At 37.7% G+C, this 215,142-nt stretch overlaps 8 protein-coding genes, 1 long non-coding RNA gene, 2 pseudogenes and 8 gene segments (V, D, J or C); 17 read left to right on the top strand and 2 right to left on the bottom strand.

The window, feature by feature from the left end:
• Positions 1 to 236: 236 nt before the first annotated feature.
• Positions 237 to 27,173, bottom strand: ankhb (ANKH inorganic pyrophosphate transport regulator b). Its single transcript, XM_026937124.3, has 12 exons — positions 26,650 to 27,173; positions 20,855 to 21,071; positions 17,814 to 17,932; positions 17,299 to 17,382; positions 16,947 to 17,117; positions 16,392 to 16,526; positions 14,753 to 14,845; positions 14,025 to 14,120; positions 10,711 to 10,840; positions 7,125 to 7,248; positions 4,699 to 4,798; positions 237 to 1,761 (listed from the first exon to the last, which is right to left on the bottom strand). Exons 1-12 carry the CDS (start codon positions 26,743 to 26,745, stop codon positions 1,630 to 1,632), a joined length of 1,497 nt encoding a protein of 498 aa, XP_026792925.1. The 5' UTR covers positions 26,746 to 27,173; the 3' UTR covers positions 237 to 1,629.
• A 4,119-nt stretch (positions 27,174 to 31,292) lies between these two features.
• otulinb (OTU deubiquitinase with linear linkage specificity b) lies at positions 31,293 to 46,596 on the bottom strand. Its single transcript, XM_026935925.3, has 9 exons — positions 46,249 to 46,596; positions 45,863 to 46,044; positions 41,867 to 42,067; positions 41,654 to 41,724; positions 40,567 to 40,679; positions 39,567 to 39,710; positions 39,091 to 39,201; positions 35,262 to 35,531; positions 31,293 to 34,297 (listed from the first exon to the last, which is right to left on the bottom strand). Exons 2-9 carry the CDS (start codon positions 45,997 to 45,999, stop codon positions 34,031 to 34,033), a joined length of 1,314 nt encoding a protein of 437 aa, XP_026791726.1. The 5' UTR covers positions 46,000 to 46,044; positions 46,249 to 46,596; the 3' UTR covers positions 31,293 to 34,030.
• Positions 46,597 to 58,064: 11,468 nt separating this feature from the next.
• Positions 58,065 to 94,563, top strand: amph (amphiphysin). 2 transcript variants are annotated; one of them, XM_026936998.3, is made up of 25 exons: positions 58,065 to 58,212; positions 66,299 to 66,379; positions 68,061 to 68,115; positions 68,247 to 68,341; positions 69,535 to 69,630; positions 69,804 to 69,911; positions 70,049 to 70,134; positions 73,703 to 73,778; positions 77,429 to 77,511; positions 78,404 to 78,542; positions 79,206 to 79,328; positions 79,458 to 79,559; positions 79,728 to 79,751; positions 79,974 to 79,994; positions 81,007 to 81,162; positions 84,646 to 84,690; positions 85,501 to 85,689; positions 86,199 to 86,252; positions 87,502 to 87,552; positions 87,753 to 87,803; positions 88,195 to 88,236; positions 90,456 to 90,653; positions 91,066 to 91,242; positions 91,335 to 91,436; positions 93,277 to 94,563. In XM_026936998.3, the coding sequence occupies exons 1-25, from the start codon at positions 58,144 to 58,146 to the stop codon at positions 93,379 to 93,381; spliced, it is 2,328 nt and encodes a 775-aa protein (XP_026792799.2). In that variant the 5' UTR covers positions 58,065 to 58,143; the 3' UTR covers positions 93,382 to 94,563. The 2 variants fall into 2 exon arrangements, with proteins under 2 accessions (XP_026792799.2, XP_026792800.2); XM_026936999.3 differs by lacking the exon at positions 90,456 to 90,653 and having other exon boundaries at positions 58,067 to 58,212.
• Positions 94,564 to 96,988: 2,425 nt separating this feature from the next.
• LOC113540016 (immunoglobulin kappa light chain) lies at positions 96,989 to 104,929 on the top strand (the record flags this gene model as incomplete). The annotated part of the gene is made up of 6 exons (XM_053233547.1): positions 96,989 to 97,148; positions 97,247 to 97,563; positions 100,957 to 101,038; positions 103,584 to 103,904; positions 103,999 to 104,118; positions 104,455 to 104,929. Coding segments are annotated over 6 exons (1,152 nt in total), but the record flags the coding sequence as incomplete, so codon positions are not given.
• A 21,197-nt stretch (positions 104,930 to 126,126) lies between these two features.
• Positions 126,127 to 126,784, top strand: LOC113540114 (T cell receptor gamma variable 3-like). The segment is given in 2 exon segments: positions 126,127 to 126,223; positions 126,341 to 126,784. Coding segments are annotated over 2 exon segments (399 nt in total).
• A 1,660-nt stretch (positions 126,785 to 128,444) lies between these two features.
• LOC113540012 (uncharacterized) lies at positions 128,445 to 129,875 on the top strand. The gene is made up of 3 exons (XM_053233546.1): positions 128,445 to 128,487; positions 128,629 to 128,978; positions 129,567 to 129,875. The coding sequence occupies exons 1-3, from the start codon at positions 128,445 to 128,447 to the stop codon at positions 129,873 to 129,875; spliced, it is 702 nt and encodes a 233-aa protein (XP_053089521.1).
• Positions 129,876 to 136,040: 6,165 nt separating this feature from the next.
• On the top strand, positions 136,041 to 136,918 carry LOC128318197 (T cell receptor gamma variable 3-like). The segment is given in 2 exon segments: positions 136,041 to 136,146; positions 136,302 to 136,918. Coding segments are annotated over 2 exon segments (396 nt in total).
• Positions 136,919 to 137,781: 863 nt separating this feature from the next.
• LOC113540113 (T cell receptor alpha variable 5) lies at positions 137,782 to 138,409 on the top strand. Its single transcript, XM_053233630.1, has 2 exons — positions 137,782 to 137,887; positions 137,968 to 138,409. The coding sequence occupies exons 1-2, from the start codon at positions 137,845 to 137,847 to the stop codon at positions 138,318 to 138,320; spliced, it is 396 nt and encodes a 131-aa protein (XP_053089605.1). The 5' UTR covers positions 137,782 to 137,844; the 3' UTR covers positions 138,321 to 138,409.
• A 586-nt stretch (positions 138,410 to 138,995) lies between these two features.
• On the top strand, positions 138,996 to 139,504 carry LOC128318162 (T cell receptor gamma variable 3-like). The segment is given in 2 exon segments: positions 138,996 to 139,068; positions 139,158 to 139,504. Coding segments are annotated over 2 exon segments (390 nt in total).
• Positions 139,505 to 141,896: 2,392 nt separating this feature from the next.
• LOC128318161 (Ig kappa chain V-VI region NQ5-61.1.2-like) lies at positions 141,897 to 143,400 on the top strand. The segment is given in 3 exon segments: positions 141,897 to 141,939; positions 142,090 to 142,416; positions 143,306 to 143,400. Coding segments are annotated over 3 exon segments (465 nt in total).
• Positions 143,401 to 145,349: 1,949 nt separating this feature from the next.
• Positions 145,350 to 146,175, top strand: LOC117597075 (probable non-functional T cell receptor gamma variable 10). The segment is given in 2 exon segments: positions 145,350 to 145,637; positions 145,782 to 146,175. Coding segments are annotated over 2 exon segments (429 nt in total).
• A 621-nt stretch (positions 146,176 to 146,796) lies between these two features.
• LOC117597074 (probable non-functional T cell receptor gamma variable) lies at positions 146,797 to 147,839 on the top strand. The segment is given in 2 exon segments: positions 146,797 to 146,870; positions 147,019 to 147,839. Coding segments are annotated over 2 exon segments (432 nt in total).
• A 123-nt stretch (positions 147,840 to 147,962) lies between these two features.
• LOC128318195 (T cell receptor gamma variable 4-like) lies at positions 147,963 to 148,824 on the top strand. The segment is given in 2 exon segments: positions 147,963 to 148,110; positions 148,261 to 148,824. Coding segments are annotated over 2 exon segments (402 nt in total).
• Positions 148,825 to 148,846: 22 nt separating this feature from the next.
• Positions 148,847 to 149,412, top strand: LOC117597076 (probable non-functional T cell receptor gamma variable; annotated as a pseudogene).
• Positions 149,413 to 149,735: 323 nt separating this feature from the next.
• Positions 149,736 to 150,546, top strand: LOC128318196 (probable non-functional T cell receptor gamma variable). The segment is given in 2 exon segments: positions 149,736 to 149,821; positions 149,977 to 150,546. Coding segments are annotated over 2 exon segments (402 nt in total).
• An 11,501-nt stretch (positions 150,547 to 162,047) lies between these two features.
• Positions 162,048 to 176,232, top strand: LOC117597073 (immunoglobulin lambda-1 light chain-like). The gene is made up of 6 exons (XM_053233631.1): positions 162,048 to 162,146; positions 162,272 to 162,583; positions 170,777 to 170,809; positions 174,589 to 174,894; positions 175,312 to 175,395; positions 175,642 to 176,232. The coding sequence occupies exons 1-6, from the start codon at positions 162,104 to 162,106 to the stop codon at positions 175,791 to 175,793; spliced, it is 930 nt and encodes a 309-aa protein (XP_053089606.1). The 5' UTR covers positions 162,048 to 162,103; the 3' UTR covers positions 175,794 to 176,232.
• A 2,697-nt stretch (positions 176,233 to 178,929) lies between these two features.
• Positions 178,930 to 188,260, top strand: LOC128318160 (uncharacterized; annotated as a pseudogene).
• Positions 188,261 to 189,106: 846 nt separating this feature from the next.
• LOC113540115 (uncharacterized) lies at positions 189,107 to 190,078 on the top strand. Its single transcript, XR_003403997.3, has 3 exons — positions 189,107 to 189,243; positions 189,505 to 189,604; positions 189,753 to 190,078. It is a non-coding gene; the product is annotated as an uncharacterized LOC113540115 (long non-coding RNA).
• A 1,455-nt stretch (positions 190,079 to 191,533) lies between these two features.
• LOC113540011 (uncharacterized) lies at positions 191,534 to 196,701 on the top strand. 3 transcript variants are annotated; one of them, XM_053233628.1, is made up of 4 exons: positions 191,534 to 191,701; positions 195,306 to 195,620; positions 195,997 to 196,080; positions 196,282 to 196,701. In XM_053233628.1, the coding sequence occupies exons 2-4, from the start codon at positions 195,401 to 195,403 to the stop codon at positions 196,431 to 196,433; spliced, it is 456 nt and encodes a 151-aa protein (XP_053089603.1). In that variant the 5' UTR covers positions 191,534 to 191,701; positions 195,306 to 195,400; the 3' UTR covers positions 196,434 to 196,701. The 3 variants fall into 3 exon arrangements, with proteins under 3 accessions (XP_053089603.1, XP_053089602.1, XP_053089604.1); XM_053233627.1 differs by lacking the exon at positions 191,534 to 191,701 and adding an exon at positions 191,766 to 192,004; XM_053233629.1 differs by lacking the exon at positions 191,534 to 191,701 and adding an exon at positions 192,344 to 192,551 and having other exon boundaries at positions 196,282 to 196,700.
• The last annotated feature ends 18,441 nt before the right edge of the window (positions 196,702 to 215,142 follow it).

The following is a 215,142-nucleotide window of genomic DNA, read 5'->3' as shown; positions in this document are numbered from 1 at the left end:
AATTAAAAGGTGATGTGTTTGTTCCATTATACTTACTGAAATATTCTTTGGGTCAGTTGTTATTTCATTTCTATCAGTCTCCAGAACAATTCTGCCTCCTTTCCCTCTTAAATAGCTGCTGTTAAACTGTTACTTTCTACTTGCTTTATAAAAAAGTGAAAAATACCAAAAAAAAAAAACCAAACAAAAAAATACTAAAAAAATAAATAAATAAAATAATAACAGGATGAAACATCTTGAACCACATCGTCACCCTTTAATCACTGTGGAATAAAGCTGTCATTATCTGAACTGGACAACTGTAAAAGGTCTGAATGTCTACTGTGCATTTCCTCTGCTTTGGATCAAGCAGTAATGTATAATACCAAAGGAGCACTGGCCAGGCATTGCTCTTCATCACAAACAAAATCAAACAAACGAATGCTGTAGACATCATAAATACGTGTGCAGAAACTTATAATTACAATACTATCGGACAGGAGAGGGATCATCAATCGGACTTCATGGTGCATTTATATTATATATATGTATGCATGTATGTATGTATGTATGTATGTATGTATGTGTATATATATATATATATATATATATATATATATATATATATATATATATATATATATATACACACACACACACACATACTGATCTCAATAAGGTACATCCTGAAATAGAAAATAAATGCCCCAAATTATGTAAGGTCTTTTTTTAAAATACTGAAACAGACATGAGCATGAAAAGAAAATGCAATATCTTCCTTCCCTTTCCCACCACATACAGACTTCACATCACACATACAAAAAGGTACCAGAGTTTATACACCTATGACATTGCATATTAAAAAATAGTGCCTCTAAAATGGCCCGCAAACTTCAACCACTTGTCACTCTGAAGCCATTTTGTTATTCATCTAGTCATGTTATTAATCTAATACACACTCAAATCTGATAAAAAAAAAATCTGTCTATATAGAGATGTATATATGTGTGTGTGTGTGTCTGTATATTAACTCTATTTTAAACATTATTTTTTAGGATAAAAGGTCTGAGCTGTGGAGCAACATTCGGGTTCGGAGGTCCTGGAAAGTAATATCTTCTCTTCACTTTCTGCAGTGTATGCAAGATAAAAAATAACAACCAAAGATATTCACATTCCAAGAAGATTAAGTTAGAGTGTGTGTAGTATTTTTGTATTTTCTTTCCATGTCAGGGTTCATAAACGTTTAGGACGGCAGCACAGTAGAGCTCAGAGCATAGATGAAAAGCAGTTAGCACGCGACATTGCTTTGGTACAAATCGATATCTTCACTGTCCTCCACGCAGCGATCCCCGACGACAGCTGGAAAACATCTACTGAGATGTACATTTGTGTGGTTGAATGATACTTAATACAATAGAAATGTGTGTCCTTTCTGTCTTTCATGATTTCTAACTACAGCTCCCTTTTTAAGCATCCTCCATGTGCACATTGCAAAGGGGGAAAGAGCAGCAACAGGGGGCAGTAAGCGATTAAAAGACTGCCCTGCAAAGCAAAAGATCCCTGGTTCCCCCCCTCGACACATCCTCCCACGAGCACTGAACATAACCAGGAGGAATGCACGTGAGGGTGACGTCTCAGAAAATCACGAGGTCACTCTTCTTCCTCGTCCTCCTCTCTCAGTTCAACGACGTCATCTATCCGGCGGCCAGAGCGCACCTCGTTCATAGGAGCCGCGTCCTCCCCCTCGATGGTCACCTCCCCATCACAGTCTTTCTTCTTTTTCTGGGAAGAGGAAAATAAAATACATTTTAAAAACATATTAAAACCTTGCTAAGAATGAATCGACCTGAAGGGTGTAGAAAAGGAAGAGAGAGGAATGCTGGCTGAGGAAAGCTGAAATTCATCGCACTAATTACACATATAGTTGTTGCTGTTGTTCTTCTTCTTTCAGCTGCTCCCGTTAGGGGACGCCGCAGCGGATCATTAGTCTGCATATTTGATTTGGCACAGTTTTTTTTTTTTTTTTAACACCGGATGACCTTCCTGATGCAACCCTCTCCAATTTTACCTGGGGTTGGGACCAGGAGTGTACTGTCAAGTGCAACCCCAGTGGTTGGTTCCCTGGCCTAACCACTAGTCCTCCAGGGACCCACACTAATTACACATATAGTTTGCAATAATACAGAGTGCCCTCCAGAATTATTGGCACCCTTGATGAGCATAAATATATAGCAACAATAACACATGCAATAAGTGATCATTTGAGCTCAAATATACAGGGAACAACACAAAGCAGAGGGCTGTTACCACTCCAAAGTGGATTACTATAGGAATATAAACATGTAAGTGTGTTATTCCCTCTAACCAACTATTATATTTTTACTTTATTAATGAACAACACTTTTTAACCAATTATAGCAACATTTAATGTTATGGAATGTCCACAAGTTAGTTCCTGTTATCACTTACTTTACAGCAGCTAGAGTGGATACAAAAAAATCTACATACCCCTGTTAAAAATCGGGTTTTTCTTGGTTTCATTTTTTTTTACATCACAAAAACCTGCAACTTTAACAGGGGTGTGTAGACTTTTTATATCCACTGTATATACAGTTGTTTCCTCATCTGCTCTCTTTTTCTCTCTCCCCTGAAGTTAAAATAAAAAAAAACCCTGCAACTTGTCATGTTACTGACAAACCAGAATGTGCAAAGTCCTCTTTCCTGAAGACTTTCCTGTGTCTGGAAACTTACTGACTGTTACAAAGTGATAACACCTGAGACACCTTCAATAACCGCTAAACTCCTTTCAGAAAGCTTCACCAAATCAAAGATTAAATAAAAACACATTTTCAATCAGTTCATTATTAGTCTCAGATTATGCAGCATATTTTCCCCCATAAGTTACTATGAAATGATAATGTATTAGAAGAAGTGCATTAATATAAACCTATTATTTACATTACAGCCAGAACTACTGTCAGAGCTGCTGTTATAGAAAATTAATCAACAGCTTCTGACTTGTGAATTCAACAGTGCTGTGAAACAACAGGATATATTATATATTTGAAGTAATGCTCTGCTGTAAATGTTTTTCACATATATCCTTATAATTATAAATCTTTTCCCTAAATTCCAAGGTCCTGATTTATTGTTATCATATTACAGTAACATATACACTCACAGAGCACTTTATTAGGAACACTAAACTAATATTGAGTAGGGCCTCCCTTTGCTCTCTAAACAGCCTCAGTTCTTCATGGCATGGATTCCACAAGATGTAGGAAACATTCCTTTGAGATTCTGGTCCATGTTGAAATGATTGCAATTCCTGCAGATTTTTCAGGTACACTCATGCTGTGAATCTCCTGTTCTACCACATCCCAAAGGTGCTCTATTGGATTCAGATCCAGTGACTGGGAAGGCCGCTGGAGAAAACTGAACTCACTGTCATGTTCATGAAACCAGTTTGAGACGACTTTTGCTTTATGACATGGCGCATTATCATGCTAGAAATAGCCATTAGAAGATGAGTAAATTGTGGCCAAGAAGAGATGCACATGATCAGCAACAATACTCAAGAGAGGCTGTGGCATTCAAGTGATGATTGTTTGTTATTAACAGGCTCAAAGTGTGCCAGGAAAACATTCCCCACACCATTACACCACCTCCACCAGCCTGGACTGTTGACACAAGGCAGCCTGGGTCCATGGATTCATGCTGTTAGCACAAAATTCTGACCCTACCATCTGTGTGCCTCAGCAGAGAACAAGATTCATCAGACCAGGCTACATTTTTCCAGTCTTCAATTGTCCAGTTTTGGTGAGCCTGTGCCCACTGCAGCCTCAGCTTTCTGTTCTTGGCTGACGGAACCCAACGTGGTCTTCTGCTGTTGTAGCTCATCTGCCCCAAGTTTTGACATGTTGTGCATTCTGAGATGCTTTTCTGCTCACCACAATTGTACAGAGTCATTATCTGAGTTACTGTAGCCTTTCTGTCAGCTCGAACCAGTCTGGCCATTCTCCTGGCCTACACACACACTAACTTAAACCAGTCTTGACCTCTCTCAACAACAAGGCGTTTCTCTCCACAGAACTGCTGCTCACTGGATGTTTTCTCTTGATTGCACCATTCTGAGTAACCTCTAGAGACTGTTGTGTGTGAAAATCCCAGGAGATCATTAGTTATCGAAATACTCAAACCAACCCGTCTGGCACCAACAATCATGCCACGATCCAAATCACTGAGATCATATTGCCCCCCCCATTCTGATGGTTGATGTGAACATTACCTGAAATTGCTGGCCTGTATCTGCATGATTTTATGCATTGCACTGCAGCTACATGATTAGTTAATTAGATAATTGCATGAATGCGTAGGTGTACTGGTGTTCCTAATAAAGTGCATAATGAGTGGATGTGAACGCACTATACCAAGCATGTATTGAGCTTTGAGCTCGGCCTTCATCAGTTCTACTTCCCTACATCTCACAATTGCTGGAACCTGTTTTGGATGAGTGACAAAACACATTTAAGCTCAAGTCACCTTCATTAGTATTAATAGACACTTGCACATGGGTTAGCAAACTGGCTTTAAGCATAATTAATGAAATGAAACAATGCCAAGAGAGAGAAATTACAAAGGACAGAGCTGAAATAGCAAGAGAAAAGTCACTATGATGAGTACAATCACGGATTCTCTTAAGATTGGGTGGTACATCACCTGTTTCCGGTAGACATAGCAGGCCGCGATTGCTACCATCGTAGACTCTCCGAGGAAGCCAGCTAAGAGAGATCCAACCCCTAGAGTAGCTCCATGCACCCTGAAGTGTACACAGCATGGAGTTACTGACAGCACTACGAAACTGGAAATCTGGGGGTCAATGATTAATCAAGAAAACTGAAAGCTGAAAGAATAAGACAGCTGTATCACTGTGATTGTTGAACAAGAGCCAAAGGTTTCACAATGATATATATCTTATAAATCAACTAGGCATATATTTGCTCTACTGGAGGACAAAATTCATATCTATTTCATACATTCCTCCTTGAAAAGTATACCAGTTATACTTAAATATTTGGTTTAAACCGACTGGTGGAGAAAATGTTTGATCAGCGGCCTCAGTGACAATGCAACGGACATTATTTGAAGTACATTGGATGAATACAAGACAAAGAAGTATTGGTGCTGTGTGTAAACAGCAGAATCGCACTCTTCCATTGGAGTGCAGCATTAATCTTGAGAAAGAGGACACTACAGTACAGGAAGAACTACTCTGTATGGGGATTTTATTAATTAAACACATATGAGTACTACATAATTTCAAAATGGAAACCATTTTAACATACTTATAGTGGTAAGTCACATATAGTCTGACCAGTGATGTAACTACTAAAGCAATACTAATATTACAAAATGTGATACGTTGTACAAAAGTTGTCATTTTAATATATTTATTTGTAAGACCGATGCTGATTCACTGTATGTGTTGTTCATTCATTCAACTTCAGGAACGTCTTCATCCTGAAGAGTCGAGATGGATCTCGAACCTTTTCTGGGAACACTGTGTGCGAAACGTGAATACACCCACCATGCACACACACACACACATGCACACACTCGTTCACACCTGGGGCAATTTAGCATAGCCAATCCATCTACTAGCATGGGAGGAAACCCACATGATCACTGGGAGAACACGCAAACACCACACAGAGAGTAACCCAGGCTCAGGATTGAACTGTAGACCCTGGAGCTGTCTCTGATATATTTTCAGTTGACCTTCATGAGTGCTTAAGTAGGAAATAAAACACAATGGGGCATGCTGTTATAGAAAAAAAAATCAGCCATGAGATGGTGTAATGCATATCAAAGGTCCGTTACTACCTTAAAGTTGATTATTTTCCAGCACACACAAGATTTTATATTTTTATTCATCTTATATCACAGCAATCTGGCAACAATTACAATTTTTAAGGTGCTACGGAACAATACATCATGCTTTTTACCCATTTATAGTTACATTTAATGTATGGAATCTCTCTTCTCTCATAAATGTTATTGAATGCTTCACCATATCAACAATTATAATTTTTTCTTGCTCAATAACACATTTTTAATCTATTTTTTAGTAACCTTAGATTATGTATCCACCATACAACTTCCTGTGAAAGAGCTGTTACTACAGAAATGCTGAAGTATTAGAACAAGCACACTGATATAAGCCTATTGTTTGAATTACAGCTGGAACTATTTCCAGAGCTGTGCTGTTACAGAAAATTAATCAACACCTTCTGACATCAGATACGAGAATTCAACAGCAGTGACTTTGTTTTTAGTTCTAACTTGACAAGCTGCTTTTTTTGTCTTATTAAGTTGAAGCGAGAGAAAAAAAAGAGAGGCTGGCGAGGGAACGACTGTTTGTATCTGCTAACGTATAGTAAGTAATAACAGGGATTAATCTGTATTGCTGACATTCCACAAACATAAAAAATTATGATGTCATTCTTTAATAAATAAAACAAGTGGAACTCAGTGCCATTGGTGTTGATGGGGATGTCTCCACTACAACTCTAGTTCTTTGTGTTACTAATTTGTGTGCCAGAAATACCCTTAAATATACTTCAAACAGGAAGGAAGCTACTGAAGAAAAACTATTTCAGACATGTGACCTTGCTGTGACCTTGACCCTGTTTGGATCAATACCAAACTCTGGTTACAATGATAATTCCATATAAATCCTATAAACATTCGACCACTCGCACTTGACCTATCACGCTAATGAGAATCTTGGATGAACGCATGAACAGATACATGTACGGACAACCTGAGTACATAATGTCTCCACCACTCAGTGGCAGAGGCATGTAAACATGGTAGCTGTGGTATAAGAGCAATAAAACACTTCAGGACATGCTGTTATTAAAAAATAATCAACTTCAGGGTGGTAACAGTACGTCTGCTTCGCATGTGTTTGAGCAATCAATCCACTTAATTTGATTTTTCCACACAACACAGTACACAGCTGACCATTCTGTTGATGTCTGATAAACTGTCACGGAAAGGCAACATTATTTATTTATAAGTGGTGACAAATGTACAGAAGAAGTACAGAGAAAAGCAGAACAGTGGCAGGAGTTGACACTCACCCCATGTAGGGCAGCACGATGAGGCTGGTGATGAGCACGATGATCCGCAGCACAGAGCTCGGTGCCAGGACGAAGGTTTTCTTCAGGGTCATGAGCCAGCCGGTTAGGTGAGCACGTACCGTCACTTTTCAAACAGTAACAATAAAAGCAGGTCACACAGAATTGTACCAAAATGAGCTAGAATAAGACAGACTTATTGGACTGACCTAGCTCAGAATAAACACTGCCATCAGGCTGAATGTTAATGACTGGTCATTTTCTTTACCTGTTTTAACACAAAGGCTTGCAGAAACTACAGAAGTAGGTTAGCAAGCTGGAATTACATTATCCACTGTTAATAAGATCAAATGCACCTCCCGGCCAAAAAAAGAGTCGCTGTTTAGATTTTAATAGGCAAATACATAAGAGTCTATGAATGGATCATTATTAGAGTGATTATAATGTTTCTAGTATGTTATACGTTTGGCAACAGTTCTTTTAATCTTAAAAGATGAAGTGTGTAGCTTTTTAGTTCTTTAATAACCATGTAGAAAGACGTATCATGGCCATATTCCAGGATATTCCAGGATTTACAGAATGCTCACCTCTTTCATTGTCAGTACAAGATCTTGAAGAAAAATTGATGCACCTCTTGATGGAAATAACATCACAACATTTATTTCCATCAGGTGGTGCATCAGTTTTTGGTCAAGATCTTGTATTGACAATGAAAGAGTTGAGCACTGTTTAAAGTCTCCTCCAGCACATCCCAAAGACTTTCACTGAGGTTAAGGTCAGGACTCAGAGGTGCCAATTCATGTGTGAAAATGATTCTTTATGCTCTCTGAACCATTCTTTCACAATTTTAACCCTGATGAATCTTGGCAGTGTCATCCTGGAATATGGCCATGATGCGTCTTTCTACATGGTTATTAAAGAACTAAAAAGCTACACACTTCATCTTTTAAGATTAAAAGAACTGTTGCCAAACATATAACATACTAGAAACATTATAATCACTCTAATAATGATCCATTCATAGACTCTTATGTATTTGCCTATTAAAATCTAAACGGCGACTTTTTTTTTGGCCGGGCAGTGTATATCCAAACAGGCCAAGGTGCAAAAATGATTAAGTATTATATATGTTCACTCACCACTTTAATAGAAATATCTGCACATTCATGTAATTATCCATTATCAGCTAATCATGTTGCAGCAGCACAATGCATAAAGCCATGCAGATCAAAAGCTTCATTTAATGTCATATCAAACAGCAGAATGGGGAACCGTATGAGCTCTGTGACTTTAACCACGGCATGGTTGTTGGTGCCAGATGCACTGCTCAGAGTATTTCAGAAACTTTAAATCTCCTTTTCACACACAACAGTCTCTGGTGTTTACACAGAATGGTGGGAAACACACACAAAAAAACATCCAGTCATCAAATAACCATTCTTTACAACCATGGTGAGCAGAAAAGCATCTCACAATGCACAACCCACTGCAAGTTGACAATGCAAGAACTGGACAGAAAAAGATCAGGCGACGTTTGTCCAATCTTCAGCTGTTCGGTTTCGATGAGTCTGTGTCCATGGTAGCCTCAGATTCTTATTCTTGTTCTTGGCTGACAGGAGTGAAACCCTAGGAGTGGTCTTTTGCTGTTGTAGCACATCTGACTAAAGTGCGTATGATGTTATGATGATACGTTTTGTGCGTATGATGATGCTTTTCTGCTCACCATAGTTGTAAATTGTGGTTATTTGAGTTACTATAGACTTCCTGTCAGCTTGAATCAATCTGGCCATTCTCTTCTGATCTCTCTCGTTAACAAAGCATTTCTGCCCACAGAACTGCCGCACACAGGATGTTTTTGGCCATATTCTGTGTCATCTCTAGAGATTGTTGTGCATGAAAATACCAGGAGATCAGCAGTCCCTGTAATGCTCAAACCAGCCTGTCTGGATCCAACTACCATACCACAGTTCACAGAAATCACATTTTTCCCCATTCTGAGATTTGATTTGAATGTTACCTGTATCAGCATGATTTTATGCCACATGATTGGCTGATTGGATAATTGCATGAATGTGCATGTGTACAACTGTTCTTGATAAACTGGTCATTGAAATCCCATCACTTTATTATCCATCTCTCTCAATTCCCTTCCTATACTGATATCTTCTCCAATCTCACTGTGTTTTTGGCGCTTTTCCCTCAGGAAAGGATACTCACAACACTGCAACAGAAGACCTATTTTTGGCTCCCTAAAGAACTTTCCGTTCCTGATTCTTTAGCCACAATACACAGAACAATCATTTTCTACCACAAACATCCTTCCACGTGATGGCAATATTTATGGTGGATTTTTTTGGATGTTTTCTGCGGCAACAATAAAATGGTTAAAGATCCATCAATCAAAGGTGCCTTTAGGACAGTGATTCCCAAACCTTTTTGTCAGCTGAACCCCTTGTCTAAAGTACCCCTTGACACTAATATTAAGTGAAACTTTTGTAATAAACAACAAAGCTTGCCATTTAAAATTTAAAATATATTTACATCATAACTATATATATATCACTCTAAACAATCTTTCTGTCACTCACTGTGGTCGAGTACCTGTGTCCATTTCCCAATGCATATGGGACAGCTGAAAATACGCAATGTTTTCTAGTGGTTGTTATGCTCCTTAATAACTACATTCCTCTTGTTTTGGTCTCTGTGACGTAGTGTATGGTTTAAAAGCAAATGCATTTTTCAGTATTTATCATAATGCCAGTTGTCTGAGGTATACAGTCAGGTCCATAAGTATTTGGACTGCGACACAATTTTTGTAATTATGCCTCTGTACACCACTACAATGGATTTGAAATGAAGATGTGACTGAAGTGTAGACTTTCAGCTTTAATTCAAGGGGTTTAACAGAAATATTGCATTAACCGAGCCAGTGAAAATGGAGGCACTCGGCAAAAAAATGGCTGTAATTCAGTAAACGCAATATTTTCGAAAGTGAAATGAAAGTCTACACTTCAATTACATCTTGATTGCTTCATTTCAAATCCATTGTGGTGGTGTACAGAGGCAAAATTATGAAAATTGTGTCACTGTCCAAATACATATGGACGTGACTGTATGTTGACTGATGATGATTTGGTTTTATCATTATTTTCCCTTTTTGTCTGTCTTTACTCATATCTCGTATATCCTTGTTTGGTAGTTTCCCAGCATAAGCAATGGAAATAAGGACAAACTGTGTGATCACTGATTTGTTACCATACCACATTGTATCATACTGTCTGATGGAAAAGCACTTTTATTTCTCTCTCACTACTTTGTCTGCTGTTAAATGCCCTATGCCCTGTTCTTTCGATTGTAAAAGTGTGACCATAATCACTGCTCCTTACAGTATGGCTCCTCTGACAGCAGCTAAAGTTTACTGCTAACCCTTCACCAGATTACACAACCCTGTGACTCATCATGAACATTTCTGCATGTGTGAAGTGACACAGCTGCTCAGAGGGCAAAATCCTGGTGTGCTTTTGTACAATCTATAAGTGCCTTTTTGTGTACACAGGTATATGTTCAGAGTGTATGTTCAGTGCTTTACCTGGTATAGGAAAGAAAGAAAAGATTCGTAATGGGGCAACACAGAGCTCAGCAAAGGCATGGTCCACACCTATGATGTCCACCAAGATCCGTTCAGAAATGTGTGGTGTCCAGAAAACCACGAAACAGAGCTGTGGAAACACAGATGCCCAATAAAACACTGTGAAATTGTTTTCAGATTCGAAAAGATTATCAATCTTGAGAAAAAAAATTTGAATCATCACAGGACAAACCTTGCCCAGCAGGGCATAAAAGCTGGTGACGATTTTATGTAGCTTTTATTGTTAGTACAGTTTCCTTTGACCAAGTGCCACATGACTTTCCAGTCACATGAACCTGCTATCCCATAATGATGCCATGCACAGGAAAAAAGTTGAAATCCTACTGTTGATGCTGCACTTGAGCTATTTTGGCTGGGATTTTTTTCTTAGTCATTCATCACCACTAACCTCTTTATCCTAGTCAGGGTTGTGGTAGATCCAGAGACACTGGGCAGTAGCGTAGCTGGGAGGGATTTCAGGCTTTTAAATATTTTATTGCAGTTCCAAATGCATACTCGTAGGTGTTTAATATAACACACATACAGCATAGCTGATTATATATGTGTCAAATAACATGTTTTTTACAGTAATTGTGCTATAATGACAATCATAAAAGTTCAGCTGAGTCATCATTACAATTTCATATTTAACTGCCCCAAATGTCAAATGAACTCATCCCTTAGTGTTTTTTAGGCATTTTATTGGCCACCAGCTGCTATGGTGAGTAACAGCATTAACCAGTATCATGCATTTCCCCGTTTCTTTTTGAAAGTGGTTACTGAACATAAATTAATCAAAAACCTTTCAAGTCCGGGACAAAATAGCTCCAGTGTAGTATCTGCAATAAGATTCCATCTCCTAATTTTCACCACATAATATCTGCAAACCAGTAATTAATTTATGTGCATATACAATCTAAACAAATCGAATCTTAACAAAAGTGTTTCGACCACTAATGAAACCTACTACACCAACAACTGTGTGTCTATATGTACATTTTATCTAAGCACTCCTAATTCTGGCTCTTAGAAACCATCAGATCATTGCAGTCCTCAATATTATATACTATATATAGTAGATTGTTGGACAGCTATAGCTTAAGTCAGTTGTACTAGTAAAATCTCAAAGATATTTCACCACTTGTTTTGCTTCCATAAACCTAAAATGAGTACAGTTGCCTTGACTTGTCTACTTCTAATCATCTAAGTTAACCTGGATAGCTGAAAATCTTCACAGTCTCTTTGTAGCTCTACAGTAGTATACTCTCTGTGAAGAAACACCCCTATGAGCGGCATCCTGGCAAACATCTGGAAGCAAGTATCCATGGCACACAAGAAAAGCTACTTCCTGTTATTGCCCTCAGACTCATTAAAATGTGTTTGGCACGCTCCTTAGAGAAATAAATAAACAGTATAAAAAGTTGTACAGAGTAGAGAAGGTGTTGCCGTAAACATCAGAGGGGTCATCAGACTGTGGTCCAGATGCAAAATCAGGAAAGGATTTCAGCAGACCAAACCGAGTAGTTGAAACAAATATTGCAGCAGCATGATCAACGAAATCAGAAAACTGGGTGTAGTTCAGGGGCTTCAGTTTTCTAAACATTAACTAGTGCAGCTTCTGTAGCAGATCCTCTGCTGCAGCCAGTCACATGCATTTATGTAAATTATTGACATCAGACCTGAGAATAGCTAAGTTTCATTTAATTTTAAATTATTAAAAACATCACCGCAGGACACGCGTGTATGAATTAAGATGTTTTGTACATTCAAGAGAACACCTAGCCTAAATTTTTAAAAGTCATGAATATACAATTAAATAAATATCAGAAAAGACGATACAATTCAAACACAAATATCAAATTATTATAGGAACAAATATCAATACATTTCGTTTATATAATTTGATGACAAATAGGACAACTGGGCTAGAAATATAAGGTGAGAAAGGAGAGTTTTTCACTTGCATAGATTTTCATTTTAGTTACCCTCTCAGGTCTGATTAGCGAACTGACAGATTGGCTTTTTTAAAAGAAAAGTAAACAATAAAAACAAAGTGTTTAAAAACCAATGGATCATTTTCTACCTGCAAGTTCAAATAGTTATTAGCTGTCTCATCTGTTCAGAGTCTGTGGCCCGAGTCAGAAGAGGTAATGTGAAGCACCGATGTGAAACAAAGCACTTCAGATTGTCTTATTAGCCATCAACTAATCATTAATGGTTAGACATTAAAAGGTAACTGTTGCTGCCTATCAGTCATATTAGCTGCTTATCCAGACCTTTGAAGGAATTTTATGTAACTGAACCATTACAAATTTAAGTTGAATACCCCTGATCTAAATGATGAAAATTACATAAGTAAGAGTTAACCTAGAATTTAGAGTAGAATAGATTGGAATTGATGAAGCACCTTGGATGAGGCCAGAAACATCTTTAACACAAGTACACTCACCTTGATTTACTGTAAGTGCTATTCTCAGATCCTGCTGATAGCATTAGTGTGAATTATGCAACAGTTAGTTCCAGTCCACTAATCTGATGGGTCAAGCAGAGCTCCAGAGTGCTTATATTTAGTATAACCGCACGGGGACGTTTCACGTTTGTATCACTCCACTCGTCTGTGTTCACCACATAAAATTCCAATTCTAGGGATAGTTTGTTACACTGGAGCAGTTACTATAGTAGAGGTAGCGGCATCATCAGCAGACATGGCAAATACAGCCATACAGATATTCAGTAAACTCGCACTCGTGCTCGAGCGATATTGCTTAAATGTAGACTGTCATCCTTTTTGGCCTGTGACGTGTTGCATTTCTGCCTCTGCTAAAGAAGTGTAAAATAGTCATGCAGAAGTGTATCATAAACATCAGTAGAAGATGACAATCATAAACGTCAGGATGTCTTTCCATAAATAGGGCTCTATCCTAATTCCAGTCTCCTCTTTTTTGTTTATCTGTAAATATTACACTCTGTCAAATGACAGTGGAGCATAGACATGCTGGTGCCTACAGAAGCAGTAGACGTAGAGGCTGGGAAATTATATAACTGGACTGGATTCAAGTCAGTGATGTAAACAAAATGTTTTTTTTTAAAAGTATAGAGTTCCACTGGTTCTATGAGTTAGGAACAGATATAGTGTGAATAAGAAAAATACACAGTTTTTACTGCAGACCTAATTTACGATGACAACATTTTGACTTTAACATTAGATTCACACAGAAGCCACAATAAGGGCGAGCAGGAGGAGGAGATGAGGGCAAGAGTGAAGCAGCACTTACTGTGATCGACAGAGCCATACAGACAAACGTGAATCGCTTGATGTGCGACTTGGTGACCGTCGTACCACAGTTTGCCAACTTATTGCTTGGGTTGTTCTAGGAGAGGGAAAAAAGTTGTAAAAACCACAAATTTATAATGATTAAAAATGGTCATTTATTTCAATACATTCTCATGTTTTGACATGAACCCTGGTTTAGTGTGATCCTTCTTTGCCTGTGACATGTTGTGTGTCTGTGTTTGCTGAGGCAGCATGACACAGATACAGTAAATCAGTCACACAGAAGTATAGCACAAAGATCAGTAGAAGATAATCATAAACATCAGGATGTCTTTCCCAAAGTGAGCCTCTATCCTAATTCCTCTACCTTCTCTGTCTTGTTTATCCATAAATATTACACTCTGTCAAATGGCAGTGGAGCGCCATAGACATGCTGGTGCCTACAAAAGCAGCAGAGGTGGAGGCTGGGAAATTACACGTCACATACAATTTTCGTGGTAAACAGGTGTTTTCGGAGGTGGATATTGTCACTGGAATGAATTTCTCCACCTACTCAAATGCTAAACTGGTGCTTTAGTTTGGAACCCTTATGCACGCAGAGCATGCCGACTTACACTGCGTGCATAAAACAGTATGGTGGCTAATAAGCATTGTACATAGCCAGTAGTTCTAATTTACATGGTTATACGTCTTCTGTCTTACCTTCCGGAAGGAGTGAAGAAGCCTTACCTTGTCAAAGGCAGGGTAAATAACACGGAGTTCAGTCAACCACCCATATGGCATGTGACCCACAGGATATGTGGCTGTCAGAACTGCAACTGCCTAGAAATAAATACATACAAAGAAATGCTCTTATTAAGATGTCTAATAATGCCACAGTAGGTCACAATTTAGCTATCAAACTAACAAACTTCAGGGTTGCCAGTGTCACCGTTTTTACACCAGGTTTGGAACAAGGTTACGTGTGTAAAAAGCGAAAAAGGTGTCGTTTTTTTTTTTTTCTTGGAGGGGGGTCTGGCTTTTGAAAGTAGTCCATAGCTGCCAACATCTTGTTTTGCAGCAAATGATCAGAATTAAATGTAATCAATTTCCGCATGCATGGACAAACAAAGGGAAAGTATCAGTGCAGGCAGTGTATCAGAACCATTTCTGATTTCTGATTAGGCAAAAGCAGGGGGAATATGAACAATACATAATGACCATATCATAAAAAGTGATCATAAAAAGGCAGATATTGCAGATACTGCAAATCAGAAATGCGTGTGCACCACAGTGGCCTTGTTTTTCTATGCAGAAAGAGAAACGTGTCCTCCTTTTCTAATCCTTCCTTTTCTAATGTTTTGGGCTAGTTATTTTATAATTACTGGACCTGCAAATAAAAATGCTCTTTACCTTTGACACAATAGCTCAGGTCACTGGTGTTATATGGTAATTACGGAGCTGTAATAGAGGCATAAAATGTTTGAAAGCATTCAGCTGCTATCATGCGTCATAAACGCAATGGCACTCGAGAACACGAGTCATAGAAAAACATCCATGTAAAATGAGAAGTGTGATCAACATTACGTGTTGTTGGATATTCCAAGATGCGTATCACATATGTTTGAGGTTATTATATAATTTCATAACACTAAAACATACTAGTTTATTCATTTGGGTAGTCGGCTTTTTAGTGTTCGGTTAATTTCTTTTAGCATATTATATCAAATAAGGATTTGTGCATTTGTTCAAGATGGAAACGTAGAAAGTCTTTTGAATAACACTTTAATTGCATATAACTTCAGTTAAATCTGAACTATTTGAGTTTTAAAATGAAAAACCTACCTATAAATGCAGTAATAACACAGCAAGGATTTGCTATAGAAGAACACAGAGATACGGATAAATTCCTGCAGGTTGGAAAATGATTGAATTTTCTACCTCATTATCACTTTAAAAAGCATCATGAAAAAAAATTCTTTCAAAATTGTCTTTTTATTAGCAGCAACCTTGGACAAAAGTACCTCTAACTCAGCTTCATTGAAATGTATTTTTTTTCCGCTCTCTGTTTACTTCTTTCCTCGAATCTTGGACAGCTCTCCCTTACCTCTAACGTCATTTGGATCTTAGATAACGGTATCCAATTGAATGCTTTCTTCATGCTGGCTAACTGTTTCAACACCTACGCAAATTAGGGCTTGTTTCATATAAATCAGATGCATATGAAGGTAGATTGGGGTGTGTCATGTGCATTTGACATGTAAATAAAGTACTAAAGGACAGGAGCTTGCGTCCATGCAGCTGAAGCCAATACCTCATTTGTCAAGTACCGTTTATTGTAATGATATTCATCACGTGTGTGTTCGCGTGAGCATGTGACCTCACTGACCTCAGTGGCTGCAGAAGTGCCTTTCAGGTCACGGGAAACAAACAGGTTGACGATGGGTCTGCTGATCCGCTGTGTGGCTAAGATCAGGGCCAGGGGCCACCAGAAATTCAGCATCTTTTTAATAGTGGCATCTCCCTACAACACACACACACACGCAACAAATGGGAATAAAGGTTAGAAGAACACACCAAGGGAAGTTGAAACTAACATTTGGATCAGGCTCTTTATGGAATGTGCTTAATAAAATCACATGTAAAGTAGCTGCTGCAATAATTTTCATCCCCACCTCTTGAGACCCAGTGATTTACACATTTTTAGGTTTACACAGCTCAAAAAAAAAAAAAAAAAATCATCTAAAGATGTGTAATGGGGCCCTCAGGTTTAGAAATAGGAATCAGTACCCAACTGCGGTACGTGTGGGAATTAGACTTTTTACAATTACAAAGAATGTGTGCATGCCGTTAATCCTTAACGTCCATACTGTTTGCCAAGTACCTGAGAGAGTTACAGTATTACACAGTGTTATTGCGCAATAATAAGGTCAAGGGTACACACCCCAACTTCAGGGCCACTGGAGTCCGGGATGTTGTCGTGAATGTTTCGGTAGTAACCTAGTCCAACAATGGTAAAACGCACCAGAGCTCCCATGTACAGAGACAAGATGGGAATCAGCAATGGCTCCACACACTCTAGATGACTGTGCAGCAAGATAGCCACAAAAACAATCTGGAGAGAAAAAATGAAGGCGCTCAACAGTTAATAAAGCTTCTGAGTAATAAACCCATGAGCTGTAAAACAATTAATAAATGAAGTCAAACCAAATGCACTGGTAAATAAATAACACTGCAATCAGACTGACTGAATTAGCACTTAGTGGGTATAAGTGACATGCAATGACATACTTTACCTGCGCTACGACATCAGAGATAGAGGCGCAACCAACCAGGAAACTGTGCTTGTGCTTTAGTAGGATTCCAGCATGGGTCCAGGCCTGGAAACACACACACACACACACACACACACACACAAGAACTCAAGTCATGGTCGATTACCTTTGCATTCAAACAGGTTGCTCTAGTTTTATCACCAGAATAACAGTAAGCTGCTGTAAACTGTCCCTATGGACATTGTGCCATTTGGAAGTGATACAAAGTGTACAGCATGGACACCAACAGATACTGATGGTCCTCCAGATCAGAACAGGAGGTGAAGATTGGCATTGCAAGCAAAAATACATCTCCTTGCACACGCACACTCTTCCCACACACACATACACACAGACAGACACACACACAAATATACACACTCCATCTGTCCTTAAAAAAGGCAAGCCAGTTCTGGTGGTCTGTGGCATGAATGCCAGCAATGTGAGAACTGTCAGTGTTTGATAAGAGATGGAGGAAGGACAGTGAAGTTGCTCACCATGGCATCCAGCAGAGGAAATGCAGCCAGGTAGAGAAAAGCCTTCCTGGTCTTATTGCCCACTGAGTCGTCCACATGGTGCAGTTTGTTAATGATGTAGTAGCCGAGGTCTGTATACGCTGAGCCATGAAATAAAAATCAAATAACATCAGTCACTGACTCTCGCTAGTCAAAATATATACAAAAATATATAATTTGTAGAAGATATCAACCTGACATTATTCTATAATATCAGTATGATATTTTTCCAAAAATATGTGGACAGCTGACCATCACAACCAGATACGCTTGTTGAACATCCCTTTCTAAAACCATGGGTATTAACAGAGAGTTGGTCCCTCCTTTATTGTTATAATAACCTCCACTCTTCTGGGAAGGATTTCCACTAGATTTTGGAGCGCTGCTGTGGGGATTTGTGATCATTCAGCCACAAGAGCATTAGTGAGGTCAGGTACTGATGTTAGAAAAGAAGCTCTGGCGTGAAGTCGGTTTTCCAGTTCATCCCAGAGGTGTTCAGTGGGGTTGAGGTCAGGGCTCTGTCAGGTGACAGGTACACTGTCAGTGTAGATATAATTACAGTGGGGGCAAAGCCAGCATGTCTCTATTCTTCTTATCTTATTATTGTCTCAGTGACAGTTAAGAAAATTTCGATAAATATTTTAAGTTAAGAGTATAAAAGATACCAATATTTAAATATACTGAAATAATGTCAGTCAGTTTCAATTCCAACTACCAACTTAACACCTGAGCAATCAGCAGCTCTGCTTTAAACTCTCTCTCTCTCTCTCTCTCTCTCTCTCTCTCACACACACACACACACACACACACACACAGAGTGCAGGTGCACACTGTAGGGCCCCCATTCTCTCTCTGTCTCTCTGACTCAGTCCTTTTACTGATTTTATCCTCTTGTTTCTCTTTTATCTGCATCTCCTTCTCTGTCTTTTTTTTTTTTTTATTTCTAGCAGCTAATCTCACACTATTCTTTTTTAAATCTTTCTTTGGATATATATCTTTTTTATTAAACAACCTGTCTCTAATGTTACTACTAGTAGTGATACTAATGTAATACAACTAGATGTTACTGCAAAGTGCCTCTCTACTAAATGATTCAGTGTTAAGGAAAAAAAAAAGATGTTAGGTTATTGTGCACAGGATCTGGATAACAAGATGGAGGCACACGGTCAAAGCTTTAACAGTGTGGGCTGTTATCCTGTCATCATCATATTATATTTTAGGAGGTAGTTGCCATCTTAAGCCCCATAATAATTCAGCCTAATTTTGGTCACGGCATCACCAGGTAGCTGTAATTTGGTACATGGGCGAGACCGCTAAAACCTGTGGAGCACCAAGTAGGAGGACAGCAGTGTTTTGCCTACTGTTTAATGACCTTATAACAACAGCGTCTAAATAATGCCATTTTTCCATCTCTGTATCTATTTCTGTAAAAGTTAGTGCACTTTGGAAGGGATCCATCCATGCAAGAGGAACACACTAAGCAGGTGTAGAGCTACCAGGAAGAAAACTCTCAGTGTCAACACAGTGGATGGAAGAACGATCATGGACATAGTGTTCTTTTTCACAGTCATTATCACCAAGGACTGTGTACATACGAAAATTACAACCCAGCACCCATCTGGCACCAAAGCTGAGAGCATTTACTGAGAGCTCAAAGGCATTTACACCAGTAATGCTGAGAGGCTGAAATGTGTAAGTAATGGTCTCTAATCAAGAGACATGTGTTTGTGGAAAACCTAATTTCTGGATTGCAATTAGAAGACAAGAGGACAGAAAGATGTTCAGAGGAACAAAATAAAGAGTTCAAAATAGAATGACTGTCAAATACTAGAATGAAAAGATATCCCAGTAAGACATCTGGCAGTCGGGGAAAACCCATAGGATGCCACTGTGACTGGATTCTGGCAAAATGATGAAAAATTTATTTTTTTGCTTACTATAACATAGTCTCTACACTACAAAAAAAATAAAAATAAAATAAAATCTTAGCTAGACAAAGATAAAACCTGTCTAGTATTTCCTATTATGAGATTAAATGAATCAAAAATATGATTATTAAACATATTTCTGGACATTTTCAATAAATCCAAGCTTGAAACAGCTTTGTCCTATTGGCAGATAATTTTTTTTAATTTTCAGCATTTACTTCTAGAAAGATACAAAATTATCTGCCAATAGAATAAGAAACTCTAGAGCCTGAAACGTAAAAAAAACAGGCTGAATAATCTTATAAAATATATATATATATATATATATATATATATATATATATATATATATATATATATATATATATGTATATATATAATATTTGAGTACATTTGATTATATAATAAATCTCATATTAAGAATTATTAAATAGATTTGCCCATATCTGAGATATTTTCACCTTGTCGCAGATATTTTTTGCAGAGTCCTTATGTATTTCATCCAAATAATGTATAAATGCTTTTATTAGCTTTCTAAACATGACTAGGTGTTCTAAAGATTACCTTATATAGAAAATGGAGCCAGTTTTACAAACACGGTTGCAAAAATGGCTGTAGGCTATGAATAAAGGTAGGTACAAATATATTCTAGACATAGTATTCATGGTCATTTTTCTTATTTCTTTGCACTTAGTTTATTATATGTCAAATGAAAATGCTAATGAAATCAATCAATAAATAAACAACCAGTGTGTCAGGGTCTTTCAGCGGAGTCTGAGTGGATTACTTGAATCTTTTCCATTCTCACTTTTGGGGATAACTAGCCTTTATTTCTGGCTGAGATACATGAGAGAAACATATCTAAATTCAGGAAAACGTGTAGTTTTCTATAACATATAGGCAGAAATCATTTTCTAGAACGCCCCTGTGCCGTTTGTCAGGCTTTCACAGAGTCTTGTGCTAACTGCTTATTAGCTAGCAGGCAAGTTACGACATTCTTTTTCATGACCCATCTTTATACACGATCCCAACTGACACACTTTTTGATGACTGATACTTGTCAGAGTGAATTCTGGGATACACCTTCAGACTAACCTATCAGTGTGTGGAAGATGATGGCTACGGTTCCTGCGGCGACCATGCACAAGACGGCTTTGATTCGGTCGCGTTTGCTGTTGACGAACACCAATCCCACATTCTTGAAATCACTCATAGGCCCAGTGAAGAACTTCATCAGGGAATAGGCCAGACCGTAACTGGCCAGCATTTCCACCGCATCCTCTTTGACTGTTGCGATCCCTCTGTTTAAAGCCTACGAGAAAAACACAAAAACAAACACAAATCAATTCATCAGTCCCACCACCTCAGCTTGGTTCAGTTTTTTCAGCTGGTGAAATACAGCCACTCCATTCACTGTGAGCAGGTGCTCTGCTCTGAGGAACAATGCTCTGTTTAAATCTTATAATAAGAATTGAATTCAGTCACATAAAAGCGGGTTTAAGATATAATCCACTACGAGTATCAGTTAACACTGTCATTCACAGACCTCTGAATTAGAGCTTAAAATCCTTAGATTGCTATCAATGTTACTGAACAAGATCTAGTTACCAAAAGACAAGAAACTTCAAACGCTCCGAACAACAACGTGCCTTAGGAAATGAAACATGTCTATAGCTGTCTAGGGAATCTGTGACTTCTGACTTTTGGAATAGTACACAAAGTTGCTTTAGAGTAGTTTCAGGTCTGTAATCCTTCATTAGTTGTGTAAGTAACGTGCACCATCAGTTGTAGGATGTGAAAGTTATTAAAATATGTCAAAGAAATTGAACCATGTCTGTAAATTGATTCTGAATATACATCATAACCTCCATTCAAGTGCAGCTTACATTTAGGATTGAAGATTAAGAATAAAGCATCTGCTTTTAGAGACCCAGCTTCATTTCTATGAAAGACCTCTTGGGACAGTAAATCCTAATCAGCATCATCACAGTTGCCATCCAACCCCACTGGACGATTCCTCTCTGTTCGGAGTGGCATGCTGGTACACACCAGCGAGTTTCAAATTTTTACTGGCGTATGCAAATCACTCATATTCCTCTTTGGGAGTTTTGAAAATTATGTAACAGTTAAATGTAGACAATGCTGAAATAGAAAAGGATGTATTATGTCAGCTGATGGAAAGTGCTGATGGAGATGTGCTCATAACCCCACTGTCTGGAGACCTTCCTCTTTCCTCGGGATCACAACTTCCTTTTTTAGGCACCCCATAATTAGCACACACCATTTTTCCAACTTCAAATTACACGTAACTGACTCATATACAGTGCTTTATATATCTGCATTTAGACCACAGCACTGTTGAACTCTCATATCTGAAGGTGTGGGTTAATTTTCTATAACAGCAGCTTTGACAGTAGTTCCAGCTGTAATTTAAATGATAGCTTGATATTAATGCGCTCGTTTCTATAGTAACAGCTCATTCAGAGGAACTTGTACGGCAGATGCTCCACAATCAAAACCTAATAATAAACAGATTTTTAATATGTGGTTATTTAACAAAGAAAAACGTATAATTGTTGATGTTTATGTAACATTTGTGGAAGAAGTCTCAGGTGTCAGCTCTACTGTATGTCACAGTCGGTAGGTTTTCCACCACAGGAAAGGCTTCATGACTTTTTTTGCACTTTGCGGTTTCTCTGTAACAGAACAAGCTGTGTCTTTTTGTCTTATTAACTTCAAAGAGAAAGAAAAGTGCGACTGATTCCTGCTTATAACTGGTATAAAACAAGTGACGACATGAACTAACAGGAATTAACCATAAAAGTAAATGTCACTATAAAGGGTTAAAAATAGCAACCTGTCGTTCATTACTAAATGAAAAAAAAATTTAAATTGCAAATCACTGTAGTGTAAGAGGAGGAAAACACTTTCGCTTTGTATTGGGCCATAACACACCACCCCAGCATGGATTATTTTCCTACATCACGACCCATTGTGCTTTATTCCTTGCATATAAACAAGGTTTATCTGTACCACCAGTTCAAGGTCATGGCTTTATTTGGGTATTTCAGGTTCTTTCTGTCTGAATTTAAAGCTAAAATCGCAGCCTAACAGCAATCCAGTCTTGCTTTTTGTCAGCTTGCTCTCTGATAAAGGTGACCTAACTAAGGGACAGATGGAATTCCACTAAGCCCTTGAGATCAGGCCCATCCCACGTCCTTCCTTCATGTCACCAATGCAGGAAAGGAGCAGAGATATGAATATCCACGTCCACTTTCACACATCTACACAGACACACACAAACTCTCAGGACTGAGGACACACTGATTACGAAGCAAAATGAAACAATGGCACAGTTTAGTCATGTATCACAGATCCACAGCATTAATCTGAGTCAGAGAGTCAGAGAGAAAAGGAAATAGAGGTGGAATTAAAGAATTAAACTTGTGTATAATATACTGTTTGTCATCTAATGACATCTAACTGTCATCTAGTTCACAATTGCAACTAAATACCGTGTGAAGACTTTCAAATCTTTATACAACCTCCTGTTCTGAATCTGAATAAAGATTAAGCATTTGGTTTGGGGAATACAAGGAGTAAAAGACCACACAGATCATTCAGCTGATTCAACAAGCTCTAACGAGACAAACACGAGTCAAACGGAAATGACAGTCCAGATGCCTCTCAATAATTCATCTAAAGCTCCAGCTCTTGCCACTCCTTATCTTCCCAATTCTTCTGTTGCTGTGTGTATGTGTGTGTGTCACCAATTCATTTTCTAAATGCCTTACAGCAGTGCTCAGAAAGATAACAGATGTCGGTTAATGAGTGTGGTCTGACAAATGAGACTCCCCAATACATTTCTTGACTATTTTGCCATAGATGGGCTACAGAAAAAAAGCTCAGTAGAGGTAAAAGCTCTCTATTGCAGGTTGGAACATAAATATTACACCTACAAATGGAAATTGTGAAATGTATTGAGGCTGCCATTAAACAGTGGTATTTTCATACCACTTCAGATGACTCATTTTCCAAATACAGCCGTTGGACCCTATTATGAGCAAAAGAGTGAGGATATCAATCACATTTTTACAAACAATGCAAATACAAATCAATCTACACCTTTGCAATGTATTTTTGTGTGTTATTTATCAACGATTGTAGCAGTACCATTCCTTTTACAATTTCAGGCAACATAAACCACCTTTACTCTTTCATTTCACAAGCTTTCTGAGATATTCTGTTATTCTGAAATTCCAAACTATGGTCTAATTGCTGAGAAAATTCACAGCTGATTCACAACAGACCTAGAGACAGGTGGCGTACTTTACTAACTAGCACTGAAAACATTAAATTACATAGAACGGCATAAAAAAGCGCTGAGTCAGGTTGGGACGAGGACTAGGCTTGGGAGGTTAGTATGTCAGAAAGGGAACTAAGATAAAGTTAGTTATACATTATTTAAACATCCATAAACCATTTACAGTGCACCTGTAGACCTTCACTTCCACATAAAATCTAACTCACACTGGGGAAATCTCACAAAGTGAGCTGACTCTTGTGTTCTAAGGTCTATAGAGACAACCACTAATTTTGCCCTTGCATTAGTTTTGAAAGAGTAACCACATTTCAGTAATGCGTGTGTGTTTTTCAGGATGTTTAACTTCTCTAATAGAACAGTGAAGACAGCGAGTAGGTGCTGTGCAAATAAGAACATTGCTGATGGCGGATGAAGCCCAGTGAGACAGACATCCCAGCAACTACCAACATGTCCACGAGATACAGCACAACTAATAACTGTTTTCTCTGAACAACCACATACAGAAACATAAAGGTCCAAATACAGAGCTCTGGTATTCATCGGAGCACAGCTACACATTTATCATCATAGATAAACTATTTGGTGCTAATATCATTAAATTGCATAGAACAGCCTAAAATTACTTGCACCTTTAATCTTGAGAAAATGGCTGAACATTCAGCTGTATGATTAAGACATGCAATAAGTAAGGAATAAAACGTGCTGTTATAGGAAAAGTTTCCATGATGCAGTGCTGTGATATGGCCCGATGTGAAGCAAAGTGGATTGTTCTGCTATAACAGCGAGTCCAGAAGTGTTTTATTCCTCTTATACCACAGCGATTTGTCAACGATTATCATTTTTAATATATTAAAGAACACCACATCATGCTTTTTTTTTTTTTTAACTATTTAGAGTTACATTTAATACTGTAAAATATCCGCAAGACAAGTTAGTTCCTGTTATCACGTACGTTACAGCAGCTATAAACAATCACTCCCTGATCAGTCTTTCCTTTTCTCCCTTTCTTCAAGTTAATAAACTGTCATGTTCCTACGATACTGAAATGCATCATCCCACTGTCCTGAAGATTTTCCCATGGTGGAAAACTACCTGACTGTTACAAAGCACTGACACCTGAGACTCTTTCCATGAATGTTAAATAAATGTCTCCTTACAGAAAGCTTCTCCATATCAACGATTATACATTTGCATTATTTAATATTTAATATATTTAATATTACATTATTATTAAACATTATTGTTAAATAATCATATATTTCTATACTATTTATTACCATACCACTGACTGTGAATGAGTTAATAATTATATTAGATAATATAAATCTATCCTTTTTATTACAAGTCTGCACTATTGTCAGAAAATTAATCAACACCTTCAGATTCCAAACTGACCAATCAGATTCAAGAATTCAACAGCACTGTGGTATAAAAGATGTATAGCAGTCTCATATTAGTTCTGTATTATTCTAGTAGTAAAACCGGATTTAAATGATTGTCTAAGTGACACTGATGACAGATAAGAATTCAGTGGGGGATCTAATAACAATAAAGTACTTTATGTCAGTGCATAAATCCAGATGAGTGTATTTCCCTTTCTAAAGGAAGCCTCTGATTAGAAACCACTCAACCTTATTTTCTCTCACTGCACACTTTATCTAGGCCAACTTGTGAATCGTTATCATGATATTAAGTGATGTTAGCAATATACTGCAAAAGAAATGGCAGAGTGTCAGAGCGTGCGAGTCAAATCTATATGCAAATGTTGCACCGAAATTGTACGAGCATGTTCCAGTATGAGAAATGGTCCTGTCAGGGTGTCCAAGCATCACGGCACTAAAGATGAAACAAACGCAGACAACACACAATGCAACGTAATACACAGGACAACACAATGTGACACAGAACTATTTGTTCCTGTAGTGTTTCCATCTGTTTAAAGGATTATCACTATCACAGTGTGTAGCCATCTATGGGATTGCAATATAGTGCCAGGTTACTGGAGATACAGAACCCTGAGTCTGGTTCAGCTCGAGGTCACGACCTGCTCCAACACACCCCTGTGCAAAACAGTGCATTCATCTCCCTCCCATTCACACACTATTGTTCGGGCTGATAGAGGATGCACCGGGTGACACACCGGGTGACATTCAGGCCATCATCTGCGCGTGCTGTTTACGATGCCTGCTGTTTATCAGGCTTATCTGGGACTCTATCCAGAATTCACAAACCTGTCTCCATTTAGTTAATATTAGTCCATACACCATGCACTAGCCCTTAATGCAGGCTGTCACAGCTGTCAGGATCACAATCATACAGCTTAGCATTTTGATTATTTATTTATTTTTTTTCATTGCTAATGACACTATAGGAAATGCCTGGTCTATGCAGAGAGCTCTGCCTAAGATGCACGGTGAATAAAGCTGATCCTGCTTGAGGCAGATGGCTTGCAGATGGCCGCGATGAAATCCGTCCTATAGCTACGCACAGCTCGGTCAGCACAGCCTGATCAAATGAGAGTGAGAAAAAAAAATGTCGCAGTGATGCATGGCGATGCACTACTTGCCTGTTCGCCGAGGTCGATGGCGATGTTGGTGATGGCCAGCGGCACGAGGAACCGCACCAGAGGCCAGTAGTGCGCCAGAGCCGGGAGCGTCACCATGTCTCCGCGCACATCTGCCCACTCCGGAGAGGACAAGAAGACCGGCAACAAGACGAGTGCGCTTTTCTAGCGGCGCTTCAGGCCCGTCCCTGGCCTCCCACACAACAACAACAACAACAACAACAGCGAGGGCATCGTCAATAATGATGCAGCGCGTGGGAAAAGAGGAGGCTCGCCAGAAATTTCGCCTGACGGCATCTCCATTGTTCATCCATCGGAGGAGGGGGAACAAAATATAGAAATGTGTGCACTTCAAATAGGGAGCGTCTCTCTCTCTCTCTCTCTGTCTCTCTCCCTCTCTCTCTCTCTCTCTTCCAGTCAGGGTGTATCGCTATCACTGTGTCCAATCGGAGGCCGTGAATGAAGCCGGCGCTGCAGTAGATGGCGTTGCCGATAGTCGCTATTAAATCATCATCATCCGTCCCTTTAACGGCACGTGGGGCTCGGTGCGTGGAAGCCCCGCCTACTCTACACGTCACGACCTGCGCGCGGAAAATGAACCGCTCTTTCCACACACACGCACACACACCTAACGCACTAATACACTGTTATATAAACACTGCTCTGTTGCCTAAATAGTGCATCCTGTGAGACTCTGTGGGAATCATTACACCTCTGTGAACCTTGGTGTATATATACACTATATTGCCAAAAGTTTTGGGACGTCTGCCTTTACATGCACATGATCTTTAATGACATCCCATTCTTAATCCGTAGGGTTTAATATGGAGTTGGTCCACCCTTTGCAGCTATAACAGCATCAACTCTTCTGGGAAGGCTGTCCACAAGGTTTAGGAGTGTGTTTATGGGAATTTTTGACCATTCTTCTAGAAGCGCATTTGTGAGGTCAGGCACTGATGTTGGTCGAGAAGGCCTGGCTCTCAGTCTCCGCTCTAATTCATCCCAAAGGTGTTCTATCGGGTTCAGGTCAGGACTCTGTGCAGGCCAGTCAAGTTCCTCCACACCAAACTCACTCATCCATGTCTTTATGGACCTTGCTTTGTGCACTGGTGTGCAGTCATGTTGGAAGAGGAAGGGGCCCGCTCCAAACTGTTCCCACAAGGTTGGGAGCATGAAATTGTCCAAAATGTCTTGGTATGCTGAAGCATTAAGAGTTCCTTTCACTGGAACTAAGGGGCCAAGCCCAACCCCTGAAAAACAACCCCACATCATAATCCCCCCTCCACCAAACTTTACACTTGGCACAATGCAGTCAGGCAAGTACCGTTCTCCTGGCAACCTCCAAACCCAGACTCGTCCATCAGATTGCCAGACAGAGAAGCGTGATTCGTCACTCCAGAGAACCTGTCTCCACTGCTCTAGAGTCTAGTGGCGGCGTGCTTTACACCACTGCATCCGACGCTTTGCATTGCACTTGGTGATGTAAGGCTTGGATGCAGCTGCTACACATTGTTCTTGAGCTAATCTGAAGGAAGTTTGGAGGTCTGTAGCTATTGACTCTGCAGAAAGTTGGCGACTTCTGCGCACTGTGCGCCTCAGCATGTGCTGACCCCGCTCTGTGATTTTACGTGGCCTACCGCTTCGTGGCTGAGTTGCTGTTGTTCCCAATTGCTTCAACTTTGTTATAATACCACTAACAGTTGACCGTGGAATATTTAGTAGTGAGGAAATTTCACGAATTGACTTATTGCACAGGTGGCAACCTATCACGGTACCACGCGTGAATTCACTGAGCTCCTGAGAGCGACCCATTCTTTCACAAATGTTTGCAGTCTGCATGCCTAGGTGCCTGAATTTATACACCTGTGGCCATGGAAGTGATTGGAACACCTGAACTCAATGATTTGGAGGGGTGTCCCAAAACTTTTGGCAATATAGTATATTGTATATCTATCTATATATCTAAATCAATCTATCTATCTATCTAGCAAAAGTCTTAGGCACATGATATGCATTTTCAGCTGAATACTCGTCACTGTCAATGTCAATGTGATATTTCAGTTTTTCTTTTTAATAAATTTGCAAAGTTATCACAAATCTGGTTTTTGCTTTGTCATTATGGGGTACGGAGTGCAGACTGATGTGAATTTTTTTTAAAGCATTTTTGCATAAGGCTGTAAAATGTGAAAAAATGAAGGGGTGTGAATACTTTCTGAGTACACCAGTCAACTGTCAAGTTCACATTAATCCAGTACACGTAGATCCGAGTGGGCCTTTGAGTAGGACCCTCGCAAGGACTAAAAACACACTTCTGTTTTAAATGTTCTGTTTTTAGTGCTGTGTTAACAAATTTGACCAAAATACCAATCTATATAAAATTCCAATACGCCATCCAGGTGGAGTTAACCATTTAAAAAGTGTGGAATAGCACTGTAGCACTGAAACATCTCTTCTTTGCTATTAAACCTTGATGACAAATACAGTATTTATAAAAATAATATTAAAAAACTATGTCCAGATTTGACTTTTTTTAGAGAAATAAATGATAAAGAGAATGAGAAAACACTGTAAGGAACACTGACACAGTATAATTAACATTATTGAACAATATATTTTTGACTACTTATTATTTTTCTATTATGATTTCTATTATTTCTATTACTATTTTTCTGTTTTCTATTATGAGTTTTCTATTCATGTGTCAGTTGGATTGTGTTTTACTGTGTGTACAACTGTAACACTGTGTTATGTTCAATGTTTATCAGCTTTTGTCTAGATATCACAATAAACCAGCATCCTGATATAGAACACAAGTTTCACTGATATTGTACAATCTTGCTTCGCAAAACAGGCATTTAACATGTTACAACCACTAACCATTAAATGGCAGGCACCTCTACACCTCTTGCTGGAAAAATGTCATATATATATATATATATATATATATATATATATATATATATATATATATATATATATATATATATATATATATATATATTACAATTTTACACAAAGTTGCAGTTGACTGCTGATCTAAAGTCGTTCAAATAGAAATAAAGTAACACCCAATGTTCAGGGTCAGGTCAAAAGTACCACAAGAAGGTGATCTCTCTGTCCTGACTATCAGATTATTATAAGTTAGAAGTGAAGTGATGAATGATGTAAACAGCAGCTTAAGGTGGAAATAAATAAAGAAATTTTAAAAATGATCTGGGGGAACAATTAAATTTATGTATCCAAATTAAATTTTAAAGAATAACTACAAGGCTAGCAGTGCCAAACCACAAGGCAAAACCGTTAAACAGTTCTCTCAAACAACAATGATTTAGTAATATCTAATACTTTTATTAACTGAAAATTCTCCCGACATGAGTTGATCCATCTACGCCTTAGATCGGGGCTTCTCAAACGTTTTGCAACCAGGAACCATTTTAATCGTAAAAATAAATAAATAAATAAATAAATAAATAAATATCCAGACCCCTTCGGCACAGATTTATTTTATAAAATTAACCAAACTTTAATCCAGGTTGATTATGATTATTTTGATTATGTTTCACAGATCCCATTAAGATCCAGAGTGAAGCGCCCCACTTCGACACTCATGTCCCTAGCTCAGAGGTTGTTAGCTTCAGTCCAGGGTACTTGTTGCCCAGCATTGTTCAAATGCTGATTGAGCTGATTAGCTAATGATTAACCACTTCATCAGTTTAGCTGGAAGCAGAAAAATGGTTAAACTGTTTAAAAAAAAAAAAAAAAAAAAAAGAAGTGTGAAACTTTCACAGAAGTGTGAAACAGGAGTGGATGTTTAGGCATTGAAGGTGCATTATGTAAGATTTGTCAAAATTTGTCAAGGGTAGATCTCTAACAGTTAAGCAGGTGGCACTGAATAAGATTCGAATGATGCTTGCCATGTATGCAAAGAACCTACTGTGGTTCTAGAGTTAGCATTAGCCAAAACTGTCATGACTTCACTTTCAAGCATGCTTGGCAATTCAACTGCTTGAGAGTTATAACACTATAAACACATGAATTTCTGCTCATAATGATTTACGAGGAAGGCTATATTTTGATATTTTTTCCTGTTTTTTTTTTTTTTTTTTTTTAAATGAGATCTGGCATTAGTATCATTACCTACACAATGGGCCATTTAACCGCTTAACAGCCAAGTTGTAACACTATAAACACATGAAATTCAGCTTATACTATGAGAATAGTCAAGAATGCCTTCGCTATCCTGCTTTTCTATGCAAAGAAACAAAATTCTACTCAGTGTGCTTGATTCATTATGTAAAGCCAGCCATTCAAACAATTCAAAGCTTTATACAGATTGTGTTTACATATTTGTCCAAGAGCAACTTCAATTCTGCATCCAGCTTCATCCCCTTCTCCAATAGCAATTACTCCATCTTCAAAAATGCTGCTAATATTTATTCTTAATTAATATTTTACTGTGTTGTTTTGTCATTAAGTTCTTTTTGAAGTACAGTGGGGTTTTTTGCTGACAGAATTATCTGCATGTGCTGGGTGTTTGCCGAATTCAATTCCCCCCCCGATTGTAGTTTCAATGCTTCTTCTCAGTGCTCATGTAGATACACTCACACCCTCCTGTGGATGGAACTCATCAGGACACCAAAACTCACTCACCAATTAGACATTTTATTGTCTTGCCTGAGAGAAGCATGCAATCTTCACAAACGCACAATTATGTATATATAAAAGACAGATCTGATATAAAAATTACATTTGCATTTCTTGTATGATTTAACTTCTTGCAGCATATTATGTTTGGTAGGACAATGTATGCAAACAGATGGAAAACAAAAGCAATACAACAATGTAATTATTCATAAAATAGTAAACTTAAATTATATTTTAAAAAATGAAATACATGACAATTTGAAAATTACTGCTTAACCATTTCATTTTCATAAATTATACAAGCATAAGTCATAAAAGCCAGATGAGGACTTCCTTTCAGAATACCTAAAATTGCACTTTTCCATTTTCTAAATTAAATCCAGTCTCCTCCAGACATATTTTCTATTTTTCTGTAAATTGTTTAGGTACACACAATAGTCCCTGAATTTTGCACCAGCATTTCCTTACAGTTTTGTGAAACCTGTGCAAACAATAATAAACAGGATGGTTTACTGTATTACTGCAATTAAATAAATATACAAAATAGAAGGAAAATTAAACAGTACATTTTCAAAATAGTCCTTTGACAAATCTCTTGCATAAGGTAGAAACTGTAGCAAATGTATACACAGGGGTTTTATGGGTGCTTTGGGTGGAGGGCGATAGGGGAGGGGTAGAGGGTGGGGTGGATGATGTGATGAGCTACTGCTTGCTTGGTGGTTACTGTAAAACACTGTATAGACGCACACACCAGTTTCTCCCTCAATGGGTTTGACTATGATGTTTGAACATGGCTGTGCAGAGGTTTTTTTTTTTTTTTTTTGCATCAATACTATTTTTAGGCCAAGTACATATCTTTTTGGTTCTCACCAATACCAGTACAGATACTGGATGTGTTTCAAGTGCATTTCCGTATGAGCTACCGACATGAGAAAGAGCACTTTGATTTTAATTTGTGTTGGGAAATCCAGCATTCAGTTATCAGTTAAAAATAGGTAAATTTACCTGCAAGAGAGACAGTATCTATTTACTCTTTAATAATGAATGGAATAAGCCTAATTTGAAATAAAATATAAACTGAATTGAATGAGGTCTTGTGTGAATTTGGGCTTTGGTATTAATCACGGCAGTAACTGAACATTATATTTAGCTCTGCTTATGTTTCGCCAGCATGCACATAGGCTACTAGGCTCATTCTTTATAATGTGAGCTAGTTCATTTAAAATGAAATGCAGTCACAGAAAGTGCTTCTATACAGCTGACGTTTTTGTCCTTATTACGTCAGAAACCCTCGTTGCCAATAAGCGACGGCAGCTGACTGTCAAGAACAAAATACTGTAAGAGCTGTTTTCACACACTTAGCACTGTCTGTAGACACTTTTCTCAGCTAGGCTGCAATGCAGTGCCTGCAGTTGTGTGCTCCTTGTGCTGAGTTTTATGTTTTAAAAGGTTACTTGTATTGTAGGAAGATGCTGTAGTTTCTCTTCATGACATTTTCGCAGAGCGCTAACAGCAGTCTACTTTGCTTTGACGGCCATCATTAATTGTGAAATACGTCCAGATTGCTGTCATTTCGTGTCACGACAACGTACACTAGCCTTACATCACACTGCATCATCTGGTATTGATTGCTGGTATCGATTGCTGGTATCGCAGCATCTTTTACAAGCATGAGGAAATGAGCATGCTATTGGGCTGATAACCTATACGAATATCGGTATAGACACATCCCTAATCATCATCAAGAAAATTCTATGTAATGTCTAAGATGTTACACTTCATTGTAGGCATATTCAAATTTTTCTCTCTTTCAGTGGCATCCCTATTAAATATAATGATTAAGGATGTTAACTAGCCTATACGTGAGTCTAATGTTAGCCAGGTCAAATATACAGTACTGTGCAAAAGTCTTAGGCACATGTAATGAAATGTTGTAGAGCAAAGATGCCTTCAAAAATAATGAAATGTTTCTACATTAAAAAAAAAATACTATAAAGAGCAGTAAACAGTAATAAATGAAACAAAGTCAATATTTGGTGTGACGATCCTTTGCTTTAAAAAAAAAAAATAAAAATAGTCGTCTCAGGTACAATTAGTGCAGTTTTATAAGGAAATGAGCTGTAAGTTTTACTGAGCATCTTGCAGAAGCAGCCACAGTTCTTCTGGAGACTTTGACAGTAACACTTGCTTCTTATTTTTGCAGCAAAACCCAGCAGCCTTCATTATGTTTTTTGTCTGAAAAGTGGCCTTTCATGCTTTCTTTACTGACATACAAACACTTTTCTGTAACATTTAACAAATTTGTACTAAAAAAAAAAATAGGGTGCCTAAGACTTTTGCACAGTACTGTACGTTAATAGATTTTTATTTCACATTAATGAAGTGAAAATGCTCTCCCTTTACCTTGACAGAAAGTGAGGGCCTTGCACCAGTGCTCTTTCAAATGACAAAAATCAAGAGGAGTTAGATGACTAATGTGAGATAAGGGGAAGGGGTGGGCCTTCCAGGGTGTCAGCCAATATTGGAGAGTTCAAAACAACTGTCAGTCATTCTAGATTCATATGTTGATTGGATCATCTGTCGTTTTTATTGGAAGGAAAAAAAAAAAACGATGACTGCTTAGCCCACGCCAATGTTATGCAAAATGCGTAAAGGTTGGGAGGTCTGTGGCTGAAAATCACCTAACATAATGAAGCCCCCAGACCTTTGGAGGGTGTCTTTCAGTGTCATCAGATTTTCTCTATAGAAGTGTAGTTTTTCTTGTTCCACTTGAAGGCACGTTCCATTTGGGCCTGATCGACCTGTCATGTTTTGCTGATTGTAGATCGGACTGTTTAGGCACTGGCACGTTATAGTGTCGATCATCCTCTGTGACCAGGCTAAGGCAAGGCCACTCTGTCCTGTGGTCATCTGGGTAGTAGGTGATGAACTCCTCAGTGTCTGTCTTGTAGAGCCGAAAGGCCTGAAGTGTATGCTGTAGGGAGTAGCCCAGCAGAAACATCTCCACCTGCAGAAGACAGGAAAGGAGCTTAGTGACTCATATCCTTCACTCAGTAGCTAATCTGAAAATATCTGGAATGGCATGATAGGACTCGCCTCAGTAAAAATATTTTTTACACTGACTTTAGCATATGTGCACAGACAATGTATCAGCATATAAGTGTTAGTTAACATGCTACAGACATGGATATTATGCTAATGTTTTTCTTCTATCACATGTCTGTGCTTGTATTCAGTATTTTGAATGAAGACCTTCTAAAAACAAAGAAAATTTACATTGTTATAGTACATATAGTACAACACTTGATCAGACATAATAATAATATTGCTATTTACATGGTATGATGATTAATAATACTGTCTATTTCGTCTGTTTTCAGACAAATCTGCATCCAACCAGTCTGCAAATTTAAAATCAGTTTAGTCAGAGTTGGCAAAGTGAAGGGGACATTTTCATATGAATCCATTTAGCCATTTCTAAGCCATTATCTAGGCACAGATGTGTTAGCGCAGTACTAATATACACCTGGACAGTATGACTTTTTGCTGCCATGCTATTATTCATTTTTTTTTCCTATTACATTTTCTCACTAGTTTTCAGCACAGTCTTTTTACTCTGTTAAAACTGAAATGAGTCCACGCTCATGTGGGAGGAAATAATTCACTCTCCATAGAACTAGCAGCTAAGTCCTAGTCTCTGGGCTTTCTCGGCAATTTCCTGGGATAAACAGAGACGAACAATGTTTATCTTTTAGAAAACAAGCTACTCCGTAAAACCTTTTAGCAGATTTCAAATAATATGCTAGTTTGCTTCTTTTCCATCTGTACATGGTGTAACTACTTCAGATCTCTATCACTTTATACTGCTATAACAGTATATAGTACACAGGCAAGTTATCACTGGGCCTTAATAAATTATGCTGAGGAGGTCTGGATTCTTTGTTTTTATAAAGCTTCATTGAAGTTCTCACCTGTTCCAGACCTCCGCTGAAGCCCACATGTCTGAGATGATTAGTGAGGAAGCTCCTGGGACATTTGGAGGTGTCACGGGCAAAAAGAAGCCAGCAGAACTCAGGCACACTAGAACCCTTTTTCATGTCAGAGTGCAGTTGAATGACCGTCTTCAGCATCAAGAACTTCAGGGCCTCCAGCAGCTCATATTCTTCACGGCCCCCTACAAACAGTTGCCGGCAAACCCGTTCCCGTGCTGCTGGACTCTCACACTGCACTGCCTCCTGCCACTGTGGGAACGTGATAGGAGAAATATCAATCAGTCAATCAGGTCTTCAGGTAAGTCCCACACAGACCAAGTCTACCCTCAGTATACTTTATTCATTATAATGTTTCATAATTAGCAATAATAAATATCACCCTCCTTTTCGCAAATATTAAATGCAATGCCAGTTAATTAGAAAAATACATATGAAGTAAAACATAATAAAGTAAATGTTCCAAATAACCAAAACAAGTACAACTTTTATAATCGATTACTGCTTGCATTGAGATGTTCAGGGAGTGCATGTCTACATGGGCTGTGGGCATGTTAACCAATTCCTGATACTTTAGTGCATTGTTTGAATTATAGGGGGACGTTTATTGTAACACTGACATGTCTACTCATGCTCTAGCTCTCTGGTAAGAGCATCAAGACACTCTTGGGCTCCAGGATATCAAAGTAATAGGGTTAAAGGTAAACAGAGTGGCACCAATTTCCACATCAACTCTGACTTCAAATCACAAGAGTTATTTTACTCTTGTACAATACAATCTTGATCCACTCCCAGTACTTATATTTACTTTTATGCCCTTATAAAACTTGACTTACAGAAGTGCTTTGAAGTCTCTATCAATAAATACATCCTCATACTGGTTCACTAGATCAGGGATTAAGAGTACGATCAGTCTAAAAACCCTGCTGGGGAGCATAATATGAAAAAAACACAAGACAGTTTTTAACAACAAACTGCTAATATACTTGATTCTCAGAATAGGCCTGTCACGATAATTACGTTATCGACTTATCGTACGATATATGGACATGACCTCGATCATTTTTTTGCTGACTTTGATATTGCCCATTGTGTTTACATGCGTGTTTGTTTACATAAGAATGAAGGTCACCGACATTATAGCCACTCGTGCTGCCTCTGTCCATTCGTCTGCTCCAGGGCTGTCAAATTCAAATTCGAACTTCGAATATTCGTCAATTTTAAGATAAAAATGCATATTCGAGTACAAAAACTGTGTGAATTTGAATTTAAGATGTGTAGCAAGCACTAGCACCAATTTTAATCGAAACCTACTGTTGAAAAAAAATGACACGCAAGATATTAATGTACTAACGATGTTTTTTGAAGAAGTAAAATCTAGAAAGGATAGTTCTAGTGTTTTAAATAATCTAGTCATAGACAATAATGTTGGGGATTGACTCGCTTAAGCTGAAACTGAACAGTGAATGAACAACAGTAAACTGGAGCGCTTCACTAGCGGGTTAATTAACTCACCCAAACACATCCTATACACATATGAGATTAATCAGACATACACACAACGTAAACCTAATATTACAACTCGCTTCTGCACAAAATGATGGGAATGCACAAGTGAACTTGAACTTAAGTAAGGCACTAGGTAGAACACATTGTGAATATGCTCTCTCCATACCGACGAACTAAAACACAATATATAACAAAAGCATAAAGATTTCACAATATTGTATTGCAATATTGTACTCATTGTAATGTTATTATTTCAGAAGATCAGGTTTTCACAACAAGGACAGTTTTCACATGTTTTTTGTTGATACATGTTTAAGTTAATATATAAAATGTGTGAAAATTTGGTTTAATTTTTGCATTTTCTCATCAACTAAAATGCCATTGACTATATTCGATGCCATTTTAGTCAAATTGGTTTAGTAAAAACAATTTAGTAAAACTGATAAATAGTAATTACGTAAAATTAATAAATATGACATAAAATATGACTAAATTTAAAGAATATTTTCATCAGAAGACAAAAACAGTGTGAAAACTAACACTGGAACTGGCCTGAGAGCCTGGGTTAAATCTTTTGATTTTATAATTTTATTCATTTTATTATATTACAAATAAATGCACTGTGTAACAGCCAGGTTTGTTTTTTTGCCATAAACAATATAACATGGTGCTGTTGCTTTGTATTTATTTGTTGCGCCCTCTAGTGGACTGTTAATTTAAAAATCTGGTGTTCACTAATATTTCCCTTTAACTGAAATTATGACTTTAGAATTCGAATCTAATTCGAATTATGGAAATATTTAAGTGAAAAATTCGAGTTTAGTTTTTCAGCCCTGTTGACAGCCCTAGTCTGCTCTCTGTGTCGGAGGCGATGCTCAGGCTGCTCCTCTACACACAAAGCGGACAGCAACAGGTGAACATAACGTGTTAATCGAGGCCAATAATAACTACGTAATTCCAGCCAGAAAGTTTGGAAGAACAAGTCCAAAGGGATTTGGTTTCAAAGCCACAGTCCACAGCTCCAGTCTGGGAACATTTAGTGTGGTTTTAGTTTATTTATGTTTTATTTATTTAGGATATTTAATTTTTTTGACATTCCAATTCCAATGTCTGAATATTCTTAAGAAATAAAAGTTCATTGCTCTTTGAAAGGGTGTACTTGCATTATTATGCTATCATATTAGCATTATATCAGTGGCATAAAATGATCTTAAAATGACAATAATATTGTTTATCACAATTATTTCTGGGACAACACATCATTCAACAAAAGTAGTTATTGTGACAGGTCCAGCCTTGAGAGCCTTATGCCCTTAAGTAGTAACACCTAATGGTGTTCATCATTGGTTGGACACTGTCAAGCGCATTGTCTGATTTCTAGTGTTCTGACTTTTCTTCAGTGATAGCAAGTCCCCCACACAGATGGTGAATATGGCAGTCATCGCTGCACACTACAGCACTGTGTTTGGCATTTCTCTAGAGTCCCATAAGCCTTTTAAAAGGGGCATGGCTCATCCACCCACCACAGTCACCTCGAGTCTGGGCATATCACTTAACTTAACTTAGATCAGTCTGTTATCTTTGCTGAAATCGGTATGTGCCCTATGATTCACAGCTCCAAAATTACTGGCTCCTTTGGTAAAGAGGAGTAAAAAAAAAAAAAAAAAAAAGTCTAAATCACACACTGAAAATATGACCTTAAACGTTACCTGAAGTATATTTGTTCCAAGAAAGAAACCATTATCAAAAAATAGATTTTTTTAATCAAAACCATATGCCACGATTGTTGCCATTCCTAAAACGCCTATCACATGGCTCCAGTCAGCTCCAGCGGTCTGTGCCGCAATGACCTGGGCATAACCATGCACATTCTCCAGACTCTACAAGGTTAACATTACCCCTCCTTTTATGGAACCTGTATAGCCATCAAGGTTTCTTCAGAACCTCTGCAGACTCCATGAAACATTCTACTGGAAAGATTTTTCTTGGAACATCTTGTCATGGACACAAGGAGGTATTTCACAGCAACACACTTAACTTATTTCACACTGCCTCTGGTGTTTATCTGGAGTTCATAGAACCACAATTACACACATACGTAACATTTGTTTTTAATAATCAACTTGCGAATGCAGCAGGACTGTAATGTCATCTCAAACAGTCTGGCTTTTAAAGAAAACATGGCAGCCTTCCAAAATGATTTTTTTTTTTTTGATCAAACAGCAGATCTTTTGATTACACTGATATGAAAAAGGCATTAACTATACGCTCTGAAAGAGGATAGAGGATGTATTAGTGTTACCCTGACTCTCAGGCGCTTCAGACAATGTTCCAGCTGTTCCACTGCTCCTCCTTCATCTCTGCTCCCAAAAGGAAACCTCCATTCTTCCACTAAATCTTGCACACAGTGCAGCTGTGTTGAAACACAAAACAGACAGCTAGGCATCTCAGTTGTCAAGACCTATTTAACTTCACCATAGACATACTACTATGTCTGTATATCATTTTGTTTTGGTTGTGCTCTAAGCCAAAAACACAGAGTGTTCTGTTTATCTAAAAACAGATTTATTAGTCTATGTAATAAAACCATAACTTGCATCTTCTGACACCTAATATTAGTTACATTATAACAGCCTTAGTATTATTATAATAACCATAACAAGTGCCTACATATAAATAAATTTAACAACTCTTGACTGTAAAACTGTCATAGATGTAAGAGTATGTTATCTGTAAAGTATAAGTGTGTTTTGTTTCTGCAGAGTACTGAAGACAAACCTGAACAATTTCAGCATCATGCAGCCAGTTACTGACTTTGTTAGATTGGCTGAAGAGCTGAAAGAGGGTCGCCCTCAGAGCGCAGTAGTTATCACCTCGTACTCTGCGCAGACTCTCAAACTTCTGAGCTATTGCTTCATACCCCTAAAGAAGATGGCACATAGAATTAGTGCGAAGGAAAGTACTGGCTGATGCAGAGACACGTCCAGCACCGTGTAGAGCAGTGTTCCTCCGAGTAACCCCTAAGGATCCTTGGAGGTACTACAAAGGATACTTAGCAGAAAAGGAAAATCATTAAAAATCAGAAAAAGTAAATATAATTAAAAAAAATATATCTATTTAATGTAATTAGACCTATGACTACTATGGTTAAAATAGATTAAATATGTAACTAAGTAAGAATTACTCATCGCAGGAACTGATTTTATAATTGAACGCAATTTGTTGCAATAGAGTAGGACATAATAGTTAATGAGATGAGATATAAGGAAAGCAATGCAACTTACTTATTTTAAAAAAAAAAAAAAAAAAAAAAAAAAAAAAAAAGCCTTATACAAATGACAATACAGGACCAAAAAAAACCCCATTGCATTGCATACTTCATTTTGTTCTCCTTATAATTCCTTTTATTTATCTTAAAAGATCACTGAAAGGGGTTATTGTACCCAAAAAATGTTTAAGCACCACTGATGTCAAGACTTTTCTATTACAAAGCAGATGATGTGATCACCAGGCTATAGTTAATAGTTTATGGGTAAACCTTCTGCTTTCAGTTTTATCTGCTGCAGGCTCAGTGGGCTTATAGTACACGTAATAAAAACTGAACTACCTGTGAAATTATTCAATACTACTGGTTTTTACAATGTTATATATAAAACACATGATCAGAAAAAAACCCCCCACAAAATTACACAGATTAATACTTAACCTTGAAAACATGCGTTTAGAAATCAAGCATTTTATCACCTTCAAGCATCTGTACAGACCCGGTAAAGCATACCTTTCTGATAAGGTGGCTGAAGGTAGTGTTTCCTTTCCATTCTCTCTGACTGTAGGAGAGCAGACCCTCAGGAGCTGACACACTGCTCTGGTCGTCAGAATTAGACACTGAAGCTAGAAAAATAAATATACGTCCCTGAAAGCAACTATTTAATCTCAAACCACAACACAACAGAAAAATGCACTACACTACAACTACACTGAACCACATAACAGCAATAACACTTAACCAGCAATAAGTATTTCTTGCTTTCACCAAGAAAGTATATACACTCACCATTCATTTATTATTTTTAATCTTGCTCCTGCCATAAATGTAGCACTTGATGCTGAACATGCCATTAAAAAGTAAACACCTAACCTATATACACTCACCGTCCACTTTAATAGGAACAACTGTACACCTGCTCATTTATGCAGTTATCCAATCAGCGAATCATGTGGCAGCAGCAGCACGTTTTACATCAAACACAAAAAAAGTGTGATCTCTTGGACCTTAACTGTGGCATGGTAGTGTCAGATGGGCTGGTTTGAGTATTTCAGAAACTGCTGATCTCCTGGGATTTTCAGACACAACAGTCTCTAGGGTTTACACAGAACGGTGCAAAAAAAAAAAAAAAACCAAAAAAAAAAGAAAAAAAAAAAAACATTGTGTGTGTGGAGGGTCTGCAGGCTGAAACACCTTGTTGATGAGAGAGATGTGCCCATGATAGCCTCAGATTCCTGTTTTTGGCTGACAGGAGTGGAACCCAATGTGGTCTTCTGATGCTGTAGCCTACTGACCTCAAGATTTCGATGTTCTGTACTCAATACTCAAACCAGCCCATCTGGCACCAACAACCATGTCACTGTTAAAGTCACAGAGATCAAACTTTTTCCCCCATGTTTGATGGGAACATTAACTGAAGCTTGTGACCTATATCTGCATGATTTTATGCATTGTACAGCTGCCACCTGATTGGCTGATTGGATAACGGCGTAAATGAGCAGATGTACAAGTGTTCCTATTAAACTGGAAGGTGAGTCTAATACAGAATACTACTGTGTAATCTTTGATTCTTCAGAATACTTTATATTTGCTTTAATACCTGCATTTGACAGCTGCTTCTCCTGTCTTTCCTGTTCTATTTCCTCTGCTGCCCTGTACAGATCCTCCTCACTGTGAAAAAAGCATGTGCTCATGAAACACCGTGGTCATGAAAAACATGAAACACTGTATGACATTTGAACAATATAAACCTGTGTACATTCTGGTTTATGTCATGATGCAGACTAGTTTGATCTGCTGAAAAGCGCAGCACCTGTTATCACTCTCTGCTGCTGACATCTCCTGTGGACGCTGCTTGCACAGATGACTATCTTGATTTGAAGACTTGGCTTCTTCTTCAGGAGCTGCTTGCATATTGGAAGTCATCTCTCTGCTTTTTCCATGTTTAGATGGATGAGCATCCTTTTCACTGGCAGCAGCTGGAACAGTTTGACTGGGCTTCTTGAGAGATTGTCTAGAGGATAGGAATTGGCACAAATGGTTAAAAGTTTGTATCTAATATACATATATATCTAATATACATGTATATACATGTATATACACACACACATATATATATATATATATATATATATATATATATATATATATATATATATATATATATTATATATATATATATATATATACACACACACACACACACACACACACATACCGATCAGCCATAACAATAAAACCACTGGCAGGTGAAGTAAATAACATTGATTATCTTGTTACAATGGCTCCTGTCAAGGGGTGGGATATACTAGGCAGCAAGTGAACAGTCAGTTCTTGAAGTTAATGTTTTGGAAGTAGAAAAAATGGGCAAGCGTAAGGAACTGAGCGACTTTGACAAGGCCCAAATTGTGGCGGCTAGACGACTGGGTCAGAGTATCTCCAAAACGGCAGGTCTTGTGGAGTGTTCCTGGTATGCAGTGGTTAGTACCTACCAAAAGTGGTCCAAGGAAGGACAAAAGGTGAACTGGTGACAGGGTCATGAGCACCCAAGGCTCACTGATGCACATGGGGAGCGAAGGATAGCCCGTTTGGTCCAATCCCACAGAAGAGCAACAAGCCCAATCCCACAGTGCGCATCATCCTGCTGAAAGAGGCCACTGCCATTAGGGAATACTGTTGCCATGAAGGGGTGTACTTGATCTACAACAGTGTTTAGGTAGGTGGTACATGTCAAAGTAACATCCACATGAATGCCAGGACCCAAGGATTCCCCAGCAGAACATTGTCCAGAGCATCACACTGCCTCCACTGGCTTGCCATCTTCCCGTAGTGCATCCTGTTGCCATCTATTCCCCAGGTAAGAGATGCACACACACCCGGCCGTCCACGTGATGTAAAAGAAAAGGTGATTCATCAGACCAAGCCATTGCTTCATAGTCCAGTTCTGATACTCAGGTGCCCATTTTAGGCACTTTCCATGGTGGTCAGGGGTCAGTAGCTCTTCTGTGGGATCGGACCAGACGGAATAGCCTTCGCTCCACAAGCACACCAGTGAGCCTTGGGCGCCCATGACCATGTCACCAGTTCACCGGTTGTCCTTCCTTGGACCACTTTTGGTAGGTACTAACCACTGCATGCTGGGAACACCCTACGAGACCTGCCGTTTTGGAGATGCTCTGACCCAGTCTTCTAGCCATCACAATTTAGCCCTTGTCAAAGTCACTCCGATCCTTATGCTTGACCATTTTTCCTGCTGGAGGTGAACCAAGTGAACTGACTGTTCACCTGCTGCCTAATATATCCCACCCCTTGAGAGGTGTCATTGTAATGGGATAATCAATGTTATGTACTTCACCTGTCAGTAGTTTTAAATGTTATGGCTGATTGGTGTGTGTATCTATAAAATATATATATATATATATATATATATATATATATATATATATACACAAAAGCTTTGATTGTGTACTCTTGGGTTGAGACCTGGGTTTCACCGGTTAAGACCACATCTGTTGTTAAAAAGGATTAAGCAACATGAAGACCAGAGAGCTGTCTATGGGAGAAAAGCAAGCCATTTTGAAGCAGAGAAAAGAAAGAAAATCAATCAGAGCCAGATGACAAACATTGTGAGAGCTGTGAAGAAAAACCAAAAACAACAGTCAGTGACAACACCAACAACATCCACAGGGCAGGGGTGAAGGCATCACAATCCACCGTTCAAAGAAGATTTGGAGAGCAGAAATATAAAGGCCACAGCACACGATGCAAACCACTCATCAGCAGTAAGAATAAGAAAGCCATGTTGGAATTCACAAAGAAATATAGAAATGAGCCCAGAAGTTCTGGAACAAAGATTAACCTCTACCATGTAAAGGAAATGCCAAAGTGTGGAGAAAGAAAGGATCTGCTCATGATGAAAACACATGAGCTCATCAGTGAAGTATAGTGGAGGTAGTGTCATGGCTTGGGCTTGCATGGCTGCTTCTGGAACGGCTCATTATTCTTTATTGATGATGTTACTCATGATGGTAGCAGCAGAATGAATACTGAAGTCTACAGAAACAGTCTGTCTGCCAATTTACAGAGAAATGCATTCAATCTAATTGGGAGGAACTTCATCATGCAGCAAGACAATGACCCAGAACACACTGTCAACACAACAAAGGATTCATCTGGAGAAAAAAGTGGAAGGTTTTAGACTAGCCAAGTCAATCACCAGACCTTAACCCAACTGAACATGCATTTCACCTCCTGAAGAGGAGACTGAAGGGAGAAACCCCCCAAAACAAACAACTGAAATAAGCTGTGGTCAAAGCCTGGAAAAGAAGAATGCAAGAGTTTAGTGATGTTAGTGGATCGCCAGCTTGATGCAGTTATTGTAAGCAAGGTATGTGTAACCACATATTAAGTGTTATTTACTTTAGTTTATGTTCCAGTACTTTTGCTCACCTAAAAATTGGGTGCTCTGCCACCAAAGGTGCCATGTCCTAAGTTGTTTAACACATCTAGATGTAAGTATCATTAATTATATATAACTGCAATCCTGATCTATCGTCTCATATTCATCTTTTGATCTCTAACCCAAATGTCTTCAGTGTATAGCAAAAACAAAAGGACCCTGTGTGTGTTGCCAGAAATTAAGACTACAGTATTTTAATGTGCTTGAGTGGACATAATTCAGAACCTAGGCAATATGTGGCCGGTGTAGTTCTGTTTTGCTGACTATTTAAGTAATGTTTGTGTAATGTTTGCTATTTTGCCTGCTTGACCAGAAATGGTCATAATCAGTTTAATTAGGAGAGTAGTCCATTTCTGTTCTTGAAACAGATATACAGATAGACAGACAGACAGACAGATAGATCACTTTATTCATCTTAGAAGGAAATTAATTTACAGCAGCACAGAGAGTTTGAAAGTATACTAAAAGTAATTTAACATTATAAATGAAACTAAAATAAGGATAAATATATAAGAATATGTCGATAACTATATATGTGCTTCTTTATATGGCTCTGATAACAGAGTTGATTCTGATTATTTGTGTTAGGATAGATAGATAGATAGATAGATAGATAGATAACTATTCATCTCAGAGGCAAATTAACATTTTACAGCAGCACAGAGTTTGAAAGTATCCTAAAAGTAATTTAACATTATAAATGAAACTAAAATAAGGATAAATATATAAGAATATATCAGTAACTAAATCTTCTGTGTGCTTGTTTATATTAAGAACAGAGTTGATTCTGATTCCTTGTGTTAGGATAGAGAGACAGACAGATAGATAGATAGATAGATAGATAACTATTCATCTCAGAGGAAAATAAAGATTTTACAGTGGCACAGAGAGTTCGAAAGTATATGAAAAGTTATTCAACATTATAAATCAAACTAAAATAAGGACAAATATATAAGAATATGTCAATAACTGAATCTTCTGTGTGCTTGTTTATATGGCTCTCCGATAAAAGAGTCGATTCTGATTCATTGTGTTAGGAATCTCTAGAGTCTGGTTGTTGTTAGTTGTGAGTAAAACAATGCTTTGTGTAACGTGGTGTTGAGGGAGGAATGTGTCAGATAACTCCACTGAAATCACCTACTCTCTCCAACTTTCTCCTTTGTTCACAAACTCAAATCAAATCGACTCCTTCGGTTTCACAAATCCACGAATCGACTCTGTTTGGAACTGACTCCCAAACACTAATCTGTTGTCATTTGTTTGCTCTTGTTTGAACGTTTGAACAAAACACGACATGTTCAAAAGTATGGAATCAAAACAGTAATAAACTTAAGATCAGGAAGCACTTACCCTACTTTCTTGGATTTTTTGCTCTCGCTGCAGGACTCAGGAGACTCGGGACAGTGGTTTACAGTTCCCCGAGTGTTTCTGGGTTTGTTAGTCTTGCGACTGCGTCCATCTTTGGCAGCTGGCTCAGTGGGACGCATGTTGCAGAGCACACAGCATCTCTCCCACACCTCCACAAACAGCAGCTACACAAACACAAACGCAGTGAGCTAAACAAGCACTTACAAAGTGCTCCACATCCAGTAAACACAGCTGCACTTCCGCACTTGTGTTAGCAAGATAACTAGCTAGCTAAGTGATGCTAGCACTTGACAAACAATGAAGGCAAATGGAAATAAATGGAGCTAGATGTATAGTTCAACAGTCGATTTCTTCAAATGTTTATTTACCTTCTAAGTTAAGTGTCCACGAAAGCTAATACGTAAATTAAAGTTAGGGACAGCCTGCTAATCTAATCTCCGCAGAAACAGTCACTTCCTGTTTATAGGGGATGTTGGGAATTGTAGTTTCCACAAACGGTTACTACCAACGACAGTGTATAGCGCCATTTACTCGCAGTGTGCGGTTTTGAAGCCTTTTTTAAATCGCAGTCAGTGACGGTTATATGTATGAGTGGACATTATGGGCCATTTACTCCCACTGTGCCTGTTTGAAGCCTTTTTGTTCGAAATGGAAGTCGCCATTTTGGGAATATTAGAGCCAGACCCTGCTCAGGTAGAGATCTTGGAGCTGGAGCATGCGCAGTACAGACCCTGGAGCTGGAGCATGCGCAGTAGATACGGCCTGGCACAGTGGGTCTGCCTCTCACCTGCCCATGTTGATGATAGACACTGTAAATGAAATCACCTGAACAGCAACTTAAGATGGCGCATTGGCTAAAATGACAAGTGCAGTGATATTTATTATCATGTTAAATGTTAAATGCTAAACTGTAGTTGTATACTGTTGTCAGGAAAAGATTTAGAGCTTTGAGTCATGACTGACTGACAAAGCGACTGTATGCTAGCTAGCTGACATTATTCATCATTTTAATCAAAGTAATGTAAGTATAAGAAGCTAATTCAAGGTACCAACTGAAAATATACTCGTAAACATTTACAAAAAAAAAAAAAAAAAAAAAAGCTGCCCTCCATGATTTTAATCTAGCTGTAATGGTGCGTTCACGTCATGTCAGAAAGATATTTATGAGTTGAACGCACATCAACGCCACCACAAAGTCGTAATTATGAGTGGGATTTTCTTTGACGGTAAATTTGCTGTAATTGTTTACTCGTCTCAGAAGCTGATTTCATTTATTATGTATTTGGTATGTGCAGCAGGTTATTGAAGTACAAGAAAATTGATTAACATTTAAGCACCTATAGGAGAGAAAGAGATAATAAAAGTAAAAAAACATAAATAGAATATAAACCATTCTGTTTATGGGTATTTAGCAGTGATATGTCTTTGTCAGGCTTTTTAATTTACAATAAAACAAGCTAATTGCCTGCACAAAATACGATAGCATTGTACAATTACGATATAATATGAATTGAATTAAATTGAATTAAAAAAAAAAGCAACACACCGCTTGTGCATTCTTTGTTCTTCATTTTCTAGAAGTAGAGTTAAAAAAACCTTGCTGTATTTTTTTGTAGTTAATTAAGAGAAGGTACACCGCTATCTTGCTCTTGACTAAAGTGATTTGAATGCATCTGACATCGTAATTATGACTTCCCAACTCGTGAATATGAATTTCCCAGGAGGACTTGAACGCATAGTGCTCTCTTACGCTCCACTCATTCTGTCGGTGGAGTTTGTTTAAAAAGGAGTGACTAGCTTAACTTACCAAGCTACTTCGAGTGTTCGCTAAGGTCTTACAGTAAATCATAGAATTATGAAATTTAGATATAATTTTGCCTTAGTGTTTCATTCACGTTGGTTTGCTAGTTATAATTTCAGTACAAAGAGCTAGGACATTAAAATGAGCAACACACTGGGGAGAAACTGTGAACTCCCCGCTGAGGGTCTGTTAGCACAATTTACAGCAGAACAAGACATGTCTTTGCTACAGAACTGTCAAGAGCTTCAGGTGTGTGCTGGAAAATATGACTCAGCTGTCCTGTCCAAAACTGTCAATCATCTCATCAGCCATGACCTTTTATTTATCACCAAATAACCCCTATGAAATGCATAATTGTAAGGACAAATCTTGGAGGAGATATGAAGGTCAACCGAACTGAAAATAATTTGTGGTGCTGTAAAATTAAAATGTAATTTTGGGTCTTTTCGTGTTCACACACATGGGAATAGGCGGGGTTAAACTTGTAGCTGCAGCCAGCCACTAGAAGGTAAAACAGTTTGGCTTCACTTTTGAGTCACTGTTACAACATCCACTCATATGTACAGTCACTGGCTACTACTAATTACACATCTTCTTTTGTTTTTTTTCTTGGGCTCCTTGCATCCTTGTCGCTGCATTAATGCCATATTCATGGCAATTTGGCTATAATGAATAATTGGCTATGTACCCATACATCCATGCATTTTCCGTATTGCGTATCCTACACAGGGTTGTGGGGAGCCTGGAGCCTACCCCAAGGGACTCAGGGCACAAGCCAGGGGACACTCTGGACGGGGTGCCAACCCATCGCAGGGGGCAATCGCACACCCACTTACACACCCATTCACACACCATGGGCAATTTGGAAATGCCACTCAGCCAACAATGCCTTTGAACTGGGGGAGGAAGCTGGAGAACCCAGAGGAAACCCTGAAGCATGGGGAGAACATGCAAACTCTGTGCATACAGAGCAGACCCGGAGGTGCGAGGCAACAGTGCTAACCACTAAGCCATCGTGCTCCCTTCGTTATGCATCGTTTATGGCAAAGTAAGGGTTATCTTGTTCTCAAATATTTTTATATAATTAATCCTGTGTTCTTTAAAAACCATTATAATATAAAAACCAATTAACCAATTAATATAGAATTAACTATACTTTCAAATTTTAGCTGTCTGTTCTCTTTCTCTACACTCATACTCTGTATGTCTTTGCTTCTTTTATCTGAGTATTTGTTGCAAGCAAATATAATATGATAAACTGATACTGATGCTACAGGACACAGTTTCCTGGGTGCTTTAAATTCAGTGAATCATTAAGCCTTGTATGTCCTATTCTTAGCCTTGTAATGATCATTTATTCTGTTCTGTTAGATCACACAAAAGTTACACTTATCTCTCATTTACCAATAAAACATCCAGAGAGAATAAAGTCTAATGAATGGTTAAAGTTAGACTTTATTATTCACCAGATGTTTTAGAAAAATATAAAAAGCTAGAAAAAAAAAAACATTTTTGTGCATGAATTCCCAGACAATGGGCATCATTTATCAATCATTTAGTAAAGTTGTTTGTAAATGGTTGCATAAGCCAAACAGAACAAAAATCTGCCAGATTTACAAAAGTTTCGGAAACGCAGATTTTCTTTGTACTCATGAGTGTATATTGATGAATGGCAAACAGCTGGGGCAGGGATGGGGGTGCTGACACATTAGAAATTTCATATTGCAGCTTGGAAAATTCTGGCCTCTGGGACAGTGAGACATGGTCTCTAAATAGGTGGATTCAGCTGTTTTTGGATACTGATCACAACTCATCTCTGTCTGCCACTGCCATCGCAAGAGCAACAGGGACCGCCTGCCTCCACTGTTTGAGGAGGGTAAAGGGGCTGCAGTAGATAGTATCTTAAGGTGAGGACCACCCACTTGATGGTCAGACACTCCTTCTCTATTGTGCTGTACTTAGTCACTTTTATAGAGAGCTTCTTGCTGATGTACAGCACGGGGCACTTATCTCCCTCCACCACCTGGGACAAAACAGCCCTCAGCCCACTGACCGATGCATCAGTCAACCCTGCGTTGAATCAGGCTTTGATAGACGGTGTTCAGATTACACATCCCTAGTCAACCAAGACCTGATGTGTACTCCCTGGTATACTCACTGACACGCAGTACATTCCTGCTCGATCGCGGGAGGTGGTGCCTTGGGGATCTGGATCAGTGTTCCTGCTTCCATGCGGCCGAACACTGCGAGTTCCAGGGCTCGGCAGTGTCATCGATGTTCCTCCGGGGTCCAGCCGACCTGTTGCAGCCCTGCCTTGGTCACGATTTGGTACTCCAGGTGCACACTTGGTGGCAGCTGCTGTGTGGTGAGCTGGGCTTCCCCTGACAGCAAGGGGAGGAGGCGTAGGGCCCACTCTTTTTCTGGCCATTCCCATACAACTGCTGCATGCTCAAAGAGCTCCACGAAGGCCTTTGGATCGTCCGTGGAGGACATCTTCATGAACGTTGACATTGCAGCTGGAGGTGTGTTTGGGTGGAGCAACATCTCGAGCACCCGTTGGTTCTCGGCGTGCTCCTGAGCGGTTGCTACAAATCGCTGCTGTTCTTCACAGCGCAGGTCGAGGAGGGCCTGATGTTGTGTTTGGTGAAGGCTGATGAGGTACTTACCGAACTCACTAACCAGAGAAGTTTATAGTGACTGGTACCTCTTCCAGGGTTTCAGCACCACTGTAGAACCCTGGCATGTGTGGGTGGGAAGGCAGACTTGGGAGACAGGCAGCTTTTGACACAGTTTCAACTTTCTCTCTGGTTATGGCGATCAATGAAAGCACAAAGAAACACAAATAAGTAGTCTGGCAGTAATAAGACACAGGTGAGAATCATCACGCGCTACCTGTTGGTTCAACCCGCCTCCTCTCTGTCCCCAGCTGACGCTTGACCACACCCCCGCTGCCTCACAGTAAAACAGCATTTACGCCCTATAAGGACATTTTGTTTTCTTTGTTTGTTAGGAGAATATCTTCATATGAATAGTTATGGTATGTGACCACTGGATATGGACACCGCACAGAAAAAAAGTTTCTGTAGCAACACATATAAACGAGAGGGATTATAAAACTACAAACTGGCTATTTTGACATCAGGGTAGCAAGCTTTTCCCTCGAGCCATCCAAAATGTCATCAAACTGAGATATTAGCAAGGTAGTGTACTCCAAAAATCAAATAAAAGTTACCATAAATGTACTATTAAACTGTTGTTAAGCATATTGTGTAAATATGTATTAAGAAGCAGAACTAAACAAGCACATAAAAGAGAGAGATAAATTAGGTTACCACTTTACTGTTAAGCACAAACCTTTTTTAATTTAGTTTTTTTTTGTAAATCTACACTTAAAATACAACTAACTTTAAGTAAGTATTTCACTGTCTCAACATGTCTCAATCATTGATGCAGTATTTCCTATTTATGTGGGGTCACATTTCAGATTGCTTGTTGATGGTAATATATGGTGCTCTGTTTTGATCTACAATTAGTTTACACCCAAATAATTACGACCTACCTTGTAAAATTCTAAAAACCATATTTTTTATAATTAGTTTAATCCACAGCCATTATATTACCTGTCAGCAAAAGGCTTGCAGAAAACCTTCCGTTTTTAAGTCATGCATTAAAAACTCATCATATATTAATCCCATCAAGTGACTCACATCCCAGACTTCAGGTACCTTGATTAATTCCAGGTTTTGAAGTTTGTTTATATGTATTTGCTAGATTTACTTGATTTAATAAACTGTTGCATGGAACTTGCAGGAACTGCCGCTAGAAAGGTCTGACCCAGTGTATGTCTAAGAGATTATAATAATCCACAGCTAAAATGTTCAAACAGGGAAAAGAGCACCATAAATCAGGAAATGATTTAATCACTATTCTTCCAGTTCTTCCTCTTTCAGAACAACATGTGAATTTCAGATTCCTTGTGTGAATTATGGTTAAATTACTCAATAGAGCTCAATCTCAGTAGGATGGTTTTGATGCTGTATTCAAGATTACATCCAATATTTCTCAGATGTGAATTAAAATTTTATAAAATACTAGGGTATTTGGGGCAGCCCTACAGCACCTACGATTTAACCGTAATAAATAGCAAGGAGAAAAGTGGCCCTCTGAGACACTGAATTCCTGAGTACTGCATTCATTTTAGATTAGTAGATCATTTCTATAAAAATGTTGTCACGTTCACAGTGAACAATTCCCACCCCCCCAGACCACCAGAGGGCACCCTCACTCACATTTTTTGCAACACAAAAGGAGATGTTAGGCAGAATGACAGGCTCAGTCACCATTCACTTTCATTACATCTTTTTTCCATGCAATAAAGATAATGGTGACTGAGCCTGTCTTTCCGCGTAACATTTCCTGTTGTGTTCCACAGAAGATAGAGAGTCATATGGGTCTGGAATGACATGAGGGTGAGTAAATGATGACATTAATTTTGGGATAACTGGCAATGAGAAATGGTTTTGAGGAAAAAATGGGCAACTTATTTTTCAATACTGATTTTCATTTCAGGAGTACCCTATATAAAGGTGTTACCAGCGAACTGCATGACCTCTCAGTCCTGCAAGTGATAGAGGTGTATAAGGACTTTGCCAGCACTAGAGCCCCTTTAGTCACCACAATGGGGATGTCCAGCGAGGATTCATTGGTGGATTCTGCCTTTGGAAAATTTCAGGCCAGGAGTGTGCTGTCGTGCCAGCAGCAACAACCCACAGCATTACTCCCCATCAAGATGCCTCACCACCGCCCCCTGTGCCACTTGATGGTACTAGTACATGAGGTCGCTGGCAGTAACTCTGGAAATAGCTCACAAGATTGAGCATGCCACCAAAGAACAGAGTGCATCGCTGGATTGGCACTCCATCAGAACGCCATGAGTAACATCGTCCCGATTTAGAGAGGTTTGCAATGTATGGGGGCAGAGCTCTTCTGAACACTTAGCTGAAAGGATCTACCAACCAACTTACCAGACAGCAGACATGAAGAGAGGCCTTGAAATTGAATCTGCAGCAGTTGAGGAATAGAAGTGAACTTCTATCCTTGTGGATTCTTAATTCACCCAGATGCACCTTGGCTTGTTGCCTCTCCTGATGGCATTGTTCATGACCCCACAGAGCACCAAGCTTTTGGCCTTTTGTAGATAAAGTGCCCAAGTGTAAAAAGTTACGCTTACTGCCCTTACCAGAAGTTGCAGAATGGCACACCAGAGCTCAAACTAAAAAGCATGCATACTACTGGCAAGTTCAAGGTCAGATGCTGATCTCAGGATTGGATTGCTGTGATTTTGTTGTATATGCACAGGATGATATGACGATCCAGCGCATCTTTAAAGACAGCAGGGTGTTTAAAACCATTCGAGAGAGGGCTGACAATTTCTTTTTTTGCCAAGATCCCAAGAAATATAAATAATTACCAGTTGCTTTACATTCTATTAAAGTTATTTATTTACATGTTTACAGAAACACTGTATCAAAGTTATTTAGATTTACATGTTTACATTACAGTGGTGTTAAGAAAATGCTTTGTGAAGTTATTTATGTGTTTACAGAAACACTATCAAAGTTATTTATATTTACATGTTTACTTTACAGTGGTGTTAAGAAAATGCTTTATGAAGTTATTTATGTGTTTACAGAAACACTATCAAAGTTGTTTATGTTTACATTTATCTACATATTTACATTAGAGTCTCTACAAATAAATCCAAATTGATCCATCCCCCAAAAGCCATTATTTTGTCTAGTCTTTAATCCTTTGCCCATGCTTTTACCAAGGGGCCATTCTGGTAGTTCACAAAAAGGTAAGCAACAGTATACAGTGGTTGATGCTCCTGGTGATGGAGAGAGGGATGACTGTATCAAACAGCTTGTGTTGCTTCGATGTGCAGATGAAACGCTCAACGTGGACCTTCAACCAAGCAATGGAGTGAGTCTCCCTCACCTCATCAGCCGGCATCTGTTCCGTCTTTGACGGGTAAGCAGGTCTGTAAACTGTGCATGGCACAGAGTCATCCACAAGAAAACCTTTCTCGACCATAATGACCATTCCAGGTTTCAGCAGAGACACAATCCCAGACTGCTTCAAAAGCTCCTTGTCACTAACAGATCCTGCATACAGGGATGACACAGAAGTGACTGCATCATGTGGTGCCATGCCCATTAACTGCTTGAAGGTGCAGTGGGAGAAGAGAACACTTCACTTTGAAGCAAGAGAGAGGATGGTGTTTGGCAATGCAGCTCTGTGCAGTCAATCACTACTGTGTCTGGGCAGTCCTGGAACTCCTTTGGCATGTGATCCTCCTCAGACATCAGATGCATGCTGATCCAAGAATGGTGTAGAGAAAACTGGCCCAGGCTGTAATAATTCAGCTCACGGTGGACTGATGGATATTGAAACTGTGGGCCAGATCCCTCTGTGTTAGACCAACTGAGAGGTAGACCACGAAGAGGAAGTCTCATCTATGGGCTGCAGGGACTGACCCTGTTAAAATAACAAAATTTTTTATACTATTTATATAATGTTTATGTTTATATAAAGAAAATAATATTAGTAACATTAAATTTTCTTTACTTGTATTATTCCCCACACATAATACAATGTATATTGTACATAATGTGTAATGTAATAAATGATAAATGAATGATAAATGTAAAAAAAATTAATTATTTACAGATTATTTTTTACAGTCCTATATTATTATTTACACTCCTCGTTGTAGCTGCCCTTGCTCTGGTCACACGAACCATGTTGTGGGATGCAGGCTCATTGAGTCTCGAGAACGCCATCAAGTGGTTGTAAGTCACAAACCTACATTAGATTAGATGATCAAGGCTACAATATGTTTGACAATATAGCATCTTGTATAGGTTTTAGATCTTAGCTAGTGTAAAACCGTATGCCATCGTCAGATGCAGCAAATTGCCCCAAACAAAATCTCTGACGGACAGACAACTCCACCTGTCTCCTCATGCACTCCACCTCCTTTTGGAGATCTTTAGACTGATCTAAAGCAAGATCAACTGCTGCCAGAATGAGAGATGAACAGTAATCACGCTCTTGATGCTGGAAGTCCATAGGCACAGGATCTGCATTCAGTGGAGTGGAAACTTCTCTCCTCTGCCATACCCCAGTGTGCCTTGGTGGTGAAGTGGAACAGTTGTTCCACTGGAACAAAGTGGGCACAGCCCCTTTCTTCAGTAGTTGGTGTCCTGTGGGAGTCGATGGCTCAATCAAATTATCACCCTTGAAGTGACGACTGTAGACTCTTGTATTAGGAGTGATGTTAAAATGGAAAAAAGGGTTCTCCAAAGGGAAATTATGGAAACTAAGCACAGAATTAAACCTTGAGGATGTGTCCCATAACGGGACACAGCAATACTGAGATGATGCACCTTCACACCAAAGGTATTTAAAGCTTCTTGAACTCATTATTTAAACATTATATTTTAATATAATATACTAAAATGCTATGTTACTATAGTTAATAACATATACAATATAATATAATTAGTTGTGATCACTAGTTAATTGGAGAATACTATACTGAGTATTAGTATAGTATACTAATACTATACTTTCTCTACTTAAGTTCTGTGTTTTCCCTCCTTAGTTGCCAAGCATTATATGTTGTTGTACTTGTACTGTGAGTAGTTTTTTTTTCATGCTGAAGTCCCCTTACTTTGTCTTGCTGTAGTCTAGTCTGCTGTTTTAGTTGTTCTAATTTTTTGGTTCTTTTCCTGTCTTTCTTTGTTTATTAATTGTCTATCCATTAAAGACACTCTGCACTTGCATCCGACTCCCTGGATTTAGTGACAAATGTCTTTGTGTTGAGAAGGGGTGCTTGCAAAAGTGGAGTGGAGGTGTGGACTTTCAGGTTTCGGAATAGGATGAAAGCCAACATCTTTTTTTCTGAACAAGAAAATGCATTGAATAGAACCTCTTGTTCTGAACAGCAGCTATCATTCTTTTCTGTCATGACTCTAATCAAGCATCAACAAATTTCTTGGGTCAGAATGGCAACTATTTTGGGGTGTAAAATTGGTCACGCCTTGAGCCCAAAGAAGGTTAAAGGTCAGTGGTGAAACTGGAGTTTGTACCGCAACATGGTCATCAGCATCGGACGTAGGACCATTGGTTCAGCCAGTCTGCTTTGTTCTGTTGGCTTTGTGATTCTGAAGCCTGAACTCTTCTCTCTACTTCAGCTACTTCAGCTGCAGCCCCAAAGGGCATCCTATGTAGGGAAGACTTGGCAGGTTGCTTTGTACGCTTCTGTGAGTGTGAACTGTGCCAGCCACTTTGGACCCCGCACATAAACCTTTCCTCTCTCCCGAGCAATGTGCCATGCTCTTAGATCTTCGATTAACTCCACAGTGGAGGGACCAGCCTGTACTGACTGGGGCAGCCACTCTAATTCTATCTAGAAAATCACCAAAGAAATGCCCATGTGTGTCACATAAATGATAATATCATAATCTCTGGTCAGGACATCATCACTATGTCTGCATTTGGTAGTGGGAGCAGTATGTCTGCAAAAGACCTTGGTGCATAATGCTTTGTCTGCTGAAACTACCAGCGATAAAATACAGGGCCCACAGGGGGCGTGCAGTCCAGGCCGATCCCACACAAGCTACAATCCCGTAACCTGAAGTGTTCGAGTGAGCAGCTTGGCAGTGGTGCAGTTGGCAGCTGAAGGGGCGACGGAGAGACACGCATGTTCTGGCGCTGTTAATGCCAATGGCTCTGGTGGATGAGACAGAAACAGAGGGACCCACACACACACACTCCTATCCTGTGATCCTGAGCAAGCCACTGACCCAACAAAAGCAACTCAAAGGTGCATGGACACCTCTCTCTCTTTCATACACACACACACACAGAATTCACCCCACCATATTTTTGCAGTGAGGTTGTACATATTTGAGCAGATATCTTGAAGATTTTAGAGGGGGAATGAGCACAGACTCAAAAAATAAAATGTAATAAAAAAACAAACTATGGGACATGCTCATTTGATGTTTGGGTAAGTTAAATATGAAATCATAACGATGAATCCATTGACCTTTTATAAGCATCATTATAAAGCAATCATTGTGCAAAATAATGAAACAAAACAAAACAAATATATATATATGCTATATATAATTATTATATATTGTATTTATTATAATTATAAAATAAAAAATATTATACTATATAACTATACATTAAAACTCGAAACTGTCCAGTTTAGGTGAGTCTGTGCCCATGATAGCCTCAATTTACTGTTCTTGGCTGACAGAAGTGAAACCTGATGTGGTCTTCTGCTGTTGTAGCCCATCCACCTCAAGGTTCGATGTTTTGTGCATGCTGAGATGCTTTTCTGCTCACCACGGTTGTAAAGAGTGATTATATGAGTTACTATAGACTTCCTGGCAGGTTGAACCAATCTGGCCATTTTCCTCTGACCTCTCTTATCAACAACACATTTTCACCCACAGAACTGTCACTCACTCAATGTTTTTTGTTTTTTTGCACCATTCTGTGTAAACTCTAGAGACTGTTGTGTGTGAAAATCCCAGGAGATCAGCAGTTTCTGAAATACTCAACCCAGCCTATCTGGTACCAACAACCTTGCCATGATTAAAGTCACAGAGCTCACACTTTCTCCCCATTCTGATGTGAACATTATCTGAAGCTCGTGATCTGTATTTTATGCATTGTGCTTCTGCCACATGATTCGCTGATTAGATAATGATTGACATAAATGAGCAGGTGTACAGGTGTTATTAAAGTGGATGGTGAATGTGTGTGTGTACACACACACACACACACATATATATATATATATATATATATATATATATATATATATATATATATATATAAGTATTATAACCATCTCTCTCTGTGACTTAAACTGTAAGTAAACGTGGCCTAAATATGAGTCACTGGGACCCTTCTGCCACTCACAAGGCTACGTCCAAAACCGCATAATGCTGCACTAAATAGTGAGCCAAAACACTATGACGACAGCTGACACGCTCTTCAGTAGAGTAGCAGCACAGGCTGCGATTTGGGACGCAGCCAAACTGTCTATAGTGGATAAGCCGCTGACGTAGAAGCGAGAGAGAGAGAGAGAGAGAGCGCGCGCGAGAGAGAGAGGTGGACTGGACGCGCAATTCTGAACTATTAAGGTCCCCTGTATTGACGTATTATTACTAATAGCAGTATTATTGGCTGTAATTCGAGTGTGGTTGTAGGTGTGCGGGTGGTGTGTGGCGGTAATGCGGGGGATGGGGTGTGGTGTGTGGCTTTAAGAGCTCCTCCTCCTGCCCTAGCTCCTCCTCCAGCTCCTCCTCCTCCTCCTCCGCTGTCCTCCACCGTGTAGGTGCTGAAACGCTGCCACCGTTTCAATCCCTGAGCAGCCATGGCAGAAATAAAGACTGGCATTTTCGCCAAAAACGTCCAGAAGAAGCTCAGCCGGGCTCAGGAAAAGGTACGACGCTAAACTGAATTTGCTTATTGATAACTTATTATCAGCACAAGATAAGCTATCAGGTTTTTTTTGTGTGTGTGTGTGTTTTTTTTTCCCTCCACGGTTGAATTGCTAAGGGAAGATGCTCAGGGAAGCTAAAAGGCGGAGCACTAGCTTGTGGTAAAGAAAAAAAAAAGCTTAGGATGAATTCTCCTCGCTTATCTTAATAACAATTATCTTTTAAATAGCAAATGGTTTCTTGTGTCGCTTCCATCGTCTCCTCACAGCTTCCAATCTCACATGAAACGACTAATGAAAAGGCATTTCGTGACACTCTGACCATGAAGACATTTTACAAATTTGGTAGTTTAAATAAAAAAAGAAATCCTGAATCCATGTACAGCAAGCGAGCTCGCGTGAGGAAATCCAGTTGACCTCCGTTTTAATAACAGACTCACGCGCACAGGCTGAATCCCAAATGCGTGTGCGCTCCCTACAGTCGCGCACTACATCCGCTCTGCAGCAACTGCTCCTACTCCCTGCGTGACTGCGAGAGAGCAGGGCAGATTATGCACAGCGTCTCACGAATAGCAACACCAACAGCTTGCTTTGTTCGGAGTTCAGTGTAAAATTTGTTTACAAGATTTTATTTTGTGGTGTATATTTTCCTGCAAGGTCAGAGAGAGGAAGGAGGAAGGAGGAAAGAGGCAGGGGGGAGGGGGGATCCCTCTCTCCTTATGCGGGGGAGGGGGGTGTTAGGCATGCATAAAATTAACCCATTGTGGCTCGAGGAGGTGGACATGCTCCTTAGATTTTTTTTTTTTTTAAAGATAAATATTTTATCCAGCTCAAATGGACATGGACCATGGACATGATACAACATCAGTGTATCCCTGTACATCAGATACATTCAGACAAGAGCTTTAGAAATGTCCTCTGATGCCCTCCCACTCAGCACACCTTGTATTTCAGCTGCTTTCATCTGACAGAAGCTACAGAATCAATCAATCCATCCACCCATCCATCCATCCAGCACAGGGTTATGGGGTAACCTGGAGCCTATTCCAGGGGACTCGGGGCACAAGGCAGGGGACACCCTGGACAGGGTGCCAACCCATCACAGGGCACAATCGCACACACACTCACACACCAATTTGGAAACGCCAATCAGCCTACAACGCATGTCTTTGGACAGGGGAGGAAACCGGAGTACATGGAGGAAACCCCTGCTGCATACACACAGGGTAGAGATGGGATTCGAACGCCCAACCCCTGAAGCACGGGGAGATCATGCAGACTCCGCACACACACAGGGCGGAGGTGTGATTTGAACGCCTAACCCCTGAAGCATGGGGAGATCATGCAAACTCCACACACATACAGGGTGGAGGCGGAAATTGAACCCCCAAGCCCCAAGCACGGTGCGAGGCAACACTGCTATCCACTAAACCACCATGCCCCCAAAGCTACAGAATCTTACTAACTAAAATAAGACGCTTCCTTCTGCCATCAGAGAGCTGTTCAGAGGCTCTTCCAGTCTGAACTGCTGTATGGTATTATGGTGGTATTACTTTATAGTCACTAATGTTACACATCTTTCACTTGCACATACTCTTCTGCTACCTGTGCACTGAACTGACTCCATGCTGATTTCATGCGCATGTTGTCTTGCCTTGCACTGCGCTGTTTAGTGTATGGTTTACTATTGATTGTTGAGCTGTACCTCACTTCATTACCACCAACTCCAACGTTGTGTGCCAGTCTTGAATCTTGAAATCTAATGTATGGGTCAAGGCATTTTTGCTGCAAAAAATCTACCTCTTTAGTTTTGCACTGGAGCTTTGAGTCCAACATAGTTGACAAATAATTATTGCTTACGAAGTCATCATACAATTGCCTCAACATACAGTATCACTGAATTTTTTAAATACATACAGTTTTATCCTGAATAAAAATGTCTTGGGTGGCACTGCCACTTCCCAGCTCCAGGGTCCCAGGTTTGATCCTGAGTTTTGCAAGTTCATGTGGGTTTCTTCCGGGTTCTCTGGTTTCCTCCCACCTTCCAAAAAACATGCCAGTATGTAGATTGGCTGTGATAATTGGCACTAAGTGTGAATGAGCGTGTCATCCTGTACAGGGTGTATTCCCACCTTGTGCATGGCGTTTCTAGGAAAGCAACCCAGTCTCACAGAAAAAACGTTCGCATGGAAGTTATCTACAGCACCTTCAATACATTGAATATCAAACTACTGACATAAGCATATGTTGCATAGCAGTATATCAAACTTTCACTCGATTGCTCAGTGACATTCTGCTACAATGTATTTTAATCAAGCTAACCTCTAGCACTACGCTATTTGAATAAAATCGATATGTCATAAATAATTTTACATCTTTTTTATTAACATATTGAGCATTGCCCACTTACTGTGCTCAGGAGACTTCTCCTCTTCTCGGCAAAAGCAATCAGGCTTGCAAGTCACGTGATAACCATGCACCAATAGTAACACGGGTATTTTCAAAACGAGGAAGCTCTCCATATTCTTTGAAGCCTAAAGAATTTAGCACCTAAAACTATCCGTGTTTTGGAGAATACCCACGTTACTGTACTGTGTTTCCACGTGAATTGCAAGCTTGATTATGTTTGCAGAGAAAAGGAGATGTTTCATGAGCCCTTTAAGCCTAGCCATATGTTGTGAAAAGAACAATATGTTAAAAAAAGGGGGTAACATTATTTATTACATAGCAAACCTATTCAAATACTTTAGTGCTTGAGGTTAAATGGAGAAGGTGACATTTCGGACACAATATGGCCAATATGGTTTATTTTTGCTCCGCTAGCGGAAATAGGTCCTGAAGAATCTATGCTCACTTGTTGACTAGCTGGCTAGCTAGCTCACATTGACTTGTACAGTCTTGTTAAAGGTGCTTTCAATAAAATTGGTGTCCCTTCTTCCTTTTCATCCTCATTTGACAAGCTTTCATATTTTACGTCAAACGTTATATTCCATAAAATTATCGTTTGCCATGTCTGTTGATGATGTCAGTTGATGATGTCACTAACACTACAGTAGTAACCGTGTCGAACTAGGAAGTAGAATGTTAATGTAATGAACACAGACGAGCGGAGTGATACACACAGTGAAACGTCCCAGTGTGGTTATACTAAATATTAGCACTCTTGGAACACCGCTCGACCAATCAGATTAGTGGACCGAAACTAACTGCTGTATAATTGAAATTACACAACAGCACGATGTTTGAGAAAAGTAGGCTTATTTGATTAGCTGAGCACACACTTTGTATGGTGCTAATTGCGCTATTAGCTTCCCCTAATGTGTGCTGCGTTCTAGCACTTTAACTCAAACCATTTGGTTAAAACAGACATAATAACAAAACAAGAAGAATAATAAGTTAAGTCTATTCTGTTTATACAAAGGAAGCCAGAGGCTGTTTGTCACACTTTACACACTTTTTTGTTTTTTTTAAAGTCTATATTGCAGATTACGTTGCATAATTAAAATTGTGCTTAATATGTGCTAGTCATCTTTACAAAGGCACATGTGACAACCTGCTTTATATTTTGTTGTAGCCAGAAATCCCCTCATGTGTTTTGTTGTTGCTGAGTTGTTTTTCTTTTCCTTTCAGTTGTAGCCTATAATTCCCAGCACACATTTCGCTGCAGTTAATTTGAAATATAATGTTTTGTAGCCTACAGGCAAACTGGGCTTTCCCAACATGAGAAGTGTCATTGTAAGAGGATTGCTCGTCTTTTTATATCCAGTGAGACAGGAAGTGAAAATCTCAATGTGGCTGTTATGTGCTGTAGAAAAGCCCAGACCATTCAGCTTGATTTGTTTTCCACAAATGGTCAGATGATTGTTTTAGGTATTGGTTTTGATATAATATTACACAAGTATTAGACACGTATTAGACCACCTTCAGCATTTTCCAGATATCTGGGTTCCTGTGATCGTTATAAGATGACTGCCTGCAGACAAACATGTACACGTGTAAGCGTACAGTTCACCCTGGTGGAATACGAGATCCTCAGCCAGGACAGATAATATGATAAGTGGTGAAAGATCTCTTTCCTATTGGACCCCACTGGTTACAAAATATCAAGAAAAACACTCATGTTAGCTGATTAATATATCTGTGCACAATCTACAGCAGTATAATTATGTAAAAGTGTATTGTATAGCAAATAAGATCTTTGCAATACACAGTATTCAATCAATACTAGAAGTATCAATCTGCTAATTATAGCTGAAATTTCTTAGCTGTTGCACACAGTGAAGGCGGTTGGTGGATGCAGGCCTCTGGCTGAACACAAGGTGACATGTATAATTAACACTTTGTTACAGGACTGGCTGTATTTCCTGTGCTAAGAGCAAATGATACCCGTTTATAATTATAGCCCAGAATTGAGCAGATGCTAATATTACATGCTCAGAAAGAGCACTATTAAAAGAATTGGAGTTGCAGAAGAAGAGAAGGCTCAGCAGTGGTCACGGTTTGCTTTTGGGGCCCGAGTGCTGTTAATATTTTATAGGCTGGCTGTGTCTGCATGGTGTGTTGGCAGTAAGGTTAGTGCATCTGTGCCAGGTGGAAAGAAGCATTGCATTGCCACACTTTCCTTCCTTTGGAATTTGAGACGTTTGTGCATGCATCATTTTACTCTTTTTTAAATACAAGGGTTTCTTCAAATGTTTTGGAAGGGAGAGGAATAACAAAGCGTTTAGGCTATTCCAGGGCTCGTCAGCTGGCGCACAGTGGTCCGGATGCAGACCCAGCAAACTATGTCAATGGTCTGAACTGAGTATTTGAATAAATACAGTAGCAGAGCCAATACATATATGAAAAAAACTGGTCATAGTACAGCTACTTGAGTGTTTAAAAAGTCAAACTAGTTCAGTTTCTATAGCAGAGCCTCGGTTGCAGCTTATCCTCTCACATGCATTTATGTAAATTATTTAACTCAAGGCAGATCATCGGACCAGAGACTAGCTAGAGTTAGTTCACAAAGGGGAGAGTTTTAACAGACATTTATAAATTTTCAATTTTATTTACCCTGTCTTGAGCTGACAACATGGCTTATTTATGAAAATTGATGAAAACAGAATGTTTAAGATGATTAGCCAAAGGTGTATGCTTTAATTCTTCTCGTATCAATGACAGTAGTCATGAAATCATAGCCTTAAACTAATGTGTGATGGTTAAGCATTGAAAGGTGACTGTTGTTCTATTATCTGGGAAAAAGGAATTTTCTGTAACTGGACCTATACAGATTTTAGTAGAATACTTCAGCTTCATTCTATATGCAGTTCCTTTGTATATATAGATACACTGGAGTCCAAAAGTCTGAGAGCACTAGTGAAAAAGCTTCTATTTTGCATTCTTTTCTAATTTAATACAACAATTTTCATTACAAATTATATTATTGACAACAACTTGTGAAAAGTAGAATCTGAATTTCAGTATTTGTCCCCTTTTTGCTTTAATGTCACTGTGCACTCGAGCTGCAAGGACTCTACAAGTTTGTGCAAAACCTTATGATCCATTTTAGATCAAATCCATCGGAGTGTCGTCTGAACACATGCTTCAACAGGTCTTTTGTACAAAGCAGTTAACATGGTCAGTATCATAAATTTGCTTACATTTAAATAGGGACCTAGAAATAGTGCAGAATCTTTGAATATTAAATATTCAAGATATTGAACATTTACTTTCTTAGTAAAACCTGTTTATTTCCAATTTTAAATGGAAAAAAAAATTCAGACTTTTGGAATCCACCGTATTTCCATGTTTTAAAAAAGTGTGCTCTTTCCATATAACGATAATGTTCGAATAATCTGCTTTACATATAATTTTACATCTGCTGAGACAATTACTCATGTGTTGGCATTAATCATCATCTGCAGACAGACATATCTGAGAGCGTGTGTTAGAGAAGCAGATACACACATGGAATATCACGATTATGCTGTAGCTCTAGCTGTAGTAATCCTGTTTTGTGTGTGTGTGTGTGTGTGTGTATATGTGTGTGTGTGTATATGTGTGTATGTGTGTGTGTGTGCGTGTGTGTGTGCTCCCTGGTGGCCCACTGTGTAGCTCTGTGTCACGACATCATTGTACACACAGATTCCCTTCTGTACACAGCTGCATAACTCATGCATAATGATGCATGTTAATGTTACACTGGTAATAGAGTTAGTAATGGTAATAGGAATGTTAATCCCTCTATCTGACAGCAGAACATCAAACTGAGAGTTATTTTCTCTGATCAGAGTTCATCGTTAATCTGGTTATGTGGCTTGATTCCTTTACGTAGAAGCTTTTGCACAGCAACAGCACCAGTGTGAGAGCGGTGTAAGGATTTTGAGTGTAGGAGACTAGTTTACTGCTGGAGGTGAGAATTTTCACACTGCTGAAATTTGCTGTGTGAGGACATTAAAGACCAATTTGTGAGCATAGTTGTTCATTATATGCTTGCCGAGAATCAGATCATGTAGGACAATGTGGCGTAGGGTGAAAACAAGGCTCTTAAATATATATAGAAGAGGTACAATCTGATTTTTATGAATGGTTTATAAGCAGTGGACCCACAGATACCATAAGGACCTGCAGCCTGTGCTGAAAATGGTAGCAGGTGTCTCGCTCTGGCATGTGTTATCGCTCTTTGTTTTTTGGAATGCTTCCCTGCTGTAAATTCAGTGAGAGTTTTATTGAGTCAGATGACACGAAGAGTTTAGCTTTGAGCTGGTATGGTCCATTAAGTGTGTTTTATATTTACTGGTACTCATTTGGCTGATGCTTTTAAGCGTCTCGCTGTTGGACTGCTGCTGTATTAATATACACTAAAGAACCATATTGAAGTGAAAGACAGTTGTAGGAAGAACAGAAGAAACTTCATCTAAACACAATCTGAACATAATAGAGACAACGACGACAGCCATGGCTACGGCAACCAGAATTAACTGCAGCTATTTTACATATGCATAAAAGCCTCTCAGTCTACTGCAGCAAAAAGCCCAGTTTGCCATAGTTAATGTTACATTTCGGTTATTGTACTGAATATACTCTTTATAATGAACATACACGAGTCAAAGCATATTTTTTGAAGACACTAGACAATTCAAACAATCTGTCCAATTTCTGGGAAGTTATATCATTTAAACCTCATGTTACTGCTAGTATTATAAGATTGAAAACTCCAGATCTTATCCTTGGCTGAGAATACATCCTGTATGGGTTGCCAGTCCATCGCAAGGCACCATGCACAAACATTCACACACTCCTTTACACCAAGGTGCAGTTAAGCATAGCCATGTTTTGGGAGGAAATTGGAGAACCCAGAGGAAACTCACACAGACACATGGAGAACATGTGAAACTGAGCGCAGACAGTAACCCGAGCTCAGGATCGAATCAGGGACCCTGGAGCTGTGAGACAGCAACGCTACCCACTGCAATACTGTGCCATTCAGGAAAACAAAACTATATTTTACCATCATATTAGCTACTTGATACTCTGATTAACATCATGCTACCAAGGTACTAACGATAGTGTGATATCTCAGAAAAGTGTGTTGTAATTATCATTATATTACACAGCTCTAATACCAAAGGACACATAAGAACTGATTACACTCTATATCACTGTTAGTCTAAAAATATTAATTATTATGTAGTGACAGAACAATTAATTCAAACGTGTCAGACTCACCGTCTTCTAACCAATGAGGATCTACTTTATGTTAATGTTTTGAGGGCATGCTGGGGCCAGACCAGTTAAACATGCTTTCTAAGAGGATTTGGTGCACAGGGCATTGTTTCCCTGCTGTACGCATTTCCTCCAGCATCTTTCCTCTACAGTATCAGATGTGGAACATTATTAATAATAATCCAAAGTATATCGATGTTGTTTCTTATTTGAAATATGTGTATTTTCCTTTTTGATGATGCCTGCCAAATACACCAGCTTTATTAGACATAATGGACATGACAGCCACTAGTTTAATAGTACACTATACTGTATGATATGCATAACATGAAGGTGAGCTCTGTGCAGTGGATGATGATCTTTTCCCGCTTTCTTCTTCCAGGTGCTGCAGAAGTTGGGGAAGGCTGATGAGACAAAAGATGAGCAGTTTGAACAGTGTGTTCAGAACTTCAAGAGACAGGAGGTGAGATATTAGGATCAAATCATCAGAATCATCCATATTATGATTACATAACACTATTAGGATGCTCCGAGATTATGCTTTTAGAATTTGTGTCATGGTTTCAGGGTTTTTTTTTATCTCCTCTTTGTTTCTGGTTATGAGACTGGTTATAAAATATAAATACAAATGTTGCTCTTAATCTTCTGATATTGCAAAATCTTCTGATATAACGAAAAGCACATTGTAATAATAAATAATATTCATTATTTCACCTTCATAACTTGGGGAAACAGGTGGAATTATTCTGTCAGGGATATAGGCTCAAAGCTCAACTCTCAAAGCTGTTGATGTTTAGAGGTTAAAAAAAAAGATTATATCTGGGAAATAATCATAATGCCCCTTTTCCTATCGTTTCTTCGCTCATTTCTATGAACTATGAGTGAGAAATGATTAAGATACTGTATATTCACACACATTAATGAGTTATGGCCTAAGTCTCACATAGTATTTTGCTGGGATTAAAATTTTAGAACATTATGTTTTAATATTGGATTAGTTTGCTATTTTATTATATATTTCCACTATAGGTATACTGTATAATTAGGACAGTCTGTAGGAGACGAATTTAATGAAATTTAACAGGGATATGTGTTTTATTGGCAAAGCATGCCTGTGGTGAAGAAAAGCAGCAGCCTAATCCCGCCCTTTCCACCTGTCCTCACTAATCCTGATTAGACTGTTTTATATATCAGCCTGCTAGAGCTTAGAGCAAAAAAGTCTTCTCTTCTCTTTTCCTTTCATTTCCTTTCCTTTCCTCTTCCCTCCTCTCCTCTGCTCTTCTTTCCTCTCCCCTCCTCTCCTCTTCTCTTCTCTTCTCTTCTCTCCTTTCCTCTCCTCTGCTCTCCTTTCCTCTCCCCTCCTCTTCTCTTCTCTTCTCTTCTCTTCTCTCCTTTCCTCTCCTCTGCTCTCCTTTCCTCTCCCCTCCTCTTCTCTTCTCTTCTCTTCTCTTCTCTTCTCTTCTCTTCTCTCCTCTCCTCTGCTCTCCTTTCCTCTCCCCTCCTCTTCTCTTCTCTTCTCTTCTCTTCTCTTCTCTTGTCTTCTCTTCTCTCCTTTCCTCTCCTCTGCTCTCCTTTGCTCTCCTCTCCTCTCCTCTCCTCTCCTCTATGTGACTGTCTCTGTCTGTCTGTACTGCAAACTTCTTCACTGCCTCTTCCTGTATAAAATCCAGATGGAACCTAAAGACTAAAGCTGCAGAGTCAGTGTCTGTCACTCGCCTTGTTGCAGGAGGATTTCACCAATATATCAGCTAGTACATAACCCTCACATTAATGCCAGTACCCGCACATCATCGTGCAAACCCTGAAGTTTTTTAAATAAAATTACTGCCTTGTTTAGCTTTTGCATTATTGTTTTTTTAGTCCCACTTGTTTATCTGGTGGCAGAAACAGTATAGCACCCTGGACAGCTGTTAATTCAAGCCAATCTAGCAATCAGTCTCTATTGCATGCATGCTAACATTGTTTTGTGGCATTCATTTTTGATATTAAGAAGTGTTTATTAATTAAAACCTTTAACCTGTATGTGACAGATATGGTGTATAGTGTGCCCTTGTGTTTGCTGGCTCAAAGGGTTTAGGTAAATACTGGTCTGGTGCTGCTTTGTGCTTTTATGCTCTGAGCCTTTTTTTGTTTTGTCTCACCAGTCTGAGGGTGCAAGGCTACAGAGGGAGATGAAGGCTTATATAGCAGCTGTGAAAGGTGACTCATCCTAACACACTCTCGCACAAACACACACGTGCACACACAAAATAAATAGCCCTCTGTAAACGATGCTGCTGGAGTGATGGATAAGAGTGCTTAGCTAAGCCTGCTTTATGGTAATACTGCAGGAATGCAGCAGGCCTCCATGAATCTGACAGAATCTCTTCACGAAGTGTACGAGCCTGACTGGCACGGCAAGGATGATGTGATGTCTATTGGAAAGGTGAGTGTAATTTCAGTTGTTTCAGTTAATCCAAAAGAAACTATATATTCAACACTGGCTTTAAATCAGACATGTTGTGTAACATACGACTTCCTTCCTGAAAAAGGCTGCACTAATTAGTCAGCTACAGCTTAGGTAGTGTCTATTTGCTGGGCTATGAGAAACCTGCTAGAATGACTAAAGGGAGGCCCTGGGCTTTGTATTTCAAACCCGTCTCTAAAGCAAAGGATCAAGGTGAGGCACGATCGAATTTCCCTCTGTGGTTTTGTGTGCACATGGAATCATTTACTGTAGCAACTAGAAGAAAAATAGCTTGCTTGGGAGATGCGTTTAAATAAGATTTGAGTAAGATCATCTAAAGCCAGAAATAGCATCAGGGATGAGTGGGAAAGCTTGTCAGGGCATTCTGGGTCAGTTAGAGACAGGTTGAGTTGCACTGTCTCCATTAGCCATGGCTTTACTCTCATCCCTTTTAGAGAAATGACTTACTGAAACATACCTGATACTGTATTGTAGTAAAAAAAAAAAAAGGCATCCTTATTGATAGCGATGAAAACAGTTGATGAAACCACCAGGCCCCATAGATGGATTTTAATAGCATAAATTATAGCCTGCAGCTTCAATAAGCTGTTGTCAGTGTTTAAACAGACACAATATGTAGTGTAATATAACAGAATCTTCCCTTGCTTGCTTACCTATACTAAAATCAACATAAAAAAGGCTTTAAGTGGAAGCTTAAATGCATGTCATTTAAATAAATTATGAGGTAAAAATAAACTCCTTGGAAAAGGCAATTGCAATGATAAGGCCCTGGAAAATCAAACTCAATCAATGCCATCTATCCCTTTTTACTAAACCATGTTGGCAGTTGATCAAAGCAGACGGCTTTTAATAGCATCACTTGAAATGTCCCTTTTGAGGACTGAATCTCAGATGACGAAGCATGACTAAGCACGTTTCACTGGTTGTTCCATTTATCCAAATATCCTCCTTTTTCAGAATGATGTTCATGTTGAATCCAAAGACTTATGAGTAACTATCTTTTGTGATGCACTGAAAGCATAATTTATGTTCTTTTTGTTGCCTTCAGAGCTACACTTCATTGATATTGATGTGGGAGATTTGCCAGTTCTTCTCATATTCTCTTGTTCCGTTTGAACTGGATAATTACAGCACTTTGTACTCTCTTGTAGAATTGTGATGCATTATGGGAAGACTTCCATCAAAAACTGGTGGACTCCACAATCTTAGCACTGGACACATATTTGGCCCAGTTCCCTGATATCAAGGTACCACTGTACAATTTTTATGACTCCTCTGTCAGTGTACTAGTTTAATTAAACATGTGTGCATGTTCAGTCTGAGGGTATAAAGAAGCTTATCACTGCTATTCTTGTTTTTGATAGAAAAGGGCAACTTGATTGTAAAGCAAAGGTCTGATAATTATTTTCCCCCTCTCTAGGTGCGTGTAGCGAAGCGGAGCAGAAAGTTAATTGACTACGACAGTGCAAGGCACCATCTCGAGACCCTGCAGGCTTCCGCCATTAAGAATGAAAGAAAGGTCTCAAAGGTACAGGAGGATATGGTTTATGCACTATATAGCCTGTATAGTGTACTGTACCTAGATTATGGTTGTGTAGACAGTACTTACTTTATTGGTCATGTGCTAAAGATTAACCTGATTTCCCATTCTATGTTTTCACGCAGGCAGAAGAAGACTTGAAAAAGGCGCAGAAAGTATTTGATGATCTGAATGTGGATCTGCAGGATGAGCTGCCCAGTCTGTGGGACAGGTGAGCCATCTTTGAAGAGAGCACTGAAACTGTGCAGTAATCACAGCATCATTAATGAATTGTTCTAATGAATAAATTGGTGGGAAAGAAACTTTAAGGTCAGTAGTTGTGGCCTTCATCTGTGGTTTTCTTTCTGTTTGTTGTGGCTACTTCATGTATTTGCGAATTAGACTGATTAGTTTAATGCTCACGCATTACCTTGCTCTATGTTGGTTTTGACTGATGCTTGTGAACCGTGTGCTTGTTTTTGATTTTTCTAAGTATCAGTCCTACAATCTCACCCATTCATAACCTGTTCTTTAAACCATTCTGCTATGTCCTGACCCTACATTGAAACAAAGGATTATATAGTTTACGTAAAAATATTACGTTTCATTGCTCAAACTAAATTTACTTTAAACAGGTATTTAATTTACAAGTTTGAATTATGTACAGTGAGTGTTATCATTCATGTAGTATTAACATGATCCAATTACATCATAAAATCTCGTGAGGATGTTGGCACTGACAGGAAGAAATGACTAGTGTTAAATTAACTGGTACAACTCATGTGTGGCATGATAGTGCAGTGGGTAATGTTACCACCTTATGACACTGGGGTCCTGGGTGACTGCACGGTGTCTGATTTTATTCCAGGGCCTGGAAAATACATGATTAAATCCTGTATGGCTGTACCAAAACCAGTTGTGTTAATGCAACCCAATTTATTCACGTGGAACTGAAGTACGCATTTGAATTAAGTAAATTCAATAAATTCTTTTTTTCAGTGTAGACCGGGACATAACATAAATGATTGGGACATAACAGAAATGACAACAAACACTAGACACAGAATTTCCATTTCTCCCTTACTGTACTAAAACACACACATAAACCCCATCGGCACGCAAAATGGCAGTCACATCCTACACTCATATAACTCAAACTCGTTATATACAAAATATACATAATCAAGAAAATACAAAAAAAATCCAAACAACAGTCAAAAATAGGTGCACAGCATACAAAAAAAATCAGGTCAATCAATCAATCTATAAAAACTACAGACAGAAGGGTAACAAATGAGCATGAAGCTAATCAATCCAAACTGCAGATGCCTTAAGGAGCCATGGAGTGGTGACAGGGAATAATGAAGCACAGGGAAAACTGGAAGTGGAACTGGAATGAACTGGACCTCTGGGAAACCTGAAATAAACATACACAATACACACAGAGAGAACAAACAGAAAGATTACCACAGATATGGGTGGGTCATAACAGTACCTTTTTGGGGAACACTTAGTATGATAGTGGATTATTGTGTACAATTTTTAACAACTACTAAAATTGTAATTGTAAAAGAAAATTGACTTTATAATTATGAGCTCAATTCAGGGAACATTATTTGCTTTTTTCTATTGAGCACCATAATTAGATGTTTGTACTTAATGGAAGTGCAGTTCATAAAATTATGTACATTGCATGAAAATTGGTTGTATCACTTTGCTCTGCACTGCATCATTAGTAGTTTCTCTTTGTCTCACTGTGCCATGAAGAAGACACAAAGCAATTAATAAAGCAGCAATTAAATACTTTCTCATTATACTTTCAGTGAACGTACTCATGTAATGTACTCTATGTAGCACAGTGAAAAAACTGACTTTTGCATTTGTGAGTCTTTAAGAGAGAGATTAAAATAAAGAGAGAAAGAAATGTAGACTATGAAATTATACAGAAGAGCCCAGTGCCCACATTTTAACCCATTATTTTCCTTTCAGTAGTTGTCAAATACTCAATTAAAAGACTCAGTCTTCAAATAGCTGCATGTGAATTAAATAACTGGAGCTTCAGTTCATTACACCCGAGGTGATTCCCATATTGGGTGAGACAGGAAGGACTCCAGTCTGATACTCTGCCAGTGATCTGCTCCTATCAATACTATTGAATTCTTTCAAACATCACTTTTCCCTGTAGCCCAGTGTGTCCATTTGTGCAGTTTGCTCTGTAACATGGCAGCAGGACACATTCAAGGCATCATCATCAGGATAACAGAGCACAGGTATGCTCCTGAGTTATGCTAAAGGATGCTGAGGCACGTCTTAAGTTAGCTAAAGCAGGAGAATGTCCGTTTCTCATGTAAGCTGAATTAGTTGACTTGCATATCAGTTTGTTGTAGCAGCATTGAGGCATATTATCTGTCTCTTTTAATGGGGCTTGTAAATTACATGGCTTATTTATTGGACTGTTGCAGTGTGCATAGAAATAAACAGAAGCAAAGTATCGTGTCAGGAATAAAGGTATTGCATGGTGTTGCTGGACTTTTTGCGGGGCTATATTAAAAATGCAATTCTCAATGAGGCTCAGAATGATTTATTAGGGACTGCAACGTTTATGTACTCAGAGTCTGATAATGATATAATGATAATGATATCCTGCACGTTAATGGTGAGTTAAAATGACTTTATATAACTGGGCTGCAGAGGTGATTTTATAAAACCTGGGTGATTATGTTGCTGTGGTTGCCAAGATTTCTATTGCAGAGCATATGGAAGTCTGGTAGATAGAGTACTTATTCGTAATTTGTAGACAGCTAAAGTACTGTGCAAAAGTCTTAGACAACTTAATTTTTTTGTTAATACAAATTTTGTCTTACATGTATATTTTATAACTTCTGCATTATTGGGTTAGTAAAAAACATTATTTTAGATTTCCAAAAATGTGCATCTAAAATGAAACTTTTAAACAAAAAAATGTTTGTATGCCAGTAAAAAAAGGTAACATCTTACATAGTAGACCACTGTTCAAGCAAAAACAATAATGAGATCAGGTTTTACAAGCAAAAACAGAAGCAAGTGTGACAGTCAGAGTCTCCAGATTTTTTTATGTATTTTTTATTTTAAACGTTTAATTTTATTATTTTTGAAGGCATTTTGCTGTACAGCATTTCTTTAGCTGCTTTGTGACAATGTCCATTGTTAAAAGCGCTATACAAATAAAATTGAATTGAATTGAATTTACTGTGCCTAAGACTTTTGCTCAGTACTATATATCCTACATGACAAGCTTATAATTGGCATGGACGTGTATTAATATATAATAAAATAGTGTTATAACAATACGTGTTATAGTGAGTGTAGCATTTTGAGTGACTGTGTATTTGCCGCTTACAAGAGGAACAGCAGTGTGCTTACATAATCGTTTCAATCATGTTTGTCCCTTGAGTTCTGCTCAGTCATGTCCTGGGAAAAATATATAGACATAAAATAAATATAAAAATGTATTTGTTCATTCAGCTTTCTCTTAAACAAGTATCTTGATATTCTGAGATTGCATTACATTACTTTTACTAATGTATATCCATAATATGATGGATCAATAGGTATAAGAGGTATGGATTTGCCTCAGTGAGTTACTCAATGCCTATCAGACTGGAGTACATCTGCTTTTTAATATTAGTTTGCAGGTCTTAACATTCAGGGTCTTCATACAGTGCTATGAGACATAGATGTCAGCATTTTCATGGCTGAATGGGACCTTGAAGCATGAGTCCTCTGTGTATTCTAATAGAGTTCTCTTCTTGTCTTTGCAGTCGAGTGGGCTTTTATGTGGACACCTTCAAGAGTGTCAGCAGCCTGGAAGCCAAATTTCACAGGGAAATCTCAATTGTAAGTCACGCTTTTTTAAAAAGCCCATTTGTGTAATTGTGTTTCTTCTAAATGGACATGAAATGACAAAAAAAACAAAACAACAACAACAAAAAAAAACGAATGTTGACGGCTTATTGTGATCACTGCAATGCTCATTTCTGCTTAATGAGCAGGCTCCTTTGCACTCTTGTAGTATAACATGACTCATAGTAAGAGATATGCTAATGTAACTAACAGTAGGAGGTTCCTAGATTCCTAGGACCAAAAATGTGTGATTATTAATGTTCTTAGCATTTCTCATCCAGTTATCCGACTATAGCCAGCCATGTGGTCCTTCAGAAATATGACTGTAAGTGATTGGTAGAAGTCATCATAATAAGAATAAATTTAAGCAATGAGATATAACTATGTGGAAAATGGGTAATCTGTTCATTAAACACAATGTAACAGATGTCTGGCAAGCACTGCTTTCATGCACTGAAAAACATGTTCTCCTCCTTGGAAGCAGAGACTATTATTGCCCTTTCAATCTCATCTTCCTCCCAGCTGGATTTGCAGTGCTGCAGTTGACTATTATCCATAAAAGGTCAGCGTTCTCGCATGCACATTTTCTAAATTGCAGTGCAGACATTGATTTTCTCAGCAGAGATAGTTATGGCCTATTTAACTCTATAACAATGCTGTGCATCTGCTAGATTTAGCTTAGTGATATGGTCCCCTCTGAATTCTTTTTTTAAAACACACATTTGTGGCCTAAAACACACTGAGATATCACTAAAGCCTTTGTCTTATTTTTAAAGGTTCAGTTGAGCAGAACTTATTTAATCTGCTGAGGACGGTTTATCTTAAACCTGGAAACAAACATAAATTTAGATTTATATTTAGGCCCTTTTGTTTGGAAGCTAACCATTGGACAATCCACCTGTCAATTAGACAGCATCTAGATATATTATCATTAGAGGTCGTGATGTAGCGTCTGACGAGTGTGTGTGGTGTATTTTTAGCTTTAGTGCAGTGCTGTGGATAAATACTGCCATAGCCAGCGGGGAGCCAGACTGAACCTCACCACAAACACTTCTGTATCTATCACTCTCAATCAGTCATTCGCTCTTTCTTTCTCTAACTCTCTCCATTCCTCCCCTACTCTGTATTTTAGAATAATATCAGTGTAGAGAGAGGGAATTGAAAGAGAGACGGTTATTATTTCATGTTTTAGTGAGACATTAGAGGCACATTAAGTTGTTATATTATTGGATCACATTTAGAAAAAGGCAAATGTAGTAAGAACAATTGAGTTCATTATTACTAACACTAATATTAGGTTTTGTTAGGTCTGGTTTCATAGTCTAGAACTAATAAGTCAAGTCTTGGTTGTGAAACACGTTACATTTTCAAAAAAAACCCCACACAAACTATGCATTTATTAATGTATGAATATTAATAAATAATTCAGGTGCATATTATCCAAATGGAGTATTTCACAGGGGAGGACACATCAGTAGCCCAGGCACCAGGGTTAAGCAGATTTCATATCCAAGCTATTTGTTTTTTATTCATAGTTGCCATGGCTACAGAAGTAGGTTCAACAACCAGAAAACAGAAAACCTAGTTACTGATTTTTCCAAAAACAAAACTATTCATTTAGTATATGTTTAAACATAATGAGCGTCGTGGTGTTGTGACACCTTGATGCTGTGATGCTGTAACTATAGTGCGCCATATACATGCTGAATCCCACCACCTGCTGCACTAAACACATCACCTGAGTTGATCTGGTTGATAGAAGAATGATTTTTACTAGGCGGATTAATCAGCATGCACGTATGACCGATCAACACTCAGAATCAAGTGCACACAGGTATGTGAAAAACACTGATGAAAGTGAGAAAAATAAAGTGCAGGACAAATTGTCATGTAACTCTCCTTCTAGAAGAAACAGTCACCTGGCAGCTAAACATATCAAGAGAAAAGGATGATGACCAGACTCAAATGTCTTTTATGTGCGATATGAGGACAGAACACCAACATACTGTATGTAGTTCTTAGTCACAAGCTGACCAACAACTTGCTGACTTTTTGTGGTATACTTGTTTGTATCCTTAGTCTTTGCTGATATACTTAACTAGCTAACTATTTGGCCATACGTTATATTATCTATCATTTTAAAGCCTAGATACAGTACTGTGCAAAAGTCTTAGGCACTCTATTTTTTTTTTAGTACAAACTTTGTTATAGATTTTTATTTTATGACTTCTGCATTATTGATTCAGTACAAAAACATTTTAGATTTCCAAACATGAGTTTTCCTGCACAAAATTAAATGTTACAGAAAACTGTATGTCAGTAAAGTAAGCAGCATATTAGATAAGAGACACCTTTCAAAGAAACATAATGAAGGCTGCTGGGTTTTGCTGCAAAAATATGAAGCAAGTGTTACTGTCAAAGTCTCCAGAAGAACTGTGGCTGCTTCTGCAAGATACTCAGTAACACCTAAAGCTAGTTTCCTTATAAAACTGCACAAATTGTACCTGAGACTACTATTTTTTTTTTAAAGCGAAGGATCGTCACACCAAATATTGACTTTGTTTCATTTATTACTGTTTACTGCTCTTCATAGTATTTTGTTAAATGTAGAAACATTTAATTTCATTATTTTTGAAGGCATCTTTTCTCTACAACATTTCTTTGCATGTACCTAAGACTTGTGCACAGTACTGTATTTCTGGGCAACCTTCAAACATGATACTAGAGGTTTTACTTGCTCTGTGTGCTAGCTAATGAATTTATGATTTGTCCACTGCTGATTTTTACAATGTGTAGGCATTTACTTTGTAAAAATCTGCTTAATCTTCTCAATTCTTCCTTTCTAATAAGAGAGAGTGTGGGTGTGTATAAAACCTATGTAATCTAGATGTGTTTTTTTGAGGTGGCTGTTTATTTGTGGTTGCATCAGTGCTCCTGCTTTTACATATTCCATTTCACTCTACGGTGTGAAGACACCAGAGCTCATGTTTAACCTGAAGAGTGTAGTGTGCAGAATAGCCATTGTAGTCTAGCCTGTACTACACTGAGTCATTTTGGGTGCTGCTCCATTTTAATTTTGTTTTGCTCAGTAGTGACAGACATCCTCGATGCTGCCTTCTGCAGGACAACTGATGTGTTACACCAACCATCTGCTTTTCCTTCTGTCTCAATTCCTTCCTGCATGCAAATGAAAGATCAAATGTATATTCAATATTCAGTATTCAATATAATTCAATATTTTTGACTGTAATAACAAGTAGCATCTACTATTTGATTATTTGATTATTAATAGAAGGAATAGCAAAAAGAAGCAAACATTTTGTGGTTGCAGTATCATAGTGTTGTTCTAGTACCAGATAATTTCTGCCTGAGGATTTGGAACATATTGTAATAAAAGCCAGGTGGAAATGTATGTTGAAATAACTTAGTTTCACACTGAAGTTTTAGGTGCATTTCATATTTCAGTCTACACCATATATGGTATATATTGTTATATATTTATAATAAATAATAAATTATTATTTGCACTTGATTATCAAGAAAGAAAATTCCATTAGAAGCTGAAAGTTTTGATATATTTTTTTAAATGAATTTACTTACACTGTAATTGATTTTCCCATTTTATTGCTTATTTGTTTCACTAGTTCTGTCACAAGCTGTATGAGGTGATGAACAAGCTTGCAGAGCAACACTCAGACAAAATGTTCACCATTCAAGGAGCACCCAGGTGAGTCTCTAACATTTATTTGTTCTAATTAATACAGATTACAGATATATGCATCTCACCCAAGTCTAGATAATCCTGGGACATTAATAGTGCCATATTTGCTGTATTACAGAAACTCTCGAACTATTTTTGTTACCTACCTATTGTTTGGAAACTATTTTGTGATTCAGTTGTTCTTGTACTGTGGTTCTATTTGTCCTCCTCTTACAGCTGTCAGAGAAGGTATGCGAAGTATTATACACAGTGATATAGGATAGACACCCTGGGGCTGTGGTACTATACAGTATCATAGCAGTGCCACAGTGCCATAGCAATATTCTTCTCACTGCAAATGGAAACAATTGTGAAGTGGTGTGTGCTGTAGCTTTGGGTAGTCTTTCTGTTAACACTTTATTTGAATAGTCCAATGTAGATACTCTTTAGAGTCGACAACCCATAGACTGTTAATGACCTGTTATCATCAAATAGCTTATCAGCTAAATTTAAACAATATCACAGCATGGTGGCTGATATTTAGCAGATAACATATCCATTTTGTAATTCAGTTTATTTCAGATCAGTCTATAGATCTTGATGTTTATAGATATGGACAGTATAGATACATTTTATAACTTGCTGTTGACACATCATTTGACATGTTGATAATCAGTTGATATGCTTGTTCATGACAGTCTCTAGATGGTTTGTAGATTGTCTACACTGGATTATTCAAATAAATATATTACAGTATCTTTGGTTGCTATATCAATCACAACAGTCTATTGAATCTTTGCTGTATTCATGTGGGTGGGCATTTTGTTTAATATTTTTGCTTTACCTCATCTTAATGCTGTTAATTTTCTGCTGTTATGAATAAAACAAAACATATATGTATGTATAATTTTATTTTCAGTGACTCAGGCCCACTGCGCTTGGCCAGGACCCCAACGCCTCCCGAGGATGAGAGTCCAGAGGGCAGCCCTGCTGTCAGCCCCAACCACACACTGAGACCTACTTCACCTGGCCCTCCTCGACCCAAATCCCCCTCACAGGTCAGCCCGGGAACCCCTCTGCCCTGAATAACCTAAACCAAGTAACATTACATTTAGGACGCAAACTGCATACACAAACCATATTGGATGTTCTAAAACACAACAGTGTTTACAAATGTAATATATCGTGTAAGTTGTATGTAAGGCCCATGACACACTTGTGTGTTTTGGGATTTATAATCCAGCACTTTGGTTATGAAATTAGAAGATGATTATGAGGTTAGCTGTGTTAGCATCAGTTTGAGGACACTTTATGTCTGTCAGTTTTGAGTGAACAACATAAGAATCATAACTCTACACTGAGAAAAACTTTGTAGACACATTTACATTTAATCCTTTCTAAGTCACTTCTCTACATCTGTGACTGCACAGATTATTACAAAATTCATACATATTAAACCTCTGATACATTGGCCTCTTCATTGCATGTTGCTTTTTTAGTGTGAACTTTGAAAAAAAACCCATGAATTTTACAAACAGCTCTACTGATCCATGTTTGCTTTTTTTTGTTTTGCATGATACAGAATGAAGATGTAAGTGAGCGTGTAGCTTAGAGTAGTTTATAGTGAATTTGACATGCATATATTAGCTTGGAATTATGCACAAGTTTTGACATGAGATGATGGTTTAAATAATTGTATGCCCACAACATGTCATTATCAGCTCAAAATGGGACCGCCAAAGCCTCCTCCTCCCAAAGTCACTCCAACCAAGGAGCTAGCCCAAGAGCAAATCATCAACCTGTTTGATGGAGGCTTTCCTGAGATCAGTGTCACCTCACCACAGGTGAAGGCACATATGAAAAATACTTTTTTATTTTAGAATAACTAAAGTTTTTTTGAACAGTTGCTAGCATCACATGACATTGCAGATAGCTTCAATGCATCTTCAAATGCATCTTTTTCTTATTTTTAGCCAAATGAGAAACCCACAGAATCTCTCCTGGACTTGGACTTTGACCCATTCAAGCCAGACAGCAATACAGCCATCGGTCAAACTCAGTTACCTGCATCTCAGGTTGATTTATGTCTCATGTCCCATACTCAATCATTGGGATTTACGTTCTTGATTATGAAATTAATGTCTATGTGCTTTGCCATTTAAATAGAAATACATAATACATAATACATAACAGTATGCAACAATAAGAATCTAATTCAGATTCTCTATTTTGTACTTTTGTAGGAACTGTCATGGGATCTTTGGACGGTGAGAAAGCTTTTTTTGGCCTAGTATTCATGTCTGTGGTTATTGGATTAAATGTCATACTGATCAGTAAATCTGTGTTGGAATTCTTTTGTCCTGGTTACTCTAATATATATAGAACATTATGAGGAGACATTTGTACTCAATATACATTTGCCATATTGCTTCCCAAGTACGGTTTGATACATTAAAAGTGTTTGATATACATTTTTCTCTGTTTTTCAGACAAATACTGAGGCCCAGCCTGTAAGTAATGACTAAGAAATTGTCTTTGTACAAGAGGTAGTGATCAGTGTTAAAAGTTAGCTTATTGCGGATTTGTCATTGAAACCGTTACAATGAAAACTTCCTAATAAATTTATATGAAGTATTTTTACAGACATTTGCTATAATTTCCTGTGATGATTGCCTTGGCATGTTTATTTACTCTATGACCCCGATTATGTAAGCCAGAGGTGTCAAACGTATAACCGGTGAATTAATTTTCAAATGAATTTTCAATCAATGCTCTAAATTAAAATCATCTTGGGGACTAATTTAATTGAAAAAAATAAAAAGAGCTAGTTTCTGTTTTTCCACTAAAGGGCAAAATAGAGCAATAGATTTCATTTCATTAGCAAGCTGGAAAATTTATGTTATAACAATATCCAAAATTACAAATGTAGGGAGTTCACAGCAATGGGGATGAGTACCTAGGCAATCACAACTTTAATTTTTTTTTATATAAATAATTTTGCAAACAATATTGATCCCCCCACTTCAATATTGTGGGCTCTTTAGTGTATATTTATGACCCAATTAAGTCCATTTAAGTTCCAGGTTGAAAAACCACAAAATATGGAAAAGTCTATCTATCTATCTATCTATCTATCTATCTATATATATATATATATATATATATATATATATATATATATATATATATATATAAGGTAAAAAACATAATTTGGAATGGAAATTTCTTGGTAATGAATTGCAATCTGTACATCTGCTTTGTAGGTGATATATGATCAGTCCATTTGTGCATTCAGAATGTACCTTTCACAGTTATGTGATGTGTTATTGGACTACTAATCTGATATTTTGGTCCAACCCACTTGACATTGGACTGAGTATAATGTGGCCCAATACCTAAAGTGAGGTTGACACCCCTGATATAAACTGTGTGCCCTCTCCTATATTGGCCTTGAGGCAGACTCTGTCTCTGTGACTGCTGAGGACTTGTTCTTGACAATAAATACCTGCTTTCTCTGACTAGGCATCAGATGCTGGCTTCAATGCCAACTGGACGGCTGACTTTGGTTCTGCAGCTCAAGATTTGGGAGATGTTCAGCCTGCAACAGATGGGCAAGGTTGGCCTCCTGCAGAAGGATGGCCCACAGATACAGTGCCCCAAGGAGAAGTCACAGGCGAGGTTAGAAGCTGGGATACAAAGTATGACCAAGAGCCAAATCCAGACTGTGAAGCGTGTGCTCTGAGGAGTTGCAAGATAGATCCTCCATTTGAGCAGCAGCCTGTTCAGGAGGGTACTGAGGAAGGGTGGGCATCAGAGCAATCATGCTCAGACACACATCACTCTGGGTTGACAGGGGATGAGGAAGGATGGACTGCAGAAAATAAAACCACAGGTTTAGAGGAAAGTGGAGCTGGAAATTCCATGCCAGGGATTATATTCACAAATGAGTTTGGCCAAGAAATAACAGAGGCCACAGAGGGAAGTGGGCAGGGATCATACACAGAAGATGAGGGAAACAACTCTAAGTGGTACTTAACAGGTCAGGGAGATGTGGATGGCTCAGGGTCTGAATATGAGACTGCTGAGGAGTGGGGAGATGTTCCAGGTCAGAATAGTGGATGGATCAGTGCTGATGATGAGCTTGAATCTGCAGAGAATGAGGGACCAATATCTGATCAGGATGTCACCAGCAGCAATATAAATCAAGAGGGCTTTGTGGATGATACTGATTCATCCTTCTTGGAACAGAGAACCACAGCTGTTGCAAGCTTTATTGACCATACTTTTATAGCTAATTGGGACGGGCTGGCAATGACAGAATCAACGAAGCCTAATAAGACAACAGAGTTTGGACATCACGGTTCAGCTAATTATGTCTTCAGCACAGCAGATCCTAATCATAGCACTGAGCTGAATGAGTGTGTAGACAATTCACTTTTAAATGTTTCAGAATCCAAATTATGCTGTGACCCATTTTGTAAAACAGAGTGTGACCCATTTGGTTCAGGGCCTGATCCTTTTGCTATGCCCAAGGGAGATATTTTTGGCTCTGAATGTTCATCTACAGAGAGCCAAGCAACTGGTTTTGCTTCAGATCCTTTTCAAGCAGAAGATGTGTGGGCTACTGAAATCACATCAGACCCTTCTGCCAGTGAGTCTAATTGGAAACCTTTTGCCAGTGAACCTGACCAGGATCCTTTTGCCAGTGAGACGGTCCAGGATCCTTTTTCCAGTGAAACTATTTGGGATTCCTTTGCCAGTGAGAATTATCAAGATCCTTTGACCAGTCAGACTAACCAGAATCCTTTTGCCAGTGAAACTGACCAGGATCCTTTTGCCAGTGAAACTGACCAGGATCCTTTTGCCAGTGAGACTAATTGGGATCCCTTTGCTAGTGAGAATAAGCAAGATCTTTTCACCAGTGAGACTAACCAGGATCCTTTTGCTAGTGAGAACCATGAGAACCAGGATTCCTTTGGTAGTGAGACTAACCAGAATATTTTTACTAGTGAGAATAACCAGGACCGTTTTGCTAGTGAGACTAACCAGGATCCTTTTGCCAGTGACAGTTACCAGGACCCTTTTGCCAGTGAGACTAACCCAGATCCTTTTGCCAGTGAGACTAACCCAGATCCTTTTGCTAGTGAGATTAACCAGGATCCTTTTGATAGTGAGACTAACCAGGATCCTTTTGCCAGTAAAACTGACCAGGATCCTTTTGCCACTAAGACTAACCAGGATCCTTTAGCCAGTGAAACTGACCACGATCCTTTTGCCAGTGAGACTAACCAGGATCCTTTTGCCAGTGAAACTGACCAGGATCCTTTTGGCAATGAGACTAATTGGGATCCCTTTGCTAGTGAGAATAAGCAAGATCTTTTCACCAGTGAGACTAATCAGGATCCTTTTGATAGTGAGAACCATGAGAACCAGTATTCCTTTGCTAGTGAGACTAACCAGAATCTTTTTACTAGTGGGAATAACCAGGACACTTTTGCTAGTGAGACTAACCAGGATCCTTTTGCCAGTGACAATAACCAGGACCCTTTTTGTAGTGAGACTAACCCAGACCATTTTGCTAGTGAGACTAACCAGGATCCTTTTGCCAGTGAAACTGACCAGGATCCTTTTGGCAATGAGACTAATTGGGATCCCTTTGCTAGTGAGAATAAGCAAGATCTTTTCACCAGTGAGACCAATCAGGATCCTTTTGATAGTGAGAACCATGAGAACCAGTATTCCTTTGGTAGTGAGACTAACCAGGATCCTTTTGCCAGTGACAATAACCAGGACCCTTTTTGTAGTGAGACTAACCCAGACCATTTTGCTAGTGAGACTAACCAGGATCCTTTTGATAGTGAGACTAACCAGGATCCATTTGCTAGTGAGACTAACGAGGACCTTTTTGCCAGTGGCACTAATCAGGTCCCCATTTCTAGAAAGACAACCCAAGACCAGTTGGCCAGTGAGGGCAACCAGGGATGGGCAGGGGACTGGGGGTCCACAATGACTGGGCAAGCAAGTGGGGAAGGAATGGACTTTTCAATCAGGAATGGGTTTGCCCAGTGGGCAGCATTTCCTCCCCCAACTGCTGATTTAGAAAGCTCCAGTAAGGATTCTTGGCAGGAGCTGGACAACAGTGGTGGCTTCTTCCTGCCTGATGGCCAAGGTGACATCATTACAGGCTGGCCTGGAGACAGTGGCCCAATTCAGGACCCATTTGTTGAATGTCCTGGTCAAAACAGCATTCCTAGTCCAAAGACTGCAGCCATGGAAAAGACAGCCAGTGTTAAAGAACCAGAGAATTCTGACCTGTCTGAAGATGAGGTTGCAAATCGGAGATACGGAAAGTTGTACCAAGAAATAGATGCAGAGAAAGATGAGGTACCTGAATTCCTCCTTATTTTAGTGTAGCATGACCCAATCACAGTGAGAAGCTCTTTTCCTGCCTGCAGATGAAGCAATAGTTTCCTACTACAAACCCCTTCAGACCCCAGAATCCCTCACAATCTACAGATCCTGGTCCTTTGTCTCTGTCTCTCCTCTGCTTGCTTCTGATGTTTGGTTTAAATAGTATTCCTAATCCCATTACTCATATACAGCAATTGTGTTGAGGGCCAATATTCAAACTGTTTCTGTGATTTGGTTTAGATGTCGAACAAAACTTTAAATGGACTTACTCAGGTAAATAGGCAATTAGACATGTTGATTAAGCTTGTAGTGCCAGTAGAGTTTTGTACTGACTGCTGCAAGAATGTTTTTAGATTGCTCTGATTATCATCACATTAAAAGTGACATTGTCTAAATGTAATTACAAAGCAATTTTTGTTTATAGCTAGTTTAAGTCAACTTAAACTGTACTGCAGATACAAGATTTAAGATTAAATATAGCTATAGCGCTTTACTGACCTTTAGCAACCTTGAACAATTATGGAGTGTTTTTTGTTAACACATCTAGCATTGCCTCTAATATTGTAATGATCCTTAATCAGCCCCCTTCCTTAGAAAGTTCAGATTCCTTAAAATATTTTATTTTTAGATACGGTTTTGGACAACTAAACTTTGTCTTACTTTGACAACTAACCTTGATGTTTCGTATGTTACAGAAACTTACTTGATTTGTTAACAGTTCCTTTCATGTCTCTTGTATTGCTTACAAAGGTGGATGCCTCAATTCCAACTTTTGAGGCTGACTTTGATAAAATGGTGAGTTTTTGGTTCTCTTCAGTACAATAGATTATTCTCTCATAGTACACATTGTAAAATGTTAAATTAATGTATTATGTTAAATTAAAGTTTGATGATTTGCATTATGTATACTGCTATGTATTTAAGTATGTTAAATATATCTTATTTAAAACAAGTTGAAAGAGTATCTGAAACTCAGAAAAGCATCTGTTTGGGATGACAGAGCGTCACACTGATGCATGTTGTATATACTCAGAAACAAAATAGCAAATAATATAGAAAAAATAATCGGCAGTCTGGGATTTGCATAGAAGTGTTGTTTTCTAAATAAAATCAATTTTGGTATTTTTGGTTACCTGAGTGTAAAATATGAAAATCTTCTCTTCTGTACTGAGATCTACTCATCTTTCTCTTTGACAATGCACCTGTGTGATTTTATGTAATTATATTTGAACCCAGACAGCTCCTTTTCAATTTTTCATTAACATAAAAGAGTAAAAATTTCTACAAAGACTGTCTGGGTTAATTAAAATCTATAATAATGTAATAAATGTGATATGTAAAGCTAAAATTTACTTCCATTAAGTTAACAACTTGGTGTTCATGTTTCATGACCTTTACAGGTTTACTATAATATACTATTTTCATACATAAATATATACTTGTGTTTAGACACATACATCATGTTTTTTTTTTTCACAGATCTTTTAGCTCTGAGCTAAATATTTATTGACCATTATTTCTAAAGCTGCTTCCTTGTGAGAGGACACAGTGTGTCTGGTCTGAATTTGTGATTCTCATATTGAATATGTGTGTGTATATCTAAAGTCTGAGGCCCCAGAAGGGGCAGAAACTGATACAGAAGCAGCCCCAGAAGGAGTGGGAGAGGGGGAAGGGGAGGTGTCCACAGCCCAGGCCCCAGAGGCTGAGGGCAGTGTCACGACTCCTACTGCAGAAACCACTACTGAACCGGCAGAGACCACTGCTGCCAGCAGCCCACCTGCAGAGACTGCTTCTGTGAGTGATACTGGGCTATTGATGCCCAAATATTAGTAGGATTGTAGGTGTCATTTTAATCATTTGTACAATTATAATCATCATCATCATCATCATCATCATGTCCATCATTGATATCACCAATATCATCATCACCATCATCATCATCATCATCATCATCATGTTGTAACCATCGCCTTTATCTTCATCAGCTTCCTCATTATTTTATCCTCATAAAAATCTGTATCTTTGTCAGTGGCTTCATTGTATGTATGTATGTATGTATGTATGTATTTATTTATTTATTATTTGCTTATTTACACCAGCGGCATCATTCATCAGTCATCATTCTTTATTATCATCCTATCATCTTTCTGTTTATTATCATGCTTTGGTATTTATGTTTGGTCAATTTTTGGTCAAACCTTTTTTTTTTTTTTACACATGCTTCCATCATATGTCTTTTGTGAAATGATGATCAAAGGATTGTAGTTAATGGTATTTTTCCATGCACTGTGCTCCTCTTTAAGAGCATAGTGGAGTCTCCTGAAGCTGCTGAAACTATGGCAGCAGAGCAGACTGAGGTATGTACCTTTTTTTTTTATCAGCCTCACATTGCCTGCGCTGCCTACATCATCTTGCTCATCTATGACAGTGGGAATCAGAATTGTGGAACTGTGGAAAAATTTTGTTTTCTTCTTTTTTTCATTCTCATTTTAGTATTTTCTGTGATTTGATATCTGTGATTGTAGTAGTTTGGTGTCAGAAAAAAAGATTACCGCACTCACTCCATCTTTCTTGGTGTATGTGTGGTGGCCTGGGAAAACCCTTCATATGGTGAAATTCTGACATTATGTACTACATGTACATTATATGACCAAAGGTTTGTGGACACCTGACCACCGCACCCATATGTGTTTTTGAAAACCTCTTTTCTGTTATAATAACCTCCATTCTTCTGGGAAGGCTTTCCACTAGACTTCGGAGCATGGCTGTGGGGATTTGTGCTCATTCAGCCGAAAGATCATTAGCAAGGTCACTGATGTCAGGTGAGGAGGCCTGGGGTGCATTTTGACATTTCAGTTCATCCCAAAGGTGTTCAGTGGGGTTGAGTTCAGGGCCAATTGAGTTCTTCCACTCCAACTTTGAAAACCATGTCTTCATGGAGCTTGCTTTGTGGACAGGGGCATTATCATGCTGGAACATGTTTGGGCCATTTAGTTCCAGTGGAGGGAAATTCATTTCAATTAAATTTTATTTTATTTGTATAGCGCTTTTTATTTGTATAACTATTGCAATGCTACAGCATACAAAGACATCATATACATTTGTGTGCTTCCAACTTCGTGGCAACAGTTTAGGGAAGACCCATATATGGGTGTGATGGTCAGGTGTCCACAAATTTTGGCCTTATAGTGTAGTTCTGAAAACTACAGACTTTAATGAATTGCAATATGCTTCTGACTGTATTTACCACTGCATTTGTTAAAGTGGCTCCTTACTATCTTAGGAAGGAAAGATATACTAGGCAAGACTAAAAATGAAATAAAACATTTCCATATCACTTTGGTTAAATATATATTTATGGTATCTTAAATTTCTTAAAACTGTTATAGACTTTGGATAGCAACAATATTTTACATCATGGCCACAAAACATATCCTAGAAAAATGAGGTTGAGTGTCTACCCATGAGAATCATTTGTCTTGTGTTTTATTATTCTTGCTATTTCATATAGCATAAGGACATGTATTATCTGTAGTTATCTGACTGAATGCATATTTAAGCCAAGGATTTCTTAAGTAACTGGGGTTTAAAATATTTTATGTGTAGACCACACCAGCTGATGACATTGAGAAAGCGCAACTAAGCCAAGAGGCTCCGGTAAATATGCCTTTTGTCATGAATGGCATTAGATAAGTTCAAATTCAAGTTCATATGTAGCAATACCTCATATGAGCTTGACTTCTCTACAGTGTAAATCCATTGTGCCATGTAATTCTTACCACTTTTGTACTTCTGCATATTTGTAACAGAAATAAGGTCAGAGTGTTAAATTACAGCACATTTTTTGCCAAATGTAGGAATCTGCTCCAGGAGCAGAACCAGGAGAGGAGCCATCTGCAGAGGCTCTGGTAACTCCCCTCCTACTCTTCCCATATAAAATTGGACCTGTTTATACTGTAATGAATTTTTTTTACACTACTGTAGAACCCCAATACAGTCTACAGGAACATTTCTTCATGCCTTTGTGCTTTACATTGTGTAGGTCATAGCAGAGCAAACTATTCCAGATATACTATTTTTTCAATTAGTTATGAATATATCCTGGTACTGATTATTCTGTTTTCATTATATGTACAAGTACTACTAGTTAGATTTATGTTTATGTTCCTTGCTTTTGAAATAGACCATGGAAGCTATGTCTGTGTTTGAGGCATTTTAATCACTCCCTTGTGTAGGAGGTATTATACATGTTTCATACTTGTGCCTGTGTAAGGTAATTCATGTTTCTTTTGTGTATAGGCCTCTGAAGAAGATAAAGAGTCTCCTATTGAAGAGACTCCGGTAACTACTTAAGTAACACTCTCAATTCCTATTGCCTTGGTAAAAGCAGACCCATAAGTGGAATAGTGGCTGATTAAATTCACACTGAAATTAGCACACTTTACCAGCTTTGTATACTGTCTCAGCATGAAGCCTTTTAAGTTTATCTTAAGCAAACTAGTTTCCTTTTGATCACAAAAATTTAATAGGAGAATTATAGAATCCTTAAAATGACAAAGTCATTAGTAGGCTACTTAATAAGTCAATAATTATTAACTTAATAGTAAATTAAAATATCATTATATTACTCAGACTTTTAATATTTAAAATGTCTTTCTTTTATTTTATTAACTAAAGCACATATTTAGTAAATTATCTATTTCCTAATTAAATCTCACAACATTTTGTTATCTCCTCACCACTTGTATGATAATGAGGGGGCGTGTCCAAACCTCAAGGTTAATGCAGACTATAGCAATGGACATTGTCATTGTTGTCCACGTTGAATTTTACAGCATCTAGCATAAATTACAACATGCTCTTGTTACTGTCAACGTTATTTAAAGATAAGGACTCACAAATATGTTCAGAAATTCCTATGTTCCAAATTCCTGCCTTTTTATCTAGCTGAATAAAACACTAGTATTACAGTGTATCATTAATCATTGTTTAATAATCCCATAACATTAATAAAGCACTAGACATCATATAGATGTGAATGTGTTATAATGCTGTGCTTTGTTAATGTGAAGGTGTTTATATATTTTCTACAGTCCATGGCATTAACCAGAAAAAATGTGTGATTTTTTTTTTAGACATTTTAAAATACCCATAGCTTCAGAGGAGACAGTATATATTAATTTACTTGAGTGGAAACTGATGTGTTCTGACAACCTAAAAACAGTTTCCACCTTATTAAAGGGGTTTGTTTAATTAATGTTTTAAATTTTGTTTAATTCATATTTTGTTTAATGAATATTTACTGTTTTTGACAGTTGTTTTTATGTGAATAATTTATTGGTGGATGGAGACTGTATAACATTCATTTAAACTGCAGTGTATATTTCATACTCTTGTTTATGACATTGTTCAACATAACAGCTCAGAAAAAAATATTTTAAAGTTTACTTTAAAACACTTCACTTTTCTGAGCCTCTTCCCCACTTAATGAACATGAATAAGATCTATGAAACCTGTTCCTTGGTTTGATTTTTTATTTTTTATTTTTTATTATTTGTTATATTTTGACATAAATTATTTGAACCATGATACCACAAAGTCAATTCAATCATACTGGGATTTAAAAAAAAAACATTAAAAACCTACCATAGCATTTTGTTGCTTATTGAATATGAACTCAAATTTTAAGTAACAGTTCTAATTCTCTAAACTTTGATTATACACTCTGTTGGCACGGATATCTCTTTGTGGTTTCAATGGTGACTCCATTTCATTTCATTGTAATGAACTTTTTTCTATCATTTTAAGATATCATCATTCAGAAATTCTGAATGAGTGATGTGCTGTGGTATTATTTAGCTTGTCAGTTCCAGAGTAGAATGAGGTAGCAGGTTATAGAGGTAAAAATTACATAATGTAATCTGTTTTTAAAATATAAACTGGAAGGACTCAGAAGTTTTTTTTTTCTTTTTTGGAAGTTTTTTTTTTAGCTTGATCAGTTTAGTTTTTTTCTCTTTCAGATAACTGATAAAAAACATTCTTTTTATTGGAATCAAATGTTTGAACCCTACTGTATATACTACATTAAATACAGTATATATTAAATACAGTTCTTTAGAGAGACTTTAAAATAGTTGTGGTGTCAAATGTAGAAGAAGAAGAATTTAAATAAATGAGTGATTACTCCCAAGGCTAATTCCTGCAAGTGGTAGCTTAACATTCAGATTACTTAGTTTAAGTTTTCATCTCAGCTATTGGTCCCTTTCCCCTGTGCGTTAAGTAAGACCCACAAGACCCATTACTTGTTTTCTCCCTCAAACCCTTCATCATACCTAGTAAACCTTCCCCAACTCAAATGGCATGATCCAGTTTGTTTATCCCTAAACTGACACTCATCCCCTCCTTACTGAGGACAGTTTCAACCTCTGCAGTTAAACTGGTCCTAGTTCCCTTCATTGTGCTAAGTGCCGTCCCATGTGCTGCTCTGCACTGATCCATCCAAATGAGTGACTGTAGTGAGTGTCTCGTGCCTGACTCTCACGACTGGATGCATCTTTTAGACCATAGAGAGCAAACCAGAAGATGAAACTGGTACAGTAGAGACCAAACCCGAAGATGAAACCGCTACCCTAGAAGTCAAACCAGAGGAAGAAACTGGTACTGTAGAGGTCGAACCAGAAGGAGAAACTGGTACAGTAGAGGTCAAACCAGGGGATGAAACCAGTAAGGAAGGGGCTTCAAAGAATTTTGAACAGGAGGTAGATATTTAGCCATGATGCTATACTTGCCACTAATAAGAACCAGGATGTCTGTGCTTTGGATGTAGAATAAAGGCTGTTTGATGAATGAGATATTAGGATGTTATATACAGAATGTTAATGAGCTGTTTGCATTTGTTGTGTATGTGTATTTGCAGTGTATAAATTATGTTTTTTAATTAAAGAATGTAACATTTTTTAACCTGAAACAACTTCTTTTTTTAATTTATGTACTTTTTTATGATTGTACTTTTTTTTTATTTGATGAACCATGGTTTCCTTGTGTTTAGAATGTTACCTGAAGAACTGGTTGAACAATTTGCTTAAAATGTTGCTCATAAAATTTACATTTATGAAATTTTAGTGAAGTTATATGAAATTTTGATTTCACATACATTTTGGCTCATCCCAGGACAAGATGCCTATTCCATCTGTGGTCATTGAGCCTGCTTCCAGCAATGAGGGCGATGATGACCGAGATGGTGACATCGTGTCTCCAATAGCAGCCAGCGGAGATGGAGTGACACCAGACAGCCAGACAGCCAAAGATATTTCCTCCTCTGGCATGCCTCTAGGCTTCCTGTATAAGGTTAATAAACAGATGTTTGAACCCTATGTGTACCCCTAAAAAAAAAAAAAAAAAAAAAAAGGACAAAACAAAATCTGTTCTCTTTGTTTTAGGTTGAAACAATGCATGACTTTGAGGCTGCAAACCCAGATGAGCTTGATCTGAAGAGGGGAGACATTGTTCTTGTCGTTCCCACAGAGCTGATGGAAGATCAGGTATGAACTGCACTAATGAACTGTGTTCACACTCAAAATGTCTGAGTGACCTGAAGCACATAGCTCAGTATTAAATAAAATTAAATCTAGCCAACCCACTGATAGACCAGACAAAATTTTAGTTTCTTGGTTCCATTAACAATTAGTTCCTGCTCCATATTACATACTTTTCTGCAGTCCAGGAACGTCTGCAGTGAAGCCTGTCATACTGAACATTGCTGACTGACAGAACGACTATCTAGATTATTTACCTTTTTTAAAAACTGTTTTATATCTGTGGTGAAACAGCACAAAGGGCAAAGTGGAATATTTTATTTTTACAAAATGGCTTCAAAATCACTTGGAGGAAAACACAAACTTCCCTCTTCTGTATAAATAAGATAACAGACATCCACAATTGACTAGTGTCACTCTAGTTGACAGAAAACACAGAGACAAAGGTCAGTACCACTCAACAAAAGTTGATTTAAAGATCAGTATTTTTTGTATGCTGAATAATTTGCTGACATGGTGAATCCAAAAAAAGATTATATTAATATAGAGATATACAAATTGAAAACGCAGTCTCGACCCAAACTGTACCCATGCCTTCCTCCAAGAGACTGGTTTTCCGTGACCTGTTTTTGCATAGAACAACTTGATAGATTATTATATTTGTGAATGGTAAAACCACTTGCCTGTTAGATGTTTACTGCTAACAGATTTTAAAATGCTTCTCTCTGATTCCTAAAAGAATGTGGAAAAATTGCTGAGATGATAGCTGCAGCTATTTTTGGACTTTTAAAGCATGTTTTATAATTTTTTAAGGGTAATTTATCAACTTCTCAAGCATATGTTGAAACATATGAATACAAAGGTAAAGGACATTCAGTATGTGCATTAGTATTTAGTGATCTCTGGTCCAAAATTTTACACACTAAAATCTTACTGTACTTTTAGGAATAGCTATACACCTCCCCATTCATGTACTTAGCTAATCACCCAATCATGTGGCAGCAGTGCAATGCATGAAGTCATACAGATACAGGTCAAAAGCTTCAGTTATTGTGCCCATTAAACATCAGAATGGGGTACAATGCAATCTTATTCACTTTGTCCGTGGCATGGTTGTTGGTACCGGATGGGCTGGATTGAGTATTTCACTGTTCCCACTGCAGCCTCAGGTTCCTGTTCTTGGCAGACAGAAGTGGAACCTGATGTGGTCTTCTGCTGTTGTAGCCCATCCACTTAAAGGTTCAGTGTGTTGTGTGTTCTGAGATGCTTTTCTGCTCACCACGGTTGTCAAGAGTGGTTGAGTTACCGTAGCCTTGATGTCATTTCAGACCCGTCTGGCCATTCTCTGACCTCTCTCATCAAGAATGCATTTCCAACCACAGAACTGCTGCTCACTGGATGTTTTTTTTTTTTTTTTTTTTTTTTTTTTTGTGGCACCATTCTGTGTAAAGTCAAGAGACTGTTGTGTGTGAAAATCCCAGAAGTTTCTGAAACACTCAAACCAGCCTGTCTGGCACTATCAACCGTGCCTCAGTGAAGGCCGCTGAAATCACATTTTCCAATCATTCTCATGTGAACATTAACTAAATCTCTTGACCTGTATTTGGATGATTTTATGCACTGCGCTGCTACCACATGACTGGCAGGTTGAATAATTGCATAAATGAGCATTTGTACAGGTGTTCCCATTAAACTGGCTGGTGAGTGTACATTTATCACAGAAAACTATCATATAAGTTCAATTATTAGGTTGTTAAACAACCTCTACCCCATCCATCAGTGTAAATATGTAAATATGTATTTTGCTATATAGAATTAGCTTATACTGACTTAAGTGTCTCTGCAGGATGCTGGCTGGCTCACTGGCATCAGGGAGCGTGACTGGCTACATCAGGGAGCCTCTGCTCAGAAAGGATTATTTCCAGAGAATTTCATACAGCGACTGGGCTAAAGCCTCAGAGCATGCTGGGACAGGACATACAAAAGCCAAGAGCTACAGACAGCCCTAACACTACAGTGCAGTCTGGAGCCCTGACACACAGCTGTCGATCAGAATGAACAAAGCAAAATGTATCTAAGAGGAAAATACACAATCAACAAAATGAGAGGACACAAAAGCCCTACTCAGAGTGTAAAGAAAATAACAGAGCATGATGCGATAGTATGGTCTACCTTACTCTTGACCCGAGAGCTCTCTGTTTATGTTTGTTTACTTGTAAGCAGCAACGAATTGATGTGTGCTTTTTTGGAATTATGGTGACCTCCACATGTAATCCCTATCTGTTTAAAGGTAAATTATGCTCTAAAGACAAAAAAATATTTTCTCTGCAAGTGTATTGTATTGAGTTTGTTGCTCTGCAGCAAATTTTATCCAAATTTGTAGTGATATGATCTATTTAACCGTTCTAAGTGTTATGCAAGACTTCAATGTTTCCTTTAAGACATTTCCGACCTAAATGTTACCTTGCATCCTTGTTAGTGTTCTCTGTAGTTTTAATGGCTGGACGTTTACGGCTCTGGTGATAATATCTGGAGAAACTGATATCGATAATTTGTGATTTTAGTAATATAAGTCTCTACCTGGATGAAGACAGAATTCCAGATAGAACCTTGTAATACTAAGGGCACAATTTGTTTTATTAAATACTTGCTGTGCTCTTGCCAAAATAATAATAAAATCCTAAATATGTGAACTGATTAAAAGAGAAACATGGATATCTGTAGAGTTACAAACATGAAATGTTTCAAGAAGAACATCTTTTTGGCAAAATGCAGCTTTGCAAAACACAGAACCTAGTGATAAAAGTTTCCTTATATCCATAATTACATAAATAATAACAGTTATCCTGTGGACGTGTATGGAAAAAAAGTGTTGAATAAAGTTTTATGTTTTGAAAAATTCTATTTATTTAACTTTATATTTTTTAAAGTGAAGCTCATTGGGAGAGTTTTGGGCTGGGATATCTGCAAAATATGCAATATGTGTTGTTTGGTTTAAAAGTTATCCATTGTCTTATTGTCTTGACGAGGTAAAGGTCACTCCTGTGTTTGTTAGCCTTCACTGTAGAGACTTTTTGTGATGTACATATCTGTGTTAATTTATCTTTAAAGTGAATAAAGAATACTCCATACAGCTTTGTGTTTCTTCTTCAGGAAAGCAAACGCATTTTCAACTAAATCAGCACCAACTGAAATGCTCAAAATGATTCAGTGTAGAAAAAGTCAGACATACATAAAACATCCCTGTGGTTTAGAATATCTTACAAAACTGATCACACTTTCCTATATAGAAAGATTGTAACCATAAAATGTTCACCACAAAATGTGTACGCATATTTGATAATATTTAATCCTCAATGTCATAGATGTATGGAACCGATATAGTGCACAATGTGACACGGAGGCCTGAAAGTGATCTATATGACCTTACATAGACATTGCTATCCTGCTAAGTGGGGAGACCAGGAACAAGCTGTAAACTTAAGTGAGTAAGGCTTCCTTAAACAATAACATAAGCATATATGGGGATGTTGGGTCTTGTGAAAAACAGGATGTGGACGTTTTTTCATGAAAATGGATATAAGTGTACCTTTCTGAAGAGTTGGGGAGCTTTTCTCTGCAGAGAACTGCTCAGCTTGATTCTTGATTCTCAACTCCCCTGCTCTCCGGAGGGATCGTTGATCTTCATTAATTGCTACGACACCTACATCTGCAAACCCCCTCAGCTGGAGACTTTTATAGCGTGACTATTAGGGTCTGTGGAAATGAATGTACACATGTACAACTACCTTGTGGCCCCCAGAGAGCACTATTGGCCTTGTTTTATGTTTTTAATGTAGTGTGCAGGTCTCCATTACAGATGTTCAGTTTTAAAATAAGCTTATAAAATTTGGTATAAAAATATATGCCTATGCAAATATATGTCCTGATACCCAGAATTCATCATCTGTTACAAATATTCTCTCACCACATCTGACAAATCCCAAGTTAGATGGGAATTGGAATTAGGCCTAATATGCAATTATTTGAAGCGCAATTTTTTTTTACCCACCTTTTATTTTTTTTTGTACAATTACTTTATTTATCTTTATTTTATATGGGTTTATTTCATTATGATTTAATACTTAGGCATTAATAATTTCTTTTTATAATTAATAAATTATTAATTACTTTTAGTTTTAATTCACTTTACAGAAATGTGTTTGTTTTATTTTTTATTTATTATAATAGGCCTATATAATAATAACATCATATTTATGCAAATGCCTTCGATTGTCGCTGATTTCTTAGACTGCAGCAGCTATTTGGCTCAAATCAAGAGCAAAATCCAGGCCAACAACACACTGATTAGTTCTGAGAGTCCAGAACACAAAACTGACAACCACAAAACATTATAAATTCATGACAAATAAATAATTAAACAAACAACAAACAAATACATACATGAAAAAAAAAATCCAGCAACAAATTCCCATCTGGCCTAATTTACTGAGGGTTCTTAATTTCACTGCATTCATATTATTAAGTATAGTTTTCATATACATTAGCATGTCTGGATTTTTTTTTTTTTTTTGCCAAATATAAGGGCAGAAACTCACAACTAAGATTCCTACAAAGTAAAATAAATAAATAAATAAATAAAAAAAGTCAGGTGTAAAACATGTCACATGCAAACAATGCAGTGTGAACTGAGGGCCAAAGCATCCTGTAATTATCAGCTGTTTTGTTTTAGCAGTGTTTTTTTTTTCATTCGGTACAAAAAAGTAGGCCTACAGACAATGAATTACAAATTAGCCTTTACTGACTACAGCAAGAAAATAATTTAACTTTGATAATTGTGTAGCCTTTTTCATATATTATAAGCTGTAGCCATGTTTTGCTGCTGCTTGGTTGTAATACTGCACTCTAAATTACCTGCTTCTGTAGGTATTATTATTATTATTATTATTAGTAGTAGTATTAGTATTAGTATTATTGTTACTGTTGTCAAAAAAAATTAAAATAAAATAACAATAATAATGTTATTGCTTGCCGCAATGCGTTTTAAAAATGAAATTAACTCCTTCACATGAGACACATGAGGAGTGATCAGTATCAAAATGTGGTCACAGCTGTTACAATAAACTGTATGGCTGAGTACAAATAAAAACCAAACAAACAGAAAGTTTTGTTGCTCTAAAATGATTTTTTTTTTTTTTACTTCATTTGGACTTTAGGGTGTGCACATGTTTATTTAGCTGTGTATGTTTGTCCAAAATTGCCAGAGTCTACCTGTGGACCCTACTGCAATCACAAAAGTAATTTATTTTATACAAAATACCTTTAATCATTTTTTTTTAACTGATATTTGCATTTTTGACACCTGAACACAGTAGTGGGCCACTAGTGTATTCTAGGCTGTGTGATTTGCAAAACAGAACACTAACTTTAGAAGTTTGGATAGGTTAAAACACACACACACACCAAAAAACAAACAAACAAAAAAACAACAAAAAAAATTGCATCTGTTATGATGATGAAATGTTGTTTGCACAAAACTGCCACTCCAGCAGCCTTAATGCCCACCCCCTGCACCCCATGGGGGCTACTCACTGGAGCCTTGCATTTGCATTTTTAGAGCCATTCTCACGAACAAACCTCTGCAAAGACGTGAGGTCTGCTGCCCAAATCTGACCATGTCCATCATGCCAACTGCATGCTTCCTGCTGGCTCTAATCGGTAAGCTCGCGCCCATTTAAATGCACTGACAAACTTTACTCAGATAAATTGCTCCTTCTATGATCTTAGGATCAGTAATGACTGTTTGTGCTGCTTAGGCTGCATCAGTGCGCAGTTTTCGCACTCTGCGCCGCGGGAAACAGCTCGCAGAGGCAGGAATAAGCGCCTCAGCTGCACCGTGGACTCCTCAGTGACGCTCTCCTCCACTGCTATCCACTGGTACAGACAGAAACCCGAAGAGGCCCTGCAACGCCTATTGTACTTCGGAGCTGGAGCCTCAACAGCCACCATCGAGGATCAATTTTCCCGCAGATTTACGGGTGGTAAAAAGGACAGCACCTTATCCCTGACCATCACAAGCGTAAGCGACGACGACGCGGCCACTTACTACTGCGCGCTGTGGCGCGGGGACACGGTTACAGATTACCCCTTCCTGCACTGCAAAAACCCCCAGCTGCCTTCCTCCACTGAGAAATCCAGACTTCACAAGGCAAATAATAATCACATGAAGCACAAATCAAATAATAATCACTTCATTCCCAAATCAAATAATAATCACTTCATTCACAAGCCAAATAATAATCACTTCATTCACAAGCCAAATAATAATCACTTCATTCACAAGCCAAATAATAATCACTTCATTCACAAATCAAATAATAATCACTTCATTCACAAGCCAAATAATAATCACTTCATTCACAAGCCAAATAATAATCACTTCATTCACAAGCCAAATAATGATCACTTCATTCACAAATCAAATAATAATCACTTCATTCACAAGCCAAATAATAATCACTTCATTCACAAGCCAAATAATAATCACTTCATTCACAAATCAAATAATAGTCACATGATGCACATATGAAATAATAATCACTTCATTCACAAGCCAAATAATGATCACTTCATTCACAAGCCAAATAATAATCACTTCATTCCCAAATCAAATAATAATCACTTCATTCACAAGCCAAATAATAATCACTTCATTCACAAGCCAAATAATGATCACTTCATTCACAAGCCAAATAATAATCACTTCATTCACAAGCCAAATAATGATCACTTCATTCACAAATCAAATAATAATCGCTTCATGATTATTGTAGGCTACATACAGTATGTGTTTCGTTCTGTGTTACCAATTAAAATTTAATTCAAACTTAATACAATTTTCAAGAAAGCATATATTTACATATATTTATGTCCATTTAACGTCCTCTATTCTCTTGCTACACACTCACCTGTATCTTACTGTAAAGTGCTTTGTCATGTTCATGTTCAGTACAACAACCATCAGCAGCAGCTCATGAGCATGATTTTGGTGTAAAGACATAGCCTCAGACAAAATGAAGTCAAGAGGCTATCACGTTTATACTATAGGCGACTATCTGGTGAAGTTTTAGAGTAACCCGTAATAGGCAGTTGAGAGTCAACAACATAGCCATTCAGCAAACAGTCATTCAGCATACAGTCATTCAGCATACAGTCATTCAGCATACAATCATTCAGCATACAGTCATTCAGCAAACAGTCATTCAGCAAACAGTCATTCAGCATATAGTCATTCAGCATATAGTCATTCAGCATACAGTCATTCAGCATACAGTCATTCAGCATACAGTCATTCAGCATATAGTCATTCAGCATACAGTCATTCAGCATACAGTCATTCAGCAAACAGTCATTCAGCATACAGTCATTCAGCATACAATCATTCAGCAAACAGTCATTCAGCAAACAGTCATTCAGCATAGAGTCATTCAGCATATAGTCATTCAGCAAACAGTCATTCAGCATACAGTCATTCAGCAAACAGTCATTCAGCATATAGTCATTCAGCATACAGTCATTCAGCATACAGTCATTCAGCAAACAGTCATTCAGCATACAGTCATTCAGCAAACAGTCATTCAGCATACAGTCTTTCAGCATACAATCATTCAGCATACAGTCATTCAGCATATAGTCATTCAGCATACAGTCATTCAGCATATAGTCATTCAGCATACAGTCATTCAGCATACAGTCATTCAGCATATAGTCATTCAGCATACAGTCATTCAGCATGCAATCATTCAGCATACAGTCATTCAGCAAACAGTCTTTCAGCATACAGTCATTCAGCAAACAGTCATTCAGCATAGAGTCATTCAGCATATAGTCATTCAGCATACAGTCATTCAGCATACAGTCATTCAGCAAACAGTCATTCAGCATACAGTCATTCAGCAAACAGTCATTCAGCATACAGTCTTTCAGCATACAATCATTCAGCATACAGTCTTTCAGCATACAATCATTCAGCATACAGTCATTCAGCATACAGTCATTCAGCATACAGTCATTCAGCAAACAGTCTTTCAGCATACAGTCATTCAGCATACAATCATTCAGCAAACAGTCTTTCAGCATACAGTCATTCAGCAAACAGTCATTCAGCATACAGTCATTCAGCATACAGTCATTCAGCATACAGTCATTCAGCAAACAGTCTTTCAGCATACAGTCATTCAGCATACAGTCATTCAGCATATAGTCATTCAGCAAACAGTCATTCAGCATACAATCATTCAGCAAACAGTCATTCAGCAAACAGTCATTCAGCATACAATCATTCAGCAAACAGTCATTCAGCAAACAGTCATTCAGCATACAATCATTCAGCATACAATCATTCAGCAAACAGTCATTCAGCAAACAGTCATTCAGCATACAATCATTCAGCAAACAGTCATTCAGCATACAGTCATTCAGCATACAATCATTCAGCAAACAGTCTAGCAGCCTGTTCTGAGTAGTTTTAGACATAAAATTTTAACTGTGCTCAATGTAGCAGGTGAGTTTCCTACTGTCACAGTGTGTGAGACAAACACAGAAGGGCTAATATCATTAACCAGGTTTCAGCAAAATTTCCATCCCAAATCAATATTCCAATCTCAAAATCAACAGAAAAGACCTGAAACTAGATTGGAAATTCCAGAAATCCCCTTTTCCCTTTCCCAGTGTTGCAGTAGAAATGGTTCTTAGATTATAGACACACTATCTGCACTTACACTTTGCTTTTGTTATAAAACAAGATCTTTGTGGGTGGCAGAGTATTTTTAAACTAGACCAACTGGGTGTAAAAACCATGAACCTGGCAACCCTGTCATTAACTGTCCTGTTCACTCCTCCACTGACAATATTCATAGACTGAGCATGTGGCAGTGTGATTTCTGCCCCAGTGGGCCTTTTTTAGTGCTCATCGTAGTTACCATTTTTTATCATTAGGTGCAACTCTGTGGAAGGTACGTTAATACGCTGCTCCACGATCGTGCAACAAATGTATAGAATAGTGAAGTCTTACCTTCATAGAGGCTCCAGGAAGGTCCACAAAGCTTCATTTGGAGCCAGTGACATATCATCAATGCAGACCAGCAAGCACGATGCTACAACATATTTACTATTGGATCGCAAACAATAAAATAAGGGGTAAAAAAAATACCATCAGATAATAGTGGTGTTTATGGGTCTCTCAGTAATGTGTTTATAATTATATAGATTTGATAAATTAAGGCATTATTTCACAGTACTGTGCCATCAAATGGTTGAGGCAAGACAGACTTACAGGTGAAGGTGTTGGGTTTCTTTACTCTCAGCTTTCTAACAAAACAACAAAACACTGATTAGAGCAAGGCATCTCTCAGGTCCATCAGAAATTCATATTTGTTTTGTTTTGATTTACAGTTCCAGGTCAGTATGATAAATGTGCACGATGGGACAATTTAAGCTACTCACACATCTATGAAAATATGTTCAGCCCTTGCTACTTTTTGTTCTTGCATATCACATTGTGGGGGATGAGAAAGTATTCAGCTCAGGCATCAGACTGTATGTTACAGGTAAGAATAAAATCTAAAGACTGAATTTTTTTTTTAAATGGGATGTTATTTGACTTGCAATATTAGTTGATTTTAAAAGTTTTTCTTGTACTCTATTACTAAGCATGACTTGGGATGTTACTATGAAATATTTATATCTGTACAAGCTAAATAATGATGGAACATTCAAATTAATATTTTGTAAAACATCCTATCTACATGCTGACCAAAATTTTAGTAATCCATTTAATAGTAAAACTAAAGATTTATTCAGCTTTCTTATTTGGCTTTTACAAAGTTTGCAATTCTTGCCATTAGTGCTGATCTATATAAACAGGCATAAGAAAAATATTATAATTATATTATTGCATTATTATGGTTGTTTCCCAATAGCACTGTATACAAAATTAACAAATACATACACGAGTAACCCCTTTAACACTAATAATCATAACGAGCAGTTTTAAATGTACAAAAGAAAAAAGCCCTTGAAGACGAAGAAAAAAAAAATCCACAAATAAGTATAAAGGTCAAGCCAAAATGTTTTACACATCCATGAGATTGTCTTAATCTTATACAGCTGGTTTTACATTTACATTTACAGCATGTAAATTTATCAGGAGTGACTTTCAGAAGTTCTGTACAGTCTTAATCAAAAGCACATCCTAATGCTAGTTCACTACACCAGGGTTTAAGGATATCAGTAATATATATAAAAAAAATCTGTTAGAAATAAGTTAAGCAAGTCAAGGAAGGGCAGATTAATTTTATATAGCACATTTCATACATTAGGCAATTTTAGTCGTATTGCAAACAAAATAAAAAACCCAACTGATTTAGAAAGAAAATATAAATTATATATATATATATATATATATATATATATATATACATATATATATATATATATATATACACACACACACATACACACATACACAAACACACACACACACACACACATATATATATATATATATATATATATATATATATACACACACACACACACACACAGTATTGTGCAAAAGTCTTAGGCACATGCAAATAAATGCTGTAGAGCAAAGATGCCTTCAAAAATAATGAAATTAAATGTTTCTACATTAAAAAAATACTATAAAGAGCAGTCAACAGTAATAAATGAAACAAAGTCAATATTTGGTGTGACGATCCTTCGCTTTAAAAAAAATAGTAGTCTCAGGTACGATTTGTGCAGTTTTATAAGGAAACTAGCTTTAGGTGTTACTGAGTATCTTGCAGAAGCAGCCACAGTTCTTCTGGAGACTTTGACTGTCACACTTGCTTCTTATTTTTGCAGCAAAACCCAGCAGCCTTCATTATGTTTTTTGTCTGAAAAGTGTCTCTTATGCAATATGCTGCTTTCTTTACTGACATACAAACATTTTTCTGTAACATTTAATTTTGTGCTGCAAAACTAAAGTTTGGAATTTCTAAAAATTTTTGTACTGAATCAATAATGTAGAAGTCATAAAATAAAAATCTATAACAAAGTTTTTGTTCTGAAAAAAAAATGGCTAAGACTTTTTCACAGTACTGTATATATATATATATATATATACAATGCATTGAGAGAAATAAAATATAGTTAAAAGATAAATAAGATAAAAAACCTAAAACAGCAATGCATTCCTGAGTGCAAAGTTAGTATAGCAACAAAAATAGAGTTCAAGTAGTTTTTTTTCTGGATTTATGGATTTATTGCATGGATAAATGCTTAGTAAAAAGGCCGGGCTTCATTAAGACTGACAGATATTTAGCGGTTCGGATGGCCAAGGAGTCTTGAAGGAGTCTTCCTCTTGAAGGATGGTTGGTCAAGTCAAGCCATGCTAGAGTTGTTTATTTAAACCTTCATTTTCCTTACATTTTACATAGCTAAAAAGACACTAAAGAATTAAACATAATTTTTATATGTCTGTATATGATATATTATATGATTTTATACAATATTGAGTATGTGCTTTATGTAACCGTACAGTGGAACCTGCTCTACAAATATCAGAATTGGCTAAAATGTGAATTCAGTGGTTTTAATCGTGGCGTGGTTGTTAGTGCCAGACAACTGGTTTGAGTATTCAGAAACTCCTGATCTCCTCAGATATTTGCACACAACTGTCTACAGTCAACACAGAATTGTATGAAAATTAGAAGACATCCAGTGAGCAACAATTCTGTGGGTGGAAAAGATTTGACTAAACATGTCAGAGGTTTGAAGAGAATGGTGAGAACAAGCCCATCTGGGACCAACAACCAAACGTTCCTTTTCTGTTCTGTTATATTTATATATATATATATATATACACACACACACACATACATACATACAGGGTGGATTGCCTATGCTATATTGCCCCTAGGTGTAAATGAGTGTGTAAATGTATGTGTGAATGGTGCCCACTGGCAGCCAATCTGTGGTGAATTCTTCTTCTTTGTACCCATTGTTGCCAGGATAGGCTCCAGATCGACCAAGAATACATGTTGTTATATACAAGTTGTTATCACTTGTTGATTGTTCAATAATTATATCCTGTGTCCTATAAACTAACAGATGGTAGCATAAAGACTCCCAAACTGTCCGCGTTCCCAGCGTCCAGCACTCAGTCGAATGGAAAGCGTGTGTTGCTGTGCCAGGCGAGAAACATGGTCCCGGACTTTGTGAAATTCACATGGCATGCAGAAGATCAGAGTGGAACAAAAGTGGACCTGAAAAGTGATGAGCAGCTGGAGCAGAGAGATGATCTTCCAGAGGTCAAAATAACCAGCATGCTCATTGTAGACAAACAGAAAGTGAAGACCAATAAATTCACCTGTTCTGTTCTACATGACAGCAGCATTAAAGAAGTGAAAAGAGACATTCCAAGGCAACAAGGCAATGTTCTGTTCTTATTTCATTAAAAGCTTTTGTTACCAGCTTAGTCCATTTATATGTATATAAATGCTTCTATATTGTTGGTACTCTTTAGATGAAGAGAAACCTGATCCTGATCCTGTCCCTGCTACTACCTGTCCAACCCCAAAAGAAAAAGAACAACAACAAGAGGTAAAAGAGGAAGACAAAGAGGAGGAGGAAACACCTATATATGGTAAAAAAAAACCCTGCAATGTACTATTTTTAATTGTTTCTGTGTCAGATATTGTTTCACTTAAAGGGTCTTATATCTTTTCTAAAAGCAAAAACCCTCTGTTGTAGGGTTCTATATTGAACCTTTAAGGGTTCCACCAGAGGAACAAATTGAAGAATGCTTTAGGGTGCTAGCTGAACACTGCTTAAAATAAAGTTTATATACAGTGTATATGGATGGGATGAGAATAAAATCATTATTAGTACAATGTGAAACAATACGTTTCTATTTCCACTGTATGATGCTAAAATGATCGGAGTGAAATGGATGAATTAATTGTTTGTGTCTCTTGTGCAGGTTTGTTTGAGCTCAGACGCAGTCTGCATCTGTTCAGTGTGGTGTATGTGATACTACTGGTGAAAAATGTGTTGTATTTCTGCACCGTGTCTGTCTTACTGTATAAAAGAAATGCTGCAAACAAGGAGATGCTCAGAAGCAAGGCACACTGATCAGTCCATCAGCCAAACAGCATGACACACACCACCAAGAGTTTTCTAGACAACAAACATTTACCACATCCATTTTCTTATTTACATTGCAACATATTTGTCTTAGTTACTCTGATTAACCAGAGAGATAAATACTTTTTTTATTTTACTATTTCCTCATAACAGTTAATACTTTCAATATGAAGTCTTCGGACAAACGACTTTTTTGTTCTCTTTGGATTAGTGATAAGTAAATAGTTTAATGGAGTTTAATTTAGTTTTAGTTCCTGCTCTACTCTGTATGCATTACCAAGATGTTTTCAATAAATTACTTCAAAAACTAACTTTCAAGAACACAAAGTAGGCCCTATAATTCAATATGAATTAATTTCCCCACATTAATCCATATCTGCAACACTGTTCGTACCATATACTGTATTTGGTTGCACATAAATCCATTTTAAGCCAAACAGCATTTGCTTTGCTTTTGCATTTTTTAAATGAAGTTTATTACTTTGATTAGAATGGAAACTGGTGTGGGAGGAAAGTGTGGTCGTGGTGGGTTTTTTTTGCATACACGGTAGCTGAATGTGTTTACTGGAAATAAAACACATGCAGCAGCTTCACCACAATTTGCTGAGCTGATAAACTATTAGCTGTACAGGATGTGTCTCTGTGATTCTCTGAACCTTTATTTGTACACCCTTATTTCTGCAAGGGTTCTTCGTAAAGCTCTTATTTTACTAAACACATGCAACCTTTAAGGGTTTTCCCAAATGGACAATCAAAGAACCACTAAAGGTTGTATATTTGGTTTTTTTTCTTAAGAGTGTAGACGGTTTTCAGATGGTTTTTCAGTACTACTTTTCTTACATGGCCTAATTCACAAATAAATGCACTGATAAATGCATTAAATAACAATATATATTTTAAAAATTATATTGTCATTGTGGGAAAATATATTGTGATATAGATACCATATTTGACATTTTTTGTGAAAATTATAAATGAAAAAGGGTAGCACTGAGACTTTGGGCTGTTGGAGAAAGACTAAGACCATGTTGTAGAAAGTACCCTTACACACTCTGAAAAACAAGTTATACTAATGTTAGCATGGCTTTTTAACAGCACAAGTTAAATTACAGTATCCGATATGGCTGAGATCATAGCTCCAACAGATACCCATGCACACAACTTAATTAAGCCAAGAGATACTGAATTAAGGTTATGAAATTGTGATGTGTGCAGGTGAAAAAAGCTATTTTTTTAATCGCACTTTTTATTTTCACTATTTTATTTAGTCAAATTGATTAAATATTGGCAATGTTGTGGTTAATTCAATGTGCAGAATTTGGGGACTAAAACCTCACTACGCACACTTAACTCAGCTCTGAAAATGGCTCATTCTTATGCTCCAAAACTGCAGTTTGGAATTGTTAATGTTGTTTTGTGTCAGGTGTATTTGCTGGTGATTAACTTTCATGCTAGTTCCTGGTTCAGTTTACACTTTCCTTTAGGAGCTGGGAGAAACTCTGAGAATCATCATATGAATCGTTCCTGTAGGGGTCACAAATATTTTAAAAATCTGGTATACATGAGAGAGATCAAAGGAGATGGAACATTAATTGGAGACCAATTTTATATGGCATCTTGAACATTATAAATTAAATTAGGAACTTCACATACTTAAACTGAGCTGCATCTATAGCAGATGACAGACAGTTTCTTCATTAATCCAGGAGACCAATTTCCTTTAGAGAAGCGCATATATTAACCATAACATTGGCACAATTCACCCACTCGCTTTCAGGAATTGCTTTATCCTGGTCAGGGTGGCAGTGTATCCGGAACCTATTGCAGGAACACTGGGCAAGAGACAGGAATACATTCTGCATTGCAGAGCACCATGCACACACATTCACACCTAGAGGTAATTATTCTAAGTCTCCAAATAGACAGTTACTCAGGATTGACCTGGGCACCCTGCAGCTGTGAGGCAAAATATTACCCGCTGCACCACTCTGCTGCCCTTTGGAATCTAAGCTCTAAAACATAACATAATAAAAGCATGAAAAGGTACATCGCAAATTATGATTTCATGACCTCATTTGTATGTGTCTTTGTCACTTTGTGTGTCCAATTTATGTGTCCAATGTGTGTACAAGGATTTCTTTCTTTTTTTTTTTTTTTTTTTAAACCTCTTTAATTTGTCCCATATTTAATACATACATGTCACATACTCAAATCTTGATTATAGGACACTGATGTCTATATAGGACACAATTTGCATTTATTAATATAAACCCGACTGGAAAAAAACTTTGCATAATTTTACATACATATACATACCTGTATATGCATGTATGTGTATAATATATATATATATATATATATATATATATATATATATATATATATATATATATATATATATATATATATATATATATATATATAAAAATAGTCAAAATATGTCATTCTGTATAGATCTAGTGATCTATTGTAGGTTACACCGTTACACTGACTGTACAAAGGTGCAAAGTTTCCTTTATTAGTGCTAAATGATGTTCAACAGTGAGGATGCACCTGAACTCTCATAGTGGTATTTTCACAAAAACTTCGTTGTGGTTCAACAGTTAGATTATATTTGATTATACATCTAACTGCAAAGAAAATAACTTTGGTTATATTCAAATACTTTAGTAACAAACAAAACCTCATACTCCATGAAATTACATAACATTAGGTTAGATTATTGTACTTATTAAAATGTTTCTTCATATTATTATTATTATTATTATTATTATTATTTCTGTTAAAGATTTTATTCAAACATTTAAACAAAATTAAACTAAACTAAAAATCATAGACTGTAATAATCATCAGTGTTAATGTAGCTTGCATTAATTTAAGAACTATTTTTTATAAATAATTTTGTTGCTTTGTTGGTTTCTCATTTTTTCCTCATAATTACTTACTACTGGCTAACATTTAATTAACATTTAAAGTGATGCAAAGTTATTCTCTTGCCTACATTTCTATTGTGTCACCATGGTGAGGTTAATGTATAATGGGGAAAGATGCTTTTAATGGAATAAATAGTGAATATGTGAGATGTATTTTGAAAAGAAAAATAACACAAAAATCCAGATGCATTGTGGCATAACATCATTGTTGAGCCAGGGGAAAAATACTCAGAAAGCAGATGTTTTGTTCTCTACACTGTATGGATTTTAGCTAGCTAGAGTCTATTACTATCAGCTTTGGTGGTGCATTTAGTTGCTGCCTGCACAAGCAGTTCTGCACAAGCAGCAGGCTGTGAGATTACAGCGGAGCAGTCCCCTTCAACCAGAGCTTTTATTATGGTTAGGCAGCTAATGTCAGGCAGCTAGCTTGGTTTGTAAGTATGCTGTTTTATGATCCTGCAGAATGATCATAGCTACATCATTACATCTGACATCAGATTAGATCACAAGTTAGCTTGCTGAAGGTGAGAGGTTTTGCCACTCACCTAATATTGATATGTCAGTTAACCATTAATGTCTTAACAGTTCAGGCACAATTTATTGCACATTATGCAGTTTACGCTGCAGCCTTAAATTCTCCCTGAATGTGCACTGATGTAAAGTTGTAACAGTTGTAATCTGTATGTTTGCGGTAGAAGTTTGCATCAGGAGGAGCACATTTGTTCTCTCATGCAGGTGGAGTTAGTCAGAGTTTGGTCTTGGTGAGGTTAGCGAACACAACTGTCTGACATTTTCATAAGATAAAGCAAGATGCCTCCCTAGTAGTGCTCTGACAAATTGGCCAGCTTTGTGCTCCTTATTTGCACATGCTAGCAAAGTCAACAAGTGCCATTTCTCCTTCTAAGGTGCTCACAACCACAACCAAGCAGAATCACTGGTGGTGCCTTGATTGTCAGTGAGAACCAGCAGATGAGATTGTTGATAACAGAAAGCAACAAGGTGGATGCAACTACAGGAAAGGCAATGACTGCAAGTGCAGATGGCAGGTTCCTCCTCCCGACTGAGGAGCCAGCTGCTCTTCATTTTGTGGGGTTTCACCTGTTCTTTCTGCTGGTCATTTTAACCAAAGACATTATGTGTTTGTTTAGTTAATGTGTTTTGGTGAACTGGGATGTTTACATGCTGTAGCCCCCCATTAATCCAGTAGCCAGCTGCTATGAAATAAATGACCTGCTGACCTGGTGCCATCACATGATCACACCTACAATGGCAGCTTACTCGTGATTTCTAACTTTTCTTTTTCACTCAGTTCTCACATGTTTTTGATAAAATGCTCGAAGTATTACTATTGTTATCATTATCAGTATATGTACATACCTATACATATATTTTTTTCTTTTATTGAAAAAAGGCCAGTGAGGGCCCCCCCTGGGTGTAGGGGCCAGCCTGCATTGCGGGGATTGTGGGGGAATAATCACACTACACCAGTCTAATTATTTCTTGGGCAACATGTTGAAGAAACAACCTGCCAGGGATTTATGGATAGTGGGATAGGGGGCCTAAACCTTTACTAGTGGAGTCTGTGGTCCTGCTCCCTCAGGCGAAATTTTATTTTTGCAAAAGACTCCAAAATGCCTATTTGAATGTAAAATAAGTAAAAAAAAAACATGCTGCCTTATAGTTTGAAGACAGAGCATTCAACAGCATGTTACTTGGTATTAAAGGTTAAGTTTTGTGTGCAGCAATAACAAAAACAACAGCAAAAACAACAGCAACAATAATAATACAGAGCATTATATGATACAATACATTTATCTTTTAAGTGAAAGGGCCAGGTATTACCCACTTTCCTAGAAAGAAATATCCGGTTTCTTACATAGCACGATTGAATGTCCAGCAGGACAATGTGGGCATGCAGTTATTATTGTGATGGCACTTTAACCAGTTTCTGATCCTTTATTAATAGTGAGCACTACAACCCCCCTGTGCTAAACAAATGAAACACTGCTTCCTGTGTACTTTCATATTTGTGGGAGTAACTTTGCCCACCAGTGGCACAGTCTACACATTGCATGTGACAGTACAAGCCTGCAGAATACCAGAATCTAGAAAAGTGTGAAAAACTGGAATGTGTAATATATTATTATTTTACATGCTTGGCTTAATTACTGTAATGAAGCAGGAACATAATTTATAATGTTGAGATCAGTGTGGCCTCAAAGTATCAAGATTAAACAGTAGTGTCAAATTCCCTTCATTTCCTCCTATTCCTAGAACTACATTATTATTACTATTGTCGTGCCTTGTACTATTTCTCCACGACTAAAGAGAAGGGTAAAACTGTGCAAATCAGCTGCAAAGTGAAGGGATTAACCACCGATTACGTCCACTGGTAACAAAAGAAAGACGATGAACAAGTTCTCACAAGGATCCTTTAAGTCAGTAAAGGGAGCTCACCTGTTCCTGATAATAACCATCCTGATGCAGAGGACTTTAAAGTGAGGATACAGGATGATAATTATGATCTGAACATACACGAACTGAAGGAAAGTCACTCAGGGGTTTATTACTGCGCCAGCTGGGAAAGAGACTCCTACAGTGACAGTGTACATTCAAAGTGTGTACAGAAACCCTGATGATACACAATCACAAGAGAAACACTACCAGAGTCTCTTAACTATTCAAACACTGATAACTCTCTACTGCAGACAAACATGTATAAAAAATTAAAAGGTAGTGTCAAATTCCCTTCATTTCCTCCTATTCCTAGAACTAGCACAAATAATGTCTTATAATACAATGTCTTACATTATTGTCAGTATTTTATTTTAATAATAAGAAAATTACTGATACACCAAATCTGGGCTAATGTTGGCTGACAAGGTGGCCAATCCCCACCCCAGGAAATGACATCATTACTTTATAAAGGAAAGACTCATGTTCTATATTACATTAATGCAAAAACTGATCTGAGTGCAAACTTTATTTTATATCCAAATCAACATGTTTATAGGCATATATGCTGTTCTCTTCTCTTTGGTCACAGGTAAGAATCAGATCACAGCTATAAAACACAGCTATAAAAAATTCATAGCTATAAAGCTATAAAAATAAAAAGCTTAAAAAATAACAGAAAAAAGAGGGGAAAAAGAAAACAAAATACCAGAATGGCTGTTTTTCCAATTACTTTTCATTACAGAAGCTGTTCTGGGACTGACACTGGAGCAAAATGATCTCTCCATGACAAAAGAGGAGGGCAAAACGGTGTATATCAGCTGCAACGTGACCGGATTATCCAGTAGCGACTATGTCCACTGGTACCAAAAGAAAGAAGGTGAAGGTCTCACAAGGATCCTATACATCAAAAGTGGAAGCCAGGAACCTGTTCCTGATGCTGACAATCTTGAAGCAAAGAACTTTGGTGTAAGGGTACAGTCTGATAATTATGACCTGAAGATAGCAAACCTGAAGAAAAGTCACTCTGCAGTTTATTACTGCGCCACCTGGGAAAGCACCCACAGTGACAGTAAATATACAAAAACCATGAGGGTACACAACCACAACAAGAAATGATATTCACAGGCATGATATAAAGTGTGAAAAGGTGAATATATACATGTCAAACTCTACAGGAGCACTGGTAACTTTTCTAAATTTTATGTCCTACAGACCAGGACAAGTTGATCTGTTTGTGAACATACAGGCAATTCAGTATCCAATTCTATTCATGGAGAGAGCAGAAACAAACATTTGGGGCCAGAATGCATTGATACACAGCTGAAAAAAAAAATCTACAGGTATATAATCTTCCACCAGTACTGCAGATGTGGATGACACTGCAATGTATCTGACAGTCTATATAACCAGTGTATGGATAACCCCATTCTGGCAGAACAGACCATGTCTGTCATTTAAACACTGATAACTCTTTTACATTCAATGTCTTCCTAAAATAAATGATCAGTTCCAAATAGCAGAGCTGTTCCCACAGAACCACTGTGTCTTAAAGACTTAAAATCTGTAAAACTATAAGTTACTTTTGGTTGTCTGATGTACTAAAAAGCATCTTCTATTTACACTGAAGTAGTCCCCTCTCACCACGGCTCCCTACCAGAACCCCCACATTCCCTTTCTCTACTGTCGCCAAACATGTATATCCTACACAAGGTGCTAGGAATATAGCATCATAGATGACAGACCAGCCAGTTTAAGTGTGTTAGTTCACAACAAATTAATATATAATGTCAAAGGAAAGAAATATTCCTGACCATGACAAAGGTTAAATTATGAATTACATGATTAATTCATAAATTCATGTAACAGTACAAATATGGCCACATTTTTATAAATAATTTTATTTATTGAATCCTTAAACAGGTATAACCCTACTCATATAATTGTGGGCATAAACCCCTTATTTTGCTCTGTGAACAATGTTTTTTTGAGAGTCAGCTAGAAGCAGTACCTTTGGGTCTACCCTATAGTTGTACATGGTAGCACCAGTGCGTGCCAATAGTATGTGGCACAATTGCTTTTGGTCTTTTAAAAAAGGAAGGATCATATATAATAAATTGTTGTAGGGTGGTCAGTACAGTGGCTAAACAAGGCCTTCCTTCTCAATTGTTGAGTATGTCCACTCTCTTTCAACAAATTTTCTGCCCAGAAACAGCACTGGTCTTTCGTCACACAAGGTCTCTCCTTGGGCTAGTACTGCTCCCAACCCAACATCAGAAGCGTCCACCTGTACAGTAAATCTCTTAGAGAAATTAGGACTCTGCATCACTGGTTCATGGCATAACAGCTCTTTAACTGAATTGAAGGCTTCTTCACACTCATTTGTCCAACAGAATTTAGCAGGACTCTTCTTGGTCAGATCAGTCAGTGGGGTGGCCAGTGATGCGAAGTGGGGAATACTTGAAAAAAACTGGCGATACCAACCGATTAAACCAAGAAAAGACCTCACCTGCTTTTTAGTTTGAGGGCGAGTAATGTTTTGAATAGCCTTAAGCTTTTCCACTTGTGGTCTGACCTGTCCATGTCCTAGTAAGTACCCCAAATACTTCACCTCCGTCTGAGCCCATGAACATTTTGTGGTGTTGATCGTGAGCCCAGCTTCCTGAAGCCTCTTCAGAATGTCAGCAAGATGCAGCAGATGTTCTGGCCAAGACCCACTGTATATCACCACATCATCAAGGTAGACAGCTGCATATTCCTCACATCCCGCAAATACACGATCCATCAATCTTCGGAATGTGGCCGGCGCTCCATGTAAACCAAAGGGCATAACTGTATATTGATATACCCCTGTGGGAGATCGAAAAGCAGTGTAGGGCTTGCAAGATGGATCAAGTGGCACTTGCCAATATCCTTTACACAGATCTAAGGTAGTCATAAAGGATGCTTTACCCACTCTCTCAATCAACTTGTCGATACGAGGCATTGGATAAGAATCAAAGCACGGTACACTGTTTAACTTTCTGAAATCCATGCAGAACCTAATTCCTCCATCCTTTTTAGGGACCAGTAGTATGGGACTTGACCACTCACTTTTGGACGGTTCTATAATCCCCATTTCCAACATGGTCTCAATCTCAGTCTTTAGCTGTTCTACCATCTTCTCCGGGACTCGATAGGGTTTCTGCTGAATAGGAGTGGTGATATTATGCGTGAGGATCTCGGTACGGCCAGGTCTTTCCTGGAAAAGAGAAGGAAAAGATTGGACTACCTCGGTTAGTTGCTGTTGTTGACGGTGATTCAAATGTGAATAACAGCCTGGAGCCTTCTGTAGTGATCGAACTGGCTCCATATCGGTTTTGTCCTCTTCCTCCACTACTGCCCTCACCATCATCACTTGGTCTTTGAGATCTTTAGGACCTTTGAGATCAGACACCCTCTCCTTGAATTCCCTCAGGAGATTAACATGTAGGACCTGTTCATGCTGCTGAGCCCAGTTTTCGGGTAACGACATACGGACCCTGCCACTTGGCCAACGATTTACTTGTACCTGATGGTAGCAGTACCAGAACTTTCTGTCCAGGTTTTAAGTCCCCTTCCCTGGTATGTGTGTCGTACCATACCTTTTGTCTTTGCTGAGCAGCAAGTAGATTTTCTTTGGCCAGAGTCCTAAAGTTCTCCAACTTGTCCCTCGTCTGTAATATATAAGAGGCGATACTGCACTGGGCTGGTTCCTCTGCTATCCATCCCTCTTTGAGCACGTCCAGGGGTCCACGAACTTGCCTGCCACACAAAAGCTCAAAAGGAGAGAAACCGGTTGAGCATTGAGGAACCTCTCTATAGGCAAATAGAAGAAAAGGAAGCCATTTATCCCAATCCCTCCCAGACTCATCAACAAACTTCTTACACATGTTTTTTTAATGTACAGTTAAAACGTTCTACAAGGCCATCTGTTTGAGGGTAAAATGGTGTAGTTCAGATTCCCTTAATGCCTAGTTGTTTGTATAGTAGCTTCATCAGTTTAGCCATAAAATTTGTTCCCTGATCTGTGATAATTTCTGAAGGCACTCCAACCGTTGATATCAAATCAATCAAACATCTCATAAAGTGTTTAACTTGGATTGAACGCAAGGGGTACATCTCTGGATATCTAGTAGCATAGTCACAGATTACCAGTGTGAATTGGTGACCCGAACTACTCTTCACCAAAGGGCCTATTATATCCATCCCAATATGATCAAATGGACTTCTATCTGATTTAAGAACAGGTGCTACCATTTGACATGCAGAACAAGTTTTACAGTATTCTTGCACATCTTGATACATTTTTTGGCCAATAAAATCCTTGACTGATTCGATCGTATGTTTTCTGTTGGCCTAAATGTCCTCACCAAGGGATGGTATGACCCAGACGTAAAATCATCTGATGCAGTGCTTTGGGTACTACTAGTCTAGGATTCTCTGTATCAGCCAGGTACAAAAGGTTGTTCTTTAAAATGTACCGGTCCCCCCCAAACTTTGGAACACCCACAGGCTTGCCATCTACCTCACACAACTTTTGGAACAAGGGTTGTAAAGTAACATCTGCTTTTTGCAACTCCCTAAAATTATCAGGAACCTGTCAACGGGAGTTAATCAACTCAGACTCAGGGTCAGGGAGATTGGGTAAGCTCTCTTGTGCCTTATCTTTCTCCCTATCCTTTTCTTGTCGTCTCTGTCTTTTACTTTTTTTTTAATCTTTCCCAACAGTACCAAACAAATCAGCATTAGCATTAGGAAGGGGTTGTAAACCTTTGGTCTGGGATCATGTAACTACTGCACACCTTTTAGATGCTAAACCAACCAAATCAGTTAGACAAGGAAAATCTTCCCCGATCACCACATCATATGCTAACTTCTCAACCACACCCACCCTTAACAGATATGCCTGTTCATCAATCACCACAGAGACATCAGCAGTTGGATAGATTTGTTCATCCCCATGTACGCATCCCAAACATACAGTATTGTCATACGTCAACATTTTATAACTCAACAAGTTAGATTTCACACAACAAGTTTGTGTACTACCTGTATCAACCAGAGCTTGAGCAGGATGACCATTAACAGTTACCATTATAAGGTGGCTATGTATCTCCATAGGTTTTGATGGTTCATCAAAGCACTCATTCCTGGGGACATAACACATGTTAGTCACTTTGGTTTTTTTTAAGGGACAAAGAGAGGCCTTATGTCCAGATTGTTGACAATAAAAACAGATCAAAGTTGCATTAGAATGTTTCCCAGACACTCCTACAGTCTTATCAATAGGTTCCTCTGCTTTACCCTTGCCCACAGTACCTTTGTTGGTTCGTGGTGGATCTCGATGTGCAGCCATGTATCTCTCCGCCAGCCTTGCAGCTTCCTCTCCACTCTGTGGTTGATTTTCTTTGACCCAGACTCTCACGTCTGGACGCAACACTCGTAAATACTGTTCCAGTACGATGATTTCCCCGAAGCCTTTGATGCGATTGTAGATTTCTCTTACACTCTCTCCAGTTGGTACCGTAAGGCTCCTGAAACGCAGACAATATGTCTCCTCAGTCAAGTTGTATTTGGCCAATACTGCAGCCTCGTCATCATAGGAACCGGAGCGTTGTTCATCCATGCCCGCATAGGCCTCCAAAGCTTTGCCTGTCAAGAAAGTTACCACTCGGGCTGCCCACTCATCAGTTTGCCATCCCCATGTTCTAGCAATGCGTTCGAACCGCACGAAGAAACTCTCCACATCTGAAAGATGCTACAGGTGGTGGAGACATAAGTGGCACATGGTCTTGAGGTTGAGCATGAGGAAGTTCTGGAAGCAATGTTCTTCCTCCTAATGACTGTGGAAATGTTCTAGATGTAGGTTAGGGATGGTGGAGAGTATGTTGGCTGATCTGTTCAACTGATCCCCACTCGGTCTGGGGTTTCTGGAAGATAGTAGCCTTTAACCCATTCAGTTCATCAAATAATATCTTTTCATTCCTTTGTTGCTGCTTCATAAACACCCTCTAGTGGTCATCTTGAGGTTTGTCACTTTCCTCTTCTACTGCCAGTTACTCCACAAAGACTTCACATCCCACTTCTGACACCATTTGTGGTAGGGTGGTCGGTGCAGTGGCTAAACAAGCAGCAAAAACGGCAAAAAACTCCAGAAATGTCCATGGAAAGCTTGTTTTTAATTCTACATGCCACAAATTCCAAAAAGGTGCAACAAGGACCACGGCAAAATGTCCATTGTAAATCAAAATTTCTCTAGAAAAAAAAAATCCCAAACACAAAAGTAAAAAGGAAAAAAAACCTATTAAAAGAAACTGTTCAAAATACAACTCAATACATAACAAAAATGGGGTACACAGTTGGCTACTGGTCCAACAAACACCCTTTCTTTTCTTCCAAACATTTTGTCTGTTCTTTTATAGTTTAGTCTCCTCCTTCATTTTCAAACTGACCAATCGTAACCCCTCATCAGTTACTAACTGTACATTTTACATTTCACAGAGGATTTATAACCTTACAGACAATACCTTGATAATCATCATCTTTAACAAGTTGTATTATTGCCTAGAAAACCATCAATATATAAATATAAATATTCATGAAATTTAGGCCTAAACATCCTTAATGGACCAACTCCTCCCCTTCAGAATGATACATATAATCGGTTTACATATAATATATATACATATAATCGGTTTCCTGTTCGCAGGCCCCTCCTACTAGGCAGTTCCAGGAACCGGTAAGACAAAGAGACATAAACATTAATATACAAATGTTGTTTGTCCAACTTCACCCTGAATGCTTCACTCTGATAACAGTCACCATGGAATGTGCACCTATCATGTGACTGCCACTTGAGTAAAACTAACATAAAATAAAGATCTTACAAAACTGTTTGGTAGAGTTCTTTGAGTTAAAACTTGAGTGCTACATCACATAAATGATTTGGATGATTTTAAATTATCTGGATGTAAATCCGCTCAAATTAAATCTGAAAGTCTGCACTTTGAGTTCATATTCATTATTTAATTCATCTCTACTATATACTGTGGTAGATAGCTAAAATAAATATAACTTTGTCAATGTCCAAATATTAATGTACATGTCTATATATTTTTATACCAGATATCTTTAGAGCAATTTGCCCTCAAAGTAACAAGATTCAGCAGTAGTGTTTCTAAGTATAAAGGAAAGTGTTTGTTTTTGTTCCTGTCAAAAGCAGTTCTACACAAGCAGCAGGCTGTGAGATATAAGTTTGTTGGACCAGTACTAGGTTCGAAGGAAGAGCAGTTACTAATGGCTAAATAAACAAGAAACACCACAGACCAAGAATAAGTTTAAATGCCGGCTTGTTTATCAAAAGAATTACTCAGGGGTAGGGGTAACTATAATTTGGTACCAGATAGACATTCACACAACATAACATAAAATACACAAACCTTTGCATAGAAATGCATAGTTTCAGCTCAAACCTTTCCCCTTTTTTATAAAGAAAACAAATATGAATTTCTTATTATCCCATCCACTTAACCTATTTGGTTATAATGTCTAATTGTTATCTGAGCTCAATTTTAATTTTAAATTTTATCTATTGCAGGTTTTTATTTAGTTCCTACTTTTAAATATTAAGCTATTTTGGTTTACCTGTTTATTTCTCTTTTAAATCAACATAGGCCTACTTTAGAATCATGAATTTAGCATTTGTATTAGGCTACTTTCCTACTGGCAAATTTTAGGCTATTTCAACCTCAACCCTTGAGCTACAGTCAGCATCTCGACATCAAAACAGCTGGAAAGTAACACTTCAAAATGCAATATCAAATCCAGTCACAATTCAATAATTCAACATGTAACATACAACATTGTAGTGAATGAAGTCACAATCATCAAAATTTTAAAGTTCTATTCAATCAGTCCGTTAGCAGGGAGTACACGGTAGCCTTGCTAGCGACTGCGCCAGGCACTCCATACAGTGTTCACATGATCCAAGGGAAAATTCAGTTTAGGTGAGGACACGCTTACCGCGATGCGGAGATTCACTGTCAGCTCAACGAAAGTCGGTAAGCAATCGGCTTACTGTTCAGAGTCCACGCTCTCAATAAGCAGAAGATTTCTCCCAATGTAACTCACGGTCTAGGTTCTTCAAGCGGGTGGCTCGCCATCGAACATCCACGTCCATGTGCTCGACGCATGGGCTTCAGCAGTTCGCGATTCTTCCCGGAAAATTAGTCAGCTTAACAAGAAAATGTTCAAAATAACCACAGTCTATCAACATAGATGCCATGCAACCCTTCATCTCTCGTTTTTTCTTTCTCTCTCGGCTCTGTCGGCCGCTTCTTTTTCTTTAAAAAAAAAAAAAAAAACCATTAGCAGCTTTCCGATTGGCTGACAGATATGCAATTCCTTAAAGTAACAGAACTATTAAACCAAACTGACAAATAATTTACCATCTGATGAAATACTGTTTTTATCCTTTTTATCTAGTTTAAGGTTGCTTTTAATCACTGCTATGATTTTTTTCTTAAATGATGAAATTCTGCTCAATATTTTTCTTATGTAATCACTATATGTTAATTTATGGCTATCTACACCTAGGTTACAATTACAGCAGAGCAGTCCTCTTCAACCAGAGCTTTTATTAGCCAGCTAATGTCAGGCAGCTAGCTTGGTTTGTAGACACTGTGCTGTTTTATGATCCTGCAGAATGAGCATAGCTACATCATTACATCTGACATCAGATTAGATCACAAGTTAGCTTGCTGAAGATGAGAGGTTTTGCCACTCACCTAGTATTGATATGTCAGTTAACCATTAGTGTCTTAACAATTCAGGCACAATTTAGTGCACATTATGCAGTTTACGTTGCAGCCTTAAATTCTCCCTGAATTGCACTGATGTAAAGCTGTAACATTAATCTGCATGTTTGTGGTGGAAGTTTGTTCTCTCATGCAGGTGGAGTTAGTCAGAGTTTGGTCTTGGTGAGGTTAGCGAACACAACTGTCTGACATTTTCATAAGATAAAGCAAGATGTCTTCCTAGTAGTGCTCTGACAAATTGACCAGCTTTGTGCTCCTTATTTGAACATGCTAGCAAAGTCAACAAGTGCCATTTCTCCTTCTAAGAAAACCACACAACCACAACCAAGCAGAATCACTGGTGGTGCCTTGATTGTCAGCGAGAACCAGCAGATGAGATTGTTGATAACAGAAAGCAACAAGGTGGATGCAACTACAGGAAAGGCAATGACTGCAAGTGCAGACGGCAAGGCCCTCCTCTCGACTGAGGAGCCAGCTGCTCTTCATTTTGTGGGGAGCACCTGTTCTTTCTGCTGGTCATTTTAACCAAAGACATTATGTGTTTGTTTAGTTAATGTGTTTTAGTTTAGTGTGTTTTTGTGATGTTTGCATGCTGTAGCCCCCCCATTAATCCAGTAGCCAGCGAGCGCGTCTGTGTATGTGTGTGTATGCAATGTCTAAGCGTAAATCAAAGTCTATGGCAAGCAGACGGCGTTTCAAATCGTGTGTTCCTCCCTGTCCACGCTATCTCTCGGGTGGGGATACACACGATTTGTGCGTCGTCTGTTTGGGAGCGGAGCATGCACGGTTAGCTCTCGAGGGGGCTAACTGTCATGATTGTGAGCTTCTTCTGCTCCGTGTGCTCCACTCCCGCCTGGCCATCTTCGATGAAAGCGGCCAGGTTCGCGATCCTGCTGGGTCCGGTCCCGCTGAGACTGTTATTGTGGGGATCGCAAGTGGACTTAGCAGAGGGATCCGAGACGGGCTCGTCCTTATCTCGGTCCTCACCCGCTAGATCCACGGCTCAGAGATCGGAAGCCCGCCCCACGGTTTCTTCCCCTCAGAGAGAAAGCTAGACGTTTCATCTGTCTTCCTCCGAGGAGGTTGATGTGATGAGCGTCGACACGGAGGAGACTGAGGACTCGCCACCACAGTCCCTCGCATATGAGGAGCTCGGGGAGGTTGTCACTCGCGCTGTAGCCAAGCTCAACATCGATTGGCCGGCCGAGAAGCAGGACACTTGTCCCAAAAGCAGGCTGGACTGGCGCTTCCTAAGAGCTAGATCACAAATTTAACGACAGGGCCTTCCATTTTTCCCCGATCTCCACGCCGAGGTGTCAAGATCGTGGGAGAAACCGTATTCATTCTGACTCTTCAGCCCTACAGTTTCGAACTATTCAAACATCACAGGGCTGAATGGGAACGGATACGGGGCGATGCCGGTGGTGGAGCAGACGCTCGCGAGCTATCTCTCCCCATCTTCAGCATTGTCCCTGAAGGCCCCAAGGCTTCCCACCAGGCCGGTAAGACATCCAGCCTGGTTGGGAAAGCTTATACGGCGGCCATGGTGGTGTTGCAGGCGTACAAGGCTGACCTGCTAAAAGAACAGGACGAAAGGGAGGAAGGGGAATCCGACGTGGTCGCTGAACTACGTCGGGCCACAGATCTGTCGCTCTGGGCCACCAAAGAAATGGCCAGAGCCATTGGCCGTTCAATGGCAGCGATGGTGGCCACAGAGCGGCACCTGTGGTTGAATCTGTCCGAGCTTCAAGACAAGGACAGATTCTTCCTGCTGGATGCCCCGCTATCGCCTTCTGGCCTCTTCGGCGGCGCAGTCGATATTGTCATCGAGAGGTTTCAGGAGGCGAAGAAGCAGGTGGCAGCATTCCAGCGCTTCCTCCCTCGCCGTTCCCAGGTCTTTGGGACTGCTGAGCGGGAGCAGCCCCGGCCGTCTAGCTCCTCATATCACCAGACCCAGAAACAGACCGTCTCTCGGTCGGGGTCTTCGAGGTGGGAAGCGGATCTGCGGACCGTTATTCTGTCTAAGAAGACCTCGGCCAAGTGGCCCTGACGTCACCATCTCAGAGCCCTGGGAGGAGAGGTACACACCTCAGTATACGGTGCCCAATCCTCCTCAGTGCCGTCAGGGAGCTGCACTGACACCCCTTCCACCCCCGGTGCTTCAGGTGACCTCAGTGACCTCCAATGGGCTAATTTCCCAGCTGCCGCCCAGCAATGGTACGTTACGGGAAAGCTCGTTCCCTCAAGTGAGGGCTCTAGAGCAGTCAGGTCGGTCGTTTCCTGTCGGTCATCCACTTCAGGGCACCGAAGTGGCTCCTCTAGCTGCACCAGAGGCCAGTCTCAAGAGGCTGGTTCCCTTAGTAGATTTTCTGGCAGTGTGGGAACTTCTGCCAAAAGTCTCACAATGGGTCCTGCAGACTGTAGAAGGAGGTTACAGAATTCAGTTTGGTTCTCGTCCGCCTCACTTCAATGGGGTCATTCCTACACTAGTGGACCCCGAGCAGGCTCCGGTATTGGAACAAGAAGTAGACACTCTCTTGAGGAAGGAGGCCATAGAACGTGTTCCTCCTCTCGAGAGAGAGTCCGGGTTCTCAGCCACTACTTCATCGTCCCGAAGAAGGATGGGGGGTTGCGCCCAATCATGGATCTGCATCTACTGAACCACACTATCAAACAGTTTCAGTTCAAGATGCTCACTATCAAACAGATCGTGTCTCAGATCAGGTCCGAGGACTGGCTTGTCACGATATATCTCAAGGACGCATACTTCCATGTATCCATTCTTCCTCAACACAGGAAGTTCCTGAGGTTTGCTATCGGGTTCTTCCGTTTGGCCTGTCACTCTCACCCCGCACTTTCACCAAGTGTGTGGATGCTGCCCTGGCTCCGTTGCGATTCCAGGGCATCCGCATACTGAATTACATCGACAATTGGTTGATTCTAGCTCAGTCAGAGCAGATGGTGGCTCGGCATCGAGATGTCATCCTCGCCCATATGAAAGAGCTGGGGTTACAGCTAAACGCCAACACTTATCTGGGTGTGGTTTGGGTTTCGACAACGATGCAGGCACAGTTGTCTCCTGCTCGTATCAAAGCGATTCTCACAGCCATGAGGGGAGTGAGAGAAGGCCAGTTTCTCACTGTCAAACAGTTTCAGAGACTGTTGGGTCTGATGGCAGCTGTGTCCAACGTGATACCTTTTGGCCTGCTGTACATGAGACCACTGCAGTGGTGGCTCAGGGCCAAGGGGTTTTCCCCGAGGAGGAACCCACTTCGCTTGATCAAGGTCACGCAGCGATGCTTACGTGCCTTAAACATGTGGAAGAAACCTTGGTTCCTGTCACAAGGCCCGGTGCTGGGGGCTCCTTGTCGTCCTGTAACACTAACGACGGACGCCTCCCTCATGGGCTAGGGAGCGGTCATGACTGCCCGCTCGACCCAGGGACTGTTGGAAGGCCATCATCTCACATGGCACATAAACTGCCTGCTGATGCTGGCCATGTTTCGAGCTCTAAAACACTTTCTTCCAGACCTAAGGGGACATCATGTGCTTGTCCGCACAGACAACACATCGGTGGTCTCCTACATCAACCGACAGGTGGGTCTGCGCTCGCGCCCCCTATACCAGATCCTCCTGTGCGCTCAGGGAAAGCTCCTCTCACTCAGAGCAGTCTACATCCCTGGGCACCTCAATTAGGAAGCAGATATCCTGTCGAGACAGGGGCTGAGGCCTGGGGAATGGAGGCTCCACCCCGGGGTGGTGGAGCTCCTCTGGAGGGAGTTCGGCCAGGTGGAAGTGGATCTATTTGCGTCGCAGGAAATGACACACTGTCTGCTCTGGTTCTCCCTCACGCATCCAGCTCCGCTTGGGCTGGATGCCGTGGTGGCTGGGGCTTCGTCTGTATGCTTTTCCCCCCGACCGCTCTGCTCCTGGGAGTTCTGGAGAGAGTACGCCGGGACGGGGTCTGTCTTCTGCTAATAGCCCCATTCTGGCCGGCCCGAGTATGGTTCTCAGACCTTGTATCCCTCCTCTACAGCTCTCCACTTGTGATTCCGATCAGGAGGGACCTCCTTTCTCAGGCGGGGTGCACCATCCTTCACCCCCGCCCGGAGTTATGGAAGCTGTGGGCATGGCCCCTGAGGGGGCACAGCTCCTAGCATCCGGTCTCTCAACTGAGGTTGTTGAGACCATACTCCAGTCCACAGCTCCCGCCACGAGGAAACTGTATGTCTTGAAGTGGAAACTTTTCACTTCTTGGTGCGGACAGCGAATGCAAGACCCAGTCAACTGCCCAGTTGGTACAGTTCTGGAGTTTCTGCAGGAGCAGTTCTCTGCAGAGTTATCTCCCACCACTCAGAAGGTTTACGTGGCGGCCATAGTTGCTTACCATGCCCTTCTAGGTGGTCAGTCATTGGGAAGACACCCGTTCATTACACGTTTCCTCCGTGGCACCCGGCTGAGGCCAGTACAGTGCACCAAGGTGCCCTCATGGGACCTGGTGGTGATTTGTGCAATGCCCCCTTCGAACTCATTGAAGATGAGTTCGCCACTTCAGAGTGCACTCGACTAGGGGTATGGCGGCCTCCAAAGCCTTGTCAGTAGGCGTGGCCCTTCAGGACATTTGTACTGCAGCAGGCTGGTCCTCTCCGCACACATTTGTCCGTTTCTACAATTTGGACCTGACATCTACCCCAGGGTCCCAAGTTCTCTCGTCTTGATGTGCTTGCCAGAACTACAACAGACAGGGACTTGCTCGTATGACGCAGTGGGTATTCTCGTTCCCAAAGCGTTTCGACGCAGCTCGAGTTCCTGAAGGGGAACGGAACGTCTCAAGGTTACGCATGTAACCATGGTTCTCCGAAGGGAACGAGACGCTGCGTCTTTCTCCCACTCTCTCTTCATCCCTGCAGGCACTCGCTTCAGCAGAAGCTAACATGTACGTTTGCCGGGTGTGCCTTTATGCTTCCTGGTTGCTCACGTCACCCCGCTCGTAATGACTCTCTTCTCCATTGGACTGATTTCACACGTGCTTCAGAACGTGGTCTCGCCAGGGCGTTCCCAAAGCGTTTCGACGCAGCGTCTCGTTCCCGTCGGGGAACCATGGTTACATGCGTAACCTCAAGATGTTAAGTTTTGTGTGCAGCAATAACAAAAACAACAGCAAAAACAACAGCAACAATAATAATACAGAGCATTATATGATACAATACATTTATCTTTTAAGTGAAAGGGCCAGGTATTACCCACTTTCCTAGAAAGAAATATCAGGTTTCTTACATAGCACAATTGAATGTGCAGCAGGACAATGTGGGCATGCAGTTATTATTGTGATGGCACTTTAACCAGTTTCTGATCCTTTATTAATAGTGAGCACTACTACCCCCCTGTGCTAAACAAACGAAACACTGTTTCCTGTGTTCTTTCGTATTTGTGGGAGTAGCTGTATCTTGTTTGCCCACCAGTGGCACAGTCTACACATTGCATGTGACAGTACAAGCCTGCAGAATACCAGAATCTAGAAAAGTGTGAAAAACTGGAATGTGTAATATATTATTATTATACATGCTTGGCTTAATTACTGTAATGAAGCAGGAACATAATTTATAATGTTGAGATCAGTTTGACCTCAAAGTAACAAGATTAAACAGTAGTGTCAAATTCTCTTCATTTCCTCCTATTCCTAGAACTAGTAAAATGAGATGTCTTATAATAAAATGTCTTACATTATTATTACTATTATTTTCCCCCCCCCAAAAATAAGAAAATAACAAATGCACCAAGCATGGCAACACCAGTACATGCCAATAGTATATGGCACAATTACTTTTGGTCTTTTAAAAAGGAAGGACCCCTTATAAAAAATGCTGTACTTCCTACATCTCAAATGTCTGTATGTATATATATATATATATATACATATATATATATATATATATATATATATATATATATATATATATATATATATATATATGTATATATATATCCTGTTCTCTTCTCTTTGGTGACAGGTAAGTATCATAGGACAGCAATAAAAATGAAAAAAGGAGAACGTAAAAGAAAAAATAGAAAACATAATACAAAAAAAAAAACCCAGAATTGATGTTTCACAGATTAATGTTTTTATTTATTTCTTTACTTATTCACTTATTTACAGAAGCTGTTCTGGGAGTGAAACTGGAGCAAAAAGATCTCTCCATGACAAAAGAGGAGGGCAAAAGAGTGTCTATCAGCTGCAACGTGACCGGATTATCCACAGATTATGTCCACTGGTACCAAAAGAAAGACAATGAAGCTCTCACAAGGATCCTATATGTTGAAAGTGGAAGCAAACCTGTTCATGATAACCATCCTGAAGCAAAGGACTTCGATGTGAGGGTACAGTCTGATAATTACGAGCTGAGGATAGGAAACCTGAAGAAAATTCACTCGGCAGTTTATTACTGCGCTGCCTGGGACAGCACCCACAGTGACAGTAAATATTAACAGTGTGTGTACAAAAACCCTGATGGTACACAACCACAACAGGAAATGATATGAAGTGTGAAAATGTGAATACACACATGCCAAACTCTACAGGAATCTCAAAAATATTCCTGGGCATAAACCCCTTATCTTGTGAACAGTGTGTTTTTGACAGTTAGCTAGAAGCAGTACCTTTAGGTCTACCCTATAGGTGTACATGGCAGCATCAGTATGTGCCAATAGTATGTGGCACAATTACTTTTGGTCTTATAAAAAGGAAGGACCACATATAATATTTGGATGTTTTGGATGTAAATCCCCTCAAACTAAATCTGAAAGTCTGCATTTTGAACTCATATTCATTATTTAATTCATCTCTACTATATACTGTAGTAGACAGCTAAAATAAATATAACTTTGTATCTGTATGTTTTTATACCAGATATGTTTAGAGCAATTTGTCCTCAAAGTAACAAGATTCAACCGTAGTGTTTCTAAGTATAAAAGAAAGTGTTTATTTTTGTTCAGGTCAAATTCTCTCCTTTTCTCATTTGTGAAACTTTAAAACATATAACATAAAAATAAAAAAATAAATAAATAAACTAGTTTTACTGGTGGCCTGGGTCAATGAGAAATTCATTCCAAAGGGTTTACTGTTTAAAAGTAAACAGATTTTGTTCAGTAATAAAGAAATATCTAATACACCAAGTCTGGGTTAAAAACCAGCTGCTAAGGTGGCCAATCCCTACCCCAGGAAATGACATCATTACTTTATAAAGAAAAGACTCATGTTGCAAACTAGCATTAATGCAAAAACAGGTGCAGTAAAGAGTTCTGAACTGAGAGCATACTTTATTTTACAACCAAATCAAAATGTTTATAGCCATATATGCTGTTCTCTTCTCTTTGGTGACAGGTAAGTATCATAGCACAGCAATAAAAATGAACAAAGGAGAATGTAAGAGAAAAAAATAGAAAACATAATAGAAAAAAACCCCCAGAATCGCTGTTTTACAGATTTATTTATTTACAGAAGCTGTTCTGGGAGTAACACTGGAGCAAAAAGATCTCTCCATAACAAAAGAGGAGGGCAAAAGAGTGTCTATCAGCTGCAACGTGACCGGATTATCCAGTAGCAACTATGTCCACTGGTACCAAAAGAAAGACAGTGAAGCTCTCACAAGGATCCTATATGTCAGCAGGGGAAGCAAACCTGTTCATGATAATAACCATCCTGAAGCAAAGGACTTCGATGTGAGGGTACAGTCTGATAATTACGAGCTGAGGATAGCAAACCTGAAGAAAAGTCACTCGGCAGTTTATTACTGCGCTGCCTGGGACAGCACCCACAGTGACAGTAAATATTCAAAGTGTGTACAAAAACCCTGATGGTACACAACCACAACAGGAAATGATATGAAGTGTGAAAATGTGAATACACACATGTAAAACTCTACAGGAATCTCAAAAATATTCCTGGGAATAAACCCCTTATCTTGCTCTGGGAACAATGTGTGTTTTTGACAGTCAGCTAGAAGCAGTACCTTTGGGTCTACCCTATAGGTGTACATGGCAGCACCAGTACGTGCCAGTAGTATGTGGCACAATTACTTCTGGTCTTTTAAAAAGGAAGGACCACGTATAAAAAATGCTGTATTCCTAAACAATTCACCTGATTTGGATGTAAATCCCCTCAAATTAAATATGAAAGTCTGCACTTTGAGCTCGTAGTCATTATTTAATTCATCTCTACTATATACTGTGGTAGACAGCGAGAATAAATATAACTTTGTCAATGTCCAAATATTCATGTACATATCTGTAAGTTTTTATACCAGATATGTTTAGAGCAATTTGTCCTCAAAGTACCAAGATTCAACAGTAGTGTTTCTAAGTATAAAAGAAAGTGTTTGTTTTTGTTCCTGTCAAATTCTCTCCTTTTCGTATTTGAAACTTTTAAAACATATAACATTAAAGGAAAAAAAAACAAAACTAGTTTTACTGGTGGCCTGGGTCAATGAGAAATTCATTCCAAAGTAGTAAACAGGGTTTACTGTTTAAAAGTAAACAGATTTTGTTCAGTAATAAGGAAATAACTAATACATCAAGTCTGGGTTAATGCTGGCTGCTAAGGTGGCCAATCCCTACCCCAGGAAATGACATCATTACTTCAGAAAGAACAGACTCATGTTGCAAACTAGCATTAATGCAAAAACAGGTGCAATAAAGAGTTCTGAACTGAGAGCATACTTTATTTTACAACCAAATCAAAATGTTTATAGCCATATATGCTGTTCTCTTCTCTTTGGCCACAGGTAAGTATCGGTTCACTCTAATAAAAACATAAAAAGGAAAAATTGAAAGAAAGAGAAGTAGTAGAAAGCTAAATACCGGAATGGCTGTTTTTAATGATTACAGGAGTTGTCCTTGGAGTTTCACTGGAGCAAAGAGATTTCTCCACGACTAAAGAGAAGGGTAAAACTGTGCAAATCAGCTGCAAAGTGAAGGGATTAACCACAGATTATGTCCACTGGTACCATAAGAAAGACAATGAAGAAGCTCTCACAAGGATCCTTTATGTCAAAAAAGGGAGCTCACCTGTTCTTGATAATAACCATCCTGATGCAGAGGACTTTAAAGTGAGGATACAGTCTGATAATTATGATCTGAACATACACGAACTAAAGGAAAGTCACTCAGGGGTTTATTACTGCGCCAGCTGGGTAAGAGACTCCCACAGTGATAGTGTACATTCAAAGTGTGTACAGAAACCCTGATGATACACAATCACAAGAGAAACACTACCAGAGTCTCTTAACTATTCAAGCACTGATAACTCCCTACTGCAGACAAACATGTATAAAAAAGGTAGTGTCAAATTCCCTTCATTTCCTCCTATTCCTAGAACTAGCACAAATAATGTCTTATAATACAATGTCTTACATTATTGTTTGTATTTTTTTTAATAATAAGAAAATTACTGATACACCAAATCTGGGCTAATGTTGGCTGACAAGGTGGCCAATCCCCACCCCAGGAAATGACATCATTACTTTATAAAGGAAAGACTCATGTTCTATATTACATTAATGCAAAAACTGATCTGAGCGCAAACTTTATTTTATATCCAAATCAACATGTTTATCGGCATATATGCTGTTCTCTTCTCTTTGGTCACAGGTAAGAATCAGATCACAGCTATAAAACACAGCTATAAAAAATTCATAGCTATAAAGCTATAAAAATAAAAAGCTTTAAAAAAACAGAAAAAAGAAAACAAAATACCAGAATGGCTGTTTTTCCAATTACTTTTCATTACAGAAGCTGTTCTGGGACTGACACTGGAGCAAAAAGATCTCTCCATGACAAAAGAGGAGGGCAAAACGGTGTATATCAGCTGCAACGTGACCGGATTATCCAGTAGCGACTATGTCCACTGGTACCAAAAGAAAGAAGGTGAAGGTCTCACAAGGATCCTATACATCAAAAGTGGAAGCCAGGAATCTGTTCCTGATGCTGACAATCTTGAAGCAAAGAACTTTGGTGTGAGGGTACAGTCTGATAATTATGATCTGAAGATAGTAAACCTGAAGAAAAGTCATTCGGCAGTTTATTACTGTGCCGCGTGGGACAGCACCCACAGTGACAGTAAATATACAAAAACCATGATGGTACACAGCCACAACAGGAAATGATATTCACAGGCATGATATAAAGTGTGAAAAGGTGAATATATACATGTCAAACACTGGTAACTTTTCTAAATTTTATGTCCTACAGACCAGGACAAGTTGATCTGTTTGTGAACAGACAGACAATTCAGTATCCAGTTCGATTCATGGAGAGAGCAGAAACAAACATTTGGGGCCAGGATGCATTGATACACAGCTGAAAAAATCTACAGGTATATAATCTTCCACGAGTACTGCAGATGTGGATGACACTGCAACGTATCTGACAGTCTATATAACCAGTGTATGGATAACCCCATTCTGGCAGAACAGACCGTGGTTCTGTTCGTCATTTAAACACTGATAACGTACTCAGTTACTAACGTAACCTCGGTTTCCTTAGATACTGGAATGAGTACTGCGTCGCTAGATCCTATGGGGAAAACCTACTCAGTTACTAACGTTACCTCAGTTTCAGCACTTTTTAGAAGGGCCAAGAACGCACAAGGAATACGCCTGTCATAATAGGCACGTGCCCCTCATGCAGAAAGGATCCGAGCCTGCAAGGCCGGAACGTCCAGGCTATAGAACCTGGCGAACGTGGACGGCGAGGCCCAGCCGGCCGCTGCACAAATGTCTGTCATGGACACCGCGCTAGACCATGTCCAAGATGAGGCCACGCCCCGAGTGGAATGGGCTCTAACTCCTATGGGGCTTTGGAGGCCCAGGGAGGAGTATGCTAGCGCAATAGCGTCAACTACCCATCGAGAAATTCTCTGCTTTGTGACCGGAGACCCTTTGGTGCGGCCCCCAAAGCACAAAAAGGGTTGTTCAGGGACGGTAGGGGGGCCGGGGCGGATTAAGCCTCCTGGAACCCCTCAGGAAACGAACAACTAGGTTCTTCCGGCCCATGCCTTCATGCGGGCTGAGTCGAAAACTGCCCCCAGGAAATAAGTTCGTTGGCTGGGGGACAGTGAGCTCTTGGCGAAATTGACCCTGAGTCCTAGGCACTCCAAGTGGCTGAGGAGGAAGGATCTGTGGGACACTAGCTCAGCCTCTGACTGGACTAAGATGAGCCAGTCATCGAGGTAATTCAGAATGCGGATTCCTTTCTGTCTCAGAGGGGAAAGAGCCGCATCTATGCACTTCGTAAAAGTGTGAGGAGCCAGGGACAGTCCGAAAGGCAGGAGTGTGTATTGATAAGCCACTCCCTCAAAGGCTAATCTCAAGAATCGTCTGTGCTGGGGGCTACCTGGATGTGAAAGTATGCGTCCTTCAGATCCAGAGAAAAGAACCAGTCCCCTGGGCGTATTTGCGAGAGGATCTGATTCAAAGTAGTCATCCTGAATGGCCGCTTCATGAGTGCGCGGTTCAGGTGTCTGAGATCGAGAATGGGACGAAGGCCTCCACCCTTTTTGGGGACGAGGAAGTAACGGCTGTAGAATCCTGACTCGCTCAGTGCTGGCAGGACCGTTTCTATGGCACCCTTCACCAGTAGGGTCGTCACCTCGGAGCGTAGGATGTGAACTGGAGTGAGTAACCTCGTTTTATAATCGCCAAAACCCAATCTGACACCCCGGGGATGGCCTGCCAGGCCTCTGCCCGTGTGGTGAGGGGTTGGATTGGTTCGAGTGGCAAATCTCTGTGAGGGGACCTGACACTCGTTATAAGTAGAAGAGAAAATTTGCTTTGTGTTTTTTTTTCTCGCTATAACAGCGGATGTTTGTGTGGGCGTTTTCAGAATGGGCCCAGTGTCCACAACAGCATTTACAAACACACTGCCACCGGCACCCGGGAACAGAAGAGGGTGCTTGGGGGAATAACAGAGACCGTTTGGGGGGTGGTCCAGCGATGGCAAGACTTCGCCCCCTCCTCTTCCTGTCTAGTAGATCAGGACGACGCCTGAGGCGCAGGATCCAGCGTCAGCTTGGGCCGGGGTCCTTGGTGTCTCAGAAATGAGTGGCGTCTGGCTGAGCGGGAGCGCTGTGGAGGCTCAGGCTTTTGAGTAGGCTGAGCAGGCGCAGGCACGGGTCTAGCCGGCTGCTGCATTGGAGCAGGTTTGGGGCGACTGGTGACACTCGAAGAGCTTGAGCGCTTCGGCAAGAAGTGTCGCATTGCCTCGGACAACTTCTGCGCAGCTGTAAAATGCTCAGCAAACCCTTCGACGGCGGGTCCGAACAGCCCCGTGGGAGAAACCGGAGAGTCGAGGAAAGGAACCTTGTCCACCTCTTTGATCTCTGTAAGATTCAGCCATAAGCGGCGCTCCAACACCACTAAATTGGCCATTGATCTCCTGATGGCCTGAGCCGTCGCCTTCGTCGCTCATAGGGCCAGGTCCGTTGCACTGCGCAGCTCCTTAAAAGCCGCAGGATCGGGCCCCGACTAGTCCGTAACTTGGAGGAGTTTGGCCTGAAAGACCTGGAGTGCAGAGCTGAGGCCGCCTGCCCGGAGGAGGAGTAAGCTCGTCCAGCAAGGGCAGACGTTGTCCTGCACGGTTTCGTGGGGTGCGCGACCTTCGCTCTCCATCCGATGGCAGTGGGCGGGCAGAGGTGTGCGGCCACTGACTCATCCAGTGGAGGAAGTCTCTCATAGCCCTTTTCGTCCACCCTGTCGACCGTGGAGATCGCGGATGAAACGGACGTGCGAAGGCGAGCCGAGTAGGGAGCGCGCCATGACTTTGTGAGCTCGTGATGGACCTCTGGAAAAAAAGGCATGGCTCACTGACAAGGGGCCTGACGGCGCCCCTACAGGAACCATTCGTCCAGATGGCTCCGAGTGGGCTCCTCCGGTGTGGGCCACTCTAATCACAGCTCTTCCACCGCTTTAGAGAGGACACGTAAAGCTTGGCGTTCATCCCTGTCTTGGTGATGATGGGATCCATAGACAGCAGAGGGGTGGGGTCGAAGGAAGAGCCCCAAATATCCTCCACGTCTGAAGCTGCTAGAGACGTGCTGTCGTCTAGCAGTTCATCCTCGATCGCGCCGAACAAAACCATGTCGCTCGCATCAGCCGAGGGACGCTGGTCCGGGCACTCAAAGAGGATGGGAGAATCCTCTCTGCACGGCGAGAGCGAGGCATGCAGGGTCTGAGCCGGTGTGAGCTCGTTCACAGCTGGGCACTGAGCCTCTCTGCCCCACTGTTTTTTCCTCGCAGGTCCCTGGCAGGAAGAACATGGGAGGGCAGGAGGGGCGGAGTCGCTTTCAGAAAAGAAAGCGATCTGAGCGCGCAGAGAGGAGATACTCATGCTCACGCAGTGTGAACATTCCATCTCCGTCAGAGCGGCTTCTGCATGGGGTCTGCCCAGGCAGGAAACGCACTCTGAGTGGTCGTCAGCGTGCAGGGCGGTTCTGCACGAGCTGCAACGACTGCGCGGCATTTGCAACAACGCCGCTTGCTCTTTTAGAGAAAAAAAGCTCTTTTAGAGAAAAAAGGCTCTTTTAGCTCTTTTAGCTCGCCCGATGGCGGCAGAGGACGAGCTCGTATCTGCGCCGGACGCTGAAAGCGGCTCGAAGCTCGGCAAGAACAGCGGGACGGCGCAGGAGAGTAGCTCTTGTCCGAAGCGAGGCGTGTCAACGGCGAGCAGCTTCAAGTCTCGTAGCTCGGTGGAGAGAAGATCTTCGTCGCTGAAGGAGAATTGATCTGAGACCCTATGGCGCAATGCCCGCTTATATATCAGATTGCTCTGCCCATTCTGGTGGGCTTCCTTGCCATAGGCGCGTGCAGTTCCGCTGCCGAGCCATTGGTTTGCTTTATTGCACTGCACGAACCAATGGCCGTGCAGTTTCACTGCGTGATTGTAACGGCTTCAGTCATCAGAGAAAAAGGAGTTTTCCCCATAGTGTCTAGCGACGCAGTACGAGTGTAGTATCGAAAGGGAACTCTTTTACATTCAATGTCTTCCTAAAATAAATTATCAGTTCCAAATAGCAGAGCTGTTCCCACAGAGCTACTGTGTCTTAAAGACTTAAACTCTGTAAAACTATAAGTTACTTTTGGTTGTCTGATACACTGAAAAGCATTTTCTATTTACACGTAGCTGCTGATCAGTGGTGTAGCCAGTCTGAAGTAGTCGCCTCTCACCACGGCTCCCTACCAGAAACCCCACATTCCCTTTCTCTACTGTCGTCAAACATGTATATCCTACACAAGCACAAGGTGCTAGGAATATAGCATCATAGATGACAGACCAGCCAGTTTAAGTGTGTCAGTTCACAACAAATTAATATATAATGTCAAAGGAAAGAAATATTCCTGAACATGACAAAGGTTAAATTATGAATTACGTGATTAATTCATAAATTCATGTAACAGTACAAATGCGGCCACATATTGCTAAATAATTTTATTTATTGAAACCTTAAACAGGTATAACCCTACTCATATAATTGTGGGCGTAAACCCCTTATCTTGCTCTGTGAACAGTGTTTTTTGACAGTCAGCTAGAAGCAGTACCTTTGGGTCTACCCTATAGTTGTACATGGCAGCACCAGTACATGCCAGTAGTATGTGGCACAATTATTTTTGGTCTTTTAAAAAAGGAAGGACCATATATAATAAATTATTTGGATGATGTTAAATTATCTGGATATAAATCCGCTCAAATTAAATATGAAAGTCTGCACTTTGAGCTCATATTCATTATTTAATTCATCTTTACTATATACTGTGGTAGACAGCTAAAATAAATATAACTTTGTCAATGTCCAAATATTCATGTACATATCTGTATGTTTTTATACCAGATATCTTTAGAGCAATTTGTCCTCAAAGTAACAAGATTCAGCAGTATTGTTTCTAAGTATTAAGGAAAGTGTTTGTTTTTGTTCCTGTCAAAAGCAGTTCTGCACAAGCAGCAGGCTGTGAGATTACAGCGGAGCAGTCCCCTTCGACCAGAGCTTTTGTTATGGTTAGCCAGCGAATGTCAGGCAGCTAGCTTGGTTTGTAGACACTGTGCTGTTTTATGATCCTGCAGAATGATCATAGCTACATCATTACATCTGACATCAGATTAGATCACAAGTTAGCTTGCTGAAGGTGAGAGGTTTTGCCACTCACCTAGTATTGATATGTCAGTTAACCCTTAGTGTCTTAACAATTCAGGCACAATTTAGTGCACATTATGCAGTTTATGTTGCAGCCTTAAATTCTCCCTGAATGTGCACTGATGTAAAGTTGTAACATTAATCTGTATGTTTGCGGTAGAAGTTTGCATCAGGAGGAGCACATTTGTTCTCTCACGCAGGTGGAGTTAGTCAGAGTTTGGTCTTGGTGAGGTTAGCGAACACAACTGTCTGATATTTTCATAAGATAAAGCAAGATGTCTTCCTAATAGTTCCCTGACAAATTGGCCGGCATTGTGCTCCTTATTTGCACATGCTAGCAAAGTCAACAAGTGCCATTTCTCCTTCTAAGAAAAGGTGCTCACAACCACAACCAAGCAGAATCACTGGTGGTGCCTTGATTGTCAGCGAGAACCAGCAGATGAGATTGTTGATAACAGAAAGCAACAAGGTGGATGCAACTACAGGAAAGGCAATGACTGCAAGTGCAGATGGCAGGTTCCTCCTCCCGACTGAGGAGCCAGCTGCTCTTCATTTTGTGGGGTTTCACCTGTTCTTTCTGCTGGTCATTTTAACCAAAGACATTATGTGTTTGTTTAGTTAATGTGTTTTGGTGAACTGGGATGTTGACCCCCATTAATCCAGTAGCCAGCTACTATGAAATAAAAAAAAATGCTGCCTTATAGTTTGAAGACAGAGCATTCAACAGCATGTTAATTGGTATTAAAGGTTAAGTTTTGTGTGCAGCAATAACAAAAACAACAGCAAAAACAACAGTAACAATAATAATACAGAGCATTATATGATACAATGAATGTATCTTTTAAGTGAAAGGGCCAGGTATTACCCACTTTCCTAGAAAGAAATATCAGGTTTCTTACATAGCACGATTGAATGTCCAGCAGGACAATGTGGGCATGCAGTTATTATTGTGATGTCACTTTAACCAGTTTCTGATCCTTTATTAATAGTGAGCACTACTACCCCCCTGTGCTAAACAGATGAAACACTGCTTCCTGTGTATTTTCATATTTGTGGGAGTAGCAGTATCTTGTTTGCCCACCAGTGGCACAGTCTACACATTGCATGTGACAGTACAAGCCTACAGAATACCAGAATCTAGAAAAGTGTGAAAAACTGGAATGTGTAATATATTATTATTTTACATGCTTGGCTTAATTACTGTAATGAAACAGGAACATAATTTATAATGTTGAGATCAGTTTGACCTCAAAGTAACAAGATTAAACAGTAGTGTCAAATTCCCTTCATTTCCTCCTATTCCTAGAACTAGTAAAATGAGATGTCTTATAATAAAATGTCTTACATTATTATTAGTATTGTTTTTTCCCCCCAAAATAAGGAAATAACAAATGCACCATGCATGGCAGCACCAGTACGTGCCAATAGTATGTGGCACAATTACTTTTGGTCTTTTAAAAAGGAAGGACCACATATAATAAATGCTGTACTTCCTACATCTCGATTTGGATGTAAATCCCCTCAAATTAAATCTGAAAGTCTGCACTTTGAGCTCATATTCATTATTTAATTCATCTCTGCTATATACTGTGATAGACAGCTAAAATAAATCTAACTTTGTCAATGTCCAAATATTCATGTACATATCTGTATGTTTTTATACCAGATATGTTTAGAGCAATTTGTCCTCAAAGTAACAAGATTCAACAGTAGTGTTTCTAAGTATTAAGGAAAGTGTTTATTTTTGTTCCTGTCAAATTCTCTCCTTTTCTTATTTGAAACTTTAAAACATATAACATAAAAGTAAAATCAAAACAAAACAAAAAACAGGTTTTACTGGTGGAATCAATGAGAAATTGATTCCAAAGTAGTAAACAGGGTTTACTGTTTAAAAGTAAACAGATTTTGTTCAGTAATAAGTAAATAACTAATACACCAAGTCAGGTGGCCAATCCCTACCCCAGGAAATGACATCATTACTTTATAAAGAAAAGACACATGTTGCAAACTAGCATTAATGCAAAAACAGGTGCAATAAAGAGATCTGAACTGAGAGCATACTTTATTTTACAACCAAATCAAAATGTTTATAGTCATATATGCTGTTCTCTTCTCTTTGGTGACAGGTAAGTATCATAGCACAGCAATAAAAATAATAAAAAAAAGAGAATGTAAAAGAAAAAAATAGAAAACATAATACCAAAAAATCCCCAGAATTGCTGTTTTACAGATTAATTACTTAATTAATTAATTAATTAATTATTATTATTTTTTTTTACAGAAGCTGTTCTGGGAGTGACACTGGAGCAAAAAGATCTCTCCATAACAAAAGAGGAGGGCAAAAGAGTGTCTATCAGCTGCAAAGTGACTGGATTATCCACACAGTATGTCCACTGGTACCAAAAGAAAGACAATGAAGTTCTCACAAGGATCCTATATGTCAAAAGTGGAAGCAATCCTGTTCATGAAAATAACCATCCTGAAGCAAAGGACTTCGATGTGAGGATACAGTCTGATAATTATGAGCTGAGGATAGCAATCCTGAAGAAAAGTCACTCGGCAGTTTATTACTGCGCCGCCTGGGACAGCACCCACAGTGACAGTAAATATTCACAGTGTGTACAAAAACCCTGATGGTACACAACCACAACAGGAAATGATATGAAGTGAGAAAATGTGAATACACACATGTCAAACTCTACAGGAATCTCAAAAATATTCCTGGGAATAAACCCCTTATCTTGTGAACAATGTTTGTTTTTGACAGTCAGCTAGAAGCAGTACCTTTGGGTCTACCCTATAGGTGTACATGGCAGCACCAGTACGTGCCAGTAGTATGTGGCACAATTACTTTTGATCTTTTAAAAAGGAAGGACCACATATAAAAAATGCTGTACTTCCTACACAGTTTAACTGATTTGGATGTAAATCCCCTCAAATTAAATCTGAAAGTCTGCACTTTGAGTTCATATTCATTATTTAATTCATCTCTACTATATACTGTAGTAGACAGCGACAATACATATAACTTTGTCAATGTCCAAATATTCATGTACATATCTGTATGTTTTTATACCAGATATGTTTAGAGCAATTTGTCCTCAAAGTAACAAGATTCAACAGTAGTGTTTCTAAGTATAAAGGAAAGTGTTTGTTTTTGTAAGTATCATATCACAGCAATAAAAAATGAAAAAAAGAGAATGTAAGAGAAAAAAAAGAAAACATAATACTAAAAAAAAAAAAAACAAACAAACAAAAAAACCCCATAATTTCTGTTTTAAAACTTTAAAACATATAACATAGAAAAAAACAAACAAACAACCAAAGGAAAAAAACAAACAAACAGTTTTACTGTTGACCTGGGTTAATGAGAAATTCATTCCAGAGTAGTAAACAGTGTTTACTGTATAAAAATAAAGGGGTTTTGTTCAGTAATAAGGAAATAACTTCATTCAAAGAAGAAAGGGTGAGTCTTGGGCATAAAGTGTTTAAGGTAAACATTCCCTGAAATTTAAGCTGTGTGAGTAGTGCTGGAACATTTCAGAGGGTCACACATACCAGTGTGTTAAATTAACCACCAGGGTGGCACAATGTCTTGTATTATTGTTAGTATTGTTTTTCTTTTCTTTTCAACAATTAGAAAATAACAAATGCACCAAATCTGGGTTAATGCTGCCTGAAAAGGTGGCCAATCCCCACCCCAGGAAATGACATCATTACTTTATAAATGAAAAGACTCATGTTGCAAACTAGCATTAATACAAAAACAGGTGCAATAAAGTGTGCTGAACTGAGAGCGTACTTTATTTTACAGCCAAATCAAAATGTTTATAGCCATATATGCCGTTCTCTTCTCTCTGGTCACAGGTAAGTACCATATCACATGAAAAAAAAAAGAAGAGAAAAAAAAAACAGAATTGCTGTTTTACAGATTAATGTTTTTACAGAAGCTGTTCTGGGAGTGAAACTGGAGCAAAAAGATCTCTCCATGACTAAAGAGGAGGGCAAAAGTGTGTATATCAGCTGCAGTGTGACCGACTTATCCAGAGATTATGTCCACTGGTACCAAAAGAAAGAAGGTGAAGCTCTCACAAGGATCCTGTATGTCAAAAGTGGAAGCAAAGCTGTTCCTGATAATAACCATCCTGATGCAAAGGACTTCGATGTGAGAATAAAGTCTGGTAATTATGATCTGAAGATAGCAAACCCGAAGAAAAGTCACTCAGCAGTTTATTACTGCGCCAGCTGGGACAGCACCCACAGTGACAGCAAATATTCAAAGTGTGTACAAAAACCCTGATGGTACACAACCACAACAGGAAATGATATGAAGTGAGAAAATGTGAATACACACATGTCAAACTCTACAGGAATCTCAAAAATATTCCTGGGCATAAACCCCTTATCTTGCTCTGTGAACAATGTGTGTTTTTGACAGTCAGCTAGAAGCAGTACATCTCTACTATATACTGTGGTAGACAGCGAGAATAAATATAACTTTGTCAATATCCAAATATTCATGTACATATCTGTATGTTTTTATACCAGATATGTTTAGAGCAATTTGTCCTCAAAGTAACAAGATTCAACAGTAGTGTTTCTAAGTATAAAGGAAAGTGTTTATTTTTGTTCTTGTCAAATTCTCTCCATTTCGTATTTGAAACTTTAATACATATAACATAAAAGTAAAAACAAAACAAAACAAAAAAACAAACAGGTTTTAGTGGTGGCCTGGGTCAATGAGAAATTCATTCCAAAGTAGTAAACAGGGTTTACTGTTTAAAAGTAAAGGGGTTTTTGTTCAGTAATAAGTAAATAACTAATACATCAAGTCTGGGTTAATGCTGGCTGCCAAGGTGGCCAATCCCCACCCCAGGAAATGACATCATTACTTTGAAAAATGAAAAGAATCATGTTGTAAATAACCATTATTGCAAAAACAGGCGCAATAAAGAGTGCTGAACTGAGAGCATACTCCTTTTTTTTTTTTTACAGCCAAATAAAAATGTTTATAGCCATATATGCCGTTCTCTTCTCTCTGGTCACAGGTAAGTACCATAGCACAGTAATAAAAATGAAAAAAAAAAGAAGAGAAAAAAACCCAGAATTGCTGTTTTACAGATTAATGTTTTTACAGAAGCTGTTCTGGGAGTGAAACTGGAGCAAAAAGATCTCTCCATGACTAAAGAGGAGGGCAAAAGTGTGTATATCAGCTGCAATGTGACTGAATTATCCAGAGATTATGTCCACTGGTACCAAAAGAAGGAAAGTGAACCTCTAACAAGGATCCTGTATGTCAAAAGAGATAGCCCACCTGTACCTGATACTAACCATCCTGAAGGAAAGGACTTCGATGTGAGGATACAGTCTGATAATTATGATCTGAAGATAGCAAAACTGAAAAAAAGTCACTCGGCAGTTTATTACTGTGCCAGCTGGGAGTACAGCAGTGACACAGTGACAGTAAATATTCACAGTGTGTGACAAAAACCATGATGGTATATAACCACAACAGGAAATCATATACACAGGCAATGGTATAAAGAATGAAAATGTGAATACATACATGTCAAACTTGACAGGAGTCTTAAAACTAAATTTATTCAAACGCTGATAACTTTTCTAAATTTTATGTCTCTCTATAAGTTCCAAATAGAAGAAATATTCCCACGGACCTACTGTGTCTTGAAGAATTAACATCTGTAAATGTACAAATGACTGTTTAATTGTGTATATATAACCTCAGTCCAGCAGAACAGATCATGGTTTAGTGTGTTATTAATGTTACTGATGTTCCTTTCTTGCCTATTACCCCTCAGACCTGACCTGCAGTCCAGCAGTCCACTGGGAATAAACCCCTTATCTTGCTCTGTGAACAGTGTGTTTTTGACAGTCAGCTAGAAGCAGTACCTTTGGGTCTACCCTATACGTGTACATGGCAGCACCAGTACATGCCAGTAGTATGTGGCACAATTACTTTTGGTCTTTCAAAAAGGAAGGACCACATATAATAAATGCGAGAATAAATATAACTTTGTCAATGTCCAAATATTCATGTACACATCTGTATGTTTAGAGCAATTTGTCCTCAAAGTAACAAGATTCAACAGTAGTGTTTCTAAGTATAAAGGAAAGGGTTTATTTTTGTTCCTGTAAAATTCTCTCCTTTTCGTATTTGAAACTTTAAAACATATAACATAAAAGTAAAAAAAAAACAAAAACTAGTTTTACTGGTGGCCTGGGTCAATGAGAAATTCATTCCAAAGTAGTAAACAGGGTTTACTGTTTAAAAGTAAAGGGGTTTTTGTTCAGTAATAAGTAAATAACTAATACACCAAGTGTGGGTTAATGCTGGCTGCCAAGGTGGCCAATCTCCACCCCAGGAAATGACATCATTTCTTTATAAAGAAAAGAATCATGTTGCAAACTAGCATTAATGCAAAAACAGGTGCAATAAAGAGTTCTGAACTGAGAGAGAGCATACTTTATTTTACAACCACATCAAAATGTTTATAGCCATATATGCTGTTCTCTTCTCTTTGGCCACAGGTAAGTATCATAGCACAGCAACAAAAATGAAAAAAAGGAGAATGTAAGAGAAAAAAATAGAAAACATAATACAAAAAAAACCCAGAACTGCTGTTTTACAGATTAATTAATTAATTATTAATCCAGGTGAGATTTTTCAAAGAAGAAAGGGTCTTGGGCCTAAAGTGTTTAAGATAAACTTTTCTTGAAATGTAAGGTGTGGCTATATTTCTGCAATATTTCAGAGGGTCTCACGTACTAGTGCACACTGACAATGCTATCACGATGTGTTATAGTAATTTTTTTTAATAAATAGAAAACAACAAATGCACCAGGTCTGGCCAATCCCCACCCCAGGAAATGACATCATTACTTTATAAAGAAAAGACTCATGTTGCAAACCTGAATTAATACAGGTGCAATAAAGAGTGCTGAACTGCAGCTTATTTTATTTCACATACAGTTCAAAATGTTTATAGCCATATATGCTGTTCTCTTCACCTTGTCCATAGGTAAGTATCAGATCACTGAAATAAAAACATAAAAAGGAAAAATTGAAAGAAAGAGAAGTAGTAGAAAGCTAAATACCGGAATGGCTGTTTTTAATAATTACAGGAGCTGTCCTTGGAGTTTCACTGGAGCAAAGAGATCTCTCCACGACTAAAGAGAAGACTAAAACTGTGCAAATCAGCTGCAAAGTGAAGGGATTAACCACAGATTATGTCCACTGGTACCATAAGAAAGACAATGAAGAAGCTCTCAAAAGGATCCTTTATGTCAAAAAAGGGAGCTCACCTGTTCCTGATAATAACCATCCTGATGCAGGGGACTTTAAAGTGAGGATACAGGATGATAATTATGATCTGAACATACACAAACTGAAGGAAAGTCACTCAGGGGTTTATTACTGCGCCAGCTGGGAAAGAGACTCCCACAGTGATAGTGAACATTCAAAGTGGGTACAGAAACCCTGATGATACACAATCACAAGAGAAACACTACCAGAGTCTCTTAACTATTCAAACACTGATAACTTTCTACTGTAGACAAACATGCATAAAAAATTAAAAGGTAGTGTCAAATACCCTTCATTTACTCCTATTTCTGGAACTAGCACAATATCTTATAATGTCTTATAATACAATGTCTTACATCATTGTTAGTATTTTTTTTTTAATAATAAGAAAATTACTGATACACCAAATCTGGGTTAATGTTGGCTGACAAGGTGGCCAATCCCCACCCCAGGAAATGACATCATTACTTTATAAAGGAAAGACTCATGTTCTATACCACATTAATGCAAAAACTGATCTGAGCGCAAACTTTATTTTATATCCAAATCAACATGTTTATAGGCATATTTGCTGTTCTCTTCTCTTTGGTCACAGGTAAGAATCAGATCACAGAAATAAAACACAGCTATAAAAATTCATAGCTATAAAGCTATAAAAATAAAAAGCTTTAAAAAACAGAAAAAAGAGGGAAAAAAGAAAACAAAATACCAGAATGGCTGTTTTTCCAATTACTTTTGATTACAGACACTGTTCTGGGAGTGACACTGGAGCAAAAAGATCTCTCCATGACAAAAGAGGAGGGCAAAAGCGTGTATATCAGCTGCAATGTGACCGGATTATCCAGTAGCGACTATGTTCACTGGTACCAAAAGAAAGAAGGTGAAGCTCTCACAAGGATCCTATACATCAAAAGTGGAAGCCAGGAACCTGTTCCTGATCCTAACTTTTGTGAAGCAAAGAACTTTGGTGTGAGGGTACAGTCTGATAATTATGACCTGAAGATAGCAAACCTGCAGAAAAGTCACTCTGCAGTTTATTACTGTGCCGCCTGGGAAAGCACCCACAGTGACAGTAAATATTACAGTAAAAGTTACTTTTGTTTGTGTAAAGCTGCTTTGAGACAATGACCTTTGTAAAAAGCGCTATACAAATAAAAATGAATTGAATTGAATTGAAATATTCACAGTGTGTACAAAAACCATGAGGGTACACAACCACAACAGGAAATGATATGAAGTGAGAAAATGTGAATACACACATATCAAACTCTACAGGAATCTCAAAAATATTCCTGGGAATAAACCCCTTATCTTGCTCTGTGAACAATGTTTTTTTAAAGTCAGCTAGAAGAGGTACCTTTGGGTCTACCCTATAGGTGTACATGGCAGCACCAGTGCGTGCCTGTCAGTGTTATGGCTTTGTCCTGACCACGAGAGGTCTCCCTTGAGTGTTTTTGTTACTATTTTTTGTGTCTTTAATTAAGTTCATTGTTTTCACCTGTGCCTGGGTTCCTGTGTGTGTATTTAAGTTGCCCTATTCCTCAGTTCTTTGCTCAGTGTTTCTCTTGCCATGACCAAGCCCTAGTCACTTTCTGACTGTTCTGGTTTGGATTTATCTACAAACTGCCTGTTTTTGGGTATGGTATCTTGTTTTGTTATTGCCAACTTTAACCTTCTGGAATTTCTCTGGGTTTTTTGAATTTCTTGAGACTTTTGTATTTTTTGTTCGTTATCCAGTTTTGACCTTGCTATATGACTATTGGATTTTTGGACTCTTGAGATTTTGTGCCTTTGGCATCTTGTGTTTTTGTTGCCCAGTTAAACCTGCTTGGATTTACTTTTGGATTTTTTGGAATTCTCCTTTGGCTCTATCTTGCATTTTGAAGATTCCTACATTTTACCCTGAACCGTGCTCTGGGTTTCTGCATTTGGGTCCACTACTTTGCAAGTGCTCCCCCTAGCCCCTGAGCCTGTGTGGCGCAAGGGCAAAGTGTCAGTCTCTGACCCCAGAGACCTGAGCTCAAGTCCTGCCCCTCACAGTGCCAATAGTATGTGACACAATTATTTTTGGTCTTTTAAAAAGGAAGGACCACATATAATAAATGCTGTACTTCTACTACACAGTTCACCTGATTTGGATGTAAATCCCCTCAAATTAAATCTGAAAGTCTGCATTTTGAGCTCATATTCATTATTTAATTCATCTCTACTATATTTTGCCAACTGCTCCCCGGGCGCCACAGCAAAAAAGGCTGCCCACTGCTCTGGGTGTGTGTTCACTACTGTGTGTGTGCACTTGGATGGGGTAAATGCAGAGCACAAATTCAGAGTATGAGTCACCATACTTGGCCTCACTTCACTTCACTACTGTGGTAGACAGCAAGAAAAAATATAACTTTGTCAGTGTCCAAATATTCATGTACATATCTGTATGTTTTTATACCAGATATGTTTAGAGCAATTTGTCCTCAAAGTAACAAGATTCAACAGTAGTGTTTCTAAGTATAAAGGAAAGTGTTTGTTTTTGTTCCTGTCAAATTCTCTTCTTTTCTTATTTGAACCTTTAAAACGTACAACATAAAAGTAAAAAAAACAAAACACAAAAACTAGTTTTACTGGTGGCCTGGGTCAATGAGAAATTCATTCCAAAGTAGTAAACAAGGTTTACTGTTTAAAAGTAAACAGTTTTTGTTCAGTAATAAGGAAATAACTAATACACAAAGCCTGTGTTAATGCTGGCTGCCAAGGTGGCCAATCCCCACCCCAGGAAATGACATCATTACTTTATAAAGAAAAGACTCATGTTGCAAACTAGCATTAATGCAAAAACAGGTGCAATAAAGAATTCTGAACTGAGAGCATACTTTATTTTACAACCAAATCAAAATGTTTATAGTCATATATGCTGTTCTCTTCTCTTTGGTGACAGGTAAGTATCATAGCACAGCAATAATAATAAAAAAAAAAACCCAGAATTGCTGTTTTACAGATTTATTTATTTATTTATTTATTTACAGAAGCTGTTCTGGGAGTGACACTGGAGCAAAAAGATCTCTCCATAACAAAAGAGGAGGGCAAAAGTGTGTCTATCAGCTGCAAAGTGACCAAATTATCCACCACTTATGTCCACTGGTACCAAAAGAAAGAAGGTGAAGCTCTCACAAGGATCCTATATGTCAAAAGTGGAAGCAAACCTGTTCATGAAAATAACCATCCTGAAGCAAAGGACTTCGATGTGAGGCCACAGTCTGCTAATTATGATCTGAAGATAGCAAACCCGAAGAAAAGCCATTCAGCAGTTTATTACTGCGCCGCCTGGGAAAGCACCCACAGTGACAGTAAATATTCACAGTGTGTACAAAAACCCTGATGGTTCACAACCACAACAGGAAATGATATGAAGTGAGAAAATGTGAATACACACATGTCAAACTCTACAGGAATCTCAAAAATATTCCTGGGCATAAACCCCTTATCTTGTGAACAGTGTGTTTTTGACAGTCAGCTAGAAGCAGTACCTTTGGGTCTACCCTATAGGTGTACATGGCAGGACCAGTACATGCCAGTAGTATGTGGCACAATTACTTCTGGTCTTTTAAAAAGGAAGGACCACATATAATAAACGCTGTACTTCCTACACATTTCACCTGATTTGGATGTAAATCCCCTCAAATTAAATCTGAAAGTCTGCATTTTGAGTTCATATTCATTATTTAATTTATCTCTACTATATATTGTGGTAGACAGCTAAAATAAATATAACTTTGTCAATGTCCAAATATTCATGTACATATCTGTATGTTTTTATACCAGATATGTTTAGAGCAATTTGTCCTCAAAGTACCAAGATTCAACAGTAGTGTTTCTAAGTATAAAAGAAAGTGTTTGTTTTTGTTCCTGTCAAATTCTCTCCTTTTCGTATTTGAAACTTTTAAAACATATAACATAAAAGTAAAAAACAAAACAAAACTAGTTTTACTGGTAGCCTGGGTCAATGAGAAATTCATTCCAAAGTAGTAAACAGGGTTTACTGTTTAAAAGTAAAGGGGTTTTTGTTCAGTAATAAGGAAATAACTAATACACAAAGTCTGGGTTAATGCTGGCTGCCAAGGTGGCCAATCCCCACCCCAGGAAATGACATCATTACTTTAGAAAGAAAAGACTCATGTTGCAAACTAGCATTAATGCAAAAACAGGTGCAATAAAGAGTTCTGAACTGAGAGCATACTTTATTTTACAACCAAATCAAAATGTTTATAGCCATATATGCTGTTCTCTTCTCTTTGGCCACAGGTAAGTATCATAGCACAGCAATAAAAATGAAAAAAAAAAAGAGAATGTAAGAGACAAAAATAGAAAACATAATACAAAAAACCCCCAGAATTGCTGTTTTACAGATTAATTAATTAATTAATGTATTAATTTATTTATTTACAGAAGCTGTTCTGGGAGTGACACTGGAGCAAAAAGATCTCTCCATAACAAAAGAGGAGACCAAAAGAGTGTCTATCAGCTGCAGCGTGACCGGATTATCCACACAGTATGTCCACTGGTACCAAAAGAAAGACAATGAAGCTCTCACAAGGATCCTATATGTCAAAAGTGGAAGCAAACCTGTTCATGATAACCATCCTGAAGCAAAGGACTTCGATGTGTGGCCACAGTCTGCTAATTATGATCTGAAGATAGCAAACCTGAAGAAAAGTCACTCTGCAGTTTATTACTGTGCCAGCTGGGAGTACAGCAGTGACACAGTGACAGTAAATATTCAAAGTGTGTACAAAAACCCTAATGGTTCACAACTACAACAGGAAATGATATGAAGTGTTAAAATGTGAATACACACAAGTCAAACTCTACAGGAGTCTCAAAAATATTCCTGGGAATATACTGGGAATGAAATGTAAGGTGTGGCTATATTTCTGCAATATTTCAGAGGGTCTCACCTACTAGTGCACACTGACAATGCTATGATGATGTGTTATAGTAATTTTTTTTAAGAAATAGAAAATAACAAATGCACCAAGTCTGGGTTAATGCTGGCTGACAAGGTGGCCAATCCCCACACCAGGAAATGACATCATTACTTTATAAATGAAAAACTAATGTTCTAAACTTGAATTAATACAGGTGCAAAAAAGAGTGCTGAACTGCAGCTTATTTTATTTCACATGCAATTCAAAATGTTTATAGCCATATATGCTGTTCTCTTCACTTTGGCCATAGGTAAGTATCAGATCACTGATCACTAGCACAAATAATGTCTTATAATACAATGTCTTACATTATAGTCATCATTTTTTTTTTTTAATAATAATAAGAAAATTACTGATACACCAAATCTGGGCTAATGTTGTCTGACAAGGTGGCCAATCCCCACCCCAGGAAATGACATCATTACTTTATAAAGGAAAGACTCGTGTTCTATACTACATTAATGCAAAAACTCATCTGATACAACTTTATTTTATATCCAAATCAACATGTTTATAGGCATATTTGCTGTTCTCTTCTCTTTGGTCACAGGTAAGAATCAGATCACAGCAATAAAACAGCTATAAAAATTCATAGCTATAAAGCTATAAAAATAAAAAGCTTTAAAAAAACAGAAAAAAGAGGGAAAAAAAGAAAACAAAATACCAGAATGGCTGTTTTTTCAATTACTTTTTTACAGAAGCTGTTCTGGGACTGAAACTTGTACAAAAAGATCTCTCCATGACAAAAGAGGAGCGCAAAAGCGTGTATATCAGCTGCAAAGTGACCGACTTATCCAGTAGCAACTATGTCCACTGGTACCAAAAGAAAGAAGATGAAGCTCTCACAAGGATCCTATATGTCAAAAGTGGAAGCAAACCTGTTCATGATAACCATCCTGAAGCAAAGGACTTCGATGTGTGGCCACAGTCTGCTAATTATGATCTGAAGATAGCAAACCTGAAGAAAAGTCACTCTGCAGTTTATTACTGTGCCAGCTGGGAGTACAGCAGTGACACAGTGACAGTAAATATTCAAAGTGTGTACAAAAACCCTGATGGTTCACAACTACAACAGGAAATGATATGAAGTGTTAAAATGTGAATACACACATGTCAAACTCTACAGGAGTCTCAAAAATATTCCTGGGAATATACTGGGAATGAAATGTAAGGTGTGGCTATATTTCTGCAATATTTCAGAGGGTCTCACCTACTAGTGCACACTGACAATGCTATGATGATGTGTTATAGTAATTTTTTTTAAGAAATAGAAAATAACAAATGCACCAAGTCTGGGTTAATGCTGGCTGACAAGGTGGCCAATCCCCACACCAGGAAATGACATCATTACTTTATAAATGAAAAACTAATGTTCTAAACTTGAATTAATACAGGTGCAAAAAAGAGTGCTGAACTGCAGCTTATTTTATTTCACATGCAATTCAAAATGTTTATAGCCATATATGCTGTTCTCTTCACTTTGGCCATAGGTAAGTATCAGATCACTGATCACTAGCACAAATAATGTCTTATAATACAATGTCTTACATTATAGTCATCATTTTTTTTTTTTAATAATAATAAGAAAATTACTGATACACCAAATCTGGGTTAATGTTGTCTGACAAGGTGGCCAATCCCCACCCCAGGAAATGACATCATTACTTTATAAAGGAAAGACTCGTGTTCTATACTACATTAATGCAAAAACTCATCTGATACAACTTTATTTTATATCCAAATCAACATGTTTATAGGCATATTTGCTGTTCTCTTCTCTTTGGTCACAGGTAAGAATCAGATCACAGCAATAAAACACAGCTATAAAAATTCATAGCTATAAAGCTATAAAAATAAAAAGCTTTAAAAAAACAGAAAAAAGAGGGAAAAAAAGAAAACAAAATACCAGAATGGCTGTTTTTCCAATTACTTTTTTACAGAAGCTGTTCTGGGACTGAAACTTGTACAAAAAGATCTCTCCATGACAAAAGAGGAGCGCAAAAGCGTGTATATCAGCTGCAAAGTGACCGACTTATCCAGTAGCAACTATGTCCACTGGTACCAAAAGAAAGAAGATGAAGCTCTCACAAGGATCCTATACATCAAAAGTGGAAGCCAGGAACCTGTTCCTGATGCTAACTTTCGTGAAGCAAAGAACTTTGGTGTGAGGGTACAGTCCGATAATTATGATCTGAAGATAGCAAACCCGAAGAAAAGTCACTCTGCAGTTTATTACTGTGCCGCCTGGGAAAGCACCCACAGTGACAGTAAATATTCACAGTGTGTACAAAAACCCTGATGGTACATAACCACAACAGGAAATGATATGAAGTGAGAAAATGTGAATACACACATGTCAAACTCTACAGGAGTCTGAAAAATATTCCTGGGAATAAACCCCTTATCTTGCTCTGTGAACAATGTGTTTTTGACAGTCAGCTAGAAGCAGTACCTTTGGGTCTACCCTATAGGTGTACATTGACTGGCTGCCAAGGTGGCCAATCCCCACACATTCACCACAGGTGCAATAAAGAGTGCTGAACTGCAGCTTATTTTATTTCACATACAGTTCAAAATGTTTATAGCCATATATGCTGTTCTCTTCACCTTGTCCATAGGTAAGTATCAGATCACTGAAATAAAATATAAAAAGAGAAAAAATTGAAAGAAAGAGAAGTAGTAGAAAGCTAAATACCGAAATGGCTGTTTTTAATAATTACAGGAGCTGTCCTTGGAGTTTCACTGGAGCAAAGAGATCTCTCCATGACTAAAGAGAAGACTAAAACTGTGCAAATCAGCTGCAAAGTGACGGGATTAACCACAGATTATGTCCACTGGTACCATAAGAAAGACAATGAAGAAGCTCTCACAGGGATCCTTTGTGTCAAAAAAGGGAGCTCACCTGTTCCTGATAATAACCATCCTGATGCAGAGGACTTTAAAGTGAGGATACAGATAATTACGGATCTGATAATTATGATCTGAAGATAGAAGTACTGAAAGAAAGTCACTCAGGGGTTTATTACTGCGCCAGCTGGGAAAGAGACTCTCACAGTGATAGTGAACATTCAAAGTGTGTACAGAAACCCTGATGATATACAATCACAAGAGAAACACTACCAGAGTCTCTTAACTATTCAAGCACTGATAACTTTCTACTGTAGACAAACATGTATAAAAAATTAAAAGGTAGTGTCAAATTCCCTTCATTTACTCCTATTCCTAGAACTAGCACAAATAATGTCTTATAATACAATGTCTTACATTATTGTTTGTATTTTTTTTAATAATAAGAAAATTACTGATACACCAAATCTGGGCTAATGTTGGCTGACAAGGTGGCCAATCCCCACCCCAGGAAATGACATCATTACTTTATAAAGGAAAGACTCGTGTTCTATATTACATTAATGCAAAAACTGATCTGAGCGCAAACTTTATTTTATATCCAAATCAACATGTTTATAGGCATATTTGCTGTTCTCTTCTCTTTGGTCACAGGTAAGAATCAGATCACAGCAATAAAACACAGCTATAAAAAATTCATAGCTATAAAGATATAAAAATAAAGAGCTTTAAAAAAATTAAAAAAAACGAGGGGAAAAAAGAAAACAAAATACCAGAATGGCTGTTTTTCCAATTACTTTTCATTACAGAAGCTGTTCTGGGACTCAAACTTGTGCAAAAAGATCTCTCCATGACAAAAGAGGAGGGCAAAAGCGTGTATATCAGCTGCAGTGTGACCGGATTATCCAGTAGCGACTATGTTCACTGGTACCAAAAGAAAGAAGGTGAAGCTCTCACAAGGATCCTATACATCAAAAGTGGAAGCCAGGAACCTGTTCATGATGCTAACTTTCGTGAAGCAAAGAACTTTGATGTGAGGGTACAGTCTGATAATTATGACCTGAAGATAGCAAACCTGAAGAAAAGTCACTCTGCAGTTTATTACTGCGCCGCCTGGGACAGCACCCACAGTGACAGTAAATATTCACAGTGTGTACAAAAACCATGAGGGTACACAACCACAACAGGAAATGATATGAAGTGAGAAAATGTGAATACACACATATCAAACTCTACAGGAATCTCAAAAATATTCCTGGGAATAAACCCCTTATCTTGTGAACAATGTGTTTCTGACAGTCAGCTAGAACCAGTACCTTTAGGTCTACCCTATAGGTGTACATGGCAGGACCAGTACGTGCCAGTAGTATGTGGCACAATTACTTCTGGTCTTTTAAAAAGGAAGGACCACATATAATAAATGCTGTACTTCCTACACATTTCACCTGATTTGGATGTAAATCCCCTCAAATTAAATCTGAAAGTCTGCATTTTGAGCTCATATTCATTATTTAATTTATCTCTACTATATATTGTGGTAGACAGCGACAATACATATAACTTTGTCAATGTCCAAATATTCATGTACATATCTGTATGTTTTTATACCAGATATGTTTAGAGCAATAAAGTAACAAGATTCAACAGTAGTGTTTCTAAGTATAAAGGAAAGTGTTTATTTTTGTTCCTGTCAAATTCTCTCCTTTTCGTATTTGAAACTTTTAAACATATAACATAAAAATAAAAAAAAAAAACAGTTTTACTGGTAGCCTGGGTCAATGAGAAATTCATTCCAGAGTAGTAAACAGGGTTTACTGTTTAAACGTAAAGGGGTTTTTGTTCAGTAATAAGGAAATAACTAATACACAAAGTCTGGGTTAATGCTGGCTGCCAAGGTGGCCAATCCCCACCCCAGGAAATGACATCATTACTTTAGAAAGAAAAGACTCATGTTGCAAACTAGCATTAATGCAAAAACAGGTGCAATAAAGAGTTCTGAACTGAGAGCATACTTTATTTTACAGCCAAATCAAAATGTTTATAGCCATATATGCTGTTCTCTTCTCTTTGGCCACAGGTAAGTATCATAGCACAGCAACAAAAATGAAAAAAAAGAGAATGTAAGAGACAAAAATAGAAAACATAATACAGAAAAAAAAATTGTTGAAAAAAAAAAGAATTGCTGTTTTACAGATTAAATTTTTAATTAATTAATTAATTAAATTATTTTGTTTTTATTTATTTATTTATTTATTATTATTATTATTATTATTATTATTATTATTATTATTATTATTATTATTATTATTATTATTATTATTTAAATATAGAAGCTATTCTGGGAGTGACACTGGAGCAAAAAGATCTCTCCATGACAAAAGTGGAGACCAAAAGTGTGTCTATCAGCTGCAAAGTGACCGAATTATCCTCCACTTATGTCCACTGGTACCAAAAGAAAGACAATGAAGCTCTCACAAGGATCCTATATGTTAGCCGTGGAAGCAAACCTGTTCATGATAACCATCCTGAAGCAAATGACTTCGATGTGAGGATACAGTCTGATAATTATGATCTGAGGATAGCAAAACTGAAGAAAACTCACTCGGCAGTTTATTACTGCGCCGCCTGGGAGTACACAGTGACAGTAAATATTCACAGTGTGTACAAAAACCCTGATGGTACACAACCACAACAGGAAATGATATGAAGTGAGAAAATGTGAATACACACATGTCAAACTCTACAGGAATCTCAAAAATATTCCTGGGCATAAACCCCTTATCTTGCTCTGTGAACAGTGTGTTTTTGACAGTCAGCTAGAAGCAGTACCTTTGGGTCTACCCTATAGGTGTACATGGCAGCACCAGTACATGCCAGTAGTATGTGGCACAATAACTTTTGGTCTTATAAAAAGGAAGGACCACATATAATAAGTGCTGTACTTCCTACACAGTTCACCTGATTTGGATGTAAATCCCCTCAAATTAAATATGAAAGTCTGCACTTTGAGCTCGTATTCATTATTTAATTCATCTCTACTATATATTGTGGTAGCTGGGAAAACTACCAAAGTGACAGTAAATATTCACTGTATGTACAGAAACTCTGATAGTACACAAATACAGCAGGAACTCTGCAGAAGTCTTAAAACTAAATTTATTCAAACATTGATAACAATTTTTAAAATTTCTTATTTTTTTTTAATTTCATGTCTTTAAACAATAAACAATCAGTTCCAAAAAGAAGAATTATTCCCAGTGAACTACTGTCTCTTGAAGACTTAACATCTATAAAACTAAAAATTACCTTTTTGTTTTCTGATATGCAGTGAAGTTTTTGCTATTATTTACAAGTAGCTGCTGATCAGTGCGCTACTCCAGTCTGAAGTAGGCCCCTAGCAGCACTGCTCCTACCAGAACCACTGTTCTCTTTCTCTACTGTTGCCAAACATGTATAACCTACACAGCCCAACTAACCGCAAGGTGCTAGGAATGTAACTTCATAAATGACAGATTAGCTTGTCTGTGTGTCAGTTTGCACCACTTAAATATGTAATGTGCACAAAGAAATAAATATTTCTGACAATGACAAGAATTAAATGAATTTTGATGTGATTAGTTCATAAATTCATTCAACAGTACAAACATGGTCACTGTTACATCCACCGCCACACCACCACAGGGCAACCTCTCCCAAATTCCAGCTCTTTTTCATTTGTTAAATCAATTTTTTTTAAAATATTTGGATAGTATTTAAACCACATTGACACTTAGCATAACTGCATAGCCTTGCTGACAATTTTCTTTTGAGTAAGTTCTAAACCTTTTGTTCTGGACAGCCATTCTGTGTATTACCTTGCATTGTTTCTTGATTTCTCTTGCCTTGGATTATCCTTACTTGATCTGATCTTGATTCTGTGTACTGACCTTTGCCTGTGATTTTGCAAATGTAATACTCTCTGGATATTGTTGCTCCTTGCCTATTCTGTATGAACTGTTTAATAACTAAGTAGCTTGGAATCTGGATTTCATTTGTAAATAAACCTTCTGTACATGGGACACTCACTATTTCACTGAGTCTCCTTCATTACAATCACCTACTTAAAAATAATTTCTATTTATTGAATCCTTAAATAGTTAAGACCCTATTTATTCACATACAAACAAATGCTTTATTTTTGTGTGTGTGCCACTATCACATAAATAGGATTTAATTATTTAATTTGATTGCTGGATCAATACAAATTTTTTTAATAAATAAATAATTATGTAATACAGTACTGTTAAATAAATAATGATATTACCAATAACTAACACTATTTGAATTATCTGTATTAAGCACTTTTAAGTAGTATTAATTAATATTAATTAAGGATTGGAGTAATAAGAATTAAGCACTGCAGTTTATTCAGGTCTGTGATACAGATTTAAAACTGTATAAGTTTCAAGCCTAAATCACAACCACAGACAGATTTCAGACCAGGGAGCACAATAAGACAAATGTGCACAAGGGGGGCAAGTAGGAAAAACTAAGAGTAAAAAAAAGGTGGAAAATTTTGTATTGATCCAGCAATAAAATTTTATTTGTATAGTATACAAGTATATATTATATTTAAAACCATGGAATTTAAGTCATTTTTGACAAGTTTGGCGTGGAAGAACTTGAGTGGCCTGCAGAGAGCCCCTGACCTCAACCCCACTGATCACTTTTGAATGAATTGAAATGCTTACTGTATGTCAGGCCTTCTCACCCTACATTAATGCCCAACTTTACTATTGCTCTTGTGCCTGAATGGTCACAAATCCCCACAGCCACAGTGCAAAATCCAGTGGAAAGCCTTCTCAGAAGAGTGGAGGTGATTATAACAGCAAAATGGAGATTAAATCTAGAATGGGATCTTCAACAAACACATAAACGTGTGACTGGTCAGGTATTCACATACTTCTGGCCCATATAATCTTTTTGGCCATCAATAGCTCATTCTACACATTGCATGTGCCAATATCAGCCAGATTCCAGAAAAGTGTCAAAAACTGGAATGTGCTATTAATTAATTAATTAATTTATTTATTTATATATTTTATTTGATAAACCTTTATGTGCTTATAATGAAACAGGAACACAATTTAAAAATTATATATTTATATTACAGAGGTTACTGTAGGTGGCTGAATGTCTTGCATTATTATTAGTCTTGTTTTTTTCTGTTCAGTAATAAGGAAATAACTAACAAGTCAGGGTTAATGTTGGCTGACAAGGTAGCCAATCCCCACCCCAGGAAATGACATCATTACTTTATAAAGGAAAGACGTTCTAAACTAGCATTAATGCAAAGACATGAACAGTAAAGAGTGCTGAACTGAGAGCATACTTTATTTTACAACCAAATCAAAATGTTTATAGCCATATATGCTGTTTTCTTCTCACTGGTCACAGGTAAGTATCATAGCACACCAAAGGAAAAAATGAAAAAAGAGGAAAAAAGAGAAAAAAATTGAAAACGAAATAGCACAATGGCTGTTTTACAAATTGATATTGATTACAGAAGCTGTACTGGGAGTGAAACTGGAGCAAAAGGGATCTCTCCATGACAAAGGAAGAGGGTAAAACTGTGCATATCAGCTGCAAAGTGACCGGATTATCCACTGATTATGTCCACTGGTACCAAAAGAAAGAAGGTGAAGCTCTCACAAGGATCCTATATGTCAAAAAAGGAAGCACACCTGTTCATGATAACCATCCTGAAGCAAAGGACTTCGATGTGAGGATACAGTCTGATAATTATGATCTGAGGATAGTAAACCTGAAGAAAAGTCACTCGGCAGTTTATTACTGTGCCAGCTGGGCAGGCTACCACAGTGACAGTAAATACTCACAGTGTGTACAAAAACCCTGATGGTACACAACCACAACGGAAAACTGTACAGAAGTGTCATAACTAAATTTATTCAAACACCAATAACGTTTTGAAATTTCATGCCTTAATAAAAGAAATTATTCAGTTCCTAATTGATTTTAATAAACAGATTTTAATCTGTATTAATTAATATTAATAACAATTAACAAGTAAAAGAATTAGGCACTGCAATGTATTGATGTCTGAGATGCAGATTTAAAATTGTATTAGTTTGTGATCCAAATCACAATCACAGACAGATTTCAGACCAGTGGAGCATAGTAACTCAGTTGTGAGCAAGGCTGGGAGGCATGTGGGAAAAACTGAGAGAACAAGTAGAACTCAGTGTCAGCAGTGTCAATGGGGATGCTCTGCATTCAACAAGTCTACTCCCTTCTTGTTACAAGTCTACTCCTTCTTGTTCCTATGCCAGAAATATCCTTAATACAGTATATACTCCAAACAGGAAGGAAGCTATTGAAGAAAAACAATTTCAGACTTTTGTCCCTGCTGTGACCTTGACCCCATTTGGCTCAATTCCAAAATCTAATCAGTTCTTCTGCTGAGATATTGCACTAATGAGAATCTCGGACGAATGCACGGGACAGACAGACAGACAGACGGAAGAGCAGCCCAAGAACATAATGCCTCCACCGCCTAATGGCAGAAGCATAAAAAAGGTTGGAAAACGAGTATATATCAGCAATCGGATTGTATTTGTATAGCACTATAAAACAACAGACACTGACACAAAGCAATTTTACAGAAATCTGTATGTAGATTTAATATTTAGTTCACTAATGTGCACACCAGGGGTGACAGTGGCAAGACCTGTATTGTCAGACCTAACAACCATTATGCATTTTGTGTAGGAGCTCCACAAAAATAGTGGCTTATGCTTGTATGAGTTCAGCACTCAAAAATACACCACAACAGCAGTCTTTTTCTCTCTAATATAATGAGAAATGAGCCAACAGACATGTGGAATCTGGAATGATCTGCGCAGGTGTTTTGAACTCTCCAATGCTAACAGACACTTCCTGGAAGCTGTGCCCCCCATCCCCCCATCTTACGTGCTCTCGCTATTTGTAAACAGAGAATATTTTAAGCTCATTCATGTGAAATAAAATCTATCAGTGATATGTTCAACTTACTGTGGGTAAATTAGACAAGTATATATTTAATATAATATTTATTAGAGATGTCACCGAAAGGTTTGGCAAAAAAAGTTTCTTTCAGTTTTCAGCCAAAAAAAGAAAAAAGGACAATTTTGACCAAAAAGTGAAAATGAGGCCAAAATAGGCCTACAAGGAAGTGCCAAATATAACACTTTACAATAATTTTTTTTTACTGGCGACACTGCTCAACACTGAGGAGCATCAACAGAGAAAGTGTTAGTCATGTGAACCTTAGCCAAACAATTTCTAACAGGATGACTTTGAAATGTGATGTTATTTATTACATTTTTTTTCTTTTTACTGTTTACTGCGTATTACTGCAGAATCACTTAAAAATCATGGTGCTGTTGTCCGGAAGTAAAAAGACTTGGACTGTACTGTTTGATCTTTGCTTAATTTTCAGTTTATTACTATTACTACACAACAACCATCCATAGGGTAATTCCCTGAATTTTAAGCTACAACATTTCAGGAAACCCTAAAGGGGGTCACATATACTAGTGAAGCCTGACAACATCATGATGGTGTTTTATATCAACCACCAGGCAATGCTGAAGTGGGCAGACAAGCTTTGGAAGTTAATGCACATTGACTGTCTTCTTCCTACAAATCGCCGATGCAGTTAGAGAGTTGACGCTCTGTCTTGCAGCATTCTTGTACTCAGCATTCCTGATTAGCAAATTTATAAGGAGGTAATTCAGTTAAAGTTGAACAACTATAGAAGAGTGCAAGATGATCAGTTTGTCAACAGTCAGGCAATGCAGTGTCCAATGTGGTCATGTTCAGGGAAGAAACAAATGCTTTGGGCCAGGATGTGTTAGTACACAATTATACAAATCTACCGTTGTATGATTTTCCACCACTAACACAGATGTGGATGACAGTGCAGCGCATATGACAGACTTTGTAAACAGTGTATGAATAACCCCATTCTGGCAGAACAGACCATGGTTCAGATAGTTATTAATGTTACTGATGGTCCTTTCTTGCCTATACTACCCATCAGATCTGACCGGCAATCCCATATTAACAAGTGGTTTGTAGTCATTGAAACTGACATTTCACATTGAAATGATGGCCTTTATCCCTATGGTATAACACTGCACCTTATCACTGCACCTTATCATGCACCATAAACAATGTTTTTTTTTTCTTTCAGAGTCAGTTAGAAGTCTCCTTTGGGTCTACACTAGAGGTACTCATGAGCATTTTCTATGCATTGGGGGCTAGTTTATGGTTTGTTGCTGGATGTGCATAAATTGGTAAGAAACTTTTCACAAGGTCTACAACCTCCATGAAAACAGTGGTCCACATCTGAAATGACTGAAACACTGTATACTTTCATATTGGTGCGAGTGGATGTATGTTTTTCCCCGCCAGTAGCTCAGTCTACAAATTTGATTTGATTTGCATGAGCCAGTATCAATCCTGCAAAAAGCCAGAATCTAGAAAAGTGTCAAAATCTATGCATCATCTATAAATCAAAATCTGTGCTTGTAATGAAACAGGAACATATTTCTTTATTATATGTTTAAATTACAAAGATTTTGCCAAGCTGTCGGTCCCCTTGAGCAAGGCACGTAAATCTATCTGTGCTCTGACCCCAGCTTCCTAATAAGCTGGGATATGTGAAGAAAAGAATTTCAGTGTACTGTAATGTATATGGGACAAATAAAGACATCTTCATCTTGTGAATGAGACCAAAGTAACCTCAAAACTCCAAAGTAACATGAGTTTTTGAAACCTATAAGTAAACTTATAATTAGGTGGTTTAAATGAATGGGAAACTTATTCTAAAAATTGTAAACAGAGCTTAAGAGCAAAATATTCAACCTATTCATAGAATTACTACTAATACTGAATGTCTTGCCTCATTGTTAGTAGTGATTTTATGTTCAGTAATAATAATAAGGAAATAACTAATACACCGAGCCTGGATTAATGCTGGCTGACAAGGTGGCCAATCCCCACCCCAGGAAATGACATCATTACTTTATAAATGAGATTCATGGTCTAATCTAGCATTAATGCAAACACAGGTGCAAAGAGTGCTGAACTGAGAGCATACTTTATTTTACTACCAAATCAAAATGTTTATAGCCATATATGCTCTTATCTTCTCACTGGTCACAAGTAAGTATCATAGCACAGCAATAAAAATATAAAAAGATAAAGAAAGAGAAAAAACAGAAAACAAAATACCAAAATTGCTGTTTTACAGATTAATGGGTTTTTTGTTTGTTTGTTTGTTTTTTTCAACAGAAGCTGTTCTGGGAGTGAAACTGGAGCAAAAAGATCTCTCCATGACAAGAGAGGAGGGCAAAACTATACCTATCAGTTGCAAAGTGACCGAATTATCCACTGATTATGTCCACTGGTACCAAAAGAAAGAAGGTGAAGCCCTCACAAGGATCTTATATGTCAAAAAAGGAAGCAAACCCGTTCATGATAACCATCTTGAAGCAAAGGACTTTGATGTGAGGATACATTCTAATAATTATGATCTGAAGATAGTAAACCTGAAGAAAAGTCACTCGGCAGTTTATTACTGTGCCAGCTGGGCAGGCTACCACAGTGACAGTAAATACTCACAGTGTGTACAAAAACCCTGATGGTACACAACTACAACGGAAACTGTACAGAAGTGTCATAACTAAATTTATTCAAACACCAATAATGTTTTGAAATTTCATGCCTTAATAAAAGAAATTATTCAGTTCCTAATTGATTTTAATAAACAGATTTTAATCTGTATTAATTAATATTAATAACAATTAACAAGTAAAAGAATTAGGCACTGCAATGTATTGATGTCTGAGATGCAGATTTAAAATTGTATTAGTTTGTGATCCAAATCACAATCACAGACAGATTTCAGACCAGTGGAGCATAGTAACTCAGTTGTGAGCAAGGCTGGGAGGCATGTGGGAAAAACTGAGAGAACAAGTAGAACTCAGTGTCAGCAGTGTCAATGGGGATGCCTCTGCATTCAACAAGTCTACTCCTTCTTGTTACAAATTCCTATGGCAGAAATTCCCTTAATATATATTCCAAACAGGAAGGAAGCTATTGAAGAAAAACAATTTCAGACTTTTGTCCCTGCTGTGACCTTGACCCCATTTTGCTCAATTCCAAAATCTAATCAGTTCTTCTGCTGAGATATTGCACTAATGAGAATCTCGGACGAATGCACGGACAGACAGACAGACGGAAGAGCAGCCCAAGAACATAATGCCTCCACCGCCTAATGGCAGAAGCATAAAAAAGGTTGGAAAATGAGTATATATCAGCAATCGGATTGTATTTGTATAGCACTATAAAACAACAGACATTGTCACAAAGCAATTTTACAGAAATCTGTATGTAGATTTAATATTTAGTTCACTAATGTGCATGCCAGGGGTGACAGTGTCATAGCTAGTAGTAAAAAGCTAGCAACTTAATGTACGGCTGCATGATGTTGAAGAAAAATGCGATAACTTGTTAAATAATGTGATATTATGCAGTATGATAATGCTATAAGTGTTTAAAATCAATTAAAATTATATTTATATATATTTGCATATTTAAAAACCGAAAATGCCATAACCAACATACATCTTTCATGTTGTTTTGAGGAAAAGAAAGCATTTTCTGCTATCTGCGTCACCCTAAAACTTTGACTGTAACGAATCCGGCCTCTGTGGTTCCCCCTGATCGTCACCAGAGGTCACCATCACCCGAGTATTGACTTTCCCCTCGAAACTACATTTCCCATCACCCCGCACCCAGCACTGATTACGAGCTCACCTGCAGCCTATTACCGGGACTACTTAAGCCTCCGCCTCTCGCTCACTCATTGCGAAGTCTTGTTTTGCCCCGGCTAACATTTCTGAGCGTTTATATCTTCTCTGTTGGATTACTGTGTTTGACCTTGGACTGTTTCTTCGCGTTTCTGATTCTTTGCTGCCTGCCCTGACCTCGGACTGTTCCTTCTCGTTTCTGATTCTTTGCTGCCTGCCCTGACCATCTGCCTGTCTGATCACTCTGCCTTTGTTTTGCCTCTGATTACCCTGTTTCGCTGTTGCCCGACCACGCCTGTACAACTGTGTCTGCCTTTTATTAAAACGCTGCTTATGGATCCCCATTCTGTTGACTCCTCGTTACATTGACTTAACTTTTTGAAGTGTTAAAATCATTCATTTATTGCAAGCCCTTGCAGTATGTGTATCGTGATATTTACATCTGCGATATTTTGATCATTTCGATAATCATTTTGATTGTGCTGCCCTAACTTATGTGAGTTAACTTAACACTTCTTATTCTAGATACTAGCTAGAGCTTGCTACTAACATTTTCCATGCAAGCGGAAGCAAGAAAAGGAAAAAGAAAAGAAACACCTTGAAGGGAAGAAGAAAAATGAAAGGCATTTTCCAACAACTCTAGACCAACAAATTGTCAGCGACATACATGAGACTAACCATAAATAATTACCATTTAATAGGGCCAAATATATATTAAGCAGGGAGATGTAAGTAAGGGTGATCATTGCACTGATCCTGATATATTTTCAGTCAGCACATTACATCTACTTATACTTGCATTACTTTGATTAACATGATGGATTAACTAACGTCAGCTAGCTACCAAATGGTAGCTCAGTCAATCATGGTTCAAAGCTCTAAAATCTTATTCTGTCACCGTGCACACTCCCGGCATGACAAAGGGGAATGTCCACAACCAATATGGCCAGGCAAAAGGTGGACACACAGTCTGACTGGCCATCTCTACTGCGCAGACTCTGGCTCTAATATTCATCTACTGCAGCTTTTTATACCAGCTCAGCTGTTTCTATTCTTCTAGAGCACATTTACCGCCGGCACTTTTCAAATATGCCAAAGAGCCCAAAGTTGGCCTGGTGACATAGATGAAGAAAATAATTCTTGTTACTGGCTGCATTACTCTAACTGCTACTTCACTGCACACGCAAATTTCTACATTGGCCCTGTAGGAACATCTTTGCTTAGCAGAGATCTTTTCACTGCTTTGTGACTGCACCCCCTGCAGGCAACTTGCAGAATGCTGTCAACTTCACTGACCCTTGGGCTTGGCTGATAGTTTTGTCCACGCAGTGCATGCAGATGTGCCTCCAGTGCAACAAAAGCTGCACAGATTGCCTTTTGCTGTGTGTGAGGCTGTCTTACAATAGTTAAAGAGACTGGAATCTAAAGGCATTATAGAGAACTACTGAGAGACTCTTGTTCTTGGGTGTCTCCACTGGTAGTCATTAGAGTTGTGCGATATAATATTATCGATATTATCATTCCTACACCTTGCCACGAAATCCTGTGACACTTATCGCTGTTTACATTGTATTGTCAGACCTAACAACCGTTATGCATTTTGTGTAGGAGCTCCACAAAAATAGTGGCTTATGCTTGTATGAGTTCAGCACTCAAAAATACACCACAACAGCAGTCTTTTTCTCTCTAATAAAATGAGAAATGAGCCAACAGACATGTGAATCTGGAATGATCTGCACAGGTGTTTTGAACTCTCCAATGCTAACAGACACTTCCTGGAAGCTGTGCCCCCATCCCCCCATCTTATGTGCTCTCGCATTTTGTCAGGGTAAACAGAGAATATTTTAAGCTCATTCATGTGAAATAAAATCTATCAGGATGATCAGTAATAATAATGAGGAAATAACAAATACATCAAGTCTGGGTTAATGCTGGCTGACAAGGTGGCCAATCCCCACCCCAGGAAATGACATCATTACTTTATAAATGAGAGTCATGGTCTAAACTAGCATTAATGCAAACACAGGTGCAATAAAGAGTGCTGAACTGAGAGCATTTTTTATTTTACTACCAAATCAAAATGTTTATAGCCATATATACTGTTCTCTTCTCTTTGGTCACAGGTAAGTATCATATCACAGCATAAGTATAAAAAGAGAAAGAAAGAGAAAAAACAGAAACAAAATACCAAAATTGCTATTTTACAGATTAATGGTTTTTTTGTTTGTTTGTTTGTTTTTTTCAACAGAAGCTGTTCTGGGAGTGAAACTGGAGCAAAAAGATCTCTCCATGACAAGAGAGGAGGGCAAAACTATACCTATCAGTTGCAAAGTGACCGAATTATCCACTGATTATGTCCACTGGTACCAAAAGAAAGAAGGTGAAGCCCTCACAAGGATCTTATATGTCAAAAAAGGAAGCACACCTGTTCATGATAACCATCCTGAAGCAAAGGACTTCGATGTGAGGATACAGTCTGATAATTATGATCTGAAGATAGCACGCCTGAAGAAAAGTCACTCAGCAGTTTATTATTGTGCCAGCTGGGCAGGCTACCACAGTGACAGGAAATACTCACAGTGTGTACAAAAACCCTGATGGTACACAACCACAACGGAAACTGTACAGAAGTGTCATAACTAAATTTATTCAAACACCAATAATGTTTTGAAATTTCATGCCTTAATAAAAGAAATTATTCAGTTCCTAATTGATTTTAATAAACAGATTTTAATCTGTATTAATTAATATTAATAACAATTAACAAGTAAAAGAATTAGGCACTGCAATGTATTGATGTCTGAGATGCAGATTTAAAATTGTATTAGTTTGTGATTACCACAGTGACAGTAAATATTCAAAGTGTGTACAAAAACCGTGATGGTACACAACCACAACAGAAATATATATTTGAATATATACACGTCTACAGGAGTCTCAAAACGGAATATATACAACAACTGATAACTTTTCTAAATTTTATGTCTTAATAAATAAATGATGAACTACAAATAATTATTCCCAGTGAACAACTGTGTCTTAAAGACTTAATATCTGTAAAACAATGATTTTCTCTCATTGGTTAGTGAGACTTGGATCAACAGCTCCCTAACATGGAAGTAGAGATTTCAGTGGTGCAAATTTTGTAGAGCGTTCTGGATATGGTTCTCTGTGTAGTTATAGTGTTTGTACTTTGTAGTGGAAATTACTTACTTACTTAGTCAATATATTAGTTCATAATTAATATTTGAGGTTTGGGTAGTCTCATATGACTATTTTTTCAAGATGAGCTCTCAGGAGCGGCATGGAGCATCATCGTCATCATTATCCTCCTCCTCAGCAGTACAGTGGAGCTGTCGATCCACATCTCACTAGCCAATCAGAGTAAATCACTGTTAAGTCAGCCCACATTGTGCCAGAACGGCAAGCGTAAACTTGTGGAGCGTAAACTAAAACTTTAAAAGTGTAAATGAAAACTTTGGTAGCGTATTCATGAACCATGATTAGCGAAAAGGAAGCTTAGAAAACTGTTAACAAAGAATGCTGTTTATTTGAAGACCATGTTAAATTTTTGCCACTGAGTTTACTGTTTTCAGTTTCAATAATTAGCTAGGGTTAGCATGTTTTGAGTAGTGTTAGCAGTCCTTAATGTGGGCTGAAATGCAATAGGTGGTACCGGGAATGATGTACACAACACTGGCAGCACCGCTAGTATCGGTAAAATGTCTCTTGTTCCCAGGAATCAATACTGTATGTTAGTTAATACTTGTTAATACTTTAGTTAATATTAGTTAACTAACAATGAAATTTCTTTTACAGCATTTGTTAATACTGATACTAATTACTAATACATTTTTTAAATTAAAAGTTAAGATTAGTTAGTTAATGGATAATGAACTAACACGAACTGACAATAAACATTTATATTTTAAGAAATAAACATTAACTAAGATTATAAATGTACTGTAAATAGTTGAAGATGGACATTTTATTTCCTCACTGAGGTTTGATTTCCTATTCGTAACTATAGAAGCTGTAAAAAAATAAACACTTTATGTTCAGTTAGATGTGCTTTGACTACTTTTAAATGTACACTGCATAATTATATCTCTACGTAACATATAGACATAATAGCAACAAAAATCTTTCATAAGGGCCCCATGCATTTATTTTGCCTGGGTCCCCCACATAATCTTATTTTGCCTCTGAAATGCCGCCTATTCGCCTCAGTATGTTAAGAGATGGGGACAGATCACCAGACACTACTGCTGCATATGGAAATTTCCTGTCACGTATTTATGAACTGAGGGAGGAACGTTTTTAACTGTGGAGAAATTGGAATATGCAGAGCTACTAGCAGATGAGGAACTACACGGATTCCTATCCAAGCTTGCTCTTTGGCAGCAGCATGTGGAAAAGGGTACTCTCGAAATGTTCCCGCTTGTCCATGCAGGCTCTTCATCCAGGTCTTTGGATTTGGTGAAATAATTTCTCAACATTTGAAAAGCCTTGGGGAGAAGTTCATGGTTAGTGTTAGTGGTGTTCTGTGGAGCAATTATTTATTAAAAAAAAAGTGCCGTGACTGAAAAAAAGGTTGGGAAACACTACTCTAGATCACGGTTTCTCAACCAAGGGTCTGCAGACCCCTTGTGGTCCTTGGCATAATTACAGGGGCTCCGTGGGATTTCCAAAATTTACTTTTAAATACATTTTTAAGCCCATTACATTTCAAAAGCCAACAAATTTCCTGTTTTTTTTTAATTAACCTATATGCTATGTCAATGTGAATGTATAAATCAAATCTATAATCAAATCTATTATTTAACTGAAAATGTATTAAATTCACTTGTTGGTTTATGAAAACATGTAGTGCAGACTATATATATATATATATATATATATATATATATATATATATATATATATATATATATATATATATATATATATATAAAATAAGTTATGATTATATATTAATATATACATACTATGTGGGGGGGGTCAGAATATACTAGGGGTCGACGTCTGAAAAAAGTGTGAGACCCACTGCTCTAGACAATGTAGCCTCGCTTAAAAGAAAAATACGTAGAGAGAAAAAACTAGCACCCTGGTATAATGAACATTCTGACACTTTAAAACAGACCACTTCAAAGTTATTATGTAAATGGTGCCACACTCATTTGGTAGTATTCCAAAATGCATGGAAGGAAAGCCTTCTTAACTATAAAAAGCTCTTACTGTTGCTAGATCAGCATATCTCTCCACCCTAATAGACGATAACAAAACTAATACTAGATTCTTATCTATATAGAATCTCTCTATTTCTGTAAAGCTTCTTTGTTACAATGTTCATTGTTAAAAGTGCTATATAAATTTGAATTGAACTGAATTGAATTGAATAGAAGTATCTCTTTTGGGTCTACTGTGCACCAGAGGCTGGTTCACCTACTGAAATGACTGAAACAATGCTTATTGGGTACTTTTAATATTTCTGGGAATGGATGTACTATACCTTGTTTGCACACCAGTAGCACAATCTACACATTGCATGTGGTAATATCAGTTTTGCAGTATACAGGTTTTCCCATGACCCATCTCCATATTTCCTTCAGGGTTAGGTTGTTACTGTAGGTCTAAAACACAAAGTTTATTTTTATTCTTGTCAATTTCCCTCCTTTTCATTTGTCAAACTTTGAAACATATTGTCTAAGCAAACCTATAATTAGGTGGCCTGAGAGAACTTAAGAGCTAAATATTCCACCTATTTCCAAAACTGCTACTAATACCGAATGTCTTGCATTATTGTTAGTATTGTTTGTCTGTTCAATAATCAGTAAATAACAAATACACCTAGTCTGGGTAAATGCTGGCTGACAAGGTGGCCAATCTCCACCCCAGGAAATGACATCATTACTTTATAAAGGAAAGTTTCATGTTCTAAACTAGCATTAATGCAAAAACAGGTGCAATAGAGAGTGCTGAAATAAGCGCATACTTTATTATTATTTCTTTTTACAACCCAATCAAAATGTTTATAGCCATATATGCTGTTCTCTTCTTTTTGGTTACAGGTAAGAATCATAATACAGCAATGAAAATATAAAAGAAGAAGAAAAAACAGAATAATGGAATGGCTGTTTTATAGATATATGTCATTTACAGAAGCTGTTCTGGGAGTGAAACTGGACCAAAAAAGATCTCTCCATGACAAAAGAGGTGGACAAAACTGTGCGTATCAGCTGCAAAGTGACTCATTTATCCACCACTTATGTCTACTGGTACAAAAAGAAGGATGGCAAAGCTCTCACAAGGACACCAGCCATATCATTAAAACCACTGACAAGTGAAGTGAATAACATTGATTATCTCATTACAATGGCACCTCTCAGGGGGTGGGATATATGGGGGATTGGAATGCTCACCTGTGGGGAATTCTACTAATGAGTGTTCTTTGTTGCAGTGAGCTGGGGTGAGGATAAAAAGGAGAGAGACGAGCGCCGAGAGAAAGCGAGAGCTAACCAGAACAGAGAGGCGTGTGTGCGTGCATGTGAAAAATTGGAGAATAAAACGCCTTTGAGTTGTTCCCAAGCCTGTCTCCTGCTTCCTCATTTCCGCCCCGAACCTGTAAGGTTGCTACAGTGGTGCCAAAACCTGGGAACCTTAGGAAGACACTGTCATGGACTCCTCACCACTGGCCGACATCATCACATCCCTCGCCAACCTCCACCAGACCCAGCATCAGGCCCTCCTCCAGCTCCGCCGAGACCAGGAGCAGCTGCTTGATGCCCAGGCAGCAGATTGGCACGTGCTCCAGGGCCGGTATTCCAGCCGCAGACTCAGCGGCCGCTGTGGCCGTGGCCTCACGTCACCCTCACCAAGATGGGACTGAAGGATGATCCGGAAGCATTTCTGGAATGAGCGTTCTGTGGTGGCTTGGGGCTGGCCGAAGGGTCAGTGGGCGGCCCTCCTGTTGCCGATCCTTAATGGTGAAGCCCATCTCGCGGCCCAGCAGCTGCTGGTCGCCAACATGCTGGACTACCCAGACCTGAAATGGGCTGTTTTGCAATGTATCGGCCACACCCCAGAACAGCACTGTCAGCGTTTCCGTACGGGTGCTCAGCTGCCCGTTTGCTTTTGCCCAGAGCTCCGGGACACCTGCTAGAGGTGGCTGCTGGCTGAGGGACGCGACACAGAGAATGTGATTGACCTCGTGGTGCTGGGTCCAGTGCCACCTACTGGCGCCGCTTGATGAGGCAATCCAGCTGGCAGAGGACCACATTGTGGTGTATCTGGGGGCAGACGAGCCCCTCCCTTCTCCCTCTCTCTTTTTCTCTCTCACTCTCATGTCTCTCCCCCTCCTCCTCCTCCTTTCCCTGTCCCTGCTAAACAGAAACGGGGGCCAATTCCCACCAAATCAGTTCCCTGAACCTGTGCTTACCCACCCCCTTCCTCTCCCCCTGTGTCTGTCTCCTCTATTCCCCAGGTGGGTGAATCTGGGGCCGCAGGTGTGGGAGTAAGGCCTGGGCCAGTGTGCTGGCACTGCAGGGATCCTGGACATTCCCAGGACCACTGCCACGTGATGGAGGTGGGGTGTTGGTCCGGATCCCTGACACACTGCAGGCTGCCCCCAATTGAGCCGGGTCGTACCACATACCGCTAAATGTTCAAGGGGGTACATACCACACATTGGTGAATTCAGGCTGTAACCAGACCTCAGTTCACCAATGCTTGCTTCAGGGTGAGGCATTGGGAAAGGCACGTTTGGTGAAGGTGAGGTGTGTGCACGGGGATGTTCATGAATATCCACAAGTGCTGGTCATTATTCACTTCCGGGGGTAAAAATATAGAGTAGACTTGGCGGTTAGTCCTCACCTCTCCCATCAACTAATCCTGGGGACAAATTGGCCAGGGTTCCGAGCGTTAGCGAGAGAAATGTTTGTGGATGGGTCACGAGGTAGTGGAAAACAGTGTGGTTTTGGTGCCCAAGGCCGATGGGACTACTTTTTTTGTGGACTTTAGAAAAGTCAATGCGGTGTCTAAATTCGATGCATGCCCAACGCCTTTCATTGATGAGCTGCTTGATCGGTTAGGCTCAGCTCGCTTTTATTCGACACTGGATACGACAAAGGGATATTGGCAGATCCCCTTGACTCCAATATCTCATGAAAAAATGGCCTTTTCCACTCCATTTGGGTTACACCAACTCGTAACCCTTCCTTTTGGGTTGTTTGGGGGCCCCCGCGACGTTCCAGTGACTCATAGACAGAGTCCTCCGTCCACATGTTGCTTATGCTGTTGCCTATTTAGATGACATTATTATCTACAGTAATGATTGGCAGTGGCACATGCAGCACCTGAGGGCAGTTCTGAGATCGCTGAGGCAGTTGGGACTCACGGTAAACCCAGGGAAGTGTGCGATTGGGAGGGTGGAAGTACGGTTTGGGCTTCCTCTTGGGCCATGGGCAGGTGCGTCCCCTAATTGATAAGACAGCAGCGTTTGTGGCCTGCCTGAGACCCAAGACCAAAAAGGAGGTGAGACAGTTTCTGGGGCTGGAATTATCATAGGTTGTGCTTAATTATTCGGACGTCACCAGCCTGCTGACTGATCTCACTAAAGAGGGGGCGCTAGTTTGTGAGTGGAAGGAGAGTAGTAAGGAATGCACACCTGTGGGGAATTCTACTAACGAGTGCTCTGTGTTGCAGTGAGCTGGGGCGAGGATAAAAAGGAGAGAGACGAGCGCCGAGAGAGAGAGAGATAATCAGCACAGAGCCGTGAGTGTGCATGCGTGTGTATATGCGTGCAAGTAAAATAAACCACTGAAAGTGAAAGTGAAAAATTGGAGAATAAAACGTCTCTGAGTTGTTCCCAAGCCTGCCTCCTGCCTGCTCATTTCCATCTGAACCTGTAAGGTTGCTACAGAGATTATAAATTGTTCTTCCATAATTGTGTACCACAATGTCATACATTACTAAATGTGGTTTAGTACTGTGGTGAGTCTTGAGCATAACTTCTTTTAATAAAAAGTGAATGTTTTATTACAGAAGTCCAGAAAGGCCATGCATTATTTCTTTTTTCTTGTCATCTCAAGATAACAATAGTTGTTGTCATGAGATAACAAAAGGTTTTTTTGAGATCACAACTTATTTTTCTCATGATAATGAAAGTTGTTTTCTCGAGATAACAACTTATTTTTCTCATATGTTGAAATGCATTATTGGGCATGCATATTATACATCAGGCAGCACCATCACCATAACAGAAATTAGTTGATACGGTTATGGTCTTACAGCCCTAAGGTTGCTGGTTCAATCCTGAGCTTGGGTGACTGTGTGCTGTTTGGCTACCCCAAACCCCCCGCATGTTCCCCCTTCGTTATCGATAAATAACATCTGTTATTTGCATTGCACCAGTTTTTGCAGCTCTATCTATCTATCTATCTATCTATCTATCTATCTATCCATGGAGACACCCTGGTCCCTCAAATTGACTGGCTATGAAATTGACTAGCCATTACGGATCCCTGTAGTTTTCACTACGGTATAGTTGCACGTTTCTAAGCCACCTTCTGAAGTGATGGACACTTGGAAGTGGTCTAGCAGTGACAAACATATGGATGAATAGATAGATGGATGGATGGATGAATAGATAGATGAATGTACTTTATTGATCTTGAAGGGGAAATTTTGGAAAAAATAAAGCTGAACACCACAGAGTCACCCAAGCTGAGGAGCAAACCACAACCTTGGGGCTGTAAAGCCATAACTCTACCACTGTACCAGCTGCCTCCACTAGTTCTGAAGGAAACTGCCCTGATAGTTTGGAACAAAAGGACGTAAAATGGGGGCGATGCATGTGCCCATGATTTTATGACTGAGTGGCTACCTAGGGCACTTAAGTTGTTGGGTCTATCATCAGCTCTGAGTTGTCATAGGAGTCATAGAGAGTGAGTGGGTAACAAGTGAATGGCTACACCTGTGTGTGTGTGACAGGATAATAATTTGTACTCATTATAGTATAATAACTGTATAATAATTCATTGGTTCTGGGGAAAAGCATGCCGGAACCAATGAATTGCATTCAAGCATTATCCAGCATTTCTTTTGTGGCCCTACTGATTTTACTCTACACAGATTTAAACAGGAACACACACAGGAACAGGAATACACTCAGCTCATGTTAGATTTCCTTCCTTTCTTTTTAGTACATTTAGGACATTTTGAAACAGCTTTCTTGTCATCACTGCTCTTCATAATAATATCAAGCGTGAAAATAAATTTGTTCTAAAAAAGACCTATATATCCAAACTGCCCTGACATTAGAAGTGCTTAGTGAGTTGTCATTACTGTTTGCTCATTATATACATGTCCAAACAACCTGTGAGAAAAACAAATATCAAGCATAGTGTGGATATTTATAAAAAGGAAATGCAAGACATCTTACAGCTCTCATCATTGTCTGATATGAATTTCAGTTAACATATAAAAAAGGCATGTCAACAGCAAGTGAATCATTGTGGTGAGATTATGACAGACTTACTTTCATATCTGCTCTATTACTTTCAAACTCTAAATCCATTGTTAATTACCCAAGTAAACCTGGAATTCAGATTTTATCACTTGTTTCCTGCCAAAATAAATTCTTTATGGATATTGACACTAAAAACAAAAAGGATCAGGACCAATGTTAGATCTGGCTCTATGAAGATCAGTGCAAGTGTTTTTATAACTGAATGTCACACTGTGGGGGTGAAAGTCTTCGGCTCAGGGACAAGACTTTATGTCACAGGTAAGAAGAATGTCTTTCTAAATACTTTCAATTGTGTACAATTGTTTCTGAAATTATAAAAGAAAAATAGGCAAAAATATGACAGTAGTTTGAAATGGAAATTCTTTGATCCAAGGGCTTTTACTCTCTCTTTCTGTCACCAAATGCAGACTGTTATTCATTCAGATTTCTAACACTGCTAGTTTAATTATGTAAAAAAAAAAATAATGGTAAGCCTATTTTGTTCTGGTCCAAGAGCTGACCTTTATATACCTCCTTATACTGTTACAAATGTAGTTTCACAATCTAAATTTAATTAACGCTCTGAAAAGTTTATATCGCTGAACAATCTAATATTTATTGTGAAAAAAAAGGTCAGTATTAGACATTATAGTTATGTAACTGTCTTCCCATCTTCTTTTGCTTTTCTGAGTTGTATGGGATTTTATGTAGTCTTCCATTTTAAAGTAGAATATAAATATGAGGTGACACATGAGCTCTCAAATCAATATGGCACCATGGAAGTTATCAAAGAAAATGTAAATAAAATCGTTAAAAAAGTTAAAATGTAAAAAAAAAAATGCATATCAAACAGTGTTGTAAAAAATGGAATGGTATTTTATATAATATCATAAGATACACTTTTATAAAATTCTAAAAAAAAATATATGGAGACGATTACTAAAAAAGTTATTATATAATTAAGCAGTTAGGAGGCTGGTACAATCTTGAAGTTCTACATTTCACAATGTCTTTAAACCAGAGCTATTGTTTTGCTTAGAATTTTTGGGGGGACACATTTTTAAATTTTATTGTATAGAAGATCTTGAAAATCCAAAGATATTTTAAAAATTTGACTAATATATATATATATTAAAATATACAGTATGCAAAATATTCTTCCCTTACAACTAGGAAAAGTTAGTACTATAGACTGTGTTTGATATTCTCTAGTCTTATGTATTTTCGTATACATTCCTCTGTATTGTCCATGCTTCCTACATTATAAAACATGCACATTATTTAAATAAGCAATTTTAAATGCACTAGCTACAAACAATAAATGATGAACCACTGTCTTTATGTGTGCCGATGTAATTATTAAAATTATATAAAATTTAATAGTGACCCACTTTATAATCATGAACTACTAAATAGCTTGGCAGAATACTTCTTTATCTTATGTATATTTGACGTGGACATTTTAGAGAAAATTACATCAGCATTGATTTGCAAGTATTTGCAGGTTATTTAGGATGTTCTAGTCAGTGTCCAAGTCAGTGTTCAATATAGTTTCCAATACATCGCCATAGTTCAAATAAACCAGCAAAAGTAAAAAAACAACAAAAACAAAGCTAAATAAAAATTAGGGACAGGAATGATTAGGAACTAGGAACAATGAAACTAAAGAAAGAAAATAAAGACTTTGATCGTAGTCTATAAAAATATTGAACATGCAAACATAAACTCTTCTATGTTATAGGTATCAGAAGTCCTCTCGTGAGGTCTCCCTGGTCAAAATGGCAATTTTTGTTGTTTCAGGAACTCCTGTGTCTGAGCCAAATTAATAAACATCCATACATGAGTGGAAAAAAAAGTAATAGAGAAATTATACTTAATGAAATTAGGTATAATTAATTAAATAATTTATTAATTAAACTCAATGAAAGTATAGATATAAATGTCAAAATCCTACTTAATTAAAAGTGAAGTCTCCATCCAAAAATATATTCGAGAGAGTCAAAAAGTTGCTACTTTTAAGTATACTTACCTATTAAAAAGTAAAAAGTAAATGTTTGTAACTGATGAAATTAAGTTAATGCCACTTTCATGTGAAAAGTAACATTTAACCTCTCTAAAACTGTTAGAGGATGATTTTTGTTTAGTAACTATGCCATTTTACCTGAAAATATCCTTCAGTCATTTTGCTGGTAAGTTTGCTGGACATACAGTATGCATAACTTGCACTGCTAATGAATTAATAATTAAATAAATAAGTGAATTAAGTGAAGTGAAGTGTGGCCAAGTATGGTGACCCATACTGGGAATTTGTGCTCTGCATTTAACTTATATTACTATATTATGTTATTATAACTATATTAGGCCACGACTGCCCCTATGTTAATAATATATATTTACTATATATCCACTGAAATGTATGCAAGTCTAACCTGGCAATTACAAAGAAAACATGCTAACTTGTATTTGTATAATTTGCTAACATATATATTGTATATTTATATATTTATATTTACTATTTTTAACTGAAATGGATGCAAGTCTAACCTGGCAATTACAAAGAAAACATGCTAACTTGTAAATGTATAATTTGCTAACATCAACTCGCTAAATAAAGCCAGTTAATGTTAGCAAATTAGCAAAATCTCAACATGTTTTTTAAATTAGATTGAGTTCATGCCTTCTAAGGAAGGATGTGCTTCATTTTATATAGGTCGTTGCTTATTCCAGCATAGTAAAACATTTTCATGTTCCACACTGCAGTCCAGTTACTCATCCATTTTAAGACACACAGGGATCGCTATAGCATTAATTACATTGTGTAGCATGAGAAGGTCACCGCAGATTACAGCTTGAGTTATGATACTTGATAGTGTTTTCTACATTGATTAACCTGATTGGGTGTTAAACTGAAATGACTGAATGCTAAACTGAGCCCATTCTATTGATATATAGCATACAGTCATTGGCTAGATAAGAGAAGAAGAGAACATCATGAGTTGTAACTAGAGTACTTTAAAGGTCTAAGTAAAAATGTAAGGAGTAAAAAGTATTTTTTTTTTCTTGGAAATGTAATTAAATATGTGTACAAGTATTCAATTTCAATAAGTAAAGTATAAATACTTCCCCAAATTACTTACTAAGTATAGTAACAAAGTGCAATTACTCAAGTATTTTCTACCCCTGCATCCATGGTTTAGCAATTTTACTCTGTGGATGTGGAGTTGGGGTGAATAGACGTAAAGTCTCATCCAAGTATCATCAAGTATCCATCATTTTTCTTTTATGACCAGGAATAGAACACAGACAGACCTACTTAATGCAGACAAATCCAAAATCAAGCTTAGGAACATGCACACTAGAGCACTCTTTAAAACGTGGGAGTCCATCGAAATATTGAGAGAAGTGACTTCACTAGGTTACATTAGAAAAAATATGAAATATGTATACATGGTGCAAGACACAGGTGTAAATAGTGATCAAGGTGTAAGTTTGTGACAAGGTGGAGCAGGAGCAGCATGACAGGAAAACAGTAAGTAAACAAAAGGTTTGTGATACGGCAGGGGTAGCTCAGGGGGTAAGATGTTGGACTACTGATAAGGAAGGTTGTGAGTTCAAAAATCCCAGCACTTCCAAGCTGCCACTGCTGGGCCCTTGAGCAAGGCTCTTAACTCTCAACTGCCCAGTTGTATAAATGAGTTTAAATGTAAGTGGCTCTGGATAAGGGCGTATGCTGTAAATGTAAACCACAGAAATGATGGACAGAACCAGGACAAAGATTCAAATTTCTTGCTGAGAACAGAATCAAATTTTCATTCTGAAAACCACTACAATCTCCTGGCCTCAAGTTCTCAATCAAAGAACATTTATTTAAAGTATAGTCCAGACTGGAGGAGGAATTCAACATGGAAGTTCTTCCATGTTGAATATTATCAGAGAAAGGTGCATACTGTGCTGAATTCAGTGGTTTCAGTATTTGGCTTTTTTTTTTTTTTTGCAATTAAATGCATGGGCCTTTTTAAACATTTAAAAACAGGATCATTGTCTGTCCTCTCAACCAGACAAACAAAAGAAAACGCCTACAGTATCTATGTACCCAGTATCCAACGAGCAGGCGAATGGAAAGCGTGTACTGCTGTGCCAGGCGCAAGGCATGTTCCCAGACTTGGTGAAATTCACATGGCGGGATCCAAATGGAAAAGAAGTGCAGGCATCACAGGAAGGGTATGAGCTGCTGGAGCAAAGAGATGATCAGGAAGTCCGAATAACCAGCATGCTCATTGTACACCAAAGCAAAGTATCATCATACAATTACAAGTGCCTCGTCAAACATGAGGATGGAGAGCAGAGTCCAACCATTCCAGAAGGTACAACAAAATCACCTGCTCTGTTCATTACATTACAACATTTTTACAGCCACTGTCACTTTCCGAGACCTTTCATTAATCTTAACAGTACTACATACATCCAACTAACTATTTCTCTAGCCTACCTCATTACAATTATAAATTTTCCTCTCGACTTTCATATTCCTGCATTTTTCTGCAGTTTTTTCTACATGTCGTAACTTTTAGAAACAACTACTTTTAATTCAATTAATTTAATTTTGGCTTATAAGAATTAATTTATAAGCTATTTCAAGGATTCTTCCATCATTTTTTATATAAAATTACTCCTGAATATTGTCAGTTGAACAGATATAGGAAGAAAGAGCCAGCATCCTGATTTTGCATAATAAATCTCACTTTGAATATTTACAAAAATATTGTATTGGCACTCTTTAGCTAAAAAACCTGTTGCATCCACGTGCTCACCCCTACGAAAAGCAGAACAACAAGAAGAAGAGCAAGAGGAAAATCTAACTTCTGGTAAAAAAAAAATTTACAGTTTACATGTGATGATTTACTTTTATCAACTATATCGATTAAACAGGTAGAAGAAATGGATATTATTTCAGTATGTATCAATGATTAAGATCTCCACTTTTTATTAATAGAAATTAAGATCATATGAATTTCTTTTTTAGTGATGTTAAATGCTTGTCATAACATTAACGTAGAAAGGCACTGAGTGTATAAAATTTATCTTTTTTATTCCTTGTGTCTCTTGTGCAGGTTTGTTTGAGCTCAGCCGCAGTCTGTATCTGTTCAGCGTGACGTATGTGATACTGCTGGTGAAAAACGTGTTGTATTTCTGCACTGTCTCTGTCTTACTGTACAAGAGGAATTCTGCTAACAAGGACATGCTTAGAGGCAAAGCTCGCTGATCGATTTCGTATTCTTGTTAGTTAAGAGTTTTGTTGAAGAGTGAAGTTTTGTTTAACTCTATTGAAAAAAAAAAAAATCTATAGTAATCCAGTTTGTTAAACATCTGTTACTGTTAATCATCTCATTCTGTTCATATTTGTGATGTTTCTAATTGCTGCTATTATATATCCTTTCATGCTGCAATCTTCTTTCAGTAGGAAATTAAAAACAATAACAACAACAACAACAACAATAACAACAACAACAACAGCAATAACAAAACCCCACTGTGGACTGTTTGGGTGGCAGCATTAGCTTTCTCTAGTCCTTTAGTAGAAATAACAGACATAAATCTTGGAAATTTTCATTTGTTCTACTCTGTACTATGCTCTGTGGTATTCTGTTTCTTTAGCGCTCTTCTTATGACATTGTGCTCTGTAATAATAAAATGTTTTCATTTTATTTTATATTGATCAATAAAATAAAAAGAAAAAAGTCATTAACTGTTTGAGGCTCATATTTTCTAAATTTCTCAACACACATAATTCACTAATATTAATGTAGTCATCCTTACTGACTCAGTTTTAATTAATTCAACCTACTAAGACTGTGTTCTTAACCTTTTGAAAGAAAGAAGAGCTTACTCCTAAATTCATTTATGAAAAATAAATGAATAATAAATAAATAAATATTTTATCAATATTCATGCGAAATCTCTGCAACTTGGTTGGTTTGTTGTCATCTTGCACTGTCACCTATCTGAAGGTCAAATCTGAAAAATAGCAAAATAACATTTGATTGTTTTGTATGTCTTAAAATATAGATATGCTACCAAATAGTTATTTCTCAAGAAGAATTAAACTGTAGTCAACAGAAGAATTAAACTGTGTTATTTTCTACAGCAATATTTCTCTTTTACTTATTTAGCAGTAAACAATTACATACTTCATAGATAACTGAAATTGTCTTTTCAGTCTCAGTAAGAAAGCAAATGTGCTTTATGCTGTGATATGGTACATACTTTGTATCTTTGTATAGACAATACAAAGCATAACTAACAGAGATGTAGCCCATGGAATACTACTTTTAAATATACTATACTACTATATACACTGCATATAGATTTGGAATAAAAAATCAAAAGACCCTACAGTCAAGATCATAATTAATGTACACAAGTTTAATTATGAGTGCAAAACCTCATTTGTTACATGATTAGGGTGGAAAATGTGGTGGTACAAAAGTGTGGTGTGTTTGCATGCATTGTAGGTGAGAGTGTTTCCTGGTAACTGAGGTCACTGTTTCTTGAGCTGTGTGTGTGTGTGTGTGTGTGTGTGTGTGCAAGAGAGAGAGAGAGAGAGAGAGAGAGAGAGAGAGAGAGAGAGAGATGCGCTGAGCTCTCACTTGTAGGTGCAGTGGTTTTAAAAAATCAGCATGAGCCATGAGAACAAAAAAAACCCTGCATGAATTTACTTCCCCTTAAAATGAAACATTATCTGGGGTAATTCCATGCTTGGCTGATATTATGTTTACAAATATAGGTGCAAAATAAAAGTATTTTAAACACAGATAGTGTCTTTTACAACGACCTATACAGATGTTTCAGATAAACTTAAAACATTAATAAAATCTTTCTGCAGTACCCAGCCCACTATAACTACACATTACCCTGAAAATCTTAGCATTTTTGCAGTAATTTGTGACCAACTTAACATTGCTTGCTTAAAACATCCTTTTCCATGAGTCATCCATTACAGACCACAAAAAAATGTCAGTCATTCACTCAATCCTGCCACCTGAACTCATTCACCCCTATGAAGTATCTGGAATAGTTCCCAAGTCACATGTTCACCAGGAAGTTGCATCACTAAATTCCCTGAAGGATATGATGATGGGAAGCCAAAAAAAAGTTCTCTCATTCTTTTTCTTTATTTTAATGACATTAATAATGAAATTATTAATTTTAAAAGTAATTATTAATAAGTTATTAGAAAGTACTTGTAATCATGACTTTAGCATGGATTAGCTAGTGTATTTAATAATTCTATGCTAAAATACTCAACCTTGTTATTTTCAACCCTGTTACTCGGTTATGAGCAAAATGCAGCCATTGTCAGCATTCTAAAAATTTGATGGTTGCCTGATGGGTTAAAATATTTTTTAATGTGTTAAATACATAGTAATGTGTTTTCATAGATTTAATGCTGAGAAATGCTTAAAAAAATAATCACACATAATTTTAATAACGAGTTATAAGGTTAATAAAGGTTATAAGCTGATGGCACTGTGACCATAAAAATATGCCACCATTTAACTAAAACTAAAATATTCAGTTGTATGGTTCTGGAGACTTCACACAGTCATACCTAATACTGAGATATTCAGCAAAGCTTTATTTAAATTTTAAAGTAGAAAAGAAAAGTGAAACTTTAAATAAATGTGGCTAGTCTGAAAGGAGCACAAAACTGTAGGAACGTTACTTCTGTGACAGGTTCAGTTTAATGTTCCTGTGAGGATGCACCTGGACTCACAGTTGTGCAGTGGTATTTAATATGGTAAAATTTCTCCATGGTTTAACAGTTATTTAACCCTTCTGAGTGATTGCATTATACAAGTGCTGTAACTAAATACACAAAAACTTAGAACAGAAATGTGTTTGAGCAATATATAAAGCATACTAGCACACAAATGGATGTTCTAAGCTTTCTTAAATGCATACTTATCTTCAGAGGTGTAATGTTCAGAATATTGGGGAGACCGACTTTCATGATAACACCGAAAACCCTGCACATCTTTTTTGCGAACGTTTTGGTTATTAAAGCAATATGCAAATGACATATTTTCTTTTAAAACACAATGGTGGCTGCAACATGTAAGAAGGAAATTTTTTCTGTAAACTGGGGCTCCTCAGAGGGCCTTAAGGGTTCTATAAATCCTTGCAATCTTGTGATGCCCTTGACCTAGTCTTTTCTTTCAATAAACAGGGCACATTTTTTAAGCTAAATCAGTAAAACAGCTGGCTTACCCACAACATCGAGATAACAGAACATTGCATAATATTATTGAATGCTCCATTTGATTTCTGTATACTGTAAGAGTGACATGTAACAGATAAAGAGAAGGAGGCGTAAACAGTATGATGAGCTCCTCTTAATGATGGTCATCATGCATTCAGTATCTTCTGGTGCAGTTTCAAGAGCTTCCTACACATCATTCAGCCGGCATGCATCTCTCACTGCAGTTATGTTTATTGATGATTTTTCTAATTAATCCAGGTAAGCGTCATGTCCTGAAATATATTAACTTCCATTAATTGACATTTTATGCATATCCCTTTTATTCCCCTCCTATTGTGTGTTCATACAGACATTTTATATGTATTATTGAGCTAAAATAATGTTTTTTTTTCCTTTTCCACAGTGCACAGTGCTGTGGAGCTGCATCAGAAGATCATAATGACTAAACCTACCACTAAGCTTGCCAAGATAGATTGTACCTTCCATTCAGAGTGTTCAGATTACATTCACTGGTATCAGAAGAAAGATGGTGAACCTTTCAAGAGAGTTCAGTATGTGGCCATCAATGATCAAAACCCCCGCAATGCACCTGGTTTTGAGAAACTGAAATCTGAGAAGATAGGAAATCAGTTTGTTTTGATAATCCCCAATTTAGAGAAAGAGCATTCAGCAACATATTACTGTGCCTGCTGGGTGTGGGCAGCACAGTGAGATTAAAACTACGAGTGCTGTACAACAACACCTAAAAGAATTCACAGCTTCTTCCCAAACTTCATACTACATTACTAACTTTACCCAGGTTGTAAAAAAAATTAGAAAAATAATTATAGGAGTCCACAGCTTCTAATATTTTTATGATAATATGTATAGTCATATGTATTAATCATTTTTTGTAAATGATTTCGCATCTGAAATTGTCTTTTATGTGATAACTCTAGGATCTGTGCTTAGCTCCAAGTGATTCAGTGATTAGATATGAAATGACTTATAAACATTCCCATCTCACTTCTCAAAAAACAATATGGGTGTCTAAGTGAGACAGTATTATGATCTTGTAGTGAAGTTTTAGCTTTCATTACCCTGATTTGTTGAACTGTTGCTACTATTAATGAAATCACAAACACTCTGCTTTTCAGAAACACATGTAATAACATCTAATATAAATGACACTTATTCAATTATAGTGTACGTGTCTGATGTGCACATTATTAACATCAGTGTGGTATAAATTTGATAGAAGTGTGCAAGCTATTTTGGCCCCTAGTGGTAATATCATGAACAATATATGTAAATATCTGTATCTGAATTTGGTTTGCACAATCAAAAATAAAGCATCTGTTACTCGTCTCAGGTCACTATTCCATATTTCATGCTAAAATTCATATCGGCATGGTTTCTCTGTAAAACTAATTTGATAGGAGTATTTATAATTAATTTTAAGGCATACTTCTTCCATTATGTCTACAAAGTAATTTTTTGTCATTGGACATAATGCTGTGGGAGGCTGGGTGAAGGTTTTCGGCTCAGGCACAAGACTTTATGTAACAGGTAAGAAAGAGTCTTTGTGCATTATTCTAGAACCATTTTGAGGCTTTAAAGCAAATTTGTGACAATATCTAATCATTATATTAACCACATGGTATACAAATGATTACTTGTCTTTAATATTTCTAAGTTTATGATCTCAGAAAATAGAGACTATTAAAGAAATTGTTAAGATGTATTGTTAAGAAGTTATTTAGAATTAGGTATTTGATGTAGACTGTGTCACAGTGTGTGGCTAGATACACATACTACTACTATAAAGTATTTGGATCTGGAACTCGACTTACCGTCACTGGTATGAACACATTTTGCAGTTTCTTTTTTGGTCACTGACCTGATATAATGTCCAAAATGAATTAATGCAAGAAAAGCTTAGAGTAAAAAAGATGACGGGAGAGGAATCAATGTTTTAAATAATGTCTGACTAAATAGATTTTTTTCACTAGTCTTAGAAATACAAATAAATGTCCAAACAGATACAAATAAATGTCCAAACAGATACTTTTTTGCCATCAAAAACCTAATCAGTCAATAGCATACAGTCGATAGTGTAAGTATAGCACAAAATACATTTGAAGACATACTTAAAAATATTTATATGATTAACATTTAACCATATGGTACACAAATGAAATATCTTTGGTATCTTCTGTATTTCTAATTAGTGAAGAAAAGTAGTGTCTGTTCTCAGAATATAGAGGCTATTAAAAAAAAAGCTTGTTTAGTTGTCTAGTTGTTTAGAAGTATTTGGTGTAGTCTGAGTCACAGTGTGAAGTAGCTACGACTACAAAGTATTTGGATCTGGAACTCGGCTTACCGTCATTGGTATGAACACATTTTGCATTTTATTTTTTGTCTACTGACCTGATATAATGTCCAAAATGAATTAAGGCAAGAAAAGCTTAGAGTAAAAAAGATGACCGGAGAGGAATCAATGTTTTAAATAATGTCTGACTAAATAGATTTTTTTCACTAGTCTTAGAAATATACAACATGTCCAAACAGATACTTTTTTGCCATTAAAAACCTAATCAGTCAATAGCATACAGTGGATAGTGTAAGTATAGCACAAAATACATTTGAAGACATATTTAATACATATTTATATGATTAACATTTAAGAGCATTAAAGAGCACAGTAGTCACAGATACTGGTTATACTGGTACCACAGTTGTTTCCCAGAGCACTCCAACATTTCGAGCCCTTAAAGCAAAATCATCTAACCATTACATTAACCATATGGTACACAAATTAAATATCTTTGGTATCTTCTATATTTCTAATTAGTGAAGAAAAGTAGTATCTGTTCTCAGAATATAGAGACTATTTTTTTAAAAAAAGCTTGTTTAGTTGTCTAGTTGTTTAGAAGTATTTGGTGTAGTCTGAGTCACAGTGTGAAGTGGCTACGGCTACAAAGTATTTGGATCTGGAACTCGGCTTACCGTCATTGGTATGAACACATTTTGCAGTTTCTTTTTTGTCTACTGACCTGATATAATGTCCAAAATGAATTAAGGCAAGAAAAGCTTAGAGTAAAAAAGATGACGGGAGAGGAATCAATGTTTTAAATAATGTCTGACTAAATAGATTTTTTTTTCACTAGTCTTAGAAATACACAACATGTTCAAACAGATACTTTTTTGCCATCAAAAACCTAATCAGTCAATAGCATACAGTCAATAGTGTAAGTATAGTACAAAATACATTTGAAGACATACTTAAAAAATATTTATATGATTAACATTTAAGAGCATTAAAGAGCACAGTAGTCACAGATACTGGTTATACTGGTACCACAGTTGCTTTCCAGAGCATTCCAACATTTCGAGCCTTTAAAGCAAAATCGTCTAACCATTACATTAACCACATGGTACACAAATTAAATATCTTTGGTATCTTCTGTATTTCTAATTAATGAAGAAAAGTAGTGTCTGTTCTCAGAATATAGAGGCTATTAAAAAAGAAAGCTTGTTTAGATGTCTAGTTGTTTAGAAGTATTTGGTGTAGTCTGAGTCACAGTGTGAAGTGGCTACGACTACAAAGTATTTGGATCTGGAACTCGGCTTACCGTCATTGGTATGAACACATTTAGCATTTTCTTTTTTGTCTACTGACCTGATATAATGTCCAAAATGAATTAAGGCAAGAAAAGCTTAGAGTAAAAAAGATGACCGGAGAGGAATCAATGTTTTAAATAATGTCTGACTAAATAGATTTTTTTCACTAGTCTTAGAAATATACAACATGTTCAAACAGATACTTTTTTGCCATTAAAAACCTAATCAGTCAATAGCATACAGTGGATAGTGTAAGTATGGCACAAAATACATTTGAAGACATATTTAATACATATTTATATGATTAACATTTAAGAGCATTAAAGAGCACAGTAGTCACAGATACTGGTTATACTGGTACCACAGTTGTTTCCCAGAGCACTCCAACATTTCGAGCCTTTAAAGCAAAATCATCTAACCATTACATTAACCATATGGTACACAAATGAAATGTCTCTGGTGTCTTCTGTATTTTTAATTAGTGAAGAAAAGTAGTATCTGTTCTCAGAATATAGAGACTATTAAAAAAAAAGCTTGTTTAGATGTCTAGTTGTTTAGAAGTATTTGGTGTAGTCTGAGTCACAGTGTGAAGTAGCTACGACTACAAAGTATTTGGATCTGGAACTCGGCTTACCGTCATTGGTATGAACACATTTTGCATTTTATTTTTTGTCTACTGACCTGATATAATGTCCAAAATGAATTAAGGCAAGAAAAGCTTAGAGTAAAAAAGATGACCGGAGAGGAATCAATGTTTTAAATAATGTCTGACTAAATAGATTTTTTTCACTAGTCTTAGAAATATACAACATGTCCAAACAGATACTTTTTTGTCATTAAAAACCTAATCAGTCAATAGCATACAGTGGATAGTGTAAGTATAGCACAAAATACATTTGAAGACATACTTAATATTAATATTAATAAAATATTTATATGATTAACATTTAAGAGCATTAAAGAGCACAGTAGTCACAGATACTGGTTATACTGGTACCACAGTTGTTTCCCAGAGCACTCCAACATTTCGAGCCTTTAAAGCAAAATCGTCTAACCATTACATTAACCATATGGTACACAAATGAAATGTCTCTGGTGTCTTCTGTATTTCTAATTAGTGAAGAAAAGTAGTATCTGTTCTCAGAATACAGAGGCTATTAAAAAAAAAGCTTGTTTAGATGTCTAGTTGTTTAGAAGTATTTGGTGTAGTCTGAGTCACAGTGTGAAGTGGCTACTACAGCAAGAAAGTATTTGGATCTGGAACTCGGCTTACCGTCATTGGTATGAACACATTTAGCATTTTCTTTTTTGTCTACTGACCTGATATAATGTCCAAAATGAATTAAGGCAAGAAAAGCTTAGAGTAAAAAAGATGACCGGAGAGGAATCAATGTTTTAAATAATGTCTGACTAAATAGATTTTTTTCACTAGTCTTAGAAATATACAACATGTTCAAACAGATACTTTTTTGCCATCAAAAACCTAATCAGTCAATAGCATACAGTGGATAGTGTAAGTATGGCACAAAATACATTTGAAGACATATTTAATACATATTTATATGATTAACATTTAAGAGCATTAAAGAGCACAGTAGTCACAGATACTGGTTATACTGGTACCACAGTTGTTTCCCAGAGCACTCCAACATTTCGAGCCCTTAAAGCAAAATCATCTAACCATTACATTAACCATATGGTACACAAATTAAATATCTTTGGTATCTTCTGTATTTCTAATTAATGAAGAAAAGTAGTGTCTGTTCTCAGAATATAGAGGCTATTAAAAAAGAAAGCTTGTTTAGATGTCTAGTTGTTTAGAAGTATTTGGTGTAGTCTGAGTCACAGTGTGAAGTGGCTACCTCTACAAAGTATTTGGATCTGGAACTCGGCTTACCGTCATTGGTATGAACACATTTTGCAGTTTCTTTTTTGTCTACTGACCTGATATAATGTCCAAAATGAATTAAAGAAGACAAGTGTTTTTAAAACTTGATTGGGTGCCGGTAGGTTCAACTATAAAACAGTAAAATCAGAATTGAATAGAAAACGGTAAAATAAAAAAAGAAGTATAAAAAATGTCTGCAAAGGAATTAAATTTTTTTTATAATGTCTGACTAAATAGATATGTTTTATTAGACTTAGAAATATATATGTCCACACATAAATAATTTTTGGGCATAAATACTTACATAAATATAAAAACATAAATACTTCATGCAGTCGATAGTATACACTGCAGCACAAACTACATGCGAAGAGACCTTTAATGAATTTTTATATGCTTAACATTTAGGAGTATTAAACCACGGTTGCTTCTCAGAGCATTCCAACTGGTCAAAATAGCCAATAGCTCCGTTAATAAGGTGGCCACAATTTCATTTAGTTTTAATCTTTCCGATGTTCATGAATTCTTTATGCTTTCTTTAGTTTGTTCCTTTAAAAAATTCCTTAATTTGGTTTGTACAAATGTGCACTTGTGAGATAATTCACAGCAATGTTGCACTGAAAATGTCGAGAAAATGTTGCTGTAAAATGCTAATCAAGTAACACTCTGGACTGCCGTTAAAATTAATTTTTAGATAATAAGATAACAAGAATATCTCAGGTAGTTGCGTGACAAATAATGTTAGACGTTATGTCACTTGTTTATTCAATAAATATTTTTAGTTGTAAATGTATACAGATGCAGTGCAGTTTATAGTTTAATACACACTATTTACCTTAAAAGTTTTTTAATTGCCAATTATTGTATGAGTTGAATTAGATGAGTTGGCATGGCATAAACTATAAATTCTGTATTTTCCCCTTGAGGACCTGATGTTCTATAAGTATCCTGATCCAAACTTAGCAGTGCTAATCCAGTAACAGTCTATACTTAACAACTTTTTCATGCTTGTGGCTTTATATCATTTAGCAAAAAGTTAAGTTAGACCCCATTGCAGACCTCAGGCGTAAAGTGGACCTGTAATCACAAAAATAATGAATGAATAAGTAAATAACTCTCGTTTGGCAGGACACTACAAGGAGCACAGTGGTATATTATGCGAGTACCAATCTTGGTTCAAGGGATATATTTGAAAAATTTGTAACTGATGGTGGTTAAAATGACTTTTTCCCCAATAATAATTAACATTTATCCATGGTTTGGGTCAACCAGACACATTCAAGTCATGATCATAGCATAGTTCTCAATGAATGCTTATTATATTCATATAATTATTACATGAATATATTATTCAAATATGCATATGCATGTAGGTAGAGGAGGTTATAGTTCAGTATAGTACACAATGTTTCCAGTGAAACAGAACACTTCAGACAAAAGTTTTGCTTCAGCTTCAAGCAGAGTGTTTCTGAGGCTGTAGAGAAACCAGTGGATATTCAAAGTGCTATATATATGATATATGATATGCTGTATACAGTATATGCAGGCAATAATTAATATTGCATATTAAACACATTATATATTAAAGCTTATTGTTTAACATGCCATTTATGTTAATAATTAATTAACAGTTACTATATGAGTTGAAATAGATGGGTTAGTGAGGCGTAAACTATAAATTCTGCATTGTGTATGGTTCCCCCTCAGGGACCTGATGTTTGAATTAATTTTTTTGTGTTACGATAACAAGATAACAAGAATATCTCAGGTAGCTGTATGACAAGTAATGTTAGAAGTTATGTCATTTTTTTATTCACTAAACATTTAAATAGTGTGTAAATGTCAGTGTAGTTTATTGTTTAACATGTCATGTCCTTTAATAATGAATGACTAATTACAGTATGAGGGGAATTAGATGGGTTAATGTGGAGTAAACTGTAAATTCTGCATTCAGTGCTGTTCTCCTGTTGTTTGATGGCCCTGTTTGTAAGTAGTCCTGATCCATACTTAGCACTGCTAATCCAGTAACATGCTGAAAAAGTTAAATTAGACCTTGTTGCAGAACTCAGGGATAAAGTGGAATGTGTAAACACGAAAAATAATAAATGAATTAATAAATAACTCTTGGTTCAAGGATATCTTGTAGAAGTTGGTAACTGATGGTGATAAAAATGACTATTTCAATAACAGTTAAAATTCCTCCATTGTTTGGGTTAAATAACAAGGCTTACCGCCACATTCAAGAATCATGATCATAACTTCACTATACATAAACCTAAGTAAACTGTAACCTGGAGTAAACTGTAAATTCTGCATTCAGTGCTGTGCTCCCCGAGGACCTGATGTTTGATGTCCCTGTTCTGTCAATAGTCCAGGCCCATTTCACTGTGCTTATGAGAAAAATATTGCATTTTTAATTTGAAACATCATAATTCCCAATTGTGTATGATTACCCAACTGACTCAAATAAATAAATAAATAAAATAGCTATTCTTTCATTGTGTTTATTGATTGCTCACTAATAAGAATATTTGCATGTCCTCTAATGATGCAGAAAGAGGGAAGGAGGTCAAACAGCCTCAAGTGTCCGCGTATCCAGTGTCCACGCCACAAAATGGAAAGTCTGTTCTGCTGTGCCAGGCGAGAGGCATGTTCCCAGACTTGGTGACATTCACGTGGAAAGCAGAAGATCAGAGTAGAACAAACGTGGAGCTGAAAGATGCTGAGCAGCTGGAGCAGAGAGATGAGAATCTGGTCCAAATAACCAGCATGCTCATCATAGACCAACACAAAGCCATGAACAATAAATTCACCTGCTCTGTTCAACATGACAGCAACTCTAAGAACGTAGACATTCCAAAAGGTAACAAGAAGACAATGATCTGCTCTTTTGTGTCCTCAGAATGTCCTCCATTGTCAATCTGGACTTAAACAATCTTAATAATAATAAAAAATTACATCCTAAAGGCCTCTGTGTTGGAAATAATGTCCACAGATGGATATTAATAATGTAATATGCAAAATATTACAAAATTAGGTTCGTTTACTTACAGTATGTCCTCACTATTTGTGATTATTGAGTTGAATATTTTGTGAACTATTCATCATTAATACGCCTTCGAGCTTCGTGATTCGTCTCTTAAACTAATGCTGCAAAATTATTTAATTAAGAAATAACAAATATCCCAAAGTTATTTTCACATCTACAGAACTTACATGATGATGTTGATTTCTTACAGAAGTCACTCAAAAGTCAAACGCAAATATTACCTGTCCATCTCCAAAAGCAGAAGAAGAGGATGAAGAGGAACCTATGAATACTGGTAAAAAGATAAAGATCAGCCAAATATCATCTAAATATATTGATCAAATGACATTTTTACATGAAATAATTATGTTTTCATATTTCACTGGCCAGTTTATATTTTACAATTGTCATAATAACTGAATATAACATTTAATAATTATATGAAATTTTTCATGACAGATCTGTAAAAGATTTCTCCTTTATGTCTCTTGTGTAGGTTTGTTTGAGCTCAGCCGCAGTCTGTATCTGTTCAGTGTGACGTATGTGATACTGCTGGTGAAAAACGTGTTGTATTTCTGCACTGTCTCCGTCTTACTGTACAAGAGGAATTCTGCTAACATGGAGATGTTCAAGAGCAAAGCTCGCTGATCAGTCCATCAGCCAATAGCAAGACTCAACACACCAACTTCTTTCAGAATTATACGTATATTCATTTTAATTTTATTCTTTTAATTTTATGTTTATGCTTTTGTGTGTTTAAATCATTTGAAGATTCTAATCATTTAAAGTGGATTTAAAATATACATCTGTTTTTATACACAGTTACTTTGAAATCTCTTGTATCTATCCCTGTATCCATGCTGCTGTGTTATAAACATTTTGTATTTGTTCTCTTACCATATACTATTGTTTTGTTAAAGGTGGACTGTTGCTTTATTAAAACATTTTCAAAAAAAAAAAAAAACAATGTATGGGTTTTTCTTTGAAATGATGGAAGTCATTATTTAATGATTTGTTATGAGTTTAGCTCAAGCATTAATATCTCACTTTTTACAAAATGAGAATGCTAAGACATAAGCACATGAAAATATTGTCTATTATAAATATTGTAATAATATAATAATATAATATATTATACAATATATAAACTAATATTTAATAATATAACAATATTATCTATTAGAAATGAAAGCAACCACTACACTGGGCTCCTGTTTGTGAGAATGAGATTAACAACAACAACAACAACAACAACAACAACAAAACCCCTGCATGACTTTACTCCCCTTTAACATGTCATCTTAAAGTTGTTTTAAAAATATAATAAGATTATTAAAAATATGCCACAATTTTACTAAAACTAAAATATTCAGTGTGTTTTGTTTTGGAGACTTCCTACATGTTGCATGTCGCTATTCAAAAGAAAACAACGCAACAAATAATGGTGGTGAACATCCAGAATAGGCTAAAATGTTATCCTGAGTAATTCTGGTGTAGCTAACTGTTATTACCGGTATTTCCTGGGAGGATGCACCTGGACTCACAGTGATCCAGAGGTATTTCTATAAAAACATCACAATGGTTCAACAGTTATTTGGTTATACAGAGTAATGTCTATATAAAAAAAATGTTGTATCTAAGTGCAGGTGTATAAACAACTTATGAACACAAAACTGAAACGTTTTTGAGCAATATATAAAATGCTATTATGCTAGCACATGAATTGATGTTCTCAAACGCATACTTGTCTTCAAAGACATAATGTTCATATCGTTAAAACCAACTTTCAGGATAACACTGAAAACCCTCAACATCTTTCTGCAAACATTTTGCAGAAAGACATTTTCTTTTAAAGCATGATAGTGGCAGCAGCGTGATCTCGTGATACCCTGATCTAGTCTTTTCTATCAATAAACGGCACATTATGGAAAGCTGTAAGTACCACTTGAATTTACTGTTTCCTCTAGGTTTGTTACATTTTATATATCTGAGTCATGTGGATGAGATACACTGCTTTATAAAGTATAATAGCAAATATTGCTGTTATACTTTATATAAAATGTATAATATATTTGTATTTTTGTGTATAATGTAACAAAACTGAACATATATTTCTGCTGTAAAGCAGGTTATTTATAGAAGGAAGAGCAAACGGTATAATGAGCTCCTCTTAACAATGTGCATCATGCATTCAGGAACTGCTGGTGCAGTTTCAAGAGCTTCCTACACATCATACAATGGCTATGAATGTCTCACTGCAGTCATGTTTGTTGATGATTTTTCTAATCTGTGCAGGTAAGATTCAAATCCTGAAATATATTAACCTCCCTTATCAAGGTTTTATTTTATCCCTTATAAAGCCTTTTATCCACACCTGTTGCATTTTCATACGGATATTTTATATGTATTATTAAGCTAAAATAATTTTTTTCCTTTTCCTCAGCACACAGTGATGCACAGACTGCATCAGAAGATCGTAATGACTAAAACCGCCACTAAGCTCGCTAAGATACCAAGATGGAGCATTCAGCAACATACAGTCAGGCCCATATGACTGTATGGGCTCCAGACTTCAGGCAGTCATTGACTGCAAAGGATTTTCATCCAAGTATTAAATTATGGTTATATTTACAATTATGTCACTTTGTCCAAATACCTTTGAGCCCCTGAAAATGGAAGTACTTTGTTGAAAATGGCTGTAATTTCTAAATGGTAAATGTCATATTTTTGTGGAACCTCTTCAAATAAAGCTGAAAGTCTACACTTTGATCACATCTTGATTGTTTTATTTCAAATCCATTGTGGTGATGTATAAAGGCAAAATCACAAAAACTCTGTCATTGTCCAAATACTTCGGGACCTGACTGTACATATTCCTACCATAAGCAACAAATTAGTAATATAATAAGAGTTGTTTATGAACTGATAAGTTGAGTCAATCATGTTTGGATCATTTTGTTTTAGAGCCTTTAATTTCAGCAGAATCCCCATAAGCAACAAATTAGCTTGGATTTATTTATTTATTTATTTATTTATTTATTTATTTATTTATTTACAAAATAATCCCCTTACACTCTCTGACATTAGTACTGTATAAGTTTTGAATTTAGTAAAAGAGTTTAGTTACGGGTCTTGATTTATTTCACTTTTTATGATGGCAACAAATCAGAAGCGGATAATCTCTAAACTATGTCAGGCCAACTCAATCCACGAACTCTACTTCTCAGTAGACACTGCGGCCTGCAAACGTGGCCCCTCCAGACTACATTCCCCAGAACACACACACACACGCGCTGCCCCGCTCACAGTCACCAAACATCTGATTGAGCACACCTGCACTCGATCACCCACACTCACACAAAGACTCTTTAGAAGAGACTCTCATTCACAACCACATTGCGAAGTATATGCTCAGTTTTGTCTGTGTATGCCTGACTATACTAAGTCTGCTTATATTGATCAATTTTCTGTTTTTACCTGCTTCAGTTTCTCTACTCAAGTCTTTTGGCTGTGCCTATTTAAGTCTGTATGCTCATCGCCTGACCACTGCCTGTTTTTGACCTTGATCCTGCCTAACGTTTTGGACTTGTTTACCTGTGTGCTATTAAAGCTGTTTCAAGTGCATCTGCATCAGTCTTTGCCTCCATTATATGACAAACTGGCTATTGAATTTATATTCAGGACACAGTATCACAGAAAACAAACAAACAAACAGACGGACAAATAAAACAGACACAAACAAGCAAACACGTAAATAAGAAATTGTCTTTTATATGGTAAATTTAAGACCTGTTTTTAGCTTCCAGTAATTCATTGATTAGATATGTAATGACTTATAAACATTTTTATCTCACTTCTCAATAACGACATGGATGTCTAACTGAGACAGCATGATGATCTTTCTAGTGATGTTTTAGCTTTCAGCTGCACTGATTTGTTCAACTGTTGCTACTATTAATAAAATTACAAACATTCTGGGAACATACATGTAATAGCATCCATTATAAATGACACTTGTTTATTCACACTTGTTGTGCAAATAGTTATCATCAGTGTGGTATAATATTTGAGCATGACAGCCATTTCAGCCCCTAGTGGTAAGATCACAATTCACTTACCCAATCTTCCTTTGAGTTTTGTTTTTCTATTCAATAATAAAATGTCTGCTACTCACTTCAGGTCACTGTGATGTATATATAAAATGCTGAAATTCACAGCTGCATGGTTTCTCATTTGAATGATTACATTTTATTAAATTAATATGAACATTTATAATTAATTTTAAGGCATACATTTATTGTATGTCTAAGTAATTATTTGCCATTGGACATAATGCTGTGGGAGGCGTGTGGAAGAAAATCTTCGGCTCAGGCACAAGACTTTACGTAACAGGTAAGAAAGAGTCTTTGAGCATTATTCTAGAAACATCTTGAGGCTTTAAAGCAAATTTGTGACAATATCTAATCATAACCTTAATCACATGGTAAACAAATGACACCTTATGTACTTCAATCTTTCTAAATAGCCAAAAAAAAACTAGTATCTGTTCTAAGAATAGACAATTAAAGAAATTGTTTAGACATCTCATTGTTTAGAGGTATTTGATATAGTCTGTTTCTGAGTGTGACACTGACAGCTACGGCTACACATACTACTACAAAGTATTTGGTTCTGGAACTCGGCTTACTGTCACTGGTATGAGCATATTTTTCTTTTTTTTTTTGTTCATTGACCTGATAAAATGTCCAGAATGAATTAAGGCAATACAAGCTTTATAAAGTAAGGTAACAAAATTATTACTTGTCTTCAATATTTCTAAGTAGCTAACAAAACTAGTATCTCATCTCAGAATATAGATTAATAATTTATTTAGAAGTAGTAGACTGTCACAATGTGTCTCTAGAAACACTTACTACAGCTACAAAGTAATTGGATCTGGAACTCGGCTTATCGTCACCACTATGAGTGCATTTTGCAGTTTTGTTTTTGTGTTTTTGTTCACTGACATAAAAAAATGTCCAAAATGAATTAAGGCAAGACAAACTTTACAAAGTAAGGTAACAAGAGTAAAAAAGAGCAAAGTCGTCTAACCATTACATTAACCATGAGGTAAACAAATTTTAAAAAAAGTTTGTTTAGCTGTCTAGTTGTTTAGAAGTATTTGATGTAGTCTGAATAACAGTGTGAAGTGGATACGCTGACTACAAAGTATTTGGATCTGGAACTCGGCTTACCGTCACTGGTATGAACACATTTTGCAGTTTCCTTTTTGTCTACTGACCTGATATAATGTCCAAAATGAATTAGAAAGACAAGTGTTTATAAAACATTACTGGGTGTCTTTTTAACCTTTAGCTTCAACAATAAAACCGTAAAATCACGATAAAGAAAAATGAGAATTAAAAAGGATATAAAATACTAAAATAAAAATAGAAGTGTAAACAATGACTGCAAAGGAATTAATTTTTTTTAAATAATGTCTGACTAAATAGATATGTTTTATTAGACTTAGAAATATGTCCACACATAAATAGTTTTTGGGCATAAATACATACATAAATTTAAAAAAAAAGCATAAATACTTCATGCAGTCAATAGTATACACTGCAGCACAAACTACATGTGAAGAGACCTTTAATGAATTTTTATATGCTTAACATTTAGGAGTATTAAACCACAGTTGCTTCTCAGAGCATTCTATCTGGTCAAAATAGCCAATAGCTCCGTTAATAAGGTGGCCACGGTTTCATTTAGTTTTAATCTTTCCGCTGTTCATGAATTCTTTATGCTTTCTTTAGTTTGTTCCTTTAAAAAATTCCTTAATTTGGTTTGTACAAATGTGCACTTGTGAGATAATTCACAGCAATGTTGCACTGAAAATGTTGAGAAAATGTTGTTGTAAAATGCTAATCAAGTAACACTCTGGACTGCAGTTAAAATTAATTTTTAGATAATAAGATAACAAGAATATCTCAGGTAGTTGCGTGACAAATAATGTTAGACGTTATGTCACTTGTTTATTCAATAAATATTTTTAGTTGTAAATGTATACAGATGCAGTGCAGTTTATAGTTTAATACACACTATTTACCTTAAAAGTTTTTTAATCGCCAATTATTGTATGAGTTGAATTAGATGAGTTGGCATGGCATAAACTATAAATTCTGTATTTTCCCCTTGAGGACCTGATGTTCTATAAGTATCCTGATCCAAACTTAGCAGTGCTAATCCAGTAACAGTCTATACTTAACAACTTTTTCATGCTTGTGGCTTTATATCATTTAGCAAAAAGTTAAGTTAGACCCCATTGCAGACCTCAGGCGTAAAGTGGACCTGTAATCACAAAAATAATGAATGAATAAGTAAATAACTCTCGTTTGGCAGGACACTACAAGGAGCACAGTGGTATATTATGCAAGTACCAATCTTGGTTCAAGGGGTATATTTGAAAAATTTGTAACTGATGGTGGTTAAAATGACTTTTTCCCCAATAATAATTAACATTTATCCATGGTTTGGGTCAACCAGACACATTCAAGTCATGATCATAGCATAGTTCTCAATGAATGCTTATTATATTCATATAATTATTACATGAATATTATATTCAAATATGCATATGCATGTAGGTAGAGGAGGTTATAGTTCAGTATAGTACACAATGTTTCCAGTGAAACAGAACACTTCAGACAAAAGTTTTGCTTCAGCTTCAAGCAGAGTGTTTCTGAGGCTGTAGAGAAACCAGTGGATATTCAAAGTGCTATATATATGATATATGATATGCTGTATACAGTATATGCAGGCAATAATTAATATTGCATATTAAACACATTATATATTAAAGCCTATTGTTTAACACGCCATTTATGTTAATAATTAATTAACAATTACTATATGAGTTGAAATAGATGGGTTAGTGAGGCGTAAACTATAAATTCTGCATTGTGTATGGTTCCCCCTCAGGGACCTGATGTTTGAATTAATTTTTTTGTGTTACGATAACAAGATAACAAGAATATCTCAGGTAGCTGTATGACAAGTAATGTTAGAAGTTATGTCATTTTTTTATTCACTAAACATTTAAATAGTGCGTAACTGTTACTTAGCACTGCTAATCGAGTAACACGCTGAAAAAGTTAAATTAGACCTTGTTGCAGAACTCAGGGATAAAGTGGAATGTGTAAACACGAAAAATAATAAATGAATTAATAAATAACTCTTGGTTCAAGGATATCTTGTAGAAGTTGGTAACTGATGGTGATAAAAATGACTATTTCGATAACGATTAAAATTTCTCCATTGTTTGGGTTAAATAACAAGGCTTACCGCCACATTCAAGAATCATGATCATAACTTCGCAAACAATACATAAACCTAGCAATATTTGTTATTTGGTATTTATTATTATTATTATTATTATTGTTGTTGTTGTTATTAATAATAATAATAATAATAATAATAATAATAATAATTCACCTTAACAATTAGACTTATTACAGTTACTCACACACTGAAATCTTTACAGGAATCTTTTTTTTAAGATAATAAAATAACAAAAATCCCTCAGGTAGCTGCATGACAAGTAATGTTAGAAGTTGAGTCATTTTTTTATTTTATAAATATTTAAATAGTGTGTAACTGTATATAGTTTCAGTGTAGTTTATTGTTTAACATGTCATGTCCTTTAATAATGAATGACTAATCACAGTGTGAGGGGAATTAGATGGGTTAACGTGGAGTAAACTGTAAATTCTGCATTCAGTGCTGTGCTCCTCGAGGACCTGATGTTTGATGGCCCTGTTCTATCAATTGTCTGGGCCCATTTCACTGTGCTTATGAGAATAATATTGCATTTTTGATTTGAAATATCATAATTCCCAATTCTGTATGATTACCCAACTGACTCAAATAAATAAATAAATAAAATAGCTATTCTTTCATTGTGTTTATTGATTGCTCACTAATAAGAATATTTGCATGTCCTCTAATGATGCAGAAAGAGGGAAGGAGGCCAAACAGCCTCAAGTGTCCGCGTATCCAGTGTCCACGCCACAAAATGAAAAGTCTGTTCTGCTGTGCCAGGCGAGAGGCATGTTCCCAGACCTGGTGAGATTCACGTGGAAAGCAAAAGATCAGAGGGGAAGCATATTGGAGCTGAAAGATGCTGAGCAGCTGGAGCAGAGAGATGAGAATCCGGTCCAAATAACCAGCATGCTCATCATAGACCAACACAAAGCCATGAACAATAAATTCACCTGCTCTGTTCAACATGACAGCAGCTTTAAGGACAACGAAGTAGACATTCCAAAAGGTAACAAGAAGACAATGATCTGCTCTTTTGTGTCCTCAGAATGTCCTCCACTGTCAATCTGGACTTAAACAATCTTAATAATAATAAAAAATTACATCCTAAAGGCCTCTGTGTTGGAAATAATGTCCACAGATGGATATTAATAATGTAATATGCAAAATATTACAAAATTAGGTTCGTTTACTTACAGTATGTCCTCACTATTTGTGATTATTGAGTTGAATATTTTGTGAACTATTCATCATTAATACGCCTTCGAGCTTCGTGATTCGTCTCTTAAACTAATGCTGCAAAATTATTTAATTAAGAAATAACAAATATCCCAAAGTTATTTTCACATCTACAGAACTTACATGATGATGTTGATTTCTTACAGAAGTCACTCAAAAGTCAAACGCAAATATTACCTGTCCATCTCCAAAAGCAGAAGAAGAGGACGAAGAGGAACCCATGAATACTGGTAAAAAGATAAAGATTAGCCAAATATCATCTAAATATATTGATCAAATGACATTTTTACATAAAATAATTATGTTTTCTTATTTCACTGGCCAGTTTATATTTTACAATTGTCATAATAACTGAATATAACATTTAATAATTATATGAAATTTTTCATGACAGATCTGTAAAAGATTTCTCCTTTATGTCTCTTGTGCAGGTTTGTTTGAGCTCAGCCGCAGTCTGCATCTGTTCAGTGTGACGTATGTGATACTGCTGGTGAAAAACGTGTTGTATTTCTGCACTGTCTCTGTCTTACTATACAAGAGGAATTCTGCTAACATGGAGATGTTCAAGAGCAAAGCTCGCTGATCAGTCCATCAGCCAAATAGCAAGACTCAACACACCAACTTCCTTCAGAATTATATACACACACATATATATATATATATATATATATATATATATATATATATATATATATATGTGTGTGTGTGTGTGTGTGTGTTTGTGTGTTGAATGAAATCATTTTTTCAATGATTTAAATTGTATTTTATATATACATCTGTTTGTATGCACAGTTACTTAACCTCTTGTATCCTTCTACTCATCTACGATACCATCTTATAACAATTGCTTTGCATTTGTTCTATTATATACAATTGTTTCATTAAAGATAGAAAAACTTAGAGTTTAGTGTGTGTGTATTTCAGCTTTTAATTTTTATGTGTTTCTTGCTCTCTTCCTGTCAACACACCAATTCATATAGTCACTAAATGTTTTCACAAACAGTGAATAATGGATTTATTAATTAACTACAGAACTTCAAGAGAACCCTTTTTTATGATCCTTTGGAGTAATTATGCAAATAGCATTTATAAAATTGAAGTGTTTCTCCAAAGTAGTGAAGCATAGAGATCATTGTGAGATGATGATCAAATCATAAACTTACAAGCACAATAATTAATATTGCAATGATGATTAAATCATAAACTTACAAGCACAATTCTTTAATAAAGTCACACTGTGTTTTTTCATAATAGATTAGGTTAAAATGGGCATTGTGGGTTATGATTACAATAATAATAGAGATTACAACTGATAACAGAGAGATGACAATATTGTCACTAAGGACACTACTATTTTATAAAAATATTTTATATTGTATATTTATAATTTATAATAACATATAAATGCTATTTTCATTTTTATTATAATATTATTATTAAACATTTACTGGCTATTAGATGGGATGAATTTCTAAACAGGCTGTCAGTCTGTTATCTTTAAAATGCTAGCGCTTTGATGGACTGCCATATACCAATGATATGCTACGCTAAATTGCCGCACTGTATGCATTTGACTATGCATATACAGTAACTTTTAGCAAACAATCTGTGCCCCCAAGGTTTACTAACATTGCTTTAGGCAATGCTGTCCAAGGTTTAGTTTTGCACTTCAGCTGGAAATACAACAGAACACCTTTACTTTGGGAGAAGTAATTGGTGTCTAATTCATATATATTTATGTTGGGCTGTAAGTAAGTAGTTGTATTCATTCTGAATAAAAATCTGCTTCATGATTGTTACCTGGAGACTCTCAAGAATTTGTCCATGACATCTTCCTTGTTAACAGTTAGTTGATAATACCATGTACAAAAAATTAGGCCAGTGTTGTGTCAAATCGCATGATAACCATAATAACCATAATAAAAAGTAAGTGAACCACTAGAAAAATGTAAATCAGTAATAATATTGAGACATGTCCATCAGTCAAGCAGTATGGCTCAATACATCAGCTTTTATAGCATGCGTTTTCTTAATTAGCTACCCTGATTAAATAGAGAAAACACTTTTTTTTTTTTTTTTTTTTTACATAAATCCATTTTAAGCCAAACAGAGTCTGCATAGATAAAGCATTTGTATTAATTCTAAGTGACGTTTATTACATTGATTAGAATGGAAACTGCTGTGGGAGGAAAGTATGGTGGGTTTTGCATGAAGTGCAGCTGAGAGTGTTTACTGGAAATAAACCACATATAGCAGTTTAACCACAGTGTGCTGAGCTGATAAGTCATTAGCTTTTACAAGAAGCTTTATTTTTACACAAGTGTTCTTCAAAGAGTTCTTTGTGAAATTAGATGTGTCAGTGAGCTGAGGTGAGGACTAGTTTGGGCCTCTAAATTTTCTTATGAAATTTGCTTTTGGCTAAGAATGTTTGCATAAACGTACCACAGGGGTCCAATACAATATTCAACTCAATAATCACAAATAACTAAAATAGGCTGCCACACAGAATTATGCTGTAAACACGTTTGACAACCAAGGTGCATATTCAGTATAAAGTCCAGCTCCACTGTCTGCAGGTTTGTTGTAACCACAATACAAAAACCATTTTAAACAATGTAAAAAAAAAAGAAAGAAAGAAAGAAAAAATGAAAAAAAAAAAAACTTAATTTTATGTATGTATTAAATATGTGTACATCTAGTGTAAGTCAATGTTGTAACATTCAATGTTCAGTGTAAAAATAAATAAATAATAATCCATCTGTCCTTTTCTTGTACTATTTATCCTACACAGGGTCATGGAGAGCCTCTCTCAGGGGACTCAGGGCACAGAACACCCTGGATGGTGTACAATTTAGACATGCCAAAAAGCCTACAATGCATGTCTTTGGACTGGGGGATGGAAACTCCTGAAGGATAGGGAGAACATGCTAACTTCCCACACAAAGGGCAGAGGCAGGAATCAAACCCCCAACCCCTTAGGGCCAAGGCACATGTGCTAACCACTAAGCCACCATGCTTAACTACTACTACTACTACTACTACTACTACTACTACTACTACTACTACTACTACTACTACTACTACTACTACTACTACTACTACTACTACTACTACATATGTTGTATGAATGTTTGTCACTAAGGATGCACCTGGATTTTCTAGTGGTATTTTCAGAAAAACATCCCTGTGGTTCAACAGTTTACAGTGATTATATTTGATTATAGAATCTCAAACTAAGATGACTTTGTTCATATACAAATACATTGAAACCAAATTTAACTAAATTTAAATGACATGACAACTGTAGACTATAATCATTAGTGTTATTTTTGGTAACTATTGTTCCATTCATTGTTCAATTGTAATTACTATTTTTATTTACAGTCACGGGAAAAAGAAAGTACACCCTCCTTCAATTCTATTTGTCACTGCCTAAATAACAATTGTGTGGTCCTCACCAACTCCTATGAACAAACAAATAAGCTCAGGTGACAACAAAAAACCCACAGCAGACTTCAGCATGTAGTCATTTTCCCAAAAAGCAAACCAACATTCAGAAACCATGCAGGAAAAAATAAGTACACCCTTCCTGCTTCAATAACCATTAAGTGAGTAATTAGCAGCCAGGTGTTACTAATGAAATGCACAAGATTAGTTAATCATCAAGAAATGTGATTGCCTCTACAAGCATACTTTTTGCCAGTTTGGTGTTCTGGAGCACTCAGGTGTGTGTCTGCATCATGCCAAGAAGAAAGGACATCAGCCATGATCTCAGAGAAGCAATTGTTGCTGCTCATCAATCTAGGAAGGGTTATAAGGCCATCTCCAACAAATTCACCATTCTTCAGTGAGAAGGATTGGATACAAATCAAGACACTTCAATACTTTCTTTTTCCCATGACTGTCTTTATATATATTTTTTTGGTTACTCATTGGTTAAGCAATTGTTACTGTCTAACGTTGAATTAATTTTTCCCATCTTTACCATGTTGACATGGTCCAATGTGTAATGTGAAAGTATTGCTGTGGCAGCAGAAGTGTGGTTGAGCATTGGTTGCAGATGGTGAGGAAGTGGCTTGAGCCAGCAGGTAACATGACAATTCTCACCTGTGCCTTATTACTGATAGGATCCTTATGTGTGTTTCTCTATGCTTTCAGGGACTGCCATAACCAGAGAGAGAAAGTGGCATCGCTGGTGGAGCTTGCAACACTCACACATACTTGAACTTGAACCTTGAACTTGAATGGGGGAAAGCCAAAGCTAGTGAATTGGTTGTTTTGGTTCAGTTTTTGGAAAGTGTGCTAAAAAGCATGGTGAAAAATAAATGCAAGCCCAGATCTCTGTTGAAATTCCACCTGCCTCCCAAGTTTTCCTCCGCACACATACTACACACCAGGTTCTACAGTGGCGCCACAACCTGGGATCCAGGAGGTCTCAGATGCCACCATGGAAGTCTCCCCACTCGGCGAAATCATAAAGTCCCTTACCAGCCTCCACCAAACCCAACACCAAGCACTTGAGCTGCACAACATGCAGCAGCTGTGCTTCGAAGCCCTCGCTCAGGGCATTCCAGAAACTGTTGCAGCCCACCACATCTCCAGCTGTGTCCCCTGGCACTGTCCTACATGTGACGCTCACCAAGATGGCCGATCCGGAGGCCTTCATTGAGCTTTTTGAGCATGGGAATGGTCAGAGGAGAAATGGGCCGTGCAACTTCACCTGTTGCTATCAAGGGAAGCCCAGCTTGCCACCCAGCTTGCCTTCCAGTAGCTGCCATTACAGAGAGCAGTATTACAGTGGGTCAGTAGTACACCAGAGGAGCACCACCAATGTTTCTGTTCACTGCAGCTCACTGAGGTCGGCTGCCAATCCCTGGTCCAGGCATCCCTCATTACTCTCTCTCTCTCTCTCTCTCTCTCTCTCTCTCTCCCCCTTCTTCTCCACTGCTCCACATCTGGTAAGGAAGGCATCTTACCAGATGTCTTACCTTATGTCTCTGGTCGGCAAACACTCTTGTAAACCCTTGTGAGAAATGCATCACATATCCAGAAGATTAGAGTCTGTGTCTGTTTCTCTGAAATGAGAATGCACCTTTGTTGCACCTTTGCCTGGGGTTCACCCACAGTCTGATAATGCATCTCTAAATATCCCTTAATTCCAACAGGCCCTAGGAAACCACTGCACTTACAATAGCAGCATCCTCAAGAGGATCCAGAAATAGATGTTGTGGCCTGCTTGTTGGTGAGCATTGTGATCACTGAATCCAGCCCTGTGCTGTTAAATTGTCATTTGCATCTCTTCCAGGGGGGCCTTCTCCATGTTCATCTTGAGACTGAGCCTCAAAATGTTTAAGAGGAGATTGTAGGTGTGACCTGCTATCTAATGGAGGTACATAAGAGCCTGTTGTATGGTAAGATTCTGGCCTTCAGAGATTACAAGACAGTCTGCTTTCATCTCCAAAAAAATCATGGGGTTAGAGATAGCCTGAAGGGCAGAACACTGAACTGGTATTACTACCCAAAGAAGGCAAATCTGAAGAAGCACCTGTATTTTGGAGCAATGGGAACATGGAAGTATGCATTGTACAGATCCACTAATGTGAGGTGCAGAATTAGATGGAAGCTGGCATGCTTTTTCTGAACAAGGAATTGCATTGAGTAGAACCCCTTGTTCTGAAAGGTGGGGTCTACTTTTTCAGAAACTAGAAAGAGAACTAGAAAGATCGAAACCTTGATTCAGCACTCATTAACCTATTGGTCCCATGTGGCTGGCCTGGCCTTTATTTAGTTGGATTTGTTATTCTGATGCCTGATTCAGAACTTAGTTTTCTAGGGCTTCTATGGCCTAAAAGAGCAGGACCAGTGAGCAGCCCAGGCACACAGACTTTGCTGGGGAACTTGCATGCTTCCAGCAGTATCCTATCAGCCTATACTGTCAAAGCCCAATATACTAGCCAGATATCTGGATGTGGCTTATGACCACTGAATACCTAACACATAGATGTCTTTGTAATCCTTGCATTGAGCTACATAGAATTCAGTGGTGAGCAGCGAGCGAATGAGCACACTGGGTGTTAGGGTAGAGCCACGGTGTCCTAACCTATTCAGGCCATTGCCATTTCAAGGGTGGCTGTCACAGCTGATCATGAGTCTAAGCCCTTCCCTGGATGCTGGATCAATTCCAGAGCTGAGCATTGCGGCTAGTTTCCAGTTTGTCTCCGTCTGGATGACTCTCCTAAATGCAGCCAAATGGATTTACTGTCCCCATGCTCCTCAGTCAAGTGGGAGTGTCAGACCTTGAGCTGTCAGGAGAACTCAGCTGTAGTGCGTGAGCCATACTATGTGGCTTCAGCACTAAAATTAGCAATTCAGCTGTGCAATGTCAAGTCACCCTTATGCTCAGAGAGAGCCTTAAAGTATTTATTGGGGTTTTTGTCCTGTGTGTTGGCCAGCACCAGGCCTGAACATTTGCAAGTATTGACCTGATTAAGTCAGGAAAGACACTAAGTCTATCAGTCAGGCTCATCAAGTTGCAGTTAGCATAGCTTCACATTTAATGCAGGGTGCCTGAAAGCCAAAAGACTGCATTGCAGGGGTATTTCTATGTTTGAACAATATAAAGTATGCTAGTATACAATAATGCTAGCAACATGTTATGGATTTTTATCTGTGAACCAGGGCTCAAATGTTTAAGGGTCTATACAGGGTGTCCCAAAAGTCTCCATACAGTAGGGGTGTACGATTTTGAGTGAACAGGCAGCAAGAAAACCACGGAAACCTGGACCAAACGTTATAAAACAACCCCACTTAGTTTGCCACAGGAACAATAAAACTATGAATCCTCGCTAACAGACACCGAGGAGCCAAGTTAATTACCATTAGGACATTCCTGACCAAGTGACGAACTCTCTTAGCCACAGAAACCTCTGTCAAACTCATTGATTTAGGCCGTTGGCCAAGACCAGTTGGCTCACCCAACAGGATGGTAAAGCTGATAACTTCAGGAAAAAGGAGGGTAATTCACCCAAAGACCCTCATGGAATGAGACCTTTGTTCTCCCAAGGAACACAAAGTTCACCACCATTCACACATTCCACAGAACCCAGGTTTAACAAATGCATCAGGATACTTTACATCTCCTGAAAGGACAATGACTCTTAAAATGATGCACCATGGCTTGAAAACTTGTTGCCTTTTTAATGTCATTCCTTATATGTCTCATGCCTATAGCCACCAGTTCATTATGATGTTTTTGATAATTTAACAGGTATCATAGTGTTGATGAGTGTATGAATAACAGGTATGTGATGTTTGGTATGTGCGTGATCGTTATTTAATTACCTAAGGGTTGGGATAAAGTGAATTTGAGTACAATGTATTACATCCATGTTACAAAATTCATGACCAAAGTTCTAACTTTACCTTGTTGAAAGTTAGAAAAAGCACACAACTCAGAGGCCAGTATGCATAATGCTAACAAAAGCATTATGTTGTCATAACTTTTTTTGTAATTTGTAATTTCTTGCAGCTATTTGATGCCCTGTGTACCTTGCTGTATACTGCTGCTTCAAAGAATTAGATAATTAGATAATAACAAGATAATTTTGTGAAAAACGGTGAGTTTACCGGAAGGAGCGAACTGCATGAATACCACCACTTAACATTGTTCATCCTGTTCCCAGTATCTGCAGGTGCTGTTTCATGTGCTTCCTACATGTTTTACAGTCATCATGCATCTCTCATTGCAATTATTTTTATTGCTGATTTTCCTAATTTGTGCAAGCAAGCTTCAAGTCTTTAAATATACTTTCATTTCTTATCAAAGTTTTCTTTGTGGTCTCATAAAATATGTTATTCTCCAACCTTTGTGCTTTAGCGACTGAAGACACTTTCTTACAGATCTTTTGAATTTTTACAGATATTTCGTCATTCAAGTAAAATAAACCTTTTCCTTTTCAACAGTGGACACTGATGTGGAGCTGCACCAGAAGATGTTAATGACTAAATCTGTCACCAAGCTTGCCAACATAGAATGTACCTTTCCATCAGACTGTTATTTTTACATTCACTTGTATCAGAAAAAAAGAGAGTGAAACTTTCAAGATGGTTCAGTATGTGAAAATCAATTATGGAACAAACCATAATGAACCTGGTTTTAAGTTATTAAAATAAGAGAGGACTGCAAATGATAAGTTTGTTTTGATAATCCCCAATTTGAATACAGAGCATTCAGCAACATAGTACTTTGTTTGTTGGGTGTGGGAACTGGGTGCCATATCATAGTAAGAAAAGAGTCTAAGGTTACTTGCAAAAACTCTGAAAGGAAATCTTAGTCATGTTCATTTGCGTTTAATACTTTTGGTTTCAAAAGACCAGGATTGTTCAAAACCTGTTTGGCAATGGGATAAGTGATAAGTAGCAGGTACATTAATCAAGTAGCCATAAACTATAAAGGTAGGTTACCCAGGCAAATTACAAGTTGTGCTCGGTTGTGTAAAAATACAGGGTAATACAGTAGTAAAAATGCAGGGGTCTAGAGAGCAATGTGGTACACAGAACACCTGCCTAAGACAGGATTGGGCTGCATGTGCAAATTTAACTTGTCAGGGCTCTCTGCTGTTCCCTTCATCACCATGCCCTGAAAATCTTGTGTTTGGTTCACAGGACTCACAATATTGACATTCATCAGTGACCATAATAGATAATGATAACCAAAATAGTGTAACCAGTGATGATATCCCTCTCTAGCTTATGTCACTGCCCAGCAAAGACTCTCAAACTGAACTTCCTATAATACTCCATGATGAGGTTTCTTACCTACCCTAGGAAGTAATGCAGATCTAATGCCTTAACCATCTTATGGGGTATGAAACCTTAGGCAAATTGCAACATCCAACAAAAGAATGACCAGGTCTGCCTGGTTTAGCATTAGCATGGCAACCCCTCAGTCTGCTCCTGCACCCAGGCACCTCTGGGATTCCTCTTTTCTTGACCAAGTTGTCTTCAGAAGGAAGTTGGTTAGATGCCTGGCAACAATGTTGAAGAATATCTTCCCTTCAACACTGAGCAGATACAGTATATGATCCTGAACTGCTCAATATTCTTAGATATGTGCTCATTTCAGATCCTCACCACTTCTGCATAACACCATTTGGTGCACAACCCTGTTTATCCTCCTAATAACCTTCAGAATTCTCCAGAGTGTATGGAATAGCCTTGGGCAGTACTTGTACTTAGGGTAGGGTATAGAGTTGTGCTGGAATTGAACTGACTCTAGCCTTCTTAGCCACCTCCTAAATCTCCTTTCAGCTGGACTCCTTCATGTCAAACCTATTTTTTGCTTCATGTTTGCTTCACCAAAGGAGCTTCTGGGGTGCTGAGTGATCTGTTTTCCAAAAGGATTTGTTAGAAAGGCAGTCTGCTTCCTGGCCCTTTCAATCCTCTGTCTTTGATGCAACTCTGCCCTCCTCAAAATCATCAGCCTCTTTCAGGGGAAACTGCACAGCTCAGAGAAAGCTACCCACCCCTCCCCACTTGCCACCTTGAACTGACTTGCTGGAGCTGATGGAACTTGGATGCAAAGGCTGATCCTAACTGCTGATTTCAAATACCTGGACACACTGTCTGTTCATCAGTGATGACATCAGATACCCTCGCCCAAGCAACGCAGCCATGGTTGATCAAGTTCCAACTTGTGCACAGATACCATAGCTCTACTTCCCCACGGATCAGTTCTTTTGATCCACAGCCAGCTAGAGGTAGTTTCCGCTGCATCTGTGACCACCCTGATGCTGATCATCCTGATGAGCTCCTGTGATGCCCAGTGGTTTGTAGACACTACATAAAGACTGGCCAGCACACCCTACTTTCAATAGTCTGACACTTTGCATGCCACCCATTGCTGCAGCACTGCTTTACAATGTTAGCATACTTTGCCCTCTTCCTCTCATGGTCTTCCTTCAAGTAGAATTATTTTTTTAATATTTTACATATTTCAAGTTGAATGTAAAGTGAATGCTCTGCCAAACAGATTTTTGGGATTTTTTCTTTTTCGTAAAAAAGGGAATTCAGTTTACTTTTGACAGTTGAATCTTTAAGCATCACTGCTTAAAGGCAAACCTTCTACGTTCACAGGCCACATTCAGAACCACCCTGATCAGTAAATTTAGCTGAAGCCCATTACAGATGAAAAATCACATTTGTTAGACTTTAAGTATTACACTTTATTGTTTTCCCACATGAATTGCACATTAAATCTTACCAACATGGTTCCTTATCCTGACCATACTTTGTAACATTAGTAATTCAGTAATTCATTGTAAACATTTGTAATTCATTAGATGTTTCCTGCCCTTTTATATTTAGCTGGCATTGGATAAGTATTCACATAACATTCTACCATTTCTGCTGTTTCATAAAGGTCAACTCACTACCAAATATAAATGTTTATATTTAATAGCTGGCTATGTGTGATACGGGCCAGAAAAAACATTGGAAGTCTTTAGAACTGAATTCTGGCAGACAATCGCAATTACAAAAAAAATACTTTCTACTTAGCTTATTAAATATATAATTGTCATACATATAGTTTACCAAAGCAATGTGTTTTTATTTAGGCTACTTTCTAACCTTGCCTGTGTGACTGTAAAGATCATGCTGGGTAAGGAGCCAGTTTAACAAACACGGCGATCCCATGAAGTCAGTCTGCCTAAAGATGTCTAAACTCTTGTTACCTAAGTGTGCTTTTCTCACATTTTGCTCAGATTTTTTGATAGTTAATAGCATGGCAAAACAGAATCAACTGAGTTTGCAATCAGATACTAGCTGTATGTCTATACAGATGACAGCAAAGTTTTAATAATGTTTAAATATCATAATAAAAGGCATTAATAACAGGATATTTAGCCAGCAGAACAGAAGTGACTGAATTAATCAGTGATTATTTTCCCACTGATGTAAGGGTCCACCGAGAAGAGTCAAGTGAAGAAATGACAATGACGCTCCAGTTCGTCAAATGCCATGAGGGACTTTTACCTCAGGTATTGAGACAGAAACTGAGACTGTTGGTGTTGCTGTTAATAAAGTGAAAATCAGCATGTCCTACTGAAAACTTATAATTCATTAAAATTTAGCTCTATTGTTTTTCTATAAGTAAATTAGATTATAAATGTAGAGGTATGTGGGTGTCTTTCTTATATCTTTTATTATGCCATAAAAGAAAAAAAAGAAAAAAGTCAACATTTGACCATGTGAAAGGTTTACACAGGCACAACACATAAATCTGTATGTATATCTGATTGTATGTCTGTATTGATGTCTGAGTAATATATAGATGAGTGATTTGAGCACCCGAACCATGTCTGCTTAATGCATCCTAGTGTTCTCCATCTTCATATAGTGTTTTGATTGCTGTTGCTGAATTAATAAAGTCTGTAACTGTATCTTAGATATGGTAACTTCAAGATGTCCTAATAAAACAGAACGCCCTGTTTACATTTTGTCCATCTCTTCTGTTTTGTTTGACTATCTAATCACTAAAATCTTGCCTGTGTTTTAAATACATAAAAACATTACAAAATTGTGATTTCTGCTTTGCCTTGTTTTCTTATCTCTTTGTTTCCCAGTTTCAAGCCTGAGGTCTGTTATATCTGTTTTCTATTTTTGACTTCTGCCTGACTTTTACATAAGCAATTATAGAACTGCTTATAAGATGTCCATCTGTGTTTTGGTCACGCCCAAACACTCTGAATATGATTTTAGCATTAGACCTAAAAGTAGACATAACATAAACACTGTGTTACTTTGGCTTTCTGCTGTTATAGATGATTCAGTAATGACTTGTAGATGAATTTCCACCCCTAATGCTAATAGTAATAATTGAGGGCAGTGGTGGCTAAACAGTTAAAGTTTCTGGCTTGCATGTTAAAAGGACAGGGGCTCAGCCACAGTACTCTGCACTCTGATCCAAGCTTCATAACAAGCTGGGATGTGTGAAGAAAAGAGTTTCACTGTGCTGTAATGTATTTTTGAAAAATAAAGTAGTCTTCTAACGATGTGCTCCAGTTGGATCACAAAAAAACCTAGGATTAGGGTTAAAATCATAAGTGAAATTTTGAATTAATGTCTATAGTTTAGATCTTTTACATGTCTGATGTGCACATAATTGTAGTATATCTTTTAATGAGAGGATGACATCTATTTCAGCACCTAGTGGTAGGGTCACAATAAACTTGCTCCAATATCTTCCTTTGTGCTTGGTCTGCCAGTTTCTGTTCTGTTCTACAACTAAATAGTTTGATCTAAAATTCATACTTAAGCTAGTCCCAGCAATACAAAATCAATACGGAACTTCAAGAGAAAACTTGTAGATAAAGAGATTTTTTTGTCATTGAACAATACACTGTGGGATTGAGGAAAGTCTTCGTTTCAGGCACAAAACTTTATGTGACAGGTAAGTGAGGGTGTTTGTACGATACTTCAGAAATATATTGAGACATTTATGTAAAGCTATGGCAATACCTAATCATCAAACAAAATTACAAAAACTAAGTTTTGTTTTAATAATAATTTCAATATTTGTAATTTACTAAATAAAACTAGTATCTGTACTCAAAATCTAAAAACTGTTGAAGAGGCTGTTTAAAAATATTTTATGCAATATTTGTATTTTATGTAATATTTGTATATCTCTTTCTGAGCGCAGCACATAATACTAGTATTTCTGAATCTTGGCCAGTTGTCACTAGCAAGAGCATATTTTTAATGTTTGTTTGTGTGTGTGTATATGTATGTATGCATTTATGTATTTATTTATTTAGTTAGTCAGACTACCATACTCATGAAAGGTCAACTGTATTGTGTCTTTTTCAGTATAAAGCGTACAGTAAACAAAAAACTGTAAATAGCTCTAAAACACTATAAATAAGATAACAAAATGACAGACAATAAAATAAAAAGGAATTTTTTTAAAGGTCAATAAAAGTGAAAATTGTCATTCAAATATTCATAAATAAATACAAATTAAAGGAAACCATAATTTAATAGGAAATTATATTTTAATAAAAAAATTGGTTAAACAGTTTTACAGATTTGAAAAATACCCAAAGTGTCCAAACCTTTTGCAAAGAAAAAAGTGTGTAAACAAACATACTCGCAAACATAAAAAATTGTAACCAATGCACTTAACTTGAACGTAACACATTCATGTATATTGATGTTATCTGTAGATATATGTTTAACTCTTCAGAGAAATTAGTGTGGCAACTGATTCAGTTCCCTTTATAAAATGAAAATTCATAGTTAAAAAACATAAATTACTACATGTAATGCTGGTAGTGATAACCACAATCAATTGCCACCATTTTACAATTAATATGTTTATAACTGCTCAGTCATTGTACAAAACAGCTAAATTTTTTTGGCACAAATTTATTTCAGATTCCTTGTACAGATATCACGTGCGAATTATTCCATTTGAGATTATATTGGGCCTTTAATATGGAAAAGGGTCATCAATGCATCTCACCCATATTTATTTCAATCAGGAACAGATTTTGTACTTTTATTTGTTTGAATCCTTTCTTTGATAATATCTCAAAGATAATATCTTCCATTCCAATAATGATAAGTGATAATATGTGAATTATTAAGAATCTGTAGTCATGTGGTCATGTTGGAGTCAAATATTATATTGTAAATGGCTAATCCAGAATAACACTATATGTTAAGAATGTGGTAAATCTCACAGAAAGGTTAAATAAACCTAAACAACTTGCTGTGGTTTAACATTATTAACTGAATGCGCATTAAAAATAGACTGAAGTTACTGGATGTGAGATTTTTGAATTTTTGAATTTTGGAATTTTAAACTCTCTGGTTAAAAAAACATTTTGTAATATGGGTTGTGCTATGCACTTCCTCCACTGCACAGATTAATCTCGTGGCTGCAAGTATACACATTACGATATAATTCTGTAGTTATATACCTAAATTGTAATGTCAGAAATGGTGTAATAACAGTATAGTATGGAGTTAAACCCATGTACTGGAGACTTGCAGTTGCATGGCAAACCGTGTCAGAAAATCATAGTTTACAGTATGATAGTGAGTGAAGTTTAAGTAAACTATGGAACACACAATAAAACTGGTCCAGTAAAGTGCATTTAATTATCATTCACAATAACATCCAAAAAAATCTATATTACAGAAACACGCACATATATATATATATATATATATATATATATATATATATATATATATATAAATATGCTATAATAGGAACATAATTGACCGGTTCACATGGCATTACCATTTATTCAGAGTGACCTGAGGATGTACTGAAGGCCATCTCACATTCATCACCCTCTTTGCCTCGAACTAGGTAATAAGCACTTTCTGAAGTTGGTGGATGTTTGGTGCTGTTCCAGGGCTGAGGGCACCAGAGGCAGTGGGTATCTTTATTTTACTGTGATTTGGTTCAGGCCAGTGTAATCTATGCAGGGATGAAGACCCCAGCCCATTTTCTGTATGAAGGAGAAGGTGGAGGGTCTGATGTAGCCTTGCTGCAAAGAATCCAAGATGTAATCTTTCATGGCCTTATTTTCTATAGCAGATGCGTGAATGGTGGTAGAGTGTGGTGCCTGAGAGTAGGTTGTTGACACTGTCAGTTCAGCATAGTATTTAGGGATCATAACTTCTCGGATGCTCTCTGGGATCTCTAGAGTTATAGTGATTGTGGGATGAAATAAGTAGTTCTTATAACAGAGAGGACCAGGCTGTGATTTCTTGTTCAGTCCATGAGATTCTTGGGTTGTGATATTGTAGGCAAGGTAAGCGAAGCACTACTTTTTCCTTGTTGGACATGATCTCTTGAGAAGTACAGTAAGCGCTGTAGTAGCAAACCTTGGCACCTGGAAAGATCTCTTTCATATCTGTCAAGTGATAAAAACATGACATGGATGGTGCAGTGTCAGTACTGAAATTCATCATTTGTTGTAGCTGCCTGATGAGGCTTCCTTTTCACACATTTGCTGTTGTTGATCAGTGACTTCACAGGCTTTAGCATAGAGCTCGCTACCTCCAAAGTACTGACTTTTCAGGTGTTATTCTACTTTACAATAAAATGGAAACCTGTACTACAATTGTTAAGGCTCTTCTGCCACCCAGTGGTCAGAGAACATGTTTATCAGGGAATATAAATCAAACACTAACAAATATATGATTTTAATGTGTTCCCAAACCATTAATATTTTCATGTACACTGTCACAAAAGTATTAAGAAAAAATGTTCTATTTGTTATCTTAAATAGTTAATCATCAATAGTTAACATAATAATAAATGGTATATAACATAAATGGTGTAATGACATATGTCTCAGGGGAAATCAGAGTTTACTTGACAAATAAATTCATTGATCATTAAAAAAATTAAATATTGTTAATTACACTGAAATCAGCAGATAATTACATTGTATGAGTTGAATTAGTTAAATGGTAAAATTTGTAGTATTGTGCCCTGCCCGTACCTCCAGGATGTTTGAGGCTCCTGTTTTATATAATTATTCAAGAAATGAATGTGCATTAAAAAAATAACTCACTTTTAATGATTGCTACAGACACTGGGAAGGACCACGTTAAAAAACCTCAAGTGTCCGTGTATCCAGTATCCAGGCCTCAATCAAATGGAAAGCATGTGTTGCTGTGCCAGGCGAGAGGCATGTTCCCAGACCTGGTGCGATTCACGTGGCAATCAGAAGATCAGAGTAGGAGAAAAGTGGAGCTGAAAGATGATGAGCAGCTGGAGCAGAGAGATGAGGATCAGGAAGTCAGAATAACCAGCATGCTCATCGTGGACCAACACAAAGCCATGAACAATAATTTCACCTGCTCTGTTCAACACGACAGCCGCTTTGATGACCAGATTGTCATCATTCCAAGAGGTAACAATAGTAGTAATAATAACAACAATAGTAGTGCAAGTTTAACACATCAAACCATATCCATCATATAACAAATAAGCTCATGCATCTTGTATGTACTTCTGTATTGTCTTGTTCATTCCTCATGAAAAGACACATTGTTACATTTACAAAATCTATCTGATGTTATTAATTTCTTACAGTCAAACACAATACTATGACAAAAACCTGTTCAAAGGTAGAAGAAGAGGAAGAAGAAGAATTCATGACTTTTGGTAAACAGATAACAATTACTTATCATCTAATGATTTACATTTAGGAGAATATGTAAGATCTCTCCACTGAGCTGAATATCATTTCAGTTCGCTAATAAATTACCTTTACACAGAATAACATTTCATTATTTCACTAGTCATGTAAGATTTTGCAATTGAGTAAAATTAAGTAAATGAATGTAAATGTTTTAATGCCAGGACTGCAAACACTTTCTGATTTTGAATTTGTCTCTTGTGCAGGTTTGTTTGAGCTCAGCCGCAGTCTGCATCTGTTCAGTGTGACATATGTGATACTGCTGGTGAAAAATGTGCTGTATTTTTGCACCGTCTCCGTCTTACTGTACAAGAGAAATACAGCATTTTAATCCTGATCAGTCCATCAACCAAACAACACACCACCACAAATACACTGGCAGTCAAGTGTTTTTAACACTGTATATTGCACCACCGTGATGCCCTGCCTAATATTTTATATAAAGGTTTTCCAGGTTTTTTTTTTCTTTTGAGTATACACATGGTATCTTTTAAACTTCATGTATCTATATACTTATCTATGCTATTATCTTTTGAGTATTTCTTTGTATTTCTTTTTTTACATTAGGCATATATTATATTATGGTGATATTATGGTGATAACTTCATATTTGCATTTACATTTGAACATCTAGCATAGTTCATTTTATTGAAGATCATAGAATTTATTTTGTGAATTTCATTACTTCTGCCCATTCTAGCAATTCTTTCTCTTGCTATTATTTATGTCACGCCTCTATTTATGTATTCTCATACATTAAGTAAATTCTTATATAGAACTGTTTTTTCTAAAGCAAGCATAGCCTCAACAGCCCTCTTTTTCATGGTCAGGTCTGGAGTGTTTTCCGAATGCAATAAAGCACAAAGATCTCTGTAAGATGGTATAACCTGTGTATTATTTTGAACATCTACACTGCTCACCAAAAGTTAAGGGACACCTAATTTTTCAGCAAAAATAAACATTTATTTAAAAAAATTGTACTAACAATGTGTAATATGATAAATAATAATTCTCAATTGAAAAAATGTGTTCAATAAAAATATAGTACAAAGATTGAAGAAAAACTCATCAAGCAGCTATAATACCTAAAAAAAATATTTTATAAAAAATGTATTAATATCAGTTATTATAGTAATAACAGTCATCTTTTTCTGGCATTCTGGACTTGCAAGACTTTGTGGAGCTATTTGGAACAGTTAAAACCAAATCTCCCCATATTAGATTGACTGAGCAGATTGACCAACTATGCTTCCTTTCCAAATACCTATTATCCAAATATTGTCCCAAAATCTTTGAAATTGATCAAGAGTTAGTTAAGAGGGTTTCAGTAAGACACCTTTGGGGAAGTCTGATCTATAAATTTCATATTTAGTATGAAATATAGTATATTTCACACACTTCTCTTTGATATTTTTGATTAAATATGCATAGTAGATTTGTGATCCATTCTATGGGTAATTAACAATTACAGACATGGCAGGTCCTTGCCCTAGCTTGTTTCTAAATTAGTGTAGATATATGCATTTGTAGAAAAAAAAAATCATAAATATATTTTGTAGAATTTAATGTTTATTGTGTTTAGATAGCCTTCTTAACAGATATAATCTATTGGTTATATTATCTATCCATAGCCTGAGTCCCAGGTGTAATAACAGAGAGGATGCATAGAAAATAAGCAAACACATTGTGTATGTCAGCAAAACCTTAATTTCTGATAACATTACACACAGAGAAGTATTGTAACAGAATTTTTAGCATCCTGTTTTATTTATGTGGACGTATTCAATGGAATTTGTACACTAAATGATGTCTGACGAGAATGTGAGCTAAATCCCTCTTGCTGCTATTATTATTATTATTATTATTATTATTATTATTATTATTATTAAAGTAAATTCAAGATTTGATTAGAATGGAAACTGTTGGGGAACTGTGTGTGTGCGTGCATGAAGGGGATAGTGTGGTGGGTTTTGCATGCATTGCAGCTGAGTGTGTTTACTAGAAATAAACCACATGCAGCAGCTTGAACCCAATGTGCTGAGCTGATAAGCTATTTGCTTCTGCAGGATGTGTGTGTGTGATTCTCTGAGCCTCTGTATGGTGGTTTCACTGAGGGCAAAAATAACTCTCAGCGTAGCCTTGCCTAAATGCAGCATGCATCTTGATAAAACCACTGTAACATTTTTTATAATTTTCCAGTCATTTTTATTTTCATTAATATGGTTATGCTGTAACTGAAATAAAAAAGGGGGGGGGGGGGGGGGGGGTGTTTGCGGGCGTCTGTGTAACTGACTTCCAAAAGTAAGGGCTCATTATTTTGTAAAATGTATTTAGATCTGAATAAAAAATATGTAGTATGCAAAAGTATTGACAAAATCTCTTATAAAGACCAGTAAACAGTAATAAACTAAACAATGTCAATTTTTTTGTGTCAAAATTTGCTTTTTAAAAATTCATCAGTAGTCTCAGGTACATTTTGTGCAGTTTTATGAAGAAATTGATATGTTTTTCTAGCCTTCGTGGAGAATCTGCCACAGTTCTTCTTGAGACTCTGACTGACTTGCTTGTGTTTTTGCAGGTAAAACCCGCAGACATCATTACGCTTGTTTTTTTTCTGGTACATAATATGTTGCTTTCTTTACTGACATACAAACATTTTTCTGTAACATTACATTTTTTGTTGGAAAAGTCATTTTTGGAAATTAATTTTTTAATCACTGACTCAGTAATGCAGAAATCATAAAATAAACATCTAAGACAAAATTTGTATTAGAAAAAAATGAGGGTATGAAAATACTTTAGCACAGTACTCTAAAAGCTCAGTTGGAATCAGAGGCAGTTCTGAGAAACTGTGTGTCATTCATCAGGTTTATCAGTGATGATGCACCTGGACTCTCACTGTACTATTTCCATGAACTGTCTGAGGTTAAACAGTTTTTTTATTACGTATACTATATTTATAATATTAGATCAGCTTCTAACTTCAAAGTGAAAAAAAAAAACAAAAACACACACACACACACACACATTTTATGTTTAATGTAAAGTCAAGAAAGGAAATGT

The sequence above is a fragment of the Pangasianodon hypophthalmus genome, chromosome 4 (genome assembly GCF_027358585.1).
Source record: "Pangasianodon hypophthalmus isolate fPanHyp1 chromosome 4, fPanHyp1.pri, whole genome shotgun sequence".
In the NCBI taxonomy this organism is placed as follows: Eukaryota; Metazoa; Chordata; class Actinopteri; order Siluriformes; family Pangasiidae; genus Pangasianodon; species Pangasianodon hypophthalmus.
The sequence above is the reverse complement of the archived record's forward strand: the minus strand, read 5'-3'. Positions and strand labels throughout refer to the sequence as shown.

Coding starts and splice junctions, on each gene's coding strand:
- ankhb (XM_026937124.3), bottom strand. CDS start 26,745: ATGGTGACGCTCCCGGCTCTGGCGCACTACTGGCCTCTGGTGCGGTTC. Junction 21,072..26,649: donor CCATCGACCTCGGCGAACAG/GCAAGTAGTGCA, acceptor TTTTTCTCGTAG/GCTTTAAACAGAGGGATCGC. Junction 16,527..16,946: donor CCAGTGGCCCTGAAGTTGGG/GTGTGTACCCTT, acceptor TGTGTGTTGTAG/GGAGATGCCACTATTAAAAA.
- otulinb (XM_026935925.3), bottom strand. CDS start 45,999: ATGCGTCCCACTGAGCCAGCTGCCAAAGATGGACGCAGTCGCAAGACT. Junction 42,068..45,862: donor AAAAAATCCAAGAAAGTAGG/GTAAGTGCTTCC, acceptor CCTATCCTCTAG/ACAATCTCTCAAGAAGCCCA. Junction 39,711..40,566: donor TCAGCCACCTTATCAGAAAG/GTATGCTTTACC, acceptor CATCTTCTTTAG/GGGTATGAAGCAATAGCTCA.
- amph (XM_026936998.3), top strand. CDS start 58,144: ATGGCAGAAATAAAGACTGGCATTTTCGCCAAAAACGTCCAGAAGAAG. Junction 69,912..70,048: donor ATGAAAGAAAGGTCTCAAAG/GTACAGGAGGAT, acceptor GTTTTCACGCAG/GCAGAAGAAGACTTGAAAAA. Junction 79,329..79,457: donor TCAGTGTCACCTCACCACAG/GTGAAGGCACAT, acceptor TCTTATTTTTAG/CCAAATGAGAAACCCACAGA.
- LOC113540012 (XM_053233546.1), top strand. CDS start 128,445: ATGTTTATCGGCATATATGCTGTTCTCTTCTCTTTGGTCACAG. Junction 128,488..128,628: donor TCTCTTCTCTTTGGTCACAG/GTAAGAATCAGA, acceptor TTTTCATTACAG/AAGCTGTTCTGGGACTGACA. Junction 128,979..129,566: donor AATATACAAAAACCATGATG/GTACACAGCCAC, acceptor TCCAGGCTATAG/AACCTGGCGAACGTGGACGG.
- LOC113540113 (XM_053233630.1), top strand. CDS start 137,845: ATGTTTATAGCCATATATGCCGTTCTCTTCTCTCTGGTCACAG. Junction 137,888..137,967: donor TCTCTTCTCTCTGGTCACAG/GTAAGTACCATA, acceptor ATGTTTTTACAG/AAGCTGTTCTGGGAGTGAAA.
- LOC117597073 (XM_053233631.1), top strand. CDS start 162,104: ATGTTTATAGCCATATATACTGTTCTCTTCTCTTTGGTCACAG. Junction 162,584..170,776: donor CAGCTGGGCAGGCTACCACA/GTGACAGGAAAT, acceptor TGGGGGTGAAAG/TCTTCGGCTCAGGGACAAGA. Junction 175,396..175,641: donor AGAGGAAAATCTAACTTCTG/GTAAAAAAAAAA, acceptor TCTCTTGTGCAG/GTTTGTTTGAGCTCAGCCGC.
- LOC113540011 (XM_053233628.1), top strand. CDS start 195,401: ATGTTCCCAGACCTGGTGAGATTCACGTGGAAAGCAAAAGATCAGAGG. Junction 195,621..195,996: donor CGAAGTAGACATTCCAAAAG/GTAACAAGAAGA, acceptor GATTTCTTACAG/AAGTCACTCAAAAGTCAAAC. Junction 196,081..196,281: donor AGAGGAACCCATGAATACTG/GTAAAAAGATAA, acceptor TCTCTTGTGCAG/GTTTGTTTGAGCTCAGCCGC.